Here is a 241120-nt window from a genome sequence, read left to right on the forward strand (position 1 = left end):
AATTCCGGAATTCGGAAAAATTCCGGAATTCGGAAAAATTCCGGAATTCAGAAAAATTCCGGATTTCGGAAAAATTCCGGAATTCAGAAAAAATCCGGATTTCGGAAAAATTCCGGATTTCGGAAAAATTCCGACATTCGGAAAAAATCCGGAATTTAGAAAAATCGGAATTTTTCCGAGATCCGGAATTTTTCCGATTTTACTTTCCGGATTCCGGAAAGTAAAAATTCTGGAATTATCCATCCTTAGCTAATAGCTGTTAAAAGAGAAACACAATAATGAATAGGCTATATATGCTGTATTAATTTCTTGTAGTTGGATATGTCTTTATCATTTACGTAGACAATTGCTACTGCAGTTATTTACTACTTTATGAGAAATGTCTTATTTTCACACACAAAAAAGTCGCCGGTATGTCTCAAACATTATCGCGTTCCCACCTGCAGCTGCTCCAAAGCACTGCAAACTACTTTTTAACCAGGCGAAAGGCAGTGGAGGAAAATAAATCTCAACAAATATTCTAATAACATTCGCTTATTGTCAACATACCTACAGTGAGCGCAGAAAGTGTTCGTACACCGTGCATACTTTATATTGAAAACAGCTAGCATGAGAACGGAAGGTGGAAAATATATATATAACCAGAATTAAGACTACACATTCATACATTTTATTTCTATATACAAGAGAAAGGCCAAACAAACACAATCACTGTTTTGTTAAGAAGAAAAGAGAGAATTCCTTTTTTGTAAACGCAAAAAGTCACCGTACACTTATGCTTGAATTAATGCTTATAAAGTATATTGCGTTATTTAATATTTTGTGGGATTACCCTGTGCGTTAATGGTTGTCTGTAGTCTTCGTGGCATTGATTTCACCTGTAGTAGTTCGTAGTTCTGTAGCTTCGGGACTGATTATGTCCCATTCTTCTTGAATAGCTTTTCTTAGGCCTTCTTTAGTAGACAAGCTGTGCCTTCTGATTCTTGTCTCCAGAACAGATCATAGATGTTCTATGGGGTTCATGTCTGGGGATTGGGGAGGTGTGCGAAGCTGTTTCAAGGTATTATAGAGTCAGGGGCGGATCCAGAGGGGGGCGATAATTGCGATGTATAATGTTTCTATCACTGTGCGAAACCATAAAAAAAATAATAAAAATAATAATAATAAAAAAAAAAAGAACTGGAAGACCAAGAGTGTTGAGTGAACAAGTTAAACGTTACATTATTAGGGAAAGAAAAAAGGTCCCAAAAATAGTGCTGTGCAATTGGCAACGGATCTGGAAACACGCGGTGTTAAAGTATCAGCCAGTACAGTGCGGAATATTTGCAGGGTATCATGGTCGGATAGCCAGGAAAATGTTCTGGGTGAACAAGACAAATCATATAAAGAGACTAAAGTTTGAAAAAGAGTATAAAGATAAGGGATCAGGCTTCTTTCTGGAATAGGGTCTATTTTCGGACGAAAGTAAATTTAATTTTATCGAGTCCAATGGGAGGCGTATGGTATGGCGCAAGGTGAATACAGAGATGAATCCTCAAAATCTCGTCCCTAAAGTAAGACACGGAGGAGGGTCCGTGCTCGTCTGGGGTTGTATGAGTGCCTCAGGAGTGGGTCGTCTCCACCTTATCGATGGAGTGATAATCCACAAAGTGTATATTAACATATTAAAGGAATATCTCCATACTAGTGCGCAGAAGATGGTTCTTGAAAACAATTTATTGTCCAGCAAGACAACGACTCCAAACATACAGCGGAAAATACTCGATTGTGGCAACTCTATACAGGGGCGGATCCAGGACGGACTTCTGGGGAAGGGGCGGTCGGCAGTAATACTGCTACTTTTAAGAGCTCCAAACTTGTTATGGATGGGTTTATTTATATATAAAATAAGAAAGTTTCCTCTTGTGGGGGGGAGCGATGACCCCGATCGCCCCCCTCTGGATCTGCCCCTGAGGTTTGCTATCTTTCTCAAAGATTTACCCTTCTTATGCACTTTAATAATTACTTTTCTTGTCTCCTCATTTGTTTCTGTTCGGTTGCTTCCCATTTCGACAGCCCACCGTGCAGTTTTTTCACTCCTATTCACAACTAAACTCATTCTGTTACTCGTCATGCTATACAGAGGTGTATACTCAGGTGAATACTAGTGAACCCCAGTTGTGGTATCTTTGTTTCGTATTCGTACGTCAGGTGTACGATCACTTTTTGCGTCTACTCTATACATTTTCTACGGAATTTATTTACTTTCTGACCATTAAACTTGTCTTTGTGGTTCTTTATTGATATATTCATAAAGCTTAGTTTTCATTATTCATATTGTGTGTGTTATTACACTTCTTAAATTTTCTGTTTCTTTTTCGCAGGCATTCTCGTTTCAATAGCATAGGTGTACGAACACTTTCTGCGCTCACTGTATGTACAGTAAATACAAATTTATAATTTTTGACTTTACGAAGTATACAATGTAATTGTTCAATAATTAACATAAGCAGGCATTCATTAATTTATATTAATATAATAGTTAACAAAACTAATAAGCGGGTGATTGATGACTCAGTGGTAGAGTTTTCATCTATGGTATTCTAACCCAGGACATGTGGGTTTTCGATGGCTAATTTTGTGTTCGAAAATTTTCCCGGTGGTACTCTTGGTTCCCTTTCTTATATTTGTTCCATCATCACTCATTAACGAATTTAGTTTATCAAAACTCTATAGCCATATATTCATTCTGTCCGTCAGTGAAACAAACAGTCTCAAGAACTATCTGATGGATTACCAATCAATTTTGGCCATGATGTACAGAGTCAATAGTTAAGAATCGAGTTCCCTGATGAATGTAATATTCAAACCGGAAGCGGTACAAATCAACCATTTCCGGTTTTAATGTTAATCATTATATAGTAAATATGGTAATAGATAGCGAGAAGCGGTTTCCAGTAATCGACATATATAACATTCATGTAGATAGAATGTTACCCAGTTTGTGCATCTGCTGAAAATAATGAGCTTAGGTATTTAGAGAGCATTTTCCGCTTTAGAAAATGTGTGCTTGGTAAAGAATGTAGAGAATTAGCTGAGTCAGGCACGTAGCTAGAATATGGTAATAGGAAGGGGGGGGGGGTCTGTCACGAAATACTGTGGTTATTTACCAGGGGCTCAATAATTCTAAACTATTTTATTGGCAACATATATTGGTTCGTTTAGCCAAGATTTCTAATGGAGACATGATATGAAATACTGTGGTTACACACCAGAGGCTCGATCAATCTAAATATTTTACTGACAACATACCCATATTGATTGGTTAGGACAATAAAATGAGGATATATTAGTAAGTATTTTAATAAGAAGCTATGAAGAAATCTCGAGTAAAAGAATATAAAAAAAGTATTGAAAAAGATATCGTCTTCCGAAGTCATTCGAACGGTGTCGAGAATTTTGCGTCTGGGAAATTTGCGCCCTACCTCAAGAACAGGGAAAATTGCGCCTGCGATGTACCTCCACCGGGAAGTTTGAGCCCTGCGAAATAAAAGAACCTACTGGAGCGTACGCATTTCCTCGGAGGGGCTGACATTACAGCATAAACAATCCTCCCCCCACAACCATGCCATTTGTGATTTATTTTCATTGTGGCTATATAAGGGGAGAATAAACTTCAATATAAGCCAAAAGAACACAACGGATCAACGCAATCACTGCTTCTTCCAGAGATGATTTTGGGGGAACACTGGCCTCCCCAGAGCTCTCAGAGTGCCCCCTCGGAGGAGACCAAAATAATACGTCTATAATATAATAATAAATAGAATAGTACCAGCAGTGACCCCCCTCCGGAATACTAAATGTGCCCCCCGGAACATTTTTCCTGAAAGAACGACTGAACGCAATTGTGTGTTTGAAGTGTAATTCCAGCAAGTAAACACACTGTACATAGTTTTCTTGATAATATTACTGAACTGATTTTACATTCACTTTACATTTTCTTTTCTATATTTTGTGTCCTGAAAAGCCAAACAACTCGCAGGGATTGTGAACAGAGATATCTGGGTAGAGCCAAACAGCCTTTTGTAGATTAAATTATACTCTTTGATTATATTAATAAATAATTATATATCAGTCATTTATACGTTTATTGTAAATTTTGTAGTATAATGAAAAATTGTATTTTTATGGATTGCCCTTTAGTGAACTAAAACTGTATTTTTTTCATTTGTTCGGAATATTATAACGGATGGAGTAACTCACTGAGACGATGAGAGGCAAGCCTAGTTCAAGTGCGAATGGAAGTTACTTTACACAATACAATAATAAGTTGAATTGTAGGGCACTAACATCCCAGTGCAAATATATAGCCGGCGCATTTTCCCCTCTTTTTGGGGTAGGGCGCAAATTTCCCGGGCGCAAAATTCTCGCATTCAAGGAAAATATAATGTCCGTGAAGTTGACAAGCCACTTATGTCAGACTCCAATTTCGACTTTAAACGTCGCTAGTGCTACGTTAGTGTTCGATAGTGACGCAAATCGTTAGTACTCCAACTGCATGCCAACACGCCCACTTCTAAGAATCATTTCAAAAATGAGGTTAACAGTTAGAGCAAGTAAGTGCTCATTGGTGCCATTAACATTAACGTTAAAGCCTCCATCGTACGGCCCTACACCACGTTTTTTGCTAGTCTCAATGCGTCCCTATATTCTCGCGAACATTCTGACGTGCCCAAGTTAGTTACTTTTTTTGGGGGGGGGGACTATTGTTTATCTGCTATTGTTTATTGTTTATTGCTAGTCTGCAGAGTAGTCCTTACATTAATATGCCATTGTCCTTGATAATCATTGCGTATTTACAAGCAATTTGTTATTACTGTTAGAAGATATCAAAAAAACAACAGATAAAATCTACTACTTAACGGTTCATATTTTTCTTTTACAGTACATAAACGATTAATAATAATAATAATAATAATAATAATAATAATAATAATAATAATAATAATAGTAATAATAATAATAATAATAATAATAATAATAATAATAATAATAAGACTATTCCAGCATAAAAGTTATCAATTGCATCACACTGGCAACAAGCGACGCATATTTTAACTTCATAAAAAATCGTTTCTCACGATTTTCTGGAAAACTACGTATGATAACATCTTCATTGTCAAGTTGTTTATCTCAGTGTGATATATGTCTTACCTCTGGACAATATCACAGTAAAACAAAAATTAAATATTAGGAGTACATCGTACTTTTGGACTACATCTCATTAACCATGGGAAGATTGAGTAGTGTATACTTTAGGATGTAAGTTTCAGCTTAACTTGCATCATACATTCTTAGGATTACAAAAAGGAAATTTGTTCGTTTGCATTTGAACAAAATTCTTAGGATTACAAAAAGAAAAAATATTTTTTCCGAAATCCGGAATTTTCCCGAATTCCGGAATTTTTCCGAATTCCGGATTTTTTTCTGAATTCCGGTTTTTTTCCGAAATCCGGAATTTTTCTGAATTCCAGATTTTTTCCGAATTCCGGAATTTTTCCGAATTCCGGAATTTTTCCGAAATCCGGAATTTTTCCGAAATCCGGATTTTTTCCGAATTCCGGAATTTTTCTGAAATCCGGATTTTTTCCGAAATCCGGAATTTTTCTGAAATCCGGATTTTTTCCGAAATCCGGAATTTTTCCGAATTCCGGAATTTTCCAATTTTACATTCCGGAAAGTAAAAATTCCGGAATTGGCCATCCCTAGTATATATATATATATATATATATATATATATATATATATATATATATATATATAGATAGATAGATAGATAGATAGATAGATAGATAGATAGATAGATAGATAGATATAGATATATATAGATATATATATAGAGAGAGAAAGATATGGATATAGATATTGATGTTGCAATAAGAATATTCTATCTACTTAATGAATACATATTTTAATTCTTGTACCTCCTACAGGGATATTTCGTTTCTTAGTAAAATCGTTCCACATTATTTCTGAAAAAAAAAAAATGATGACGATAACACAATTTTTAGTGGCTAAAAAGTGTTTCAAATTATATCTTCCCCATTAAGGGGAAGGAAAAGAAAATAATTTCTACAATGATTTAGGGTAACTTTAAAGGTTGATCTTACGATTTCAGTACTTCTGTCGCTGTTTCTATCCTGACTCTTATTCTTATGTTAGAATATAAGTCTTTATGCATTCTTTTTTTCATCCTAACCGTTTTAGTACTTTCGTTTAAATTTCCCAGTTCGTATAATGGAAAGTTTTTTTTTTTTAATCAACAAAATGTCGATTCCTTCGCTTTCTCTCGAAATATTTCACTTATTGTTTATAGTTGAAGTCAGTACTATCAATAGTATCTTCCCCTCCCTAAATTCAAATCACCTACTCCATTTATTCATTCGTTTTGCTATATAATCTTCCATTCAAAATTTTCTAGAAGTAGGTAAAATTTTGTTGCATGCGTTTTGTGGCTAATAGTTCTGTAGTTTCCAATTGCTTTCTATCGATTTATTAGCTAATGGAATCATCATGTTTCTGAGAAATCTTTTTAAATACTTCACTTGTCCTATCCTCGTATTCCATTATACATATTTACAGAACGTTTCTTTCTTTTCTTGTTTTCCTTTATTTTTAAGTAGTAACCATTGCATTCTTAATCTCGTTAAGGATTTTCTCGAATTGAGTTTTAAGCGTCAGAAACTCTTTCTCATCCTAGCATATTTCTCTTTGCTACAAACTGCATTGTTACTTTTGTGCAATACTTTAAACTACCTAAAACTTCACTTCACTCGCATATAGTTTTTCCATTCTTAGTTTATTTTATATTTTCATGTTGTTATTCCTAGTTTCTTTCCTTTTCCCATTGATTTCACCTCCCTGTAAGTTTGTTCGTAATTCTACTCTTAAATTTATTCTATATAATCACATGTACGTCTGTATCAGTTACCCTACACAACTCGCATAGTTTTCTCTTCTTCTCTGCAACTTTGTTTCCACGCCTTACTTTCTCTCGTTTTCCTTAATATTTCTTCCAAAATCTGTGGCTTCTTGACTTTGTTCTCTTCACGATACCCTACCGATTTCTCTTCAATCTCATTGTTTGTTTATACATATTGGTAACCAGGAGGGGAGGTGCAAAAGTAGGTACACAGTTTATTTTTTTATAATTATTATTTAGTACTTTTTATATAATCATGACTGGTAATTAGGTTATAGTTATTAAGTTTATTAAATTTAATATTTTTATTTTTCACATAATCATGACTGGTAATTTAACCATTGACCAACAGAAGTGAATGATCAACCAATACTGGAAGACAGAGAATGCTGAAAAGGTTCGACGGAAGTGGGCTACAGAATTTGAAACGTCTCCACTAAGTAAACTAACAATTTATAGATTACGCAATAATTTTGATGAAACTAGCTCCATCTGTAATGTACCAAAGAATGGTTGACCAGTCGGTGCTACTACCCAGGACAATGAAATGTTAGTTGCGCAAAAATTTGTCCAAAGTATTTGGTCTAGGAATTAATTCGTGCGGTTGGTACGCACACATTGAAGCTGTAGTACAAACACAAAATACATAAATACCTTAAGAAAAATATTGTCCATCGCTAGCCACCACTTTTGCCCATCTGTCAGGCAATGTACGGATTCCGTGGCGAAAGAAGTCCTCATCCTTGGAAGCGATCCAGTCAGAGACCCATGTTTCGATATCTTCTGAAGAAGTAAACCGCTGTCCAATCAAATCGTTGTTCATGCAATCGAACAAGTAGTAGTCCGAAGGAGCAACGTCTGGTGAATACGGCGGGTGGGGTAAAACTTCCCATCCGACATTTTCTAAATAGGTTTTGACCGGTTTTGCGACATGTGGGCGAGCGTTATCATGTTGAACAATAAGTTTATCATGTCTGTTCTCCCATTCTGGTCGTGTTCTGGCCAGAGCTTGCTTCAAACGCATTAATTGTCGTCGATAACGTTCTCCATTCATAGTTTCACCCGGTTGCAGCAGCTCATAGTACACCACACCTTTCATATCCCACCATATGCACAGTGAATATCTCGTTTTGGTTGTGATGGACCTGGTTCACCTGGTTTCACCCAGGCCTTTTTTCGTTTAGGGTTCTCGTAATGGATCCACTTCTCATCACCCGTAATAATTCGATGCAGAAACCCCTTTCTGCTCTGTCGTTGAAGCAGCAATTCGCAAATGGTTTTTCGTCTTTCAACGTCTCTGTCTTTCAATTCATGTGGAACCCAATGTGACATCTTTTGAATCATTCCCATGGCTTTCAAGCGTTTGGAGACTGTTGTTTGATCAACGCCTAATGCTGCTGCAAGTTGTTCCTGCGTTTGACACGAATCCTGCTCGAGCAATGCTGTCAATTCTTCGTCTTGAAATTTTTTTGGCTGTCCAGCTCGCTCTTGGTCTGCCAAGCCGAAATCACCACTTCTAAACCGTGCAAACCACTTCTGACACGTTCGCTCAGCTAGAGCATGGTCACCATACACTTCCACCAAAATACGATGACTTTCAGTCGCACTTTTCTGCATGTTAAAGTAATGCAGCAGGACACCCCGCAAAAACACTTTATCAGGCACAAATTGCGCCATGTTCACTTAACTACAAACTGGTGTTGTTGACGCTTTAATCCACTGCCCTATACCACGAACGATACGCGATGACAGGGGTTTGCAACACATGTGTGGATACACGGAACTGTGGGACGCTCCGTTCGTTGCGCCATCTCTTGTCCACCCGCACGAATTAATTCCTAGACCAAATAAAATAATAATAATAATAAAACGAAGAGGAGAATATTTCGTGAGTTACACATTTCCCTTAGATCTTTGAGACGTCTGATGCAACGTCCAAAATAACTTCGTGAATTATTATGGGTGATCCAGATCGCCGATTACAGGTCTGCGAAGTAATGGTAAGGACAGAAGTAAAGTGCAGAAAGACAAGGTGATGGAATCTTTCGACAAGTCTGTTGGTCAGACAGAAGCAAATTTTAAACTTACAGCCACTGTTAATAGGTATATCTCTGTTTATTATGCAATAGAAAACCTTCATCTACCGCCTTATGCCAAGAAATTAATAACAATAAAAAGCTCTATGACGAAGTGTGTTTGAGTGTAGAAGTTATACTCTGGAATGTATAAATGCTGAAGGACATCAGTTTGAAAACATGTTTCTATATCATCCTGATTCTGATCTCATAAAATTATTGTATTTTCATAATCAAGAAACCATTATGTATAAAGGTAACCAAGAAAGTTCTATCGCTTTTTGTGAAGATCTGTGTTCCATTGACCCTCACACCGAGACTTGAATGCGAATGGAGATAAGGCGAAAGTCAGTTGTTGGTGAACGTATATCCAACATACAACTTGGTTGTGGAAGTTCAGTTACATCGTGAACTTGCGTAAGGACTGAGTGAACATGGGACCTACACAGAGCGTCATAAGGGCGTGTATACTGTACGAGTTCAAACTGGGGTCAAACGCCGCTGCGGCGTGGTGGAAGATATACCTGGCCTTTGGTGAGGGTGTTGTGATTACGCGGACAGTAGAGTGGTGGTTTAACAAGTTTAAGGACGGTGACGAAACATTCGAAGGCAGACCACGTGCCGGAAGACCAACACATGTACAAAATGAAGATCTTCAGGCAATAATTGAGGCGAACAATGGCCAGACATGTAAGGAACAACTGGGATTAACATTCAGTGTGAATGGAGAAATCATTCGGCAGTACCTCCATCAACTTGGGAAGCAGTACAAGTTGGGTCGATGGGTCCCACATGATATGACTCCAAGCCAGAAGGCAACGCGAGCAGACTCGTGTGTTTCTGTGGTGTCTCGTCTAAGGAAGAAGCCATTTCTGGACAGAGTGTTGACATGTGATGAGAAGTGTGTCTTGTACGAAGCTCCACAGCGCAGTCATCATTGGTTAGCAACCCATAAACCGGTTCCAAAACAGCCGAAACCAGCACTGCACCAGAAGAAGGTCCTCCTGTGTGTTTGGTGGCCGAGGAATCGTGCCCGAGGAATCGTGCATCGGGAACTGCTACCATCTGGTCAGACCATCAATGCAACTGTGTACTGTCAGCAGTTGAGCAGCGTTCAAGAAAAACTCAAAACTCTGGAGCCAACACTTCTGAATCGCAAAGAGGTCCTCCTGTTACAGGACAACGCTAAGCCATACGTTGCTAGAATGACCCGGGATACCATTTTATGCCTTGGATGGGAGACACTATTGTATCCACCATACTCCCCGGACATTGCACCGTCCGATTTTCACCTGCTCCATTCCTTGGACATACCTTGGAGGACGCCAGTTCAAATCCCAAGTAGAAGTGCAAAATGCACTTGATAACTTTTTCGCTTCACGGCCCACCGCGATGGAATCCATGGCTTTCCAGAACGTTGGCAGGTCGTCGATGCTGATGGGGACTATTTTTGATCTTCCAGTTACGCCTTAGGTGATATATCGACGTTCAAAGGTGGTGGTTGAAAAAGCAACAGAACTTTTTTGGTTGCCTTCATAATACATAACTACTAATTAAGAAAACTAAAATTCTTAACAACTATATACCTACTTGTACAGCCCCTGTACAGTATACACTCCAACTATTCCTATTGTATTAATTCTTAATTTTCCGCCAAATTTTCTTGCAAGTTTACTTCACATTTCACATCTTGAAATTTTCAATTTTGAACTTCTTTTTTTAATGTTCCATTTTCTAAAAAAAGTTGTATACAGCACAAGAGCGACATCCGAAGAATCACCCATAAATTATTCCGAAACTTATCTTGTATCATTATATATAATGCACCCGTTAAACAATTAGATAATTATCAATATACCAAAAACAGAGGACTGTCTTCAGGTTTTACGATTATACAGATTCTAAATAATCTCGTTCCAACTCGACACAATACGTTTACATCTATCATAGAGGCGTTCAAAGCACTGTGGAAGATATCTCCTTCAGGCTTTCAGTTGCAGCCCGTTGAATGTCTTGAATGCTACTAAATCGGTTCCCTATCAAGATATACTTAATACTGAAGAAAATGAAACATTTGCGAGGGCAAAATCTGCTGAATACGGTAGATGCTCGAGGACCTTTAAAGTTAAAAGTACGCAGGAACGTTACCATGGATTACACTTTTGGAACATTTTTTCTGACTGTTGCTTACGGACGACATTGTTCGCTGTGTTGTTCTTAATAACAAATTCACGGTAGATCAATCCATCAGCATTAAATAGGATAATCACAACTGTTTTGATCAGTGATGTCTGTAATCTGACTTTCTTCTAACGAAGAGATGATATCCTATGCCATTCGATGCTGTGATGCTTTGTCTCTGGATCGAAATGGAAACACCAACTTCCAATGTCACTAGTAACCTTTTTTTTGGGGGGGGGGGGAACATTACGATCTTGATCAACTACGAAGATGAAATTTTGACAAGATACAGTTTGATGTTCTCTCTGTTCTCCTGTCGAAGAATACAGCACGAACCGCAAATCTTTCTCTTGTAAAAATCTTGTTCTAAGATTAAATTAGCCACTTCTTTATCAAAACCAAGTGCAATAGCCCGTAGCTTTTCTCATATAGTATTTTCACTTGTTCAAGGAGAAGCAGAACTTTCAGAGCGTGATTCATCCTCCAGGATTCTCTTCCCTCTCTGAAAACCAGCAGAAAACCTTTGCACTCCCAAGACAATCATTACTGTGCATGTCTTGATGCATGTCTTGGCATACTTCTGTGACAGTTTTATGTAATTTACACTAACAGTTTTTCACCACTGTTTATTCCATAATACAAGGTTTGACTCACTTCATTCACACATTCTTAATATTACAATTGTCGCTTAGAATTATTGCTCATGTCACTCGAATGTTGCATTGGCGAAAGGAGCATCCTCTAGTGGTCTAAAACCAGTGCCATAAGATATTTTTTCTTCCACCCCTGACGAATTTTTCCATTAAAACTCTACTCCAATATTAAATCTATCGTTAATTTAAATTATAGATAACTCTATCAAAACTACATTGTAGAATGTGTTACTTCTTAACCAAAGAACCCAATTTTGCTATAACCGGAGGAACACGCTATAAATTTAATAGAATTATATTATTTTAAATTTACGTACCCCCCATAAGAAGTACCATTGGCCTCTTCCAAATTGAATACTATTGGTCTAAACTATAAACGCGTTGTGTATTTTATTCAAGATATTCCCCCCCAAAATTCTCATTATTTATCGGGAGCACAGTATATAATTTATTTGCTATCTTTGTTCATCAACAGGACGGTTTCACTTTTTCTTCTTTTCTGTTGGTTGAGGGATTTTTCAAGTGTTCCCTATCATTAGTAAGCTCTGACGGCAAAGTTTCATCAATTATTCTCCTTCCTCATTTCTTACCCTTAAATCATGCTTTTCTACTATACTATTAATGTTTTCCATTATTTTTTTTCTTACAACAGCATGGAAATCACAATAATATACTTTTTCGTAGATAAGAAGATAATATATTTAGACAAGAAGATAATTTACTTTTTCTTCTTAGGCTATTCTTAATCTGTGCCGTTCTATAATACATCCATCTATCTCAATGATACTCCAAAGGTACACTCATCTTGTTACACATCAATCTCAAACTCTATCTATCTCTTCATAAACTATATTTTATAATCACTTCCAATATAATCTGACTCTTATTATGTTCTAACTTTCATTATATTCTAACTTCCATCATAATCTAACTATATTTCCACATACTATATCTCTTAAGTATCGTAACAACTTGTTTTTATTTTTAAAATGCCCTGTTCCCATATTCTACAGCTATATATGAATGTTTTATTATTTCATACTTTTCTTCTACTTTTGAAGTGTATGAATCACAGCTTATACTGCATATATCTGTATTCAGTCTCACCGTGACTATATGATTAGCGTACGCATCTTTGGAGCACGAGATCTGGGTTTGATTACCAGTGAGAGCTCATATGGTTCGGATTCTACCTTAAACTGTAGGTCCACGTCTTGCATAACATAGATGCTGAAAGGGATGATAAGCTCAAGCAACCTCTCGTCTATTGTCATTACTAGGGTTTGGATTTTTAGGTACATACTAATTTCTTTTAGACCAAAAACGAGCTCTCCGAAAGTACTCATCGTATCAAATGTTGCTCCCAGTTGAAAATATTTAAAAAATCCAGCACTTTTTTCTCCTTTTGGATACTCTAAGTCCCTTTTTCGCTTAATCTGCTCCTAATCCCATTTTCTTCCGTTCTCTCTCGCCCCAATTTTTTAAAAAGTAATTTTAGGGTACTTTTCGAAATTGTATTTCAAATTTCCTGCTCGTCGTGGATTAAATGTGGTAGAGTTTTTACATCAAGTAGTTTGTGTTTCCTCTGTATTCAAACGACGCAGATACAACTTTCAAGACAGTAACTTTAAAAATTCCTGCCAAATTTAATTTATTTTGTTTCATCCCTTCTTTTCATAGCACATTTTCTTATATTCCTCCTTATGACATTAAACAAATTTTCTATGTTTCTATCCAAATTAATTTGCACTTACTTATGTTTTCCCATCCAGCTATTTTTCCTATGCTGTTATTCTCTACCTCGTTGTCTGTTATAACATACTCCTCTTCTCCTTGAGATCTGAACGAAATGATATTTTTATCTCTGGAATATTTTACTCTGCGAAAGAGTATTGTGCATTTTTATTTTTCTCTTAGATGAAACTGGGAAATAATGCGGTAATTTCTAGTTGCTTTTCTCATTGCAGAATACCCGCCGTTAAAGTCACTTTGACTACACTTGAGACTAATCAAGTTGCTACAAATCCCTGTGAAAGTCTGTAATTTCGTCAATCAGAGTGCTGGAATGCTTCTGCTTTTCGCTCACTCTATCTTGGTCTGTAGCTACTGATTTCGACCAACTTACGGGCGTGTACCTTCTAGTGTGAACTACTTCCAACATAATTCTAAATTTCACTGTTGCATTCAATTCTACGTAACCGACACGTTAAAATGTCTTCGTAAAGATGTTATTGCGGAGCTAATTGCATTGAGGTTATATAAATTGAATTTTTAAAAAAAGTAGCACTTAACTATGAAAGAAGGTACGAAGAAGTAAGTACAACATAGGAGTAAGTAAGATGTGAGATGAGTATACTCAAGCATAGCCAAATATATATGCTGCGGCTTTCTTTTATTCTTTCTTTTTTGGGAAACCGCCACTTGTATAAATAATTAATAGAAATTTGAGGGGAAAGTGCATAATTCGTCACAAACAATTTTGCTAGATAACTTCACCATGTGCATAATAGTTGTTTTTAAAGCGACTTTTAATAATGAACCACCGTTACACGCAATGTCTAACGTAATTAGTTCACAAGCAAGTTGACCTTATATTGAGTAATGCCTTGATCACGACCTAATCAGAAAGTAAATTTAGGTTTAGTCGGTTGCAGCTTAAGACTTAACGCATAAGTAGGCGTAAACTCAAATGACATGATGCATATGGATCGTAATAGATTCTGAAAAGAAAATCAATAGGATGTAAAAAAAAAAAAAAATAAGGAAGGGATTTGAAGAATTTGGGATGAAAATAAATGTTAGAAAGACAAAAGCCATGGTGATTGGAACGAAGCGGTCTGTATCAAATATAAAAGTGGGAGGGGAGAAAATAGAACAAGTGAATAGTTTTCGATATCTGGGTAGTATTCTTAGAAAAGACATGAAGTGTGAGTATGAAATAAAAGCAAGGATAGGAATGGCGAAAGAAGCCTTTAGGAGGAAGAAAGGTTTGTTTTGTGGTACCTTGGGTAAAGAGTTGAGAAAAAGACGTAAAATTCTTCGTGTGGAGTGTTTTACTGTATGGGGCGGAAACATGGACATTACGTAAAAGTGATGAGAAAGACAGAAAGCCTTCGAAATGTGGGCGCGGGAAAGAATGAAAAAAATTAGTTGAGTCAAATGGAAGACGAATGAGAGGGTGTTAGAAATGGTGGGGGAGAAAATAACACCTTTAGGTATTATTGAGAAAAGGAAGAGAAACTGGTTAGGACATTGCCTGAGAAGAAGCTGTATCATGAGAAACGTGGTATGGGGTATTGTGGCAGGAAAGAGAGGGAGAGGGCGAAGGAGGCTACAAATAATGAACGATATAAAAGCAGAAAGATTATACGTGAAGACGAAGAGGTTAGCGGAAGACCGTGAAGCATGTAAGCTTCTCAGCTGCGGCAAGTGACCTGCCAATAAGGGCAGAATACTTATGATGATGATGATATAGAAACACTAGCCTATTTTTAAAAATGTGCTATTTTATTTTGATGTAGTTTATACAGATAGTCAAGACACTGTGTTAAGTTATGCGTCTATATTTCACAATTGTATAAATAGTGTTGGTGTTAAAATGAGTTATTAAACTCCAATCCAACTGTAAAAATAACGAACGATCAGCGTCCTTGGTTCCTAATCGTGAGCCTTTATATTATGGAATATTATTTACTAAAGGAATCAATATTATTCTTTTTCAGGGTTTTAGAATCTAGTGGAATTTTCTCGTTGAAAATGAGACGAGTATCTTTCTAAACTCAAGACGAAACGAGAAATTTCACTAGTTTCGTGAACAACACTAGTTCATCCAGTTTTAGCTCTGAAACACTATTTTAGTGTTACGTAATACATAGTATAAAACTATAAATTCATAAAGTAATTATACGAACACAATAAAAAAAAGCATTTATGAACGTGTAAAGATATATGAATCATTACACCATATACCCTAATATGTTGTTATATCATGTGAACCTCTCGTGACGCAGAAGGATTCGGATAACTTCTAAATGAAACTAAGAAAAAAATCAGGGCATGAATTTTGTACATAAATCTTCAAAACGAGACGAGATAATTTTATTTCTTGTCTCGTCTCGTCACGTGGGCATCATTAATTATTTTAATTAGTACTTGAGGATTTACCTGAGATTAAGAAAGAAGTTTTTCGGAGAATTATAATGGAAAGTTTTCTATTTCATATCGCTATCTATAATGAATTCGATATATATGAATATACTAATTTAAACTAAGGAAACTAGACTTAGTTACATATTCTAGGTCAGGTCCACACATTATATTTATCAAATCACGTGTTTGATGCTGACTGATAAGTGAGTGAAGATCAATGTTTTTGTTACAACATAGAAAGGTGCAAATCACTGACATAAATAATGATAATAATAAAAATAATGGATGAATTTTCAAGGCTATTGTTGTCTAATCACGAAAATATCTTTCAAGTAGGAAGAGAGAAGAAAACAAATTGAAAAGGTTATTTATTATTCTAGATAACTGAGTGAACTTAAAAAAATACTTCCACAAAGTATGATTAGGTTATATCCGTGATGCAAATCATCTTCATGCACATACAAGATAATTAATTATGTAAACAGACGTTGTAAAATACAAATCAACGTGAGTCGAAAAGCTTCATTTTAAGTAAGAAAGAAGCAGAAGAAGTGTTAAGAAGATAATGGCGTTTATTGCATTTCTGATTTTCTTATTGCCATTTGTAAGTAAAACATATTTCTAGAGTACAGTGTTTTTCCTCGTTGTAAGAATAATATTGAATAATTTTACAAACCAGCAATTGTGAAATATATTTTAAGACAACATATGTTCCTTGACTGTATTTAGTACTTATACTATTATTTATGTTAACATATTTTTTTTTTACTTCCAACAGATCAAATTTGCCGTCAGATCTTGCATTAACTCATTTCCCTCCATTTAACTCATTTCATTAACTAATTTAACTCATCTTCCGACGTCATACAATGAAGAAGTTTTGCACAGCGACGACAAACAATATCCAGTTATTACTTAATATGTTACTATTTTTTCTTAGCTAATAGTATTTTTTTAAAAAAAATTCTCCTTCAGGTAGATTATAGTATTGAAAGACACCGACTCTCGGCAAACATGTACGAAAGGAAACAACCAAAATCCAGCAACGATAGAAAACGTATTTAATTATGACGAGAAAGTAGAAAAAAATAGCTAGACAACTAGTTATAGCTGCAGCAGCTCTATCTGATACTTCGGTACGGTCACAAATGGAAGCTACAGGTGGCAATTTCATACGCATTTGAGTGCTTATCTTTTTATCTTTTTTCAGTTTAAAAGGGCCTGGTAGCTGCTCTTCAAACGTCAGGTCTATTTGGTCTTCAGTGCTGTCAATGTCGTCAGTAACCGTTTCTGTTACACTACTACTTTGTGTCCGTTCTTGATTAAACTTAACTGTTTTCTGTATTCTTTACTTTTTCTTGCTTCTTTCTTCTTCAAAGCGCTTGTGATAGCTCTATCAGCATTACTCATAACCATTTTCCTGGTAGAGTGTTGATGTTTTTGAAAGTCTTGTTCCAAAACGCGTGCTTTTATTTCTTCTATACAACTACAAGTATCAAAGTTTTGACACTTGCAGGCAGCAATATCAAATAAACGTTTAACTTCTCTAAATTTTGCGAGGTTCGAGTCAAACTTATCTGACCCTTTTCTACTTTTAGACCTTAATAAATTCCTATATTTAGCATGACTAACTTTTATCAATTGTGAAATTCTAAGATTAGAAACAGTGGGAATAGAAGCTCTTGACCATATTTGTTCTATTTTAGGAACTAAAGTCTCACATATTTCACTTACAGTAGGATATTTCCCTGACGCAACTTTGAAGTTATGTCTAATAAAACAGTAGCACTTCATTACATCTTCGTAAGTAGGCAGTACTACTTCACACAAATCACTAAATCTTCAAAAAATATGACATTACGACATTTGTCTTGTATTCACTTGTTTAGACAGCCATTTTAACTCACAACAATAAAGTAGCACACAAACTAACAAAATATTACGTTGTTTTGTTACACAATAGACGCCAACTCAACTGAACTCGGCAAAGCTACTGACACCTAATCTGAGCACACGGAAACACTGTTGCCAACTCCTATTGGCAAAATGTCACTAAATTTAGCTCCTAAAGTGTGTTTTTACAAAATTTTATTGGTCTTGCGGCACCTCAATACTTAATCCAAAAAGATAAAATATATATGTGTATGTCTTTTTGACATAAAGTTGCTTATTTGACAGTATTTGAAATTAAAAAAATATATGACAACTTCTTTTTTTTTAAAAAAAAAAATAAATAAAATGTAGCAAAAATTGCAATTTTATGAAAATTTATCGTCCTTGCGGCACCTCAAGACGTGCTCCAATATTTTTCATATTTCATTTTTATCTTATCTACGCCAAAAGGCAACTTTTCCGTGCTATTACAAATTAAAAATCAAAACTTTTTTTTTTCGTTCCACCCTAATGTGCATAAGAGTTCGGGATTTTAACCCCTCAAGATTTCCCCTTCTTGAGCAATATATGTAAAGAAAAGACACATTTACTGTAACAAGATATATGTACAAAAATCACGCTAATTCTAAAACGATATGAGGTTGAATACTTGAACCCCCTTGATGAAATTCTGCGTACGCCACTGAAATGGACTGAACTTGTCTTTCCCGGGTATAAGTAAATGATTTGGCTAGATATCAATTTTTGATTTCCCAGGAGCGACTTGAAAAAATAACTTGGGGAAGAGGGATAACGTTTTTATGTAATGCTTTTCATGATATGATACACATCAACAATTTTATGGTGTGGGAGAGTGACTTAACTGGGGTCTGCTTTTGGAGAAAGTATTTAGGGGCAACTTCAGATTAAGGGTTGAAAATGGCAGAAAATACAAAATGAAGTCTACGAATTTAAAAGACCGAAGCCGGAAGGTTGTATATGTTTAAAATATTTCCCATTAACCTCATGTGCCCTCCCGGGTTCTATTCTCGATTGGAGAGTTTTGTAATTCAAATGCATTGCGGTAGTTCGGATTTCACCTTCACCATCTGATTTAACCTCGGTGCTGAAAAGAATCTTCCCTGTTACGGATCGAAGAGCTGACACTTCAGCTACTATGTAGGCTCTACCTAGGAATTGTTGGAAGGCCAGCCAATTACTTTTGGGGTATTCAATCGAAATTCTTAGTGTTCATCCCACTTCCTGGTCACGGCTACTCTTGGAATGTCTTCAGCTCCCTCGTAACTAAGTAGTTACCATACGCGCCTTTGGCATGGGATATCTGGGTTCGATTCCAGGCGGCAGCTCATCTAATTCGGATCTCACGTTAAACTGTAGATCCACGTCTCATATAATCTCGCTGCTGAAAGGGACACTAAACTCAAATCAAGTCCAATGAAATTTTTGAATTGTTTTTTGAGAATTTCTATCACAAAAAATTGCTCAGCGAGATTGAACTGAAAATTTGCGAGCAGTTCATGTTGAACAGTTGTTAAGGCTTGAAACGAAGTAAGGGCGACCCTAACTTCAGGACATTTGGAAGTAACACTTCCAATTCAAGTGACATAGCAGTTATGTTAATTTGAATCGGTGGTCCTTCAGAGTTTGGGATACCTATATTCAAGTGCTAAACCGCAAGTAATTACAGTTCTGAACACCAACCTGTGAAGATACGCCACAAGACATAATAGTTATATACGATTATTTCCAAGTTACAATCCAAGCGAGAACTATCATACATTCAAGGACCACTTAGAACTTTCGTAATTAGATACTCCCGAAGGATGTATCCAAGATTTGTGCTATTTATACTATCAGCTCCTTTACAAAAGGTATCTGATGAACGGCATAACGTAAGTTCTAAACACAGAGATAGATTAGATAATTTGAGAATATACAATTCTTAGATCGACATAAAGGCTAAAGGACGTTGAAATTTTCTTTTAAGGTCCTTATCCTTGTAGCTTAGAGCGTAAACCATTTTTTAAACTTAATAGGTGCTCCTGCTACTTATACTGTCTTTTTTCTAGGTGGCAACACAAGATCTACCCACTTTGTATGAGTATTATACGGAGGGTGGAATCAAGACTGGTCTTGAAGCAACAGCTGACGGATTTAAACTGAATGGGAAAGATATTACCATCTACAGTGGCGCCATCCATTACTTCAGAGTCCATCCTGAGTACTGGAGAAGCAGTCTTAGGAAAGTCAGGGCAGCTGGACTCGTGGCTGTGGAAACGTAAGCTGTGTCATTTAGTTTGGATAGAATAAAGAAATATATTTTTCTAAGCTTTATAAAAAAGTTTAAATAACATGATACGTAGCTTAAATATACTCTATTCAAGTTCCAGTTTATATTAAGGGAATCGGAAAGTAATCAGTTATTTTATGAAGAGTTCGTTCGAACCGATCGTTGCCATGTAAATAAAACCAGACGTTAGTAAATTTGATTTATCTTTAGAAAGTGATCATCCTGTTCGTACTTAAAAGTGGTTTGGTTTTAATTCCAGATTGTTGGTTCTGAGATGTTGGATTTTAAAATTGAAGCGCAGTATCTACGCCATTGCATACTGTTTTTGTTTCACCAAGGGAAAAATATATTAACCCCTTTCTGCATGATTTTTTTTCTTTTAGCGAGAAAAAAATAATCAGTATTGGAAATCCTCATATGGAAACTTGAAAAATGAATTAAAACTTGAATTTTAGATATTTCACTTAATTCTGACGTGAATAAGTAAGTGCCATATATGACACATTTACAACTCACAAAGAACATGCCAGATGACACCAAAATCTCTTATTCATACACGTCAATATCTCACACAGCAGACAAAACAGTCATTTGATGCCTTTGATAAATCACAAAAAAGCTCAAGTGAAAAAAGGGCATGTGCCATATATGGCACGACATGCGGTAAAGGGTTAAATGACCTCGTACATTAGATGATGATGCTCTGAAGTATTTTGTTCAAATGAAAATGAAATAAAATCTTTGTTTGATGTCTCACGATTATGCCTTTTAGGCTAAAGGAGACAATGGTTAAAGCAAGTGAATGATGATGGAGGAATTAGTGCAATGACAATGTGGGAGGAAACAAGAGGTTCCCTAAGAAATCCACGGGGACGATATTATCCACCACAAACTTGCTTGGCCGGTGATCGAACCAGGTACTCCACGCACCAGAGGTAAGTACTCTACCATTGAGCCACTGTACCCCCCCCCCTTTTGTTCAAACAAATCCAAAACAAGCCATACAACAATTAGTAGAGACACTGAATTCATCAAGGTTAACTCACTGTCCAATGGCACTTTCAGAAGCTTGGCAAGTTTCATAAACAGTTTAAATAGGTACTACATGAACTGTTAGAGCACAACAAAGCACATAGACAAGAGTTTTGCTTCATTGTTGAACAGATAACAAAATTACCACTTTTGAGAACGCGTTGTAACTAGTGACAAAAATGGGTGCTGTATGAGAATATTAAACGCAACAAACAGTGGTTTTCGCCAAATCAATTATCAATTCCAACACCTGAAGATGAGTCTCATCTATAGAAGGTTCTGCTGTATGTTTGGAGCGATATTCATGAAATTATTCATTACAAATTCCAGTGGTCCCCCCTTATGTCCATGACGCACCTCCCAATTGTCTATCCGTAGGTGTTCTTCCATGAAAAAAAAATCTTCTTTTCGATTAATTTTTACACCCCCTCAAACATATTTATACAGATTTTTACCCCCCCCCCAAATATTTCAATGACGCAGTTTGCGTCATAGCCCCCCTTTGTGGGCACCCCTGCAAATTCATGGAACAAAATCAGACCATCACAGCAGCCATCTACTGTAATTATAACGACTACACCAAGCATTGTTACCACAAATGTCCTGTGCTTGTCTGTTGAAGAGAAATAATCGTACAGAACAGTAATGCAAACAGCATTCTTCAAGATTAACTTAGGGAAAAAATAACCAGTTTGGATGGAAAGTTGTACCATATCGTCCATACTTCCCAGGTGTTGTGCCTACTGACTACCACTTATTCACATCTTGGGAACACAACGTAAGACAGAAACACATCCGTTCACAAGGTGATGTCCGAAGATATTTAGTTTCAGTTTTTGTCTCCAAAAAACATGTTTTTTTTTTTTAAAGGATCCTAAATTTAGTAGAATAATGTTTATGTTTTCTGAACTACACTCCATCTTCAAAATGTCTTATAAATAATTGATTACTTTCCGGCGTCCCTGACAATGTAAATTAAACATTCACAGATAGATAGCCATTTACTGTCAAAGAATTTGATTTTGAATTGTGAGGAGTTCTACATTATTTCAATTATCAAATTTATACGTAGAAATTTCTTTTCGACAGTTATATTCCATGGAATCTTCATGAACCACAGATGGACAATTTCGACTTTGGTGATGGAGATAATGACATGTCAATGTTTTTGAATGTGACAAAATTTATTCAAACAGCACAAGAGGAAGATCTACTCGTGATTCTTCGGCCTGGACCTTACATATGTGCAGAATGGGAATTCGGTGGTTTCCCCAGGTAAAAATATTTATTTTCTTCTTTGTAAACTTAAGACAATAATATGAACACTATCAAATAAATTTCAAAATTGAGAATAATTTTCTCAACGAGATAAACAGCTATTATCCACTGACTTCGTCTCTACAATTGTTTGTTTTAATGTTAGCGAAAGTGGTATTTGCAAAAGAAGCTAAAACAACAATGCATATCAAAAGGAACAAAGCAACGATGTATAGGAATGCAATAGTCAAATGGAGATCTAGATGGGACAAATGATCAAATTAAAAACTTTCTTATTTCTATACAAGTTAGAAATATGAATATTAAGAGAAGCTATGAAAAATTAGTGTGAACTTTTATTAGAGCGTATAGAAAAGAATGGAGAAAGATGAATTATAATTCTTTCTAAACGTAAATATATCTACTACATATATATACAGTATTATATATGACAAGCAATAGCAAAAGTTAATAAGAAAAATTTTAACCTTAAATTTTCCCTTTGGAGAAAATAATATAAATGCATCTGTTACATGGCAAAATAGCGCATAAGTTCACGGAGCTTTGAACTCGGTCCCTTAGAAAGTAATTTAATTAAGAAAAACATGCTTTGTTATAGCATTTTTAGCAACCTTCTGAAAATGAATCCTATTCACAGACAAGTAAAGCAAACAGGCGGAAACTAAAGTCTGTACTTAAGACCGCATATATTGCCGTTTTCTTGCATTTTGTCATAAGGAACAAAAACAACACAGCAAAGAAAGATAATCTTTTTATTTCTAGATATTAAATAAACCAGTCTCCTAATATTAGGGCTGTTCGTCAAGGTGAAACTTTTCTTGCATGCTCTGTATAGATGTGCCCTTTATCAGATTACTGTCTAGCGGATAATGTTGTAGGTAATCTGATAAGATTATGTGTAAATTGGCAGGAAACTTCTAGGAAGGTTTAAATACTCTCCAAGTTATTCTGTCGGTTACCTTTACCTGAAAAGAGCATAATTTTAAAAAGCTACACAGGGTTCTGAGACGTAATTAAGACTAATGGAGTGAATAAACAGCATACAATGCTAGGCGATTGTAATAATTTTTGACAAAAACAAGAAAATTACTCGTAATTAAATAATTAATGACGACAACTCTAGGCCAGACCTTAAACTCTGGACCACATCACTAAAATCTGTAATGTCTAAAATACACTCTGACCAAATTTCCGGAATTTCAGGTTGTGGTTTGACCAAGCCAGAGAGATAAAAATTATTCTGTATTTGGTGTTTTCTATTTGTTGCTTGGTGCACTGTCAATGTTTCTGTCCAATACAAGATCAATTCAAGATGGCTGTGCAATTGATGTTGCATTCCCCCTCTTCTTTTAAAAATGCCGAAACTAGTAAAAATCTTCCCTCCAAGATCCCCGAGGCAAGACTCGAAATAAATAGACTAAAACAAATAGAATCAGTACACTGTAAAAAATGAGGTGTTGAAACAACACAAAATGACTACCCTTTTATCGTGTTACTTGTGTGTTAATTCAGCATCAAGCACATCGCCTTCCGAGCATATCAGAAATAATTCATTACTACCTGGGAGAATTTGTATTGGTATGTATTGTTTAATATGAGCTAAACTTTGCGAAATATATTTGGCACTTATGCCAAGTAACGAATAATGTTCTATGTTTCCTGCAATCGGTCACAATAATATTGTTGTAAACCTGTGAATCGTCTGACAGCAATTACATAGGCAATAGCTCTGCCATCTTCTGTTCATACGTGATAATACACAAGAATAACAGATAAAAAAGATAGATGGAAGCACTGCTATTTGTGTAACTGATGTCCGCTGATTCACAGGTTTACTACAATATTATTGTAACCGATTGCAGAAAACATAGAATGTTATTAGTTACTTGCCACAAATGTGAAATATATTTCGCAAAGCTTTGCTCATACCAAACAATAAAAACCAATGCAAATACTCACAGCCAGTAACGAGGTATTTCTGATATGCTCTGAAAGCGATGTGTTTGGTGGACATCATACCTTACCAAGCAACCTAGCCTCTCTTGTGTCAGTTACTGTGCCAGCGAGGACCAAGTATAGCATACGTACTTGCGAGCATAGCACAATTACAGCACTTAGGGGTCTGACGAAAGTTTTCACTTTCGCAGGGTGTCTTGTTTTTTGAACCTCATCTAACATCTTTTCATTTTTTTTTCATCTTCATCTGGGCTTTGGCCCTCGGCTCCTCTATCACGATGACGGATACTGGCAAAGTTAACGGATCTACGAATCTCGGTCAAGATGTCGGATTACAACCTCCACCGCTTAACATCGGGCCTAACGGTCGCCAAAAAACGCAGCCAAGGATTGTTACGGGAACACCTCGTTCAGACCGTAACTCTATTCCTTCCTATGCTGACTGCATCACCAAAGGACATAGAATTCGTTCTCGATCTTTCTCTGATGGCGAACAAGCGCTAGATTCAAAGAAGCAACGAAATTCTCCCAGTGTTAATCAGCCTACAACTGACAGCCATTGTATGGATTGGGCATCCACTTCTGCCGATAATCATCATCAGCAATACCAGCCAGATCCCGTGTACAACTTCTTGCTAACCGACTACGATCAGAAATATGACACTGTTCGTGCTGTCTTCCAGCAATTAGTCAAGTACGTCCCTCGGCCTGAAATCCGTGAAATTGTTAAGACACGCCGTGGCATCATTTTGAAATCCACTAACCCAAATTTCGCCACGCATGTTCGCAACAAGGCAACTTATGAAATTTTTGGGACGAAAGCAAAAATTTCTACTTTACAACCGAGTACACGAAAAACTCCTCCTCCACCACGGCGGCCTCCTATGCTGTCTGTAGTTATTCGTGGTGTAGAACCCGATCTTACTGATGACGAAATTCTTGCTGAACTCCATCAGGAAGGGCTACCTATAAAGCGTTGTATCAGGATCAAGAACAATCAGGGACCAACCTATCTCGTACCAGTGTTAACTGATCAACAACAGCTGATTGATTAACTTCTATCCAAGGGCGCATATATCTATAGACGCAAATATAAGGTTGAGCCCTCTCGCACGCCAGCCCCTCTGCCTGTTCGCTGCGAGAAATGTCAACAGTATAATTCACACCCAACAGCTGAATGCACAAACAACACCAAATGTGGCTATTGTTCCCGCGAACATCCTACAAAAAACTGTCCAAACCTTGAAGAACCACCACGTTGTGATCGCTGCTCTGAACGTCACCCAACGTACAGCTATAAATGTAAAGCTAAGCCTCAGCCTGATCCAGCTAAGCCTGAACTCGTTGTCCCCATACGTTCAGTCGATGCACCAACTCCACCAGCAAATTCATTGCGCCATCCAGTAACTGTCGAAGATCTACTTCATTTTCTTACTATTTCACTACAGAACATCCACCCATTTCTTCGGAACCATATTCTAACTCAAATCATGCACGCAGCCAAACTGTTATTTAATCTACAATTACATGCAACGTATTCCGGACCAACAGTGCATTTTCAAATCCAACCACTTGAAGTTTATGTTTGATATTGACAACTCTACCTACGGACTTATATTCACTTTCATTATGAGTTACAATTTACTATTCCTTAACATACGATCACTGTTGACGCACCAACTGCTCTTTACACAGCTCCTACAGGAAGAACAAATTGCCGCATTTGCTCTTAATGAAACTTACCTTGCACCATATTTAACATGCTATATACCGAAATATCACTTACTTCGACATGACGCACCAACTGGACCACGTCTCTACGGAGGCACAGCTATTGGTATTCGGCAAAGTCTTCCTTATCGTGCAGTTACTGTTCCACCTGCTCTTCAACTTCCTGAACATAACATGACGACAATTTATTTTAGAGGCAAAACCATTACCTTTGTTACTATTTACTATCGTCCAGGCAGAGCTTTCAGCTATGATTTCTTCCGCTATATTGATACCAACTTCCGGCATTACATTATCATGGCCGATCTCAATTTTCATAGCCGTTTCCAACGTGACAAAGACAACTTTCTAGATTTTGTTCGGAATGAAACACGAGCTGAATTTCATACTTTACCGAAACCTACACGTCGTACTACTCCTGACGTAGTCATAACTTCATCTTCACTATCTCAGTCTATTCACATATCTGTACTTGACTCCATAGGTAGCGACCATGTCCCCATCAAAGTCGAACTTCATTGTTCTCCCAACACTCAGCCGAAGCCTCCTCCTCAGAAGGTCTACTGCTACCGAAGGGCAAATTGGGAACAATATCGCACCGATTTAGACACAGCCGTAACTACGCTCACAATGCCTAGTACGCAATACGAACTCGATCGAACAACCACAGCCCTTCAAGATGCAGCACAACGTTCTATTCCCACAATCGAAGTTAAGCTACACAAACCTAAGTTACCTCCGCAATATTTACCATTTATTTCAGCATCCCGGAGAGCTTTCCGTGAATATCTCGCTACGGGTAACCTTGAAGCGCTTCGGCTTCATCACCAGTACCTAAGGATCACTCATAATTATATCGTTGCGTTCAAGAGACGCCACTGGATTCAAACTTGCAACACACTAGCTAATGAAACACATCCTACAAAATATTGGCGCAAGTTCCATCAATTAACAGGTAGAGTTTCTCGTACGCCTTACCCCATTGTTCATAATCATCAAGCAGTCGTTACGGATGCAGAAAAGGCTAATATTTTTGCTTCCTATTTTCAAAATATCTTTACACCTCTACCTGGTTGGCATACACCAGATCGTTTGCAATCAACTATAAACAGACATACCGATGCAGCTTCTCCTTTCTTTCGTCCATCTGCTGATCATGATTTAGAACCAAATAATCCTCTAACCATGCCGATTCAACCCGAAACTATTAGTAATACACTTAAAGGTAAACGGAATACTGCACCAGGATTTGACTCTGTTACATATGTACTCATCAGACAAGCGCCTCACTCTTTTCTACTCTTTCTTAGCACCATTTATACCTTTATTCTGCCAACTGGATATATTCCACTCGACTGGAAATACTCAAAAGTGCTTCTCTTTCCTAAACCAAAGAAACCTTCATCAGAAGTCACATCCTATCGTCCTATTCACCTCACTAGTTGTCTCTGCAAAATCTTGGAAAGAATCCTTGTCCGTCGCATGCACGACCATCTTCATTCACATCATCTTATTCCAATACACCAAGCTGGATTTCGACCAAATTTTAGTACTCAAGATCAACTATTCCGTCTCACCACAGCTATTTACAATCAATATAATACAGGTTTTCCTTCTTGCCTTGTAACGTTTGATTTGGAAAAGGCTTTTGACAAAGTTTGGCACCCTGGCTTACTATATAAACTTCGTAACTATCTTCTGCCAACTTCGTACATCCGCTTCATACACTCCTTCTTAATAGGACGATTAGCTTATATCTCAATCAATGGAACGCTCTCTCATCCTATCTTGCTGCAATCTGGTGTACCACAAGGCTCATCATTGTCTCCTTTATTATACTTACTGTACGTCGCTGATTTTGTTATTCCTAATAACACCACAATATTTCAGTTTGCTGATGACACTGCTTTTTTGACATCTGGCCGCACCGTACAATCTCTTAATAAAACCATGCAAGTAGCATTGATGCATTTGTGCGATGGTGTCATGTTTGGAGGCTAAATATTAACTCTTCCAAAACACAAACCATAGTTTTCTTACCACGTCGACGCCATTCACGAGTACATCGAAACCCGAATCTACTTCGCCTTCAGGTTGATCTTACGCCTATTCCAGTTTCAAGTACTATTACGTATCTCGGTGTCATTTTTGACACTCATCTTTCCTGGACTCCACATCTCAACAACTCATAGGTCAAGCGCAAAATCGACTTAACCTTCTCAAACGATTAGTGGCCACAACTTGGGGATTAAGGACACATACCGTTCTCAATACATATAAAACCTTCATGCGGAGTACATTAACCTATGGACATACAGCCTGGGCATCTGCGCCCCTAAAGTTCTATCAAAAACTTGCTATACTAGAACGCCATGCTATACGCCTAGCTTACCGCATAAGCCTACCTCATCCAACACGTTTACTTTATGAGATGATCGATTTTCCGCCATTATTAACGCACCTCGAACAACTACGTATACGTTACATCAGCAAACGTATGGCACAGCCCCATCCTATGATACTTGATATACTCCGCTACGACCGTGACAACGATGCACCACCAACTTTCATTGACACCCCTCTCCAACACTTCATGACATTATATCATTTACAGTTAGATGATGACATATTGGACCCCGAAATCTATACAATCTACCGACCGCATGAACTTTCATCTCATATCTATCCATCATATGCACAGTAATACCTATTAACAAGGGCCTCCTTCGTCTTCATCAGTTCCTGAATCGCCCCAGGAACAGAAGATAACTTCATTCGTCTGAACTAACATAACCTTGTGATGTGACGTCCAAAGCACTGCATTTCATTCATCCATTACAGTTGTTCATTTTATTACTGCAGCCCTCAACTTTCTTTTCTTTTCATATTTGTGTTTATGTAATAACTGGCAATATTCTCTTCTAGCCATTAACCTATTAATGTTTGTGTTATATATATGTTTTTCTCTCCTGCAATCATTTCAATCCATGTATGTTTAATATTAATATGATGAATAAAGAAATAATAAACCTGGCAACTCTTAGACCACCTACATTTCCATAGAGACACTTGATCTCCAGTACAACACTTACCCGAAGAAAGGGCACAACCCTTTAAACGGGACGACGAACAAAAAAAATGTTTGGTGGAATACTTTAACCAAGAAGCCTAGCCTCTCTTGTGTTAGTTACTGTGCCAGCGAGGACCAAGTATTGCAAAACGTACTTGTGAGCAAAGCACACTTACGCACTTAGGGGATTGACGAAAGTTCTCACTTTCGGAGGGCAAGCTTGCTTTTTGAACATCATCATTAATCATCCTTCTTTTCGCTTCCATCTTCATTTGAGCTTCGGCCCTAGGCTTGTTTCTCATCATGACGGATCCTAGCAACGCTATCGGACCATCGCATCTCGGTCAACAAACTCCACTTAATATAGGCCCAAACGGTCATAAAAAAACTCAGCCTCGTATTGTTACCGTAACACCAAGATCAGGACTCAACACCTCTGTTTCACTTAGTTACGCTGAGTCCTTATTACAAGAGGACAACGCATTCGCTCTCGGTCTCTCTCAGATGGTGAACAATCTATGGATCCTAAGAAACAACGTGTAACACCTATAGTTGATCAGAGTAACAGCCATAACATGGATTGGGCATTAAGTTCAGTCGAAAGCATAAGCGGTTAGCGTACGCGCCTTTGGCGTGGAAGACCCGGGTTCGATTCCCGGCGGGAGCTCATGTGGTTCGGATTCCACGATAATCAGTAGGTCCACGTCTCATATAGCTTCGCTGCTGAAAGGGACGCTAAACTAAAATCAACTCAACTCAACTCAGTCGAAAGCAACTATACACAGCGCCACCCAGAGCCTGTATATAATTTTCTCTTAACCGAATATGACCAGAAGTATGACACTGTTCGCGCAGTTTTTCAACAGTTGGTTAAATATGTGCCTCGTCCAGAAATACGCGAAATCGTCAAAACTCGCAGAGGCATAATCTTAAAATCAACGAACTCCAATTTTGTATCGCATGTGCGTAACAAGGCCACTTTTGAAATCTTTGGTCCAAAGGCTAAATTAACAGCACTAACTCCCAGCACACGCAAAACCCCTCCTCCTCCTCGACGATCACCAATGCTATCAGTCGTTATACGAGGAGTGGAACCAGACCTCACCGATGAGGAAATATGTGAGGAATTACAACAGGAAGGATTCCCCGTAAAACGATGCATCAGAATAAAAAGCAATAACGGTGCAACATACCTTGTCCGGATACTCACAGATCAGCCACAGTTGATCGACCAATTGTTGTCTAAAGGAGCTTACATTTATAGACGACGTTATAAGGTCGAACCCTCTCGTACACCACCTCCTCTACCGTTACGATGCGAAGATGTCAAATGTATAATGCACAACCCACATCCGAATGTACTAACGATATTAAATGTGGCTATTGTTCATTGCAGCATCCTACCAAGGATTGCCCCAATCAAAAAGCACTGCCACAGTGCAGTACATGTCCTGAGAAACATCCGACTTATAGCTACAGATGTAAGGCTAAGCCACCACCTGAGCCATCCAAACCAGAACTTGTTGCACCCATAAGGTCTGCTGATCGTCCAACTCCACCTGCTAATTCTTTACTCCATCCTGTTACGGTTGAAGATCTGCTCCGCTTTCTTACTGTTAGTTTACAGAACATCCACCCGTTTCTTCGCACTCACATTCTCAACCAAATCATTCATGCAGCTAAAATCTTATTTAATCTTCAACTCAATGCCACCTATTCTGGACCAACAGTTCATTTTCAAATCCAACCTGTCGAAGTCTGTTTAATATGGCAGCTTTCGTTTGCTACCTTTTCTGTTATTTCATTATGGCTTACAATTTATTATTTATGAACATTCGTTCTCTGTTGACACATCAAGTACTGTTTACGCAGTTATTACAGGAAGAACATATCTCAGCTTTTGCGCTCAACGAAACTTACCTGGCTCCTTACCTACAGTGCTACACACCAAAATTTAATATACTACGCCATGATGCTCCGTCCGGACCACGACTATATGGGGAACAGCTCTCGGCATTAGCAGTCGTATACCATACCGCACTGTTACAATACCTAACGATTTCAATCTGCCTGAATACAATATAGCAACTATCTACTTTTGCGGTCGCACAATCACATTTGCCACAATATATGTTCGCCCCGGAAAGATTATCAATTACGATTTCTTTCGTTTCATTGATACACAATCTAGGCATTATATTATCATGGCAGACTTAAATTTCCATAGTTGAACACAACGCGATAAGCAGCTCTTCCTTGATTTTATACATATTTCCACTACTGGGGAATTTCACAATTTGCCACAGCCTACGAGACCAGCTAGTAACACGACTCCTGACGTAGTAATAACCTCGTCTTCTTTATCTCCTCTTATCAACATTACTGTACTGGACTCAATCGGCCGTGATCATGTTCCTATTAAGCTGGAACTACAATGTACAGCAAAGTCAACAAATCCCTTACCAGCTAGGAAGATTTATCATAAGGCTGATTGGGATCAATATCGATCTACCATCGATGATACCATTACCGCACGCACTGTACCTACCTCCAACACAGTCTTGATCACGTCATCACGGAACTTACTGACGCAGTTAAAGGTGCAGCGGATCATTCCATTCCATCTACTCATGTCCATCCGAATAAACCTACCTTGCCGCCAAGGTATCTTACATTAATTTCTGCTTCACGTCGAGCTTATCGAGAATATCGAACAAGCGGCAACTTGGAAGCACTTCGTTTACACCGTCAATATCTCCGAATAACACACAACTATATTATAGCCTACAAGAAAAGACAGTGGATTCACACGTGTAACACCCTTAGCAAGGAAACTCATCCCAGCAAATATTGGCGTAAATTCCATCAACTCACTGGCAAAACGTCTCGCACGCCCTATCCTCTTATTCACAACAATCAAGCTCTTAATACTGACATCGAAAAGGAGAATCTTTTTGCTGCATTTTTTCAAGATATCTTCACTCCGCTTCCTGGATGGCACACACCGCAACGTCTTCAATCTTCGATCAACCGTCACGCTGATCCGACATCTGCTCATTTACAACCATCTGACCAGCATGTACTGGAACCTAATAATCCACTAACTCAGGCTATAGACCCAGATTACATCAGAACTATTTTTGCAACTAAACGCAACACGGCGCCTGGATTCGACTCCATTACATATACTCTCATCAAACATGCACCTCCTTCTTTCATTCTGATTCTCAGTCATATTAATACGTTCATCCTTCGAAGTGGCTTCTTTCCGCTCGATTGGAAATACTCCAAAGTTCTTTTATTTCCTAAGCCAAAGAAACTACCATCTGATGTCCAGTCGTATCGTCCAATCCATTTAACAAGCTGTCTTTGCAAAGTATTCGAACGTATACTCGTTCGACGGCTTCACGAACACCTCCTTACATACAATCTTCTGCTAATCCATCAAGCTGGTTTCCGACCGCGTTTCAGCACACTAGATCAATTATTCCGACTTACCCCTGACATTTATAACCAATACAATACGGGATTTCCTTCTTGTTTAGTTACATTTGATTTGGAAAAGGCATTTGATAAAGTCTGGCATCCTGGCTTGATATACAAATTACATAATTATCTGCTACCCATATCTTATATACGCTTAATCAATACCTTCTTAACCGGACGTATTGCATACATCTCTATCAACAACGCTCTATCACACCCAATTTTCTTACACTCTGGAGTACCTCAAGGTTCTTCTTTGTCTCCATTGCTGTACTTACTTTACGTTGCTGATCTCAGAGTCACTCCTCACGTCCAAGTCTATCAATTCGCTGACGACACAGCATTTCTAACAACGGCTCGTACTATCCAACGTATCAACAGACTAATGCAGCCAGCCGTCGACACATTTGTCCACTGGTGTGACGTATGGAGACTCAGTATTAACTCTGTGAAAACACAATCTATTGTATTTCTACCACCTGGTAGACGATCCAGAGTACTTCGCAATCCAAATCTATTAAACATTCATGTGGACAACACGCCAGTTCCTCTTTCATCTTCTCTTACCTACCTTGGGGTGATATTTGACACAAAGCTCACTTGGACACCGCATCTTCAGAAAATTCTTACTCAAGCCAAGAACAGACTAAATCTCCTTAAACGCTTAGTTGGAACCAGCTGGGGTTTACGACCACCTACTGTCCTCCATACTTACAAAGCTTTTATGAGGACTACTTTAACTTACGGCCATACAGCTTGGGCCGCTGCCCAGAAAAATTTTATAAACAATTATCTATAATGGAGCGACATGCTTTCAGATTGGCCTATCGAATTAAATTACCAAGTCCAACTAGGCTCCTCTATGACCTCATAGATTTTCCACCATTGCTTACTCATCTAGAACAGCTTCGCATCCGTTATATTACGCAACGTTTTGACTTACAACACCCCATGCTTCAGGACGTAATACGCTATGACCGAGACAATGAAGCACCACCACGATACGTCGATTCTCCGCTACAGCACTATCTTACATTTTACCACTTGCAAATAGATCCTGCCGAACGAGACCCAGAAGTATTTGCTATATATCATCCACGTCATCTGTCATCTTCCATATATCCATCATATGCACAGTAAATACCTACTAACATGGGCCTCTCCTGTCTACATCAGTTCCTGAATAGCCCCAGAAACATAAGATAACCGCATCTGTTCACTAACAGAACCTCGTGTTGTGGCGTCCAGAACAATTCATCCTCATTTCATCATCATTTCAAATAATTATTCCTATGAGTTCTATTATTCCTGTTATGGTTTTGCTATGAATTGTTATTCTTTTTAATGTTTTTCATATTTGTTGTTATATTCACGCACTGAACCTAATGCACTGCACTAATTTTGTTATTTTCTTGTTTCATATTACTCATAGCCTCCCTGCACATTTTCTGTTATTATTATTTTATTTATATATATCACCAGTTCAAGTTTATTTCTAATGTATATATGTTCATGTCTTTAAAATAATGAATAAAGAGAAAAAACCCTTAGACCAACCATAATTGTTATAGCCTCCACAATATCAATGCACCGCTTTCCCGAAGAAAGGGCGCAACCCTTTAAACGGGTAGACTGTAAAAAAATTTTTAAAAATAAAAAAATTAAAAATTAAAAAAAAATAAAAAAATAAAAAATGTTTGGTGTTGAATTAACACATAAGTAACACGCTAAAGTGGTAGTCATTTTGTGTTGTTTTAACACCTCATTTTTTACTGTGTAATGTGAGTGGGTCACCAATTTCAGAGATAAAATTATTTTTGCAATAATGTTCCCAGCTCGGTTTCAGACTTAAGTTCAGCAACATCGAACAGAATAACGACATAATTTCTAGCAGACTAGTTTCAACTGAATTTCTCCGATCTTAACTCATTTTTCATAAATAATAGAATTTGGCGGGCAATAGTTCAACTTTCATCGGAGTTAGTTAAGCTCCCTTTCTTATTATTGAGTAAAACAACTGAGAGCATGTCACCAGAACTTGCTTATTACTTCAAACCAGCTTTTGCAATTGTCGTTCCCAGTCAAGCATAACCCAATTTCACCATGATGAATTTCATCTCATTTTACCAAATCTTAGTTGAAATTCATATTCATTCAAGAGTCAGACGATCTATTTATTCTTTTACCATTTTTAAGCGACACTTGTGTTTTTTTTTTTTTTTTTTTTTTCTTATTCCATGCAATCCTTGTCATATGCTGACAAATTTCTAGCCCAACCGAGACTGTTTTGCAACGCTTCATTCAAGATTTTTTTTTTTACTTTTACTAAATTTAAAAAACCGATTCGTCAATTATCCAGTAAAAGTTTGTTCCCTTTTGAAATTTTGCACCATTTTTGTTCTCCCCCATGCTCTCGTCTCTGACTACGTTTAATAGGTTATTAAAGAAAATACCAAAAACCGCTCTAGCGCCTTACAACTAAACAGATTATCTTCGGTTGATATCTCAGGCGTGATCCCAACTCAGGGCTCTTCAAACAAGGAGTAACGAGTGTTTCCTTTTGGCGCGAAACTTTCCACATCTACGTTAGATTATTCTTCAGTACCTTCAGTACCTTCAGGCCTGTCAGAGAGAGTACTTTATTCAATAGTTTTAGATAACTCAAAATCATTCTTTTCTTTACTCTCCGTTAGGAAACTAACTGGGTTGAGTGTTCACCCTACCTCTAGAGGTATAATCTGCCCGTCCGTTTAAAGACACCGATTTCTTTGCCTAAATAAAAGACCAAAGTTATGCTGCTGCCTGATCTGAGGGTTCAGCCCGTTAAGAGTTTTCATCCCGGCGAAATTAAAATACCGCTAATTTTACAGTAATTATGTGATATCTTCAAATAGATAAAAGATAATTGAAATATGGAACAAGAGCGCCCTAGACAATATTATTTTGCGTGAGGTACCGTTACATCTCACAAGTCACCTAGTGGCTTTCCGTTTTCAGCTATTTAGAAACGCGAAAATAAATGCCGATTTTCAAAATGGCTCGAAATCGAAAGCAGATAAGTGAGTCGTGATAACGGTTTCTCATGTAAAATAATATTGTCTAGGGCGCTCTTGTTCCAAATTTCGATTATCTTTTATCTATTTGAAGATATCACATAATTACTGTAAAATTAGCGGTATTTTAATTTCGCCGAGATGATGACTGTTAAAAGAAAAAAAGCTACGCTCAACAAGTAATACCCAGACACAAAATACAAGTTATAATTTGCCCCCAGGAACATTTGTTCTAACTTGTCCTAAATTAACAGTGTGAAATGCGTGCTACTATACCGAGTAGAATCTTTCTTTTTTTAATCGAAAGGTTTAAAGATAAAATTGATAAAATGAAAAGAACGGAAAGATTATAGCAATCTCAAATCTTACTCTAGAAATACATATATTGATTTTTTACAATTATTACAGGATCTTAAAATTCACCGAGTAAAGTTTGACATCTAATGTAGTTCCAATTTTGATTCATTACATTAGCAATGTTTTAAGTATCTGCTTTTTTTTTTTAAATAGATGTTTACTATCAGTGCACACATGTGTCTAAAGCAGTGGTTCTCAACGTTTTGACTGAGAACACGCTTTACTGAACATTCAGGACCTAGCGAAACACTTGTTTATTATACATAATAATAATATCTATTATACATAATAATACATAATAATAATAATAATAATATCTCTTATAATAGTGAAACAAATTAGTTTTTATAATGAACCCTATATAGCACTGAAAATTATTGCTACCGGTGGAGGTGCTGACTGGTACAGTCTGTCTCGATTCTTCATGATTTTTAAATTCTGAAATTTCGTGACACACCTTAGGGAACTCCGTGACACCGTTGTGTCGCGATACATCGGTTGCGAACCACTTTTCTAAAGAGTAAGAAATTACTCTCCATTTTTTAAAATCTTACAACTACCACATTAGTTTCATTATTATAGATTTTAAATCATATACATACATAGTTTTAGAAAAGCAGAGTGTTTAATACAACAATTTGCATATTTGACCACCAACTTAAAGCTGACAGAGCTAATATTACAATTTGAGATTTATCTAAACATAAATTATTATAGTTTATTTCAAATGTTTCTATACTTCTTTCTATGTTTTCTTCTATAATCCTTTCTAAATACATCTTTCTTTGCTTCTATATTTTCAGTTGGCTACTGAGAAAGCAAGGAATTCGAACTAGAACAAGTGATTCGTATTTCACTGAAAGAGTACAGAAATATTACAAGAAGTTATTGCCTATGCTGGCTAAATTGCAATTTATTTATGGCGGACCTGTAATTATGTTTCAGGTAGGTTTAAGCTTTAAAAAAAAAAAAAAAAAAAAAAAAAAGAGTTGCTGCTGTTACGAGTAGGTAGGAAATTCTACTATTGATAACAATTGATTTAGTACTAATTAATTTATATTAATCACTGCCTTTGTAGGCTAATTTTGAAGTGCAAAGTAGGTTAAGAATTTTAAAATATGGAAGCATTATGAAAGATCACACTTATGTCTTGGGTAATGAATAAAATAAAGACATCAATAATCATTATTTTCGTAAAGTGGCTTCACAGTTGTTCTTGAATCTTGATTAATGGATGAAATAAAGTTAATATTGTATATATAGAAAGGAATACAAGCAAGGTTCCTATTAAGTATTAATATAGGTTTGTTAATTCACTTATTAAATAAGAGCACGTCAAAAATGTAAACAACCAAATAAATAAATGAATATTAAACTGTCTTTCGAAAGATTTCTTCTCACACCCTAACATAACTTGCTTGAACATTTCAGCTTCAGTGATAACATTAGTTGACATAACATCACGGTCATAACATCAATGACAAAATGAAAAGTATTTGTTCCCAATCTCTATAGAGGATGAATTCACCCTGTCTATATATCGATCTTACCAAGTCTTTTAATACCTACGCATCTCTGATTATAAACCCAGTCAATTTTGAAGGGAATGATCCTTTATTAACTCAAGAGTCCATGGGTTTTCTCGGAGTACTTACGTTTCCTTCCACATTTTCATTCCACAGATCCTACCATCATTATTCACGTGCCTTAATCATCCGTCTCTCTTAGACTAAAGGTGATATACATGGAACTAAAAGGCGTTAAACTGAAAGATTTCTTAATTGACTCATTATATATTCACATTGATTTTCCACATTGAAGACACCAATTTGTATCATTTCGAAAAAAAGTCAGAGATAACATTCCACTCTCTTATGCACAATGACTATGTACTTTGAAACTCTAAGGAATACTAAGTATCATTGTTATTATTTGCAAACATCCTATTCTCAAACAACGACCACATCGATTATCTTTCAATTTAGTAACCCAAATTCTTTTCGTTTTCCTATCAATCCATCATTTGCACAATATTACTAATTTGAGAATTCCAGTAATTTTTAATTGTTGAGTCGCTTAACACGGAAGGTAACAATAGAGGTCGATTCAGTTATAGGGCCGAATTTGAATATTCCTCTTACCTAGGAAATGTTGTGTTTTCACCACCGGTTGTGTTCGATCTGCAGGCCACCTATTTCCTACTATTTCCTGGCATCGAATTCTCTGTTACTGGAGATAGCGTTGCAGCTTCGACTCAATAATACATATGAGTAAAGTTAATTTTCTAAACACTACTGTACGCTTAACTATTGCATTGGAAAATGATGTAATAGTTTTAGTTCTTATACTACAAACAATACTACTACTAGCTCTTCCCGCTGATCGAGTGGCTAATGTGTGTTTCTGGGTTCCATTTCCAGTAGAAGAGCACAAAAATTTAGTTTCACAATTATATATTTTTAATAATCATTGGTCTCCTAAAAGCCATAAGCGTGAGACGTTAAACTAAAATTTTCATTTCATTTTTTTTCAATAGTACTACTTTCTGGTTCCCCTATACTAGATTTTTCAGTTGATATTTTTGCTACTTTTTACTTCCATACCTCAGTATGAATTGAAAATTGATATTTTAGTTCTGCATGTTTTTTTCTTTATTTTAAAACTCAGGTAAGTACCATTTGGAACAAAGCAATATAATTAAAGAAATATAATTTACAAACTGTGTTACAGTTTCAGCTTTATAAAAATGCCTTCATCAGGAACATTATCATTTACATCTACTTCGAATTTACAGTAAATGCCATGCCCAGGATAGTTTTGTCACTGGATGTAGTGGTTGTATTGAAAAGGTGGGCCTTATTAGAGTGATTAATAAAATAACTATTTCAGAATTAAAACAACTAATGAACCCTCAAGATATTAAACATGTATAGAACTTAGAATATACAGAATATATTAGACAATTTAAACGTTAATGGATAAAATATACCGGTATTTTATTGAACTAAGTTTATTGTCTCTTTGCAGATTGAGAATGAGTACGGAAACTTCGGTTCAAAAGACAAAACTTATTTGGAGTTTCTGAAGCAGACATTTGAAGACAATGGTTTAAAGGGTCTGTTTGTGACATCAGACAATGCCAAAAGAGGAACCGCAGGGGCAATACCAGGAGGTATTTTTTTTTTTTTTTCATATAATAGTGCTTGAATAAATTTTTGCGAAGCAAGATTAAAGCTTACTATCTCATCGTTTCTTACAAATCTTCTTGGTCACTAGGCATTTGAGTTTACACATTACATATTTGAGTTTTCTTTCATATATACGGAAAGAAAAGTGATAATGTTCGATCACCACACACACACATAATGGAGCTCATCTTGTCTGCTAGCTCCGGAGCTACAGATTTTAAATTAATATTATTAATGTGTGTATTGAACTACTGGACATATACTTTGTTACTATTTCAAGAAATTTTTAATATTATTGTTTCAAGCTGTAGTTAAAAGATTTGGAAGATTTTAAGTTATGAACATTAAGTACGAGATTATCTTAAGTTATAAATATTTCAAACAAATCACAAGGATTCGTTAATATATTTAACTACTAACTGTTGATTTATTTCCTAACATACTGTTGTTATTTTAAAAACAAATACCATTATAATGTTGCACTGATGTGTAACTAATAAATACTATTGGGTTGGTGCATAATTACGTAGGGTCTATTATAAGTTTATTAAAGTTCAATAATATGTCACATCAGATTCACTTAAGAGAAAGAAATCATCATCAATATAGCCCAATTCTCCTTCACTATCTACAAGTAGTCTGTCAATGCTGGAATAATTTTTCAATTTCACGGCAGGAGATATTCCCGTGGTTTGGAGTTAAAGAAGTCGTCAACTCATGTTTGGAGCGCATTTTCACCCAGAAAGGAAGTTCCTTAAAGATTGTTCCTTAAAGATCGGAAAAGATGAAAATCTGAGGGCGCAAGATCAGATAAGTAAGGTGCGTGTGAAATAACTTTTCAACCCAGCTCCTGGATAGTGTTTTTCGTCAGGTTAGCAGAGTGTGGGCTGGTGTTATAATGCATAGTTTCACTTCACACAAACTTGTTGGTCATTGGATGTCTCAGTTGGTAGCAATAAATTTTAACACTGATTGTTGCATTTCGGGGAAGTAATTCGTAGTACAACACACCCTCGCTGTTAAATCAGATGCATAAAATTATCTTTTGTTGATGCACGCTAGCACTCGCGCGGGGAGTTGCTTTTCTGTTTCTGGCAGCACCATTTTTTTCCCTTATGTTAGCATAAAGACATCATTTCTCGTCACTAGTAACAAGGTTGGATATGTTTTGTCGATGTTATTTACGGGCCAATTGATGACGAGTAAGCAAAGATACACATATGGACACCCTCTGATATCGTGCTTTTGGCTTAGAACATGCGATATCCATACACTCGATTTTGAACCTTCCCTATTGAATGCATATGTCGCATAATTGTGAAATGGTCACAGTTATCATATTTTACAGTTCTCAGGTACACTAACGTGCATCATTGTGGATTAATGTGTTAAACGGTCCTAATCAAATCTCGAAGGTCTTTCTGAACGTAGAGCGTCACTAAGTGCCAAGCTCTCACCTATTACATTGTCCCTATACACGGCGCAAATGTTTGAGCCGCCTCCGCTGTTTTCGGCCCTCTATTGAACTCAAAGAGAAAATATGTCTGAAATATTCCACTTTGTCCATTTCACACTTCATTTTCTAGCGTCCACGGCTCCACTCGATACGTGAAAACTGAAAAATAATATGTCAAGCCAAGCTCAACAATTGAATTTATAAACAAAATTGACAATTGATAAATAAACCTATAACAACCGGAGTACCAACACGTAAAAACAAAAACCCTACGAATTTATGCACCAACCTAATACTTTGTTTCAGGTCACTTAAAACTTGTTTATTACAATTCAATTTGGAATGCATTGACAATTATCATTCACAATATAATTTGGCAGCTAACGAAGTTCATCAAGTACACAACATATAAACATGAACAGTTATTTCCTTTCGTACTACTAACAGGACAATGTCACATTTAACCACTTTCTGCAAATTCACCTAAATCTACTATCATATCAGCACTTACTCACTCTCGTGAAATGAATAATTAATTGAGGAGAGTTTTTTCAAAACTCGATAGAGCACAAATTTTGAGAAACGGAGGTATACTATGTAAAATAGGTACATTTTTTATTCTACCAATCGAGCTGTGAAATCAAATTGACAATGTGTCATGTGTATAGCATACTAAATCATAAGTGTTTTATCATAATTCGATAGGGGCTACGTACAACAATGACAAAAATGCAAGTCCTGTAAAAAGAATGTTTTTGCTCTATCGAGTTTTGAAAAAAAAAAAAAAAAAAGAACGCTCCTCAATTATTTCAAAGAACAATTTATTCATCTTTACTGACAAGTAAACCTTACGTTTGGGTGAATCGAGTTGCTGACTGAGACACATATGAGAAAGTAATACTAAATATGGTCAGTATTTCAGTGAAGTTTTAGGTGCGAAGCTCCAGGGGTTTAGGAGATACAGCTACCAGAACATCACATGGAAGTACAGAATAGTCTTCATTCAGTTGGAGGTAAACGCTCTGTAAGACCTCTAATAACGACAAAAGATGAATAACAAATATATGGGTACATATTAGGACTAGGGAGAAGTCATATAGTAAGGGTATACCTGACGGCGGCCATCTTGAAATCCGCCATTTTGAATTAAGGTTAAGTTTTTAAAATAGGAATAGGGTCATGTGATACATGATTTAAGGCGCAAATTTAATCAGAAGAACAATGGTGACGTTAATTTTGATTTACGCGCAATTGGTAAAAAGTTACAGGGAAATTAAATATTGTTGCTGCATATGTATTAGTCCTTTACCTCACCTTGTAAATTTCGTGTTAATGATAATAATTAAATAGAAAGCAGATGGATAAATATTAGGTCTATGGTAAGAGTAGCCTTGATGGCGGCCCTGTTCAAATCCGCCATTTTGAATCAGACAAAAGTTTTAAACAAAACGCATAACAGTGACATCTTATTAATAGCAATTTTTACCATAAATCCAACGGTATAATCATTTTTGCTTTATCATTAACCAGCACTTGTTATCGCATAAACAAGTTGTTAATTTAAGGAAAAATGACCAAAGTGGAATTGAGTCATAATTGAACTTGGGTCTTTCTTCCAGAAAAGTCCTCAACTAGTACAATCACCAGTTCAGAAATTATGTAGTTCAGAAAAGAGTGCATGACTTGCACAAATACTCTGCTCACAGTGAGCACACCTGACAAAGGCAATCGAGTTACACTTGATACATTTGTCGTTAACAATTCCGTCAAAGCAGTAGTCGTAAGGAGCGATCCATTTAATTTTGTGCTGGTTAATGATAAAGCAAAAATGGTTGTACCGTTGGAGTTATGGTAAAATTTGCTATTAATAAGGTGTCACTGTTATGCGTTTTGTTTAAAACTTTTGTCTGATTCAAAATGGCGGATTTGAACATGGCCGCCATCAAGGCAACTCTTACCATAGACCTAATATTTATCCATCTGCTTTTTATTTAATTATTATCATTAACACAAAATTTACAAGGTGGGGTAAAGGACTAATACATATGCTGCAACAATATTTAATTTCCCTGTAACTTTTTACCAATTGCGCGTAAATCAAAATTAACGTCACCATTGTTCTTCTGATTAAATTTGCGCGTTAAGTCATATATCACATGACCCTATTCCTATTTTAAAAACTTAACCTTAATTCAAAATGGCGGATTTCAAGATGGCCACCGTCAGGTATACCCTTACTATATGACTTCCCCTTGTCCTAGTATGTATCCATATATTTGTTATTCATCTTTTGTCGTTATTAGAGGTCTTACAGAGCTTTTACCTCCAACTGTATGAAGACTATTCTGCACTTCCATGTGATGTTCTGGTAGCTGTATCTCCTAAACCCCTGGAGCTTCGCACCTAAAACTTCACTGAAATACTGACCACATTTAGTACTACTTTCTCATATGTGTCTCAGTCAGCAACTCGATTCACCCAAACGTAAGGTTTACTTGTGAGATGTGTCAGTACAGGCCTCTACAGGGTTTTTCTTATCTGACTTAATGGGTGTTCCGCCGAGTCATCTTTTACAATTTATTTGTCTCCTCTGAGATGCCTCCACCAAGACTTAATAATATTACAATAACAATACCCCGAATCTATGGCGATTCCGCAGTTCATCCTAACCTAATCTTACCACAGAGTACCTCATATATAGTAACCTCCACCAGCTTTGTAATTAATAAACATTGTTAAAACTTTGCATTAGTAAATGTGATTGCCGTTGACAGTATAACTTACATCAGCTTCAGACTGGTAGCATTTGTCCTATATTCTCTCTACGTCGAAATCTTCAAACAAAATACGATTAATGTCAATTTTTTACTTCCTTCTGCCAGTGTTGTTACTTTCAAAATGAATACTATTATAGTGTTGCACTGATGAGCTATATAATAAATATAATGTTTTGTTACAGATCACTATAAAACATGTTTATTCACAGCATAATTTGGTACCCATTCCATTCGTTAGAATGATATTGGATAGGCTGTCCATAAGTCCATGCAGCCAATATTAAAATTAATCGTATGAGATTATTATTATTATTATTATTATTATTATTATTATTATTATAGTAGTAGTAGTAGTAGTAGTAGTAGTAGTAGTAGTAGTTACAGCACATAATGTAGCTGAAACGGCACGGACTTCGGTGACATGTTTAAATACTTAAATTGCTATAAGAAGCTCGTGATACTGATATTTGTTATATTTTACTTAAAGTACATGTTTTAAAAAATCATAGCAAAACATATAGGGCCTTATGCAGAGACGTTTTCAAGTCTGATTAACGCTATACTACGTGGTTGACTAACGGGTGGTTATCAAAATTGTATTCAGAGTCTCTTATTAGGACGCAGTATTTGACGGTTAATCAAATGTGACTAATTAATCTAGAGCAGAGGCTAATCTTTTACCCACGGTGTAGCGTGCGACACATTTCGTATTTCATATATTTTCATTTTTACAGACTACGCATGCGTTCATCTACTTTTCTGTAGTTGCCACATTTATTTTTCTCACCCGATGCATTGGGGTTATATAAGTTAATCATACCCAAATCATCATTTTAGTTGTACTCAAAGTAGACTCTGAATACCATAACGGGAACCTCCCTTAGTAAATTGTTAGTATGCGTACTAACTAGTCTGAGACTAACCCTAGATTAACTAATTCTCTCTGAATACCACCCATAAAGTCTAAAGTAAATTTGTTTAAAAGTATATAAAATATATTAAAGGTAAGTGCAAAATTCTGCTACTTTACTGTCCGCCATTTTCCCGAGATCCTCCTGGGATCCATTCAACAACTAACCAACATCATCAACTACACAGCATATAAGCATGAACAGTTATTTCCTTTCATTCTACTAGCAGAACAATTTTCTGCCAACCTACCTAAATGTACTATCAAACATCAACAACTATGAAAGGAAGATTACATGCAAATTTGTCATATTAGGATATAACTTATATAAATTAGAAACATCATTATTTTTTTATTATTTATTAATGAAAGAAGCTACCTAAAACAATGTTTTGTCAATTCCTTGTTACAGTTCTACAAACACTAAATTTCAACGCCGATCCTGATGTAATGTTACCACAGCTCCAAGAAATGCAACCAGATAAACCTTTAATGGTTATGGAGTATTGGTCAGGTTGGTTTACGCATTGGATGGATGAAAAGCCAAATCATGGTAACAGACCATCACGTAAGTAAAGATATAAATAGTAATATAATATTTCATTCGTAAAATTATTCACTCGGGAACATTCAATGGAGCTTAATAAATTTGGTCTCTGGTAGACTTGCGGAATTGCATGCATATTTTGCCGTTCCTCGTGGAGATATGGTTAGCAAACGCGTCTTCGGCATGGATCCCCGGAGTTGAACTTCCCTAAGAACATGTGTGATTCAGATTTTATTTTAAAAAGTAGGTCTACTTCTTGGGTGCTGAAAATAAATGATCTAATAAATTAATCACTTGTTTTAGAAATGATCGAAATCAAATGCGTACTTGAACATAAATGCATCATGGATATTATCATGTCCTTATTTTGCAAGTTAATAAATATTATAAATGTAGGAAAAATGAACCCAGTTAACTTTGTACTATTACTTAGTTTCATTTTGTATCCATTTCCAATTACACTGTTAATAAGTATGTATGTTAATGGTGTGTAACCGAGTGATTTTTGCAGAATCGATTAAGAAATTCAAATTGAAGAAATAGGTTGAACTGTATTGGCATTATCAATTATTTTCCATTTCTTGAATATCTTGATTTTTTTACACTGAGTAAAGTATTTAAAATAAGATTCAGTAATTTTGTATGTAAGACATATAGATGATATAACATTATGCAATTCTTTGTTATTTTTTCTGTAATACTTGTGTCTGAAATCAGAATTTAAAAGAATTCTTTCAAAGTGAGCAAGCAGAACGTGTCACTATCGAAGGAGCGAATTGTCTATTGAATTGTACATCATTCATAGCATTATTGATAAGTGACAACTCTCGTTGGCATGCTAACAATTATTATCATAGGTATTCTGCCATTATTGGCAGGTCACTTGCTGCAAATGAGAAGCTTCCATGCTTCACGGTCTTCCGCTAACCTTTTCGCATTCACGTACGATTTCTCTGTTTTGATATTGTCCATTAATTGTAATCTCCTTCGCCCCCTTCCTCTGTTTTCTGCACCATACCCTCTAAAACGTCCCTCATGATACAGTTCCTTCTTAGTCAATGTCCCAACCAATTTCTCTTCCTCTTCTTAATAATATCTGAAATTGTTCTTTTCTCCCCCATCATTGCTAACACCCTCTCATTCGCTTTCCGCTCGACCCAGCTAATTCTCTCCATTCTTTGCCACACAACCATTTCGAAAGCTTCCAGTCGTTTTTCATCATTTTTGCTTAATGTCCATATTTCTGACCGATACAACACAATGCTCCATACAAGCACGTTATGAATTTCTTTTCTCAAGTCTTTGTTCAAGCTCTCACGAAATAGTATTTTCTTCCTCCTAAAGGCTTCTTTCACCATCCATTATTCTTGTTTTTTCATAATTTTTGCTTAATGTCCATATTTCTGACCGATACAACACAAAGCTCCATACAAGCACGTTATGAATTTATTTCCTCAAGTCTTTGTTCAAGTTCTCACGAAATAGTAATTTCTTCCTCCTAAAGGCTTCTTTCACCATCCATTATTCTTGTTTTTGTTTCACGTTCACACTTCATACCATCACTAATAATACTACCAGCTATCGAAAATTAGTCATTTGTTCTATTTTCTTCCCTCCCTGCTATACTTCTATATTTTACACCGACCACTTTCGTTCCAATCACTATGGCTTTTGTCTTTCTAACATTATTTTCATTCCACATTCTTTACAGTTTTTCTTCAAGTTTTCTAACATAGAAACAATAAATTTAAGGCCACAGCAAAGTCAAGGTTAGTAACAATGAAAACTACCAGAAATTGTTATGTATAATAATTCATATAATAATAGGATACCATGCACATATGATAGTAGGATACTCAGCGGTGAGCGTACAATATTTCGGAAAAAAAGACAGAAAGCCGGCTTTGCTCTCATTATCGAAGTGACTCTTATAGAACTCTAGAGCCGTTACTCAACAGAGATTATATTATTGATGCATTATTCAATCTTTGAACTTTAATTATAGTAAACATGCGTTAAATGCTAGTAAGTATTTGATAGTCCCAAGCTTTGGGGCCCTTAGTAATTTTTAAGGTGCGAATTATAAGAGAATGAACTAGTTCTAGTGGTAAAACTTTTAATGAAATAATCGTATAAACCCGTTTGAAGTCATGATTTATAAGTTGTGTAATATTTAATACGCCATAAAATTAACTCGATATATTCAATGTGTCCGAATCCGAAATAAGCATAAATAAAATTTGTTTACTTCAGCATGGTAAGACATTTCTATTATACCTTCTCGTATAATAATATATTTAACAGACACAGAAATTTATTAAACGCATTGTTTAATACACACACACTTATATAAAGAATAAATGATAACACATGTTATTTATTCTATGGTTAAATTAAATATTTTCAAATTACATTGTAACTTTAATTGAATCGGTGAGTTCGAAAACCAGTCATCTCCACATTTTTACCAAATTGAGATTATGGCACATTTCAACTCAACTGATGTGGACACACATACGCATCTATCCCCACTGATTATAGAAAATATTGTACATTGAAATCTCCATTTAGTTTGAAAACATGTCACATCCTGGAGATGACTTGTTCTCGAACTAAACTTGGAAATATGCCACCAGATGGCACTACATTCGACAGAATCGAAATCACAGAATCGATTTTTTAATGTCTTTGATTGGTCGTTTTAATGCTATTCACCACTTTCTCCCACTATGTGGACATTCATTCAACCCTTGTGACTGTGATTTTGGGGTTGTGAAGAGAAAAATCCAAAGGAAGATCGTATATATATTGCTCAACAATATACCACACTGAAAGCATCATAAGCCACATTTCAGAAGTTCACTATAAAGGAAGTAAGAACAAATATGATACTAGATTTCAAAAGCTGGTGGCCAGAGTATTATAACGAGCTGTATTATCAACAAACTTCTACGAAAAAATTAAACGAGAAATAGCAATTTCAGATGTCTAATTACAACAGTTTTAGTTACAAAAGCTCGATTCCTAGTGAAGTTGAAGTATCTCGTTTCATTGGTGGTTTATACACATGCAGGACTTCTCTGTTGAAAAAACAGTATCCTGAAAGTGGCTCCATTACCAGTAAATAAAGCATATTCTGGAAAAGTAGCCAAAAACCAGAAGAAAATTGCAGACATTAAGAAACTGCTCAAATTCATCCCACATCAGTTTTGTCTTTCTATGAAGAAATTTGTTTGTGGCCCACCGCAGATTGTCATCATCCGGAAGATGATTTCAAAATCTACACTCTTAGTTTGCTACCTGTTATAACCATATCCAAAAGGATGTCTAAACTTATAGACTTAGCTTTTCATTAACTGTGAATATTATTACAGTGACAGACCTAACCATGTCCATGTAATATGTAGCATATATAATACACTTATTTTAAATTGTGAATGAAGAATGAATAATACTTTTATTTGTTTAACATAATGTAAAGTATATTTTCCTGTTTTGTACGAAAACAAATCATCTCCAATTTTTATTAATTTTTTTTAACGAAACAGAACTGGTTATTACATCCTCAAAGTGATGGAATCTATGTAAACAAGCATATTCTACTGTCAGAAAATGAAAATAACCCCATATGTCAGACGCATATTGACTAATTTAGTTTTTTGTCTCTCCTGTAAAATTAGTTTTGATGGAGATGACTAATTTTCGAACTCAATGATTCAGTTATTTTATCGGTATCACATTACCACGAAGTTTCCATGAAATATAGGATAATGTATATCAAAATACAAGATTTCATCATGCACATACCTGCGTTATCTATGTATCCTTGTCTTTATTTAATAAATTATTCATTCATTTATTTTTCTAGTGTACCGAGAGAGATTGGAGAAAATTTGCAAATTCAATGCATCAGCAAATATTTACATGTTTCACGGAGGAACTAACTTTGGATTTTTGAATGGCGCTACCAGAACCAATGCCTTCCCCGTATATGCTTCAGATATAACTAGCTATGGTAAGTTGCAAAATGCCAAGAAAGATTTATGTCTAAAGTATTGTATAAACTATGTTGTTTTCATCAAGGAAATCTGATTATACAATGAAAATGAGTGAATTTTTTTTTCACTTAAACTTCAAATTATTTCTAACTTTATGTTGAATTGAGTTGTGTTTCCATATAATCTAATACACAAGTAACTTCTTTCAGTATTTGAATAATAGTTTTAACAAAATATCCTATTTTTATTCAAGAATTATATCTATCAAGTTTTCTTTTATTATTCAACTATTTTTGTTTTTATTTATTTATTTCAGACTACAGTGCCATTTTAACAGAAGCTGGTGATTATTCAGGGAAGTTTCAAATGACTAAAGATATTATCGGTAATTACACAAAAATAGCCACAAAACTACCTGAACTTCCAGAACAGACCGTAAAAGCAGCCTATCCAACAGCTGCTATACAACAGTATCTGTCTATCGAAGACATAGTTGATAGAGTAGTAAGTTCTATATTTTTCTCTTTGAAATCGCTTGAACTTTCTCAGTTAGACTGAGAAATTCTGAAAAAAAAAAACTTCTAGTGAGAGAGTATCAGTCTCTTAGTCCACTAAATATAATCTCACTGAATCTATTTCTATGGGGATAACTGCAAATTATGACGAACATCCATTGGCGTCTCTGGCATGTAAAATTTGGGGGGGACATCAAAGGAAATGATCTAACTGCTAGTATCTCAGCGGAATTTTAGATTATGTCACTTCAAAATATTGGGGGGACGCGTCCCCCCGTCCCCCCCGCCAGAGACGCCCATGCGAACATCTAACATTCAAATAAAGTTACTCTCTGTCACAAATAATATTAGTCATATATCACACACATAACTGATTAGAGTATTAGTCTGATTAGAGTCCTTCGCGAAACTAATCAAGAGTTAACTTTAAGCTCTGTCACTTTAAGAAATTTACGTGTGCTACATATTGTAAACTAAGGAAGTATTCAATATTGTAATTAATTCTTTTCCTATTATAATTCGATTATGATATTCAACAAAATGAAAACAATAAAATAATATAATGTAGTATGTAGTATTGGTAGAAAACTCCAGTTTACATATAACTTAAAAAGAACTGAGATTGTGGAATTAAGCACATTGATTAGCACGCTTTCATTCCGCATACACGATTCCTGATTATAGTCTGGTAGAGTTTAGTCTCCAATAACCAACATTATTTGAAAGTATAAAAACAAAAGTAATATACAAGTTTCGAAGTAATAAAATTAACATATTCAGTGTTAAGAAACTCTTCGTGAAAAATGTGGCTAACACTTGCGACTGTGCATGCTGCTGGATGCGATCCCCGATATTGAATTGTATCTCCCTGATAGTGCTTCAAAAACATACAAGAGTAGTGGTTTAGAATAATTTTAAATAGTAGCCTTATATCTGAAAAGAGATGTTAAATTATAATCAAACGACATCATTGTTCTTAAAAACGAACGAATAAAAACATCGTATCTTGCCAATATACTCTTTGGCTATAGAAATTCTTCAATTATGTTTCCTAAAGAAGAAGAATTGTTTTCCAAAATACGTGGCCAATAGTTATTTTCCTAAAAGGAACTTACGAAAACAATCAAAGTACAGAATTCATTCCTTCCTGTTTTGCCTATTTCTGTTTCGCCTATTAGCCTTCCAGCAATATTTATCAACATTTCTAAGTTATCAAGATTGTAGGCGAAACAGGGATTCCTGTTTTGCCTATTCCTGTTCCGCCTACTGTTAAGACAAAGGGAAATTTTTGAGTTGGGGATTTTAGCTTTATATGAATCCAGAATATTGTTTTAATGCAAGCCATCAAAAGTAAGTAAAAACGTTTTAGCATGAAATAAAACTAAGTAATCAGGATTAAAAAAATGAAAAGTAGAGAAGAGCTATGTTATAGTACAAGTTCATTTATTTGTACTTCTTTTTTCTGTCGTACACTCACACCCAGTTTTCCAAACATATGCAATAGGATACAAGTATCAATGTAATCCATTAAATCTATAGCTTTAGATTTTAGTCTCTCCTTCAAAGTATTAATTCGCTGATTTAAGCGTTTGTGCTTCAATTTCTGCACTTTTGACCGGTTTCCTACTTCCAGCAACAATATTACTTTCATTCTCCTGTCGTTCTTGCTTCAATAATTCCAACACTGTATTTAAATAGGCTATATTGGGATGCTCATGAGACAATTTTCTATTCAGTTTTAAATGCCATTCCTCAACGCTGTTAGTCGTTCTTGTCCATTTGTCACATTTGTTAATATTCCATATAATACAATAAAAATAAATGAGGAGTAAGGTAACTATAATATTTCCTTCGCTCTTGCACTTGGCTATTCCACTGTTCATTGGTGAAAACTGACAAACCAACTCTGTGCTTATTATACTACGAAAGTCTGTGACTTGCACTACGATAGCAATAACCCCTGAAATAATAATAATAATAATAATAATAATAATAATAATAATAATAATAATAATAATAATAATAATAATAATAATAATAATAATAATAATAATAAAAACAAATGCCATTGTGTTGTGCCTTTCAACAAAGAAATGAACGTACTTGTAAATCTTTAGAAGTGGCTGAATTGGATCCTCGATTACACTATTCGTCATTTTATCCACAAATTGACTTCAATTGACGTTCCTTGAGTCTCGTGCGAATCTATAGGCCTACTTGACGATTTTATGGGCTCATCTCCAAGAAGAACAACAGTGGCTTTGCATCCGAGTGTACATATCATGTAAGTCTTCTCACTATTACGCCTTTTAATCCGATACAAACAATCTTTATATTCAAACAGTTTGCTTCTATACTTGGTATTAACAAAGTTCGACATATCTGTGAGTATAAAGACACTTGTTACAAAAATACTCTCACAAAACACTCAGAAGACAATTCTATCTATAATTTTATAAAATGTGCGGCACAGGCCCAGGAAATTTCTGAGCTTCCACAATTCTGAGTTTTTATACATTCCTTGCTTACATATCTAAATGAATGCTGTCCGGAAAAGGTTAAGAGAACTACCATATGTGGGAGTAAATGTATGAAACAGTTTTTAATTGGTATACGCCACACCTTAAATCACAACGGGATAGACTAATTATGTTGCATAATATTACCAACACTACAGGATTACCGACTGATCCGTAAACAAATTTAATGAATATTTTGTGAATAGTATCACAGAATTAAATGATAAATCAAAAGATGAAAACTGTTTCTCTGAAAATCAAAATTTTTACTTTAGATGTTTATTAGCACAACAAAATGTAAGTATTGAGTCAATTTTTTATGGACTGCAATTAATACCAGAACAGTTTTATCAATTGTTATTAAACTGAAACCTTCAAACAGTGAGAATTTCTATGAATTTTCTAACAACTTGTTAAAAAAAAAGTAATTGATGTTATAATTGAGTCTTTAGTTTACCTATTTAACTGGATGCTTTTAGAAGGAATCTTCCCTGACTGCCTTAAATTGACAACCACTGTAGCAATACATAAGAAAAGCGATAAAAGTTAACCTAATAACAATCAATATTATTGTGCAGTTGTCCTTTGTCAGTCTGAAAACTCAGATAACGTGCTATTTAATTATGTAATTGGGGATGTCAGAACTGACAAATTGCGCCCAGGATTTTGTAAACATTGAATTTGGTAGAGCATAAAGTACAGGATCTGACCTGGGTTGCATACAAATAAAATCGAGCATATACAAAAGAAACAGATTGTGATGTCAAAGGGGTTGAAGAGAGTGAGAGGGGAATAACTTTTAGGATTGGTTAATCTACTCGCACTTACTTGCAAATCTCGATGTTTCCTCCTCGACGATTCTTCCAGTGGGTTGATGTCCGTCCATCCTTTCTCTCTGGTCTACTGGGCGTTCAAGTAGTCGTGAATTAAGGGTCATCGAAACCCGGCCAGGAAAACTAGCGTTGCGAAGATAATGAATTCAATCAAAATCGAAATTGCTCTTTGGCGAACTATCCATTGCAGTCGGCAGCTATGACGTTAGCTAAGACAAGGTGCTCTCTAGGCTAGAGCAAGGTAAACTTCTCGTAAGCTCGGAATTGTAGCTCTCGTTCTTACATGTTGACTCGTCTCCAATCTAATCCAGACTACCACTTCCAAAAGTCTCTCAATGGTTTTTGTTCGATGTCCCTTTCAGGTTAATATCCTGTGTCGTTGACTGTTTCTTCAGTCTCGATGAAAAGTGTGTACTCATAGATTAACCAACGGTGAGGTAATGATAGGAATGCTGACAAGGAAACAATCTGACGTTTTTATTGATTAAGAAATTACATGTGTAGAAGGAATTAACAGACAGCAAGAAAACTACCTCGTAGAAAAGTAAATGAACTTAGAAAGAAAATCGAAAAGTGATTCAACATTAAATAAACGATGATGCTTTTCACTGCATTAAATTTTAAAATAAAATGTCCCAAAGTCAGAAATAAAATGCTTCATTATGTGTCCAAATACACATATCTTCACATTATTAAACTGTCTAGAAACAAATAAACTGATCCACACTTCGCAGGACAACAGTTACTGAAACAATGCTTCTTACATCATATTATGCTTTCTTTCATTGTCATTTACACTATGGTTGATTATTATGGAGTAATTCATAGGTGCTCAAATTGTCTTCAATCGGCAGAAGAAGGCTATAAGAGCAATAAAAGGTTTGCCAGATACTGTATCATGTAGACCATTCTTTAAGGAAATGCAGATCATGACAATTTCTTCGTTGTATATTTATGCACGATAGAGAAAATCTGGACGGTATTGACTATCGCAATAATGCTCCCTCATATAATACAAAACGTAAAGATGATTTAAATACCCTACATGTTAGGCTAAATACAACCCAAAGAAGCTATAAATATATCGGCACGAAACTGTATAATGTATTACCAATATACTGTATATTCGAAAGATATGTAACCAGGGCCCTCACGTGTGCGGGGAGACCGGTGCAATTGCCCCGGGCGCCGCGACCAGGGAGGCGCAGGACAAATCAACAAAATTCAAGGAATTCAGATTATGTTGGTAAATGATTTTTTTTTTTTTTAAAGTTAATGTTAATTCAGATATTTTAATAATGATCAGGCTACGGTTAAGTAAAATACACTGGTAATGTAAAACATCGTCTAGGATTATTCAACTGGAACTCTCTCCAGCCCTCTGTGAAAAGAGATTTTATCTTGGAAAACTGACCGAGATCTGCTACTACTTACTCCTTATCAGTATGACAGTGTGTTATAAACTGAAGAAATTTCAGTAGAATTCAATAACATTTCTTTATTCGTATTCCGTCCAATAAATGCTCTAGTAATACCACAATATAACTGCAATACTACAATTATCTGCTTATTTTGACACCACTTGATAACCGGTTAACATCACAAATAGAACTTCGCACTTACTTTCCAATCAATAACAGAATAAATATCTTTTCAGTCTTTCAATTCTGTACTAACCTCATACAGCAACTGTGTCTATTAACTATCAAGGAAGTAACGGGATTCAAGGGTCTCTCCCCACTAAAATGAAAAAAAAAAAAAGAAATCTTGATAAGATTCAAATTTAGACTATCTTATATGGGTTTAAATTGAAAACAGTTTTTCAAAAGGCATTAAAATGGAATTTTCAGGCTTAATTTTTTTAAAAAAAAAGTTTCGAGGGGTATTGCAGGGCCTCGTGTATTCGAAGGGGAGGGGCTTTAATAGTTGTATCTTTATTTGCATATTCTATGCTATTAGTATGTTGATGTTTATCAAGTTCAAAATAAACAAGAATAGCACTCGATTTCAATAATTCAAAAACCACCTTTTCATTAACTTTTATGTTTTAACTTCAAAAGCCATTCACTTTAAAACATTGACATAATACCAATTTCTTTTATCTTACATTATGATCTTACGTTCCATATTTAAATATAGGAGTACAGAATAAACTCGGGTTGTTTTACATAGCACACTGGGGGGGGGGGAATTCTCGCCCCGGGCGCTTACAACCCACGCGACGGCCCTGTATGTAATGTCGATTTCGAAAACCAAAGTAAAGCATTTCTTGTAAATAATGTTATTCATAGTATGAATGAGTTTGAAGAAAAATGTAAATTATAAAGTCTGATTTTTGTATATTATTGACGCTGTCTATTGCAACTTTCGTTGTTTAATGACAATAAAAATTATTCTATTCTATTCTAATTATACGACACACACAAAGTTCAATACAAGACTAGAGCTTGTCTATTCCACCTGTGCCCTCGAAAATATGCGGTCCCGGATTTCCTCTGACGGAGGAAATCCTCCCTTTGCTTACGGAAAAGAAGTGAATGACTTCCGGTGTGTTGCCTATTAGTCATTCAGTCGTTTGGTCTTGACGGGTAGTACGCTACTTAGACTGGCTAACAAGACAAAGGACATTGAAGTCCGTGAAATACTTCATTCTGGCAACGCTTCCGCATCTAACAATTGAAATATCTCGGCCGCAACAACTTGTCCCTCCTCTTTCGAAGGAGGTACGGGAAATCACATATTGACAGCAGCATCAGAAAGAGTATAGTTGAGATGGAAAGGCTCTAGCAGTTATATTCCCGGTGCCACATTAATAGTTTCGATTCAAAGCTATACGTATTCTGAGATTCTGATTTGCTCTCTTCCCAATGAAACGTCAATCAAAGCGCAATATTTGTTTCGACTAGCTAAGGCGATTTTTGGTAAAAGTGAAAGTATGTACATTTAGTTTCTCCATTTGTTGTTCGTATTATAGTTGTTTTCAAAACCCGACTATTGATAAAGTTTTGTTAATATTAAGTTATTTTACGGAATAACTGAATTTTCATACATTTAAAAAAAATCCCAAGAAAAATCCCAAACTCAAAAATATCTCTTCATCTTAACAGTAGCCAAAAAGGAATAGGCAAACCAGGAATTCCTGTTTCGCCTACACTCTTGATAACTTAGAAATCTTGATAAATATTTCTGGAAGGCTAGTAAGCAGAACAGGAATAGGCGAAAGAGGAAGACACCACAGAATTGGTCTGAGTATAATATGAGCCCAAGTCTTAGAGATGATTTTGATTTTTTTTTTTTTTTTAATCCAACAATAAATTACACACTCTTTGAAAATCATTTATAATGGAAAACTTCACAATTTAAAGCTCTTCTTTTAATCTCAGTCTATCTTAAACGTTCATCTTCTGTTGGTTATCACTCTGTATTCAGTATTCTGGTGGTACACTCAGATTGTCTTGAACGCCCCGTGAAAGCATAGTTAAAACAATAATATTTTTAGGTGTCAATCAAATTGAATCATAACACGACGCATTACTATTACCTATTTCCTATTTCATTCGCATATCGGACCTTGACGAGTCATGTAATGGCACAGTACGATTATAGAAGAATGATACAAATGATGCAATCCTACGTAGTATGGAACTTTTTTTTTTCAGGTGTAAAAGATCAAGTTGCGTTATAATACGAGTGTGAGTATAGGCTTATGTATTTTTATGAAACTGATTTTAGTAATATTCTAAATATATCCTATTATATTAGGAGCAATATGGTACATTTCAGTCAGCAATACAATGCTTTTACCTTAGATACATTCTTTTTTCAGCCCCAAGAGGACAAGACCCAGATAGATAATTTGGTGTCAATGGAACTTCTTGATGTGAATGAAGGAAACGGACAAAGCTATGGTTATGTTCTCTACAGAAAGACAATGGAACTGAAAGACAGTTCAGTTCTTCGCATCTCAGGCCACGTTCGAGACGTTGCCATATTATTGGTAGATGGAGTAAGCAAATCTCAACCGCCAACAGGCATTGACGATATTAATGGCTTTGGATACTGGCTAAATAGGTAAACCAGACGAGAGTTGACAATTCGCTAGGTGAATTGAGGACTATTCTCAAACATTAACCCTCCAATCATCTAACTTTGACCAACACATGATATATTGATCCTTCTTAAACAAAAGCACTAGTTGTGATGTTTGTATTCTTATTTATCAGTATAGTAGGTAATGCTAATAAAAGAGAATAGGGTACGGGTACGGGTGGTTTCTGTTTTAGACTTTTTTTTTATTATATCCCGTGAAGTTAGTATGAAAGGAGTGTTAACTTTTGAAAACACACTCCTCAATTAGTAAGTTTCAACCTGAACAACAACAATAAAAATAACTGCTCGGGTATGTTTCAACAAAAAAATTCAAGATTTGGTTACTCGATGCTAAAATGAGAAAATTGACAAATGTACTAGCAAAGGAGAGAACTTTCAGAGAGATTTGAGTTTAAATCCATCTTTTCAAACTTTTTCCCCCTCAGTGTAAGCTATTCAACAATAACATAATCAAAATATTATATGCTGCTTATGTATTTTGAATAATTACCAATGATTATGTTTTCATACCTTAAATAAAAACTCTTTTTTCAACAAATTTAGTATTTTTAATATTCTGGCAACTATAATTTTGTATTTACATAAACATTCTTCTTAAAATTCGTTCTATAGTCATTTAGGTGTTTAGAAAGTTTGCTAACAAATATACATTTCTCTTAAAAGTGACATGGAACATGCTTTTGCACCGGAAGACGCAGGCAAACGAACTGTTGATCTTTTAGTGGAAAACTGGGGGAGAGATAATTCAGGTAATACGGGAGCATTTAATCCTTCGAAGGGACTTCCAGGATGCACTCTGCTGCTTGATGGAGAAGAATTAAGTGGTTTTGAAACAGTGTCGCTTCAATTTAAATCCAAGTGGGTCAAAAAGTAAGTATAATTATTTATTTAATTATTTTTGTAAAGAAAAATAATAATCGGAAACAAATTACTTTCTACTACGAGATAGTATTGATTGGTTTTAATCGATTTATTAGTTGTGATTTAATGGGGACGTCAACATACACTATTGGTTGGTGAGAAGAGGATGAATCTAATCTGGGAAAATCGTCCTCGGAAAGCGATAATCTTATCCAATTTGGCGAAAATATACCTATTAATCACATCTAAATTCCCTAAAAAAGATCCTAAATGACATCTTTCTTTCACACGAAAACAGCAGATTCAACATAAAAATAGTTGCAAAGCGCCTTCTCGCAAGTTTTACGGAAGAAAAAATTATGGATGACGCAAGCAATATCTTCTTATTCTACGAACTAAAGTGAAATTACTTATTGCGACTTGCATACTTGTACTTCTTTACACTACTGTACAATTCAACTTGCATATTTGTTAGAATTCGCAATCTTTTCTGAATGAATATATGAATAACTACTTATTTTCTAAATATTTCTAGCACTTGTTTCAGTGTGTTACTCAGTTAAACTTTGGAATTTTGGGTAGCCTACTCAAAAACTTTCAGTAAATACTTTGTTAGCTCTAAATGTGATGGAACTCTGTAAATGTTGAAAAGTCGTTAGGCTATGATAAAACATTGTACTACATGTATGAAACTGGTGAAACGTCTTAATTTTGATTTTCTGGGATGAAAGGTGAATTCCAAGGAAAAAAGGAGGCATGTGTGTGTGTGTGTGTGTGTGTGTGTGTGTGTGTGTGTGTGTGTGTGTATTTGTTTTCATATTTTTAGAGTTAAATTGCAAGCGAAATTGCTTGTAAAGGCATATATTATCACAAAGATAAATATTTAAAAAAAAATATTATTTTTTAAAGATATATTTTGAACGCAATTCGAAAGTGGATGATTGCGCATGAAATGCATTGCAGCAAATATTGCGTAACGTCAACATACCTCACATTAGATATTTCTTTATTTTTCTTTAAAAAAACAACCTATTATAATCTCTTTGCAGCATATAATACAATAGTCACACCTTTAACTCCTATTTTTAATCCCGCCAAGTGAACTTTGTGGTGGGCAAACACCGTGTACGTGGGTTTTCTCGGGGTTCTCCCGTTTCCTCCCACTTTCTTCATTCCACCATTTCATTCATTACTCATTACCACCGTCTCCTTTAGCCTAACCGGCATAACCGTGGGACGTAAAACTCAAAATTTCATTTCATTTCATTTTCCTATTTTTAATAACAACCAACTAACAGCTTATGATATATGATGTTCCTTTTAATATTTCTTTCTGTTCTAGTCTTACAGGTTGGAAAACAATTGATAATAATATTGCAGGACCAGTCTTATTGAGAACAACGTTTACTATTGAAGACACTCCGGCAGACACATTTATCGATATGAGTGCCTGGGGCAAAGGTATTGTATTTGTTAATGGGTTCAACCTTGGACGATATTTGAACCTTGGACCTCCCAAAACTCTCTATGTGCCAGCTCCAGTTTTGCAAAAAGGAGAAAACGAAGTAAGTGACTAAATTGTATATGCAACTACGTAGACTTGTAATCACTTAGTGTATCAGACATATATCTTTTCTTCTTTTAAAAATACTGAACTTAAAACCTATATCTTAGAAGAGCTGAATGGAAAACATAAATTGTACTAGCATTCTGTTTTATTAAAATTAAGGTTTCATTTATATTTTGACAATTGTCCAAGTTTCTAATCTTTTTCGTTTTGAACAGAATGGGAAAATGAAACTTCTATAATCATATTTATTTATTTATTGAAACAAATACTACAGTTGTTACGCCTAATCACAGTGCCCTAAATCTATTACATATTTGTAAACAGGTATTTTTAGTTTTTTTGCTTCTGGTCAAATATATTAACATTTGAATTAGATGGGCTGTGGTGGTTCAGCGGTAGAGCGTTCACCTCTGGTATGTGAGGTCTCTGGTTCGATCCTAATGAGAGATCAAACTGCAAGAAAGTGTAATCTTCAATTGAGGAGTGAATTACCAAAACATGCTAAATCTAAATATGCCAGATTGTGAATTGAATAATGAAGAGTATACTATGGAACCTCTTACGTTAAATTTTGTAATTTTGTCAAAACTAAAAAACTCATTGCGTTCTCCGACTTGAACTTTCTTTTTTATTATATATCGAATTACCAATTTTCTTTTGATTCTTGAATATTATTAGGATTTTCTCTTCAGAATAAAGTAATGAAATGTTCTTTTACGTGTCATGATAAAAACAAAAGTGGAACATAGTGCTATCTCTGTACAAAAGTAAAAATATTTTTTTAAAAATATCTCAGCCAAAAAATTAGTGGATAAAATTTTTTCTTCTTTTTTCTTTGCTTCTTCTAGTCTTTGCGTCTCTGGTTAAATCTACCACGCTTAGCTTGCAATAGGGATATAAGAACAGGGATGGAAATTATACTTTGGTAGCTGAATCGATGTGAAGAAACCGATTTTCACTTTTTTTTTTTTTTAGTGGGGGGATCAATATTGAAGCTAGAAGTGGTAATAGATTTTTACGACTTTTGCTCTCAGTATAGTGAATAGACGGGAGATAAAGTCTTTTCTTGGAAATACATATATAAAAAAAAGCTTCTCACTATCTTTTATCGTTTTTGCTCTGGGAGGATCAACATTAAAACTGGACGTGATAGATTTATTTCACTTTCAGTTGCAATAGAAGGATAAAAGGAGAGAACCTACTCTTGAAAAGCTGGACCCTTGTTAAGAAAAGTTATCTGGATGGACATCACCGGTCTAGAAACCATCCCATTTACTGCAGTGGCGTATTTAAAGGGAGCTTCCGGGCTTAAGCCTCCCCCCGAAATTTATTTACTATATTAAAGTAAATGAAATATCTTGCAGAATTTTCACATTTCCAGGAATAAAATTAGCAAAGCCTTCTCCCCGAAATAAAATCGTAGATACGCCACTGCTTATATATAACGCAGTTTGGCAGTCTATGTAAAGGCAAAATTAAATTTACAAAACATAAATTGAAAATGTTAAATGCTCTCTGTTGATTTTCCCTAAAAGTCCTAAAGGTATCTCAACTCTATATTAATCTTTATAATTTAAAGGTACATTTGGGTACTTTTTTAAAAAAAATCAACAATGTCGTGTAGGCTACTCTCATTTTATGAATATTTGTGTAATATTTTGTACAGTATGTACAGTACATAATGAAATCTAGTTAAATCATTGTGCCGAGAATAAGATTGGCATTGCATCTTTGCTAAGTAACAATAATAACGTTATGCTACAGCATAATTCTACAAAAATGATCCTACATTAAATCAAGTTAATATATATGTATGTGAAAAAAATAAACAGTGTATTTTTCTTTCGCAGGTTATAGTATTCGAACATTATTCTCCAGCATCTCAAGTCGTCTTCACAGACACACCAAATCTTGGATGAAGAATCCTCTGGAAATCGATGTATTGTTTTATCTTCCTAGCAACTTAAGCTAAGATTAATGTAATGCGTTCTATTTTTTTTTTAATAAAGTAAATAAGTGAACATTTTTATCTAAACTTTGTTTTCTTTTGCTCAGTCAATATTTGGACCACGTTCTGCAATGGAAACTAACACACTATTCCCATTCCTAAAAACACAAAGTCCAAGGTCTAAGTTTTTCTCAGAGGTATTATCTAAAGCGAGTTCTTTACAGCTTAATGAATTATTATGACATATACAGTGGGCAATTAGGAAATGAGATTGAGTTTTAGCTGCGAAGTTAATTTTGATACGAAAGTGTTTCAGTGTCGTGAATCTTGCGTGTGACGTTGGGAATATGTGCAGAGATTTGCAGCTTGGCCGTCCGTCAATGCGACTCGTAACACGGCTAAGTACCGACTGGTGTTGTTATGCCCTGTCACAGTTTAAGGAGTAGACCAACAAGTAAATATCGAGTTCTGTGCATGCTTAGAGTGAACTCCAAGGGAAACATTTCAGATGTTGAGAAAGGTTTATGGAGACATTTTACTTTTCTCGTTGCCATGTTTTCAAATGACAAGAAGTTTTGTGCTGGTACGGAGTCCGTGAAAGTTGGCAAACACCAGGTCCAAGCAGGTCTGTCAGAATAACTCAGTGATTGACGAAGTTCACGATATAAGCTTGAATGATTGAAAAACAAATCTCAGGGTTATATCAGACTAGTAGAGGCGAATAAGGAGACTGTCGCCAAATAGTAATGGATAATTTAAAGAAACGGAAGCTATGTCCACATTTCGTGCCCCATTCCTTAACAGAGGAGCAATGGGTTTTCGTCATATTTTGCTCAAAAAGAGAGTTTATTGCCACATCCTGCATACTTGCCAGACTTGTCCCCTTGTGATTACCTACCTTTCCCGAAATTAAAAGCACTATTGAAAGGTCATTTTTTGAACAAAGTTTTTACCAAACCAGTGACGAAAACCTTGAACACCATTGTAGTTCAAGTTTTCCAGAACTTATTCCACGACTTCTTGGACCACGGTAAGGTGTGTATGTGCAAAAAGGAGATTCCTACTTTGGATAAACCAAAATAAGTTGATTCCAGTTGTTATTCATTTATTTTTACAGACCCGTCTCATTTTCTAATTATCGCACTGTGTATTTCGCTTCTCCATTTTGTTTAACCCAGACTAACCATTGATAAATAACATGGCATTGATGAAAGCAGTGGTGATAGGCGGACAACATGTCGATGGCAGAGTCAATAGTTTTAAAGACACCATTCGTGGATTCATGAGTATGCTGCCAATACTTCTTTATAACATTTCTCCTCATTGCGTCCTATCCTGTATTATTCTATTTGTTTTCCTCTCTCGATGCTCTGAGCGCAAAGGTGAACTTTGGGACCAGATATCGGCTAGATTAAAATGGAAATATTCAAATAGTTTGCACTGTATGCTTTATGAAATAAACAGAGAATGCACACTTTACATTGTCGCCAAATTCAAATTCTGGTCATAAAATTGGAGTTAGAGAGAGATAAATGCCGCATAAGGAAATTCTATCCATCCTGCCCTTCCTACTAAAATCCGAGTCGAGATTTTAATTACGAATTTTCTATTAGCGTTTAATTTAAGAGCAACTGAATTTCTCAAGAATGAGGTGTGATTGATTTTGGCTTTTAATGATGATTATGATATTGAATATTTTGCAAACGCTTCTTTGCAAACAAATATTTTGCAAACTCTTTTATAAACACTATAGTGGCAGTAGATTTCGTTTCTGTCCATATAAAACTAATACTTTTAAATTCAAAACTATACTGCTGTTTCACACTTCTCATTCTGTACGTGGAATGACATGTACGCATACCACAACGTGAAGTGTACACATGCTGCAATCAAAGACTATGTATCGTATGAACAAAACAAACATTGGACGTGTTACTAAGCATTCTTGTCACACTATTTCTATGTGAGTCAACGAGACATGGACACCGTCTGATGGTGGACTATGACGAATAATGTCTCCATCAAACATGTTCTACCAATGATGGGTGAGTGATATTAAGTAACCATGAAAGCCACGAAGAGGCAAATACATTCCGGGATACATATGACTGGACATTGTCCTGTTGAAATATGGTATCCGGAATTGCATGAAGGAAGAGTATAACCTTGGATTTTAGATCTTGTCTGATGTAGTGGTCAGTGCGAGTTGTGCTCAATAGTGACACACGCCGTCACACTTGCCGTTCCGTCGCTATGACATTCGACAATTCATGCTGACAGATTGAGCTTACACGTATGGCCATCACTCTAGAACAAGTTGAAACAGTGACAGGCTTCATCCATTCTGTCACTAGCACAACAGCGACAATGTACACGTGCCCATTGTATCTTGAGATGTTTGTGTTTCTAAGTTAATGAAAACCGAGGTATACGTGGCACCTGTTCAGTTCAGCACGTGCAGAAGAACCGTCGAAGTAGACCACGACTGTTACCGTGCTCTGGTGTCAAGCTAAAAATGAACGACTCTGAACATTCGTCACGGCCATGTAAACAAGATATCTGTCGTTTTATGCTGTAATCACATTACGTTGTTCACTGTCTGTTCACTGTGGTTTTCTTCTGTTCATTACTTTCATACATGCGTCATTATTTTGGAGGGATTTCCTGTACACACATCAATTTCGCGGTACGAGAAGCTTCCTTCCTCTAGGTCAACTACGTTGCTCCCTACGAACGCAGTCGCCTCTTTACATCACATTCTTTGACGTCGACGAGTAATAGTAATACTTGCTCATACATTTTGTGTCCTTTTGTCCATGCTCCACTTCGTAAGTGTTGCACGAGCCGCCCTTATATTACTACTCCGACACCAAGTTGTGTCATCTTGCGAATTGTAGTCATTTGTACGTCATACCCTAACACATAAATTACTGTATGTGCGCGCGAATTTCCGAAATCCCTCCTGCGTATTGAAACTTTCAGAAAGCACTGTGTTTATGGAGTTTCAATATTTCTTTTATACGACAAGAAAATGTAATATTTCATAATGTTTCGATCATTCTCCATTATCACACACACACACACAAACTGATGAAGAATCGAAGTCATTTTCCCACCTGCTCTGCTGCCCAACCACTTCAAAAGATCTCAAAGATAATGGCAATTATTTTTGAGTGAATTAGCACATTATTTTGTAAATTAATGAGAAAATAATATAATTTCAGGCATGAAGCATCAATGGTCCTATGGATTGAAGTAAGAGGGTGGCCACATTCCACTATTTTGATGAGGCTAAAGAGTCTTAGTGTTTGCTTAAATTGAAAACAAAATCATGTATCCTCGTCGCCAAAAGTGCCTTTACATCGCCGTGACGGGTATGTGACCGCGCAATACTCCAAGGAAGGGATGGTTGCATAAGAAATTGTGACTAATTTTGAACAGTTTTTATTTTGACTAGGGAAATAACGTAGATATAGGGAGCAAAGGAAAAGATTTGAAGCATCAGTACACTATCATCTCTGAAAAGATTCGTATTCTCAGTTTTTCATTTTATTCTCTTATATGTTAAGTTAATAACTGCTGACAACTGTTACTAGTACTTTTCACTCTTCAGGAATTTAACACGACATGTTCGCAGGACACTTTTCTAAGTCCTAAATGTATGCGTTAATTATTTCATTCGTCTCACTGTCCTTATGCTGAACGTATGTTTCGCTGTCGTCAAGCAAGGGTTGTAATGAATGTAAATAAGGTTCTTATTATTAAATAAAACACAGAAGTATCTATTCCATGTATAGCACAATATAATACAGTAATCAACCAACACGATAATCACTAACGCCGCAGGATTTTTTTCGAACCGGGGGGGGGGGCAAAAGACCCATATAGAGTTTTTTGATTTATTGCCCTATATATAATAAAAGTCATAGTTTATCATTGATAGCGTATATCCTCTTACTTTTTAAAATCGCCAGTTTAACCTATTAGTCAGAACATACATCTCCAGATATAATGTAGAGGGAAAAGAAGGAAAGAGATATGAAAAGTGGCGTAAGTAATTTTACTGCACCCTGGATAATCCATTACTCATACCCCCCCCTGTCCCACGCATTTCAACTGCTGCGTTATATATATATGGTTCCATGTCAGAAGGGCCCGAAAAAGGGCTAGGATAGAAAGGCCCGAGTCAAAACGGGGCTCGGTTTTAAAAGGCCCCGCGTCAAAAGAGCAAGTTCAAAAGTGGCCCCGCGTCAAAATGACCCGAGTCAAAATGACCCCGCGGCAAAAGGCCCCGAGTCAAAAAGGCCCCGCGTCAAAAGGAGCCAAGTCAAAAGATCCCCGCGTCAAATGGGTCGGCAAATACAATTCCACGGCTAAAAAACCTGAGATCAGGAGTGAAAACCAGGAGAAAGATACATATGAAAAGTGGCGTAACTAATTTTGTTGTGCCCTGATCGTTCATCCAACTCATACCTTCCCTCTGCCGCCCGCATTTCAGCTGATATGTCAGAAGGGCACGGACAAAAGACAAGAATAGAAATGCCCGAATAAAAAGGGTCGAAAGGGCCCTGCGACAAAAGGATCCGAATCAAAACAGCCCCGCTGTCAAAAGGGCCGGAATCAAAAGGACGTCGTGACAAAAAGCCCCTATCAAAAATGTCCGAGTCAAAAGGGACCTCGCCTCAAAAAGGACACGGGTCAAAACGGTCCCGCGTCAAAAGGGTTACAGGCGAAAGAGCACCGCGAAAGGAAGCCCGAGTCAAAAAGGCCTCCGTTAAAACGGGACGAGTCAAAAGGCCTCTGCGTCAAAAAGGACCGACTCAAAAGGCTCCATGTCAAAAGGGCCCGGCAATATAATTTCACGGCGAAAAAGATTGAGATCAGGACTGGAAATCAGGAGAAAGAAAGAGATATGATCAGTGGTGTAACAAATTTTACTGCGCCCTGGTCATTGATCATGTATTTAATCATACCTGCCCCTGTCCTGCCCACACAGAGTTGATATATATATATATATATATATATATATATATATATATATATATATATATATAGTTCTGTCAGAAGGACACGGACAAAAAAACGAAGACAGAAATGCTAAAGTAAATTGGACCCCGGTCAAAAGGGACTGGCGACAAAAGGATCCAAGTCAAAAGGGCCCCGCTGTCAAAAGTGCCCAAGTCAAAAGGTCGTCGCGACAAAAGGTTCCTATCTAAAAATGCCCGGTGAAACAGGACACCACATCAAAAGGGCACGGGTGAAGACTGTCCCGTGTCAAAAGTTCCCGAGTCGAAAGGGCCACGCTACAAAATGTCCCGAGTCAAAAGAGGCCCCGCGTTAAAAGAGGCCGTGTCAAAGAAGCCCCGCGTCAAAAAGACCCCGGGATAAAAGGCCCTTTAAATGCAATTCCACGGCTAAAGAGCCTGAGATCAAGAGTGGAAATCAGGAGAAAGAAAGATATATGACCACTTACGTAAGTATTTTTACTGTACTCTGGATCGTTGAACATCTATTTACTCATAACTTCCCCCTGCCCAACGCATTTCAGCTGGTGAATATATATTCTATGCCAGAAGGGCGAGAACCGAAATGCCCGAGTCAAAAGAGCCCCGGGCGAAAGGGCCCCATGACAAAACTGCCCTAGTCAAAAACGGGCCCGCGTCTAAAGGGCTCGGCGACCAAAAGGGCCGAGTCAAAAGGGTCCAAGTCAAAACGGCCCCGAGTAGAAAGAGCCCGTTTAAGGAGTCGGCGACAAATGACCCCGCGTCAAAAGGGCGCTGTTTCAAAAGTGCCCTGGTCAAAAGGTCCGGAGTCAAAACGGCCGCGCACCAATACCGTTCGAGTCGAAAGTGCCACTCGTAAAATAGTCCCGACTGAAAAAGGCCCCGCGTCAAAAGGGCCCGGTTCCACGGCTAAAAAGCCTGAGATCAAAGCACGAGAGGAAATCGAGCATGCACAAGTGTATATTGTCCCTTTGGTAAGTTGATGGTTTTGTGCAAAAGAAGGAAAAATATCTGTAGTTATTAATAGCAAATAGGAAATTTGAATGGTGATATAAGTTTTGTTTGGTTGTTGATTGTTCTGCAACAAATGCTATTACTTAAGTCATTCTCCATTAAACTAAGGTTGCACTTCCGTCTTTCGGTGTCTGTATTCTCGTTACTTTATATATTAATCATTTTCCCCTTAGTTCTAAAATTCGATTTCTAGCCCTAGATCAAAGTATAGTATGAAAAATATTCTGTGAAAGCGATTAGTTTAATTTTGCAGTCAGAAGGCACATGTGGAGCTGTATACAGGGTTAGTGAAAAGTATTGGGACAGAACAATAATAACGACGTGCGTGGATGGAGGCAAAAAATGTTACAATTGGCATTATTGCATTGACTTGGAGTGGGGTCACCTTCGAACCGATCTTGAATTCCGCCATATTGCATATCACACAATATTATTAAATATAAAAGGTTATGTTTTTAGACTAACCTATACCTTAATATTCCTACAAATGAGAATGTGAACTCGTTTGTGACACATCATCTGTTTGGGACAGAGTATGCTCTGTTTTACAGGGTTTCTTATATTGAAAAGTAAATTACAGACATTCAATAAAGTGACATCAGCATCATCCCTATTTATCGTATGATCATATTTCAGGTCTTGTTTTATCACAATACACCAGCCTTTTAAATGGTAAATTCCGCATAAAACATTGCGACAGCTAACGCCGTGCAGTTAGGCCACCAAATATACATCTTCTTATCACATAGTCGTGTCAGGTAAAGAGACCCCTCTCTCACCTCCTTTCTTCTCTTCCATACTAAAATTAGCTAACAACATGAGCGCTATTCTTATTTCAAACTATACATGTATTAGTATAGATAAAATGAAATAACAAAAAAGAGACGAAACAAGATTCATAGGTTGATGTAGGGAGAAACTGAAACACCCACAATGAAAAATTGAAACCAATGAATGTCTATTACACAGAGATTCAGAAATGAGCAGAGAGAGAGAGAGAGAGAGAGAAGAGGAAAGGAGAGGAGAAGAAGAAAAAGTAACGGGAGAACAGATAAAACTGTGGAATTCAAACGTAGTAAGAAAATAACCTAACATTATAAAGTTCCGTTTCCAGAAATCCAACAGTAATATAGAAATAATGTTTGTTTTTACATAGTTTTTCAGAACTATTTGGATATATAGACGATCCTTTAAATATTTATTATGTTACTTTCATAATGGATAGCATACTCAATTTCAAGTAGAACTGTAGATCTCCGAGACACATCTAGGATAATTTCAAAGGTTTAATACACATGCTTTGTTTCCGCGTGATTCGACTGCAAATTCGGTAGTGTTCGTTGGACGTAATGATCCAAAATACATTCTAATATACCTAGTAGAGAGCGTTGGTCATATCTTCCATTTCAGACTACTAATGCGAACTGAACGAAAAAAACGAAACGAAAAGAAAAGAGAAAGAAAGAAAAAGAGAAAATTGAAGAGTGCTATTTTATTGCTAAATATCTATCAGATATAACCTATATTAAAAGTCCAAACTGTATCGTAATGGAAAGCTACAAATGTTGGAAAGGAAAAGTTCATGTTTCTCATAGATGTAGCATCTTTCAAATTTCAACGTTAATAAAACACATTGAATTATAGGACGGGAACAAATATTGTGTCGAACTAGTAAAGTAAAATTTTGCTTTTCAAATAACCAGAGAGGTACCATTTTCTAGTCTTTTCCGAAGAGTTATCTGTTCCGAACATCCAGCATTGATTTCATCTCTTCCGAATATAACGTAATTTGCACAGAGAGAAAGAACACGCTAAGTGCTCATACGCATCATCGTGTCAGTCGTATGATGTTGGTTAGGTTAGTACAGTGTATGATATTGCAGTGCTTACTATTGCAGTGTATGATATAGAACGCACACACTATTTACTCGAACTATCGCTAGTGATGCCTTGTAAGTTCTCCATCAGGAGATGAGTCTCTGTTTGCAGCCATTATTTTATGCGAAAAAATCATACTACCTGATGGAGTATCGAACCAAGATATTTCATTTGGAAGTCTGACACGTTACCACTACATCACCGATTGCTTTAGCCAAACTTTGTTTAACAAATGGTGTAATGTTTCTTTCTGAGAACGATAACACGAAAATTGCATACTGCAGATCAATGATGTCTTTGGAATGTCCTGGTAATTCCTGTCCTCTTTCCCATCCAACATTCGTAAATCGTCTCTATCATGATACAGGTGTTTGCTTTCACATTGTTATGTATTGCTTGTCCAGTATGATAAGTCGATTCTTCACAATCACTATGCTACGAGGGTCATCCGGAAATTGGTACCCGTTTGTGCAATAAAGACACAGCAGTACATATTAACAAATATACAGAGTTTTATTGGAAAGAACATACTTTACACTACTTCTTCACATAATCACCAAGCAAATTTAGGCATTTGTCATACCGTGTGACGAGTTTTTGTATTCCAGCGTCATAGTCCTCCGCCACCAGCGTATTGATATACGTAGTCACGCCTCCTTTAAGTTCGTCATCACTGTCAAATCTTTTTCCCGCCAGAAAGTCGAGACACATTAGGAAAATGTTCACAGAGTTCATCAATTGTGACGCGCCGATCGTTCCTCACTCATTCGTCTACTGACCTCAGCAGTTCGTCTGTAATGACAGATGGTCTTCCTGAACGCTCCTCGTCGTGTGTACTCCCTCTCCCCAGGTTGAAGTTGCGACACCAGCGCCAAACAGACGACTCGTCCATCGCATTGTCTCCATACACCTCCTTTAATTGGGGATGAATTTCACAAGGTCGAACGTTTCGTGCATTAAGAAATTTAATCACGGCCCTCACTTCACAACTGGCGGGGTTCTCAATTCGTTTAATCATTATAAATGAGCACAAACATAACACAGGCACTGCTAGCATCATGCAACCTCGCACAGAGCAGGCAGACAAGCCACTGACGCGTTATGACCTTGCCCAGCGGCTTTCCGAGTCGTCAGCGCTTCAAGAGGCGCAAACGGGTATCACTTTCTGGATGGCTCTCGTAGATAGCAATATTATTCATAAGGCCATTGCGTTACCCCTACACTATCATGCCATCTAAAATTTCAAGCCGAATATTACTTTCTTTAGCCCTGATCTTTGGAACGAATCGGCTTCTTCCTGTAACGTTATTTGCAACAAAGTGCACAACAAAATTGATTTGTTCGACGGCCTAGAGAGAAATAAGTGCCCACTGATAAAAAAAATTACAATCGAGCAATCGCGGAAAGAATGTGAAATTTAAACATATTTTGCAGTAAGTTCACCGTGCAACTTCAAAAGTAAGCAAATAATAATAATAATAATAATAATAATAATAATAATAATAATAATAATAATAATAATAATAATAATAATAATAACCTATATTATAAAATTGAAAGTAACTATGTGTGTGGCTCCTAATCTCTTGAACCACCCAACTGATCTCTATAAAGCTTTCAACATAGATAAGGTTCGGATCTGGGACTACTTTTGTCATTTCAGTTTGACGGTGCAACGTAGGGGCCGGTGAGAGGGAGGAACATGAAAAAAAACTGAAAATGAAAGTGGCTGTCTTTGTGACTTCATCACTCTTGAACCAACCGACCGATCTCAATTAAATTTTCAACACAGATCAGGTTCGGGCCTAAGATAGCATTTATCTATTTACTTTGACGATATAGCTTAGGGTTGAGGAGAGGGAGAAGTTAAAAAGTGTAAATAAAAGTTGATAACTTGCGAAACAAATGATCCATCAGGATCAAATTTTCAACCTAGATGAAGTTCGAACCTGAGATGGTTTCTGTCATATCACTTGGACGTTGGAACTAAAGAGATGAAGAGGAGCGACATTTAACAAAAGAACGAAAAATTACTGATATAAGTGGTGTATCTGTAATTTTTGGATTCGCTGAGATTAATACTGACACATCTGATACTGTTTAAACCCAAATTCAGTCCCTCTAGTGGGAGGAGGGAGAGACATATAAAAATGATCTAAATAACCAATATCAGTGTCGAATTCACAGTTTTCCGGCTCGCTGAGATCAACAATGACATTGCAGATGCCGTGCCCCACAACATAGGGATGGGAGAGGATATAAAAAACACAACGAAAATGGCCGATATCAAAGAGGGCTTTAGTAACACGAAACAGTGACTGAGTAACGGACCATATTAATATTTTTTCTCAATTTAACCCAATGAAGCGGGTAATTGATGCTAATAATAATAATAATAATAATAATAATAATAATAATAATAATAATAATAATAATAATAATAATAATAGACTACTATAGTGTGAATGTACACATTTGTTATTATTATTATTATTATTATTATTATTATTATTATTATTATTATTATTATTATTATTATTATTCCCGTACTTTTGAACTTGCACGACGAAATTACTGAAAATATGTTTTGTTTCTGTAATTTTTCCTGGATTGTATGTATTTCCTTCATTTATTAGTGGGCACTAATTTCTCTCTAGGCCGTCGTATAAATCAATTTCGTTGTGCACTTTGATTCGTTCCAAAGATCACACCTAAAGTAAGTAATATTTGGCTTCTAATTTCAGGTGGCATGAAAGTGTTCGGGTAACGCAGTGACTTTATGCATAATACAGCTCCTAACATAGGTTCAAATCTTATTCACGTCAAAGTTAATATTTTTACAATGTGATTGTGAAGAATCGACTTATCATACTGGACAAGCATTACGTAAGAATATGAAAGCAAACACCTGTATCATGATAGAGACGATTTACGAATGTTGGTTGGGAAAGGGCAAGGGAATTACCAGGACATTCCAAAGACATCATTGATCTGCAGTATGAACTTTTCGTGTTGTCGTTCTCAGAAAGAAACACTACACCATTTGTTAAACAAAGTTTGCACGGCGTTAGCTGTCGCAATGTTTTTGAATCGGAGTGTACCATTTACACTTCCCTATTTTGTCCCTGAAGTGAGAAATTTTGAGAGAAATCAGAATTTTTTCTGATTTTTAAATTTTTTTAGTCCCTTTGGAGCCCCGTGTAAACGTAGACATCTTAAAATCAACTGCAAAATACTATATGTGTGTACAAAATTTCAAGTTTCTATCTTGAATAGTAAGGGCAGGAAAAGTATTTCATTTATCAGTAATCCCCACAGTGCCCCAGACTACCGCAAAAGACCCTGATGGCAGGTAAAAAATTTCCTGAGACATCCGTGTTTATTCTAGGATCATGGTTTGCCATCATTCTCTTGAGAATAGAACTACCTTTCAAACGGTATTATTCACATGTCTCTATCATGTATCTAACGCGGGAAAATCGCGAAGAAAGAAATTTTTCATCAAAATATCCTTTTAAAATGTTGCCCCTCTGGACCCCTCTGTTTTAACGCAGAGATCTGAAAGAAATCTGATAAATACTATTCGGTGGGGTGAATATTTGTCCAAATTTCAATCTTCTAAGTGCAAAACTAAGCCTGCCACATATATATATATATATATATCCATAATACCCCAGATTCCAGTATAAAACAGGATCTTGTGTAGAAGTTTCCTTGAGACATCCCTATTTATCCTAGAATCGTGGGTCGTACATAATTCTCTTCAGAACTGCCTTTCAAACGATACCATTCACATGTCTCCATCGTGTATCTAAGGCGTGAAAATCGCGAAAAAAAAGAGATTTTTTGGTTAAAAATATTTTTTTACCTTTTTGCCCCTATGGACCCCCAGTGTTAACGCAGAGATCACCTGAAAAAATCTGATAAATTTTGTTCGGTGGACTGCATGTTTGTGCAAAATTTCAATCTTCTAGTTGCAAAAGTAAATCCGCCAAAAAATAAAAAAGAAATAAATATCGGCCTAGTAAAAAAAATATATTTTTTAAAGTTTTGACGTCATCACCTCCTATGTCTCGACGCAGAAAGGCGTGAAACCATACTTAACGTGTTCTACAATGCTTCTAGGCTTGGAAAACAGAAAACCCAAAGTAAAAAGCTTTATTTGTTCTTTTTAAATCGAATAATGAAGACACTCATTTAGTAACTAAAACATATTAACAATCCACAAGAACTGTCACTTGTTGAAACCTTCATATCGAATTATGAATGGATTTCAGGTGCTGTACTCAAGAAACGAAAGTCAAGCCTGATGTGTGCAAACACAGCTGACCAACTCATGGCAGACACGTAGACTACAACTTTCGTGCCACAACATGCACTGTCGTAGTGGTTGTCCTTATTCATCAAAGTAAAGCCCGCCATGTAAGTCTTGCAGGCCGAGTATACCTTTTAAATGTTTTTATATTCAGTCGTCTTTGGTTCCATACAAAACTATTTTCCTGCCAAAGAAATATCTCAGTATCATACGGAAACACACAATGCAACTGCTGTGGCATACTCACCCCCTAAGGGTGAATCACGCGACAGTGTACTTATCAAAATGTGTTGGTGGCCTTGGCCTTGAAAACATTCAACTTCAGAACTGCTCGCACATAGCTTGTGCCAAAAGGACTAGATCAGGAGAGTAATGCTCTCGGAAGTACGAACGAGGAACACAGTTCTGATTGGTTGGTGTTATCAATTTCTTGCCACGTTGCATTTAAATAGCAGAAATCAAATAATTGTTGTTGTTAGTCTTCGTGGCCGAGTGGGCTAGTGCTATATGCTACTAATGAAAGTCCCATTTGGCGTGAGTTCAAACCCGGCTGGAGGATTTTTCTTACATTTTTAAAATATTTTTATAACACTTTTTAAATTAAAATAATATGAAAATAATATTCAAAAAAGTGATTTACTTACTTTTGTGCAGATAAGTAGTAGTAGTAGTAGGAACGGGTTAGAAACCCCGCAGGGCTCGTTTTCTTCCCCTTGTACTCCATGATATAAATTTTGTGACCAACTTAAAACAACTGGCTAGGATAGCGTTTAGAACAGCTGGCTAGATTAGCGCGCGAAAGAAACGTACTTCTGGGAGCATTACTCTCCCGAGTGGGTCGTGTGCCAAATACTGCTCATGGAGTCCCTTTCCAGCACAGTAAAACGGCGAAAAAAAGAAAAGAAAGGAAAAAATAAAGAATACGGAAAACTGTTTCTTATGCAAAGAGCGTTTGAAAACATTTCAAAAGGTACGCTATGACTATTATCAGTTAATTGGCAACAACCGATATCACGGACAGGTCCAGGAAGTTTTGAGGGGGGGGGCAGGTCTGAAAAATAAATTTGAGACATTTCTTGATATGTGGTTGGCTAACCAAAAATGTGAACTGGAGTGCTTCATAATACGTATTTATCGCCCTTCTGGAGGCTGCATTGAGGAAAGCCATGTTGTTCAACACGAGAGAATCCAGGATTACAATAAAAAAACTTTTTATTACCATCTTTTTATTATTGCATTATTTTATTATTATCATTATTTTTCTTAAATTAGATTATGTAGAGTAAACTATTTTTAATTTAATTTCCTATTAACATAATTTATATTAACTCTTTACTAATATCCTTATTTTTATACTGCATAAGTACTATCGTGAGGTCAGATTTAACACCATTATTTGTTTTGAAATTAAAATATGTTAATACGTGTTACCATTGGCAGTTGATTGTGGACCGTTTACTAGTGCTATACTTTAATGGACTTAACTAGTTTTGGGGACAAAAGATATTTTCAAAATAATTTTGACTAATGGTCTTTTGGTAATAGATTATTACGAAGCGAAAGAACATACTTAAATGAAATAAAGTTTTTTGTTATCCCAAAATAAAGTATGAAAATAAACTTATTTTTATGTAAAAAAGCGTTCAATTATTAGTGCTGAGAAAATGTAACTTGTCATTCAAAAAGCTGACAATTGATGCTTTTGTGTTTGATTAGTTGCTTGGCTGCAGGCCCGTATCCACAGGGAAACTAGGGTGCCGGGCCCCCTAAAGTTTGATTGTTCCCCCTAACAGGGACGTACCCAGAAATTTATTTCGGGAGGGGCGTAAAGCGTTTTGGAGGGGTTCAAATACAATTTGAGGCTAAATTATATGAAAATTTCTAAAATTGTCCCTAAAAGTAGATTACATTTTTTTAAAGTCGGGATTTCGGGGGGCGGACCCCCAGGACCCACCCTGCGTATGCCCCCTAAAATATTCACGGTAGGCTTGCAAATGAACTGCTATACTATAATGATGAACTATAATATGGTTGGATCGGCCCCTAACTTCTACCGCCCCCTCATATTTTTGGGCTGGCTACGGCAACCTAGAAATACACACAATGATTAGTCTTAAGGGGCCGTCCACATATTACGTAACGCTACTTTTGACCAATTTTTATCCTCTCCCTCCCCCTTGTCACACTTCGTAATGCAATGCTGAACCCATCCCACGTTCGTTACGTAACACTTTTGGATTTTTGTTTTCTCACCAATTTTCCTTATTTTGGGAGTTATTATAATAAAAACTATTTTTAATAGCAGAAATTTTATTACAAAATGCTCTTTTTCTGAATATATTTGTAGTATTTTTCACTAATAAATCAAAGTACCGGTACGTATTAGAAAATGGTAGGATGGTAATAATATTTTAACCCCATAAGATTGCTTAATTAACAGTCCTAATTCTTCAAAACTGCATACTGTCGTTTCCCAAGGAGATCACACCTATCATTTTTGGTCAGATGATGACAACGAGGGTCACTACGAAAGTTTTGAGATACGCATTGTTGTGGCACAGTATTTGAATTCCAACAATTGCGTTCGGTAGTGGTATCCAGAGCAAAGAAGCGAAGCAGGTTTCAACGGCGTATCGCCTTCACTTGTTTGTTGATGTGAGCAGTATTCGGCTGTCTAGAATGGAGCTCGAAAGGGAACCTTTTCGGGCAATGATCCTTTACGATTTCAAAAGTGGTTTGAACGAGACACAAACCCTTGACCGTTTGCAGGGGGCATTTGGGGTCCTTGCTAATTCCCGTGCTACAATGTTTCTGTGGTTTGGTGAATTCAGAAGAGGCCGGACATCGGTTAAAGATGGAAAGAGAGCTGAACGTCCTGCAAAAGCTGTGTCAGATGAAGACATTGCCGCTGTGGAACAAATGATTCGAGAAAATCCTTGAACAACTTTCAACGACATTGAATCTACAGTGAACATTGGATCGCCAGCAGTAACAAAAATTCTTCATGTTCATCTTCGGTTCATGAAGGTTTCATCTCGTTGGGTGCCGCACACTTTGACTGAACAGCAGAAGCGCATGCGTGTGTAATGGTGTGAAGAAATGCTTGCAAGATTTGATGGAGGCAATTCTCGACGCGTCTCTGACATTGTTACTGGTGATGAGACTTGGATCTATCAATTTGACTCTGAAAATAAACGCCAGTCTACAGTTTGGATCTTTCCAGACGAAAATCCACCCACGAAAGTGAAACGACCGCGAAGTGTGGGGAAGAATATGGTCGCAACTTTCTTCTCCAAATCTGGCCATGTTGCAACTGTTCTACTTGAAGAACAAAGGACTGTTACTGCTCAATGGTACACTACTGTTTGCTTAACAAAAGTGTTCCAGAAGCTTCGGGAACGGCGTCCAAGAACTGGATTGCGTGGGATCGTGCTTCATCATGACAACTCGTCCGCACACACGGTCAATATCACAATTCAGATTTTAGAAGCTAGGGAGGTCAAACTTATATCTCATTCGCCGTATAGCCCTGACCTGGCCCCGTGTGATTTATTTCTGTTCCCCAGGATCAAAGATCGCTTGCGTGGGAAGAGATTTTGCAGCCCTGAAGAAGCTGTAGTGGCTTACGAGAACAAACATTCAACACTTGAAGAAAAAGGCTGGCAACACTGCTTCCAAAAGTAGCTTTCGAGGATGCAAAAGTGTGTACAGTGTAATGGTGAATACTTTGAGAAAATGTAAGTGTTAAATTGATTTTAAGTAAGTTATTTCACATCTGAAAACTTTCGTAGTGACCCTCGTACTGACAAGGAAGATGAAGATGGAACAGGATCTGAAAAACTAACATCGATCTCTTTTTCAGGGATCCAGGATGCTTCGTGCATTTGAAATTCGCCAGTTTCGACGATGCAAAGTTGCCTTCCTCGTCGACCATAGATTCAAAGTGGCTGCGCATGTGAAGAAGCAGGGACATCTCGTTTGTGAAGAAGCTCTCGAGCATCTTTTTTGGACTTCGGACTTCAGTTTACCTCTTTTCATATTCTTCTTGTCCTAAATCAGTGCGAGAATGCGAATAAACTCAATTTCTTCAGAAATATTCAAATTCAAAAATCAAAAATTTAGTATGAGATAATATCCGACGAATTATTTTTCTTAATATCTTATTTTGATCTACAAATCCTGGATCGTTCCATCGTGGAACATATAATTTCACGAAAAAGAATTTCTTCTGTTTCCTATGCAAAACCCCTTAGAAGAATAGAGTGAGTAATGATTCAAATCAAAGGTTTCAGATAACATTCTCAGAAATAGCAATACTAGTGGGAACATAAGGGCATTTTCAGGCGGTGGTTACGATCACTAACAACTAACTCCGGAAAAGCGTGTTCCCTAAATCCAATGCTGCGATAGCCACAAAACGGAGTTTTATTGTATTGTAATACATGCAGGATTCGCCACCATTTACGCTGGTGTTTAGTGCGTCTTCGAATCTCTTCTGTATGATTCAATTTATATAGGCTATAGTTCGCAATTTTCCAAAACAATAGGAATATTTATTTATCTATATCGATATATATATATATATATATATATATATATATATATATATATATATATATATATATATATATATATATATATATATATATATATATATACACGAGGGTTGGAACTTAAATAGTGGCAACACTGCTGTGGAGACACTATGCAATGAAATGTACTAGTGGCTAATAGCGCACGTTGTTAACATACCTACCTAACCTCTGAGCAAGTAGACTCGCCCGTCCCACGTCACCGGCAGGCTCACAAGCGAGGGAAGCACAGTCACTTGTGAGCGAGCGGTCTAACGTAAAGGTGTCACTATGTTTTCGAAACAGGAACAACGGAGTTGGATCAAGATTGAATGTGCCAGAGGTCGTACAGCACGACAGTGTCATCAAGGGCTTCAAGAGGCGTGTGGGGAATCGGCATTGCCGTACAGAACAGTGGTACGGTGGGTAAAAACCTTTAACGAAGGTCGGCAAACTGTGGCTGACATGCATCGGGCAGGTCGTCCTAGCGTCTCTGAAGAAGAAGTCCAAGCTGTTGCCGCGTTAGTGAACAGTGATCGACGCCTGACGATTCGTGAGCTCGCCCACGAAACCGGATTAGGGCATTGACGGTCTGCCCTGGAGGAACGTAATGCGTTAGGATAACACACCATAACTTTCACCACACTGGGGCTCTGACGCACTTTCGACTTTCGCCGCGACCCATAATGACGCCATTCGTTGGATTGGCGTTTCAGTGTTGGCTCGTAAGATCTGGCCCATGTCTCATCCAGTGTTATGATACGGCGTAAGAAAACCTCGCCTTCGCGCTCATACCGCTCCAAGCGCGTCTGAGCAGCGTCGTAACGCATCCATTTTTGCATTTCCATCAACTCATGCGGAACCCATTGTGATGCAGTTTTGCGCATGCCCAGGCGTTCCTTCCGAATGCGAAGCACAGTCTTACGCGCTAATCCGGTTCCGTGGACGAGCTCACTAATCGTCAGGCGTTGATCACTGTCCACTGTCCACTAGCGAATTTGACACCTTTACGTTAGACCGCTTGCTCACAAGTGATTTGTGCTTTCCTCGCTTGTGCGCCTGCCAGTGACGTGGGACGGGCGAGTCTATTTGCTCTGAGGTTTGGTAGATGTCAACAACGTGCGCTATCAGCGCCACTAGTACATTTCATTGCATAGTGTCTCCACAGCAATGTTGCCACTATTTAAGTTCCAACCCTCGTATATATATATATATATATATATATATATATATATATATATATATATATATATATATATATATATATATATATATATATAAATGAAAGTGACTATGTTTGTAACTTAATAACTCTTAACCACCCGACCGATCTCGTTCAAATTTTCAACATAGATGAAGTTCTGACCTGGGATGTTTTTTATCATTTTACTTTGAAGGTGCAACTTGGGGGAGGGGGAATATATAAAAAAATGATTGAAAATGAACGATGTTAGTGTCAAATGCATAAATTTCGGCGTCGCTGAGATAAACAGTGACTCTTTCGATGCAGTTTAAACCCAAATTCACCCCGCAACTTGGGTAAAGTGGAGGATGACATATACAAAATGTTCGAAAATGACTGATATTAGAGTCGAGACCATGGTGTTAAAGGTCGCTGAGATGAACAGTAACACTTTCGATGCCGTTTAAAATAAAATTTGGCCATGCAACTTGGGGAAGGGGAGATATATAAAAGTGATCGAATATGACCGATATTTGTGTCGAATCCATAGTTTTTGGAGTCCGTAAGTTGATGGTGACAGTTTTGGTGCCCTATATATCCAAAATGAAACGTATTCTCCCCGTATGAAAAACGGGTATTCTAGCTAATTTATAAAAAAGAAAAAAACAATAAAATTATTTGTTTAAAAGATTGCATATAAATCTGAGAATAAAAATAAAAAATACAGCAGAAAAACTGTTACGTAGCGAAGACCTAAAGCCCCTCCTCCCCCTTATCACTCTTCATAACGCAAGGCCGAACCCCCTTCCCTCCTTGTCGCGTTACGTAATATGTGGACGACCCCTAAATGTGTCTTAATCACATATCCATTAGACACAGAACAAATATAGACACTTAAGTTCTTCTCCTGACAGTCAGTACATATAGTGATTTTTCTTTATTGACCCTTATGCACATTTCGGTTGCACATAGAACAAATCCAAGAACGTTTTATGTCATCAATTCGAGGACAAATAGCACATCTCCTTCTTTTAGCTGGAGAATCTGTTTGCGGACAGTCTTCATTGATGTTCCTATCAGTTAGTCGTAACAATGACTGCCGAAGCCTATGAGAAAGTGTCCCGCATTCGCCCCTTACTTTTAGGTGATCTTGAGCGAGAGTCATCGTAATACTCCTCATGAAGTCTCGTCTCTGAAGTCTTCTTGGTTCGTTGGAAAGATGGTAAAAAAACAAGGCTATTTAAGCATGAAACGTCCAGTATTCTATAGAAAATTGCAAGAAACAACCTTCTGCAAAATCTGCCAGATCCGAGTTCTGCACACATCTCCGTAACACTCCCCAAGAAAACCACAGAAAAAATGTAATGCAGGAAACGTATAACGCAAGTACTATCCTGGGGAAAATTTCGACCCCAGAGGTCCGAAACTAGCGAAACTACAAAGTGCATGGACACGAACAACAAGTCGCTACGAAATATCAAGATCAACTGAAAAAATGCAACCGTTAAGTTTTACGACCCACTATTATGCCGGCTAGGCTAAAGGAGGATAATGAGAAATGATAATGAGAAATGAATGAAATGGTGGAATGAAGAAAGTGGGACGAAATTGGAGAACCCCGAGAAAACCCACGCACACAGTGTTTATCCAGCACAAGGTTCACTTTGCGCGGGCTGGGATCAAACCCAGGACCCCATGCACCAGAGGTGAATACTCTATCACTGAGCCACCGCGGCCCCCTAGCAAGGTCAACTGAGAATAGATGACTGAAGCCTCAGTGAAACAATATATATATATATATATATATATATATATATATATATATATATATATATATATATAGTCCACAGCTAGAAATGTGTTTGCGGAGGTGAAATTTGATCCCCCACGATAGTAGTTACGAGTTAAGTATGTAGTGATAACTTAGGAAAAAGATTAGTAAAAACTTAGATTTCTTAATAAAAATAACTTTGTATACTGTTAGTATACATGTATGTATGTATATACATGTATGTATATATATATACAGGGTATATATATGTATGTATGTATGTATATATATATACAGGGTTTGTCCGGGAAGTAATAGGAATGATTTTATTCCGCCATGACTGTACTTCGGAGCGTGCGCGCACTGACTGAATCCAGTAGAGGGCGTTCCTAGCTAACGAACGATCGGCTGGTCAGTTGTCTCCGAGCACACGGAGAGTCAGGACAGGCTTTTTCGCGCTACGTGTTTCTGTGAGTGGTGCAAGCCGAAAATGCATCGTTCGTTAGAGCAGAGGTACGCGATTAAATTCTGAGTTAAACTCGGTAGATCTGCGACAGAGACGTTTGATATGATCAAGCAGGCTTACCCAGATGATGCTTTAGCAAGAAGTGGTGTGTTTCGGTGGCACAAGGCCTTTTCGGAGGGCCGGGAAGAGGTCGCCGATGAAGACCGTGCTGGAAAACCTTCGACTTCGACAAACACCGACAATGTGACTCGTGTGCGCGAAGTTTTGAACTCAGACCGTCGACTAAGTATTCGTTTAATTGCCCAGATGTTAAATTTGCCAAAAACTGTGGTTCATGAAATTGTGACGGAGCATTTGAACATGCGCAAGGTGTTCGCGAAGTTTGTCCCAAAAGTGCTCACTGACGACCAGAAATTGCGACGAGTGGAATTGTGCCAAGAAAATTTGAACATATGTGAAAGTGACCCTCAATTTTTGAAAAAACTAATCCCAGGTGACGAATCATGGATCTTTGAGTATGATCCCGAGACAAAGAGGCAATCTTCCGAGTGGCACACGCCGGCGTCTTCTCGCCCAAAAAGAGAAGAATGAGCAAATCCAAAGTGAAAACGATGCTCATTGTCTTTTTTGACATCAAAGGCTTCGTCCCATATGAATTTGTTTCTCCTGGACAAACCGTCAACACCAAGTTTTACGTGGAAGTGCTCAAGAGACTCAAACAAAGGGTCAATCGGGTTCGACCAGACATCGGAGCTGACTGGAAGCTGCACCACGACAACGCTCCGGCTCACACCGCCTTTCTTGTGAACAGCTACCTGACCAAGGCAAGCAACCCAACGCTTCCGCAGCCGCCCTACAGCCCAGATGTGGCCCCCCGGACTTCTTTTTGATTCCTCGCCTGAAACGCCCGATGAAAGGCAAGCATTTTGAGACGACAGAGGGGATCCAAGCAGCTTGCACCGCTGCTCTCAAGGCTATTCCGGAGAATGACTTCCGTGACGCCTTCAACGCTTGGAAATCGCGCTGGCAGCGCTGCATCGACACAGAAGGAGCCTATTTTGAAAGTTTTCAAAGAATTGTAACGATTGGCTCAATATTTTTTTTAAATCGGACAAACCTTGTATATATATAACGCAGCAGCTGATATGCGTGGGGCAGGAGGGTATGGGCAAATCGATCACCAATGGAATGAATCGATCCAGGGCACAGTAAACTAGTTAGGCCACTGGGCATGTCTCCTTCCTTCTCTTCTCTTTACATTATATCTGGAGATGTATGTTCTGACTAATAGGCTACTGTGGCAATTTTAAAAAGTAGGAGGATATACGCTATCAATGATAAACTATGACTTTTAATATATATAGGGCAATAAATCGAAAAACTATATTATTGTTATGTCCCAATGCACTGTATAGAGATCCACATATGTCTTCTCAGAGCAACATTAAACTAATCTTTTCCACAGAATATTTTTCATTCTATACTTTGATCCAGGGGTGGAAATGGAATTTTAGACCTAAGGGGAAAGTCAATAATAGATAAGGTTTGATTCAGAAAGTCGGAAGAGCAAGCGAACTTTGATGGAGAAGCGATAGAGATTGTTGCAGAACAATTAACAAAATTAATATCACCATTCAAATTTACTATTTGTTAATAATAACTACAGATGTTTCTCCTTCTTTTGCACAATCACTTCAACTTACGAAGGGGATATTATCCCCTAGTGCATACCTGATTTTCACTCTTACTTTGATCTCAGGCTTTTTGCACGTGAAACCGTATTTACCGGGTAACTTTGACGCGGGGCCATTTTGACTCGTGCATTTTTGTCGCGGAGCACTTACGCCCAGACCTTTTCCATGCTGGGCCGTAAGACTCGGTCCCTTTTGAGGTACCGTTCTTTCGACCCAGTCTGCTTTGACGCAGGACTCTTTTAACTCGATTCCTTTTGACCCGGGTAACTTTGACGCGGGGCCATTTTGACTCGTGCATTTTTGTCGCGGAGCACTTACGCCCAGACCTTTTCCATGCTGGGCCGTAAGACTCGGGCCCTTTTGAGGCAGGGTTCTTTCGACCCAGTCTGCTTTGACGCAGGACTCTTTTAACTCGATTCCTTTTGACCCGGGCAATTTTGACGTGGGGGCCGTTTTGACTCTGGCCTTTTAGTAGCGGGGCTATTTTCACCCGTGTCCTTTAGAGGCGGGTCCTTTTGACCCGGGCTCCTTTAATGTAGGGCCCGTTTGTCGCGGGGCCCTTTCACCAAGCCCTATTGGCGCGGGCTGTTTTGACTCGTATCCATTTGTAGCGGGGCCGTTGTGACTCTGGCCCTTTTGTTGCGGAGATCTTTTGACTCGGAGACTTTTCTCGCGGGGCCTTTTGACCAGGAGACCTTTTGACCTGTGCTCTTTATTTACATTCGCTCAGCCGCGTAACTCTCAGCCGGTGCCTTAAGCATTCAAAACCGCCGAGGTAACATTATTGCGAATGTTTCTTTATTTTTTCTAGGCTCTCATGACGCGGGGCTGTTTATACACGGGCTCGTTTGACGTAGGGCCCTTTTGACTCGGTTCTTTTTGTCGCGGGACCATTTTGACCCAGGTCTTTTTCACGCTTGATCGTTTTATCCCGGAAACTTTTAACTCAAGCCTTTTCGACTCGGGCCATTTTGACGCGTGGTCATTTTGACTTGGACTCTTTTTGCGCGGAGACTTTTACACCTTTACATTTCACCCTGGGCTGTTTTGACCCGGGCCCTTTTCACGGGGATCGTTTTGACTCGGGTACTTTTGTCGCGGAGACCTTTTGACGCGGGCTGTTTTCTAGCGGGGCTGGTTTGAACCGTCCCTTTTGAGTTGCATCCTTTTGACCCGGCCTCTTTCGAAGTAGGGACCATTTGTCGCAGGGTCTTTCGACTCGGCTCCTTTTCACGCGGGGCCGTTTCTACTCGGGGCCTTTTGTCGCTAGGCCCTTTTCACCTGCAGACTTTTTGACTTGCGCTCTTTTAACGCGGGGCCGTTTCTTCTCGGGTCCGTTTGACGTAGTAACCTGTTGACTCAGGTTTTTTCTCGCGGGATCCTTTTGAGCCGGGCTCTTTTGACGCAGGGCCCTTTTATCTCAAGCCCATTTAACCTGGGCCCTTTAGACGTGGGGCCATTTTGACTCGGGTCCTGTCGCGGAGACCCTTTCACACATGTCCATTTGACTCGGGCCCTTTTGTTGCAGAGATATTTTGAACCCGGGCCTTTTATCGGGGGTTCTTTTATCCGATCCCTATTGACCTGGGCTCTTTTCACGCGGAGCCCTTTTTACTTGGGCCTGTTTGACGCAGGTCCATTTTGACTCGGGTCTTTTTGTCGCAGGACACTTTTGACACGAGGTCTTTTGACGGGAACGTTTGTTGCAAAGAGCTTTAGACCCGGGCCTTTTCGACTCGGGCATTTTTGTAGCGGGGCCCCTTTTGGCACAGTCCGTTTGGCATAGAGCCCTTTTGACTCGAGCTGTCTTAACACAAGGTTCTTTTTTACTCCGGTCTCTTTGTCGCAGAACGATTTTGACCTGAACTTTTTCACGCTGTTCCGATTTGACCCGGGCCCTTTTGAGGTGGGATACTTTTGACCGGCGTTCTTTTTACGCAGGCATCTTTTAACTCGAGCCCTTTTGACGTGGGGTCGTTTTGAGTCGTTCCCTTTTGTCGCGGACATCCTTATACCCAGACCTTTTTCACACTGGGCCGTTTTGATTCGGGTCCTTTTGAAAAGGGTTCCTTTCGACCCAGGCTCTTTTGACACAGGGCCTTTTAACTTTATTCCTTTTGACACGTACAATTTTGACGCCGGGCCATTTTGACTCAGGCCTTTTCGTTGCTTTGCTCTTTTGACCCTTGCCCTTTAGAAACCGGTCCTTTTGACTCGGGCCCTTTTCTTGCGGGGTCCTTTCCACTTGTGCCCTTTAGAGGCCGCTCCTATGACCCGGCATTTCTGACCCAGGGCCATTTGTCCCGGGTCCTTTTGACCAGGGCCCGTATTGACTCGGGCCCTTTTGGCTCAGTTCTCTTTTGTCACTGAGATCTCATGACCCGGGGCCGTTTTAATCTGGGGCCTTTTGTCGCGGTGGTCATTTACACTGGCCCTTTTGACACTGAGACATTATGACCTGGGCTCTCTTGACGTGGGGCTGCCTTTTCTTGGACCCGTTTGACGCAGACCTTTTTGACGATGGGTCGTTTTATTTCTGGCTCTCTTGACGCGGGATAATTTTGTCTCGGGCCTTTTTCACGCCGGATGTTTTGACCTGGGCCCTTTTGAGGCGGGGTCGTTTTGACCCGTACTCTTTGGACAGAGGGCCTTTTTTTCTCGAGCCCTTTGGACTAAGAACCTTTTGACGCGGGGTCGTTTTGACTCTGGCCCTTTTTTCGCGGAGAGTTTTGACCCAGGCCTGTTTGATGCGGGATCTTTTTCACTCGGGCTCTTTTGTAGCGGGGCTGTTTAGATCGGTCCCTTTTGAGGCGGGTCCTTTTGACCCGGCCTTTTTTGAACTAGGGCACTTTTGTTGCGGGACCCTTTGACGCGGGGCCGTTTTGACTCGGGCCCGTTTGAAGCAGGGCCTTTTTGTCACGGATATCTTTTGGCCCAGGCTGTTTTTACTCGGGGCTCTTTTACCCGAGCCCTGTTGACTCGCAGACATCTTAATCTACGCTCTTTAAATGCGAGGGCGTTTTTACTCTGGCACGTTTGACGCAGGAACCTTTTTACTCGAGTCTTTTTGTCACGAAATTCTTTTGACCCAGGACCTTTTGAGTCGGGGTCCTTTTGACCCGGGTTCTTTTGACGCAGGGCACTTTTGAACCGGACACTTCTGATGCGGGGTAGATTCGACTCCCGTCTTTTGTCGCGGAGACCTTTTGACCCAGTCCCTTTAGACTCGGGTCCGTTTTGACTCGGGCCCTTTTGTTACGCGTTGTTTCGACCCGTGCCCTTTTGACCCGGCTCCTTTGATGCGTGGCTGTATTGACTCGGGCCCTTATGGCACAGGGCTCCTTTGGCGCAGAGAGCTTATGACCCGGGGCCGGTTTTACTCGGGGCGTTTTGTCGCGGAGGCAGTTACCAGGGCGCTTTTAACCCGGGCTCTTTTAACTCGGAGCCATTTTGACCCGGTCCCATTTGACGCTGGGCCGTTTTAACTCGGGCACTTTTGTTTCGGAGACCTTTTGAGCAGGTTTCTTTTGACTGAGGCCCTTTTGTAGCGGGGCCCGTTTTGACACCGGTCCATTTGACGTAGGGTCCTTTTAACAAGGCCCGTTTGATGCGGTTCCGTTTTGCCTTGAGCTCTTATGTCGCGGGTCCTTTTGATCGTTCCTGTTTTGACTCCGGCCTTTCTGTCCTCCCCTTTCGTCTTGCGCTTCTGACATAGAACCATATATGTAACGCAGCAGCTGAAATGCGTAAGGCAGGCGGCGGGTATGAGTAAATCGATTATTAATCGATCCCTGGCGCAGGAAAATTAGTTACGCTACTGATCATATCTCTTTCTTTCTCTTCTCTCTACATCATGTCTGGAGATGAATGTTCTGACTAATAGGCTACAGTGGCGATTTTAAAAAGTAAGACGATATATGCTATCAATTACAAATGTTATGAATTTTAACTTAATATATATAGCGCAATAAATCGAAAAACTCTATATCGGCCTTTTGCTCCCCCCCTCCTGTTGGAAAAATCTTGCTGGTGTTAAGGATTATCATGTTGCTTAGTTACTGTATTATATTGTGCTATACAAACAATAAATACATCTGTGTTTTTTTAATAAGAAGAACCTTATTTACATTTATTACGGACCTTGCTTTACGACAGCGAAACATATTCACGTTCAGCGTAATCAGTTTCCATTCTAAAATAAGGACAGTGAGACGAAAGAAATTATTGACTCATACATTTAGGACTTAGAAAAGTGTCCTGCGAACATGTCGTAGTAAATTCCTGAAGAGTGACATGCGCTAGTAGCAATTGTTAGCAGTTATTAACTGAACATAGAAGATAATAAACTGAAAAACTGAAAATACGAATCTTTTCAGAGATGACAGTGTACTGATGCTTTAAATCTGTTCCTTTACTCCTTATACATACGTTATTTCCCTAGTCAAAATAAAAACTCTTCAAAATTATTCACAATTTCTTATGCAACCATCCCTTCCTTGGAGTACTGCGCGGTCACATACCCGTCACGGCGATGTAAAGGCACTTTTGGCGACGAGGATACATTGGCAGGTGACGTTCAACAGAATAATGAAAACTTCTTTCTTACTATATTCTAAGTTTATTTTCTGTGATTCATTTCTCTCTTTAGACTTACCAGGTTAGGCGTATCAGAGTAGATCCATGGTTCAATACCAGACTATGTAAGTTTTTGGTACTGTAGTTAACATTATGTTAGTGGGTTTTACCGTTTTCTCCCAAATTATAAATCTGCCAATTCTTTCATAATCATTGTCTTTCATAAATCAACCGTCTCTTCCCTAAAGAGCATAATTGAGGGACACAAAACCAGACATTTCATTTTTCTTTTAAATTTTAATTATTGGTTTCATCTTTTTTTTTTATTAAAGATAAAGAAACAATAAAAGCTGATACACACACGTATTTCCGAAGCATCTTATTACATACAAATATTCTTTACAATTAGTTTGTCATACTTGAACTTTTCTACTAATAAGTAGAATAATAATAATCTACTGTAATAATAATCTACTGTTTCAAGACTCCTCATGACATCTTAATTTTCCACATTGCGTTGACATTTTTATTATCACAATTTCTTTATTAGCTTTAAAGCGGGTTTGGTTTCTTGATTGATTTGAAATTTAACATCTCTTTTAGCACCAAGAATATCCCTATATGAGACGTTGAATCCAAAGCACATAAACTCCCACTGTAAATTACACCTATATCTATCGCACCGAAGGCGCGCACGCTAACTATATAGCCACAAGAATAAGTTTTAAAACATATTAGTATTTATGTTTCTAAATATTAGTTTGTTTACGATACGACAAATCATGAGAAACAAATACTTTTGTTGTTTACTTATTTGTTTCTCTGTTTTTCAATATATAAATAAAGATAAATGTTTGTAATGCCCCGCTATTGCGCAGCAGCACCGCATTACAGTTATTTACATTTTAGCACGTGGTGAAGTGGACATTGGTGTGTATCCTAAGATAATATTCTCAATTAAAATATTTTTCGAATCGAATATAATAAATAAACATGATATATTAATAAATTATCTTCCCTCTCCACATATCACAGAACAAAATGCGTGTAAACTATTAAAACGTTTGCTTCATTCTACAGAGAATGTGGTACTAATCTTGATACCAGGATAAATAATAATCAAGCGTTTTACATTTTTTCTATTATGTTCTCTTTATAGGTCAGGTCATAGGTTGTTTACAGAGCGTATTGGTATACAATCTTCCCTTTCATACCTATTCCGTCTATCAGAAGTAACCCCTATAGTATTTTTCGAGATACATTTTGATTATGTGCTTTTACCCAGGGCTACCCAAGAGGGAGGGCAAAGTTGATGGGATGAATTTTTGGAGGGAATTTCCCTGACATTATCCCGATTTTCTCTGCTCAGATAAGCTATGGGCATCAATGCATAGCACCTCTGGAAAGCTTGTTTATGCTAAAGAGAATGAACTATATAAACCATGACTTTCTAACAAACAGTGTTGATGTAATAACTATTTCACTGCGAGTCTACTATTTTCTTTATAGTAATAGGTTAATGGTCCGCAGCAATTTACTCCGTTGTCCATGGCACCTAATTTTTTGTGCATAAATATATCTTTGTTATGTTTATCGAGTGGACTAGATTTGATTCGGATGTTCGGATGATACGTTCATGTCCGTTTCTTGTAAGTAAAGAAAAAAAATCAGGCACGTTTGGATATTGGGTCAATCCATATGAAGTGGTCCAAAGATAGGAAAATGGTTGCTCGACCATCTCCAAAAATTATAAAACTTTGAGTGTAACGAACCTTGTGTATGAGAAGGTCAATAACACTATTCACGTTGTCGTACGTACAACTGTTCCTGAATGGGGGCCATCCTTGTTTTCGGAGGAGTGCCATTTTTTGTACTTGCAAGCGTTTACGAAAACTACAGTTTCTCAGCACGTACGTATCAGACGAACTCCAAACAAAAACGAATGTTTAGAGAAGAGGCTGAGATACACAAAGAACATATACTCTTGTTTCTAAATAAACATGCAGGGTTGCAAACCAATACATGAAATCACTAGAAAAGTACAGAAAATTACACTTTTAAAGGGGCTGTAATTGGAATGGAATAAAGTGGGGAGTTCATAAATTTTGTGCTGAATACTATTGCTTGTAAAGAGTCTGCAGAAATATCCACACCTATAATACTAATGACACCATAGATTTATGGGGTTCCAAAAGTTGAAGTTTGTGATTTTGATGCCATGTTTGGGGCGTAATATCTCAGGAGGGCAAAGTTCTAAAAATTGCTGCTTAGGCCACAAAAGAAATTCTGTATGTGAATAAGCTATTGCAAAAAAAAGAAAATATATTACATGGGGAAAAAAGTGAACACTTGGTAAAAACGCAAAGAAAGCAAGCGCGTGACGATGGTCGTAGCCTGGAAAAAATTAAATGTTTTGTTATATTTCATGCTAGATCTCAAAAACTATGCATGGTTAAGCAATTAGGCCCGTTTTTGTTTGTGCTCAGTTGTGCAAAAGCTTGCGAGTGGCGTTTGTTCCATCTTCTAGCTCCATGATCATTGCCACGTCTATACGGTAAGGGAGTTAGCTCGTCCTTGCACCCACGACACCCACGAACTGGACTGCGGTATTAAGGCACTTAATGTATCAGCAAGGTATCATTGAAATCCAATCCCAGTTACGGAAGTTAATATGTTCACAAGGTTGCATTACACTTTTCTATCCTATCATGATGCAAATGGCGTATTTGTAGAAAATATTTAAAATGATTGTTGTTTGAAACAACAATCATTGTTTCTCCTCTCTTCTATGGTATTACAGCAATAGCTTTTAGTAGCTGTAATTACAAGTTCTCGCAATTACACGATTTAAGCAGTGTTGCAAACTTCAGCAATGTTTATCATATCTCCGGAATGGTTTGAGATATCAAAGTGTTGTAAACGGCCAAAAATTTTACACATCCATTACAAACCATACAAGTAACTTGATATTATACTTATCTCAGCATTTTTTCGAAATAAATGCTTTCAAAAATAAAATTTTCAAGCCCTAGTAACTTCGTTCCTATTCATTCGAAATAAGTCATACCATGACCATGGTATCCATCCAACACTAAAGTACTTTCGATGTGCGTTACCTTGTGCATCTCCGTTATGCTGTATTTGCGTTAAAGGCTTCCGAACTTTGGATGTTTGTGATGCTATAAAATCCTGTTTGCAACACTGAATAATAAACTTGGTATTTTAAGGTTACGTTTGACACGTCAATTTAAAATATGTAATAATCTGACGAAGTGGCATTTGAAAAAAATATAACTTTTGATTCCCGGTGGGGGCACTCGGTCGAAAAAGTGTAAAACGCTTTTTCAGGCCAGCCACCCTGAATGAGGTTTTCCTGGGTTTCCCTCATTCACACCAGGCAAATGCCGGGTGATAGCTAACTTATAGGTCCCTGGCCGCTTCCTTCCTTGCCCCATCCTTTCTACCTTTCCTTTCCCCGGATTGTGTGCTCGCCGAGGGACGTCATCCCTCAAAACGTGAAAGGCTAAATGGCCTTAGGTGGCGAAAGCCCAAAAATCAAAATTCTAAATCCTAAAATATAACTTTATATTGGATTGGCAACACTGTTTCTTGAGTTTTTTCTGTTTAATACATACAAAGTTGTCCGTCTTCTTATAGTTGCTTCGCGCAAAGTTTCACTTTTCTCTTTCTTTTGGTTTGTCCGTTATAGCGGATGGTGAAGATAAATTGTCCGCCCTGTAGACGTGGAAATGACCATGGAGCTAGAAAGACGGAACAAACGCCACTCGCAAGATTTTGTACAATTGAACACAAAGAAAAGTGGACCTAATGGCTGAAGCATGGGTAGGTTTTGAAATCTAGCATGAAACATATCACAACATTTAAATTTTTCCGGGTCACGACCATCGTCTCGCGCGTGCTTTCTTCGCGTTTTTTTTTTTTTTTTTTTTACCATGTCCTCACTCTTTTCTCCATGCAATATTAGTTATTTTTTATTTTTGCAATAGTTTAATCACATACAGAATTTCTTTGTGGCCTAAGCAGCATTTTTTTGCACCTTGCCCTCCTGAGATACTACGCCCCAAACATGGCATCAAAATCACAAACTTTAACTTTCGGACTCCTATAAATCTACGATGCCAGTGGTATCATAGCTGTAAATACTTATGCAAACTCTTTACATGAAATAGTATTCAGCACAAAATTTATGAACCCCCCACTTTATGCAATTCCAAATTATAGTTCCTTTAAAAGTATATTTTTTTGTACTTTTTCTAGTGATTTCATGTATCGGTTTGCAACCCTGCATATTTATTTAAAAGCAAGAGTGTATATTATCCGTTTACTTCAGTCTCTCTTCTAAACATTCGTTTTAGTTTAGGGGGCCGCGGTGGCTCAGTGGTAGAGCGTTCACCTCTGGTGCTTGGGGTCGCGGGTTCGATCCCAGCCCCCGCCAAGTGAACTTTGTGGTGGACAAACACCGCGTGCGTGGGTTTTCTCGGGGTTCTCCCGTTTCCTCCCACTTTCTTCATTCCACCATTTCATTCATTACTCATCATCACCGTCTCCTTTAGCCTAACCGGCATAACCGTGGGACGTAAAAGATTTCCTTTTTTTCGTTTTAGTTTGGAGTTCGTCTGATACGTACGTCCTAAACAACTGTAGTTTTCGTAAACGCTTGCAAATGCAAAAAATGGCACTCCACCGACAACAAAGATGGCCACCATTCAGAAACAGTTGCACATACGACAACGTGAATAGTGTCATTGTCCTTCTTACACACAAGGTTCATTACACTCAAAGTTTTGTAATTTTTGGAGATGGCCGAGCAACCACCTCTGGACCACTTCGTATGGATTGACCCTATTGATATTTGTAATAATATTAATAGCAATATGACTTACTACTTGGCTTTCGATACACAGCCTATATGTATTTAGAGGAGCTTACTACTGAAAAAATGTATTTTTGAATCACCTCTAATAAGTCATATGAATTATTTATTATATAAAACATTTAATGTAACTATATGTATGTGATCATCACGGCCAAATAGCAAAGCCGAATGAAAGGACTCTCGGTATATACGGGTAATTACGTCCCAATCCCAACTGGGATGTCATTATATCGCTTTCATTATAATACATATCCTATGGGGGTAATGGGAGTACGAATTTTCGCGAAAAAATGAGTATTTCATGAGCCGTTCAACTTAGGGAGCTGAAATTCAGTATATTTCACAGCCTTGTTTTATTGCAAGTGTAAACTCTTTAATCAGTGGAGAGAAGGACGTGTATCATGGGCCAGAGTTGATGACGATGGGTTCTGATGGGTGGTGTGTCGGAGTGGGTCAAAGTGACTCAGAGTGGGTCATGGCAGATGGGCAGTGGATCATGGGTCAAGTATTCATTGATCCATGCCATCTCTTGTATTGCCAGTGCTAGCCGCACGTTAACATTAATATCTAAAAATATCTGAAGTTTTGACTTAAATCTCCATGTATAAAAGAATTCCTGACTAACTGACTGATTGATCCCCAGACCAAACCACTTAAGCTAGAAACTTGAGATTTGGACAGGACATAGATTTTGCGATGAAACGTCCTACAAAGGAAAGATTTTTGGAAAGTCGACGGGAAACGGGGGAAAGACAATTATTATCTTAGAATGTCCATGTCTCAAAATGTTTTAATTTTAGAGAGATATGAAATTTGGTATATAGACTTCTTATGTAAAATACGTAATTAGACACATCTTCCAGCATTTTTTTTTTAAAAAAATATTTGACCTAGAAGGGAAGAAAGGGAGCAAAAATTGCCAATATATAATATGACAATATCTCAACATATCTAGGGGTTAGAAAAATGAAATTCAGTGTTTGGACTTCTCATTTAAAACAATTAGATTGTGTTTCGCATTTTTCGACATTTTCCTTAGAAGAGAAGAAAAAAGCGTGTGGTTACAATTGTTACAAGTGGATGGTCATATCTCGAAATTCACTAAGATTAGAGACCTGAAACTTTGTATTTAGATTTTTCATTTAAAACAGTTAAAACGGCGTTTCGGCGTTTTTTAAAAATACATTTCTTTATAAGGAAAGAAAAAAAACAGGTAAGAGTTACAATATATTGTCAATATAAGAAGATAATATCGCGAAATCCTTTAAGGTTACAGATATTAAATTTGGTATTCAAACTTCTCATTTCAAATAAGTGAATATATATATATATATATATATATATATATATATATATATATATATATATATATATATATATATATATATATATATATATATATATATATATATCAGTGGCGTATTTAGGGGGCTTCCGGGCTTAACCCCCCCCCCCGAAATCTTACTTACTATAGTAAAGTATAGGATTTGTGATGCAATGCTCCACTAAGGAAGGATTTTTGGAAATTCGACAGGGAAGGGGGAAAGACGGGTGCCAATTAAAATCTTAAAATGTCCATGTCTCAAAATCTTTGAATATTAGACTCATGAAATTTGACATATGAACTTCTTATTTAAAATAATTAGACAGGTCTTTGAGTGATTTTTTTTTCTATTTGACCCAGAAGGGAAGAAAAGGAGCAGGCCCGTATCCAGGGGGTCTAGGGAGACCGGGTCCCCCCCTAAATTTTTGCTGGCACCCCTAAGATTTTCACCATAGGGTTGCAAATTAACTATAATATGGTGATGGCTGGATCGGCACTCCCTAACTTCAGCCGGACCACCCTACATTTTTGGGCTGGCTACAGGCCTGAAAAGGAGTGAAACGAAAAGGGGGAAGGAATTGTAATTAGATATATTATAATAAGATGTCCATATCTCTGGATCTCTTAAGATAGAGACATGAAATTCGGTATTTGGATTCACTTAAAATAATTAGGCACGTGTTTCATCGTTTCTTGATATTAGCCCTAGAAGGGAAGAAAAAGAATGGTGTTACAATTGTCATAAAGATTGCCTTTTCTCGAAATTCATTAGATTCGAGTCAAGAAATTTGGTACTTAGATTTTGTATTTAAAATAATTAAAACACGTTTCAGCGTTTCTTCGTATTTCCTCCAGAAGGGAAGAAAAAGAGTGGGGGCTATAATAGTTACAATAGCATGGCAATATCCAAGGGTAAAAGTGAGGGGAATGCGGAGGATGCCGTTCCCCACTTCCAAAAATATCTATGGCCCCCTCACTTCCTAACAGGCCCGTAGCCAGGTTGATTGCTTAGGGCGGGCAATGATGAATACTGAGGGGGCAATGACAGGGACCTCAAGGAACACAAAAACTCTTTCTCTCTCTAATATATATATATATATATAGTTTCTGTTCCTTGGGGCGCCTGTCGTTGTCAATGTCTATGTACATTTATATATTTATTTATTATTTATGGAATCTATAAAAAAGTTGAAACACTTTATTATGCTGATAAATATTACAGTACCAAATCCACGACTATCAAATATCATCATTAACATTTTTGTTAAAATGATGGTATATAATTCAATATATATTTTAATACACTAAGTAGTACTAAAAGTAAAAAATAATAATTTATTTTAGGAACGTTTATTAACTGTTATCTAAATTATAGTATTTTGGAAATACAATACTTTTATTACAAGTAGATTATGTAATATTTTTGTGTATAAAAATTAAGAAACAACCCTGACATAAATAAAATAAATATTTTTTACAGTCCTTATGTAAGTAATTACATCAAAAGGAGTTAACGTGAGCACTTCGCAAATTCAATTACAAGCTGGTCTAGATCTAGTGCACGCAGAATATCTTTGTTGTAAGCCAGGAGAACGAGATCCGATGTTCTTTCATGTCCCATAGACAGACGTTGAGGTCGAAGCAGAGCTGTCAGATGTGAGAAGTAGTTTTCGACCGTGGACGTAGAAGACGGAATAATTAGAGCAGCTTCTGTAAGCATCTTTAGGCCCGGGAAAGCCTCGCCATATTTTCCAATTTGTTTTGTGAGCTCTTGTTGATCAGTCGATTTGCTAGATCTATTTCCTGCTTCAAATTCTGAAGCACTTTGAAATGCAGGTCTTTGTACTTTACAACATCACACAGAGGTTTCAAATTTTCTTCACTTTTTTTCTCGCTCAATAAGTGGTGAATGGCACTGTCCGGCTGAATCACAGCTGTCCCTGTCTCACTGAATCTGCTCCGAATTTCTTCGACGAAGATATCGAGAACTTCGCAGAATAATCTTTTCAGATCCTTCTCGTCTTCTTTTCCCTTCTCCAAATTTATGCCTTCCAAATCAACAACCGAATCAGCTAAGCGACTGGGGAGTGTGCATTTGCGTTTCAATGGTTACTGAATCGAAGTGTTTAAGGCATATGCCTTCATTGCATCGTGAAGGATATTTTCAAATATTCCTTCGTCTTGCCGGCAAGACCTGAGCGGTTCCGTTACCGATCCTTTTAACTTCACAGCGGCATCAATGTCCAAATATTTTCTTTGCAGCAGTGCGTTTGTCGGTTTTTGATATCCAAAAACCCTGAACATAAGCTCGGTAAGGAAACAGAAAGTCTTAGTGGAGATCTGATGTAGTAAACCGGTAGCTTCAACTTTCATTGAGGCGTGTTCTTCACGGGAAGTTTGAATTGCCATCAGTGCACTTAATATGGGAAACCTGTTGTCATGAATTACAGCCACTGTGTCAAGATGTCCAGTCCAACGCTGTTCCAACAATCGCTTTAAACTCCTTCCTGCGTAATCTGCTGCAACGCGTCCTTTTCTGAAAAAGTCATACAGTTGTTGACAAATATCAAAGAACTCTTTCAGTTCAGGAATTGTGTCAATGACTCTACAAATAACTAAATGTAATTGGTGATCGAAACAGTGAACAAACAAAATGTTTCTCTTCAAATCCTCAGACAAAAGAGCTTGCACTCCATTTTTCTGTCCACTCATGACAGGTGTTCCATCGTAGCACTGTGTTAGTATCGTGTCGGTTTTGAATTCTACTTTTCTTAAACAACCTAAAATGGCGTTCTTAATGCTGGTAGCATCTTTTTGTCCAACTTCAGTATAGCTACGCATCTTTCTTAAAATTCACAAGGTACCTAATGCGACAGCCAAATCTTCGATTCGTTGCTTGTCTCTGATTTCATCTGCAAGTAATGAACAAAATGTACTTTCGTTTGCTTCATTTACTATTTTCCTCTTAACAGATTCTGCCATGAAATGAATTATCTCATTCTGAATATCCGGACTAGTGTATGTTGCATTGGCAGGGATAGTTTTGACAATTTCTGCTCATTTCGGATCTTTACGAATACTAAATTCAAACAAATTTAAGAACAAACCACTTGATTGTTTTTCGAGTTACTCACACCCAGAATCTCCCCTAAGGGACAGCTGATTCACAGCCAAGAATTGAATAACTTCCATCATACTTTTCACATAGTACCTATTATTCATAATTACATTACTACACACCTTCTTCACGACCGTTTCGCCCGAGTTCTCATGTTTCCGTTGCTCCACAGCATGCCTATGAGTTTCAGAATCGGCGTGACGAGAAAATCCCTTATTTTTCTCAGTTGCATGCTTCCAGTCTCTGAAACCATTCTGCACAAATGAGGGATCACTGTTTCTTGACGGATATTTCCGGCAGCAAAAGGTAGCATCTAACAACAGAATACTCGAGCCAATCCCACATTTTGTACCATACTGGACGAAATCATCGAATTGAACCAGAAATGCTGGAACCTGGAAAATTTGCAAGATGCGGCTGAGAGGGTTTTGTATCGCCAAGGTCTGATACAAGGTGGAAATCAACACCAACATGGTGGAAATCAGATGTTTGACGTTTACTTTCTTCTTGACCTTCTACACATGTTGATACAGATGACCCTGCTTCTGAATTAGTTTCATTTTCGATAACTTTTGCACCAAAAAATGACTTGATGGATGCCTACTTCATATTTTTGGCGTTATAATAATCAGTAGAGTAATTGGAAACGTCTGGCGAGGTACATTTGCCTATAGTTCATTTTCTACTGTTTTTGTTTCCTTCTGGAAATTCGCTAAGCTCTCTGCTTCTTATTATTGCGCGCAATTATAAAGGTGTGTGACAAAATCTTTTTAAAATAATAGGTTCGGTGTTCTGCTGCCGTCTTGATTTTTTTTTTCTCTGAGTGCATATAAGGAATTAACGTTCTCTTCATTCCGTATATTTGTAAACAAATCGTGAAATAAATGGTTCGGGGCCACTCAGAAAACACAAAATGAGCCAATGCAAACTGGTATTTAGAAACATTTTACAATCATTGATTTATTTTCGTGGGTGCTCCCCACAAATACTCAAATCACGTGAAAATAGCATTGTTTCCGCTTTTACAATAAACAAAACTTCCAAATTCCCCGCTGATTTTTTTGTATCTGACTATTCTAGAGGCGCGTGTACGTTTTCTCGAGACATCACAGTTTCGGTACCAGTTTCATATATGAGACATGCATTTTCCTTGCACTGTAAGTAACACGGACATGTTGCATGTTTTACACGTTAATTACAGGCACACGTGGGACATGTACTGTCAAGTTGGCAAAACAAATGTTTTTTACCTGCAATGTTACACATGCACAAGCCACGCACTCACATTCATGTAACATAGCCTGTTTTCGGGTCAATTTTCATATGGGTATTCTTTGGAAGGGCATCTTGCCCAACGCCTTGAATGCTTGTCGCGGTTGTGATTCTTCAAACTCTTGGAATGAGGAAAAGTAATACATGGGAGATTATTGAGTATATCTAGCAATAAGAATAATTGCTGTTTTTCGTAGAAATATACGCCACGTTCAATTTCATTTGTTAGTAGTAGTAAATGCGCGTTAAGTTCAATTTTATTTAGTAAATAAAATCACAAGATTTTCCTATTTGGGATTTGCTGAAACAATTTGAAACTTCTGGACAACGTCCTTTTTAGAGCGGAAAAAATAATTTAGAGCGGGCAAAAAATATTTTAGAGCGGGCATTGCCCGCTCTAGCCCCTCCCTGGCTACGGACCTGCTTCCTAAGAAATTACAATGGGCAAAGATAGGCACGGGGACGGCCGGCGTGACATCTTGCGTCCCCCTACCTTTACAGGTACACTTTTACCTGCGGCAATATCTCGAAATACCCTAAGATTATAGACACATGTCCGAAGTGCAACGCCGTAGGCCGAGCAAATGCGGGGGTCTGAGAGCGAAGTCTCAAGTAACCAAACAATAGTATTTTGTATTTTGTGTTCCATATTTATGCTCTGTAAGTTACTAGATACTGCAGTCTAGTTAAAATTGAACGCAAATCCATTAATGGAAAGACTGGCGATCAGCTTGCACGCCGAAGATAAAAATTAAGTAAAGATGAATAGAAATAATCTGTTTACGAGTTGTAACTGAAAGAACATGAAAATGTATCAAGGAACATTGTTACGTACAAACATTGATAAAGTTCAGAATTGTGTCACACAGAGGAATAATACTAACTTATCAATGTAGTAAACATTCTCCGTTGTTTGAGAATTCACGTATGCAGATCATTTATTTTTGTTTCCAAGTAGCACCAGATCACTAGTTGCTATCTTACATTAGCTTTCTTTCATGGTCAGTTTCGTGATTAAAATAATATACATTATCTTTGTTTCCGAACAATAGGATGTTTTTTTTCTTTTGATAAGTAGAATAACTCAAAGTTCGAAATCTAATAAATCACAAGAAATAAGATTTTAAATTGAAAAACATGTTTATTCGAATGTGCATTATTATACGAAAGAGGTGTGTTCTTTTGTCCCACTGAACGTGTACGTGTCAATAAGATTATGTGAACGCGTCAGTTATCTTATCTGATTAGCGTCTCGACAATGCAACAATCTGGCTGTCAAAATATATTTATTCAGCACTGACCATTGCAATGAGTTATTAGAATCTTTGAACATGTTACTGCCTTTGTACTGCCTTGGTGTTTACCTGTTACTGCCATTCGTAAGTAATGAAACAACTATTATTTTTATTATTATTATTATTATTATTATTATTATTATTATTATTATTATTATTATTATTATTATTATTATTATTATTATTATTATTATTATTATTATTATTATTATTAAAATGCATTGAAAACTTATCTGAAATAAGAAAGCGGAACTGGTGGTAGAGTAGGCATAAATTCCATTAATCCCCACAATCTTATAAAACACACAATAAGTAGGTTCAGATTTAGCTGGATTAGTTTAGTTTAGATTAGATTTGGTTCCAATTAGTTTACCATGATATAAGTAATTGCGGTGGGTTTAACGAAATTTAACACGTTGTTAACTCTGAACCTACGTATAAATACAGATCTTTGTTTAATCTTATAATGTTTGAAGACATCATAGGCCCATTTCGATTTGGCCAGATGCAAGCAAATCGAAAGAAGCATGTCTTCAGAATTATAGGCAGATCCTAAGGTGGATTTTATGGAATATTTAATCAAATACATAGTGCTTAAAGTTGTAGAAAGGTCATATTACTACACAACACAATATTTGTTATATAATCTACTTTTGTTCTGTGCAGCCAAGTGTTAGTATGTTTAGATGATATACATACACTGAGTAGCCAGAACATAATGACTATCGATCTCATATCTGACATGTCCACCTTTTGGCTTGCAAGTCAGCAACAATACGGCGTGGCAGGGAAACAATGATATTTTGGTAGGTAGCTGGAGGCATGGCGCACTACATCTGCATACACGTCATTTAATTCCTATAAATTCATCCGAGTAGATCGATGAGCTCTGACCTGACAATCAATGAAATCACAGATATTCAGTTGGTTAAGATCGAGAGAGTGTGGGAGCCACTGCAACAACTGAAATCCACTTGCTTCTCGAACCACTGTAACACAACATTGACCTTGGGACAAGGAGTGTTGTCCTGCTGAAAGATGCTATTCCCAGGTGGAAATATGGCCGACATGAATACGTGATCAGCAATGATCTCCCGATAGCTTAGAGCCATCATTGTGCCCTCCACATGTACCACCGGGCTCGTGGGTGACAATGTGAAGGTATCTTCAAATCATAATAGAGCAATTTGCGGCCTCTCATCCTACTGTACACGTCTCGAACAGCTCTTCCCCAGGAACACGAAGGATTCTGACCTAACTATCAATTTAATGAAGGTATTATCGCAATTAATCGCACCACGCAACGTTATACCATTGCTCAGTAGACCAATAACAATGGCCACATGCCCATTCCAGTCATAATCGATAATACCGAATGATTAACATCGATACACGTGTGGGATATCGACTGCGGGGACCCATACCTAACAACATATGAAACTGTATGCTCAGACACACTCTACTTTGTCCACAGTTAAAACCTACTGTTAATTGTGTCACAGTTTGCACACTATCCTGTTTTTCAAACCTCGCCAATCTACGATGTCTCACATCTTTAATGACATGTGGTCATCCCATTTCTTGTCGTTTGGTGCTGCCTTCATCGCCCTTTTCCGAACTTCGGAAGTCTAAACACAGGAGCCGTGAACACCCGACCCTATTTCCGTAAATATCGTTCCTAGCTGTCTAGTCATCAGATCTAGCTCTTATCAAACTCTGATATCACCGGCCTTCCCCATTCTACGCACAAACATCACAGTGATTGATCAAGTGAGATCTCTCTCAAGGCCTGACGAGCGATTCTGCTGTCACCGCATTCTTACTTCAGCCCGATGACTTCGTTTAAAAAGTAGACGGTGGTCATAATGTTTTGGGTGGACAGTATCTATACCATTTAGATGGTATTTTCTTATTATCATCGTAATCATATCGTAAGAATTCAATCATTTTGATATAACTTGTCCATGTCCGTCGTCAATCTTCCGCTAGCAGAATTTATTGGATCAAATATTATTGATGGTTGCCCAATGAAAAGAAATGATAATCTGGAAAACAATTCGCTAACGATGAGGTTCCAACAAATTCGCAATGAAAATAAAAGCAATATTCTATGTGTAGCAACTAGTAATAACTTCCCAATGTTGCTTCCCCCTTCTCTCCAATACGAATAAGTTAATTAAACACAAACAATTTGCTAAGCAAAACAATATATTCACATTTTAAAAAAAACATACGTGTAACAGTTTCGCCAACTAACACTTTGGCTTCATCAGACACTATCAAGATAGTGTCTGACGAAGTCTGTGTTAGCTAGCGAAACTGTAACACGTGTTTTTTTTTTTTTAAATGTGAATATATTGTTTTGCTTAGCAAATAATTTGTTCATGTTTAATTATATACAAAGCAAAGCTTCTACTTATGGAGAATAATTTAAGTGGAAATAATAAAATTTTCCATCAAGAGTCCTATTTTGTTCTTTATTATGTTAAATTTCCATTTTTTTCAGGGAAGATGTAGTCAAATATTTAAGTTTCCTTTCTACAGTCAGTGAACCTTTTTTCAATTTATTTATATTTACTACTGAAGCTCTTTGTGTATCCATTCACCGAATTGATTTTCCGCCTTTAATGTCATCTATCAGTTAGAATTTTCTGGTTATATTTTTTTCTTTATTTTATCACCTAGGCCTACATTATATCACATTAACCAATTACTTTTCATATATATTTCTCTTTCAAATCTCCACGTTAGTCTACTGTATTGTCAGCGCATAGTTTTTGCGCACATTCCAGTCCTCTCTCGCTGACCACGCGCACATTCTAACACACGTAACAGTCAATCTTTGAGGGTTTTACTTCTCAGTGCCATCTTTCACATAGAACGTGTGATATATATATGCTGCTATCTTTGCAACAACCAAAACAGAACTATCACTAACCCTTGATGTTCTTGCTCGTCCTGTATGCGGTGTGTCTGCAACAGGGGCACCCCGGGGTCCACCGGGTTCGGATTTACCTTAAAAACACATAACTCGACATACATTAGTACACTTTCTTAATAACATTTTACTTGTTTGAGAGAAAAATGAACTATAGCATAAAGATTTGATCGTATACTTCATCTGTGCAATTTCTTTTCTTATAGAAACAATCTAGTTCTATTAATTTATCTGAGAATATAGTTGGCAGTACTTAACAATATTACTTATTGCCTTATCGGGTGTAAAATATAACCGGTTCAATACTACACAGACGTAGTGTCTTGTAATATTGGACACCCTCAACATTGGACCAATTCCAACACGAATTTCTGGGTGCGCGCCTGGTCTGCAACAATATTGGGAGATTTGTTCAATTCTTTGTTGGGCAAGTTTTAATTTCTGTACGTAATTCATAACATGTTTTCAGCTGAAAGGGGCTAAGTCATTCAGAATTACAATATGGTTCCTCTTCTATTGTCTATGTATCGTCCATATCAATGTCATAGCTCATTTTACGTCTACCTCCAACAACAATGGAAGTTAACAAAAATATTTCTTAAGGGGGCAAACTACTAAATATTTTTGAAAAACTAATAATTTTTCTTTTGCCCGTTTTTCGTAAGTGGAAAGAGGTAATAAAATGTAATTTGCCACAATAATAGATAATGTTATTCTACACCCGAAAATACGAATCGAAAGAATTTTCAGTGTTGCCATCCATAGAAATTACAGTGTGACCAGAATTTGAATTACTCAAAAATCTAGGTAAAGGCAGCGACTAGAAAAATGAACTCAACGGTAATTGATGACTTTTCGTGCTGTCTATGTTCCTTGTTTACTACTTTTTAAATAATGTGTCTATTTATTTTGTAATAATTTATGTAAAGTTTATAAAATAAATAGAAATATTATCTAAAAAGTAGTTAACAAGGAACATAGACAACATGATAAAGTCATCAATTATCGTTCAGTTCATTTTTCTAGTCGCTGCCTTTACCTAGATTTTTGAGTAATTCAAATTCTGATCACACTGTAATTTCTATGGTTGGCAACACTGAAAATTCTTCCGATTCGTATTTTCGGGTGTAGAATAACATTATCTATTATTGTGGTAAGTTACATTTTATTACTTCTTTCCACTTACGAAAAACGGGCAAAAGAAAAATTATTAGTTTTTCAAAAATATTTAGTAGTTTGCAGCCTTAATATAAATCCATCAATAAAATACATTTACTTCATGCACAGCATATCACAAACTTAAAACGAGAACAACCAAATTTTCTGCTCAAATCCCTTCCTTCACGAGGGCGACTAGTTTTGATGATCACCTAAGGAAAACACTTGAAACTGTCAGGGGATGATGCACAATCTATTAAGTTTCTTCAATTTATACCTTGAATATAAAATACAAGTATGAAAAGTGAAAATAAGTCCAATTTTGTTGCTATTGTTGTTAATTACTGGTAAAATCTTAGTACCTTAGTTCTACATTCTAATTTCGTTTTGTAAACCACTCCTTACTTGAAAGGGGCCGCGGTGGCTCAATGGTAGAGCGTTCACCTCTGGTGCTTGGGGTCCCGGGTTCGATCCCAGCCCCCGCCAAGTGAACTTTGTGGTGGACAAACATGTGTGCGTGGGTTTTCTCGGTTCTCCCGTTTCCTCCCACTTTCTTCATTCCACTATTTCATTCATTACTCATCATTACCGTCTCCTTTAGCCTAACCGGCATAATCGTGGGACGTAAAACTCAAAGATTTCATTTAATTTTTTTTCGTTACTTGAAAAAGACACAAATAGAAAATGCATTCCAATTATGCCGATCTATGTACAGACAGAACTTTATAAGTGAATTTATAATTCAATATGTTTAGAAAAAGCTGTACATTATGTTGAGCATTACTGTAAGAATATTAAAAGTTTTCTTGTATATTTTAATATTATTTATGTATTTATAGGTGGCAGCACAGGATTTGCCCACTCTCTACGAATATTACACGGAGGGTGGAATCAAAAGTGGTATTAACGCAACCGCTGAGGGATTTAAACTGAATGGAAAGGATATAACTATCTACAGTGGTGCCATCCATTACTTTCGAGTCCACCCTGACTACTGGAGAAGCAGTCTCAGGAAAGCCAGAGCAGCTGGACTCGTAGCCGTTGAAACGTAAGTCTTTTACATAGAAAATAACTTCTTTACATAAAGAGTTCGATATAAGGACGAGGAATACGATGAAAGAATATTGACAATTATAGAATAAACATGTGATATTTCGCTAGTACCTTTATTTAGACCCTAATGAAATTCAATGAGTATTAAAGTAGAAAGTGTGAATGAGAAAAACAATGTTTACAAAAACCTAATTTTTAATTCATTTATGTTGTAAGTATATTATCGAACCATGATATGACTGAAAAAAATCAGTACGGGGCCGAGGTGGCTCAATGGTAGAGCATTCACCTCTGGTGCATGGGGTCCTTGGTTCTAACCTAGCTCCCACCAAGTGGACTTTGTGGTGGACAAGCACCTGTGCGTGGATTTTCTCGGGGTTCTCCCGTTTCCTCCCACTTTCTTCATTCCACTATTTCACTTATTTCTCATCATTACCGTCTCCTTTAGCCTTACCGGCATAATCGTGGGACGTAAAACTTAAGATTTCATTTTCATTTTTCAATGGTAATCTCTGAAAATTCAGTATGAACGACTCTGGAGGGATCTATGTTAATTTCTCACTAAATTCTCCATTACATGTTTACTTTTGTTAATAATAATAATAATAATAATAATAATAATAATAATAATAATAATAATAATAATAATAATAATAATAATAATAATAATAATAATAATAATAAAATTTTGGTTACTCACAAAAGGTGGATTTGAACATTTTTAAGTAGTCCTTCAACTAGCTTCCTCTGATGATTACACTGTCATATTGTCTTTGAGAGTAAGAATGGGGTTCTTTTAATTTTTCTGTATAAGTCCCAACCTGGTCGTTTTGCTTATGTTGTAACAAAGAAAGAAGATGGCTTGTATCAACAGCTAATGACCGTTTATTTTCGAAATTTGACACAGGTGATACATAGTTGGTAAATCAACCACATGACCAATTAACACGGATGAGTAAACTTTTTATTTTCTGCTTAAAAGTTTTCTGTCCTAAACAGCATTTCTGCTATCCTAAAAATATGGTTATCTCCAGCTGGGAATCATTCATTGCGTATTCCTCAATCAAGCGTAAACCATGAATTAGGATTATTATTGTGTCAAAATGGGAGAAATAAACCTTTATCAGAAACAGTGTTGGCGAATATATATTATATCGTTGACTAACATGATAACTTTCGTGTCGATATACTAGGTATGAGTCACAAGGTTTGAAAATGAAAGCCTTCATCATAGTATTACATACTAATCAGACTTATTTCAACCTAGTAAAGTACTTTTTCCACTTAAATTGTCCGATGAGTGCTTTCAGAACGACAGATAGATGTGTTAATGTGTTATCTACTTGAATGATATACTGGCATCACGATCATGCCAGATCTTTCAACATAGAAATTAAAATTGTGACACAACATTGCAAGTAGCACTTGATATTGAGGGAAAATATTGTGACTAGATTAAGCTATAGGAATACGAGCATAATGTAATTTGTTAGTGTTTGATTGTATACTCCTAGGATAATCAAAAAGAGAAATTAGTACTGCTTCATATGTTGTACATATTCACAAGATGGCATGTTGTTTTAGATATATCCCTTGGAATCTCCATGAACCTCGAATGGATGAGTACGATTTCGGAGATGGTGACAACGATATGTCAGCGTTTCTAAACGTAACAAGATATATTCAAATTGCTCAAGAAGAAGATCTGCTCGTTATTGTAAGGCCTGGACCATATATTTGCTCGGAATATGAGTTTGGAGGATTTCCAAGGTAAAAAAAAAAAGTTATAGTTCTTAAGGAGTACAAGCGAGAACAATACATATCAAAAAATTAAAATTTATAATGAACAGAGATAAATGTGGCATCTACTAGTAGGTTTAGGTACTTTTCTGTTGTCTATGAAAAGGTGAAATATTAATTGTAGTAATAATGTAAACGGGTTAAATTTTCCAATCCAGATAAAGAGTAATTATCCCAAACAAATGATGTTTTTCTTAACTGTGTTTCTGTAGCTTTTTTTTTTTTTTTTTTTTGCTTTGTTTTGTTTAAACTTCCAAAGTATGCTATGCGAAACTCTTATAGAATGGCTATGTCCTGTATGTCAGTCAAAAGACATCAGAGCAAAAACAATAAGAGATATCAAGAAGTGGTTTGTTGGAATCGATTGAGCGTCCCAAGAATAGCTTCCATTTCATCCGGTTCCTCTCTATTCAAACCAAAAGTAGTTGAAATCAATCATTTTCAGTTTCAATGTTGATCTCCATAAAACAAAAACAATAATAGATAGCGACAGTTTTTTTTTTTACAAAAAAAATCGAATGAATCTCAAGAAAACGTGCCATTTTGACCCATAATACTACTAAAACCGGAAGTGGTGGAAATTTATTAGTACTTCCGGTTTCAGTATTGTTCTCCATAGATCAGAAACGGTAAGAGATATCAAGAAAGAGATTGTTGGAATCGACTCAGTGTCCCAAGAATAGATTTCGTCTCAACCATTAACAATCTGTTCAAACAGGAAATGATAGAAATTAACCATTTTAAATTTCAACGTTGACCGCCATAAAACATAAATGGTAACGGTCAGTGACTGGCCGGTTAGTGGTTTTTCGAAATCTATTGTGTCTCAAGAAAATATATCATATTTACCCACACAGCTCTATTCTAAAACCGGAAGTGGTAAAAATACTATTTCCGGGCTCTCTATTTATTCCTCTAGTGCAATCGGAAATAGTAGAATTTATTACCACTTCCGATTTGAATATTAATCTTCATATAACAAAAACAATAAGAGATTTCTAGAATTTTTTTTTAAATTTGGTTTCAGCGTCCCAAGAATAAGTTTTGCCTCTGAGCTTATTGCCTTATTACAGCTGCAAGTTGTAAATCTATTACGACTAGTTTCAGCATTACCTTCGCATAGTTTCGAAGTCTACCTTAGTTTCACAGTGTGAAATGAAACTTACTTGTTTTTCCTATGGATTTCATTCATATGATTTTCCAAGTATTCATATATATATATAGGATATATATATATATATATATATATATATATATATATATATATATATATATATTAAAAAATGTATTATTCAGTTAAACAAACTTGGAACACTTACCGTAACTAAGAAATAAATACATGCATAGTTCCCGTAATCCTTCTATGGAAATGTATAAATTAGTAGTTTCGTAGTTTATACTATCAGATTATCTTTACGTTCAGTAAAAAACTATTTTTTATGCTTTATATAGTAATCTCCCGATTATCGCAGAATTAGGTGGAGCGCTAATTACAAATAATCTGTAAAATGTCTGAAAAAGGAAATAGACTACCACGGAAACGCTTTTGAACGATTTTCATATACAGTAGGGTATCTACACATATAATTATGACTAATAAACAATAGTTTTCTGTACTTAAAAGTTTGTTAGTTTGCTTTTTCACACACACACAAAAAATCAGTCAACTTCTTTCAACTTTTTCTTTATTTGTGATCAATGTTTTTTCTTTGATTTTATCAAAGTTTCTAAACCAACGGTTTCTTTTAATAGCATAATTTATTGCTACAAAAAAAGAACAAAAGAAGGAAAGAAAATCTGCGGATAATCGAGAGTTTATTGTATGTAGTATAAATTTTAGAAATCTAAGTCTAAAAGTAGAACATTGTTGTTTTCAGCTGGCTTCTGAGATATAAAGGAATTGGTACAAGAACAAACGATCAACAATACGTTGAAAGAATGAAGATATATTTTAATAAACTTCTTCCCCTGTTGGCACCTTTGCAGTTCACTGAAGGTGGACCAATTATCATGTTCCAAGTAAGAAAGATTTTTTTTTTTTAATTTTCTACCTATATACAAAATTTCTTTTTAAAAAATATTATTTATGTTCTCACAATTCAATATTGATATTTTCATTACACAAAATATTTCACATAATGCGAAAGAAAATCTTACCAAACTATAAGGTTTATTTGTTTATTGTTGTATTATAATCTTAATAATAAAGATTTCTTGAAACAAATGCTATTCAAGACAGTAACCAAAGTTCATAGTCCTCCTATCTTAATCTTAAGTTTTCACGGACGAAATCAAATTTCAAGTCAGTAAAAGTTGCTATTTTGTTGACCTCATCCTGTGATTTTGTAATGATAGCCTAAATGACAAGCGAAGCATCATATTCACTAGAGCTCGAGTATATTACATATATAAATTTACTATCTAATTTCTCCTTCATTAAAAATTACATTATTCACTGATAATTTGCGATTATTTCTGAGGTGTTTCTGAAATCATGAGTCCGGATTCGATCCCGAATGGGTTGAATTACCATAAATATACAAAGAAAATCTGAGACATTAAACCCAAAGATTTCGTTTCATTAAGTTTACATGACGTTTTGTTTCAAGAAATATTGCGAATACAGTATTACACATTTGTAGAATATAAGAACACCATACCTTTTTCTTTTAAAATCTCAGATTGAAAACGAATATGGTTACTTCAATCCTATTTCAAAAGACTACCTGGAAGCCATCCGACAAACCTTTATTGATAACGGACTTAAAGAACAATTTGTCACCTCTGATGGACCATGGCAAGGAGATGTGGGAAGCCTTCCTGGAGGTAATTAGCCGCTTTCATTTTTTAAATTTTAAATTTGAACTAAATTCTGACTAGAATAATAATCGAAAGAAAATGTACAGGTAACACTGTCTACTTAAGATAAATAAATAAAAAAAAAATACACAAGAAATAATATTGAACTTTTATCAAAACGGTCAATGTCACCAAAATTGTTATCAGTTAATGATAAAAGAGAGCACTTTCTTAATAAGAGAGTATCATTATTTTCTTTCCATGTGCCTCAATAGTATCAAAAGAATGAATAGATTTATTTGTTAACGACCCTTCTTTACTTTCTCTTCTTTAACATTGTCCATAAGTAGAAGCTTTGCTTGGTATATACATGCAATCCAGCGGACTACTCAGTAATTTTGTTTTCCTACTGTTCAAAGAAATAATTAGGAATAGTAAATGTACATCGTACTTGTCTCTTCAGGAATAGTCAACGTAAGGAGAGCACAACATAATAAAGATCTTTTATTCTTTCTAAGCTTGCATTGCTTTTCTCTATTTGACTACCTGATAGAGCAAGAGTATCGTCAGAATTAGAATAAAAATCTCAAGGTTATATACTTCATACTTCTCAAGGTTTATTCACGTTTATTTCATGTTTATTTTTGTGCTTCTGTACTTATATATATAACCATATTAAGGATAAGACCATCAAGATCAGTAAATTCGACACCCTTTGTATCCGTTTCAGCAGTCCCAGCTATATCCTACTAGACAGAAGGAATGGTCAAAGCACTTTACATTACTGCCCACTATTCTATAGCTAAATCAATGAAATTGTAAACTACAAAGATTTAAAAAGTGACTACGCACTGCAAAGAGACAGAATTGAGAAGAGAGTAAATCTCAAATTAACGCTTGGTTAAACAACAGAAACTTTTCATTTTTTCCAAGGCCCTTTTCACGCGTCTAAGAACTATTAAACCAACTGTTTTCCCCTTGTTTGAGAGACGTGATACTGACACAGATTTCCGAGGCAAATTGAGGTAAAAATGTTAAATTTGAAAAAATCTGAAAATTACTGTCATAGAATGGCCATGAAGTGTTTGAAAAATATTTGTAAACTATCCATTCTGTATGGTTTTGGTTAAAAATAAAAAAAAATAATAACGATTATTTTTTAATCGTTACGAACTTTTTAAACGATTATCAATTAAAATTAAGTACAAATAAAGTTAATTAATAAACTAAAAATTTACAAACATTTAACTGATTGATTTAATCGTTAATTTTTTAACGGATTAATTACAGGCCTGGTTACAATATACAGTAGCTTATGATGTAGACTGTCTACAGTATGTATATTAAGTGTACAATGCTACCTATTCAAGTTTACTTAAAGATTTTTGTATCGAATTTTGCACTACTCACTACGCAACGTAATGTGTTCTGCAAGCGTGGAAGTTTTAAAATTTATTTTCAATTCCTGTACACTCTTAGAATATAACTTGAAAAGATTCTTAAAGTAAATAAAATGATAAACAGAAGTTATTTTATTCTCAACATAAAATAATTTCAAATGGAATGAATATTTTATTGTATTACTTATTTTTCAGTGTTGAAAACTATTAATTTTAATAGTGATCCCAACTCTGCCATACCTCAATTACAACAACTTCAACCGGATAAACCATTAATGGCAATGGAATTTTGGTCCGGATGGTTTGATCACTGGCTTGAAGGACGCAATACAGGACTTAATGTCGACAGTAAGTATGGGGTTCACACTTTCTGAAAGTTTGATGGGAAGACTTGGTCACGTATAAAGGTCTTAACGCAAGAAATTTAATTGAAGTAGAAATTGAACTCTTCTTGGCGACATAATCTAAAATGATGCGTTCGCATGATGGACCGACGAATTCTGATGAAACTCTGAAAATGAGCATAGGAAGTTTCACAAGAAAATACACTGGCTAATTATAACAGAGAATCTTTGCATAATTTATACGAATTTTAATTCATCACTAGCTGAAACTGCGCTCTCTACACAGCGCATCATTCGCATATGAGCATGAATCTCCTTGCCATTCCTCACATCATCTGTACATGTCCCTTTACAGACAAAAGCTAAAGACGTCGTGATAAAAATCGTAAAGGATACTATAAAAGGGAGATTTTTTCGATTATTTTTCATTATTATTTGGCCATGAAACAAATGCCTGATATATATATATATATATATAACTCCAATATACAACTATGTGGTGTTGAATGTATAATGCGTAGGATATGCTTTAGGGTTTTTTTTTTTTTTTTAATTTCAACATTTTCAGTATACCCGTAAAAATGTAATAAAGAAATAGTGGCCATGTTTCTTAAATATTCAATTAGAACTGGACAATTTACGCAAAATTTGCAATCGATCAGTGAAAATGTCATCTTTCTAGAGCCTGTAGTTTCCGAGATCTCATTGTCGATTGGCCACAAACATATAGTCTAAAAGAAATCCAAACATGGCAGCACAGTTCATTTGCATTGATTTTGGAGAAGGCTTATTAAAATCCAAAGATTTTGAACAACAATTTTAAAACATAAACTTTATGAAAAAGGTGTATTTAAATAATTTATTTAAAGTAAACACATTTAAAATGTTTGTCTCTGCTAAACGTGAAATCACATATAACCGTAAATGAAAGATTTGACAGCCAAAGTTATAGGTTGGAGCTAAGGCGTTTTTAATTGCTATTATAGCATTTTAATAGATAGATAAATGAGTTAACTTCACAATTAGCAATCAAACCTGAAATTCAATGTTGTAGGGGCCGCAATGGCTCAGTGGTAGAGGGTTCACCTCTGGTGTTTGGGGTCCCGGGTTCGATCCCCACCCCAGCCAAGTGAACTTTGTGGTGGACAAACACCGTGTGCGTGGGTTTTCTCGGGGTTCTCCTGTTTCCTCCTACTTTCTTCATTGCACCATTTCATTCATCACTCACATCACTGTCTCCTTTAGCCTAACCGGCATAACCGTGGGACGTAAAACTCAAAGATTTCATTTCATTTGTTTCAATGTTGTAAATTTATTGTTAAGGGACAATATACAATAAAATTTTTAAATAGGAGTGATTACTTTTCCTAGCAACAGTTGATGCAGCTTAAGACTTTGCTTATAAATGTAAGGCTTTATAAGCTCCTAAAAATATTTACTTACAGTATCATTTTTTATATGTTTTATTGTTAAATTGATGCATATACATATATATACAAATGTATCACAAAAGAATTTAATCATAATGTTTGTTTTTCAGCATACGCTACTTACTACGAAAGGATTCTGCGGTTCAACGCCTCTGTAAATATTTATATGTTCCAAGGAGGAACCAATTTTGGATTTCTCAATGGAGCGAGTCTTTCAGGCAATACTCCAGATTATTCATCAATAGTTAGCAGCTATGGTGAGTAGTCGATAAATTTTTCTACATATCAGTATTTTTCCATCAACTTAACTGTAGATTCAGACTTATTGTCAACAGAAATAACTTCAAATTGTACGTAATTCTCACGAAATGTTACGTAGTATTACTTGCAAGATTACGTATTTTGTGCCTAAAGCTGCCAAGCCATTTTTATTGCACATACAATTAGATATACTTAAAGGTACTATTTTAAACGTCATTCTACATTAGAACAGTACACAACTACTTTTTTTTAAATCTTTAATTCATATTTCTTTTTAAAAACCTGTACTTGCCATATTTACTGTTTTCGCAGAGATAAACATGTAATATAATATTTGAGATGAATTTTTAGGGGATTCATCCCTGTTTTATTTGATTTTAAATCTTTTGTGCACAAGTTAGTTCTCCAAAACATAAGCACGAAAGATTTAAAATAAAACATGGATCAAACTCTTAAAGAGCATTTTAAACATTACTCATATTCTAATCAAACATGAATTTTGTTTACTGCTTTGAAGTCTTTAGTAAAGAGTGTTTGAAAATGTCATACAACACCTTATTAATAAATTTATTTAGAAGCAAGTTGTGCAGGACTGTCCATTTGGAAGTTCTTCAGGTAAATACGATATTACTAATATTAGTGCAACTAGAATAAATTGATAAAAATACGTTATAATTATTGTAACTTAGAACTGTTTGTTTTCATTAAAGGCTTATCAATTCTTTTCGTTGAACGCTTTTATATTTTTACCCCTCTTTCAGATTATGATGCTCCTTTAAGCGAAGCAGGAGACTACACAGAAAAATATCAGAGGACAAAGGATCTAATCGCAAGATATAACAAAATCCAGACACGGCTCCCAGACCCTCCAGAGGAAACACCAAAATCTGCTTATCCAACAACAGCTATTCAGGAATACTTGTCGTATTCGGACTTCATAGATAGAGTAGTATGTTCAATTATATTATATTTATTTTCTGTGGTTCTGTAATTATGCATGTCAGTTTAAGAAGAACTGTTTATTTTAGTACTTATTATTTACCTTTTACCTACCCTTTAATTACAAAAATAATTTACTTTTTGATTAATCCTACCAGGAATGATGTCACATTTTATTAAATATCAAAATTACCGAAATATATCCCCTACTGTGCATAGGATTAAAACGATTTTAGGTAATCTCAAAGTACCTAGCACATTTTAAGAAATATCAAAAACATTGTTACGTAATGTTACATAATTTATATCGTTACCAATTCAAGAAATAGAAAGCACATATTTTACGCACTGTATTATTGAAAGATTAAAATCACGGTATAAAACTGCATAGTCGAAGGAGCATGTATTAAACCCTAAAGTGTATGAAATTATTTGTTAGTTTGGCGTCTAACATGTTCCATATTATCTACATATTTTAAAAAGTCACATGATAATATAAACTGTCTATATTTTAAAGTGTATCAAAGATTAAAAGTATATTTAAAATGTTGCTCCTCCCCATATTGACGGTCACAAAATCAGATCTAAGAATAATAAAAACAGCTTCATTCATGTCTTTCTTTCTTCCAATTTGTCCCACATAAGGTTACTAGAATTGTTGTACTAAATCCAGGGACATAACTATGATGTTCACCATGAGACAACCATTCCCATAAGGAACTTTTTTCTTTCTTTTCTTAATTTAATATGTAATTTACATTACCATACATACACTTCCTGACCAATTAATATAGTTCATCCTTACTTGAGAAAGAAACCAAGAATTAAATCTGAGGAATTTCATTAGATGATAGATGAAGAAATTTCCGGACATAAAAAAAAGAATTGACGACACCAGAACAGGAGCACACGACGACTTTATTAATAATGTATCGAGATTCGTTTAGCTACGTAAGAACTAGTTTTGTTTTTATTGACTGATTCGAAGCTTTTTTTTTTTTTTTTTCATAGAATGAAGACGATCGAGTTCAAATAGAAGATGTAGTATCGATGGAAGACCTCGATGTGAATGGTGGTAGTGGACAAGACTTCGGTTATGTTGTGTACAGAAAGAACCTTCAACTAAATGAAGATTCTGTGCTCAGGATTTCAGGCCGTGTCCGTGATATCGCCATACTTCTTGTGGACGGCGAAAGGAGGACGAAACAATTCACAAGTCGTGATGATATCAATGGATTCGGTTACTGGGCCAATAGGTAAGTAAAAGTATTTATATACACTTCAAAACAAAACTTCTAAAGAGTCAATTTAAATTTCATAAAACTGGTTAAAAATCACAAAACCTTGATGCAAAAATTAGAAGTGAGTTAATATTAGGTATAGAATACAAAAAAGCAAGACATAATATCAAAAACATTCAAAGTTACAAGTTCTATAACTAAGGATTCTAATACCTATTTTCGGCTGACTATTGCAACTTTCAAACCAGATGAACCTTCAAGCAAGGGTATAAAGCAATTATTTGGCCAAAAAAATGAAGGAAATTTATCCGTATAAAATATGCAAATTATATATATATATATATATATATATATATATATATATATATATATATATATATACTAAAAGAATAAACACAAGAATTTAAACTTCGTTACATAGTGCAAATGTAGAGGAATTTTGTTTTAATATATGAAATTTGTATGTATATGTGTTAAGTTTCCTTTATTTCATTAATTTTACCAAATGACCGTTTCCTCCATCCTTTCCTGAAAACTCGCCCAGTCGAAGGCTGAAGCAGGAAATCGTAAATTAGATGTTCGAATATTCAGTTTTAAAAAGCATGTAATAAACCGTATATAAGGTCATATTTCGTTATTGCATCCATTTCATCAAATTTACTTAATAAAAGTTGTCGGTTACAATTCAAAATCAGCTCAATTTCGTGGTTAATATTCTTACCTAAAAATAGAAGAGGAACGTGTTAACTTAATTTTTTTCAATAATTTCTTGAACCAATTTCTTGACTACTAAATATTTTTCAAAAGCGAACAATTTTTCTTTTGCCAGCTTTTCGTAAGTGGAAAGAGATAATCAAATGTAACTTACCTCAGTAATAGATAATATTATTCTACACCTGAAAATACGAATCGGAAGAATAAGCGGTGTTGCCATCCATAGAAATTACAGTGTCCAGCAGCGACTAGAAAAATGAACTCAACGGCAATTGATGACTTATCATGATGTCTGTGTTCCTTGTTAACTATTTTTTAAATAATATTTGTATTTATTTTGTAATAAAAAGTACAAAATAAATAATTTTTAATTATCAGTAGAATTAAAATACAAATATTATTTAAAAAGTGATCGTAGCGTGAACAATTATTCGATTTCATCTTTAGTTGAAAGTTGCTGGTGATTTTTGACAATACCACAGATTTTGAACATGAAAAGTGCGAATACACTAAGTATTGCTGGCAGTGATTTAATTATTAATACGACCGAGTTAAGAAATTCAAATCTTCCCATTTTCAAAGCCAATGTCAATTACATACACACTTCGTAATAATTAGTTATAGTACGTTTGTATTGAATATTTAAGTCTGTAGTGTTGAAATCAGTTTTAAACAAGCAAGAAATCAGTTTATCGTAGAATACCTGGGTATATCTCAAAGAAAAAATTGCATTTTGCTAATTAGTTTTCACTTGTCATTTTAGATTGAATATCGTATCTCACATTATCTGAAATGACAGCGAAGCAATAAATCTAGACAGGCACTTCTTACGACATTCCAATCGTAATTCTCTCTTACTCGATAATTCTAACTCATCAAATTCTTTAGTAGCAGAACAATTCTTTAGTCCAAATATTTCCCTCAGTTTCTAATTAGCTATAATCTGATTTTGCAAGGGATGTGACCTATGATCATTTTACATGTATAATTATATTTATTAAAGCAACGAGAATAAGTTACTGATTTCTTCATGATGATAAAATGAATATAATTTTAATGTAGGAAAAGAGAGTAGATAATTTACCAAAATAATGGACTTATGTTTTAAGTCAGTATATGACAATGTCTTCGAAATGAAATGATTTATTTAATGATTTGGTGGCCACTGCAAAATACATTCTGCATTTCTGATTACTAGACATTTATCTTGATGTTATTAGTTTTTTTTGTACAATTGACTTATATATGGATGTTTCTGTATTTCAGTTAAATTATTTTGCAATAATTTGTAATGCGTTGGAAAGGAACTGTGCATGTTTACGAATCTTATTTTTTTCAATTTCTCGAAATTACTAAACAATGACTTTCTACCATCTGTTATGAAATAATAGAACTAGAATTTAATGATTTTAATGAATTTTGACTGTCAAAAATTGGTTTGAAAGTGACTGTTTTACTTCTGATGTAGAACTAATATTAAATTAGTTTCAGATTATATATACAGGGGTATATATACAAAAACTTTTTTCCAACAGCAATAGAGAATCCACGGAGTTATGAGAGTTCTTGAATAATTGTGTAAACACACAGAAGTTATCCGAATTGCTAAATTCTCTCATAAAAATTATTCTCATTAATATTATTATTGCAAAAATATATTTTTATATATTTTCTTCTTCCTTAACTCACAACAACATTATATTAGAAAGCGAAAACCTTTTCCTGGTATCACACTTTAATTAACTTCCCTTCTGGTTTAATGTCATCTTTAAAATGTGTTTATTTTCAGCAATATGGAATTTAACTTTGATCCAACAGATGCTGGAGATCGGGTTGTGGATATCCTGGTTGAAAATTGGGGAAGAGACAACGGAGGCAATACACTCTGGCTTCGACCAGCCAAAGGATTATGGGAAGGTCCTGTACTATTGGATGGAGAAAATCTAACAAACTGGGAAGCAATTTCGCTTCCATTTAAATCCAAGTGGGTCAGAGGGTAAGTGTCTTCTACGTATGTATTCTTTTTTAAACAACCAAATAACAGGATTGGCAAATTGACACTTCATTTGCTATTATCATTATACTTAAGAGAAATGTTACTCGTTCTTGCATTGCAAATAGTATGTAGTTAATTCTTGATATTATAACATATAGAAAATCAAATAATAATTTCAAGCTTGTGCAGTCACTTGAATGATTCATGTAGGATCAGCTTCAGTTCCTGTGGAATTCAGTGCGATTAGCATAGCCATTAGTACTACAGTACTTTCAATTGGTCATGACGACTACAGTTTATTTAAAGCAAACATAATGCTTGACCGACTCTTTCCATCTATTTCTCGTTTTATTTTTTTAAAGATTGAAAATGTCACAATAATAACAATAATATGACGAATGTTCAACTGGATGATGTGTGGTGCATACATTGGCTCTTAATACAATTATTTGTTCTCCTAGACCGGAACTATCTATTTCTCACTTTAAGTAACTCCCCAATGATCTCACGATGATGGATTAATACTAAATAGTCTGTTTCCTATTCGGGAATCAATCCTGAAAATACACGTATTAAAGGCACGCGAACGTAGATTGGAAAACAGTAATAACGATTGTAACTTGTTTCTACAAGTCTTTTAACCTTTTCGGAACAGCCTCGTTTTCCTTTTAAAATTGTTTTTTTTAAACGATAATTTCAATATATTAGAACGCAATAAATGATATCTCGTTCTGCAATTATTGTGGTATACAAAGATGACCTTCTGTCTTTAATTTTACAATATAGAGTATCTCTTAATATGCAGCTCGAGAATTCAGATTTTTTTCCCCGTCCAACTTTAGATGAATTGACAAAATTAATTCGACATTTCTGTATGCTACGATCATCATTACAATATAATAAAATTAAAATAACCTAGTGATCTTCAATTTCTACATATATATTATAGAAATTTCATATAATATAATGTTTTTATATTGAGAATTACTAAAATATGTTCTTATATACTAGGAGGCTCCGCCCCCTGGCACCAAGCCTCCGAATTTTAGCTTAGTTTTTGATACGTGGAACACATTAGTAATGTAGATAAGGTTTATTTATAGTTTGTTGCTATATATATATAAAAAAAACTTCCTCAATCAAAAGTATTTCATAAAACTACGACTTCCGTGTTATATTTAGGTTTATAATTTTTTAAAAGATATAAAAATTTGAAATTTTAACACTATAATATTAATTAGATAAATTCAGAAAAAAAATATGAAGCAGGTATGTGTAGGATTTAAAACATTTCGATTTAAAGAGTAATGAAAAAAAAAATTCATTTTTGGCATATCTTTTTATATACGAATATATAGAAAGTAGATATACAGTATAACAATAGATCCACGATTTCATATGAAATACGAATTTTTGAAGTAGATATGATGCTACCATACCTTCAAGGATTGGGATAAAATGATCTTTTTCTCTTTGTCTTATCGGTTGTAGAAAAGAATGTGGGGTTGAATCCTGTAAACTACCAAAAACATTATGATATACAAAGAGTGAAAAAGTGAACGACTGGACCGAGACTCAAAAGCAGATTTGCGTACCGTTCCGACGCGTTAACCACTACGATCCAGTCAGCTTCCCAGAACATACACGTACAAGCCATGGGGTCTAAATGGAGAGCACCGACTTCAAAACTGTGAGAGTGTATGGCTGTTCTGGGAAGCGAACTGGGTAGCGTAGTGATTAATGCATTGGTCCGATACGCCGAAGATACCGGGTTAGAGTCCCGATCCAATCATTTACTTTTTGTGTATCATTGAATGATACCAATCTTTGTGTATCATTGAATTCGCACCTACAGAAGATTTGGTGTGTCAAATATCCAGTTGTTTCCTTCTTTCATTAACAAAAACTAAGAAGATTATTCACTTCATTCCTGTCTATTTTTGTGTTAATTTATACTGATGTCAGATTTTCAGCTGTGGCCAACGCACTCTTTCAATAGCGCTCATATTTAGGAAAGTCTGCGAAGCATACATGATTATTTTCCCTTCCTCATTCATATGCTGCTGAAACATAGTTGTAATCTATATTTTCTTTCAGATTAACTGGCTGGAGAGAAATTGATGAGACAGTCATTGGTCCAGCTTTATTAAGAGCGACCTTCAACGTCGATTCTCCTGCAGATACATTTATTGACATGAGCCAATGGGGAAAAGGCATTGTATTTGTCAATGGTTTTAACATTGGACGATACTTTAACCTTGGGCCATCCAAAACATTATATGTTCCCGCTCCACTTCTTAATGAAGGAGAAAATGAAGTGAGTATAAGCTCATTGAATTTTAAATAATAATACTAATATATTAAACGCAGACGAATTTTAAGCCGTATCAATACGATAGCATTTTAGCAGATCGATTCCCGACATGAACAGTTCACGGAAGCCACTGAGGGTGTTCACAAGTCCCACCCTCGGTTTCGAAAATATCACTTAATCTTACAAAATACTGTTTAGTGATACAGCATCAAGTTATTTTTCTTAATAATGACATCACAATCTTCACTAACTAACTACTCAATTACGAACAACCCAACAACATTGACTATCTCACTGAGTAGCAATTTATAAATACTAGAAAATCTGGGAGACAAAATTGAAAATATCTTTGCATCTCGTAAGTAAATACAAAAACATCCACACTGTCATTATAGCAATACAACCTGACTCATTCATACTGGTGAACTCTAAAACGAATTTCGACACGTGGATTTCTTTCATGAGAAACTTTGGATCGCTTTCCAAACCAATCAATGGAGAAATCTTATGTGAAACTTCCATATTAGTGGAAATGTTAACATGCTTATCTTGAAAGTCATTCGCTTCATCAAATGCTCTATCACGTGGACTTAGCTTTCTTTACGAAAGAAAGAAAGAAAATGAAAATAAATAAATAAATAAATAAATAAATAAATAAATAAATAAATAAATAAATAAATAAATAATAATAATAATAATAATAATAATAATAATAATAATAATAATAAATCAAGTGTCAATCTGAAAGCCTAAGTAAACTTTCAGACTTTACAGCTGTTTTTAAAATAACGTTTAAGAAAATTATGTTATTTGTTTATGCGCGGAAATACTGGACTGCATTCGGTTGATGAGGTTTCGTTCACGATCAACAGGAAAATATGTTTCTTATGTGAAAACCTTAACATTGAAGACGATGTATGTATTGGTATTACAAGGAATGCTTTTATTTTCAAAGTTGCAGCCAGAGTACTTGCAGCCGGGTTTTCTTCATATTCAACAGTCGTCTTGTAAACAAGACTATTGAAAATATCCAATACTAAAGCAATTCGTTGGTTGAAATCAGGTAATTTTGAACGCAATCTGAAACTCGGAAACCTCTGCCTTAGTAGTCATTCAAAATGTGCTATTTAGATGGAGTTTCCTAATCACATGATCCCGAATAATATCCCTCGTAAATTGAGATTTTCTAGTTGTGCACAGTAGAACATGGTGAACATGGTTATTGTGGCAGTTGAAAATATCTTTGATTAATGCAGCCTCATTCGCAAAACGAAGTAAGATATTGAACAGAGGTAGATTCAATACTGAAGAAAACTCCTATATAAGGAACTACAAGGAGACAGAAAAACCCATTGCTACTACTTCCATTTTTTTTTTTTTTTTTTTTGTTGTTGTTGTTGTTGTTGTTGTAAGCAATATGGTAATATATCAGAATTTAAGTATACATTAACTATAAATCTACTATTCTATGCAGGATTCGTTCCTGTTTAAATACCGTAAGTCGATCTTACAGTTATCCATCTCTTTAGTTATGCAAGTTGGTCTCGTAAATGTAAGGAATAGGCAACAATATTTGAAAATTATTCCACAATAAAATGACAAAAGCAATTTCATTATATCAAGCGTGAACTAACAGCACCAACTAGCCTGTGTAATACGAATAAGCATGTGGTCTAATACATAACGTTTCATTTTTCACAAGTTGCACACCTTGGAACCACAAAACCTGAGCATTCCCGAACATGGGTATATAACTGAAAAAAAAAAATGTTCATTATTGGTTGTATAAGATATTAAATTTCAATTGTAGCTAAATTTTTATTTAAAAAAAAAAAATAAATAAAATGGCAATGAAATTTACATATATTTCTTTTAATTTTTAGGTTATTGTATTTGAACACTACGCACCAGCATCAGAAATAGTTTTCTCTGCTACACCTAATTTGGGATGAGGACAAGATTTCGGCAATAGGTATCCAGAAGACAGACAAACCACTAGCAAATACATTGCTATTTTTATATTGTTAGCGCTTTTTTAATTGAATAAATACAAACTTTACTTCTATTACAAAATGTCTACTTCCTTATCTTAAATCTATTATATCATCTTGTAAGAATCGAGAAAAAAAAAATCTTTGTACAATATCTTATGTCCAGATATACTTTCTGAACGGCGTACACAGAGTTTCATCAAGGAAGAGGGCTTCAAGCACCAACCTCCTATCGTTTCAGGACATTCGTGATTTTTGTATACCTATCTTAATCTAAAATGTTAACTTTACCATATCTTCTTGAAGGAGGAAGAGAGGAAGGTAAACCTGGAAGCCATCTTTGCGTATGTTGCTGCTTCTGTCTAAAAGAAGTAGCACACTTACGTTATGCAAGTAAGCCAGTAAGTTGGCCACTTCTTGTTCTGTGGCTCAAACGCATATATGGGTCTATTAAATGCAAAACTCGACTTCAAGTATCATCAATTTAAAACTTGAGATGTGCATGGGGTTCAACAGATCTTTTAGTTCTGTCAGTTGATATGTTCAGATTAATGAACGCTTGTATAATTCTATAGTCAGGTAGTTCGAAAAAGACAAACACAACAATACTCGGCGAATATATTGCCTTTATTGAGTAAGTTTTCCTTTGTTTCATAGAAAAAATTGCTTTATGTAAATCAGCCAGGTTTTGCTTTTGATGGATTGGTATGAAAAATTAAAAATTTGAGAGTTGAAATGATGAGTGAGACTTTAGGTAGGGACATAACTAAGTAATTTCGGGTACACTACACTGATAGTATTGTCAATTATCGTAATTTTGACAACCTGAACACTGTTTTCTCTTCGTTATTCTTCGTACGTGTAGTCTTCTTATTGCAGAAAGACAGTGAGTGATATCTCAATTCATTTCTTGGATGCTGATCGTATATATAATGTTTGTCTAACAACTTGAAAAACTCTCTATTATCTGTAACAGCACTCCATAGGTTTACTAACATTTAACATACTAAGGTTTAACGATCACACAATTTGTGATAGTTTCCTGTGAAATGTATTATATACTTTCTGATTTACTGTAACAGACAACCGTTTGACCATACAATAACTTTTGCACCTTTCCGTTCGTTCTATGTAATACAATAATGAAGTTTTTACCTGAATAGCGTGGTTCTTGTTATTTCACCGATAATATTGTTAGCTAAAGTCCTACTAACTTCCTCGGAAAGTTCCTTTGAATTATTTTATTTCATCCTGCTGATTGGTTGATTTGGAGTTTAGTGTCCCGTTCAGCACTCAGGCTATACCAGACGTGGATCTACATCTTAACATGGGATCCGAACCACGAGTCCCCACTGGAATCGAATCCGGATCTCCCGTGAATTCCATTCTATTTTATGTCTTCTTAACTTGAATTATAAATTATGTTGACTTTGTTGACCACCAACAGTACAAATTCAATTAACCAAAAGATTTTTGAGTGGTAATGTTTAACAAATGTTGTAAAACGTAGTTTTCGTGATCTAGGCTAACTTGGGCCCCGTGATTTAGATACCAATACTTTTACTCCAGTTTAAAAGGAAATAGAAATCGCATCTTAACTAAAGATATACGTTTAATCACGCAGGAACTTCAACAATGGTCAATCAAAAAAAAATCCATTACTTCATTCCTTAATCACAGAGGAAGCCAAAGCCTTAAAGCAAGAATACGTCCTTGAGGGATTGTAATGAAATAAAGGAAATGCATAGAAAGGTTTCTTCAGTTGGTCAATTCCTTAACTTTATCATCTGCTCTATGTGAAAAATAAACACACTGCTGAACAAGACTGCACTTATTTAATATAAAAACACATTTACACGTGACGTTTCGATCTTCTAGCCAAGATCCTCATCAGACGTACACTCTGGTGTACGTCTGATGAGGATCTTGGCTAGAAGATCGAAACGTCACGTGTAAATGTGTTTTTATATTAAATAAGTGCAGTCTTGTTCAGCAGTGTGTTTATTTTTCTGATTTTATTCGCAAGACGTTGACTATGAATGTGTGTCTGCTCTATGTGGCCATGTAATATTAAAACTTACTACTTTGAATGTAAAATTTAGCTAATGGTGTATTTTATTTATTTATTCTGTTTTACAACTCACTATTGTACTTTATGGGTTGAGTACCATAGGATGTCAAGTAATGATTAAATGGAAAACAAAATGCTAAGTGGATAAAAATTTATGATTTAGAATGAAGTCAAACGCATGACTACCATGTCTTATGCTCGGCAGCCTAGTGCCACATACATCGATTCTATCAGGCATCTGTTACGTTATGTATAATTCAGAGCTTATTACAATTCTAGAAGCTTACCTTTCTTTTCTTCGTAGAAAGGAGATGTTCTTTTAAAAACATGAAAATACCTTGCGATTTTCTGCAATCTTCTGACCATTTTGTAATCATGCTACAGCTGTTTTATGTAATAGAATTATTTAAATCTACTAATTTTTTTTATTCACTCATAATAGCCGCAAGGGCGTAACAAAATCTTCCTTTTTTTTAAGCACACCAACCCAACCTGTATGAGCTTATGGCGGACCACGTTGTGTTTGGGGCCGTGGCGGCTCAGTGATAGAGCGCTCACCTCCGGTGAGTGCGGTCTCTGGTTCAATCTCATCTCTCACCAAATGGGCTTCGTGGTGGACAAAGACCATGAGCGTGGGTTTTCTCAAGGTTTTCCTGTTTCCTCCTATTTTCTTTATTCCACTTTTCGTTCATTATCGTCACCGTCTCACTTAGCCTTAGAGCATAATCATGTTTGTGGGTTTCCTCGAAGTGCTTCTGCCATTCCACCAATTCTTCCATCATCATTTGTCTAGACTTACTATCTTTCTCTTTTAACCTACTGATCATACCCATGAGACTTTAAACTAAATATTCGACAGAGATAACAATGTTCATGAAGGAAACATTCTTGTAAAACAAGTATTCAAAAATCTTCAAAAGTATTTTTTTTTAACACAGACAAGAAAACACTAACTAAAGACAGAATATGAGAAACAATTCAAATGTTTATAGACATGCTACCTTATTTCCCTCGTATGATCTCAAAATTTATTCCTGATTACCTTCCAGTCTTTACATAAAAGGGTACACATAAAGCTGTAAATAACTGACATTTCCACAACTAAAGATCAAGTACTGAGTTGTATTTTTTTCTTTCTTTTTAACAAATGGAAAATATTTGTTAACCAACACTAAATATATAATTTTAAAAATGTCTCAGCTACATGGTTGGCGTTCCAGATTGCTGTCAGAAACCTAAATCGCTAGTGGAAACTGATATGGTTCGGACTACGTTAAAATTTAGCCCAAATCTCGTATAGCTTCTGCATGGCATTGGCCTCAAAACTTTAAAACAAACAGCAACTAACCACCAAACATCAAAATGGCGCCGTCTTCAGTGCCATAACATTTCAGAATAAAAGTCACTATTAAGTAAATATTTAAGGAGTTGTCGGCTATCAGACATCAATACTATTAATTTAATACATTTTTATCTAAATATATATATATATATATATATATATATATATATATATATATATATATATATACAGGGTGTCCGAGAATTATCTATACAACTTTACGACGTTATATTGAAAGAAGTTAATGTGATATTTACATGCGGTTTTTTGCATTTAATACAGAAAGTATTAAAGTTTTTTACCTGTTCAGTACACCTCTATGTGGACACCATGTGTGATACGAAGCACATCCAGACGAAAATCAATTTCAGCCCAAGTGCGCTGCAGCAAATCATCAGTTACTGTGTGAAAAGCAGCAAGGATACGCTGCTTTAGCTGTTCAAGGTTTGCTACCTTCGTAGCGAAGACGATGTCCTTAAGGTACCCCCACAGGAAGAAGTCCAGTGGTGTCAGATCCGGCAACCGCGGAGGCCATGATATCGGACCGTTGCGACCAGTCCACCTATTGGGAAACATCTCATCCAGGTATTCTCGAACTTCTAAAGACTAGTGTGGCAGAGCTCCATCATGTTGAAAAAACTTTAAGACTTTCTGCATTGAATGCAATAAACCGCATGTAAATATCACATTAACTTCTTTAAATATAACGTCGTAAAGTTGTATAGATAATTCTCGGACACCCTGTATATATATATAAAATACTCATTTGAATATTCCTTTTAATACCTAGTTTTCATTTATGACGTAGTGAAATTTCCGCACGACCCTGAAACAAATATAGTCGGACAGAGCAGACACTAGTTTGTGTATAATTTATCAAATTTGCTAGGCCCATAGTTTTCGAGCTAAGATGGCTTAAGTATTACGGTCTTTTACTTTTGGTCTCTTCTAGCTCTGAAACCACGCATTTCCCTACCTGACTCTAGTTCACAGGGATTTTTCTGCTTTATTTTATGTTTAATAGGGCAGTGAAGTTAGTATACGATAATGTTCCCTCACCGGAAGAATTTACAATATATGTCGTAACTTTCAACACTAAAGGCGACTAGTAAACAATAATACACGCTACAGTCATATAACAGTAAACAAGGCGTTATATTTTGTTAAAGATTTCTATAATTAATAAGTCTCAAATTTTCTTGGTACTGTGATACAAATACCTGTTCTCGAAAAGGATATCACGTTGATGAATTCAATATTCAATATTTTGGGAACGCTGAAGTAAGTTGTAATGCTAAATATCATGTTGTTAATATAAGAAGATGTATCAAGTCGTTGTGCTTATTTTTAAAACAAAGTATGATATTAATAAACAAAAGTGGGCCAAGCTACACTGTACAATTCAAGATATTTTACTAAATTACAATTTTAAAAAAACAAAATAAAAAATGCAAATACAAAATAGTTCGCAACATTTATTGGAAGTGCAATTACAGAACTATCGCCATATAAAAACGCAACGGTAACAATACACTATTTTTTCAATAAAAACATACCATGACAAGACGACAATTTCAGTTACCAAAAACTATATTATTAAATATAAATATCAGTAAAAGATTCCCTGTATTTACAATACATTAAATTAAAAAAAAAAAAAAAAAAACTATAAATAAAGACAGGAGTAATAGGGTAATTTATAAAAGCCCTAATAGGTCATTTTTATAGTTTCACACAAAAGACATTAAAATAGGTTAGAAAAATGTCTATAGGTAGAGGGAATTGTGCTAGTTGTACTTCAGGTACAAGGTAAAAGAAGCAATCTGAAACCAGGAGCTTCAACACATGTCAGGATTACACAACATGTATTAAGATCAAAATGTTCATCTTAGTCGTAAACCGTGCACTGAAAGACAAGACGAGAACAACAAGGTAATAACAGTTAAAACTCGAATGTTCTAATTTTCAACGATTAAGAAACTGACTTCAAATTACTTACAAAGACAATAGCTGACTGAAGTTACAGTTGTGTGTAATGCTCAACAAACGTTTACTTCTCTTATTAAACACGTATTGGAAGACATAATGTTAAGTGTACGTAATAGCTATTAATAAAATCATTTTCCATTAGAAAAACACAAAACCTGGACCTTATTGACTGTGACGGAATGCATGATGAAACGAAGGGTATAAAAATAGCATAATAAAACAAAGACTTTGTGGAAGATAAAGTTTTACCTAATATGTAATTAGGTAACAGAAAAAAAAATTTATGTTACACGTTTTCCTTCAATGGACTCATTTCAAATTCAAAAAATATGAACGTACGGTAGCAAAAAAGAAGAAACTACAATCAAACTCAACATTAAAAAAAAAAAAAAAAAAAAGGACATTATATTGTGCGGAGACCCTGATTCGATTTCCAATGGAAGCAATGTGTTTTTGACGTCACGTTCAATTGTAAAAACATGCCTCATACGGTCTCTGTACTGAAAAAGGACATTTCTACTTCAATCACTCTAAAGTTTGTGTGATCACATTTTTCAAAACCAGCATTTACCATCAAACCCCATATGCCTATCTACGAGAGATACAAATTGCTGCCTTGTGGTTCATCATTAACAAGATTACATTTAGTCGATCTTACATTCAAACACACAAAAAAATCTTACATTTTAGTCTCAGTGTACAAATACCGAGGTGTTCTCATGCATTATCATTTATTATATAAAAAAAATAAAAATTAAAAAAAAAATTGATAGAGCATGCAAAAAGAGCTCATTAGTATTTTATGTACATCCAATAATCAACATTGTAACTTCAAGAAATTTATAAAGCAACACATTATAAATTTTCATAAATTCAAATTACACATCACATTTATTCACGATACTATATATTTGATATACTTAGACCAAACAAGAAAAAAATGCAATAAAAATATTGAAGTATTACGAAAAAGAAAGCGATTCGCCCCATTTACATTCTGAATTTCTCCTCTTTTCCTAAAATCTGCTACTGTATATGACCTGCTTAACATTTTTATAAACCGCAACATGATAAAGGGATTTGATTACAGCTAAAGCCTCTTACGTTCTGCCAACTGATTGCTAGCAACCAGAAAACTGTAGACCAAAAGCTCCTAAGTATCTTCCTGTATTTATTTCTTTTCTAATTATTGGGGCAAACTGGTCTCCAGAAACCAATCGGAAATGCATAAGAGATCGAAGATGATAATCTATCGCCAAAAATTAAAATAATACACATGCGAAAAATAATATTTCGAGGTATTCTTCAAACAAAGAAAAAGTTTCGAATAAACGAAATTCGAAGTAAAGCAGACATTTACCAGTAAAGTACTTCCTATTCAAGATTCTGTAAAGAACACATGTTGATATTTAAATACTGTACTAATCTGAAAATGAGATATACATAAACAAATATTTCTTTTCCGACAGACTTACTTTTCTTCTCTCTTTCTTGCAACTCTTTTCCTTCTTGAAAGATGTTATTAAAAAGGGGTTTGCTGCTTTAAAACAATAATAATAATAATGTCTGAATATACAAATTAAGTAACAGACATTGAAGTGATAAATCAAATTACTATCTAAAATTATTTTTCGTAAGTTTTGTCATACTACTGTTTTCTTGTGCTATTCAACCTGAACTGTAGTGTCGATTTTCAGAAATACTAATACAAGCTACGATCTATAACTTCGAGATTCCTTTCAGAAATTTGACTGAACGTCGATTTCCTTCAAGAAGTTTCATTATAAAAACAATGTGTTCACCTTATTTCAGTAATGCAGGGAAGTAAAAAGTTCTGAACCGGCACACAGTAAAGATACATAGTGAACATATGTAAGATCTAAGATATTGCCAGAACCTGACTTTCCATAGCCTCTCATTCTGCCTATGCAAATTATATGAAAGTTAAGTCAGTAACAATTTCTTTGCGTACCAATCAAATAGTTGTTTTATCACCGTTTAAAACATACTCTCTATTTTGGTGCACATAAGAGAGTCCCTTCTTGACCATTGTTTTAATTTATATCATATTACAGCTTTAAAACCCGCTAACTGATTAATAGAACATTTGTATGAACACGCTTTGGCACAAAAATTGGGGAAAAGTTTCACAGATACTTTTAATTTTTTGTGTGCTCTTAGTGTGCCTCTTTGAATATATTGTCAATTTCATGTATTCAATAAGAATAACTTAAGCAAGTTTGATATACAGTATTAATTAATTTTACACATAAATTGATTCTCATATATCATCGTAGCAAAGTCACATGCAAAATCAGCCTAGACAAAAGTATGCAGATACAATTCAATTGATAATTCTTTGTACATACTATACAAAAATAGAACTATGATCAATAAAATTGAATATTGGTTTATAATTTAATGCAAATCATCCGTGGAACACATTCATATCCATCTTACTACTAATTTCTATATTGACATAAGAACATGAGAGATTTGTAAATTTCAGATCTACTACAGCAGATAAACGAATCTCGTTTACGCTCTGAAATTTTAGAAAATACAAAAGATGAGCTATAAAAATTTCATGATTTTCAAACTAATAACATTAACAACCATTAAAATGGTTTTACACTTATAATTAAATATGACAACAAAATACTATCTGGACGGCATACTCACAAACCACTGTGATTTAGTGGTAACTATGTTGGTCGTTTGTCCATTGTTCCAGTCTGAAGCCACAGCCATTAGGTTTTATCAGCGCAGGAACATCTCTTCATCATCTATTTAGACAAAATCAGATTATAATAACGCATTAACGTAGTCAAGGAATTGTTATAGTATTTTTAACATCGAAATAAACAAAATCTTGAAATCAATATATTTTTGAATTATATAATGCGACCTCCCCACTCTTTCTTGTTTCCCCAATTACGGGGTGTTTCAGTCAATTAGTCCCTTTCTCATTTTATTACTGTAACCAAACGAAATATGATGGAGCGCTGTTCGCAGTATTGTCGTATACTTTGGAGTTCAAAGTTTGCTTTGATATCTGGCAACACTTGAAACCTATATGTACTTTAAAATGGCACCACCCGTAACAACGGAACAGAAACTGTGTGTTGTATAGTGGTATCTGAAACGAAATCGCCCACTACCGTGCAGAGAATGTTTGGAAAGAAGTATAAGTGCTCAAGTGCTACGGATAAAATTGCAACCAAAACGTTTGTGAAGCAATTCCGTTCCGCGTAAAACGTGACAGGAAAGAGAAGAGGCGAGAGCAAGTCTCGCGTTCGCACACCTGAAAACATCGAGGCCATTCGTCGAAGTGTTGTGGACTCTCCAACGAGGAAATTGTTGAGACGTTTGTGTATGGAAAATAATGTACCATTGACCAGCACCTGGTGTATTCTTCGGCAAGATCTACAGATGTTACCCTCCAGATGTTACCTCCATTCCAAGTTCCACGATCGAATGGTGTCAAATCGATTTCCGGCGATCTCTGATTGAGGATTTTCCTGGCCAGCCATCAGCCTTGACTTGAAACCCTTGTGATTGTAATATTTTTCATAAGTAGAAGCTTTGTTTTGTATATACATCAACACAAACAAATTATTTGCTGAGCAAAACAATATATTCACATAAAAAACTACATACGTGTTACAGTTTCGCCAACACTTTGGCTTTATCAGACACTATGAGACACAGGAGAAATATAAATTCTTATATACCAAAACTATATACCTGTATGTAGTTTTTTTTATGTGAATTTATTGTTTTGCTCAGCAAATAGTTTGTTTGTGTTTAAGTATATACAAAGCAAAGCTTCTACTTATTGAAAATATTGCGATGCTGAAAAGGATCATAGACAAGTGGAAGGACAGGAGGAGAGCTGAGATATCGAAGAGGCCGCAAGTGTGGTTCCTGAGGCAGTGTTTAGTGGAACAAGTTACACCGAAAGGCTTAAGGATTAACAAAAGGGGAGTGAGGTGTGAATCAAGCAGGTACAAAAGACTCAATAAGAAGATAGAAAAAGAACTGATTAGGATTAGAGAATGTTTTTTAGCTTTGAATGAAGAAAAGAAAGGGAAGTTAAAAAGTGACATTAGTGATAGTTTGTTGATATTTACTATGGATATAGTTATGAAGAGACTGGGAGTGTGGGAAGAGGGTTTAATAAGAAAGTAAAGGAAAGATTGGTGGAAAAGGGAAGGCAGTTAGGGTGGAAGGCAAAGGAGGAGGAAGACATTGACAAAAAAGTGGTAGTAATAGATGATGTGATGTTGTCAGATGATGAGAAGAAAATGTTGAGTTTAGGCTATAAGTTTAAAGTGAAAGAACAAAGAGTGGACGCCAGAAGAGGTTATATACTCGGTAGAGCAAGCCATAGTTCAAGTTCAGGACAAGGAGATAAGGGACAAGATAAGAAGAAAGGCTAAGGTGGTTGTGGAAAGGAACATAAAGAAGCCAAAGTGGAACCTTTCAAAACACGAGAACAGTGTGTTGAAGGCTATAAAGAGGAGAAAGGACATATGTGTGCAACAAGTGGACAAAGGTGGCGCCATCGTGATGATGGATAAGCAATGGTACAAAGAAAAATTGAATATCTGTGATGATACTTACGAGGTGATAGGTGAAAGGTCTGTGTGTGAGGAATTTAAAGAAAAAGTTTTAGTATCACTAACAAAAGCAGGTTTTGAAAGAGGTCCTAATAAAGAAGGTAGGATACCGGTAATAAAAGGTTTTCCAAAAGTTCATGAGGAGGAGGTAAAACTGAGACCAGTATTAGATTGTCGAGGAAATATATTTGAACCATTGGAGGAAGAGTTAAAGAAGGTTGCAGAAATGTTAAGGAGGCAACAAGGCAGTAGCAGTGTGAAAAACTCAGTGGAGTTAAAAAGAAGGTTGGAGGAAGTAGGACAGAGCAAAGCTAAAACACTCATGTTCCGTGTTGACTTGAAGGCTATGTTTCTAAGTCTAAGAAGGAACAACATTGTTAAAGTCATTACTGAATTGATGAAGGAGACGAAGATCAATGGTTGGAGGAGAGAAGGTCTGAAGGAGGTTCTGAAGACTATATGGGATAACAGTTACTGTGTTATAGGTGATAAGTTAGTGAAGATCAAGGAGGGACTAAGCATAGGTTCCAGATTGAATCCGGTGCTAGCAGAAATTACGTACTATGAACGACTGGAAGAAGAAAGTAAGGATGAAAGGAAGTGACAAATTAGTGTTTTTTGCTAGATATGTTGATGATTGCTTGGGGATTTGAAAAGGAACTCTAAGATAATTGGAAAAGTTTGTAAAACAAATTGAGGATACAGAGAAAGGCATACAACTGCAGCTAGAGGTAGAAAAGGAAGAGGCTATAGTTATGAGAATAAAAAGGAAACAAGGAGTGATATACACAGAATGGTATCAAAAAAGTTGCGCGTTTCCACGCCAGAAGTGATGCTGATTACTCGGCCAAGAGAAATTTCATCATTAACGTGGAGAACAGAATTATGCAAATAAGCAGTGAAAGAGACAAGGCAGAACAGAGTATACAGTCATTCCATAAGCAGCTAGAGAATAATGAATACGATAGAAAGGGGTTAAAATAAAGAAGTAGATGGGGGAACAAAAACGAAGAAAAAGAAAGAAGCCGAGAAGGAGGGCAAAGTGGGGGAACAAAATTAAGAAGAAAAATGTGGTGGGGGATAGAAAGTTTGGGAGAGGAAACAGAAATCGTTAAAACAATGCTTAAGAAGATGGGAGGCATTTCAACTTATAGAAAAGGGAGCAAGAGGCTACTGAAAGTAAGAAGAAGGAAAGGAGAAAAGGAGAAAGTAAGGAATAAAAGAAGGAAGAAGAGAAGAGCAAGGGGTATTGATGGAGGAAAAAAGTAATATATAAAATTCAGTGCAGCGAGTGTGACATGTGTTATATTGGGGAAACTGGAAAGAGACTAAGAAAGCGTATAAAACAACGTACGAATGACGCTTGGCTAGAGGGACAAAAATGCGGTCTACAAACACGTAAGGAACACGGGACATGCAGTTAATTGGAATGAAGTAAAAATTTCTAGGCCAAGATGATAGAAGGATAGTCAAGAAATGGAGGAGGCACGGTTTATAGAAATGGAGAGTAATAAAGCAATGTACTGGAACTCAGGACTGATCATTGACCAACAGTGGAATAGGTTGTTACAAAAGCTTAAAGTATAACATTTGAATACACACATGTAGTATGGTTGCTGTATGTATATATATTGATTGTTTTACATGTGCTTATGTATTTATTAGTCAATATTAGTTATTTATGTATATATGTAATTGTATATTTAGATATATGTGTTCATATATGTATATGTGTATATTCACTATGTGATCAAAAGTATCCGGACACCCCAAAAACATACGTTTTTCATATTAGGTGCATTGTACAGCCACCTACTGCCAGGTACTCACTATCAGCGACCTCAGAAGTCATTAGACATCGTGAGAAAGCAGAATGGGCGCTCCGCGGAACTCACAGACTTCGAATGTGGTCAGGTGATTGGGTGTCACTTGTGTCAGAAGTCTGTACGCGAGATTTCCACGCTCCTAAACATCCCTAGGTCCACTGTGTCTGATGTGATAGTGAAGTGGAAACGTGAAGGGACACATACAGCACAAAAGCGTACAGGTCGACCTCGTCTGTTGACTGACAAGAGACCGCCGACAGTTGAAGAGGGTCGTAAAGTGTAATAGGCAGATATCTATCCAGACCATCACACAGGAATAACAAACTGCATCAGGATCCACTCCAAGTACTATGACAGGCGTGAAGTGAGAAAACTTGGATTTTATGGTCGAGCGGCTGCTCATAAGCCATACATCACGCAGGTAAATGCCAAACAACGCGTCGCTTGGTGTAAGGAGCGTAAACATTGGACGATTGGACAGTGGAGTGACGAATCACGGTACACAACGTTGCGATCCGATGGCAGGGTGTGGGTATGGCGAATGCCCGGTGAACGTCATCTGTCAGCGTGTGTAGTCCCAACAGTAAAATTCGGAGGTGGTGGTGTTATGGTGTGTTCGTGTTTTTCTTGGAGGGGGCTTACACCCCTTGTTGTTTTGCGTGACACTCTCACAGCGCAGACCTACATTGATGTTTTAAGCACCTTCTTGCTTCCCACTGTTGAAGAGCAATTCGAGGATGGCGTTGTATCTTTCAACACGATCGAGCTCCTGTTCATACTGCACGGCCTGTGGCGGAGTGGTTACACGACTATAACATCCCTGTAATGGACTGGCCTGCGCAGAGTCCTGACTTGAATTCTATAGAACACCTTTGCGATGTTTTGGAACGCCGACTTCGTGCCAGGCCTCATCGACCTACATCGATACCTGTCCTCAGTTCAGCACTCCGTGAAGAATGGGCTGCTATTCCCCCCATTCAAATCTCAATACTTGAAGGGGATTGGCTGCTGCCAGGAGCTAATCAGAAGCAAGATGCCTCAACTCTTGTTGGTATATAATAATGTTCATTTCTCCTGTGTCTTATAGTATCTGATGACGCCAAAATGTTAGCTGGTGAAACTGTAACACGTATGTAGTTTTTTATGTGAATATATTGTTTTGCTCAGCAAATAGTTTTCTTGTGATTGTTTCTATGAGGATTCCTGAAGGAGAAAGTATTCGCTAGGGCTCCTCGTACACTGCAATCATTTGCGGATGGCAATCATTTATTGCTGCACACTTGTTGATAGAGATATCTGTAGACGGGTTTTCCAGAACTTCACGATTCGCATGCAGGAGGTTCGCAACAGGTGTGGGGGACACATTGAACATGTCATAAATTCTATCCACTAGTAATGAAACTTGGAATAGTACTCTTTACAGCGATGGTTTGGTTGTTCGTATACGTTAATTTGTTTGGTCACAGTGATGAAATGAAAAAGAGATTAATTGACTGAAACACCCTGTATTTGGTAAAAACCAAGTGATATTCAACACTAACCTTAAAAGACTATAATGTTCTTGTCGATGAAATCAACATCGTGTATTTTTGCACTAATTCTTCCAAGGCATTCCTGGAGAGGGTCTCTATTAATTCTATAGTCACATATAAGCTCAAGTTCTTAACAGAGAAGAGAAATCTGGAAGAAATTATGTACTTTGTGTTTTTCATCTTTTACGTTATCCTTATACCTCACCTTTTCTATCGCCATGACAATGTTGTCTGAATTAGGGTGAAAATTAAACACGTTAATTTCATTTAAGTTTTCCACACTTAACACTGAATACAAAAAATTATGGTTCAGTGATAGATCGCTCACTTCTGATGCGAATGGCACTTCTTTTATTTACATAACTATTGTCTTCGTAAAATGGAAAAACATACCTACCTTTCATTATACTTATCACAAGGTCACATCATCATCTTTCCTCCGATGCGCTTCCAAGATTGGAGTTGATCGAAAGATAAGTTTTGTTGCAGGTTTGTAATGCTCAAATACTAGTATCTGTAATCATAATAATAGTATTTTTTTCCTTTAGAAAAAGTTATGGACCAATGCAATAAATTATCTCGCTCCTATTTCTTAAATTAAATCACAAATCATGCTATACTGTGAGCCAATACTGAAATACATCAATGTATGCATATTAACACATTAGCACTTAGACTGCCACGATATAAAAAAAAAAACTTTTTAACCCTTCCAGCCATGGACAATATAGTAAGTATCATGATAATCAATATCCATTATTCTTCTGAGCAAAAAATTGTGTATATTTTCTTTCTAAACCAGTTTTTCCCCATGCTGCAGGTGTTTATTATACCAGCAGGCCGGCTAAATCAAGCTACCATAAGAAACTGGTGATCAGTGTGTACACACCGTGGGCAGCTCGACTTGAAGAGCAATATTTCTATGTGCCCATATGGTGGGCTACCCGGCGCCCCGTTATAATACAGGTAGCACATGGTGTGAGCAACATGACAGTCTAAGTGTTAACTTATGTAAAAGAGCCAATGATATTTTATGTGTGATGCGTCAAGGGGTAATGTTTTTCTACAATATTTCACGAATCCTACCGTTTGATTATTCACGCAAAAATATTTTCCAGATCACTTCTTGATACGATTCTTAATTCATGATTTTCTTCTTGTTCAGGAAAAAGGATAACTTAAGATCGAAAAGAATACGTTAGTGTACTTTTTTTCTTCTGAGAATTGAGAAACTGTGCACAGAACAATGAGTGATGGTTAACCCCAGAGTAACAGAGATAGCATGACGTCATAAGCCTGAAGCATTTTTCTTTCCCCTCAGCTTGAGCGGGACGCAACTCTGGACTAATAAAAACATTATATTTTTCCATAAGAAACTATAGGATTTCCCCCTACTTTCTTTCTTTAAAAATACATAATTTAAAGAAAAACAAACAGTGTCAAGTCTACTTCTAGTGGTGTTATAATAATGGTGTTCAGAAAAAAAAAAAAATGGTAAACTGCTTTTTCTTCAGTAACAGTAATTACACTAAGAAGAATCACCAACCAATCAGTCTTTCCTATGTAAAACTGAGCATAAGGCTTATTATCATTTGGGTTTTAAATATTTCTGTAACACTTTTAATCTATATGAAGCATGATCATGCATACGCGTATTTTAAATTATACGTTGGACGTAATTAAATAAGATATGGATGTCTCAGAGTCTTTTCATTGAAAGGCGAATTTTCTCTGTGAGAAATATTAAAAAATCATAGGTACTTACCATGGCTCCATGAGACAAAGAATATAGCTCTCATTGAAAATTAATCCCAGCGAATCAACTTCAGATCGACATGCTTAAACTTTTAATTTAGATAATCAATACAATATTCCTTTAGATCTTTACCTCAACGAAAGAATTCATGTGTCACTACCTTCTCTCTCTTAACAGTATTCACGGCGTGTTTGCTTATACTCAACTATAACATTTGTTTCTTATTATATTCTCCAGTATCACACAAGATGCGCACACGCATTTGTTTCTTATTATATTCTCCAGTATCACACAAGATTCACAACGTTCATGAAATTTCTTTCCGCTAGTCTCCAGCGCCGTCACTTGTAGGGAGCAACTCCTCGCCATTCAAGGTACGCCACTTTACGATAAAATTTTTAATCCACATGGTACGATACAAACATGAATGTATAAATGAGCCATAGAATAGCCTCACAATTAAGGGGGAAAAAAAGAAAAGAAAAGAAATGTGATCTGGGCTTATTTCAGTAAAGTGCCTACCATTGAGGGTTCCAGAGGGCCATTTCAAAAAGAACTTAAAGTAATTTAAAGTTCTACTTATTCCCTCTCCCCCAACCATTTGAACAAATATACTTCCCTGAAATGAAGCATAAATGTAATCTAAACCCTACTTCATTAAAATCCCAATTCGGATTACTAAAAGTAATAAAAATGTTTATTAAGATTTATATTTTAGGGGAGGAAAATTTCAAATTTTTCTAAGAGGGCCCAACTAAATATTTTCCTAGGATACCCAAACATTAATACTTGCCTTCCCCCAGGGAAAGTCCCAAGTTACGGCGCTGCCTCTCTATGTTATTTATAACAATAAAGAGATTCACGCGAAATTTACCTTTATGAACGAATCTATGCTAGTAGTTGAAATAGTCAGTATTGTATACTCTCTCATACAACAAATATATGAGGTTTTATTCTCATCAATATATTTAGAGATTAAACTGGTGCCAAACAACATCATTCTAGACTATATAACATCTCATATTACAAGTATGTGAGAAATGAGAGGTTTTAATCTCACCCATAATTATGATGTTAGGTTTAACCAAGAAAATCTCTAAGGAAATTAAACAACAACTACATCCTTTCATATCTCAAACATGTGAAGTTTAAATCTCGCCAATATTTTTGAAGTTTATATATATAAAAAGAATGTTAATCTCAAAAAAAAAAAAAAAAATCCTTCCACCTAAAAAGAAAAATCTAATCTCAGCACATATTTCCAAGCACGGGATATGGATAGCCACCGTTACCCACGAAGATGTTAACGGGTTAACTCTACTAACGAATTCGGTTGAGATTATCGTTCTAGCTGCCTATTGAAAAAAAAATAATAGCAATTCGCTTTCGTTTGACAGTTATCGTGTGGATTTACAATAAATACGTACTAACATTATTATGAGCCCAACTATCGTGATCCTAATAAATTTAAAAAGTACCCAATATTTACCTCATTATCACCTCGTTCTAGAAGAGGTGCCGGTATATAAAGACTCCTTGGTGGTCCACAGCTCATATATCGGCCAATGTTAAATCCATTAACGAATACGATTCCTTTGTTCCACTCTCCCATATCAAGGAACGTGTCAAACGGTCCTTCAGTAATAGTTAAGTGAAATCTATGTAAGCAAAGGCTCTGCTCGCATTCTCGTTGCCTCCAGCCGCGCAACCTGCAAGTATATGAAATTATATATTTATATTTATACTTTGCATAGAAACAAAACTAACTTTTCTTTTCCCGAAGGACAAGATCTAAGTGTATCATTATTCAAGAGATAAATAAATCAATTCTCTTGGTGACATTAAATTGTGGCTAACCGTTTGTAATTGAGTCAACATTAAACTGATGCTCTTTTGGCAGTTTTACTGCTGATACGAAAAGATGGTTTAATTTGTTATTCAACTATATGTTTATATATATTTTTATATCTATCTATCTGTGACCATTCAATCCAGAACGGCGCCTGGGCGCTTCTATTTCCTCTATGTTCTTTAATTTTTAATCGACTTGAAAACAAAAGGAGTAGGTTCTCAATTCAACCCGTCTAGATACAGTTCTGGATTTGTTCACCCATAAATTCAACATACACGCATCAATTTTGATTATTGTTTTTCGTTTGAAAAAGTTCCACATAAATTTCTTCCTAGGATATGACAGTAATCTTTGGAGCTAAACTGAAATACCTAATCGGATACTGGGTTAATTATAGCACAGTAACATGCTTATAGACAACCGTACGTTCTTTAGTGAGATTGTGGTTACATAATAGCACAGGGGTTGTAACTGCAAAGTGTCGCAGCACTATTAAAAAAAAATAAATAAAAAAAGTAGCGTGTGTGAAGTCGGTTAAAATTTAAAAAAAAAAAAAAAAGTTTTATAATTATTCTTTTCTCCCTTCTTCATCACTCTCTATGTGACAAAGCATTTTCGCGAAAAGTCTCATAGTATACTCTTATTATTGTAATTATGTTTTTACTACCTTTTTGATAATTATTTTGCCAAAATATGTATAGTAAATTAAACTTAATATATTAGAGTTAACTACAGAAAGTTAACTATCCGGAGCTATAAATATTTCCTAAAACTTTCAAAACAGAAATTTGATACCTTGGTTTATTCTAGCAGTCGTTTTCAACTTAACGATGTATAGTATGACGACGTAGAAGCATACTTTTACTACCAGAGAAACGGCAGAGAATAACACCAGAGAAAGGAAGGATGAGATAAGATGTATTTCTGCCCGGAGTTACAGCTTCAATCACTTCCAGTGGGCTCCAAAGGCCTGAGATACATAAATAGTTATGTTTTGCATTGACTTTTATACATTATTATAAAGAAAGAAAATTGCAGTTTTTAAGTTTTCAAAAGAAGAAACTTTAAACAGCAAATGGATCAAAAATAAAATAAAGGAAGGAAATGTGTTTACATGAAAAAAGAATGAAATACACGCCGGCCTATCCTTTCTTTATCTAGCATACATATAGTTTTGGAACCTTGCATTTAGGTTGATAGTGGAAGTGACGAAATAACTTGACTCATCCATAAGCAAGTATTGACGCTGTAGAAGTAGTCACAAATCCTCGAGTACGCCTACAAAACCATGGCCTACGCTATCAACTTTCTAGTTTGCCTTTCTCCACTACTCTCTCAAAGTCAAGTTTCCTGCTTGTTGTTATCTCTCTCTGTAGTTTACTAAGAAGGAGCACAGTGCACTGTCACGTAATAGAGCAGCCAGTTGGAAGAAATACATCGATGGGAATTACGAAGAAATTGTAAACGAATTTGCTTTACATTTTTTCTATTTTGTCTCTTTTCCTTTCCCGTGAATTTTATACTTTTTGTTGGTTCACCAACCATTTCCTGATTCATATCACTGATGTAACTCAAAACACACATACAGCAACATACATAGTGACTACATACGTATATAAATTGTACTATACCTTTTCACCCAACGAGATTTAAACTGAAGAGCAAACACTTTCCACTCAAATAATATATCACCGTTTAGAAATACTGTCGCATCGACCAATCCTTTATATTGAATAAAATCAGCTTGGTGACCAAAATTCACTCTTCCCCAGTTCTCAACAAGAATATCCAGCGTGTGCTCACCTGTTAACTCTGGATCGAACACAAATTTTGAAACTCTGAAATAAATAAATAAATATACAGGATGTTAATATGCCAGCTGACAACATTCGAGAGACGAATCTACTCATAGAAACGATATATATATATATATATATATATATATATATATATATATATATATATATATATATATATATATATATATATATATATATAAAATCAGTAAATATTCATTGGGATCGTTTAGTTCAGGCAGCCGAAAGCATGGGAAAAAGAACTTTGGAAGTGAGTATCTCGAGAAGTAGTTACTAACTGAGCAGTGGTGGCATGTTATCGTCTTAGACTTGTGATCTGTTCTATCCAAAAATGCATGATTCAGAATCTTTTAGTAGTGGTGCAACGATTCCCTCACAGGAAGTGAGTGATTTCCGGATATTCAGTTAGGATAGGTGGACCCTATTCATGGGTATGAAACGGTGACCTAGTAACTAAAAAAAATCAGGGTTGATATGTTTAAAACAAAATGTTTAAAACAAATGTTTAAAACATGTTTAAAACGAGGGCTGTTGTTTTATTCAGTTCGTTTTAAACGTTTTAAACAAATTGTTTTAAACGTGTTTTTTTTTTTTCGATGGTGGTTGAACATGTTTAAAACAACTAAAATATCAGATTAAGTAAGTTAATTTAATTTTCTAACAAACAACCCATCCTCCGCAGGATTTATGCATGGAGTAAATTACAAGCAGAGTTATATTCTTATTATAACAGCAATTACTGAACGAAATTCTGCACATCAATGTGCGTATAACTAAACCAACAGAAATTCAAATGAAGTATTTGAACATTTCTTAATTTACAAGAATAACGGAGGTTAAACACACTATACACTATTCTAAGATCGAAATTCACAAATTCAAAACTTGGGAATTTTGTGATTACTATAATTTCCATAATAATGAAGAGTTCTCACATCATAAGCTAGAAGAAATGCTCTGACAAATACAATACAACTCATGGAAAAGAGCAGTGACTAGCCTACAAGGAGCAAATGACATATTTTAACTAAACAATTTTCAAGGTACATCTCTATCTGCAACATGGGTAGCTAATAATGATTAATGTCTACGGCATAACAACACATAGACACCGGCCAGGGATTTTAACAAAATGGTAGGCTCTCACGTTCGGGGCTCTGGTGACCCCCCTAATTATCACAGAATCATGAGTTATACACCATTGGAAAGCTTATAGACCACAAATTCTACTGAGGTAATATTCGTGAAATTCCTGCCGTATTCGTAGAAAAAGAACAGACATAAAAATCATTAAAAATATGAAAATATTGACTTTGCGGGGCCCTGGCAACCCTTGCAGTCACCGTACGCTGACAAAGTGATGAATGTGTAGGCCACATACTTGTGGCAATAATATGAGAAATGGTAGCCATTGCTGCCATTGCGTAATGAATTCGTTTTATGTAGGAAATATTTTTAAAAAAAATATGCGCAGAAAACATTTATTGAATTAGACATGCTCTCCCCTCCTCCACTATAGTACCACGTCCATATGCAAATCATTTTTGCTGCACACATCATGTATACGAACAATAATTATGCTTCTAGGCCACTTCAGTGAAATATATCTTGTGTTATATGGGATCGTCCCGAAAATAAATGTAAATTAATCAAATTTAACCCTCCTCTTCCTCTATAAACAACAAGTACACATACAGGTTACTACAGGTTACTATCCTGTAGGGGACTACCTCATTGCTTCACATACCAATTTTTATGGATGTACCACAAAGGGGGGAGGAATACCCGCCAAAACCTGATGAAAAAAATTTGATGAAAAATTAAAAAACGAACTTCATCCTTCCTTTCTCGGCCGTACATACGTACCCCCTATATACATAGAATGCAACTGACGGAAAGCTTCATCCCTCAAAAATACTTTCGTACCAAATCATCTTTCTAGCTTAATTAGAGGGTGAGCTATTGATGCTTGTTGTAAAAATAAATGTAATTTACGTAAAAAAAAAAAAAAAAAAAAAAAAAAACTTAAATTCCAAAAATTGGCTAACTTTGACTCCTCCCTCCTAGCCCATATAAGCAAGAAGTACAAATAGACGATATTACCATGTAGTGGCCTATTCATTGCTTCACGTAACAATTTTTATGAATCTATCCCCCAAGAGGGGGAATGCCGCCCCAGAAGACTGTTAAAAAAAAACGCACGATATTTACCCTCCTCCCATATACATAAAATGCACACCAGCAAAGCTGCATCTTTCAGGAATAAATTGGTACCAAAACCATCTTCCAGCCTTAATTTGAGGTTTAAGACTGAGCCATTGAGGTTTAAAGCCCTGACACAGGCAGTTGCATCAATCGGCGTTTAAAGATTAAGAATGCAGACGACCAGAAGAACGTAACACAAAGAAACTAAACTACATATTCCGTGAACGGAGATCGGGAAAATCCCGATTTCTTTCTCCGGAATTGAACATTTGAGCGGACCGAGATTAGGGAAGTTCCCGAAATTTGATCTAGCGGTTGAATATAGATGGCAAGCAATATCTAAGAGTATAAAAATGTAATATATATGCCTATTTAGATTATTGTTTTAAACAAAATAAACATTTTAAACATGTTTTTTTGTTTAAAACAAAGTACTTTGTTTTAAACGTTTAAAACGTTTTAAACAAAAAAACGTTTTAAACAAAAAAAAACGTTTTAAACATAAAAAACGTTTTTTTTTTTAAAAAAACGTTTTTTTTTCAACCCTGAAAAAAATTCGATGACCGAAATCGATATCTTGATCAGAATCAAGATGGCGAAGAATTTTTGGTGTGCTGTGCGTGGATGTATAACTAGAGAAGGGAATGATTGTAGTTGATAAAATGAAATGAAATAAAATCTTCAGTTTCATGATTCACGATCATACCTTATAGGCTAAATGAGACAGATATTTAATTATTTGGAAGCAATTATCGCAATGATAATGTGCGAGAAATTGGGAGTATCCCTCGAAACAAAATAGACACGATATTCTCTCGTCACAAACTCAATTTACCTGAGATTTAAAGTGAAACTCCGTACAGTGGAGGTGAACGCTCTACCACTGATTGATCCTGCACCCGTTCTTTCTCCTAAGAAATTGTTGACAACGCAGGGAGATGATGACACACGAAACAAAGAAAAAAACTGATTATGTAACAACAAGTAGAAAAGGATGTGTTAAGAAGCTAGACATCTCAAAAAGCGTAGGCAAATGAACTTTCCAAACGAATAATGGCAGAAATAACACCACAGAAGTGTGTTGACAGGCGGCCCATAAAGGTATACAATATAGAATGATCAAATATATCAAAGATCAGACGAGTAAAATTAATCCCCCTGCACCACCGTCTGATCCACTGGCACTATACTCTGTATAAGTCTCTTAACGATAGAGAGACGTGGAACACTTCAGAGAGAGACAGAGTTGAAACTATCCCCCATTTATCTCATAACGGTAGCATCAACGAATGTAGTGTTGCCTGGTACAATCAAATACGGCTAGCATTTCTGAGATCACAGCGGAAGCTGCAATGACATGTGATTGAGATCCTCGCGTGTTACAATAGGTGTTTCACATACTAGGTGTTTCATCAATTTACAGAAAGAAATACAACTGAGTTATGCCAGGCACAGGCCCATTCCTGCCAATCCGACATTCAGCGAATATTTGATTTAGGAAGTTTCTCACATCCACGTCGGAATCTACAGTTACGCTTTCATCTTGCAACCAAATTCGCTGTCTAATTGCTGATGGCATATTCTTTAGACATTGCGACAAAACGTCCCATAGAAATGTAAGGCAATTATCAGTACAAAGACGGGTAAGCAATAAATAAGGACCAGTGGTCCTACATTATACTACACCATACATTTAATTAAAACTTGTGTTGATTGTGTTGCAAAAATGTAGCATGTGGATTTCAACACACATACATGACTGTTGTGTCTGTTGAATGTTTGTCATCGTAAATAGTACCTCGTCGATTCACAAAACCATGAATGCAAAGTTCGATACAGCAACAGTTTGCTGTAGAAACCATTGACAATGCGTGACGATGAGGAAAGTCTTCCTGCGATAAGTACTGGACCATGCATAACTTGAATGGGTGCATTTCTTCCTTATTGAGGGTGCACCAAACATTGACACAGTGCATATTTAGCCCCCAGCCTAGTGTCAGGACGTGCCGCTAGCGTACGAAGTACATTTTTTTCAAACTCATCTATGAGCACTGTACAAGGTCATTCATGTTCCAGTCGAAGTGTTAAAACAGGTCTAGTCTCCGTCGAAGGTGAACACCCCGCTGAAATGAAGTACGTGTAACAATAACCTCCAATTCAGGAACCTTTCACTTTACAGGTGCCTCACTTCTCGGTTTTTAACTCGTACCTCTCTATAAACAGGGTGCACGTCTACCAGCTCGGACGTAGAATAATCCGCCATCCTGACTATTGTATATTTTCGTATTTTACAACAGGAGATCCAGAGATATGCAAAACTGCAACAATTAACAGGAGTTCACTGGCCAACTGTCGTTTTACTTTCTTCACAAACTGGCTTAAAAAAATAAATAAAAAAAAACAGACCTACAACACGTTAACGTCCTTCGACGCTATTAAACCAAATCACTACAAGGAAACATCTTTTTGTGAAGATACGGCCTTCAGAAGGAAAGTTCCAGTGCACCTACATGTGTTTTGCTACTCATACCATTGACTTACACTACAAAATGTCCCTAGTAAAAATAAGCGAGATCCTCACTCCTACCTCTATTTCTTACTGCGTTATCCACAATTGCAATAAGACATGAAAGTTATAAGATCCCCTTTCTCATTGATTAATGTTAGTAAATCCATAGCACTAGTGCTTTCATCGTCCTCGACGTTTGATTTACTCGTATCCCCATACTACGAATGGCTACTCACTGGATATTTTTAGGTGGGTACTGGTGGACAAATTCGTGTTTGTGAGTTTTAACAGGATTCTCTAATTTTTTATCACATTCTCATTTCACCAACTTTTAAAATTAATCATTTAATCATCCGCTCCTTTAGCCTAAATGGCACCATTGTGGAATGTTAACTACCAAAAAATCAGGGTAGGTACGTAACTTCAAAATAGAAGTCGGTAACGTAACAAGAGGAAATTCCAGGAAGTCCGGGCTTAATCTATCGGTACAGTGGAACGAAGAGTGGAACATTTCGTGTTATGTTCCCTTGTGGGCTGCCTGTTACCGTAATTTTGTAGTATTGTCATCTTTGCCATTATTCATCTCTAAAGTATTGTATATTTACCAGTTTTTCGAGATATTTACCTCCTTAGCACGCCTTTTTTTCTACTTTTTGCTACATAATCAGTTTTATTGCTTTTATATGTTATCACTACCCATGCTTTGTCAATCTTTTGTCCACTACGGTGAGGAAGAAAGAACGGGTCCAAGGTGGGTCAGTGGTAGAACATTCATCTCTACTGCAGAAGACCCACTTTCGATTCTACGTAAATTGAGTTTGCGATGGGAGAATATCATGTCAGTGTTTCGTTTCGAGAAATATTCCTATTTTCTCACACATCGTCATTGCGCGACTTTCTTCAAAACCATTAATAATATTGTCTTTTTATCCTACAAGATATGATCGTGATGTTTTAAACTGAAGATTTATTTAATTTCATTTTACCAACTATAATCATTCCCTTCTGCAGTTATGTAACCACACAGAGCACACCAAAATTCCTTCACCATCTTGATTCTGATCAAGATATCGATGTTCAGTCAAGGATTTTTTTTTTTTTTTTTTTTTTTTTACTTGTTACGACGTCGTTCCATACCCATGAATAGGATCCACTTATCCTAACGGAATATCCAGGAATCCCTTGCGCTGCCACTAAAGGATTCTGCATTATGCATTTTTGGACAGAGCAGATCATAAGTGTAAGACGATAACATGCCATCACTGCTCAATGGCTAGTTTTCGAGATGAATATGTACAGACTGCCGAAAGCGTGAGAAAAGGAACTTTGGAGATGTAACTCTGAAAGTAAGCGATTCCGATGAAATGTTTACTGACTTTTTTATAACTATTCTATCAGGTCCTGTTTCCATTTTGTACTAATACACAATACCACACTGAGCAAGGCTATGTGATAATATGTAAAAAAAACACTATCACGTAACAGTTTCAACACAATAACTGTGTCTTCATCAGACTTTTTTTTTCTTTTTCTATATAAGTAGGTTCACCCAAGCATTGTTAGCCGAGCACGCTAAAATGTAAAAAGTGTAAAACATTTCTACAAGATGAATTTTGTATTTACAGTTTTGATTCAGAAAACGAAACTTTCAGAACCTGCAAACATTACTGCAATGACTTCTTTATGCCTAGTCAAATTATATAGAGTGTTGCAAAATACATGTTACAACGCATGGGAGATGATTCCTTATATCAAATGAACGAAAAAAGTTTGCGCTGAAAACGCAAAAAATCAGATTTCGAAATGCTTAGCTCAAAAATTACGGGACTATCGCAAATGGTTCAAGGATTACACAGGAACTAGTATACACTTATTAGATACCCATGTTTCGGAATCCTTCAGTATTGGCGAAACAAATTGCACACAGGAAGTTGGGGTATAAGGATAGTTTTTAACTACTAATTAAGTTTTAGTGACAATATTCAGATAGATAATATCTAAAAATCATTCTGTTTCTCTGTTACTAATTGAAAATAACTATCATCACTTTTACCTTTCATGTAACTAACAGTATTATTTCCGGGAATTATAGCGACCACACACAACATAGTTTATCTTCAAAGATAAGTTCTGTTAATAAAATGAGATGAAATTTCAATATTAGCATACGATTTAGTAACGTTTTGAGGAACCTGCTCCTCTTTAAGAATTAAAGCTACAAAAATATGTGATACTTTGTAATTCAACAAATGAGATCTCTTTAGACTGAATGCCTATATTGTTGATAAACGCGAATGAATGTAATATAAAAGATGCATGAAGGAAAATACAGAACTCGAACAGATGGACTGTCAGGGAACTGAACTCAGGTCTTTAACTTGACAATAGTTACTCCTCTTCAGGTAACAACATACTGTACATAGTTATTCCAATACTATTTCACGAACGGAATATAAAACAATAATATAAACACTTCTAAAATGTATTTACAGAGCACGTTGAGAACAAAGCAAGTTCTTTTGAAATGCTTGTATAATACAGTGGTACCAGAGACTGTATCATTAGTGGATGTTCAAAAAGAACATACACAGCAAATTGACTACATCGTTGGTTGTAGTAGATTAGTGACTGATTCATTGAAATGGTTTCCGTCATTATCCATTATCAATAACCTTTAGTTTACTACTTTTCTGCAGGACTGTAATGAAAGCGAATAGTGTTTCAGTGAAAAAGCTTTTGTGTCTCCATTATGTAGGGCCACCCTGTGTTGGATCCAGTCAGAACTGTGACATTACAGTAGATCATAATCATACCTATGAGGTTTCTGGGTTTAACTGTTTTCTCCCACCCTCACATTCTACCCATGTCTCTATTTCTCGGGTGATTAGTCCTTGCTATTTAACATCCATCCTGGTAGCCTCAAGACAATAACCATGGATATAAAACCAACTAAATTCTATTTGGTATAAATTTGCAATCGTAGAAACATCTCTTAACCTACATAGTCTGATTGAAGAAAATTAAGAATTCTATTAGAGGTGCCGAAATGTATCAGTTAAAGAGCGACCACTTTTGGTGAGTGGGATACCTGGTTTGATCATTACAATTCCATTACAGTCCTGCAGTCAAGTGCTAAACTAAAGGATATTACTTATGGGTGATGACGTACCGTATTCAGTGAATCAGTCGCTCATCACACTACAACCAACGATGAAGTCTGTTTCCTTTATATGCTATTTCTTGAGCTTCCACTAATGATAGTCTTTGGTAACTATGTATTCTACGAGCATTTCAAAAGAACTTGCTTTGTTTTCAACGTGCTCTGTAAATATATTTTAGAAGTGTTCTATTTATCACTACTATTTTATACTCCATTCATAAAACAGCACTGGAATAACTATGTACAGTACAGTATGTTGTTACCGAAAGAAGAGAAACTTTTGTCAAGTTAAAGGTCTGGGTTAAATTTCCAGACAGTCCATCGTTCGAATTCTGTATTTTCCTTCATGCATCCTTTCGATTTCACTCATTCGCGTTTATCAACAATTATAGTCATTCAATCTGAAGACAACTCACTTGCTGAACACCAAAGTATCACGTATTTTTGCAGTTTTAATTCTTAAAGAGGGCCAAGATAGTAATACGTTCTTCAAAACGTTACTAAATCATATGTTAGTATTGCAACTTAATCCCACTTTATTATCTAAAACTGATCTTTGAAGATAAATTATGTAGTGTGTGGTTACATAACTCCCGACAATAATACTGGTTGTTACATGAAAGGGAAAGGTAATAATAGTCATTTTCAATTAGTAATAGAGGAACAGAATTATTTCTAAATATCATCTACCTGAATATTATCACTAACGCTTATTAGTACTTAAAGAGTTTCCTGTATTTCAACTTCCTCTAGTGGCTCCGCGTAGCATAGTCGCTAACATTCTCGCCTCTGATGCAAACGGTCCCAGATTCGATTCCCGGTGGGGACACTCAGTCGAAAAAGTTATTTTTTTTCCGCTATCGATCCTAAGTGAGGTTTTCCGGCGTTTCCTCATTCACATCGGGCAAATGCCGGAATATCTCACTTAGTTGTTCTAAAGAGCTTTCTTCCTTCTGATTCCTTTCTCCTTCCCCAATTCCCCGGACAGTGTGATCTCCGAGGGTCGTTATCCCTCATATGTGATGGGCTAATATGACCATAGCCCAGAAATATAATTCCTAATCCTACTCTTAACCCAACTTTATACAACTTGTTTCGCCGGAACCGGAGGATTCAGAAACATGTTATTTAGTAAAAGTGCATCTGGTCCTCTGTAATTCCTTATAGTCTTCAAGGATAGGTCTTACAATTTTCAGGCTATGGCACTTTAAAACCTTAGTTTTTGCATTTTCAGCGCCTTATAGCTCTGAAAGGAGGCAATTCTCGACTTATGCTTATTAGAACTTTTCCTTTCACTTGATATAAAGAATCATCTCCCAAGCGCTGTAACATATACTTTGCAAAACCCTGTATATTGTTCCAGGCTTAGGAGTATTTGCTCGTTCAGCCTACAACGTCTTCGTACTTGTTTTAAAGTACTTCAGAAGTCCAAGGAAATATTCTATTTTTCAAAAATAATAATCTAATCAGAATTCTGTGTGTTTATTAGTAGTAAAAAATGTTATCAATCTCCTTTTAATCTAGGTTGCATATTGATTAATCTCATACTGACACGAGGAACTCATTTATGTTGCTGTTCTGTTCCTTATAATTTACTTTCGATGGTTTTACAATGTCACCCAAATCAGAGCACTTAGAAGGAATGGGTCGAGGAGACAGAAGGAATATATATACACGGTGGGATGCTTCTACAGTATTGGATAAATTTAATCTTCCCAACAATCTTGTGTTTTAATTTTTTTTTTCGTGACCCCTGTCGCTTTCCCATATTGCATTTTCATCAGTGTTGTCAGAACATGAACTTGAAATTCTGAAATTATAACCAAACAACTATTTGTGATACAAGGATCATTGTGTAATAATTTGTTAATAAATTTGCTTCCGTATTCCAATCTTTACTTCAATTTTCTCTGTCAGCATGGAAGTATGGGTTTCTGGTTCAAATAAAACAAATACGTGTTATTTATATTGGTATCATACTTAAATAAATATATAGATAAGCCTAAAAAAAGCCAATCCCTTTTCTTTTGAATATCTAATATGGTCCTTGTATTCAATATGATAATGTCAATAATCCTTGTATGATAATGTCAATACTATCACCATCACATATGACTTCATAGGCTCCCCTGTGAACATAATTTTTCTGATCTTTGTAAAATATTACGATAGAAACTGTCTCTACTGAATCTGATAAACCGAAACGATCGAAAAAGAATGCGTTGAAATAAATAAATAACTATATATATATATATATATATATATATATATGGCTCACGCCGATCTGAACTCAGATCATGTAAGATTTTAAAGGTCGAACAGAGCTATATACTAAGCTTCTGTACCCAGATAAAACCTTAGTCCAACATCGAGGTCGCAATCTCTCTTGTCGATATGAAGTCTCAAAAAAAATTACGCTGTTATTCCTGAGGTAACTTAGTCTAGTAATCACTACTCTTACTGGCCGAGCGCTAGCGAAGGCTTCTCATATAATAATTACGAGCTCTAAAACGGCGAGGAAGGAAAGGAATGAACTACACTTGATACTATATTTCATGTGGTGTAGGTGTCAGGGTAGTCTGAGTATCGACGAGGCATACCTCTTAAACCTAGGAAATGTTGAGGAAAGAATGTAATGTTTACTCCTATAAATATTGCTAGGAATTGAATTTTCAGTCATGTTGAATTTATTGTTGTTCCTCTAAATAGAGGGAATCAGTAGATAATGCCTGCTATACTAGTAAATTCATCCCTAGACATTGTTCTCCACGACACTTATGTTTATACGTTGTTAATTTCATTACATAGATAACATGATGGAATAATATGGACAACCTGAATTATCAACTGAACTACCAAATTTGTGTTTTATTTCTCAAACCACTATTGACCAGCCATTTGCTTTTCCGTTGGACATTTTACTTGAGGAAGATTTGACATGCAGTAAATACGAATAGAATTGTTTAAATTATTTCATCATACATTAAAGAGCAGCAGACCACCCAGTACCTGCGAAATCAGAATTCAAGTCACTGTGAATCATTACCAAGAACTTTGTGTGTTATTCCATTCATTAAAATGGGTTGTAACGAATGGAAAACTTAAACTGGAAATTTGAATAATGAAAGATATACAGGGTGTTCGGAAACAACCAAAAATAACAATGGAAAATGAATCCTCACACGAAAACAGCATAGAAGAAACAAAAAAGTACACAGACCAACAAGGTTGCGCAAATGCGTCATTTTGGAGCTTTAGCCCATGGAAAATATATTGAAACAATGAAATAAAGGTTCACAAGTTGAGAATTAAATGTTAGATGAACATTGGGTGAAAGAACATAATGCTTATACCACAGGATGTGAACAGGGGCAGCTAAAGGATAACTACGAAGCATAAAGGGAAAATTCATGAGGACTACAAGCGAAAAATAATGGATCAAAAATTGAAAACTGGTACAATGATACAACGTATATTCACTGGTACATTAATGGAATGGAATCACCTTCATTCGATACTTGATTCTCGAGTTATTACTTTCTTTGTATCGTTCCGACCAATTTTCGGTAAGCTATAACATCCGAAATAATATCAAGCATCCGAAATGATATATTTGTGCACCCAGGTTGGTCTATATTTTTTAAATTTTTTCGCGTAAGGATTCTTTTTCGAAAATGTTGCCATTGTTGCTTCCGAACACTCTGTATATATATCACTTTTCAACGAAAATAAACCTTTCATTACATATTTTTTTTTCAATGAAGTGCATTCATGAGATTCCTTCATCAAGTACTAGTTATTACAATAAATAAATAAATAAGTAAAATAAAATAAAATAAAATAAAACAAATTAGTTGCTTACTTTTGTAACCAAGTTCCGAAGTTGTTCTTATTCTGTGAGCAAAATAATGGTTGTGAAACAAGTTCACCATCTAATAAGAGCATAGCAACATCTCGAACTCCTCCTTCAATTGTTAAAACAGATCCCTTCGAGAGGGAAACTTTCGTTCTATAAATAATGTACCCATAACTTTGTCCACTCTTATTGTTAATATCTAGTAACTCCATAGGAATCACCTGATCAACAGTAACTTGGTCCTTTGGATCCTGAAGAAAAAATTAATAGCATGAAGAGTTTTTAGAGGAGGATATGTAACTTAACATACTTGTATGTACTAGTTGTACTGTTAATTACGCAAATATATACATTTTGAGAAGAAAATTCACGTTGTTATCGATGCAAACACAGTTTACTGCATATAGTACTCATTTCCTACTTAACGTGTATTTAGTCACCTAGAAACAAGCAGACTTTTAAAGTACTATAGTAGGATCCACTACTTATAAGCCATTACTAATATTTCTCAAACCACTACTCATCAGTCATTTATTTAGAGCGAGCTATACCTCCACTTGACGAGCAACAGCAGCAATCGGTAGAACAAGGTGTATATTCACTACTCTTTCCAAGTGATTTCGTTCCTCTATATTTTCTTGAGTTTATTGATATTCCTTCTACTTTATCTTCTGTGCCAAACTCCAGCAGAGAGCGAAAAGTGTGGAAATACAAAGATTTTTCAGAAATTAGAACTATTTTTTTTCAAGTATTCTTTAAATCTGTGACGATCAAATGGCAACCCATAAGTATGTCATGTTTTCATTGGCAATGTATTCATACATTTGAATAAAAATGAACGAAATGTATGATCTTTTCTTCCTTTCTTTCTTCTTTCTGTTCTTTCTTTTATCTTTTTCATGATAACGGGAGGAGTGAAGCTGGCCACCGTATTATACATGAATCGAAACCTGACTTTCAACTGTGAATGTATCTTCTTTAACATTTTGATTACTATTCTGCATGATAACGTCAGTATCGGACCAATTTTTGGAAAATATATATTTCATAGAGCTATTTTAAATGTTCGTTGTTCAAGCCTTAATTGGTGTAGGCACATGAAACATGAAATGAGGAATTGAACCAAGATTCAGAAAATATATTACTTACGTACTTTCAACCAATCGTCATCTCAGGGGAAAGAAAAGAAAATGGAAAATGGCCCCCCAATATGATAATTTAGTCCTAGCCCACAATGATTGTAAATTCGCTATCACTGCTTTAAATAATAAGAATACTTTCGACGACATTTGAAATATATTCCTAAGTTAATGAGAAACCACTGTGCAAGTTCCTTCAACTTATATAATACAATGTTTTGTCAATAAATAATGATGATAATAAAAACTCCAAAATAGAACTGCGACGACAATAACTATTACTATTATTATTATTATTATTATTATTATTATTATTATTATTATTAACTGCATTCAAATAATTAGAGAGAGACTGCAATAGACACATTATCAATAAATAATTAAACTTACACACAGTGGCTGGAATGTTTCACTTTTAGTCCAATACTAACTTCAAGAACCAAATTATCCCCTTGTTCACATCGTAATCGTTGCTGGATAAGGGTACCATAATTGAAATCAACTTAAATAACTCATTTGTCCAATAAAGAGTACTACTCACAATGTTAAGATCAAAAACTGTTATCCAAACTGCACTGTTTTAAGTTCACAACTGCAGGCAGAATTAATATGGAAATGCTAACTATTAAACACTCATGCTCAGTTGCAACAACCGATGATTAATCTGTGGATAGGGATAGAACAAAAGTTAGTTATCGAAATGAGGACAGTGTGTTGCGCCAATACTGCTCTCCAAGATTATTTCGACAAATCATCAGATTAAGATAAATCGTCGAAAATGGGAGATTAATTCATGTTGAACTTTGCTGTAGGATTGCTTGCAGGAGATTATATAAATAATTTGAAAGTTTATGTGCATAAGTGGATATAAATAATGTTACTGTGGTTATTTCAATTATTTCTAAACCTAGAAAGAATGATATTTGTACTAATAATCTGTCACTGCTACAATGAAACGATTAAAATACCATATTTGCATTATTTCATTAGATTATTTATTTTATTATTACTTAATTAATTTCAGTTTGTGAATTGAAGAAATTTCATTCTTACTGGCTACTTCGTAGGTTAGATTTATGTCACATTTAAGGTGACATCTATCCCACTGTATTCCACTGTCTTGAGCTCAATTATATTTTATTGCACACTGGCTCCATTCGTTTATTTAAAAGACCTGTTGGCATTTTAAATCTTTATAATTTTGCTTTATTTTAGTTAAATACGCCCTTCTTTATTAAACATTGCAGCAGTAAGTGTGAAAAGAAAGAAAGAAAAAAATAAATCGGAAGAGTTAACTGTGTATGTCATAAACTAGAATTGCTTCCATCCTATAATAATAATAATAATAATAATAATAATAATAATAATAATAATAATAATAATAATAATAATAATAATAATAAACTTGTTTTCAGGTGCACTATGTAATAACCTAATCTGTATAGATAAAAAAAAAAGTAATCAAACTTTCATCAGCATCATCAATTGGTAACATTATAAAAACCTGACAGTGAATTACTAAATTAAACTTTGTTTACTTCGTTAAAAGGGCCATATTTACGTACACGAGTGTTACTTTCTGGAATGGAGCAAAACCAACTGGAGACGGAAATGACAATTTAAATCGAAAGACTTGTAAGCCGTTGCTATTTCTTGCAGCGGAACTGCCGCAACAATGCAAATGTAAACTTAAAGCAAAATTTGGGTTTTCAAAAAGTTGACGGAACAGGGTGGTGTGGGGAAATTCTTGTTGGAAAATTTTGTTAAATAAAGTATCATAGTGTGACGCGACTACACGGTGAGCTAACGTAACCTAACCTAATCTACTCTATCCTACAATTGACAATAATATACGGTGAATGTAAGGTGAGCTTATGTAACCTACCCTACATTTGAAATTAATGGCTAACTTGTACGTAAGGTGACCTCACGTAAACCAACCAACACTACCCTACCCTACATTTGAAAATAATGACTAAATATTAAGCTAACATATTCTACCTAACCTACGTTACTCTAATCTTCTCTACTCTTCTCTACCCTACCCTACACTTGAGTGTAAGGATCGAACGTTGGATTTAAGAGCTGATAGTATTTGTATGAAATTTAGCGTAGTATGTAGCCAAACATTGTGTAAGAAAAAGAAAAGGAAGGTGTTCCGCTCAAATACACCCTTGCTTGAAAATGTTACTTGAAAGACTGAAAGACTAATAAAAAAGTATAATCTATTAGTTTTTTTTTTTTTTTTTTTTTTTTTTTTTTTTAAATATGTAAACCCAGGAATAATACATCATCCATAAAACAAAACTGTGCGCCCCTAAAAACAGCTTCCTTTTCAGTATTTGATACGTACTTTTTTTTCACGGTTATGTTCGTATTTGTCCACCAACATTAGAGCATATTCTCCTTCTCGACAAGTAAAGTTCTTCGCTTTTCTTTCTTCTTTTTCTTCTTCATATCTAGTAACAAGTTACCACACGCTACGCAAATCAGTTTCCACTTGTTACACACAATTTTTAGTCAATCAAACATATGATATTGCATGATATCATGTCTTAAACGTCATAGTTTTATGCAACTTAATCCTTTCCCAATACCTGTTAGTGCAACGATGTAAGGTTCTTACCCAAAGATAAAAATAATCAACGGATTATCTTATTTAATCTTTATCTTCGATTGGTGTAACTGAGCATAAGAGAAAATCATGTGAAGAAGCCAATACTAAAAACATTTAATTGTGCAATAATGCTATTCTACCACCTAGAAACTCACATTTTCTCGCTATTTACATTACATACAGAAATGCTATGTGGGATCTACGTCACGTCGAGCCAAGTCAATCTTATTAGATTCTATTATTTATATGCAGATCTACAATGAGATATCAAATGAGACGTAAGACCAATTGGTAGAAGAGAAATATTGAACTTTATTCATAGTGGACACGTTCAACCAGAAGTATACGCAGCTAAATGTGAATGTGACAATATCTACACAGGCATAACTAAAAGAAATAAAGAGGTGAGAATAAAGTATTAAGAAACTTTAGCATGAAACGGCTACCTCAAGATTGTCTAAGCATATTCTAAACACAAAAATAAAGGACGTTATAATTCTGCACAAAACATCATCTTCCATAGAAAGAACGTTAGTAAAAAGGAATTGAAACATTATAGCCAAAAAACTCTTCTTTGAATTTCGACCAAGGAATATTGGAGTGAGTACGAATGAGATTTTGAGGCAAAAGCGAGCTCTGTACACTTCTGGGTTGACCCCGTGCTTGTCTACGGGAAGTACCTTATTAGTTTAAAACTTCACCACCATCCATCCAAGGACGGAGCCGATAATCACGTCTCACGTGAGGAAGACTTTTGTCCTTCTACCATTAATTACTAGTTGGAACGATTCGCTGTGAACTCATTAACATTGTCCATAACAAATCTCCTGTTAACAATTAGCCGTAACAAATGCTAACACCCTTCCGAAGGGATACGCCCATTGCACGATGGCCGAAGTCGATCTGTGTTTTTTTCTACAGGAAGAGGGAACTTTCTTAGCGAGTACGAGTCTACCGGCACATCCAGTATTGGCATCAGCTCATTTAAAGGAAGCTCACTCCCTCACTTGTATCGAGAGGCGTCCCTGTACCACTAGACACCAAACCTCATAGCTAGATCACAACCCGGTAGAGTCCAATCTAATTTGGGAGCTCCCTAAAAACAGGAAAGCGATCGAATTTTGGTTCTACCTATTTCATGTTACTGCAGAGGTACCATTGCACTCCGGAGCCAATGGCACATGAAAGTTGACCATTTGGTACTTGAACAAAACTCTCCTCCCCTTGTCAGATGAATTAAACACGATTGAACGTTTATTAATAACTAGTAAGTGGCCTCACGTGTTATTGCAGACAATATTTTGCGTTTTTCCTTCTCCAACTTTAATACATAATTTATCTGTGCTCGAAGATTCACAAGATATTCGAACGCTTCGTATGGGCATCTTAGTGATCCCCTCCATCTCTTTTTCTTCCATTCTAGTTCAAACATCTCATAATGCTTAAAACGTGTTTAATTATTTTAGCCGAAAAGTTGAAATACCCTTTGCATTTCTAGCTTTGTTGTTATAATAATTGCGACCTCCATTCCTTTCCTTTCCTCGTCGATTAAAAAAAAAAAAATCCTTCCTTAGTGGTACCTTACGTCGCGAGTCCTATATATTGTTCAAATTTCAAATTCGTAGCTTAAGCAGTTTGTTCTAAGCGTTGACCAGTTACTCAAGATTTCTTTTTTATATATATAGAGAGAGAATTTTATTGAGAATAAATTATTGGGGTTTTTAGGTTGAGAATAAATTATTACGTTATTTCTCTTACATGTTATTAGTATTGTTTACTTTACGTTATATTCAATTCTCTGTGTGTTTAAAAGTTATTATTTGAGTATTAATTCTGCCGGCAAGTGCAAACTTAAAGTAGTGCATTTATATATAACTTTCTATACACGTTTTAGGGACACTTTTTAGTAAACAAACGAGTTAAAACATTCTACAACTACAGGACACCTCATCTAGCAGTGATACGGCGTGAATTAGCGGATAGTTTGGATCTTGAAATTAATAATTAGATAAATGTGAATACTCCAGGTCGTTAGGTAAGTTTTAACCCGTGAGTACAAATACCTCGTTACAACATAACTTACGATTCTCTGGATAAGGTCCTCTATTGTCAAATGATGAGTTACATAAACTGAACTATAGGCAAGTTTGAGGCTCTCTGGAGGTTCTTTCGGAATGTTTAATTTCAGTTTATTATGTTGTGCAATCAAACGTTTAGTGACATAATATTTCTCTGTGTAATCTCCTGCTTCAGATAAAGGAGCATCATAATCTAGAATTAAACAATAGTGATACATTAGTGCGTACTACAAACAGTAATTCCTCATCCTTCTAATATATCTTGATAGAGAAAACAACATTAACAATAATGCAATCAAATTGAAAAGATATACTGAAACTCTGGCAGAAGCTAAACTAAAAAAATAACCCGAGAACAGTTCGTGCACTTATTTTGTTACATTCGTTGTTGAGACCACTTTAATATTACTCTTCATAACCATGTTTTCAACAATTAAAAATCATGGCTTGAATCATCTTCTATCAATTTCAGAAAGTGAAACTAGGCGACTGGTATGCAACCCAGTCTCTCCCCCAGAACAGCCACACATTTTCAATAAACATTATGCATGTAAACTTCTTTTTAAGGTGAAAAAAATTGTAACACAAAATCTTACCATAACTAGAGACAGTAGGCAAATAAAATGGGAAGTAATCATTGACATTGGCACCATTCATGAATCCAAATGTTGTTCCTCCATGAAACATGTACAAATTTACCGAAGAATTAGCACTCATGATCGTATCCAGAACACTATGGTACACTGAAAGAAGAAAGATAAAAGAAAATGAATTTTTATTGGAAATACACTTATTCTTACACTTTAGTTAATTTCCCTGATTCATACAACTTCTTTGAAGTTTTCCATTCCAAGTTCAGTAGCAACGCTCTTACTTATTTGCCACATAGGAACAGATAACAGGGTTCTTACAAAAATACTTTTATCATTTTCTCTGATATCCAGGTGCAAGACCAACCATTTTCCCATTTAATAAGATAACAGTGTACTGATTATGAATACCTGTAAGAGCAAAATAAAGGTTTGGGCAAGTACAATTTGGAATAACGTAAGAAGTGTCTGTCAAACTTTACTTCACTGCCTTTTCAGTTAATTTGAAATGTGAGATTTGGTTCTAAGTATAGCGAAATACACTAGTAATGCATTTTTCTCTAAAATATAATGTACGGTAAATTTAACATTCCGAAGACTATTGTTTCATATTTATATTTTAGATTACATTAAGTGACTGAAGACATAGATTTCGTTGTAGAATTAAATACCAACATATCGATAAAGTACATTATTACAAACTGTACATTGAATTATTACGAATCGTACCGTAGTCAGCATTGGTTATGGAAATGGGAGGTTGTGAACTTCTTTACTCGCTCATATTGCTAATTAAATAGCTGTCGGGAAAACTTACTGCAAATGCACTCTTCATGTCCAAAACATATAATAGTGACAAAATTCTCCAACAGTTATTAACCAAAGGTGAAATCGAAACCGTTTAATTTTCTTTCCGATTTGTTTTTACTGATCTCAAACAAGCTGGAACTTGCAACAGTACCAGTCACAGCCACTGAATTTTACTCATGATACTGTTCAAATAATTACAAAAGTGGCTGCATACAACAATACAAAAGTTGGTTGCATACTAAATTTTTATTGCGCTGTAAAATATATATATATAGATATATAGATATATAATATATATATATATATATATATATATATATATATATATATATATATATATATATATATGTTTCTTAGGTTTGAATCCTCGCAAAGAGTTCGTAATAATACACAATATTTGCTTCCTCTTTCCTTCGCCAGAGGAAGTTACATATTTGTAAACAGGGTAACGCCCACCTAAACATATAGGATTTAGTTAAAGGAGCAGTTCGAGTTAAAAACAAGTTTGGGGCAATAGAAAGATAAACAAAAAATAAGAGACCCGTATTTTTTTATATCTTGATAGGCTGTCTCGTTCAGCTTCTACAGGCATTTGTTTTTGATGAATCGTAAATGGTGACGTCATGGGTGGGCTACGCGAGAAACTCAATGTGAGTCAGCAACCACTCCCTTGTACGCAGCTGATAACCTTTAATAGTGCATTGGATTTAATAGATTGTGTTTTGGATTTTTTAGCAGTCTTGCTCTGTGTTGAATTCTTGAGGGAAGTTTTTGTTAGTTGTTTTTCCTATAGCATTAGTATAAAAAAGAGTAGAGAGAGAGCAGTAATTACATTTGTTGTGCGAAACAGTGTTTCTTCCAGACATGTTTTTAGGGTGGCACTGTGTCCCGGAGCTGTGAGAGATTCCCCCGGAGGAGACCAAAACAATACGTCTATAATGTAATAAATATAATAGTACTGTGTAAAAATAATGTGCCTCTTCGAATACTAAGTGTCTCTTCCCCCCTCCCCTGGATTTTTTTTTCTGAAAGAAACACTAGTGTGAAGTAGAAAACACGTGTTAGTACAGCGCGTGCAGTGCTTGTGAAGAGAAGTAGAAATGCCTAATACCTGCTGTGTTTTCGGTTGTAATTCTTGTGCAATTAAAGCTGAGGACATAAAGTACCTTTTCTTACGTTTCTAAGTCGTGAGAAATCACCAGATCGATATAAATTATGGCCCAAGAAAATCAATGGGAAAAAATGTACCAAATAAAATCACTCGTGTTCCAAACATCTTGAAGAGCCTGCCTTCGAGAAGTCAAGTTTACTGAAAGAAAGGTTAATGCCAGTGGCGGATCTAGTCTGGGGCCGGGGGCCTAGTTCCCCCAGTTTTTGAGTGACAAAATTGATTTAAGCTATTATTTAGATATTTTTGAAAGTTTTTAGTAAACATGATATACATATCATAGTCTGGGTTCTGACTCCCCTCCTCCCTGAGTTTTTACCGTCTAGATCCACTTCTGGCTAATGCCAGGAGAATTATTTACACGCAAACTGAGAAAGACTGCTGTTCCAAGTATATTGTTGAAAGGTTTAAAATCCGAGCCATTGAGCAAGCACCGATCTATGTCCAGTTACCAATGTACAAATATCGTACAAGACGCAATTGACGGTTGTAGTCAAGACGAGGCATTAGAAGATAATAGAGACGATGTCACTCATGATTCTGAAGATACTGCTTTAGAAATAAGCTATACAATGTGAATTAGGGAGTGAAATATACCGGCTTGTAGAAGGAATCAGTGACGATGATTGTTCCTCAAGACATTGATACATCGTTTAATTTCTCTGTATCATGTGACAATGATGATGAAATGGGTGATGAGGGTTGTTTCGCAGACAGCTATGAGAATAAAAGAAATTTAACCGGTGAAGTGTTTTTCATATTCTGGCAAACTTTACAAATGTTATTTCATTTTTGCCTCATATGTTGCTTTCCTGTACATACCTTGAAGCACAAAATTATAGGGTCAGCGTTAAAAATTGCAACAAAACGTGAAAATGAACATAATTATGTTTGGGAATCGGAAGAATGATTATAGAAAAGGTACTTAGGTGTTGCAGCAATCTCGTCCGCCATCTATTTACATATTGGTTTCGATTTTTGAAACGCTGAACTCATGCTTTATAGGATACGTTTTATAATATAAAAAACGTTTGTACAGCCCACCATCAGATATCATTTTCTACATGCAGATGATATTTGTAAGTCCTTGCAATCAGTTCTGGAAAAGGAAACCGCACTTAGAACGTGCCACCGCACCTCTCACAAACGAAATGCTTGGCACTGTGTAGTATGCAAGCCTGCTCTCGCTCCTTGCCCACCTATGACGTCATCACAAAATCTTTCTTCCTCTGTTACTCGCTAACGACTGAACGTATCGTGATCAAACAAACACCATTCCTTTTAGAATTTTCAACTCTACAAATGGAAATAAATTGTAAAAAATGCATTTCTAAGTCGAACTGCTCCTTTAAGAAAATAATCCTGCGTTTCGTTTAATCTGAGACGTTATTTATCTGTTGTAAGTACAAATAATTGAAACGCTATAAAAACACTTATTTACAAGAGAAAAAACTGTTTTACAAAATCAATTTACAAAAATTAGGCGAATTAAACCTAAATAAATTATATTGACAAAAGCTATTTGAATATATTGTATTCCTACTCCTACTGTGCTACGTAGGTACATGACTCATCATGACGTAATTCCAACTAGAAAATTTATTTATTTCAGATAATACGAAAACAAATAATAAAAATTTGTGACAAATCCAATAAATAATAAGGTTAGGCACAGAATGTATTAAAATTTTATTTGTGAATGATCACTTTTAAGTTACTAGAAATATCTCAGCCTAACTAGTCCTTTTGGTGCAAGGAAATTTTATGTCACTAGGTGTTTCCTTTCCAATGCTTATAAAAAACTAATTTACAAAAGAAATTATTCAACCTGCGTGTTGATAATAAGCATATCAGAAAAATAAAAGTGGAACAGTACTCTATTTGTACAGTGAGTCGATTTTCTTTATTATGTATCTTTTTTCACTTATTAGCTTCTTATATTTCAATCTATGATTGTATCAAGTGTTTCTAGACGAAATATCAAGTTTTTATTAGTAAACTTAAAAAAAAAAAAAAAAAAAAAAAATATTGGTAGCAACTCAGGTAAGGTTTTCATTTTATTAAATATTGGAAATTGCTTATTTGTGCATCCATACTTATTTATATTTCTCAAACAATTTTCTTTAATATTATCTCTTACCAGGTGAAGAAAGAATATTTCAGCACGACATACTTTACTGTGAAATGAGATTTCTGATGGTTAGCATGTTAACTTTTAGTATACTTACTTAGTGTTTGCATTCCTGGTGTGTCCAATATATAATAGTCTACAGAAACGTTTCTCATACTTTTTTTCCAAGTAGGGACTACTTTTATTAGAATGTTCTACGCACCATCCTACTTATGTCCCCTTCGAAAGCAGATATAATGTTTTAAGTACGCGTTAATACCAACATACCTATATTATTAAAATATATTATACGTTGGCATTAAATTTTCTATTGCTATTAACAGAAGAAGATACTTGTACATATTAGTCTTTTCTAATTACTGAAAGCTGGGTGCAGAGCGGGCTCTACCATATATGCAACGTGCATTTGCAAGGGGCGACAAAAATCTGTCGTAACTATATTATTCAAAATAAACATTTCTTGCTGGAAACACACCTCATGATGATGGTACTTAAATTTACCAAGCTAACCTATTTGAATACTACTGTAATGATCACCTAGGATCAGGACAATATACACTGGGAGAATAAAATAATAATAATAATAATAATAATAATAATAATAATAATAATAATAAACTTTAATTCCAATATTAAACAAAATAAACCTGTGTTTTCCTACAAGTCAACAAGAAACCGTTGGAAAAGTTTCCATGGCTGTATTAAGACACGGAACACAAGCTAAAAATTAACCTCTCAAGTAAAATTTAGTCACTGAAAGTAGCTCGTGACATGAAAACCAAGAACAGCAAACAGTATTTAAACTTCGGGTTTTGAGGTCACGAGGGTAGACCAAGGTGCTGCAGGTTCTCCGACGAGTTCTTGGTCAACAGGCTCCGCAAATTGATTCTCGATTCCCGATTCCGAGATTTCGGAAGAGAGAGGTCCAGAGTTCAATCCAGTTCTATTCAGCTCCATAAGCCACGCAAAGAGGTTTGCTGTGAACCGTGACTGTTGCCTACCTCAGAGGTCCTGAGATCCATACCGTTCTATATAGCCACGCAAAGAGGTTTGCTGTGGGGTACCACTGATGCTATCTTTAGAGGTCCAAAGTTCGATCCCGATTCCGTAGCCACACAAAGAGGTTTGTTGTGGGCTGCAACCTGATCGCTGCTCTAAGCTTGGAAGAGGAAGACGTGATGCATCTAGTGAATTATAGTGCTTATAATTAGTGTGCGATTAAAATAGTTATCGTGTGAAAAGGAGACGAGAAGCTGACTTCCAAGACGAGGCCGAAACGTGTAAGTAGCCAGTAATGGAATTTAATGCATAAATGATAGATCCACTCTTAAGACAGATTTAAGCGATATAGCCCAAGGCTTATCATATGCCTGGAGTATTACTTCAAATCACTTTGCTAATATGATGGTCTTTGTAAGTCAGACAGAATCTATATTATTTAATTAAACTCTGCTGAACTAACTTTTATGACACACAGAGTCTGGTCTTGATTTACATTCAACATTATGATTTTGACCCTGGTTTAGCATGCTTCGTGAATATTGAAGATAAGAGTAGTGACCAACAGATTCCCTTTTGTTGTATGTATAGCTTGTGTCAATAAACAGTCATTGTCATTATATGTTTTCTCTCTTATTCCACTTAGCAATTCTTAAATAAGGTTAACGAAAGGTTGTAAGAACTAGTAGCGTTATATTAGCGTAGGTTCACCAAATAGTTTGTACAATGATTACGTCCTTATTTATGGAGGAGTTGCATTGGCTTATCACACAGCCTCGTTAGGAAGAAGCAGCATATACTTGCACTGCAATGCTGAAGCTTTATTACATTGCAGATAACATACTTCACAGGGGAATCGAACCATATGTCACACACTATCACTGTACTACCACACCAACTCAACTAATAATAGTAATATTCTAAGACAAGAACCATTGTCTTGTTCTACTTCATTCATAAATCATGTTTAATTCGCATTAGTTTAAGGTCACATGGACAGTGCTAAAGTAAATAGTCAAACAAATCCCAGCATGAATTGCTTGATTGTTATCAAATACAAGAACTCAATTCCCGAACAGTAGCGAACACCTGTTCCATTTAATTATCATAATTTTGATATGAAATGAAAACTAGTCTTTGTTACAAACACGTTCTTTATCATTAAGGGTGGAAACAAGATTTTTAAAACATTCTTTTAAACAGATGTAGAAGGAAAATCAGGAAATAAAGATAAAAGAGCTAATTGCACTGGAACTGCAAACTAATACAATTAGTTATACATTGAGATTGAAACTCGATATTGAATTCCATGAAAAAGATTATCATCTTTCCTCTGCAGGTGTATTTGCTTTATCTTTCACTAACATAATACATCATTATTTAAAGAAAAAAAAACAGACACAACTAGGTGTACTTGCAGTGTTTAAACCTTTCTAAGTGCGAGTGCTCTTTCCCCCCTTCATCGTTCATGATGGGGTCGCATACTTAAAATCGTGGCTTTTAAATTGTTCTTTCTGGAGAAAGGAGGAGCGGCAAATGATGCCATTGCACGGGGCGGCAAAATGCCTAGGGCCGGCCCTGGCTGGGAGGGAAAGTGAAAGACGTTTGCATCTGCATAATTTCCAAACTGAGATTCTCGATTACAGTATGTGACTCCCGATTCACTTGAATATTATTTTTTTATCTGTTTTGTACTAATGTCCAATCTAAGAGAAAAACAAGGACAGACCGTGTGGACCACAGTTTAAGAAATGTTGGTTTACAGGGTATAAACCTGAATATCACACTAAATCAATACATATGAAGCGAACATTTTCAGCGAGTAAAATTACTTTATAGTTGATCATAAAAGGCATTAATTGGAGTTACAAGGATACAGCATCATTAGACGAACACAGCACAGTACAGCATATTAGAAAACTTAAGTCGAAAACCTTTAAAAACAAACCAGCAAATTATTTTATAGCCCTGTTATACATACCTTTTGAATCCACTGTATGATGGTTAGGTTCCATCCAATGATCAAACCACCCACTCCAAAATTCGGTGACCATCAATGGCATGTCTGGCTGTAATGACCGTAACACTTCGAAGTGCTCAAGAGGATCTTCTTGAAGATTCGTGGTTTGCAGAGCTATACAAATGAAAATAATAAACAATTGTACACTTTTATACAATTACTAAAAATTTAAGTAGATTCTAAAACCTGACATATATTTATTTTCAGACCACTTGTGAGGTACAGCCTATACCCAAACACTTTCAAACTGCAATAAATGGAAGGTGCTTACTACTTGGATGTACAGTAACGAGATCGCATTATGTAAACTTGGCACTGAACCAACACTGCATTTTAATTTTCAATTAGTAGTATCGTTTCTTCCCACTCTATCATTCAACCTCTTCGTCCTTATTACTCAATATAAACTTAGCATGTGTTATATTTGAGACACTATACAAACACGTGGTGTGATTGGAAAATTTTAAGACAGGAGCCGCCACTGCTTAATACGATAGGGTTGGTTAGTACGCGAATGTGGAAAGGGAAGCTTATTCTGTCCTTACAACTTCTTGCAAACTTCACCGTGAAATATTTGCTCGGTAAAGAATGGCATTCTGGTAAATGAAGATCCGTGTTTGATCCTTGACGGATAAGTGATTTCGTACAATGGATTAATTAAAAAGAAAAACTCCCAAAATGCTTCCACAGCGGCCATCCCTCGCTATCATCTTCAAATTTCTTGCTCCTGAGCTTTTCCTTGAGCCGAGAAAAGACGTAAAGTCAGTGGGAGCTGGATATGAAGAACAGGGCGGATGTTCGAATAGTTCGAAACCTTGGCAAAGGTGTTCAAAGCAAACGTACTTGATGACAGTTCTCACTTCATTCTTCTCCACTTTCGTGTGATCAACTCGATTACTCACATTCCAATTGAATAATTTTCCAGAATATATATATATATATAAAGAATTATTGAGGGTATAGAAAAGCGAAATTATTTTATAGAGATTTCTTTATGTGTATTACAAATGTATGATTATCATTACTTTTAGATCACTCTTCGCACAATTAAGGAGACGGCTAAAGAACTGAATTTACGTTTCTAAGCGGTTGAGCCAATTTGAATTTAAGATATGTGTCTAAAGTCTGCAAAATGTATTCTCAAATTGTTGTCGGACCAGCAGAAACATCAACTTCAATTGTCCCAAGAACTGCTTAATAGGGCAGAAACTGGCCAAATTTGTTAAATAGGATGATCACAGGCGACAATCATGGGTTTAAGGGTATGATTCAGAAGGAAAGGAAAAATCATCGTAGTAGAAATGTCCAAGTTCATCACGAACTAAAAAAAGCGCAACCAAGTCGGTCGAATGTGAAGACAATGAGTAAATGTTGGTGTTTTTTTTAATTCTTTTCTTTTTCCGATTCTACGAGTATCGTACATAACGAATTTGTTTACCTCTGCGGACCAGTCAATCAAGAACAGTATAAAAAGTGCCCTACAGTATTTATGCGAAAATGTACGGAAGAAAAGGTCTAAGTTCTACCGCAAGAATCGTGTGTTCCCGATCACAGAATCTTGGGCCAAATTCCAAGTTCCTGTGCTTCCGTGACCTCCCTGCTCCTCTAATATTACCTTGGCCGACTTCTACCATTTTCTTGAAGTGTAATCTTCCTTGAAAACGAAATGATTTGACTCCATTGAAGACATCCAAGCAAATACGGATATTCATATTCTAAAGACTTTCCAAGTATGCTTCCCAAACTGAAAATAACACCAGTGGGTGCGGTGTGTTCAATAAGGAGGGAATTACTTTGAAGGAGATATATCACAATAGTCTGTCAGTATTAACATTTTGAAATTACAAGCCCAATCTCAAAACTTTCCAATCACACCACGTGTATTATATATATATATATATATATATATATATATATATATATATATATATAGGTATACATATATATCAGGTGTTCTAAAAATGGCGCTCACGGACAACAGGGCGTTATTCTTCAGGTCAAAATAAAGCGAAAATGCTCCGGGGTCTCCTTCAGTCGCTATGGGGAATCAAAATTTCACAATGTGGCAATGTTGCAGATTAACTTGAAACAATTAGTGTTACTCTATGAATCCATCAAGCAGTTATATTGATTGTTACGCTAATACGTGGTGCTAGCCTCAAATCTCTATCGACTTTAACTATCATCTGGAAAGAATTGATGGAACTATCTGATGGATTGGTAAATCATCTCTGTGGTTCTTTACCTGCAACGTTGCCGCATAGTGCAATTCGCGTCTCTAGACAAGGACCCGAAAGGTATACAATTATATACATTTTTCGCTTTATTTTGACCCGTAATGGGAAATTGATAGCAACTCCATGTACTTTTATGCGTTTATAGTGAAATACACATTAATTTAACAAAAAAACAAAAAAAAAAAAAAACGCAAAATGAAGATGAAGTTACAGAAGTTTCTATATCTACAACAATGGGTGATACTTTACAAAATGTGACAGCCATTGTTAACGGAAATTAAATTTACGTTTGTACAAAAATGATTTTGACTTGAGCTAATACTTAATTGGATATTCACGCGATTTGATAACTAGATAATTTCATAACTATAAAAATCCTTTTTCTCTTTCAAATCTAGATTTGTTAAGCGCTGAATCACGCATTTTTAATAAACAGATTGACGTCTCCAACTTAAGCAAATCCAATATTTCGGATCAAAGAAAGAGAAATTACAATACTTTATAAATTTCCCCCTTTTCTTCCTTAGAGAGGAATTTCCGAAAATTATTCCCTTATCTTAAATGTAAGCGTTTATATGCCGAATTTCACACCTCCAACTTAAGCATACTTAGATTGATCATTTTCTGAACAAAAGAAAGGAAATTTGGATATTACAGAAATGAGTTACTTTCCATCCTTAAAAGCTGTATTTTTAGAAACACATATTTTCTTATTTTAAATTAAAAATCTATTTACCAAATTTCACACTTCCATGTTAAATAAATCCTTACATTCGGCACTTTCAAAATAAAGGGAAAAAATGGAATTTTGGATACAGAAATGACCCTCTTAGGAGCGTTTTTTTTTTTTTTTTTTTTTCAATGGAACATATTTCATTACTTTTAATTAAAAGCCTATATGTCAAATGCCACGCCTCGAACATAAGCGTATATTTACATTCAGCATTTTCTGAATAATAAAGAAAGAGAAATTTTAATATTTGAAAACCCTTTCCTCTTTAGAAACAAAGTTTCGAAAACGCTGAAAACGTATTTCCTTATTTTTCATGAAGAGTCTTTCATTTCAGAGACGTTAAATGGCCTTCATGGTCCCCTGATTTATCACCATGCGATTATTTTTCCTATGAGCTATTTGAAGGATATGGTCTTTTCTCACCGATGTCACACTATAAAGAAATCGTGGTGTTTATTATTAGCATCGTTATTTTAGATCATTTACAACAATTCGCTCACTGAAAACGAAATGATGCACGTGACTGTCAAGCGATCAAGAGTTAATCTGACCATCGACCTTCAATAATACAGGCCCTGTTGCAAAGATTCAGCAGTCATAGTCGTCCAGTGTCGAAGAGAATTGGAGTTATCAAAGTAGCCTGTTCGCGTGTGTTTGTTATATAACTTTAAAGTGGACCTGTGAGCTGTTGCATATGCCAGGTATTTGGAGAGAATACCGTGAACGAACGCACCACCAGGCATTGGTTCGAGAAATTCCGTTCAAGAGATGTGAGCCTTCCGGATGTACCTCGCAGTGAACAACCACATATGTTGGATGACGAGACCCTGACAGCAGCCATCGAGGACAACAGTGGTCTAACGTGGGATGAACTGCAGAAAGATTCCATATTTCCACTGAAGCAGACTGCACTTGCATGAGATAGAGAATTCATACAAGTTAACCAAGTGGGTACCCTACACATTGTCGGCAGCCAACAAGGAACGAGTGACACCCTATTTGTCCTTGCTCACTCGGTACTTGAACACCCCATCTCTGACCGCTTGCTTACTAATGACAAAAAGTGGGTCCTCTATGACACTCCCAAGCGTACCAGACATTGGTTGTCGCCACATGACTGTTCCTTACACCTCAAGATCACCTTTTGCACCTACGAAAGGTTATGTTCGATGTATGGTAGACTTATCGGCAAGTGATGCATTATGAGCTCCTTTCACCTAGTCAAAGCATAACTGCTGACCTGTACTCTCAGTAGTTGCAAAGAGTGCACCGTGCCTTTCGGCAGAAGAAACCGACATTGGTGAAGCGCAAAGGTGTGTTTTTTTGTTCCTGCACGACAATGTCAAATCACAAAGAGGACACGGGAGACCCACCAGCAACTTGGCTGGGAGTTACTGTATCATGTACCATATTCACCAGACCTTGCGCCAACACAATACTACCTGTTCCATTCCCTCGACAACCACCTTCGTGGGAGATCCCTTACAAATGAGGGAGACCTGCGGTATTGCTCTTTGATGGTACGGGTTTCAATGTCTTCTCTAAGCAATATTGACAGATAGTTAATCTCCTTACTTGTTATGTCGTCATTTCAAATATTTCACACAACAAGTAATTTATTTTGAAATAGATGCTACTAGTTAGTAAAAACAAAAAAGTACCCCACAGGGGACTCAACAAAGAATTATTGCTTTGAAATCGGGAACACTAACCACTTGCCCACGCGAAACATTGGGTCTATTACTAGTAAATAATCGTTAAGTAGTTTCATGGCAGGAAAATAATATTAAAGAATTTATGGTAGAATGTTAAAATATTAAATTCGGATGATCCTAGGGTTGGAAATTATATTTTGGATTCATACAGGGTTTTGCATTGGATTAAGGTGCGCAATATAAAGAAAATGTGATGTAGATGCATTTCTGAAACAATTAAATAAATATAGGTAGCTACTAAGTTAAACATGAATGAAATTTTGGATTTTAGTTTAATATTGGTCTACTTCAGAAAAGCAAAGGATCGAAAAATAAACGTGCATTTTTTTTATTTCTTTTCATCGGCGCGTGGAGTCGTTATTAAGTGCGAAGGGACGTAAATAAATATAAGCTACTGAACTTCTAATACGGAATGCTATTATAAGAATCTTACTTTCTTTCAGTCGTTTGGATACTATTAATTTAAAAATGTTTAAGGGTTATTTTAAGATAATGAAACATCAGCGTTATTCTTGCACTTTACATATACAGATTTCTCTTTCTGGCAAAAGATAGAATTGTCATTAAATTAGCTTAAAATAGTTTTTTTTTTTTTTTAATTATTTTAATGTTTGTTTATTTTAATGTTCCACGTTTAGGCATCGAGGGTAAAAGATATGGTAATAATAAGATGGAAAATGATAGAATGAAGAAAGTGGGACGAAACGAGAGAACACCCATGCTTATGGTGTTTGTCCACAACAAAGTTCACGGACCAAAGTATTTTCCCTACTCTCATCACTTATTTAATCGTTCTAGATTGAAAACATAAATAATGTACCACATTTGCGACTTAAAATTAAGCAATTTTCTATATTGTAGCTATTTTGCTTGTCTACAACAAAATTATCATACACATACTGCAATATTATCGTTCAATTTCCAGCCCTGACTGTGGCAAAAATGCAGGGAAAAAGAGCCAGACCCCACGGGAATTCGTAAGGATCTAGGGTCATTTTTGTGGACTTAGTCTCTGGAAAGCAGTCCCACTACTTGTGACCAGAACTGTACATAAGTACGTTTAAAGTAGTGTTGAATTTAGAATTTGTCACCCACAAATTTTTGAATCTCTTCACTTCGTCTATTGACTAACAAGGGAAAGGTACGATGTCACTCAGAGATAATTGCACCAAATTTGGTGTAGTAGTAGGTAATGAGAATAGAAAAGAACGTGTGGAAACATTCGTTTCGCAGGTGTTCGGAATCAAAAATAATGGGCCCTACAGTTCAGGAGAAGTATTGCCTGTCTATCAGATATTGATGGGACGGAGCCTTTGCTCGCTGTTGTGGCCAATGCAGAAGTAGTTAAATAAAACAGAATGAAAACAGAAAAGATGAGCTGAACAGAAAATGCGCCAATGTCCGCCCTCAGTTCCACCAGGCGAATGCCGTGATACTAAATCATCAACTGCCCTTGCCATTACTCGTCTTATCTCTATAAAGAGGAACTGTGAAATAATTTTTTAAAAAAGCAGTCTCATCTGTTTCAGACTGAATGTGTGTTGTTTTTTTTAGCATATTTATTTTTTGAATACAGTTCCTGTATTATGAGTGCCTGTTATATTTTTTAATGCTTTTGTTAACAACTGTTTCATTATGTCAAAAAAAAAAAAAAAAAGTATATAACCCACTGTACGGTATATTAAGGTTAACTACGGTACTTTCTAAACTTGTTGAGGCCAACTTGGAAGCTAACTTTATGATCATGGGATGTGTGTAGACAGTGAAAACGTTCTGTCTCATATGTGCTAGGCAACAGAAGTGAAACGCTCATGTTCATTTTGTGTTCACACTATTAAGATGCAGTGTTTGTGAAACATGCGTGAGTTATATTTGGAGTCTTGAACGCAGTTCTTACAACGCTGTTTCTGTCGAATATATATTGCTGCTTTCTAGTAGTTGGTAGACCAAATTAAAATATTTCCTTTATCCTTCGCGTTAACATAGTTATCTTAATGAACAGTCTTGTACGTATGCAAACGGTTATTCTTGTTATGACCGTCCACAGTCGTTTCTATTTTAAATATCACTAATCCCGAAATATATATTTAAATTTCACACACACACACACACAATACTCTAATTTTAGTGGGCGCCACGTCGTAGATATCAAACATCCGTACAAATCAGTTAATATTGGTGAGTTCAAACATTTAATACTTGCGTACTGACAGCATCTTATAATGTAAAGAAATACAGCAACTTCTGGCGACGCCCATGATTAATTTCTGTATATATATTTTCTTTATTTTTTAATATAATTTCATTAAGCTAACTAGTGATGCATACCCAATTCGTAACGGCAAGGGCAGGGCAGTTGATAGATTTAGTATCCTGGCATTTGTCTGGTGGGACTGAGGGCGGACATTGTCGCATTTCTTGTTCAGCTCATCTTTTCTGTTTTTACCTACTTTATTTAACTTCTTCTGCATTGGCCGCAACTGAGAGCAAAGGCTCCGTCCCATCAATATCTAATTGACAGGCCATACTTCTCCTGAACTGTAGGGCTCATTATTTCTGATTTCGAACGCCTGTGAAACGAATGCTTCCACGCGTTCTTTTCTATTCCCATTACCTACTCCTCTATCAAGTTAGGTGCAATTATCTCTGAGTGACATCACGCCCTTTCCTCGTCTCAACACGCCCACCTTTTTCTACGCATTAATGGTTACCAGCCGTATGTAACCATTTACCTATATCCATAATATTGCCTAAATTAGAAATTTTCCTTCTTTCTAAATTCAAATTGATTGATCAAAACTTGTTATTTACAGTTTGTGTTAAAAAAGAGTGCGCTCTTAAATGAAAATCTTAAGCGCTGTGACAGCACCTAATCTTATGGTAATTCAAATATTTTTTGACCCTTTACAGCGAATTCAGCAAGTGTAATTCAAATTTTTGCAATATATTTTCTATTGGTCATTGTGTCAGTATTAGCTCATTTAATGGGGGAACGTGTCTGCGTTCCGAAGAAGATACTGAATCGGGCAAAGCGTCTGCAGACAGGCTTAATAAAATGATTCTTCCTTCCTCGAGGAGTGAATCTACAATTAGGAATGAGATTTCTGGTCTGTCGGCATCTAAGGCCAGTTAGCCCGTCACGTATATGAGGGATGACATCCCACGGCGAAAACACTATCCGATGAAAGGGAAAAAAGAAAGGATTGGGGAAGGAAGGAAGGAAGGAAGCGGCCTGGGACCTGTGTGTTAGGTACCATCCCGGCATTTGCCTGGTGTGGAGGGAAACCCAGAAAAATCCTCACTAAATATGGCTGGCCTGAAAAAGCTGTTACTTTTTCGACCGAATGTCCCCACCGGGAATCGAACCCGGGACAGCTCGCACCAGAGTGCGTCTAGAGATGCAATCTTTCTACTAAGCAAGTCAGTAGACGTTCTCCCCGATTTAGCGTCGTCTTCGGAGCGTGTCATTCGGAAGATAATCATGAATAAAGTTTTACTGACCTACAACGAATAGGATTCTCTCTATTATTTCTATATCCTGTAATGCCACACTTTCTATAAACATACAGCTAAAAAAATAAACTTCCGGATTTCTTCCAAATGTGTTGAAGATATTTGGAATGTACAAGTAACATATTTTATCAGCTTACCTCCACGTAAGGCTCCTCTATCACCACTCGTTCGTGCTGAGTCCGAAGTAAAAAACAGTTCGTTTATACCATTACTTTCCATTACCTCTCTCAAAAAAGACAGATACATCGTATTTTCCTCTTTGATCTCAGAAAAACTTCCTAACTCGTTTTCAAGCTTAAATATAGAAGAAAAAACAATTACTTTAAGGAAATATATATTAATATTAATAAGAAACATACACAATTACTTTGACATTCACAACAGAAACTTTTCTCTCTCAATAGCATACGCTACGTCATACGAACATTCAAGTACTGGTATTCTAAAACTTGTCCACTTTCAAATTCTAGCCATCAATTATTATTCAATGAAAATTACAGTGGGAACATTAACCCCTTATGTATGTTTACGAAATCATGTACAATTAAGGGTATCATTTACAGTTTAATTATACCTAAAATTTCAGTTCATCGTTTATTTCAAGAACTAAATTGATATTTTATATGGAACCATAGGCTGAATAAGTATTTAAGTTGAACATACAGAGGGCTCCTAAAATTTCAGGAGTGAGTAGTTATTTTTTTGCTATTCATAAGGTTACCACTTCAAAGATACTGACTCGATATAATAGTAGTTCTGCAAATAAAATAATTCTTAATACTGTATTAGGCTAAAATACATAAAAACATTCTCAAATGATCGTTCATTTCTTTAATTTCTCAAACAGAAATCACATTATTGTTATCAAAAAGAATATTTGAAGCTCGTAGACAAGTGAAATGAAAAAAACTGAGAAGACACGGAAGGACTCCAAAAAAAACCGCACACAGTGCATGTCCACCACAAAGCCCACTTCGCGTCAGCTGAGATCGAACCATGGATCACACGCACCAGAGATAAGCATTTTATCACTGACCCACTCACCTAGTACGTGTAACACTCAAATACTGAAAAAGGTTGATACGCAATCCGAACAATACAAACGATAATTTGAGCTGCATAACAATCTCCTGGATGAACAAGGCAATGTCAGTTTCAGAACAAATCAAAATAGGACAGAACTTAGAATTCAGAAACATTGTATGCTGTAAAGTCTGTTTATGTCAAAGGTCTCCAATGAAACAGCAACAATACCTTATCAAAGGTTATGTTCTTCCATATTCCTCCTGAACTAATATGTTTACAATGTTATTCCGTCTTAGAATTATTTCATCGATAATTATGACTTTTTTCAAATGACTAAACGAAAAATTTAAAAACTGAAGACTTTGCTATTGCTATTTAAAAAAATCCCTTACAAATCAACATTGTGTTAATTAAACAGTTACATACCTGGATAGCAATGATTGGACCTCCTTTCTGAAACTGGTATTCTCGTACTAAAGGTAAAAGATTATTGAAGAATATTTCCACTCGTTTAAGATACGCCGGATCCATAGTTCTCACATTAATTTTGGGATTTCTTAGAAGCCAACTGTAAACATTAAAGTAAAAATTAACAGCACAATTTACAAACACATATTATTAAAAATGATCTATTTGTTGTAATTCTTACACCAACTTTTCTTTTTAAATTTCATATTTAGCAAGGGCGAATGCAGAATTTTTTCTAGACTGAAAGATAACAAGAAATGTGTAGCAGCATGAACGCTTTATATAATAATCACTTGCTATTGATTTCGAGTTTAACGTCCCTTTCAGCAGCGAGGTTATATGAGACGGGACCTACTGATTAACGTGGAATTCAAACCACATGAGCTCCGGTCGGGAATCGAACCGTGTATCCCACGCCAAAGACGCGTACGCTAACCGCTTAGCCACGAAGGAACTTGTGTAGCGCTCGTATTATATGTATTCTTGCGCTGCTTACAGCCAGATCAAAATGCTGCAATACAACAGTTACGAAAGTATTGAAATATGGAATTTTATTTTACAAATACAAGTTCCTTATACAACAAAATCCTTGTTTTCTGTAATCACAGGCATGACTTCAGTAACATATCAATGTACACTGACTTAGAAACGTTAGGGGCCTATTTTATTAAAGTACCAGTCTTGTACTACTAGTGTAGAACCTGTCTTCCTGCCATCAGCTGTATAGGTCTAGAGCAAGCCTGTGATGCACGTGCTCCCGGGTTCGATTCCTGATGGGACAGCACTGAATGCAATACGGTAGTTCGGATTTCAAATTAAAATGTGCATCTGAGTCTCATACAGCCTCTGTGCTGAAAAATGGACGCTAAAATTCAACAAACGAACAAAAAATTAACATAGGATCCAAACCACATGAGTCCCACTGGAAATCTAACACGAGTCTCCTATCCAAACTCAAGTATATTATCAATATAGCCAAAAGGAACCACTTATGAAACTTCGATTAAACGCAACTTTATTGGCAAATAAACTGATATGCATGATTTCACTTACTTTCTTGCACAGATAAAAATTGACACCTTATATCTGTTCCATTAACGATAAATCTGTTTTATAGCTGGGGGAAAAATTAACATGAAGAAAACAAATGGAAAACCGGATCTTTGGAAATAATTTTTCAAAAAGTAAAGATGTACTTGTTTGAAAATATAAAGTAACATAATTTTATATAATGTCTCTCGTTAATATATATGCTAGAAGATTATAATATTACTAGAAGATTTATTTAAAACTTCTTAGTAGTCTTGAGTCTTGGTCACTTTTCTCTTTGAGGATTCAAACCAATAACTTTAAGAGAATTGAAGCTGGTGATTTCGTACCAGAGAGCTCATATCTTCTTTACGTGATTTAAATCAAATGTGCAGCTCTATGCATCAAAGACTGCACTCTACCACTAAGCCAATATACTTTCATCTTATCATGATAAAAGGTACATCAATTACAGGGGCGGGTCCAGGGGGGACGATTGCCCCGATCACCCCCTCCCCAGAAGAGGGAACTTTTTTATTTTATATATAAATAAAACCCATCCCAGAGTTTGGAGCTCTTAAAAGTAGCTCTAAGTAGCAGTATTACAACCTACTGCCCCTCCCAGAAGTCGGTCCTTGATCCGCCCGTAATCAATTATGTCACAAAATTTTCTGAAAAATTTCTTAACAATAATTTTTCAAGGAATAACTAATTTTGTTTCCCATGTAAAACTGCATTAGACTTCCAAACCATGGGGATTCAATATTAAAATCAGAAGTTGTATACCTATCACTTTCAATTACAATAGATGAAAAACGTCGAAGAAGGTCCTATTTCTGCAACGCTGAACCTTATCAAGACTAGTTTTCACTCTATTTTACAATTTGTCCTTTATAGAAATCAATCTTAAAAATTGGAAGTTGTACCAGTTTTTACTACTTCGCGTTTCAATATATATATATATATATATATATATATATATATATATATATAACATAAAGTGTCTATGTTTGTGACTTCGCACCGCTTGAACCACCCGACCGATCTCGATCAAATTTTCAACATATATGTTCTGGCCTAAGAGTGTTTTTATCATTTCACTTTGACGGTTCAACGTAGGGAAGGGAGGGGGGTGGAATATATAAAAATAACTCTTGAATCACGAGGCCAATCTTGATTAAATTTGCCACATACATAATGATCGGTCCTGAGATGGTTTTTATCATTTCACTTTGACGGTGCACTTAGGGGACGGGGAGGCGTAATTATTTAAAAATGACCGAAATTGACCGATATTAGTGTCGAATCCATAGTTTTCAGGGTCGCTAAGATGAACAGTAACACTTCCGATGTCGTTTAAATCCAAATTCAGCTCCGCATCTTGGAGGAGGGTGAGATGTATATTTAAAAATGATCGAAAATGACCGATAATGGTGTCAAATCCATAGTTTTCGGGGTCGCTGAGATGAACAATAACACTTCTGATGCCGCTGAAAACAAATTTAGCCCTGCAATTTCGGGAAGGAATTATATATATATATATATATATATATATATAGATGATACAAAATGATCGATATTAGTGTCGAATCCATAGTTTCCGGGGTCGATGAAGAAGAGTGACTTCCGATGCCGTTTAAATTCAAATTCAGCCAACAACAGTGATATTTGATTTCTACCGTGATTTTTACCAAACACATGACAAAAGGAGTTGTGTATTTAAAGTTTTTATTTCAACCCAACGAAGCGGGTAATCAAGGCTACTAGAAGAATAAGAACTGAGATGAAATTTGTTTTCGTGATTCGGAATCCGTATTAAAAACTAGTTTCTCAATCTCTTATCGTTTTTGTTCTATGGAAATCAATACTGAAAACGGAAATAATAGTTTTTTTGCACTTCTCGTTTTAGTAGAGAGAGACAAGGGTATATATGGAAAATATTCTTGAGACACTGAAACGAACTCGCTATTACCATTTTTCTTCTACAGTGATCAACGTTGAAACCAAAAAATGATTTACTTATACCACTTCCACTTTGAATAAAGGGTTAAAGGAGGTCGACAGACGGACGAACACAGTCGGTCTATGGAACTTAAATTACTTATGCATTGTATAGTTTGGGGATTTAAGTTGATCTAATAGGGATTTTCTGTAATATAAATTTCATGATTATCTCTCCTCCTTTTTCGCATCTCTTCCGAGTTCTGAAACATGAAAAACTTTTTCAATCAGAATTTTCACTGAACTCGAACCTATGGAGTATGTGATGTAAAGAAAATCAGTTGATTCCCCTTATTTTCTCATAAAATTCTAAGATAACATATATTCAGTCTTGAGCAACTCATTAGTATAGTTCCGAGAGTGTACAACATTGTTATCTAGTAACGACTGATGTAAATAGACCTAAGATCCACAGCATCAGGCAATTACGGAAAGCTAAGCAAGGGAAGCTCGAGAAAGCGCTCATGCTTTAGTACTGAACATAGTATATTTATCGCATGTTGAAAGTCTTAATAGACACAAAAATATAATATTGTAACGATAACGTTTGTGAGTCACAGTAAGAATTATTACTTATCTTTGAATTGTGTACTTTTCTAAACACTGAGAACATGGATGTAATTGTAAACTACGTTCTACGAATCTAAAATTAATCATGAAATGAAGTTCGTCAAAGACACTATATTCGGTATTACTGTGTTACACTTCGGTTTCATCAAATCCACATCATGTATTATATTTTGCTGTAACATGTACTGACCCTTACATTTCTTGCACTATAAGGTAACCAATATGTGTTAAAGTGCACCATGGCATTGGTTGACCTTATTCTAGTTCCGTGCTAGTCAACATTATTAAACTTCGTTTTAAGTTGGATAGATCACTCGGTAATATGGTCACAGTACGGACAGTGTACTATGCCTTGCTGCATTTCTTACATTACACAATTATATTTCACTATCAAAAAAGCTATAAAGTATTAATTATTATAATTTGTTTTAGACCGTATGAGGTGTGTAATATTTAATGATTCAGTATTGGAACCATATGGAACCATACCATAAATTATGTATAGCTCTGACCTTAAAAAAAGAGGGTGAGCGCACTGCGTAGAAGAAATGCATGACTAAGAATCGGGAAGAGAGTCCCATAAATGTAATTTTTAGGGAATTTGGACTTCATATAAATTGGAGTTTAGGTTAACCAGATAAAAGTTAGATAAAAAGGAACTCTCTACAAAATTTCTTTTGGAATTGAATTTGATGGAAAACCCGACGGTAACTTCAGGGCCCAAATGGGTGCCGAAGAAAGTCTGATTCTTAGAACAACTAACGACGGAAGTTGTACAATCATGTAAAGATGGAGTTCGGATTCCAATGGTCGATTGAAATATGAAGGGAGAAATTTTAAAAAATAATAATAGATGCAAGTAATCTATGTATATTTTAATGTAATATCAACCCGAAGGCCCGTTAGTGAATGCTATCGTCATTTTGTGAAACTGTAGTCAAACATTTGCAGAGGTCATAGCGAAATAATATAACCATACTAAATCACTTTTCTCATTTTTTTTTTAATTGTTCGAATAGTGGAATTTTTATTTGATTTCTTTAAATGCTTTGCAGGTAAATGAACCTCAGTTAAACCGGCCCCACATCGCCATGCATGTCGTAACAGATTATAAGTGGAAGGGATTCTGAACATGAATAGTAGAAATCATATCTTTTATTCACCTATCCTGTTTTCCCATGTCTTTAGGTGTCTATTAATGAAAATAATAATAATAATAATAATAATAATAATAATAATAATAATAATAATAATAATAATAATAATAATAATAATAATAATAATAATAATAATAATAATTTAATTGTGCCTAAGGTGGAAGAGTAGCAAACATGCTAATCCTGCTATTTAAGCATACTTTGCTGTTGCATATAGTGGGATTGCATGGTACATTGTCTGTATTGGTACTTAGAACGGTTATTGAATATTCACTACATTAGTATTATTATTATTTGTTTCTCTTTCCTCTTTTGTCTGTCTTTGTGCAAATTTTTTTCTTTCTTCCTTTATAAGTACCTTTATTAGAACTTTTCGACTATCATAATGATTTTCTCCCCCCTCCCCCCTTCAATGATTAATTGTCGAAAAAATTAACTTACTTTGCTTCATTTACTATTCTTCAGAAACACTTCATTCTTATACTAAAATAAATTTAGATTAGCTCCATGCCTATTGCATTCTACATTTTATTGTCTCCCTATACAGTTGCAGTACTCTCCTTACACACTTACACTATTCATTTTTTGTTGTATGTCATCTCCATTTTGTACATATTTCATCTCTTCATTAGGAGGTTAGGTAGATTCAGGATTTGCCTTGTGTATATTTGTTTACTGTTCTCTCTTTTTCCTCTGGATTGTACGAGGGGTAAATATTTGTAAAAGGATAAAGATACAGTAAAAGGCCTATATCCTGTAAGAAAGATGCATCTAGCATGAATGTAATCATACTTGAGCCATGTTGTTCCACAAAGTAGTGATTGATGACTGAACTCAATGGAAAATCTGTTATTTATAGGCAAAGAAAGTATAAGTGCACAGAGACATAATATGGAGCCTAATCTCAAGACTCTAGTAACTGAATGTTCTTGTATATGATTCTAAAGGAGAAGCGAAAAAGATCATTTAAAGTTGCGAAAGAAAGTAATTCGAGACTATTTTACTACATAAATGAAAAATAGCAATGTAAAATTTAATTTGGATGAACATTTTTCTTTATTTCATCAAATACAATGCTCTTCATGAGTATGTTTGTGAGGATAAACATTTGATTCTTCAATTGTTTTATATATTTGATAAAATGATCAACAGATTTTTTAGTTCAGTCTTTTTTTTTTTCTGGTTAACACGGAAGATTTTCGAACTTTTCAAATTTTTATTTTTATTTCATTTGGAAGATCACAAATAATAAAAAAAAGAGTCAAAATTAAAACACTTATCATTTAATGGAAACGCTAATGTAGTGATATAACTTAGGACAGGTTAAGGTGACTAGAACGGGAAATAATACAATATATATAGTTTTGTCCTGTATTATTAAGAATACATAAGAAAGTTTCACAGCTGGAGTGTCACTTCAGCAAATTCCTGGAGTTTCTGGTGAAATATATTGAATCAATGGACAGATGTTGTGTAAAATTTATTATAGTCTATTATTGCATACCAGAATTAGTTAACAAATGCCTATTTGCGAAGTGAAGATTTTTTTCTTTGTCCCTCTCTTTGTCAGATTGATTCTTATGATTTTTTCTTCTTCCCTCTCTTTGTCAGAGATTGATTTTTATCATCAACCATACTGAATAATATATATCATTTAGTTATTTAATAAACTACTGATTTATTGTAAAAGTTTTTACAAAAATTAGTAGCATTGATCCCGGGTCAAATCTGAGTTGATTCTTCTAGTTCACTAAAATGGCCATGTACTAGATTGTATCTGTTCGTGAATAGCGGTTCTGGGCACACTGCCTTTCAGCTAATAATGCAATCGAATATTAGGAAATCATCTCGGATATACAGTAAAACTAAAACCTGCATTAGTACGAATACCATGCGGTTGCTCTGGCAACCTGAATTAGTAGTAGTGATAGTATCAAGAAACGTCCTGGGCTATACGAACTCAATAAAATGAAAATCAAGTTACAATTTATGATTATTTTTACTTACTACAAATGAATAACAAAGCTGAATACAAAACGTAATCTACGCATTGATTGAACAGGCTGCGTGATTAGACGTTTCGGGTTCTATATCCGGTGATGAGTAATGAATGAAATGGTGAAATGAAGAAAGTGCAAGGAAACGGGAGAACCCCGAGAAAACCCACGCACACGGTGTTTGTCCACCACAAAGTTCACTTGGTGCGAGCTGGGATCGAACTAAGGACCCCATGCACCAGAGGTGAATGCTCTACCACTGAGCCACCGCGGCCTTACCAAGTGTGATGAGTGAAGGGGTTGTTTGTGAATGGGTTCGTTCATTTAAAATGTGGACGAACAAACATTCATGACGAAGACAGGAGTGGCAGGCCATCAGTGGTCACTAATGAACTCATTCAGAAAATTGATGGAAAAGTTCGTGAAAATTGACGTTTCACAATCTCGGAGCTTTTCGATGAATTTCCACAAATTTCCAGGACTGTTATATGATCGGGAGCTGAAAGATGCGGTGATGATGAGGAGCTGAAAGATGCGGTCACAGGCTGGCTCAAGGCACAGGCGAGAGATAATTCTATACTGATGGAATTTTTAAGGTAGTGCAGAGATATGATAATTGCTTGAATGTTTATGGAAACTATGCTGAAAAACAGAGCAAAGAAGTATATTTCAGATGTATATAATAATTTTTTATTTACTTTGGTGTTTCTTTGTTAACCAATCGGAGGTTACTTTCCGAACAGCCTTCCTATACATGAACTGTACAGAAGGGGTACTGTGACTAAGTGGCAGAGTGCTCACCTCTGGTCCAAGGCTTCTCTGGTTCAATCTCACTCCATATAAGTTACTAGGACAATACTGTCCATTGGTTTCCTCGGGGATCTTTCGTCTAACTCAAATTCTTATTCCACCAATTTTCCATTATCATTTATCATCTCAGTCCCGAATAACCAAGAATAGCATCACCAAGGACCGTTAAAACTAAAGAATTCAAGTGAAATATAAACAAAATTTAATTATACAAGTCTATACTGGCGACGGCACTTTTGTAAATGAAATATATTTTCCTGAAATTCAACGATTTCCTCTTGACTGCCAGAAAATTATTCTTATCCACTACATTTACTTGATTTCCGTATTAAAAGATACGAATGAAAAGTTACAACACTCTGGCAAAACATAAGAAGAGCTACAGACGATCAAATGGCATACTTTCAACTGATTTCTTTATGCATGGTCAGTGCATCAGTTTCTACCGCTAATATTTCTGGTTTTCTTGACAGAGTTGATACATTTTAGTTTAGATGGCTCTGTAATTGCCTCACCATGAAGTGTCAACACCGGAAATCAAACACCAACCGCGTATTCAGGCACGCGCGCTTAACCATTCAGATACACAGAAGCTGCAACATTTAAGATAAACATGGAAAATGCAATAATACATATCATTAATACTGGCTATACTATACTATTGTTAAGTTGCATTTTATATAAGATGCGGCAAAAATAGTTAGACTTTTTTTTTTTTTTTTTTTTTTTTGCAAATTAAATATGACCTTTTATGAACAAAAGTTGTACATGTCCAGAATGTACATACAAAAGCATTACATATGGTAACTACGTCTTGAAAATTATGTCAGTGAGGTGTGCACCATGGTTATTCAAACAGATCTCTGCACGTCGCCTCACAGCACTCACAGCTCGTTGAACCATGTCCAGCGGGATTTGGTGGATTGCATGTTGAATGGATTCACGCAAATCCTGTAATGTTGTAGGTTTTGTTGCATACACTTGTTGCTTCAAGTAACCCCATAGGAAGAAGTCACATGTTGATAGGTCGGGCGAGCGTGCAGGCCAAGAAACATTGCCGCGACGAGAGACAACACATCCTGGAAACATCCTCCCAAGAATGTTGATCGATGCAATTGCTATGTGTGATGTGGCCCCGTCTTGTTGGAACCACATCTGTCTAAGACGACGCCGTCGCAGTTCTGGGAGTAAAAAGTTTTCGAGCATGTCCACATATCGAGCACACGTGACAGTTACAGTGTTACCATCCTCGTCGTTGAAAAAGTATGGTCCAATAATCCCATCAAAATAAACACCACACCATACTGTTACTTTAGGGCTATGAAGGGGCACTTCATGCAACAACCTTGGATTTCTGGGTGCCCAGTAACGGAAATTCTGCTTATTTACACACCCATCAATGTGAAAATGAGCCTCGTTGGACATGATTAACCTCTGTAGAAAATTTGGGTTCTCATTAATCATTTGCAACAGCGTATTGCAGAATTGTACGCGAGCATTAAAATCCTCAGGGAACAACTTGTAAATCATCTGAATTTTGAATGGGTGGAAGTGTAGGTCCTGGTGTAATATTCGCCGCACACTCCTATCTGACATGCCAAGTGACACAGCATGCCGAAGAGCTCAACGCCTTGGACTTCTAATTAATGCTTCTCGAACCCTCTCTATGTTACCTGGTGTCTCACTGAACGTCGACGACCTGGGGATTTCTTTGATCTTGCAGAAGCCGGAGCTCGGAACTTTTTCACCCACTTAAGAAAAGTTTGTCGTGTCGGTACCTGTCCATTTCTGCCAATGTTAAAATGACTCCGAAACTTACGCTGCGTAATTGTTGCAGATTCTTTGTTCTTGAAGAAACACTCCACTGCGAAAGCGCGATGTTCGTCCGATCAACGCTCCATGACTACTGACGGAAGGTTTACGAAATTCTTCCAATACTGCGCATGTGCATCGAACAGTCGAACAAACCTACATGCATATACAGTACAATGCTTTGAACCACTTTACAAAACAAAACAACAATGAGCACGTTATCTATCGGGTTACGTTTTCTATGTTCATTTTACATCGTCTAACTATTTCTGCCGCACCCTTTACTATTACCTTGGAAGACCTCCAAATTCCCATTCTGCACATATATAAGGACCAGGACGAAATATCACGAATAAATCTTCTTCTTGCGCTATCCTCAAAAATGTAACAACATCAAGAAAATTTGACATATCATTGTTACCTTCGCCGAAGTCAAATTTCCCCATTTCTGGTTCATGAAGATTCCACGGTACATATCTGTGAACGAAAAAAAAAAAGTCTTATTAAATAACATACTGGAGGTATTTTTAAAACAATATATCATTCAAATATGTATGAAAGAGACTAATTCGACAGAAAATGTTTTTCACACTACCTCAAAAGGCACATACCTACTAGTGTTAGGCACAAAAGTCGGATTGTGGTTTTTAGAACTTCGGTTTTCTAAAACTTCTAGAAAAAAACTGATTTTGAAAACCGGTTCGGTTTTCTATAAAAAACGGATTCTGTTTTTAAACCGAACAACTGGTTTTGGAGGTAAACGAAATGTCGGCTTCTCGAATTTTTTACAAACCGCTTTCCGTTTTTTTTTATTTTGATTTTCAGTTTAGCGTCCTTTTCAGCAGCAAGGCTATATGAGAATTGGGCCTATAACTTAACGTGGAATCCGAACTAAATGAAATCCCACTGAAAATTGAACCCGGGTCTCCCACGTCAAAGGCGCATACGTTAACCACTTAGCCACGAGGGAGCTCTTTTCCGGTTTTTATAAAAACTGGTTTTGCCCATCTAATATCTACTCATGGTCTACCTTTCTGAAGCTTATTGTTCTGGATGATCTTTGCTAAGATCTCTGGACGGTGTCCGAAGTGTTATAAATGAGGAAGAGACGCAAAGAAGCGATATTTCTCTATTCCTTTAAGACTGTAATGTGCTTTCCCTCAATGTTTTGACGACAATATAAGGAAAGTAACTGCCACGACAGCTCCAGTATCCTCATAAGAAGTAGCAATACCATGAAAACGTTCATCGTTTACGGATTCGCACTGCACACTAGTCTTCTTCAGTTTTAGAATAGTGTCCTTTAACTTATATTTTGGAAATAGAAAAAAAAATCACTACATGGATGAATAAAGAGGACACTAAAATAGACGACAAGATTATTTCATGGACAATGCATCATGAAAAGATGTACTGCCGGTACTTGTATGCCATCGAAAGATATCAAATCTATATTCTTTTCTGTCATTTCAATAATAATAATAATAATAATAATAATAATAATAATAATAATAATAATAATAATAATAATAATAATAATAATAATAATAATAATAATAATAATAATGCACTTAAATATATCAAATGATTTAACAAATCCTCTTACGTTTGCACCGCATTCAGACCACATGCCCTGAGCTTCCTCAGGCGGTCTCTCCAATATGCAGGATGAACTCTGAAATAATGAATAGATCCACTGAAGATCGTAATCTCTTTTTCATTTAATTTAAATTTTCTTCCGGCAGCTACAAGTCCACTTTGAATTCCACCTTCATGATAATAACTATAAAGTGTTGGCGTAATATCCTGAAAATAAAAAATAAATAAAATTAAAATAAATGATATTAACCAATATATCATTACCATATTAACTTTAGATTAGAATTTCACACAAAATTAAAAAAAAAATGTGGAATACTCTACTACGACTACGTCCATTAACTGAACAATCTCCACTGACCTTACCCATAGCTCTCCCTGCTGATCTAGTGGCTACCACAAGTGCATTTGGTGCACAAGGTCCCAAATTCGATTCTCGATGGAAAAGCTTTTAAATTTGATATCATTACGGTGATTCGGATTCCACTTAAGACTGTAGGTTTACGTCTCATTCAGCCCTGATGATGAAAATGCACGTGAAACTTCCACAAATCAAACTCATCTCATGTCGAACAAAAAAAAAAAAAAGGTAACGTCAATTATTATCTTTTTTTTAAGTTCACGAAGTTTCTCCATTAAAAAAAAATAATAATCTTACAATGCAATATATGTCTCACGCTGATCTTAAGATTGCAGGTCAGTGTTTCTTGTCAGCACGGAGGCAGTATGACACAAGAAGAATACTGTGAGAAGTGAGATCTAGATTATGTGTACCCACCATGAACAAAAACGTGCTGACAACTTGAGAGCCAATAAATATCCCAAGATCTTTTATACTACAAGATATGATTACGTAAAGTGTTCTCGAAATACTTTACACTTTTGTATTGATATTTATAATTTGAAATACAGTACATATGTTTTATATTTTTTTTAAAAAAAATGTACGAATGGAGCAAATTTTTTATGGAAATAAGAATGACTATAATAATGTTTAGAAAAATATTTTTGCAATGCAAAGATTTAAATATGCAAAATTTACGAATAGTAAATGTAATGACAAGTACGACAGCAAGAAAAACATTTTAAAACCATCGGTTTATATATTTGTTGTAGCAATAATTTAGGTTTTTCTTTAGATTGTGTTACTAGATTCCTGAACAGAAATCCACTGACAGTTTCATATTATCCTCCTACTTTCTTGCAGGCCTACTCCGAGGCTTCTTTCCCGTTAGAACCCTATATACTCCGAGCGACGTCTTAGTTTAGTCGCTCATATAACATCTAGTTGTGTAAATTCCATTTACCCATTCGTTTATCTCTTTTGGATCCAAAAATTTTCTCCATGACTTTGCCTTTAATTATCCTCAGCTGGCGTTCCTCCCAAGTTTCGCATCGACCGAGAACAACGGGAAATAGCATACTCTTGTAGATTTTTTGATTTTAATTCCTCGATATTAGCTGCCACGATTAGTTTTTTGTATTGATTAGAAGCATAACTTATTGCCATCGATCAAACGATATAATTAGAGACGATAAAAACACTGCAGTTAACAGTAGAAAAGTACAAAAACAAATTTAAGGACTTAAGTACTGTTGTAACAAATACAACTAAAGTTCAGAGGCGACTTTATAATGTAGTCACAAAGTTAAATGCCTTCCATATTAATACAAACACAACAATAATTTATATATATATATATATATATATATATATATATATGGACATTTATTTCTGTATACGAATGAGGAACGCCCAAAATAAAATTTTAGTTATTTTACTATCGAGTCTGCAACCCTGACTGATGTCCATGAGAGATTAGGCAACACAGCCCACGTCCTGACATTTGATGTTACCTTTTGTTTACGTACTCTCGCTTGACTCTTTCCCACGTTCGCTTGCCTCGCAGAACAGCTCTATAAACGCCTGCCTTTAAGAACAATGTAATCACACTTTTAACGTGACTTAAAAAAAAAAAAAATCTATCTACTTCCTCACGGCGGACGGGAGACAAGGAAATGGGGCAGCGCATCTCATCCTTGTGCTAGTTTAATGCATTCCCCACGACGAAGGCGGAAGGAAAGACCTGCTTGTCAAAGGAAATGATTGACTCATATTGTTTTAAGGACAAGATGACTCCGCAGTAGATTTTCGAAGCTTTGTTTCCGACTCTCATACACATATTATTATAAAGGAAAAACTACAACACTTTCTTAATGTCCTTTGCAATTTCAGAATTTAATAACACTTGATGTGTTTACATAACTTTTTTATTTGTTTGTTAAGTAAGCATTCAGGGAATGAATGAATATTCTTGAACTACATCTTAAACTGATTTCCCCCTGAAATATTACTGTGAAAGCTAGCATGCGGAGCCACAGACAAATATATAAGCCAAATATCCAACTAATCAACGTTCATTCAGTCCTGATAATAACTGAAAAGTTGTCAAAAGTAAAATGGTAGCGGACTCTGGTAAAGAAAGCTGGCATTTATAGAAAGGAGGCACCGATGTCCTGACATCATCCCCTATGTATTGATGCTAAGCAGGTACGCTGGTAAGCCCTGGTGCTTATTTATTGTGTCTTGAATTCAGGAATAACCTTCAGAAAACCCTTGTTCCAGTAGGTTTTAAACTTTATGTTTTTCCTACGTTTACTACTAAATCGACCAGAGACATGCTTTCTTAAAACCCTGGAGAATCCAATTGTTCGCAAGCCGTAGCACCTTAACGAGGTCTCAACAGATCCATGTTAAGATTTTCCCCCTTATTTTTATCACACATGTAATATACTTCTTGTGTATCTTTTGAATTCGCCAAATATATTCTGAATCTATGGGCTATGGGGCTTTGAAATCATTAACTAGGGACGTTTAAAGAAATGTCTAGAATTCCTTAAATTTATAAACGCATCAACAGTTTAAACTTTTTTTTTTTCCTTTCTTCATTATGAGCTTGGCACATTACCTACTTCATCTTATACACCGTAATTACACTCTGCAACAAATTTAAACTTTTTCTCTGTCCTTCAAATGAAATTATGTGATTTTAAATAAATGACTGGTGCTAAATTCATTGGTGGAAACCAAAATGTTCCATCACGTCACGTTTATGTTGGGCAGACCACAACACGTTATAAGATATGTACATTTTTACGTATATTTACTATCTAATGTAGGCTGGGAAGGCGTATTAAATTAACATTAAATTTTGTTGACTTACCCTACTTTCTTTGGTCGCTTACCCTTGTAGACATCTTCTGCAATCTCTCTGACGATAGACCAGCAGTATTCAGCAAGATATTTTAAGTCCATTTTCTACTGTGACGCTTTTCAAATGTGACAATGTCCTGATGAAACCGTTCTCCGTGTTCATCACTTACTATGCCGAAGTTTTGAGTGAAAAAGTCAAGATGTGAGTGCAAAAAGTGTAATTTTAATGATATGTTGCATCCCATGAGTTGAAAACTGCGCATCATGAAACTAATAATATCTTCATAATTTGCAGCTTTTACGTTTCCAAGAAAACCTGAATATACCGGTTTAAATGACAGCCAAGCTAATTTCTCAATTTCAGAGAGTTTAGTTTCAAAGTCTTCACCCTGCATGACTGTTTTAATCTGTGGACCAACAAATACTCACCCTTAAGTTCGGAGATTTCTCCTTAAGGTGCATGAAAGCAATACCTTCTCTATCTAGTGCTTTAACAAAAATCGTTATCAACCCAAGCTTGATATGTAATGGTAGCAAAAATATATCTTGAGGATTCACAATTGATTTACGAGATATGTTCCTGGTGCTAAGAATGAAATCTTGTCTTTGAGGCCAGTATTTAAGGACGTAGTGGTTTGCTTTGTCACGGCTGTCCCACTCACAGAAAAAACAACAATACTTGGGTATCCTTGTTGCATTCCTGTGAGAATATCAATAACTTTCAAGTCCCCACACACATGCCATTTGAATTTTTTATATTCAATGAAGTCCAATACCGCATTCATAACTTCATACGTCCTTTGTATGAGGCGTGTATGCTACAGAAACAGATTGATTAACATTTCCAATATGGAGAAGCACTGCCTTCAGACTTAGTTTCGAGTTGTCGAAAAGTGCCACTCGGTGGGATTATGTTCATGGCCTAAAGACTGAAATAACCCATCTACAACTTTGCAATAAACATACCTCCGTTTTCAAAACCTAGTCCTCAAAATGACTTATTCGTTTTATAAACAAACTGATTTTAATATCTTGAGCTAAGAGATTCCAACCTTGAAGCCTAGAGACCAACACTTCCGCTTTTCTTTTAGGAAGACTTAAGTCTCGTATAAGATGGTTAAGCTCTTCTTCTGTGATCAAGTAAGGTGACGTTGACTGAGATACAGATGGGTGAAAGTCTACAGATGAGTACACTTTCCGCGTTGCTTGGAACGTCTGAGGTATCATGTTTTGAATCAATAGTGTAAAGTTCTGGAAGATCTTCACTGTGGGGAACTGATCGAATAGCTGACTTTAAATTAGCGTACTGAATTTGATGTTTAGAGGAAAAGTCATTTACATCCATCAAGTAAAAGTCAGTACATAATCTATTTGTTCGTGCCAAATTATAGGAACAGCAAATTTCATAGAACTACGTTTTCTTTGTAGCCAGTTTCTCAAATTCCTGGAACATGTGCAACATATGTGCAGGCCCAAGACTTACCCTAGTCTCCAACCCTACAGCTAAGGTATAGTTCGTAAGCCTTTTTAATAAAGGTGTATATTTATTCAACATTTTCTTGAAACCCAAATGCATAGCAAACACTACCACAAAAATACACAACGCGGCAAATCCGACCACTCCTAACAAAACACCACTCAGTAAATAACAATACAATCGAACCAAAAATTACTCAAATGATAGAACACACGGCAGCAGATTTAGGCAACACAAATCTGAACTCGTTTATTACTAGATATTAATTTGCTACTACCTGAAATGAAGGTAAAGAGTGAGGAAAAATATGAGAAACTAGTGCTCCCTATTATAACACAGAAAAAGACTCATATGCAATAGGAAAAAATTGGGGGATAAGGAGAACCCCTCTTTAAACAGTATAATTATTGCTTCTGTAAAGAAGAAAAATTGTCGCTTGGATGATTTTTAAATTAGAATATACTTTAAGGTATACTACATATGCAACAATTTTTCTCTTAAGCACATTTTAGCCCTCGCCGCTGGTCTACTGGGTAGCACGCGAGCCTTCGGTGCATGGGATCTTGGGTTCGATTTCCTGTAGAACACTGACCGACAAGATGGCTCGGATTCTACCTTAAACTGTAGGATCACGCCTGATATAGCCTCGCTGCTGAAAAAAAGTACGCTGAATTTCAATTACCAAACCTATCATTAATCATATTTCATCACCACCTGTAAAAATACGGTATTTCACAGTACAAAATTTCAAACTCTTCAATTTTTCACAAAATTGATACTTGATACATAAAAAGTAATCACAGATTTGATTTTATCATGCAAAAATACACAAGAAAAACATGTTTTCATGTTAAAGGACAGATTTCGTGTTGCACAGTGTTATCAGTATACGAGCTGTGATTGGTAACATTCTTACTCATATGAGAGTGGACAAAAATAGTTATTGCGATACTCATGTTTCTTACCTTACTTTTACCTGGATGGTCTGTAGAAAGTTTATACCAAATAATGATAGCGAAAAAACCTAGTAATAAAATTATCTTTGTCCTTCTTGGGAACATATAAGAAAACACCATTCTGTCTGTTTTTTCCTTGAACATTCTCCTATGGTATCTGTAATACGCCCACATCGTCCACCAAACAGCCAGTAAAAACGGTTTATCTTCTCATTGTTTCTCACCTGAGTGAACCACAGCTGAAATACAAAACATGAAAACTGTTACTTACACAACAGAATAAATACTGGGATTAAAAGATTATTATCTGCGCATTACAGAAGAATAGTATGGCCATATGAGCAACCGTACAGTGAAATCTATTTGTATCTTTGACTATTTCGTATTCGATAACTAATGCACATTACGAAAACGTTATTATGTAAAGTAAAAATACTTTATGTAATAAAATATCTATTTTATTTTGTCACACAAGTATAAGATCAGTTGAAGTAATGACCACATGGTAATTCCATCAATCACTCCTTTCATCTGAAATATTAAAAATTCCAAATAAATATAATTTATCAAGTTTATTATGTATGCTATAAGTGCTAATGTACAATCTGAACATTATTTGCGGACATATAGCTCACTGGTAGATTTTTACCTCTGATGCAAGAAATTCACGGTTCGATCCCAGACCATGTCAGTTCCATTTGGACACCATCGTGACCGCGAATTTTCTTGGAGCTCTCTTGGTATTCCCTTATTCTCATTCCACTAATGTTTCCATAACTATCAATCCATCTCCTTCAGCTAAAAGAGCATAACTATGTGGAATTAAATTTTGAAAGATATTTATGTATTTACAAAAAAAATGAAAAGTGAATTCCTGTTACCACAGCATGATGCGTCCTCAGGTTGCGGATTGAGAAGGGCTCTAAATATAGAGGTTAGCTGCGAATATGCTGGATAAGCATTCGCGGACAGACGATAAGAAGTGATCCTTCAGCTTGACTAACAACCTCATCCTGTGAAAAAGATACTTGTTCAGAAATATTAACAGAAGCCTCGGACCAAGTCTGATAACTTGACACGACCCCAGCAAAGTAAAATGGACATGAGATTTGTAACACTGAATATAGGAAGTCTTTATAGGGCAGGCATATTAAAATCTGTAACAAGTGAGTTAGAAAAATATAGGATGAACCTGGTAGATATCCAGGAGGTTAGATGGGAATGAAAGAGAACGTTCAAGTCTGGAAAGTTTACGTTCTTTTATGAGGAAGGAAATAAAAAATCACCACCTAGGAACATGATTTTTCGTTCACAAATGAATAATATTAGCAATTAAACGCGTTGAATTTGTTAATGATAGACATTCTTTTATTGCTCTGAAGGGTTGGTGGTACGGTATTGTTCTAAATATACATACCTAACAGAAGACAAGGATGACGATATAAAAAGGAAATTTTTACGAAATAGTAGAACGTATATTTGACCACCTCATGTACCATATTAAAATTCTGTTAGGGAATTTCAGTGTGAAGGTGGGACAAGAGGATATTTTCAGACCGACTACAGAAAATGAAAGTCTGCATAAGGAAGGTAATGACAACGGCGCTAAACTCGTTAACTTAGCAACATGTAAAAACTTTATCGTAAAGACTGCAAAATTCCCACATTGCAATATTCATAAATATACTTTGTTCTCAGCAAATGGGAAAACCATAACCAAATTGATTACGTTTCATTAGGTAGAAGAAGACAGTCTAGTATGATGGATATTTGGTCGTTTAGGGGAGCTGACTGTGACACTGACCACTACCTGGAAGCTGCAGCAATAAGAGGGAGATCACCATTGAAAAAAGGAAATATTCCTCATCTGAAAACGGAGAGATTTGATTTAAAGAAATTAGAGTAGGACAAGAGGGGAAAACCAGATTGAATTGTCGAATAGAATTTCTGTTTTAGAGAGTTCAGAATGTACTAATGTTGAGGATACTTGGGTTAAAATTAGGGATAACATTAACATTTCAGCAAAAGAATAACTCGAACATGTGGAAGTACATAAGAAAAAAGTATGCTTCGACTAGAAATGCACTAAACTAGCAAAGAAGAGAAAACAGGCAAAACTGCGTTGGCTACAAAATCCGAACGATATAACCACACAAAATTTTTGTTGACATCAGGTGGAAACTTCCAAAACTTCATAAAAAAGAAATGCAGTATTTTGAAAGCTTAACTTGAAGATAATAATAAAAACGAAAACATCTGGAACATGTATAAGGACATAAACGAATTAAGGAAAAGCTATCAACCTCGCGTTTATATATTAAAGGAAGTAGACGAAACAATTCTCATCGATACGGATAGCATTTTGAATAGATGGAAAGATTTCTTTCACAATTTACTTAACATGCAGCCAAAGAATAATGTTCATGAAAAAAGTGAACTACACACAGCAGAAACGTATATTCCAGAGCCTAACCGAACTCGAAACACGAACTCCTACAGGAATAATTAACACTTCTGACCAGAGTATATACACTTATTTATTAAAACTAAAATTCAGTGTAACGGTTTTGACAACTTAACGTTATCTTGTCGACTGAAAACAGGGAATTCGTGTTATTATTCAGTTCAAAATATTTCGTGAGGGAGCATTCTTTGGATATAAAACTGAGTGATTCAGATTCCGTTTTAAGCAGTAAATTTTATCTAATATAGTCTCGGCGCTGAAAAGAGAAAAAGAAAAAAAAAACTCTAATCCAGGGATGCTAAGAAGCAACAAAATTGTACTAGTCCAAGAGAAAAGCTACTATCCCACATCCCAGTTGTGACTTTTATAGTCTCTACTGTTTAAAAACTCGCCCGCACGGATTAACCACTCACCCCTCACCCCCCCCCCCCCTCGAGTGGACGAGTGGTTATTTGCATCCCTGCTCTAATCAATCAACCAACTATGCCCGTCAGCTATTTCATGTTGAAAAGAATTTTTCTTCAATACTCTAATAAGTCAGATGTTAAGTCAATTCTCTGAAGTTCATACATTAACTTCTCAGTTGGAAAAAGTTCTTTCTTGTGTTTTGTTCACGTGTAGCCGAAATGTCAGTGTTCATTTGGGATTAATTCCTGACCAAAGTTCGTATTTGATTCGGCATCATGATACATTTGACAAGCTATTTAAAATAAAGGGTAATGAATTCCGGCCTAGAAACTCAGAAATACTCGCGTTGAAAACCGACACATTGATTACACTTTATTTAGTTAAACGTACATCATCCTGTCGGTCATAGTCCATCACCAACTGAGTTACAGCGTCAAGGATTTTTTGCATGTATAATTTACAACAAAATATAACATTTGGCGCGAAACAATCCATCTTGTTGAACTTCAAGCTCAGACATTACTGCACTCTTATCCGGCCGGAGACTCTGTACGCAGCGGGCACGATCGAGAAACTGGAAACTACACAAGGAAAATTTTACGAAAAATCTTGGGATCCGTCAACGACAAGGGTGAACTTAAACGACGGCACAACCAGGAGTTATATGTACACGTGCAAAAATAACTGACACGATGCGGAAGAGGAGATTGTCTTTTAAGGATATGTGTCTCGAATGAGTCCAATAAGATTGACCAACTGAATAATTTAAGAAACGAAAGGATTGGTTCAATGAAACTTCACGGAGATTGGAATCATATGTGAAGATATCCAAGAGCGAGAACAACTTAAGAAAAAACTTCAAGAACACCAAAGCTTAAAACCTAAGCAGAAGCTGAAAACGGGAAGGACTTGGACTGAAGAGGGGAAAAAAGCAACACCAAACTAGAAATGAAGGAATAATGGGGAAATGTCAAAGCCCAGAGAAAACAGTTGTAATAACGTAATTCTTAGTTGGCCGAAACGAGAGCAAGATCTGGCACAATAGTCCTTGTTTAATATTTGCAAATTTTCTCCCATTTGCTTAAGCGATTGAAATAATGGGTTTAAAAAAAGTGCACATTCAATTCCATGTAAAGGTTCTGTGTTTCGTCACGGACTTTGTTTATAAGAGAACTCTAAATTTTACGGCCAACATCATGGTAAATACTGTGGACCATAAGCCACAACTAATGAGAGATATCAAATGATGACCAGCCACTCATCGCCTAATCAAGCATGGGTCACCTGGCCCGTTAGAATTCCGTCTGTTTTAAAACGATAATAATAATAATAATAATAATAATAATAATAATAATAATAATAATAATAATAATAATAATAATAATAATAATAATAATAATAATAATAATACGAAGAAGAAAATTGTTTTATTTCTCGTATCTTGTGTCAATATTGCCTGCAGTAAGAGAAAAAAAAATGTGTTACGTTGTAGAAACGTAGGTAAATGCGTTATGTTTTTCTTACAAGACAACTGTAATGGCAGCAATCGACAAAGTTTCGATAGTTGTGAGAATTTGGAGAGCTGGTTGTTTCGTGGATGTAAGTTACATGAATACAGGGAAGGTACACCTTAGCATAAAATTCATTTTATTGAGTTTTGAGACGTTGAAGGTAGCAACAGCCACAGAAATTCACGTTATGTCTTCTACAATCTTGCATATAGTATTATTCTTATTTACGACTTGACGAATCAGATGTCTCAACGGAAGTTGAAGAAGTGATTAGCTAAGATGTTGAACACACAAGGCAATTCCTAATTGTAGCAAAACAACCTCGATGATTTTGATCCAGACCAACTTGTTGTTCCAACTTAGGTTTCTATTTTTGGGATTGGAACGAAATTAGACCTTGCTAAATTACACACGAAAGTATCATCAATTACCGAAGAATGCGGAGCTAATGAAATATTTTTGAATTATCACCGGGTAAGGTCACTGGTGTCAGTTAAGTTTCACCCTAAAGTCAAGTCGCTTTTTTGACGAAGTCACTGTGAGAATATATTATAGTCGAGGCAAAATCATATCTTTCATGGACGGAAGGCTACATTCACCGCAGAAATTTTATCAGAATGACTGATCCTATGTCATGTCTTAAGACATATCTGCAGCTTGGGTCTAAAAGAGCCAATGTCACTTTTTGATGAAAATGAGATTTTCAGCAATTTAGATCTCTAAATGTGTATTTTCTTGTGTAAGAAGAGCAAGTGTCAACATGGAATAGTTTCAGAATAATTTTCAAAATAATGTTATAGGCCCTTGCTGAGGATGAAGAATCTGTTTAAAAAAGGCCAAAGTATACATTGGCCTTTCTTCAATCTAGCCAAAGTGGGACACGTTGACATTTGTCCATTAGCTACATGTCGATATCAACACACACATTGGCCATATTTCAGTATCGATCATGCGATCCCACTAGTGACATTCCTTTAGTTTACCCAGTTTCTTTGTGAGTCCCCTTGCACAATTTAAACTTGGCCTCAGTTGTTGCATCCTCATTGGTATGCAACCGTGCACATCATATTGCATCGATTTGAGGGAATATTATTGGCGAATTGGCAATGGGTTTCATGTTCTTGACGCTAGTTCTTACATTTCCGACGCTTTGAACTCACGTTTACTTAGTATGAGGTCATTTCTGGGCATTTTTTGTTACGTGTTTCCACACATGTGAATCACCCTGCTTCATCTGTTGTGCTCTACCGACACTCCAGATGTCTTTCTAGAGCATTTGAGTACAAATTCGCTATACTTAATACTCAGAACGTCCCTGTTGGCCAGCATCCGTACCTGGCGATTATGCAACCGCACACAACGGGCATGAAGGTGTCCGTCATTTTGTATTTGTTCCAGATATCGACTTAATACAAATGAATTATTGTTACCTGGTAGAAACCCTATCAATTCATATCCATTTAGACCAATTTTCATTCGGCACATTATCCGGGACTCCCTACGTTCCTTTGGGGAATCCCTTGCGCGTGCATGGTAGGATTGTAAAACATGCAAAATTCAATACAGCAGATATGACTTCGTCTTCGAATTTTTATCCGCCCTCTTTATGTTGGATAGTTTCCGAACTATTGGCGTCCGAAAGTCATTTTCCCACGCTTTCGGCACCTTGTAGATACGAAACTATGTCCGACAGCCGAAAGTTCAAGAGAACTTTTTTTCTTGTCTCAGTGGCAGGAGTCACCTCGCAAAAGTTGTAACACTTATTTTGCAACACCCGATATATATATATATATATATATATATATATATATATATATATATATATATATATATATATATATATATATATATTACGTAGAATTATCGTACACAGTACACTCAATAATACAAACAGCACATTGGGATCTTTACTACATAGCCCTCTGAAAGCAGGTCCTGGATAGAAGTTTTAGGGCAAAGAAAATAGCACGATTCTATACAAACATTCTTTTCTCATTACTTTTGCGAACAACAATAAATTTAAACATTTTACTCACGTAAATATAGGATACTTAAATTTTAAAAAGGCATGCTTTTAGAAGAAACGATATTAAGCTCTTTATTTCAATTTTTGAAACATTGTTAATTTAAAATAATAAGTTATTTGAATATTATGCAACATCAATATTATTCTTGCATTTAAAAAAATCCCTTCCGCCAAAAGTGGTGTTTCTACGAAATTAAGCTTTTTTGTTTGTTTGTTCTAACGTCCCACGAATATGCTCTGAGGCTAAGGGAGTCGCTGATGACAATGAGTAAAATGGTTGGTACAAAGAAGGTGGGAGGAAACGGGAAAACTCGAGAAAACCAACACACATGGTATTTTCCACCACAAGGCCACTTAAAGCAAACTCGGATGGAACAAGGGACCAGCACCAGAGGTGAGCCCTCTATCACTGTGCTACTATAGTCCCTAATAGTTTATTGGGTTCGAATTTAAAATTGATGTAACAAATAATTATTATTATTTTTTTTTTTTTTTACCTAGTCCAATCACACTGTTACAAAAGTACCAGAGACTGCAACACTGTTGCGAGTAGAAAGAATGAACCTGGCGGCGGTGGAAAGTGCGATCATGCATTGAGAGTGTTGCTGTAGACAGGGATGCACGAAACCCGTATAGATAGGATGGAATGGGGTGAGTACGAAAATAGGGTAGCAGTGATAGCGTTACACAAAGTTGAAAAAAGCGAGTGAAATTTTTCACACACTAAAAAAGCTTAACATCAGTCGCATGTTTGTGTACCGCACTATCCAGCGGTTCCTTAATGCTGGGTCTGTTCAGGATCGCCCGAAAGCTAGCTGATCACGAAGTGCAAAAACTTCAGAAGTTGTGAAAGCAGTGGCGGCGCGTGTGAGGATAAATCTCGTACGGAAGCAGACAGTAATGACTCGTGAAATGAACATCTTCAAGCGAACGATGTCCAGGCTACTCAGGCACGATCTTCGACCCTACCGATGGTCAACGGGACATATTTTTTTTTGACACAGCGCCTGATGGAGTAAAGGAAGTGTAAAAGTAACGCCTGCTTCATCAGTACGTAAAATCGGCACAGACAGATTCTGTTCACCGATGAGAAGTTGTTCAATATCGAAGGGTGTTTCAATCGCCAAAATGATAAGGTGTAAGCGTCATCAGTTCAGGAAACCAGAAACAAAGTTCCGAAAATATAGAAAGCCCAACATCCCGCGTCCGTCATGGTGTGGTGGGGAATGAACTATGCTTCCACAACAGGTCTTCATTTTTGTGAGAAAGGAGTGAAAATTAGTGCCCGAGTGTACCAAAAACACTGTGTTGCAGCCTATAGTGAAGGACTTGACCACCACTCTCTTCAGAACACCCACATCGATTTTGCAGCAAGATTCGGCTCCTGCTCACAAGGCAAAATCAACCCAGGAGTGGCTGGCGCACAATGTGCCTGACTTTATGTCCATTGAGGACTGGCTTTATAGCAGCCCTGACCTTAATCCCCTGGATTACACACTGCGGACAGTGCTTGAGGATACTGCCTGCAAGAAGCATCATTCCATTGTTGCCAATTTAAAGCGCTCTTTACTGGCTGCAGTGGGATCAATTCTCCTGGAGACAGTGCTTGCTGCCGTAGACGAGTGGCCCGCAAGATTCCAAGTTTGTGTGCGTCCTAGCGACGGACATTTTGAAATATGGTTGTACAAACTGTTGTCAGACAAAGTATGCTTCACATATTATATGCAACTATAATTTTGTCACAATATTATATGCATGTTAAATTCCCTATTCTCTTATTGATGTTGAGTTTTTTCTTTGTAACAGTATTTATGGCTAGTAGGGTTGTTAGAATTTTCCCCAGGGTTGAAAAAACGTTTTTTTTTTTTAAAAAAAAAAAGAACTTTTTTATGTTTAAAACGTTTTTAACGTTTAAAACAAAGTACTTTGTTTTAAACAAAAAAAACACGTTTAAAATGTTTATTTTGTTTAAAACAATAATCTAAATAGGCATATATATTCCATTTTTACACGCTCACAGGTATTGCTTGCCATCTATATTCAACCGTTAGATCAAATTTCTGGAACTTCTCTAATCTCGATCCGTCCAAATGTTCAATTCCGGAGAAAGAAATCGGGATTTTCCCAATTTCTGTTCACTGAATATGTAGTTTCTTTGTGTTACGTTCTACTGGTCGTCTGCATTCTTAATCTTTAAACGCCCATTGACGCAACTGCTGTATCAGGGCTTTAAATCTCAATGGCTCACTCCCTAATTAAGGCTGGAAGATGGTTTTGGAACTAATTTATTCCTGAAGGATGCAGCTTTCCGCTGGTGTGCATCTTTCTATGTGGGGGTACCATGTGGTGGTGGGAGGAGGGTAAATATCGTGTTCTTCTGTTTCTTTTTAAACTTTTTTTGGGAGCCATTCCCTCTCTTGGAGGATAGATTCTTAAAAATTGGCCACTACATGGTAATATCGTGTATTTGTACTTCTTGCTTATATGGGGGAGCAGGGAGGGGGTAAAGTTAAACAATTCTTGGAGTTTCGGTTTTTTGACGTAAATTACATTTATTTTTACAACAAACATCAATAGCTCAGCCCCTAATTAAGCTAGAAAGATGATTTGGTACTAAAGTATTCCTGAGGAATGAAGCCTTCCGCTAGTATGCATTTTATTAGGGATGGGCACGAGTCGAGCTGAGTCAAAGATAATTTTCTCGAGTCGAGTTTGATAAACGGCTTGCTCGTTTTAACTCGTTTTGAAATCATGGCCTGATTAGACTGGAAAGCGAAAGTCATAAGAAATGTAAGAAGTAATATGGAACATTTTTAGTGTTGCTGAGAAGATAGGACACTACTCGCATCTCGTCTCGTCTCGACTATGGATTTTTATAACGAGACAGCCTCAAATGTGAGCACCAATGTAAACACCGGTATATACTGAAGTCCTTACCACCAAGGCTGAGACCTGCGCGATCTAACTTTTGATCCGAAGCAGAGGCCCAACCCAGGTAGTGATGTTAACTGGCTCAGTTCGGTTCAACTAAGGAGCAGCTCGAGCCGACTTGGTTGAGATGAGGCACCGACTCAGCTCAGGTGAGCCATCGGCTCGGTTGGGTGAGATGTTGGCTCGGTTCGATAGTGAATGAGCTGTGGGCCGAGCTGCTAGAGCCGTTGGGAACCCGAGCCGAGCAGGTTTGAACGTGTTTGGCCGGCGCAGTCTAACTTTTAACGATTTTTGGTTCGAGCCTAGATACTTGCTCCTCCGGAACTCAAACCCAGTACCTCGTGAACGATGTCCTTCCCTCCTTGACTGCACCTTTTCCAAGATCAGCTGTCAACTAATTTTTAGTATTCAAATACAAACCGCCTCTCATTCATGTTTATACACGCTGGTGTTGTTGTTATAATAATAATAATAAGAAGAAGAAGAAGAAGAAGAAGAAGAAGAAGAAGTTGTAGTAATAGTAAGTATCATTGATAATAATTATATTGTCTATGTACGATACTTGAAGAAAATACTTGAAACTACACACAGCATTTGGCTCGATTTGGCTCGACTCGACTCGAAACTCGAGTCGAGTTGGAGGAAATTTTTCGAGCCGAGTTCTCGAGTCAAGCTCAATGATGTCGGTTTCGAGTCGAGTCGAGTTTCAATGAAAACTCGCTCGTGCACATCCCTACATTTTATGTATGTAGTGGGTATTTATGTACGGCCGAGAGAGGGAGGACGAAGTTCGTTTTTTAAATTTTTCATCAGACTTTGGAGGCCATTCCTCCCCCTTTGTGGTACATCCACAAAAATTAGTTTGTGAAACAATGAAGTAGTCCCCTACATGACAGTAACCTGTATATGTACTTCGGTTTACAGAGGATGAGGGGGTCAAATTTGGCTAATTTACATTGTGTTTCAGAACGGTTCCATATAAGGCAAGATATATATTTTACTGAAATGGTCTAGAAGCATAATTTTTGTTCGATGTGTGCAGCAAAAATGATTTGCATATGGACGTGGTACTGTCGTGGAGGAGGGGAGAGAATGTCTAATTCAATGAATGTTTTTCTGTGCATTTTTTAATATTTCCTACATAAAACGAATTCGTTACGCAATGGCAGCACTGGCTACCTACCATTTCTTATATTATTGTCACAAGTATGTGGCCTACACATTAGCATCATTTTGTTAGCGCAAAAGCACACATTTTGCACATTTTTAGCAGCATTTTGTCACAGCATTTTCCAGTGATTGCAAGAATTGCCAGGGCCCCGCAGTCAACATTTTCATATTTTTAAATGATTTTTGTATCTGTTCGTTTCTACAAATACGGCGGGAATTTCACGAATGTTACCTCGTTGGAATCTGTGGTCTATAAGCTTTCCAACTGTGAATAAATCATGACTGTGATAATTAGGAAGGTCACCAGAGCCCCGAACGTGAGAGCCTACCATTTTGTTAAAATCCCTGGCGGGCGTCTAAAGGTTAATTGTCTTATGCCGTAGACACTAATCACTGTTAGCTATCCATTTGCAGATAGAGATGTATCTTGAAAACTGTTTAGTTAAAAGATGTCATTTGCTCCTTGTAGGCTAGTCACTGCTCTTTTCTATGAGTTGTATTGTATTTGTCAGAGTATTTCTTCTAGCTTATGATGTGAGAACTGTTCATTATTATGGAAATGATAGTGACCAAAAAATACTAAAGCTTTGAATTTGTGAATTTGGATCTTAGAATAGTGTATAGTGTGTTTAACCTCAATTATTCTTGGAAATTAAGAAATGTTCAAATACTTCACTTGAATTACTGTTGGTTTAGTTATACGCACATTGATGTACAGAATTTCGTTCAGTAATTGCTGTTATAATAAGAATATAACTCTGCTTGTAATTTACTTCATGCACAAATCCTGCGGAGAATGGGTTGTTTGTTAGAAAATTAAATTAGCTTCTTCAATCTGATATTTTAGTTGTTTTAAACAGTCCAACCACCATAAAAAAAAAAAACGTTTAAAACAATTTGTTTAAAACAAACAATAAAACAGCCCTCCTTTAAAACATGTTTTAAACATATCAACCCTGATTTTCCCCAGCCCAAAATTTCCCAGTGGGTATTTTTGGATAAAACCCACATAAAAAAAAAACAATAACCCCCCCCCCCCCAAAAAAAAAACATACGATTATAATACGTCTTAATACAATTATAATAACTTTCTTTAGTTGTACTTCTTAGTGCAGTTATCAGTAATTTTGAATGCAGTTATCACGTACCTCGAACTAGATTTTTAATCAGGTTACTTTGATTGAAATGCGTGTTCTATGGGGGAGAGCGGATGGTCAAAATCTATGCGAAAATCCTAATACCTCTCGATTATGTCAAGTTAGGAAAGTGGCATTTTCTATGTAAACTTCCCATTAAAAGCAAGTGGACTAGTGTCCCAGTGTTTTTGAGAGTTGAGAGTTGGGGAAGGGGAATATTTTCCACAATTTGAAAGCAATTTTACCTGTTGTTTCTGATCGCATCACACGGGGAAACGATGAAGCAGTTTAAAATGAATTTTTGAACATACAATAATTAGTATCTACCCTGAGCTGGGATTTTACGTATATTATTTTGATTCAACTGCGCATCCTACGAAAAGGAGTAGAGGAAGCTCAAAATTCATGTACAAAAAATACAGTATGTAACGGGCACATCAAGTTAGGAAGATGAAATTCGGTATATAAATGCCTCACTAAAAATAAGGCGACACGTCCCTTTCTGTTTTTGAAAATTTCAACTTTAAGGGAAGAACGAGGTTGTTTTCTATAACTTCTTTCTTTACATTTAAATCGACGATGTCTATTGTTTGTGATCGCGTCACCGGAAATGGTTGAACAGTTTGAAATGAGTTTTAGAACGTAGTACCTACCTCAAGCTGAGATATTATCATGTAACGTTTCTTAAAGGGCTTAGGGGAAGGGAGGTAACTTTCCTAAGGGAGAAGCGGGTTAAAAATTCATGCCAGAAATAGAATATCTTATTACACTTCCATTGACATGCGTATCTTAAGGGGAAGAGGAGGCTCAAACCTTTTCTTGATCTTAATTCTTCCTGTGCAAAGAACGGGCACTCAGCTAGTATGGAATCAAAAGTAGGTAATGCGGCTACATTTCCTTTGTTTTTGTTACATACTTGGGTATTAATATAAACAGATAAAAAGTCTTTCTCTACGTGTCAGTTCATTACAAATCGAGAACCCTTCACTTGAAAAACGAAATTACCAAAGATTCGCCTCTATCTTCGCAACACTAACGTCAATCAGATCGTGGAATTAACCATGTGGCAAGATCGTGGTTAATAATTCTTGCGTATCTGATGGAGTATGTGAAGCACAATACAATTATTGTATGTCAAAAAACCCCTTTAATCCTAAAATCTATTGTAAGAAACCAAATTGGCAACTGAAAATGAAAAAAAAATCCATTTTCAACAAAATACTTTATTTTTTTTGGAAAACAATATCCATTCAATAAAGCCCTTTTTTATCTTTGGCTCCTGAACTTGAAGCATTATTCCGATATTTGCCTGGCGTGTTTTGAGTGAAACTCAGGGCGGCTGGCTTAGGGATTTGAATCATAAGTGTAAGAGGGGACTTCATTCCTATTCTGTATTACGTAAAATTATCCACCTCCTTATTACTGTAGAAAATTGTGTACTTCCTCCTTCTAGAAATCGAAATATAAGCGAGTGTCAATGGGGCAAAGTGTGTCCCACGAAACGCGTATGGGATTTCCGGGATTCATATTTTTTTTTTTTTTTTTTTTTTAAAGTTTAGTTCAATGTTTCATGATTATTCACCAGGCTTAAGGGAATTGTGATGATATGTATAATAATTGTGGCATGACAAAAGTGGTAGGGAAGGGGAGAGCCCCGAGAAAACCCATGCACATGATGTTTATCCATCATAAGACGCACTTGGCGGAAGCTGGAATCGAACTAGGAGCCCGCACCAGACGGGAAAAACCGTGATCCCGCAAAGAAATTCAATAGTTTCATGTGTACAGTAGAACATATATGCTTAAATGGTATATAGCTTTAAATATACGTATAAAATTTAATAAAACCCAATTTTGCCCAATAAAACCCAATTTTACCCAATAAAAACCACTGGGCTGGGCTTTTTTTTTTTAAAAAAAAAAAAAAACTGTGTTTGTCACAACCCTGATGGCTAGACTAGGTATATTCTTCATTTTAAAAATTTCTTCAGATCAGTAGTTACATCTTTATTTCCATTACTAAATGCAGAGCCAACTTGTAATAGGACATCTCAAAAATGAGTTTATGTTACTTACCAAACATAAAATATAACTGAAAATAAGTGCATATCTAAATGTTGATTCCCAGGACTTGTTAGAACTGTGATATACATAGGTACGAAAATATAATTGCTGTGTATTCTACCTGCTCTGGTATAGAAATTATTATTGATGATATACTTAATACTGAAATGGAAGAGTTCAGTTGAGTGGATTTGTGTTTAAGGCCCCCTTCAGCAGCGAGGCTATATGAGACGTGGACTACTGATTTACGCGAAATCCGAAGCTCCCGCCGGGAATCGAACCCGGGTCTCCTACGCCAAGGGCGCGTACACTAACCGCTTAGCCATGAAGGAGCTCTACTAAAATGGAAGAAATTTATGAAACTGTCAATGTTAAACAGTGGGTGAGTACAGATAGGTCCACCTCAACGAACATTGTTTTAAGTTCCAGTGAATTCACTGAAGGTCTTATACAGAAACTGTCAGCCCTCAAATAGCATCACTATATATCAGATCAGTCTGCGTATTTAAAGAAATGTAAAGCCAACCCCGGTGATACTGATTGCGCACATTATTCAGTCACAGTGTAGGTATCATAAGTGATTATTTACAACACGACACTATTGCTGCGTATACATTTCAGTGCAACTCAAAAACCATCTGAAGCCATCTGGTTAAAAAACTGTTTTATTTCAGTGACGGGAATCTGCCCAGTTAAAAAAAAAAAACTACTAAACCTCTGTCATCACGAATCTGACTTTGCTGAATGAAATCTTTTTCCGCCTGCTCACGGCAAAAGGCCTGTGCGACGATGTAGGTGGTACAACCCAACGAGAACGGTCAAGAGATGGTCTTCAAAGAGAAAAAGAATGAAATCTTTCAGTTTTATGTCTCACGGTTATGTCAGCTAGGCTAAAGGAGACGGTGATGATAAAAAAAATGAAAAACATAATGGTGGAATGAATAAAGTGGGAGGAAACGGGAGAACCTCGAGAAAACCACGCACATGTTCACTTGGCGCGAGCTGGGCTCGAACCAGGGACTCCAAGCACCAGAGGTGAACGCTCTACCACTGACGTCTTCAAAGAGTATGCACAACCACAGATCATAACTGCTCAGGATTTGCACAATTTTCGTGAAAAAAGTATCACAGGAATCAACTACATATTTATGTCTACGGAAGCTGTACAAGCTAATGCTCCTACCCTTGAGAGAAGGTTTCCCAAATGAAAACCTGTACCTCACGTTAGGTCAAATACAAATTTGTACCGCTTAGCACAAGTACACTGCGATGTTACGCAACATCAAATTCAAGTGAATATCAAGAAGCACAGATAACATCAATACCCACATGATTCCACTGTTCTGATTTTCATACCCAGAACTCCGTTGCGTGCGTTTACGATCACCAGTGGTGGCTGGCAGTAGTTGAAGATGTAAATCTGGAGTATACTGATTCGTAGGTACGATTCTTTAAACCAGCGGGACCAAGAACATCATTTGCGAAGTCAACTGACGCATCCTGGGTATACTACGCGACAGAACATAACCAATTTTTTCCTCGAAGGTCAAGATCTAAGGGTTCACTTGTCCCTACCATAAATTCTTCTTTGTAACTAGAATCCGGCGTTGCCGCTCGAACTCACATAGAACTTATTTCAACTGTCAGTATGGCTAATCCCACTACTGTTATCATAGTAGCATCGTACTGCGTTTCCTCCGTCTGGATCCATAGATTTTACACTAATATAGGTTAGTATTACCGTGATTGAATAACGTATATTTCGGTTGCTAAGCTTTGCAATCAGCCCACGTCATGGGACAATATATGAAAGCTATTTTATTCTACGTACTTGTTCAGCTTAAAATACAAATTACGTTCATGTAAATTATGTCCGGAAGCATGTAAATATTATCGAAAAGAGCAAAACTTCTTTACTCCCGATCCAAGCCTTTGCATTATGTCTTCTCCATAAGTGACGTAAAGACAATGCTCTAAATAGAAGCGGGGGAGTATGCACGACATATTTCATAGATCTTCCACTTCGAGCACTGCGTAAAAGAATAGCAACACAGTTTAAAAGCCGAGATCTTCCTGTCTCAAATATTTTCAGTGCGTAGCTGATGGTTGTATTGCGCCATTGTTTAGGCACAATCCGTCATAGACCGTAGCTCTAAGGAGTCAGTTTAGCACTTCCTTATATTTCCTTGCAAATTTCCAAACTATTTCAATATGCATTTATTCTTTTATTACCAACGCTACACTGGAATATCACTCCCCGTGAGATCAGAGAAGTTAAGCAGTGCCGGGTCTGGCCAGAGGAAATATAGGTGTGACCATGCAGCGTCGTGAGGACAATTCGGGAGAATAGAAGCAAACCCTGCTAAATCCATTTTTTCAATTTTGTCATGGAACGAAGACAAAGTGACTCCCTTGTTTCAGAATTGTTCAACTTTCCTGACAAAACTGAAAAATGGATTTAGGAGGTTTTGCTTCCATACTCCTCAATTGGAAAGTCACTTGAAACAAAGAAAAAAAAAAAAAGTAGCGAACTGCAGTCTATGAAGCCAGCATTAATGGCGAGGATAGCCGATCTGCTGACAACACATCATCCCACAGGAATCAGTGCTACAAGTCCAGGCCTCCTAAGGGCTGTTGCGCCAAGAATTTAATTATTATTATTGCTAATAAACCTAATCTGATGCATCACGCGTATAAAAACTGGACAAATTGCGAACTAGAATAGTACACACAGGAAATTAGTGAAATGAAATGAAATCTGTGAGTTTTACGTCCCACGCTTATGCCGGTTAGGCTAAAGGAGACGGTGATGATGAGTAATGAATGAAATGGTGGAATGAAGAAAGTGGGAGGAAACGGGAGAACCCCGAGAAAATCCACGCACACGGTGTTTGTCCACCACAAAGTTCACTTGGCGGGGGCTGGGTTCGAACCCGGGACCCCAAGCACCAGAGGTGAACGCTCTACCACTGAGCCACCGCGGCCCCCTCACACAGGAAATTAGTAATGATAGCTTTATTATTTAGATGTTAACCCGCATACATTAATAAATATGAAGAACTTTATACTTAATAGAATGCTTTTGCTTTTTACACCATTTCTTTTTTTAAAAAATAAAAAGTTTAAATTGTCATTATAGAATTATTCACGGGCCTGTCGAATAATAATAATAATAATAATTCTATTTATAAAAGACTAACATTAGTGCATTACGCTAACTCCTAATAGTGAATCACGTTCATGCTCATTGCAATAATATAATGAAATAATTTAGATTTGAGCATTTATATTTGTGTATCCGCAAGTTCGTTGGTCAGCTAATTAAAAAAAGAAAAAAAGAAAGAAAAAAGTGAATACAAACAATTAGATCTCTTAAGTGTAATTTTAACCTATAATTAGTGCTTGAACTTTTCGGGTACATAGTACCCGCCCAATACCCATTGCGTTTGGTTTACTCGATCCTTAGACCTGATAAACCCATTTGACCCGATAGACTCGTTAGGAGTTTGTACATGATAATTAGAACAAATTCTGTTACGATAATAAAGTGAAAGAACACGCCATTTACAATCATGACAGACTAAGCTTGTTTTCATAAAAACGGGGTTATCAGGCCAACCCCATTCATACGGTTCAATCGGGCAAACCCAATACATACGAGTAAAAATACAATATCGGTCCAACGGGCGGTCCAGAATCGATTCTATTTTCCGAGCATTACCGAAAATGCACAGTAGCCCGAAACGGCTCATATTATTGTTATTATTATATTAATAGGAGAGAAAATGACTTGTTGTAAGACCTGTACGTATTTTATTCCTATTTTAAATGGTTATTCTTGTTTTATTTATCTGCTTATTGGTTTGCAACACTCAAAAAAGAACAGTTTGAGACTTCACTGTTTACCCTGGCGACAGGGAGAGCGGCTAAGCTTTTGTAATACGGGCAACATCCAACTGGTTGACAAACCGCACGTGGCCGCTAACAACTAGATGACAGTTTTACTGCTGATAAGAAAAGTTAGTTTAGCTTTGAAAACAAGTATACCTTTGTCGCATGTTTTGCGAATACTTACACCTTTGGAACTGATAACACCATAGGGAGAAGCTATCGGATTACAAAAATATTATGCAATGAATTTTTGTTCCAAACACACCGTTATTTGACTATCAACGTCCTTTTTAGGACTTGCTCTTGTTCACACTTTGTTAATAATATAACCGTCACCAGGTTATATAAGTAATTTTTGTGGACGCTCTGATTATTTTGGAAAGACAAAAACCATTCTTCAATTTATACTTTATTTTTGTGACGCAAATAATTTCTTTTCTTCGGTGGAAACTGCTAATAATTCACTTTCTTTCCAACGAATCGAGAACAAAAGAGTCTTTCATCGTTCACTCATACATATATCTGAAACGTTTTTTCACCGTGAGAGAATTTTAGCGAGTAACAAAGACCACATTCATTATCTGAACTATATGTATATTCGTATTTCTTCTAGTTGGATTCTCAGTGTTTCTTCCTTACTCATTAATATGCAAAGACTACGTTGTATAGTTATTTGAAACTAAATTAAGTGTTTTCTTCAATCACTCAAGGTAATACTTAGCACGGACAGCTGCAATCTCGCCAGACTGCAGCCTAGCAATATTGTTCAGCCACTTTTATATAGAAGTTTTCACGGTCAGTTATCGCGTTTCTCTGCATTGTGGCCAGTAAACTGTGAATTAACGTAAATTCTTTTAACATTTAATTTGCATATCCATACAGGTGGCTTAATCTGATTACACTTTAAAATGAACCGCCAACATTGACCAGTCGATCAATCCAGCTCACACCTAGAACACCTCGACTCCAGGAGTTTTTCTCCGCGTGTCAAGATAGCCTACACGTTCGCTGAATTCGTATTTGAATTAAATAAAGGGGCACACGTCTAAACTCTGTTGGGTCTAAGCTCTAAACTGCGATAAACAAAGCCACGTGAAACTAAATGTCGCTGATTTGCTGTTGGCTTACCGACGCTTCTACTCCTCCGCAAAATAGTGCATATGATTTGACTATTACTTTTACTATGAAGCTCAATATAAAATTGCTATATTATTATAAATGACAAAAATATAATACGGATTACCTAATAATGCTGCAATCGAGTGTGGCTAATGAAACAATAAACACTAAGCATGCGCAGTAATTATGGCACCAATTCAACTGGGGACGCGTGTTCTGCTTTCAAGCCTGAAAGACGGCTGGCATGAATCCCGGTTCCGCGAGTGTTGTGGTGAAACACCAACAAGGTAAAACTTTACTCACTAAGCAGCAACTGTTCACCAGCGAAATTCAAATATATTTTTTTAATCTTTCGAGTTTTTTTCCTTCTTTTCTGCTGCTGCTGTATCTGGACAACACGAGACAGTATTGTTAAAATGCACTTGTATAATTTGCTCCACTGGGGAGTGGGAGTGATACATCACTAGCCAATCGTATTTGTGACAAGCGGAAGGATACAAATATTTTGTTTATCGGAGTTTAGAGCTTACGCTGAACAGGGAATAGTGACTGCTCAAGGACTGGTATAGCGGCTAGCCCCACTTAGTGCCTAGCTTAGCGCTTAGGGGCTAGCCCCGGGTCCGCAGACCCAGTGCATATAAGTAGTAAATGGGTCCTCCAATGTCCCAATTCAACATTGTGACTATCTGTATACTATGGTCAACTTTTCACGGATTCTTCTCGCAGCACCTAAGAACTTATTTTAGTGTTACCACACAGTGTTAACCTCACGTGCATTATTTAGTGGTGTGAGAAAAGTGTTTGTGGTAAACTCCCAAATATAAAGTTTCATCAACATACATATGTGATACAAAAGTAAAGGGCTATAACGTCGTGAAATGTGAAGTGAAATTGTATATTAATGGAAATAGTTAAATGTTTACGTCTATATCCGTGTTTAGTGTTGTGATTTTTTTTTTTTTTTTTTTTTTTTTTTTTTTTTTTTTTTTTTTTTTTACACATAGCGCATTTAATAAATAAGAATAGTATTTTATTTAACGTGTTTTTGTTGCATGTATGTATGATACTTTTGTGTGCCGTGGTTTGACCGATCATCTGAATGTTCGTGAGGATTTCGAGACGAGACATCCGAACCTCTCGGTGTTTGATGCTCATCTCATTGTTGAGACTTGAGGGCGATCCGGGAACAGTTCTGTAATCCCTTTTTGGAAACGTTCTTTGATGTCTTAAAAGGTAAGTTCAGATCTCCTGAAAGAACTCGTTGGTGGAACAGCAGGGTTACAGATACGGAAAGCGGTTACAGTAACATGATATTTTACTGTCCCAGTCATATTTAGTTCCACTTCCACGTATTGTATGTTATAGTCAGGGTTTGAAGAAAACCAGTTAAAAAAAAAAAAAAAAAAGCCCAGCCCACCTGGGCCCATATGGATTTTTCCCGGTTTAACTGAGTTTTTTGAAAATATTTGAATATTTTGGGGCTAAAAGTGTTAAAACGTGATTTATATTCCAAGATTATCATTGTCACAACTTGCAACTTTTTTCTATTCATTGCTGTTTAAAAAAAAAATGGCCGTCATTTTGATATTTTACATTGGATCGCCGAGAAAATTTATACAGCAAATTTAGAATGTCTCGTGCTTGTACCCTGAAAATTTAAACTGTAGTATGTGTGATACAGGCAGACCAACGAACAAATGTAGATCGAATCATCCTAGGAGTCTCAGTGACATCTGTCAAATATGAACACCACATATTGATTTAAAATAAAGATATAATACATGTTTTATAAAATAAATGTCTTACACAGCATAAATATTTTCCAGCGTAAAATAAATGGTTTTGTTGAAATTACCTCCGATATTTTGTGCGTTCAATTTCGGGATTTTCCAGAGCACTTCTTTCCCTCCCCCCCCCCCCTCGAAAATGCAGCTTTCTTTACTTTACATCGAAACTTCAACAATTCAACGAAGTTTGAATTGAGAACTTGAAAAAGCATTACGTAGTCTTCGGAACTCCGAGCATTAAGCTTCTTAAATTTGACAAGAATTTTTACGCTATTGCTGGTGTTGATTCTACAGAATGCTTATTTGAAGACTATCAACAAATAACTGAACAAAACTACTGATTTGGAAAACCAAAGTTTACTGAAGAATACTATTTTTACCATCAAAGGTAATAAAAAATAATACTAATAATTTTACATATTTATTGCTTGTATTAACACCTATGGCCTTAAACCCGTCAAACGTATGATGGATAACGTCCCTCGACGTCGCCTAGTCGGCGAGAACACTGTATGCGGATAGCATTTTCTAAAATATAAAATTGCATATTTTACTTCAAATAGGCTATCAGCATAATCCATACATTAATTTGTGTATAATTCTCTCAAGCTAAAGTAGGGTTTTTTTTTTATTCATTCAGAACTTTATAAAGGTCTTATAAAGGTTGAATGACGTATACCTCACCGCGAAAGCATGATTCGCCCAAGGAAAGTCAAATATCTGATAAAAATCACTTTCAATGCGATCACCTTAGTTGTACAATATACTAAGAAACAGCTTAAAAACGCAGGTGGGTTTTAAGGTGGGTCCAACACGAAAAAAAAAAAAAAAAAAAAACAGTTTTTTTTTCGAGCTGGGCCCACTTGGACAAATCCTGGTTATAGCTGAAAGAAATGCATGGCACTGACCTGAATTCTGACATCATTTTATATGTAAATTTTCAACGTTACAATCTGTATACCTGCCGAATCTTAAAGCTCCGGGTTTTTTTTTTTTTTTTTGTTTTTTTTCGTAAGTACATTATGGTTCATTTAGCGTAAGTTTTATAATTTTCGCACTTCCCCACCATATATATTTACGTGCAAACATGGGCAAATTCAGTTTGTGGTTATATTTGATGCCTTATAAAAACATAACTAACATTGTATGTAGACAAACATGAAACCCATATAGGACATTTTTGGCTCAACTTCTTCTCAGAATTTTCCGGGCTTAAAAATAACAATTTGGTTGATGCTCACAGAAGGCATTGTGGCCTTCGAAACTGAGGTATTAAAACGTTTTGAGCAATACATTAAAACTTAAAGGTAATTTCATAACCTTTCCACTGGTGTTTGACTCATCGTGTACATGATTTGCCACTCGCCATATTGGAAATATGGCCATCATGGGCATACGGAATGGAATCCATAACCATCCATTGTGTTAAGGGTCTTCACTACAGCGAAATTAAACTACCTCAAGTTTTTGAGGTTTTCTGTAATATCTTCAAAACAAATAAAAATATTCGCAAAGCAGAAACGTAGTGAACTAGATAATACGATTTTGCACGTGATATCTTTACCACAACTCACCTATCTGCTTTTGGTATGCCACTATTTACAGAACCCACAAAAAATGGTAAATCTATCTACAGTTCCAAATAGAAAGCAGATAGATGAGTTATGATATCGGTATCACATGTAGAATCGTATTGTCTAGATCACTACGTTTCTACTTTTCGAATATTTTTTATTTGTTTTGAAGATACTACAGAAAGAACTCTTAAAATTAGCGGTAGTTTAATTTTGCTGTAGTGAAGGCCCTTAACGAAACATGTACCAAAATGTGTGAAAATTATCAGATTTTTAAAAAATGGTCGTGCAACCACCATCGTGAGAGTTTCGGTGAAATGACCCACATAAAGTCATGGAATTATGCTACGGGGAATTATATTACAAGATCACACATTATTTTTGAAGTACAAAAGAAAATTCTCAGAACTAAGCCTATAACATGAAATAATCCAAAAACTCACTGCAAACCACTATCGCTAATTACTACCATTAAAATGTATGTAATGTATATAAAACAAAATCAGAAAATATGTAAATATACCGTACATAGTTAATACAAGACTTACACAAAATTTACATGTTCCTACTTGTAGACAGGAAACATGTAGGAAACGTTTCTTATCGACAATCATTAAAATAATTCGATCATTTACCTCAAACTGTTAAACTGAATAAATATATTAATAAGTTCAAGGCAGCACTACAAAAAATTACATTAAATGATGCGTTTTACTCTGTCAATGAGTTTCTAAATGAAGATAATGAATAATAGATAGTGGTTTCAGATAATGAGTAATAGATAATAGCAATTATCATCATTTTACTTGATGACACTCATGTAAATAGTACTTTTTGCATACTATCATCAATTAATTATATATAACAATAATCTCTATTAATCATGTTTATGTCTTTTGACACGTTTTATACAAAGGTGCTATTTGCACATGTATTTGGTATATTAAATACAACGCAATACAACAGGTAGAATTACCCGTTTTAGTTCCACTGCTGCACTTCACATAATGTCCATCTCTGTGCCTTCAGAATCCTTTACCCTGCCTTCCTCACTCGAGCTTGCACTCTTCCCAATGGACTTCAATATCCTCTCGTGCAACCGTAAAAAATAAAAAAGACTGCACTGTTTTTACCAGATCTGAAGTCTACTGCAGGTGGTCCGTGAATTCATATGTCGTTCTTTTCGGGGTGGACACCCAATTTAGAAGGGATTAAACGTTATGGTTATATATACAGTGTCTGCATAAAGGCCTATTTCATAAAAACGACACAAACCAACTTGTACTAAGTCGCCATTAAGAGCAAAAATATGTTTAATGGAATCAGGACGAGATGAAGCTTGTAGCGCGAGGGTACGTCCGTAGGAAGCAGACGCGTCAGCGACTATGGGTGTGTAAGCAAGGTGTTCATGTTACAAGATGCTTTATCGTTTCCTGTCGAACAGCCTTGTTAGATCATGACTTAACATACCGGATTCATATACAAATTTAGTGTATCATTGCTTTCTTCAGGACTATTATGTGGCTTAAAGCATCATAGACTTCGGATATTTTCTCTGTAATTGACATATTTTTGTAACAGTCGTGTCATACGAAATATCCTCATATACGTGATAACTCACACATTGCTGTTTTGAAAACATTAGATATTTCTTCTGTAAATTTTACAAATCTATGGCCCCTTACATTGACTGCACCTTTATAAAAAGCTTTCGTTAAATAATAATAATAATAATAATAATAATAATAATAATAATAATAATACAGGCCTATTAGTTTACAGGCAAAGATCTACAGTACGAGTATTTCAATTAGACTAGATATACGTTTCTTTGAATTGATATAACAAATATTACAATAACTTTGACAGATCATAGTCTCTCAGTGACTGACCTTAAAATTCAATAATATACATAAACACATAAAAAAAATTAATATAGATGCTCTTACATTATTTAAATGGTGCTAGCTTTAGCAAATGTGGCTAGAAACAGTTAACTCGCTCAATCGATTGCCGGGTGAATCGATTTTAGACAAATTCTTGACAATTAAGATGTAATTGATATTTTATTATTTTTTTTAAATGCAATTTTCGGAAAATACTATACTCTTTTCATAGCTGAAGTGTTCTATATACAGAACACCCAGTTTCTTTAAATTACACAAATGCCTATTATCAATCGACAAAACAATTCATTCATCGCAAACGAGTAACGCGATCAACCGGGTCTCTTCCACTTTCTAAACCCACATATTTTCGTTCCGTTTCAGGCCCAATCAAATATTGACTCGCACAGTTGCAAAGCTTTATTTGCGATAAGTTTGCGACAAACAAATATATACATTTTATAGTGATGCTAATCAGCTGGTAGACACCAGTTCGCAAGAACAGGTTGTTAAAATAATACGAGCCTTATGCAGATTCGTTCTGAGGGATGATTAAAGCAATACTAAAGAGCTCGACTAAAATATGTTTCCTGCAGTGTTCATGTCTACAGTATGACACTAATCATACGTCAAAACGACTCTGCATAAAGTAGGTTCGAGTTTGCAGAACCGTTTGTTATACTCAGTCATAAACTCACACACACACTCACGTAGCTAGAAAAGTTAGCTTATTGAATACAAATTTTTCACAACCAAAAGCAATTGACGTATTTAGAGAACCATGCTTTGCTCTGAACATACCAGAAGATAATGGCGCGGTAGGGGAACAGTAAAACCTGTCTTTCCGCCTTATGCAGAATCGTTTTGATGTGTGATTAGAGTAATACTAAAAGCCTAATTGCTGCAGGAAACATATGTTAGTCGAATTCTTTAGTAAGGCACTAATCACTTGTCAGAAAGAGTCTGCATAAGGCCCTTTATTTTTAGAACTTCTTATAGCTGCACGGTTAAACACATGCGCCCTTATGCAGGGTTGTTTAGACGTATGGTTAGGGTAGGATTGCCAGACGTCTCGGTTTTCTGGGACAGTTCCGGTTTTCAACGAAATAATTAATTGTCCCGAAAAAGGCTTTCGGGACGCCTGTTTGTCCTGGTTTTTGTTCTTCAGCTTGAAAAATGTTCAACTTGTAAGAAATATTATGTCTCACCTAAAAACGGTTTTCGAAATATTTGTGTAGCCAATTAATCTTACTAAAGAAAAAATATGGCGTTTTAAAATCACACTCATTCTTTTGTCCTATGGGTTGTTTAGCTTCCAGAGGGGAAATAAAAGGGTTTTTAAAATATTCCAGAGGGAGCATATGTTAAGGCATTACAGTAGAGCGTCGATTATCCTAACGTCGGTCAACCGAACGACCGCTTAACCGAACTGTGTACTCGTTCGCACCTGTTACTCTCCCACCCTACCGTCAATCATCCCCCTCACTCCCAAACCAAGAGTAGTAGTGGTCCGCGTGTGGCTAGCCGAGTCAGCAAAAATTTTTGTGACGTCATAGGTCAAAGGTTAATGACCTTGGCCCGGGGTCAATGACCTAGGGGTACATAGGAACACCCCTCTAAATTTTGGCAGGGGTACCTTGGCCCACCCCCTAAATTTTGGCAGGGGTACATAGGACCACCCCCCTTAAATTTTGGAAATTGCCAAATCTAAAAATTTGGTATGGTAACCTAGGATCACAGTATGTACCTCTATTAGTATTGGGTGTCTATGTCGTTCCCTTTTATGGGTAAAAAATTGCCAAAAATTCAAATTTCGGGAGTTTTTGACCTAATTTATCCCCTTTGATGAGGTATCATTACCCTATATGGTTATATGGGCGTATACAGGGGTCCATTACCTTTCATAAGACATGGGTATATTAATGCACCCCTTGAAAAATTTGGGAGGGGTACCTTGGACCACCACCTAAATTTTAGAAATTGACCAATTTAAACATTGGGTATTATAGTACAGGACCCTAATATGTATTATGATAAATTTGGGTGGTCCACCTCATTCCCTTCTAGGGGTACAAAATTGCCAAAAATATAAACGTAAGCAATACGTTATACCACGTGTTTGGTTTTTGGTCGATTTTATCCCCTTTGATGAGGTGTTATTATCCTATATAGTTATATGGTCATGTATAGGGGTCCATTCCCTTTCATAAGATATGGGTATATTTGTGCACCCCTTTAAAAATTTGTGAGGGGTACCTTGGCCCACCCCCTTAAATTTTGGAAATTGCCCAATTTCAACATTTGGTATTATAGTACTGGACCCTAACATGTATTATGATAAATTTAGGTGGTCCACCTCGTTCCCTTTTAGGGATACAAAATTGCCAAAATTTTAGTACAACCACGTGTTTGGTACATTTTATCCCCCTTTGATGAGGTCCTATTACCTTATATGGTTATATGGTCATGTATAGGGGTCCATTATCTATCATAAGACATGGGTACATTGATGCACCCCGGGAGGGGTACCTTGGCCCACCCCTTAAATTTTGGAAAATGCCCAATTTAAACATTTGGTATTATAGAACAGGACCTCAATATGTATCATGATAAATTTGGATGGTCCACATCGTTCCCTTTTAGGGGTACAAAATTGCCAAAATATAAACGTAAGAAATATGTTGTACCACGTGTTTGTTTTTTGGTCCATTTTATCCCCTTTGATGAGATTCTATGATTACAGGGGTCCATTTCCTATCATAAGACATGGGTATATTGTTGCACCCTTCTTAAATTTTGGCAATGGGGGTCCACTGAAATTGTCCAATTGAAGCATAGTACAGGACCTCAATATGTTTCGGTGGTCCTATTGTCAAATTTTTAAGTACAACCACGTGTTCGGTTACTGACTCAATTTATCCTATTTGATAAGGTTATAAGGTATGGACGGGCATCCCTTTTCAATTTGGTAGGACCCTTCGGGTGTAGTACGGTCACGTGATCAATGATTTGGTTTTGATGCGCGACGAGGTCCCTGGTCAATGTTCTCTAGGAATTAGGTGGAAACTTTGCCCAGGGTTCTCGTCTTATATCGCACAGTTCTTTAGGAAAATCTGATAACGTTATATGTGAAATGGACAATAAAAACACATAAATAAGCATAAATTGTATTTTATTCATTTTTCTGGTTTCTTCTTTTTCTTTCTTGTTACACTAAGGTATTGACAATGTTTGTATATTGAGCTGGGTTTCTTCGTTAGACCGCCTCCTCTTCTTGATTGTGATGATTTGTTTCCATGTTTTGCAGCATAGCACCCGTTTGCAAAGCTTCGTTTTGTGAATTCTGTAAAAAAGAACGAGGAAAAAGATGATTAGTATAGAAATAGATGATGATAAAACAAATACACTTTCAATGATAAATATGATAAAATTACCTGGAATGTATATTGCAGCAGTCTACGATCATTAACCGTGGGTACTGTTGTGAACAAATATTGAATTTCACGCAGAGGTTTTCCTTGGGCTTTACAGCACAAATAAAAATAAGCATAATAGCCACATACGGATGAACCAAGACTTTGCATTTGGCTATTATTATATTTATAGTACATACAATGAAGTTTTAAGAATGCAACATGTTGTGGTACATAAGGAGGAAGGCCATAGCTGTCAAAATATTCTCCAACACCGCGATTATCAATATAAATTGCAATCCAATGACTTCCTAGTTTTGTAGATGGATCTGTATTTACAATGATTGCCAGAGGAAGAGAAATCCGTGAGGGCAACTCATCGCTTGCAAATACCCCGGTAAAATGATTTCTGAACAATGGACTACCGTTTAAAGCACTAGCTAATTGTAATGTATTCAACATCGTGAATGGAAATGATACATAACGTATACGTACCTTGTAATTTAAAAGTCCAGGATAATGTTGCGCTGGTGGTCGATCTCTAGGAGTGAGGAAAACTCCCCATACACAATACAGTTTGCAGGTGCTGCTAATTTCTCTTGGAAATGAACTTCCAATCGGATGGCTCCATGTCGTTGTAAATTCCAATAGTGACAATCTCCAGCAGAAGAATCGGGAGTTAGGTCAAATACAAACAGTGTATATCCATTCTTGTAGTCGGCTCTTGAAATTGTATTTCCAGTATTGGTAAAATGTATGCCAGAGCCTGAGAACAATGTGTGGTACGATGAAATGTAGAGATTTTCTTCAAAGTTGGGTTGCAATGGTTTTGAAGGTACAGCTTTTCCATCCACGTACAATGTAAAGAAATTAATGTTTAGATGTTGAAATTCAAATGGATTGCTGGTAATAGTTCCACTGGATGCTTCATTCGATGTAAATCCTACAATAATACGATTTGGCAATGTTCCCATAAACAGGTTATCAATAGTTTTGGATTGTATATCCTTCGGGATGGTAAATGATTTCATTTGAACCCTTGTCAGAGGATACTTTGCCGGTGTAGATTGTAAAATTTTATTGTGTGCCAATTTAACACTAGGGCTGATGCTGACTTTTTTCACCTGCAACGATGCATCTAGAATATTGATTTTTGCATTGACACCACTTTCACCGGCCATGAGACAAAAGTTTGGTTTTGCAGGAATAAGTTTCACACGTAATTCCACTCCATGAATTAAAAATTTATCTTGATTAAAAATGTCACAATGAAGATGTCCAATCATATCGAATTTCATACTTTGTTTTGTCAGTTCATAGCGTTGTTGAAATCCTTTGTTCTCACTTGTGGTTGCGTTCATATGACCAGCCGTATCTTGAAACCACATTGCTGTTTGTAAATGTGTATTTTTAGCTCCATCACTATAATTGAGCAGTTTTTCCATGTACGAACGATATGGATGATTATGTGACGGAAATGAAATCAGTTTATTGTTCAAGTAGATTTGTACTTCACTAAACATAGCATTTAGATAATCATTGACAGGTGCAATTGCTTTATCCGTATTGGTGAAGGAGGAACCATCTGGTTTCACAATTTGTGCTTGGATGTATAATAAGGTTTGTGGCAAATCAATGTATTCATCACTGCTACCACTCACTACAAATTCTATTGGTGAATTTTCAGCTATTGAACTAATTGGTTTGTAGCCTATAATACGATTGTCCAGAACACTGGTTTGCGTGGGTAACGTTGAAAAAATGTCCAATTCACTTTTTACACATTCACAGGATTGATGATGTAAGAAAGCCATCGTTGAATTAATCAAAAATATCTGGTGACGATGCCAATGATTTCTTCTTCTTCTTATGTGATAATTTACGTCTCTTCGTAGGATTGATGATGTTGTTGATCGTTGGAAGGTCAACCTCAAACTGAGAGCAGTCATCCCATTTTCGTTTATGATATCCACTTCCCAGCATAGTTTTCAACCTATTTTTAGCTTTTTCTTGTAAATTTGATTTTGCCTCTTGCATACGTTGATGAAACGATTCTTCCAGCGGTTGATTCGAGATCACCACATCATTAATCATATTGGCACCTGATTTTAATAATTCTTTTCCCACAGTTTTAGCGCCTTGCTTCACAAGTGGTAACACTGAACGAAATAAGCCACCAAGGAAACTTCCAATGCCATGTCCTGCTTGATAGGGACTTCCCGCATAGACGTTGCCGATACCGGACAACTCTTGTTTTTGGTAGTATTGCAAATACGGATCAGTCATGACGACGACGACGGAAATGTAGTTTTGTACACACCGTTCCAAAGGTGAATGGCATACGATGACCTGTGCTGTCCCTTATATCGATTTGTATTTGCTCAAAATTCATTTTTTCCACCGGAACATAATGTGCAGGATTAAAGATTTGTACTGCATGACTTCCAAAAGTATGATTCACAGGATCCATGTTGACAATTCGTAGCAAGGGTACCATTGTATCTCCAACAATGACAGATTCAATAATGTCACAAAAGACGTACATTTGTGATGGTAAGCCTAATCGTACATCCGGTGTATATTGTCCCTTTTCCATATCTTTTAAGTCACTTTTCGGTTCAAATCCAAGCATTAAACTAACACTTGGTCAGATTTGTACAGAAGTATGGATTTCCTTTTTGGGATGTCTTATGAGGCATATATTATTAGTTGCGTCATGAGATATAAATAAATTGGTTTCTTTATGATGTATATTAATTGCATGAATAAGATCCCGTACATTGTTATAATAGCGTACAGGGATCGTTACAACCTTCCACGGTTCTTGATCATTACTACTTGATGATTTGTAATATATTTTATTGTTTTTACTGTTAATGTTCAGCAAAGAATGTGGATAATGAATCTCTACAATTGCCACATCTCATTTCTGGCGAAACTCTACACGTCGTTGTAATTTCGTAATATATGAAGTCAATGTATTTTCTGGAAAATAATCCATGGAACTATTACTGGGAAGTGTAACGTAAAAATCTTGATCAGGTTCCATTCTTCTTCTTCAATGAAGTTGCAGGGATCCACGAATTGAATGAGGAAGGATATCCTTTCCACTGGAAGAGATACTCCTTTCTGCGACCTTTTGTTCTTGTACGTAATATTTTATCGATGATGAACGTCGAAGGGAGAGGTACTGGTTGTAATTCTTCTCTGTAGAAAACACCATCGATGAGTTGATGATTCAAATCCTCTAGTCGATACACTGGTGGGTTTCTTGGTACAATGGCTTTTACTCTGAATATTTCCCAAGTCCAGTTCTCGAGGTAACCCTTGTCAAAGATACGTTTTGTTTTACTTATACGAACAGTATCACCAACAGATAAATCCGTATCTTGTTTTGAACGTTGTAGCTTTTTGTCGTATAAGTTATGCCACACCTCCAGTAAATTGTCCTGAGAAACGTTTGCAGGTGCCATTTTAATACTGGAATGCTGACTTTCATTGTATGCTTTTACAAGTAAAGGCAATACTTTGATGTAATTGTATGTTTGATATTTGGTAAAGTATTTCCACATACGATGTTTCAATGTCTGATTAAATCTTTCTGCGATGCTGGCTTTAATATCTGGATCCTTTGTTGTAACATGTTGCACGTTGTGTTTCCTGAGAAACTTTTGTACTGTCTTGTTGGTAAATTCAGTTCCTTGATCACTACGTAGCACAATTGGTTTCCTGTCCTGGAAAATCATTTCAAATGCATTCACTATATCCTCGGCACTTTTTGATTTTAGTGGTACAGCCCATCCGTACCGACTAAACACATCAATCACTGTAAGAATATAGCGGTAATTGTCATTATAGTTTTGAAGTGATTGTAAATCATTTAAATCACATTCCCATTGATCATCAATATTGTTAACAAGATAAAAATCTCTACGGAAACGACGACGTACAGGACGATGTAACGTGTAGTAGGTTGTTTGTTTAACCAAAGTTTTATTTTGGCTAGAGGTATAGATTTTCCTGTGGCTTGCCATAATTTCTTTGCAGTAGAAAACGATGCAGGATTTGCAGGATTGTAATAAATGGATTTCAACTTTTTGTTCATGGTTTGTACGTTGACCATTGTGGAATGATACGTTTTCTTTTTGGTCGGACTTCTAAAACATCATCATCATCATCTTCCTCTTCTCCGGAAGAAAATAATTCAGGTGCCGGTTTTGGTGGTGCAGATCCTTCAGATGCTGTTGTACTATTATGCTTGATAATATAGTTTAATATTCGTGGATTACCAATCAATTCTTGAGGTGTGTTTGACGATGCAAGGTAGTTGCAAAACAATTCCCAGCCTTGAGGATTAGAATATTTCCTCGGTCGAGTCACATCGCACATTAAATCTACAATATTGGATCCATGTAGTTTATTATCATTGATGTACACTGTTCCTTTATGATCCCACGTAATTGCGTCATCTTGTTTTAAACGACGGAATAGTAGTTCGGCTTTCTTACGATACATTTGTGGTATTGCGGCTAAAATTTCTTGTTTCGTGCTATCGTCAACATTCGGGACGCCACTATCAGGTTTCATTGATGTAATTGTAAGTGGTAATGGTTCTTCTTGTTTACGTATCACATAAAGATATTTCTGTAATATTCTATTGTACTGATTCCATTTTTCTTCATCACTTGGATACGATGTATTCAATATAGATTGCATTTCACGATCGAGATTAGATTCTCGATTTTCACTCACACGGGATGATGATGCATGCATTCGTTCAAGCATTTCTGGTGGCACTAAAACCATCTTCTTGCTATGTTCCATTAAGTTTATTGTTTAAACAAAATACTGGATAACACACTTCCTACAATAGGTGCAAGTAATGCAGGTAAGAATCCTCCTTGTTGTACGGCTAAATGTTTCTTTTTTTTATCTAATGATTTTGTATTGTCTACGAGATAGCGGAGCGTGTTCTTGTAACGCTTTCATCTTGATTTCTGCGCACTTATCAGTGGAACATTGCCTTTTAAGACATTATAACAACATTCACAAACACTATGAATTAATGAAGCGTCTGCATTGGCAATAATAGCTTTACGCAATCTTGGTTTAGCTTTGTGCAGAGCACGTAGCAGATCAGCGTGTTTCACTGTAGGAGACATCGTGACAGACTAAGTCATTCTTTTCACATGCACAATAATTTAAACATGTTTTGTTGGTACGTAAACATAATGATGCAAATCGTCGGGAAAAATATTTGTACGAAATCGCATTTCATCGGGTGTATCTTGTTTAAGATCCATCAGTAAATAACCATGTGGATTTCTTGTTGCGTCTGCATAACTTTCTTGTAGAAACAGTGGATGCTCAGGCATGATTTGATAACTCATATGCTTGATTTGTGACTTGTCACGTGGATTTTTAAACAACACCAAATACGAACAATTTAAACTCATATTTCTATTTGCTTTACTTTGATGAAATACATTTTGTGTTATAAAAATCACACTAATATTTCGATGATGTGATCCTTTTGTGAACATATCAACAATATCACTATTCACTTCTCGCATATGGTCATCAATAATAATCAAATGTGGTCCATCTTGAGGCTGAAAATCTTTCATTCGTGGAAGTTCTTCGTGAAATTCAACTGGAACCGGCATTGTTGCACACACGTCTTGCCATTCTGCATAATACCAGTATATCTTACGAAATTTTGCATTGATCATGGTTGGGAGATGTGACAGTAATCGCTTCACAAAATACGTTTTTCCACACCCACTAGGCCCTGCGAGAATACAGGTAAATGGATGTTTCCACTGTGTATCCATGATGAACACTAACACCTTGTTTCAAAAATGATGCGTATTTAAAGCCAGTACAAAATTCTTTTGTTTTAGTTTGTAAATTCTTGCACTCACTGGTGTGAAAAGGAAAAAACCGTTCATCTGTTTATCGCATAGTTGAAAACCGTATATTTGTTAATCGAATAGTTGAAAACCGTTTATTTTTAATCGAATAGTTAAAAACCGGATAAAGTTTAACGGTTAACCGTAAAAGCTGATCACTGATTTAAATTCTATTTGAAAAATTTTTCGTTTCAAATTTGTTTTGAAATTTTTGTTTCAAAAATTTTGTTTGAAAATTTTTTGTTTCAAAAATTTTTTCAAATTTTTTGTTTGAAATTTTTGTTTGTAAATTTATTGTTTCAAAATTTTTTGTTTGAAAATTTTTCGTTTCAAATTTTTTTGTTGAAAATTTTTCGTTTCAAAATTTTTGTTTGAAATTTTTTCGTTTCAAAATTTTTCGTTTCAAATTTTTGTTTTGAAAATTGTTTAGTTTCAAGAGTTTTGTTTAAAAGTTTTCGTTTCAATTTTTGTTTCGATTTTTTTAGTTTGAAAGTTGAAGAGAAAGTTTTAAATGCCATGAATCTTGTTCAAAGTTTCCACCTAATTCCTAGAGAACATTGACCAGGGACCTCGTCGCGCATCAAAACCAAATCATTGATCACGTGACCGTACTACACCCGAAGGGTCCTACCAAATTGAAAAGGGATGCCCGTCCATACCTTATAACCTTATCAAATAGGATAAATTGAGTCAGTAACCGAACACGTGGTTGTACTTAAAAATTTGACAATAGGACCACCGAAACATATTGAGGTCCTGTACTATGCTTCAATTGGACAATTTCAGTGGACCCCCATTGCCAAAATTTAAGAAGGGTGCAACAATATACCCATGTCTTATGATAGGAAATGGACCCCTGTAATCATATAAGGTAATAGAATCTCATCAAAGGGGATAAAATGGACCAAAAAACAAACACGTGGTACAACATATTTCTTACGTTTATATTTTGGCAATTTTGTACCCCTAAAAGGGAACGATGTGGACCATCCAAATTTATCATGATACATATTGAGGTCCTGTTCTATAATACCAAATGTTTAAATTGGGCATTTTCCAAAATTTAAGGGGTGGGCCAAGGTACCCCTCCCGGGGTGCATCAATGTACCCATGTCTTATGATAGATAATGGACCCCTATACATGACCATATAACCATATAAGGTAATAGGACCTCATCAAAGGGGGATAAAATGTACCAAACACGTGGTTGTACTAAAATTTTGGCAATTTTGTATCCCTAAAAGGGAACGAGGTGGACCACCTAAATTTATCATAATACATGTTAGGGTCCAGTACTATAATACCAAATGTTGAAATTGGGCAATTTCCAAAATTTAAGGGGGTGGGCCAAGGTACCCCTCACAAATTTTTAAAGGGGTGCACAAATATACCCATATCTTATGAAAGGGAATGGACCCCTATACATGACCATATAACTATATAGGATAATAACACCTCATCAAAGGGGATAAAATCGACCAAAAACCAAACACGTGGTATAACGTATTGCTTACGTTTATATTTTTGGCAATTTTGTACCCCTAGAAGGGAATGAGGTGGACCACCCAAATTTATCATAATACATATTAGGGTCCTGTACTATAATACCCAATGTTTAAATTGGTCAATTTCTAAAATTTAGGTGGTGGTCCAAGGTACCCCTCCCAAATTTTTCAAGGGGTGCATTAATATACCCATGTCTTATGAAAGGTAATGGACCCCTGTATACGCCCATATAACCATATAGGGTAATGATACCTCATCAAAGGGGATAAATTAGGTCAAAAACTCCCGAAATTTGAATTTTTGGCAATTTTTTACCCATAAAAGGGAACGACATAGACACCCAATACTAATAGAGGTACATACTGTGATCCTAGGTTACCATACCAAATTTTTAGATTTGGCAATTTCCAAAATTTAAGGGGGGTGGTCCTATGTACCCCTGCCAAAATTTAGGGGGTGGGCCAAGGTACCCCTGCCAAAATTTAGAGGGGTGTTCCTATGTACCCCTAGGTCATTGACCCCGGGCCAAGGTCATTAACCTTTGACCTATGACGTCACAAAAATTTTTGCAGACTCGGCTAGCCACACGCGGACCACTACTACTCCAAGTTTCCCACAGTAGTCGCCGCACTGAGCCACCGCTAGCTGAACATTGCTTCTAATGGAGCCTTCATAAGGCGCTGCTGACCGGCCAAGCCGCCAGTCGCTGTGTTTCAACAATCAGCACACTTCTGTCGGTTTGGCACTGGCTGTAGAAGTAGCGGCAGTATCAAAGCTGTTCAACTCTAAAATTTTCAGTGATTGAGAAACAGAAATAAACTCATTTCTCGAATCAAAAATACTTTTCTACATATGATGAGATCAAAATAAAACTTTCTACAAAAATCCAACTTGTATTTCCTTCCCTTGTGTAATTTTTCTGAGCCATTGTAGCGAAATTTTCCGGGATGCAAAATTTTTAATAACCATTACTGTCGTAGGTAGGATCAATAGTTCACGACATTTTTACGAAGTGTTATTTCTCGAACTTTGACTTGTTATAAACTTTTTAGCTGGGGTCGAATCTATAGGGACTTTTGATATATTTTTACGAGGGAGGATCAGCAACTGAAGTTATAAATCCGATATTTGTAGAGTTTCGTCTGTTATTGAGGAATGGGGTTATTGTAATACATGAAGTTGGCAAATGTGCAGTTTCAGCCACCCGCTACGTACGACGCTAGTTGTAGGTAAACACAAATGGCGACTTGGTTTCGCGAAGAAGTCCGTTCAGTTATTCGATTTCTGTGAAATAATACATACATATTTCACTGCAGATTTTGTAACCTTATTTTCTGATCACTCCTTGTTTAAATTAAAAAGTACATAAGAAATTAAGCTTTCTGGCAGTTATTCCGCAGCCAAATTCTAATTTGACTGAATTCCTTTGGTTTACTTCCACTTTTAATTATGGATGCCAACTGACCCGCTGACTGGTATTACTGAGATTTATTGGGCCTTATGCAGAACTGTTCTGAAATGTGATTAGTGCCATACTAAGGAGTTCGACTAACATGTGTTTCCTGTAGTAGTCTGGCCTTTAGTAAGTCTATAATCATACATCAAAACGATTCTGCATAACGTGGATTTAGACTTATTTCAGTTGTATTTCACAGTTTAATATACAATCAATCTGTTGGAGAAACATGAGCGGATGCCGGTAATTTTATTTTTCATAGTTGGCAACCATATCATCAATTCTTAAGTTGCGATTCTACTGGATCGAACTGCAAACATTCCTACTATGACAGCTTAATTTCGGTTGCCAAATAAGCAAATATAGCGTACATATGATGCCGCCAGCATTTTTGCCGATCCCAAACGTTTCAGCATTCTTGCCAATTTGATGTCGAGAACATAATCCAAACAACCCCTGCGGGGCTTCTAACCCGTTCCTACTACTACTACTACTACTACTACTACTACTACTACTACTACTACTACTACTACTACTACTACTACTAATACTACCTTAGCTGTGGATCTATATAGTACAAGGGCAAACGTACTACTACTACTACTACTATATTTGCTGTGGATCTATATAGTACAAGGGCAAACTTATTTTAATGAAAGAAGTTTAATGAAAATTTTAAAACAATGATCGTTAAATCACTTTTTGAATATTATTTTTAACCTTATTTTAACGAAAGAAGTGTTATAAACATTTTTAAAAGTAGTAAAAAAAAAACTGTCCGTAGGCAGGATTCGAACCCTCGCCAAAAACATTTTCGTTACTAGCGTGTTACGCTAGACCACTCGGCTACCAGAGCCGACAACAATTCTTCTTTACTTTGTGCTATATGTAGATCATGTATTGTGATATCGGATCTGTATCGACCAATCAGATCAGAGGATATGCTGAAACGTTTGGGATCCGCAAATATGCATGCCGCCAATGGTTCACGTTTCAGTTCTTTAGCCTTATTTTCGTGGTGTTGAATATTATGCCAATTCTCGGTATGAAATTTTAATATTCTGACAACTGACAACATAATGACCAGTGTCTCTAACTCTGTAAGGAATTTATTCGTAGAAATATAAGTTTTGAATGCATTCTACTAAAACGGATCTTTATATAAATTATTTTAATTTTAAAGCAAGCAAAATTTGGTCCTTTAAAATCATAACAACAACAATCCACCTTCCGTCGTGTGGATTGAAGATAAGCAGGGATAAAAGTGAGGGGAAACGCAGGGCGACGTCGTACCCCCACCTCCAAGAAATATGTGCGGCGTCCCCCAGCTAATAAAAAATTACAATGGGCAAAGATAGGCAAGGGGAACGCATAACGTCATGCCGCTACCTATCGTCCCCCTACCTTTTCACACCCACTTTTACTAATGAAGATAAGTCGGTACAAAATATAGAAATTGTACAGATGTAAACTATTCATTTACAGAAAAAGGTTAGTTTTCGTGTTTTGCATGTTTATACAGCACTAATGTTATGAACAACGAGACCTACAATTAATGGCGCTTGGAACTGCTATCGGAGACCTTGATCTGTACTGGTTGCGATAACCAAGGTGACTAGACGTCCCGTTTTAGTCGGGACAGTCCCTTTTTTTCAACCGTTGTCCCGTTTTTTTAATTCTCGAACGGGACGCCTAAATGTCCCGTTTTTAAGTAAAATGAGCTAGGTGTCCCGTAATTATTATTCAAAATATAAATCGTCAATGCAAATTCTACTCTCTTCCGTACCAACACTCGTTGCCAAGGTTCAGCCGTGTCTAGAACTTCTGAATTTTCAAATGCGAGTTGAGCGTTCGTGGTTCAAGTGGGAATTGAGTGGGAATTCTGAGTGTTCAACTAGTTAAAAGAATTGTTGGGTACAACTTGCAATCGGGAACCATTATTTGTTGTGTGGTACACGCAAAGTTAGAAACGGTGTGTTATTACTCTTACTTGTGTATTTTGTAAATTAAGAACACTGCTGAGTCCCAAAATGCAATCTGGAAGTCAAATATCCCCCTCCCCCCGTAGCCGATTCGTATGCGTCCCGTTTTCGCAAGTGAAATGAAATGAAATTTTGAGTTTTACGTCCCACGGTTATGCCGGTTAGGCTAAAGGAGACGGTGATAATGAGTAATGAATGAAATGGTGGAATGAAGAAAGTGGGAGGAAACGGGAGAACCCCGAGAAAACCCACGCACACGGTGTTTGTCCCGTTTTCGCAAGTGAAAATTCTGGTCACCTTGGCGATAACGCAACGCAACATTTTCGTTTTAGTTTATAGTAATTGATATTATACACTGCTTTTGGGATATGACGTCCATCGTGCTAATTTCGTAATCATCCACCTGCGCTAAAACTTGCATAGTAATACGAAAATCGTCGTTTGGTACCAGAAGTCCTGCATTTTTCCCACTAATTGCTTAGACATATATTGCGTTGCGGTTTGAAAAATTTGCGAAAACCAGTACGGAAGAGATACATAGGTGTAGTTGGCTGACGCAGAGACCAACATGCAGAAGCAATCTTACTTCACTATCTCGTCTCAAAGAGAATATGATAATAAGAACCGTACAGAAGCTTTAAAGAAAGTAGAAAGTAGAAACGCTTTCAAGGTCTTGACTGGAAGACCAATCGGAAAACGACCATTAGGAAGACCTACGCGCAGATGGGAGGACAATATTAAGATGGATCTCGCAGAGATTGGAATACAAAGTAGAAACTGGATGCAGTTAGCTAAGGATAGAAGTCAGTGGAGAGCTTTTGTGAACGCGGCATTGAACCTCCGGGTTCCATAGGCCATAGAGTTAGTTAGTTAGTTTACAGAAGCTTTACAGGGGAAGACTAACTCTTAAATAACTCATTTGATGGTTGGCTGGTGCAGACTATCATGCAAGTCCATCCCTAGCAAAATAAGCTCTTTCCCACCACATTATCTCGCCTTAAAGAAAGGAGGATATTGTTACTGATCCCGGCTTTATAGAGGAAGAATAATATTTGAGGAAGATATTTGATACAGTGAAATACCTACTGCCAGATAATGTAGCCTATATATAAACAAAGGTGATCTCCAATAAACACGCATCTAATATTCAAATGTAAAATAAATATACGAGGGCGAATCAAAAAGTAAGTTACTTACAAAATCCATTTACAAAATCACATGCACATTGGCTACGTCTATGAAAACATACACTGTACATTCACTTTTGAACATTAGTCACCAAGAGACTGTAAATATTTCTCGTAAGGGTCAACTAACTTTCCGATTCCGAATGAATAGGAATCCTCTCCAGCACTGTCACCACCTGGAGACAGCTGCTTTCACCTCCTCATCGTTTCGGAATCGTCGTCCACCTAAATTCTTTTTCAACTTACCTAACACATTATAATCACATGGCGCTAAGTCAGGACTGTATGCAGGATGTTGCCATACCTCTCGCTTGAATCGTTGCAACAGTTTGGATGTTTAGCGGGCCGTGTGAGGTGTTGTGTTATCATGCAACAAAATCACAGCGACACTCGATCTTTCCTGCCGCTTTTTTTAATTGCCTTACGCAACCGATGCAACGTTTGACAATACGAAGCCGAGTTGATTGTTGTGCCTTGCCCCACGTGTACCACTCCCTCAGTGTCAAAGAACGCTGCCGGCATGACATTTCCTGCTGAAAGTTGGACCTTGGCCTTTTTTCCTTGTGGTGATGTGATGTGCACCCATTCCATCGATGTTCTCTTTGATTCTGGGGTGAAGTGTTGGACCCACGTTTCATCCCCTGTAATGATTCGTCGCAGAAACTCGTTGCCCTCCATAGAATACCGTTGGAAAAATGCCAGTGACGATTGGAAACGTTGTCCCTTGTGAACGACCCATCTTTGACAGTTTACGAAAGCCAAAGAGGTCCTAAACAATGGAGAACACACTGCCATACAAAATATTCAGCAGGATGGCAATTTACTGCAGTGTTAATGTACCCATTCTCACGGTCAACGCTTGTTACGGTGCTGAATGTTACAGGCCTGCCTTCGCGATATACGTCCGTGAGATTCGTGCGTCCGGCATCGAATTGCTTATACCACTTTACAATACCTGGGTGGGATATTGCACGCTCACATATGCAGCGATTTCACTATGAATGTCCGTGCAATTGAGCCATTCAGACCATAGAAATCTGATCGTTGCATGCACCTCCAATTGGAGTGAACATCCAGTTGATGTGTCATTAAACCTAGCCCGCTCTGCACACACAACACGACGGGAGACCACACAAACTTTCCTTTCGGACATGTGAGTAGTTACTGTAGCTTGCCCCGGATTGACCACAGTCGCGATACACAGTGTGCTCTCATGATTCGCCATCGTAAAACAATGATACAAAATGTACCTTACAAGAGGAAATTAACTGAACTGAAAGACAATGAGGTAAGCCCTCCATGTTAATCTGGTGGTTAGCATGTGTGTCTTTGCTGAACGTTGTCCCGAGTTCGGTTCTCGATGAAGGAGCAAAAATTTTAATTTCATCATTGTTTACTTTCAGTGGGCCTAATCATCCGTCTCCTTTAGGCTAACGGGCGTAAGCGTGATAGTTTAATATAGTTTTTACGAAGATGTATGTGAACTAGCTAACTATTGATTAATTTCTTCAAATACAACCTGAAATACAAATATAATCAATCTTACTTATTTCGAGTCATTGTAGAGTGATACGGTAGAGGTCTGCTTGGGCCTACGAAGAATAGATCACTTCGGGCTCAGGTCGTTTTTTAAATATACAACCATATTTTTCGGTCCTTTTCGAGCCTAACTTTGTACATATACTGTACAACGATACTTGTGGGACCATTCTTCCTGGAGAACTTTTATAGCACATATAAATTTTTAACTTGAGACGTCCACACTAAAAATCTGATTACCATTTTGAAATTGAAAGTAAAGCTAACTTCGTGGTAGTGGAGAGAAAAACTAAATGTAACCGAAATGAACATATTGTATTTAGCTTATTAGATAATTCATATAGTTAGTAAATGTAAATGATAAGCTTTATTTTGTTATTCTCTCTGAATCATGTAAGCTTAAACTGCAAAATTAAACCTCTAATTGTTGCAAATAAGAATAAAACTTTGCGTTAATTATTAAGTTTCTGTAATTCGGACTTACTTGGAGCTCATTTAATTGTCACACGAGCTCGGGCTTAAAGGATAAAGCATATTTCGGACTTAAATCGGGCCTCACATTATAAATTCACGAGCCAAGCAGTGCAGACTTCTATGATACAGTGGCTCAGTGGAAGAACATTCACCTCTGGTGCTTTTAGCACCTGGTTCGATCCCAGTTCGCACCGACTGAGGTTAGGGTGAACAAATACTACGTGGACCTTCTCGGGATTCTCTCGTTTCCTTCCACTTTCCTCACACCACCATTTCATTTATTTTCATCATCACCGCCTCTTTTAGCTGCACATCATAATGAAAAATGAAATGAAATCTTTCAGTTGTCCTTTAGGCTAAAGAAGACGGATGATAACCGTAAATTAATGATGATGGAAGAATTGGTGGAATGAAAATGTGAATGGAAACGAGAGTACCCCCGAGAAAACCAACGGACACGATGCATGACATGCTCACGGGATCCTATGACTGAAAGATTTCGTTTATTTTTTTCAAATCTCGAATGTAGTAACCATTGAGACAATATAAAGAAGTTCTTTATATTAAATGGTAGAACGCATATTTGAGGACGAATACATTTTTGTTTGCTTCGAGACCTAGGGTAATTTCACGACAATTTGCTATAAAAGTTTACATTTCAAACTTAAAACCTGCTTGGTGTGAAAGTGAAGTAGTGTGCTTGTCCTTTACATTTTATGGATTGTATAAATTGATACTGTATATACTAGTAGTAATTGAGATGTTTACATGAAATAAATTATATATCATGAAATAGGAGGTTAAAGTGGTAATCAATATAAGTTAGTTAAGCCAGTGTAAGGCGAATTGGTTAGACAATTGTTCTTAATAAATTTAATTCTAGATATTTATAGTTTGTATCTGAAATAATTAAATATTGTATACAGTGAGGAAGTTCAGTAACTAGTATAGCAACAAAATTTAAGATTGTCTCTGTAATCATAAAACTAGGTGAACATAACTCACATTCTATCAAACTTACCCAACTCAATCATTGGTGCTACAATTAAAATTCTTACCGGAAGATAGCGGTCTGCATGGGTCGGAAATTTTAGCTGGGCCTCAGCCTAGCCCGTTCATTTATAATGTGAGGCCCGACCAGAGTTCGAAGTATGCTTTCAACTTTGATCCCGAGCCCGGCCAGAGTTCATGTGATAATCAATTGAGCCCGATTTAAGCCCGAATTACAGAAACTTAATAATTAACCTAAAATTGTATTTTTATATACCACAATTATATGTTTAATTTTGCATGGTTAGTTGCAACACCCTTTTATTCTTTACATGAGTTTTAATTGTTCAATAGAAATGTAACGTATTTCCTAAGCTCGTGTTGAGCTAGTATTCAAAATGCATATTGTTATTATCATTCATATTATCATAATATCATTTCATCGTTAATTTAGTTATAGATTATTATTCATTTATACTTATGTATCAATATTATATCTCATTTTGATGTTGTGTGCGTGGGTTTTCTCGGGGTTCTCCCGTTTCCTCCCACTTTCTTCATTCCACCATTTCATTCATTTCTCATAATCACCGCCTCCTTTAGCCTAACCGGCATAACCGTGGGACGTAAAACTCAAAGATTTCATTTCATTTTTTCATTTTGATGTCTATTGCTATGTATAGTTTAAGGACAATAAAATTGTTTATGATTACTATATTATTATTATTATTATTATTATTATTATTATTATTATTATTATTATTATTATTATTATTATTATGCTTCTTAGTCCCGAGTCCCTGCAGACCTCAGCCGGAAGAGTTATTTTGCTTTAACGTTGTAGTAGAAAGCAACTATATATCTTAAAATATGTCCTCAGATTTTAAAAAATCATACTTCCCAATTTCTTCCAGATACCGCTTTACACTTCCGATAGCTCTTGGGTACCACTTTCGTCATTCCACCGAAACATGCCGCACGGTCATCTTCAGTGGGCGGTGCTTAAAAGACTTTTCAAAGTCAATATGCTTCATTAATATACGAGTGCGAACTTCGCAGGATCACTTTTGAAAATTATAAATATATGCATACCATACGTTTGTACTGCGTTTGTACCGGTTTGTACCGTAAAAAAGTTCGTTTTTACCGGTCTCAAATTCGAAAAATCGAAAAATAAAGTGGTCCTGCTAAGTTCTCGTGAACATAGCAGGGACCACTCATAAATTTCTACAAATTTGATGATTTTCCTGTACGAATCGTTTGCACTGCTTTTGTACCGGATTGTACCGTAAAAATTTTCGTTTGTACCGATCTCAAATTCGAAAAAAATCGAAAAATAAAGTGGCCCTGCTGATTTTTTTTCTGTAAGAATCGTTTGTTCTGCATTTGTACCGGTTTGTACAGTAAAAATGTTCGTTTTTACCGGTCTCAAATTCGAAAAATCGAAAAATAAAGCGGTCATGCTAAGTTCACGTGAACATAGCATAACCACTGATAAATTTCTGCGAATCTGAAGATTTTTCTGTACGAATCATTTGTACTGCATTTGTACCAGATTGTACCGTAAAAATTTTCGTTTTCACAGGTCTCAAATTCGAAAAAATCGAAAAATAAAGTGGTCCTGCTAAGTTCACTTAAGGATAGCAGGACTATTGACTGATTTCCTCAAATTTTATCCTGATAGCCGAGATATAACCTTATTCCCAGTGGCAACACGAGAGAGGGCAATTCACTTGAAGCTAATCCTGCTACCCTGACTGTCCCACATCCTTCTTCTTCTGCGGTTGCTACTTGCTTTAGCGAAGATCGCTCTCCCGGCAATTATAGACGGTGTTTTCAAAAGAAACAGATGATGAAATTAGATGAATCTTTAGAGATGCTTATAAGATGCGAAATAACGTAGATGTTTGTAAATAAAGATAATAGACAGTAAGAACAGGTGGGGATAAGATGAAAATTAACGAATCTACATTAAATGGACTAGAACCGTGAAATTAATGAAGAATAGAGAGAAATGGCTGGCGATATTGTTGGTATAGAGGACAAGAGAAAATGAGATGATTGATGGAGCCGGTATCAAGACCACAGCTACAAAGTGGAGTAGTTTGTTTTCGGAGAAGATATAAACGTTGGGGAGTATACAGAATGTTAAGTCTGTTATGGAGCAGAAAATGGAAGTAGGAGGGAGAGAAAATATGTTGAATGAACCAAGATGGAGAGCGGAGAGAATAAGGATGGTGCCAGTACCAACGTGCCTTTGTACATGAGGAATTATAAGCAGTTCAGCGTTGATAATGAAGTGTAGTAAGTCGTGGAAAAAGGTCAATAGGCGAGACGGAAAGATCTATGGAAGTGCCGTGCAGTGCTCCGAAACGGGCTGCGGCATCAGCTAGAGAATTCCCGAGGATGCCTACATAACCTTTGGACCAAATTAAGCAAGTAGTGTACTTGAGAGAAGTCCGATGGTATAGAAGAAAACTAATTTCATTAACAATCCAGGAGTAATTCGAAGTCCAGGGGGATGATTTAGAGGTTGTAGGAGAGATTTAGAATCAGTGGCGATACAGATAGATGGATACTGATACTGAAGAGAATGAAGAAGAGTCGCAAACAAGGCATAAGCTTCAGTGAGAAAGGTGGTGACATAATTGGGCAGTTTAAAGCTGAAACATTGTTGAAGAGAGAAATCGTAAAAGGCTGATCCCAAATGCAAGCCCTGACCAGAACCGTCGCAGTACAAATGCACAGTGTGCTGAGGGAGAGGAGGAATGGATGAGGAGAAACAATGTTGGTAAGAGACGGGAGTGAAAAAGGGGGCGAAAGGGTATTGGGGAAAAATGATAGAAAGAGATTGGGAAAAAACTGGATAGTCATGCAAGTAGCAAGGGAGTGTATACGTGCGCTGGATGTGGAACAAATGTGGTGCAAGGTCTAGGTAACTGGTGTATATGAAAGGGAGAGACGCTAGATATGGAGAACGTTTGCGGCCTGTATGGAGATGTCGGAGCAGAGTTTAGGGAGGAGACAGTATCGGGTAAATTGGAAACGTTGAAGACAGAATTTGTCTGAGAGGTGTTTCAACTGAATTGCTAAGGGTGGAACTTGGGTCTCAGAATAAAGCGCAGTGGTGGAAGGAAGGTTAATAGTACGGCAGAGAGCAGTATATTGAAGGGATTGGAATTTTTGAAAGACCCTAGAAGCAGAAGGAGAAAGAAAAAACCACCACACGTTAAAATAGGTACGTAAACCTGTTTATATAACAGGAAAACACGGAAATCTGTAAACCAAGTAGCAGTGGAAATAGAGCGAATTAAACGTAAGAAAGATTGTGGTTTTGATGTAAAAGTTGATAATGGGGATCCAACGTAAACAAGGGTCCTCCGAAGTATTTAACAGAGGACGGCGAGGAAGGGTAATACCTCTAAATGTAAGGGAGGAAAGGGCGGGAGTGCGTTTGCGGGTAAAAACGAAAAAGGAAGTTTTGTTCCAGTTTATTCTTAAGCCATGTTTGGAACACCAGGTGGAGAATGTGGTGAGAGCTGAAATGAGTTGGGGTATAGCAAGTTGAGGGGAGGTAGAAGTAATATAGAAGGCTAAATCATCACAATAGGAAAGAACCCGTACAGAATTACTGATTTGGCAAAGAATAAAAGGTATGATCAGGAGCGGTAGGTAGATCGCGAGGACGGGGAAGACGTGTAGGAGTGCCGGTATTCAAAAGAGTACAGGGTAAGGTGGGAAGTAGGCGATACAGGACAGAGCCAGCTGGGTTGGAAAAGGGACCCCCCAGAACGGGTAGTTACAATTTACGTCACCGCCTACAATCCAGGGAGGGGAAAGGAAATTAAAAAGATAGAGCCAGAGATGATCAGGAAGGTGAACGTGAGGGGGAATATAAAGGTTAACCAGGGGGAGAGAGTGAAAGGTGACCATTTAGCATTGAACTTCTGGGTATTGGATGGGAGAAAGATGTAGAACGTAAGGTAAAGTGTTATGAATGCCGAGAGAGAGAGAGTCCCTCTCGACCTGTCTAGGCGAACATCATGAAGCCAGTGGTAGGAAAGGATGTTAAAGCGGTAGGAATCTGTAACCCAGGTTTCTTGAAGTTGGAGAAAAGACGGGTGGTATAAAGATACGAGGTGATGTAATTCGTACATTTTACTGCGAGAACTCCTCATGTTCCATTATAAGAGATTGGAAAAGAATGAATCAGATTATGTCATAGTGAATGTGATTGTAATAGCTTGAGTATGGTGATGCAAGATTTATAGTCGGGAGGAGAAAATTTATGTTGAGATTTTTCTAAAATAGAAAGCATTGAATAAACAGCGGAGGAAAAAGAAGGTATAGGGTCTGCCGCATGTGACGGTGCTGGGAAGGGGAGAAAGTGCTAAAGGGGGTCTTTCAGATGGAAGAGATGGGGACCGGGCAGAAATAGAAGGCGAAGAGTGAGGACTAAGAGAGCGCTTTTCCTAACACCGGAAGGAGAGGAAAGAGAATGAGCAGTGGAAGGCCGAGAGATAGCAGCTGAATATGAAAAGAAAGCAGAGATAGGGATAGAGGACAAAGTAAAGCTAGAAGTAGCGAGAGAGGACGAAGTAGAATGGGGAGGTGGATCTCCCTTTAAGGAGCGTTGTGTAGGGGTCGTGGTCAAATAGCGTCGTTTAGCATCGGTATAGGATAGATGTTCTGTAGCCATCAGAGTATTAATTTGAATTTGTATGAGGCGTTCAGGACACTGAGGGAAGGTAGCACTTGGGAGGTGCAGAGCAGGAGGAAGAATGGTGTCCGGGTAGGCCGCACGTGACACAAGATTGTTTACCACGGCAGGCCTGCTTAAAATGGCCGTAAAATAGGCAGTTAGTACATTGCTTTAATCGGGGGATATATGTTTCAACGGGAAGGTGAAAATATAAAAGGCTGCAATGGGAGAGGAGAGTATTGGCATCGAAAGTAACTACGATTGTTCCGGGGGGATGTAAGAGGATGTAGAATCCGTAACAGAAGGGTGAGAGTGGGAGGTTGGAGGTAGAGAAGGGTCAGATGTAGGGGGGAACAGAAGAATCATCAGAGGAAGAACGTTTACGACCCATGCGGCGAACATGTAAAATTGGAGCGCTACATCGCAACGCAGTGATGAGTTAATCGTCCGTTAAGGACGGATCGACTCCTCGTAATATGCCCTGACAAGAAACGGCATAATTCGGAATGTAAGCACGTCAATTATGTGGCATCAATAAAGGATGTTGAAGGAAATCGTTGGCGGCTTTACCAGTACGAAAAAAGGCCTTTTAGCCCTGAGGGCCAAGAGTACGAATATCAGTTACATCTGTTAGATTATTATTGTATAAGAGTCCACCTAGTTTCATAGGATGCTGTTTGCTCAAAGCAGAAGTAGAGGAAACGTGGACGGCATAAGGTCCAAGATGGTGACTTTTGTAACTATTATTGTTAGTATGTGCATAGGGCACATTTGATACATGAGAATTTGAAGAATTAGTAGGCGGAGAAGTATTCATATTAGTGGATCGAAGCACGTGTCCGTCGGATGAGGCTGCCATGGTAGGCAGCAATGAAAGAGAGAAGTAAAAAAAGAGAAGATCCTTGCACTAATGCACAACACACGGAGAAAATAAAAGGTGAACAACACTACAGAATTCAAGTACACTATAAATTCACAAAAGTAACACTTTGAATCACTCGGAATCTGCTGTAGTCCTGACACAGGTGCACATCCATTCGAAGCGAAATCAAAAGTCCGTCCCACATCCATGGGCTATACAGAGTCTTTTGTACGTTGCATTAAAAATTTCAAAGACATGTCAGTGAAATTAACAATGCTTTATATCGAAAATGTTTAGGCACGACTTCTTCACAAAGATTGTTCAAACATACTAGAAATTGAAAGCGTTAAAATAGTTATCTGGTACCTCAATTTTTCCAATGTGTTTGTACAACCCTTCAGAAATGTCGTGGTTTGCCTTTATCGATTCGTTGCCAACTTCACTAATTTGTTTCTAAATACGAAATTTAGAATCAAGTGGTAGTATCAAGTGGTAGTCAAACTCTTAATATAACGTTGTAAAACGGCTTTTCTGTATTTTATTGTAAGTCAAGTTTTATAAAACTATCTTTTAGG

The 241120-nt window shown here is 36.2% G+C and overlaps 5 protein-coding genes across 7 annotated transcripts; 3 read left to right on the forward strand and 2 right to left on the reverse strand.

Moving 5' to 3' along the window:
* Window positions 1-16490: 16490 nt before the first annotated feature.
* LOC145694970 (beta-galactosidase-1-like protein 2) lies at window positions 16491-61478 on the forward strand. The gene is made up of 12 exons (XM_081771781.1): window positions 16491-16623; window positions 19982-20190; window positions 22324-22509; window positions 36969-37110; window positions 39193-39337; window positions 44909-45064; window positions 48912-49058; window positions 49358-49545; window positions 56735-56979; window positions 57682-57888; window positions 59222-59444; window positions 61300-61478. Exons 1-12 carry the CDS (start codon window positions 16585-16587, stop codon window positions 61366-61368), a joined length of 1956 nt encoding a protein of 651 aa, XP_081627907.1. The 5' UTR covers window positions 16491-16584; the 3' UTR covers window positions 61369-61478.
* Window positions 61479-96197: 34719 nt separating this feature from the next.
* On the reverse strand, window positions 96198-96929 carry LOC145660976 (uncharacterized). Its single transcript, XM_081726427.1, has one exon. It carries the CDS (start codon window positions 96927-96929, stop codon window positions 96198-96200), a length of 732 nt encoding a protein of 243 aa, XP_081582553.1.
* A 2544-nt stretch (window positions 96930-99473) lies between these two features.
* On the forward strand, window positions 99474-122225 carry LOC145694972 (beta-galactosidase-1-like protein 3). The gene is made up of 12 exons (XM_081771782.1): window positions 99474-99857; window positions 104709-104917; window positions 106507-106692; window positions 108600-108741; window positions 109404-109548; window positions 111117-111269; window positions 112806-112952; window positions 113718-113905; window positions 114907-115151; window positions 117640-117846; window positions 119944-120163; window positions 122044-122225. Exons 1-12 carry the CDS (start codon window positions 99810-99812, stop codon window positions 122110-122112), a joined length of 1959 nt encoding a protein of 652 aa, XP_081627908.1. The 5' UTR covers window positions 99474-99809; the 3' UTR covers window positions 122113-122225.
* Window positions 122226-127019: 4794 nt separating this feature from the next.
* LOC145694973 (beta-galactosidase-1-like protein 2) lies at window positions 127020-216850 on the reverse strand. Of its 3 annotated transcripts, none has more exons than XM_081771783.1 (14): window positions 216585-216850; window positions 192564-192793; window positions 186915-187114; window positions 185600-185785; window positions 175891-176032; window positions 174576-174732; window positions 166202-166354; window positions 159119-159265; window positions 158528-158715; window positions 152695-152939; window positions 140773-140979; window positions 138779-138998; window positions 135931-136047; window positions 127020-130339 (listed from the first exon to the last, which is right to left on the reverse strand). In XM_081771783.1, exons 2-13 carry the CDS (start codon window positions 192726-192728, stop codon window positions 135946-135948), a joined length of 2112 nt encoding a protein of 703 aa, XP_081627909.1. In that variant the 5' UTR covers window positions 192729-192793; window positions 216585-216850; the 3' UTR covers window positions 127020-130339; window positions 135931-135945. The 3 variants fall into 3 exon arrangements, with proteins under 3 accessions (XP_081627909.1, XP_081627912.1, XP_081627910.1); XM_081771786.1 differs by having other exon boundaries at window positions 216528-216850; XM_081771784.1 differs by lacking the exon at window positions 216585-216850 and adding an exon at window positions 215612-216321.
* Window positions 132129-132779, forward strand: LOC145660977 (uncharacterized). Its single transcript, XM_081726428.1, has one exon. The coding sequence runs from the start codon at window positions 132129-132131 to the stop codon at window positions 132777-132779; it is 651 nt and encodes a 216-aa protein (XP_081582554.1).
* Window positions 216851-241120: the final 24270 nt, after the last annotated feature.

Source organism: Thermobia domestica, chromosome 9 (assembly GCF_964235325.1).
Source record: "Thermobia domestica chromosome 9, izTheDome1.hap1.1, whole genome shotgun sequence".
NCBI lineage: Eukaryota > Metazoa > Arthropoda > Insecta > Zygentoma > Lepismatidae > Thermobia > Thermobia domestica.

Excerpts from the sequence above, each read along its gene's own strand:
- LOC145694970 (XM_081771781.1), top strand. The coding sequence starts at position 16,585 with ATGGCGTTTATTGCATTTCTGATTTTCTTATTGCCATTT. Across the intron at positions 20,191-22,323 it reads GGACTCGTGGCTGTGGAAAC|TTATATTCCATGGAATCTTC; the intron begins GTAAGCTGTGTC and ends TCTTTTCGACAG. Across the intron at positions 57,889-59,221 it reads AAATCCAAGTGGGTCAAAAA|TCTTACAGGTTGGAAAACAA; the intron begins GTAAGTATAATT and ends TTTCTGTTCTAG.
- LOC145660976 (XM_081726427.1), bottom strand. The coding sequence starts at position 96,929 with ATGCGTAGCTATACTGAAGTTGGACAAAAAGATGCTACCAGCATTAAG.
- LOC145694972 (XM_081771782.1), top strand. The coding sequence starts at position 99,810 with ATGTTACTGCCTTTGTACTGCCTTGGTGTTTACCTGTTACTGCCATTC. Across the intron at positions 111,270-112,805 it reads TACAGGACTTAATGTCGACA|CATACGCTACTTACTACGAA; the intron begins GTAAGTATGGGG and ends TTTGTTTTTCAG. Across the intron at positions 113,906-114,906 it reads CGGACTTCATAGATAGAGTA|AATGAAGACGATCGAGTTCA; the intron begins GTATGTTCAATT and ends TTTTTTTCATAG.
- LOC145660977 (XM_081726428.1), top strand. The coding sequence starts at position 132,129 with ATGGATAAGCAATGGTACAAAGAAAAATTGAATATCTGTGATGATACT.
- LOC145694973 (XM_081771783.1), bottom strand. The coding sequence starts at position 192,728 with ATGTGGGCGTATTACAGATACCATAGGAGAATGTTCAAGGAAAAAACA. Across the intron at positions 187,115-192,563 it reads ACCATCCAGGTAAAAGTAAG|GATATTACGCCAACACTTTA; the intron begins GTAAGAAACATG and ends TTTTATTTTCAG. Across the intron at positions 174,733-175,890 it reads GTCCAATCATTGCTATCCAG|CTTGAAAACGAGTTAGGAAG; the intron begins GTATGTAACTGT and ends TCTATATTTAAG.